Raw genomic sequence first — 238,034 nt, 5'->3', positions numbered from 1 at the left:
TCTTAATACTTATATCTTATTTAGCTTCGATATTATTTATTTTCTTCTAATTCGAGCTTTTATCTTTATTTATATATATAATAATTCGCGCGATAAGCGAAACTCTAGACTTTCTCTAAATTACGCTCGCGTATTTTTTTTATATAATATTATTAAAATATAAGTCTACTAGAATAATAACTAGAATTAGAAACTACTTATTATTTATCTATTATATTTTATCTAATTTTCTTAAAAGCTTACTTCTATTTTAATTACGATATATTAATATATCTAGTTTTATACTTATTATAGACTATAGCGTAATTAATAACTAATATATTAACTTTCTTTACTTTTTTAATTAGTTTCTTCTTAAATATAAATATATTTATTCGCTATCGCGATCTCTTAATATTTTTATTTTTATTAAGCTTATTCTTCGCTTTTTATTTTAATTAAAGATCTAATTATCGTCTAATTAATCTATATTAAGACTCTTTAATATTATTATTATTATTAATATTTAATATTTATTATAATAAATTATTAGACTTAATATCTTCTACTTTAATCGCTATAAAAAGATAAATTAATAGATATATATAAAGAAATTAAAGAGTTTATATAAATATTTATAAATATTAAACTATACTTAATTTTAATTAATACTTTATTTTATTAAAAAGTATATTAATTCTAGTAAGTATCGAAGTTAGAAATATAGAGAATATATATTATATACTATTTTAATTATAGTTTTTAAATTAAAAGAATAATTATTTATATAAAGAAAAGAAAATAAAAATGAAAATACGCGAAAATTTTAATAAGTTATAATAGTTTTATTTTAATTAAATTAGATAAAGATAATTATTTATTAATTCGCTCTTTTAGATATCTTATCTTTTAATCTATATAAGCTTATAATAATAATTATAAATATTATAAAAGTAGATAAGATTATATTAGATAATAACGCTTAATAAATATAATTCGCTTAAACTTAAATCTTTAAAATTAAAGAGAAAGCGTATTATCTATTAATACTTAAAATAAACTTAGATAATTTAAAATAATCTAAATATTTAATATACGCGATAGATATCTAAGCTTTCTCTTCTCTCTAAGACTTTCTTTTTTATATTAACTCTTCTTCTTATAAGACTATCTTCTTTATATCTTAAACTTCTATTTAAATAATCTAATATTATTATAATAATATTTAAAGTATAATATAGATATTAAGTTATATATTTATTTTTTATTTATTAATAACTTTAAGTTAATATATAGATAGACCGCGTAAAGAGCTTAATTTATATATATTTAATTTATTATTAATAGCTTCTTGAAAAAGCTAATATTATTTTAGATTACGCGAGATAATAATCTATTTAAAAGCGTTATAATAAAGCGTTTATTAGATATCGCCGCTACTTTAATAGATATCGCTATTACTTTAATAGATATCGTTATCGCTTTAATAGATATTGTCTTTACTTTAATAATATTAAAGTATTAATAAAAACTAGATAATATATTCTTCTAGCTATTATTATTCTTATTATATATTATTAACGCGAGCTATAGCTTAAGCTTTACGCGAGATTTATCGCTATTAAATTTTAATTAATTTTATAATTTTAAAGCTTCCCTTTTAGCGCGTAGTTTATAAGATTTTATATTATATATATATTATATTATTTAACTATTATCTTTAAAGTTTCGCTTTTAAAAGATAACTCTATATTTTTATAATAAATAAGATATTAAATAGAATAATTAATAGAATTTAATCTTTTTATTTACTAGCTAGTAATAAGTCTTATAACTTATATATCTAATTATATTTAAGAATTATAATTATAATTATCTTTATAATTAAAATTAATATAAATTAAGACTTTCTATTAATATATAGCTTTTTTTAAAAGATTTATATAAGCGTAATTAAAGATTAATATTCTTCTTTTAAGCGTTAAACGCTTAGCGAGAAGTATTAGAAGATTTATATCTAGATATTTATTAACTATATATTAGAATTTACTTATTTTAAATTCTAGATATAAATATCTTTACTTCTAGATAAGATAAAGAAGCTATAGATTTAAAATCGAATATTATTAAGAGTTATCTACTATTTTCTATTATATTTTAGCTATTTACGATTATTAATATACTCGTTAATAAGAAAGATATATTATTACTATATAAATTTAATCGCGATATTAATAGTAACTATTAAAATTAAAGCTATCGAATATAGAAATACTCGCTAATAAGAAAGACGTACTATTATTATATGAATTTAATCGCGATATTAATAGTATAATTATAGAAATTAAAGCTATCGAATAAATAGAAATACTCTAATAAGAAAGATGTACTATTATTATATGAATTTAATCGCGATATTAATAATAACTTATAGAAATTAAAGCTATTAAATATAGAAATACTCGCTAATAAGAAAGATATATTATTATTATATAAATTTAATCGCGATATTAATAATAATTATAGAAATTAAAGCTATTAAATATAGAAATACTCGCTAATAAGAAAGGTATACTATTACTATATAAATTTAATCGCGATATTAATAATAACTATAGAAAATTAAAGCTAAATATTAAATATAGAAAAAGAATATTATTATTATATAAATTTAATCGCGATATTAATAATAACTATAAAAATTAAAGCTATTAAATATAGAGAATACTCGCTAATAAGAAAGATGTATTATTATTATATAAATTTAATCGCGATATTAATAATAATTATAGAAATTAAAGCTATCGAATATAGAGATATACCGCTAATAAAGAAAGACGTATTATTATTATATAAATTTAATCGCGATATTAATAATAACTATAGAAATTAAAGCTATCGAATATAGAAATATAATCTTTAATTTAATATAGATTTTAGAATAAGAAAGCCTCTTTTATTAAAGTAGTAGTATTTTTATAAATATATATCTATATTTAAATTGATTTAAGAAGTTTTATTCTATAAATATAAAATATATAAAGTTATTAGATTAAGTATAATAGTTAAATATTATTAATTAAGCGTAATAAATAGAATAATAATTAGAATATCTTATTCTTAACTTAGAATAGTTTTTCTTTTATTTATTATATATTTTCTTTTTATAAAAACTACGTCTAGACTTTAATAATACTATATTATTATTTATAAACTTATATCTTATTATAATTATCTAAAAAGCTATATATCTTTTAATTATAAAGTAATTCTTTTTATATAAAATATATATAATTAAGTCGCTAGATATTAGTTAATAATTTTCTTTATTTATAATTATTAAAGAGTAAGTTATATTATTAAAATTACTCGCTAATTTTATCTTTATAGCTTCTTAAAGTATATATAGTATAGAGAGATTAAATTCGAAGCGAATTAATCGATTTTAAAGTTATATAAATTAAGATCTTCTTTATTATTTAAATAAATATAATTTAAAAAATAATTAAATTTATTAATCTCTACTATTCGCGAATTTTCTTTAATATATAAACTTTAAAGTCTAATTAGTAATAATATAATTAATATATATAATTAATTTATTATTTAATTTAGATATATATAATTAATATAATTACGCACTTTTCTTATTTATAATTATACTTTTTAAACTTCGCGTATAATCTTCTAATCTTTATCTTCGCGAAGTCTTATCTTTACTTTACTTTAATAATTTAAATAAGTCTAAATTAATAATTAATAAATTATTAAGAATTTTCTAAGCTTTTATAATTATCGAGTTAATAACTTTAATAAATAATAATATTATATATTAATAAATTATAATTAATATTATAATTAATTATTATATTAAGAGATATAGCGCTATTAGATATATATTTACTTTATAAAAATAATATTATTAATTTAATTTAATTATAGAATATAAAGAAAATAATTTTATTTTCTTTAGATATAGATAGTATTATAATAAATAAGTATATTATAATATAAATATTATAATAATAAAAAGAATTTTTAAGAAAGAAGAGAGTAAATTAGAAAAGAATAATATTAAATATTTATTATTGAGCTAACTAATATTATATAATTAAAATCTTATTAGAATAAAATATTATTTAAAGATAGATTAAGTTTAAATATTAATTAGAAAGCTAATTAGAAAAAGAGATTAATTTCTTTTTTATTAATATATATCGTAGAGCTATATATAAGCGCTTCTTTCTATATTTTAAATATACTTTAGATATTTATAGCTATATATATACGCCCTCTTATATTTTATATATATTTTATATATTTCGATATTCTTTATATACGCGATATATCTATTAAAGATAATCTTATTAATTTAATTAATTTCTATTTAATCTTATATTTATTAATTATAAAGAAGAGCTCTTTATTTTAATATTATAACTTTATTAATTTATTATTCTTAGATATTAAGTCGCGTATAGCTTATAATTAATTTACTTACTTTCTTCTCTTCTTCTATTATAAAGATAGAAGAAGATATTATTTCTTTTTCGCCTTCGTCTATAACGAATTAATTATTATTTTTATAAGATTAAAGATATTAACTTAAAGATAATATCGTTTAATTAAAAGCGAAGAATATAATATTTTAATATTTTAACGCTTAAGTAAAAGATATTATAATATTACTTAAATAAGAGAGAGTTATATTAATAAGAAAGATATTAATATTTAAAAATAATCTTAGCGCGATAAAAGATTTAATTTTTATATATAGAAGATTTAGATAATAATTAGTTTAGCTAATTAAATTATTAAAGCGTTTAAATTAGATTTTAATTCTATATTAATATCTAATAAAATAAATTTAATAATTTTAAGATATTAATATACGCTTTTATTAATATAATTAGCGATTAGAATATTAATTAAATAAATATAATTTTTAATTCTAATAATTAAAATAATATAATAATAAATAAGTATTAATATTAAAGTAAATAAAGTATATATTATATTAAGTAGAAAAGCGTTAATAGCTAGACTAATTAGAGTTTTAAATTAATAAAATTAAATATTAATTCTATATTAGCGTTATTATATACTTTTAAATATATAATTACTAATTATAACGCTAATTAGAAAGAATTAATCTTTAATTTAAAATATTAAGAATAATATAGCGATATATTATTAAAGCGATATAAGTTATTAAAGCGATATAAGTTTCTATTATAGCGAGAAGATAGAATTTATATATTAAATATTAATCTTATTTTATTTCTAATATTTTATTTATTTATATATCTCTTTTAATTTCTCTTTAAATATCTTAATCTTAAGATATTAATTAGATCTTTATTTAGCGTAAACTTAACTTTCTTAATTAACGATACTTAATATAAGATATTAATAAATATATTTCGATATAAAGATAGTAATAAATCTTACTTTCTTTTTAATATTAATAATAAAAAATAATAAATATAGTAATAAATAAAGATAGTATAGATTATATAGAATTAGTTTAAATCTAATAGCGATTATTAACCTATTTATTAAGACTTAGAAATTAGAAAATTCTAGAAATAAATATAATTTAACGAATATACGCTCGTCGATTTTGAAGGAGCTATATATTATTTATTATTACTATAATAAGATTCTAATTTATTTATTTATAGATTATAAAATAAGCGATATAATAGTATATATTAAGTTTAAGAGATATATTAAGAAATCTAATTTAAGTAGTTTATAATAAACGAATCTAATTAATAATTATAAAAATTAGATATATTTCTAAATTAGATAATATAAATTATTAATAAATAAAACGATAAATAGAATATCTAATTTACTATTTACTCTAGAAAAGATAATATTAAAATTCTCTTATAATACTAGAAGATCGAAAGCTTATACGCGAAGACTTCTTAAAATAATTTTATCGCTAAATTATAAATATTAATATTTTATTTATAATTACTAATAATTCTAAGATATTATAACTCTTATATTATCTTAACTCTTAATATATAATTAAAGTTAATATTTATTATAAAGAATTAATTAATAAGAAAAGCTATAGAGCTAGAGATAAGATTATTAAAGAATTTATTAGTCGATAATATTAAAGTCTCTCTAATTCTAAATTATTAATTATTTTATAATTATTAATTATTTATAATAATTCTAATCTTTTTTATTAATATTAATTAATAATAATATAAGATTCTTATAGACTTTAAGTATATCGAAGATAAATATATTAATTAGAAACTTATAAGTATTATTAATTTAATTCTTATAAAATATAAGATTTAATTTTATATATTTAAATTTATAACTAATAACGCTAGTAATAATAATATACTCTTTAATAATTTAATTATTTATCTTTCTTATTTTTATAATAAATAACTCGCTTAATATTAAAGAATTTAAGTTCTTAAATTATTTATAATATATTTTCTATATAGCGTATATTATTTAATTAATCTTAAAAGAACTTCTAGATAATATTAGAGTTATTTTAATAAATAAGAAATTTTAAAGAAGCTAAGAATAATAAAGAAGATAAGAATTAAGTTTAAATAAATATAATTAATCTATTAATAACTCTAATAAAGATATAATATTTCTTATTATTATTCTAATTATTATATTATTAATTATATTAAAATTTAAAAAATTATTATATATATTAATACTAGCGACTAGCGTAAAGAGATCTTTTTTATATTATAAGTTAAACGACTTTAAGATAAAAATATTTTAATATTAGATAAATATTAATCTTCTAAAAAGTAATATTATTATTTTTTAAATTTTTTTTTTTATTAAATAATTTCCCACTTTATAATAAAATTTAACCACAAGGTCGGCTTCAAGCTTGCTCCCGCCCTGAACGACGACACCGCCTTTTCTGGCTGCCGCATCCTCGAGATACTCGATCACACGCTGGCCATACTCGACCTCAATGCCAACTTTGCGTGCTTGGGCCAACAACAACTGGTGGAATTCGGGCCGGTGATGTCTATATATACTTTGCGGGATGTTCGCTCTCTCGCCAAGTTTTGAGTCATCTGTGAAGATTGGTTTCGGCCCAAGGATGCGCTCTCCAGTGTGTTTGTGATACGAGACACAAGGATCGTAGCTGACCTCTTCATTCTCTACAGCAATGCCTATCAAATCTCTGGATCTCTGAGCACAAGGAATGGAGCCATAGTGGTGGAAGTGACTGATCTTGGACCATTCTCAATTGTGCGATAAACCATATCATTGCATCTTTACAAGAGCATCTCGATATGGGTTCATACTCTCGGCGCGATGTTGAAAAAGGACTCATACGAGACTAGAGATGATTGCTTTCCCCCCTGACGACCTTTTTTTGGTTGATTGCAGAGTTTGCTAATTTGTCCTATCCTGGCGATCTAGACAAATCTCAAAAGTAGAGAAAAGGATTGATGATATCTATTCTCTGCTTCAGACGGGTTTGATGCCGCAGAACAACCCGGCACCACAAGTCCTCGAGCAAGTAGGCGTCCTCGCCTGTAGACTCAGGTTTAGGATACCCAATCGATATTTGTCCAACACCTCAAGGCAACAAACCCTCCAGTACGTACATCGAAGCGACTGTTTCCTATTTGGTACTGCAGGATGTGTGGTATGATGCTCTTGTGGATCTGTCTCATAACTAGTATTCTTGATCCGAAGCGGTGCTAATTCCGAAGTCTCCACAGGTCGAGCAGATGTCATTCCAGGATGCCGAAGAGCTCATAAAAACGTTCCAAACGGACTATGCAAGTTTTCCTTTCGTGTTACTACCAAAATTTACTATGGATTCATTTCGACGTGAAAGGCCTTTTCTGCTACTGTCCGTCCTCACAATTGCTTCGAGGAAGCAGTTCAAGTTGCAGGAATCTCTTGAACAAGAGTTTCGAGAAGTCCTCAGGTATGAACATTGCCGAGTAGACCTTTCCCATTCATGGGTTGGATATGAGTAGTGAGCCGTTTTGAGGGGGCGGCAAGGGTTTTCCTATCGCCGTGCTCCCTAGACTTGTTTCGTTACTCGAGTTTGTGTGATGAGAAAGGAGAGCTGACCCTAAGATAATTATTAGCACTAAGGTGATAGTCCAAGGAGCAAAAGATCTAGACCTGCTTTAGGGATTGTTGATCTACCTGGCTTGGCACCATTTTCACTTCAAGCTACAGGGCGGACAGATCAACATGCTTGTCCAGATAGCTGTAGCTGTGACCATTGAGTTGGATCTCCGAAAACCTGGACAGTCTGCCGCGGAAGTGAAAAGAGCGTTTGTAGGAATGTCTTGTCTGTCATCTTGCCTCTCCATGGTAAACAGAAAGCCTGTCATTATGAGGTACAATGATCAGGTTGGGGAGTGTTGCCGGTCACTAGCCACTGGGAGTGGAACGCCATCAGATAATCAACTCATCCATTTCGTCGAATTGCAGAGACTCGCCGAGGAAATGGCACTTGTCTTTGGGGATGATCCAATGAACGATGAAAGGCCATGGATTGGATCGGAATGAGCAGACCTGTTAGTCAAGGCTTTCAAGTCTCGATTGCAATACTTGCGAGGTTTATTCCCACGAGACGGGGTCTGTATACCGTCAATTCTGCTAGCGTACGACAGTACTTGTATTCATCTGCACCAAGTCTCCCTGCATGTCTCCCCAGACAAGAGCCCATCAACAAGTTCAGACATCAACCTAAACAAACATTCTGGCGCCCGAATGAATCTCCTAACAGGCTGCCTCGAAACCACAAAATCCTTCCTAGACAGATATCTCCAGCTATCTCGAGACATAATCGAGCAAGACTCAATGTTGGAGAAAGGTTCAGTCGCCCACGCCAGTCTCGTCCTAATTAAGCTCGCGTTCTGCACCAATCCAGGTCCTGAACCGTTTCGCTTATGGCAAGCTTGTAAGGTGCCCTATTACTTGGACGCTTTGGGTGCACACGTTGGCAGCATCAGCGTCACGTCGGCGCATGCAGAACATCACGACTCTTTTCACAAGTTCAAAGTGATTACCGAACGAGTAAAGGCTTGGTACGAGCGTGCGAAATTGTTAGAGTCGACTACCTTCTCCAAAATGAAGCCATCCGAATTGAAAGAACCTTTACAGCTGGCGGAGATTACGAAGGATGAGGAGCGACCAATAAATTTTGACATTAGAAGTATAGATTTCTTGTTCGTGGAAGGGAACGAGTTCTGGAAGTGCGCGTGATTTCCTGGACCTCAACGAGCGAACCGAAGGCTCTGAATCCCATGGAGAGCAAACATTGTGGCCGTCAGCAGACACGGCTGTTTGCGAGTTTGAATCCGGGTTGTGGTTGGGCTGAATGAGCGAAATGTGGTATAATCAAATCAAAGAATGGAATATATTGATGGTTCAGGGTAGCCCTTTTTGCTAAGAGTATTGACAGTCTTTTCAGGTTGAAGCAACGAAACCTGATACAGGAGCCAAGATATGGAAAAAGAAGAGTCTGATTTGTAGAGGCCACCGTCTATATTAAAAATTGTCACTACCTGTATGTATGTCAAGAAGATCGGATAAATACAGGTATAATATAAAGAAAACCTACCTTATAGCTTCTGAAAGATGCCGTAACGAACCGAGAAAGCACTACCGTACTCTACCTACGTATTTTGTAGCGCGCTAGTCTTTAGTCTGTTGCTAGGGTTGGTTCCCGCAGCTCTGCGCGCCGTCGATACCACTGGTGACACCACCATAAGGCAAATGCATCGTTAATAGCTGCTTCATGATCTCATCGAATATCTTGGTCTAAGGCGATTTTGTGCAGAACCGCCACCAAAAATGAGATGGTCTGCTCCCCACAAAGCTACTCCACGACCCCTACACGACATGGCGCAGCAGCGATGAGCTCCGAGAAGCAGAATGGCATCGTCAACCGCGGGCCCATAGCGAACACCACCACACAATCACCCAGGTGGGCGGGAATTGACAATGGTACAACAAGGATCGCAGCATCTTTGGCCTCCAATGGGTCCTCTACCCGTCGAAGAGAGGCTCGAATGGATGAACTAGGCGTCGAGAACGGACACTCGCCCGAAGATGTCGCAACACCAGTCAAGGCTTTCTTGAGCTCCAACATAACACCTCGGTCAGGTTCCAGAAAGGCAAGAGTTGAAAGCGCGTCATCAACGCCGAATAGAACTTCAAGTGGGACCCCCAGCACTACAAGACCGGTCTCTTCCATCGAGAGGCGTGAGAAAACCCCAGAGGGTTCGCGGGCTACAAGTGGGCTGGGGCTAAGGATTTCAACTTCTGGGCGGAGGTCAAGAGCATCAAGTGTGATCAGCGATGGGTTGGGGTCCTCGATCTCGCCCCGGCCACCTCTGTTGGAGCGAAAAGGTTCAGCAACGAGGACGACTAGCCCAGAGAGCTCGCCAATGTTTGTGTATGCGAACGACGTCAAAGCGAGTATGCCATCAAAGCCTACAGCGGGTAGATCATTGTCAAAAGGGCCATTGCCAGGATACGGGCAGTCCAAGGACGGGAACATCTCAAATGGAAGGGATTCATCTATGAGCAACAGCCCTACCCTCGACGAGCAAAAGCCTAAGTTTTTCTACGCCAATGATCCCTCCAATGATTCAAAACCGCCTCCTCGGCTTTCCAACGGTGTCTCCTCTCACAGGCCACCACTTCAGACCATCTACAGCGCGCACACGGCCTCAAGCCCTCCAAGGGCGGCTTCGCCACTCAAAGAGGAATTTCTGCCTCGCAAGTCTTCTGTCAACAAGCCTTCGCCTCGACGCCATACTCGGTTGGTCTCAAACGGTGGCACTGAGATCAAGCCATCAGAGACAACTTCTGGCATTACGAACATTGCGCGGAGAGCTAGCACCAATTCACCCAGACAATCACCCAGAGAAGCTCGTGTCAGTTCACATTCAAGGTCCTCCAGCGCACAGTCAGCTGGGCCAAGCCCGCGTCGAAGATCAAGCGTAGTCCTTTCGAACATGAGTCCAGTAGCAGCTGAACGGACTAGAACTACTTCTATCGTCGGGTCGAATGGCGCACTACCACACAGTGTGAATCCTCCAGCTGCCGTCCAAGAACTCCCTTCGACTCAGCTCCCAGCGCAACCACAGAGCCCAACGAGACCCTCAGCTGTTGGCCAGAGCAAGATTGACCAGATGAACGAGCTAGCTGCCAAGGCTCGCCGTGAACGAAAGGTCCTCGATCTCGAAATCAGCAACTCATCTCTCTTGGCTATCAACCGCGCCCTTGAGCGCGAGATGCGCAAGCAGAACGCCGAGCTGCGTCGTTACCGCCGGCTCAGCCGTTCTGGACGCCTGTCGGTGGCGCCTGCGTCAAAATCTGCCTCTGGGAAGATGTCTTTCTTGTCCGAAAGCGCTGATGATTCAGCCGGTGAGACGTCGCCACTAGACTCTGACAACGGAGAAAATGACCATGAAGACACCTTATCCGACATCTCTCCCCCCTCCGGCGCCAGCTCGCGCCCTTCTTCCCCCACATCCCGAGCAGGCCGCACTCGCTTTCAAGACCCCAAGCGGCCCGAACTTGACCTCGCCGCCCAACGCGCCCTCCTCCTCGACGGCCAAATACTCAACCAATCAATAAAACGCTGTCTCGCGCAAACCGAATCCCTCATAGCCTCCGGCAAAACAGCGCTCGAATACCAGGCCCGAGCCCCAACACCTGAAAATCTTGGTGCTCGAGTTTTAACGCCCGACGACACTGAAGAGGCGATGTTCGGACAAGGTCAGGGATTATTAAGCCCGAGTTCATGGACCGGCGGCAATCCATTCGAGCGAAGTCTAGGAAGTCTAGATGGTGGATTAGAGACGCCTGATTATTCGAAGTGGGGGCCTTCCACGGACGTGCAAACGCCCTTTGCAGAGATTGGCGACCTCATGGCGTCAGATGAGCTTGACGGGGCTACAGCAATGGACATCTTGGACGTCTCCGAGAAGACCGAGGATTATGGCATTGATGCAGCAGCAACGGACCTTCTTGACGGAGAAGGAAACCTCGACGGCAAGCCCAACCTCAATGAGCGCCGTAGCGATGGCGAAATCTCTCTCGATGGCATAGACGACAGCCTTGATAGCTCATCCCCTGACGACGAACCTTACCAGCACGACTCGCCATCACGAGAAGGTCCACCTCTGCAACCGCCTTCTGAAGAAGAAGACTTTTCTCGTCCATCGAGCCCATCTAGAATACTGAACGCCATGAGACCTCCTGATACCAAGTCCGACATACCTGGAAATGTCCCTGGAAATAGGGGTAGCATGCAAAATCTCGGGCATTATCTGCAGGCGTTTTCGATCTTTGGGGCAGGGCAATCGCAGGCTTGAGGGAAGGAAGTGTGTGGGTGGATTGGTGGATATAAGGCAGGGGGAGGAATTCGCATAGTGATGGTGTTCCAGAGGATAAACGGTGCTACCTTTGCTTTGGAGATACCCTTTTGATGTCATGTTTTGTACCTAGGTGTTCTGCTCCTGCTACTCTTCACTCTCCGAGATGAGATACCCAATGTACTCTACCCTTCACCGTTGACATGCCACTAGCGGCTTCATTTCTATTCCTCAAAATCGTGCAAAGGCATCAATTCAATATGCCAGAATCTTGAGGACGCTATACCCCTCTCCCTTCGAACTGTCACTTTCTGCCACCATGCCCTGCGGGCACGATGCTGAAAAGTACTTTAAACACGAAGCCGATAGTACGTCATAGGCTAGCGTTCAACTGACAGGTCGCAAGGTCTCTCATGTTCAACAACAGGTATGGATAAGGGTTTATGGAGCACGAAATTGGCCAGGTACGATTCAAAGCAAGACTTTTGATTCTGGACCTAATCTGCATACCGACGTGAGCACCTAAAGACAACATACCGCAGAAAACACCGCATAAAAGCATTGATTGACAATCTAACGTCCCCGGATACTGCCACTTCCACCTTATCAACTTTTTCCTCGTATTGCATATTCATTCTGGCGAAACTGTGTTGCATGTATTCAATTTTTTTTACTGGTCTCCGCCTTACTGCCTCTTCACCTGCTCCATCGTATGGGCTGTCGTTTTGGTGCATTTCCCGCTTGCTGGTCGTAATATTCGCGGCATAGCTTCACCTAATGCGTTCATCGGTGTTTGTTCAATACCATCGATGACGTGATGTTGTTTCCAAGGATCATCACCCTTTACGAAGGTGTCCACAGTCGTCCTCTGCCACGTGCCGATGCTCTGGTTGATCCCGACTTCAACACGTAGTCCACATCGTTGATGGACGGTCTTGGCTCGATAGATTCAGGCTCTGGCGAAGACTGTTTGGGCTGAGTTCGAGGCATGGTCGTCCTAGGCACGAAGTCCCTTGGCACAAATTCAGCGGCCTCGAAGACTTTGGGCCTTGGTGCTCGGGGCTTGGACTCTCGCACTGGCCTTGGCGGTCTGGACACGAACTCACTCGCCTCATAGACTCTGGGTTGGGGGCCATTGGGCTTCAATTGGGCGTTTGGCAAGGCAGACCTGGGCACACAGTCTGTGGGTTCATAGACACCAGGCTGAAATTCGTTGGTTTCGAACTGTGCTGTTGAAAAGATGGTCTGAGGAACAAGGTCCGTAGGCTCTGTTATTCGAGACTCAGGAAAGTGTGACTTCGAGAGTCCTGCTGCCGTGGGAGTTCCAGACTCAACAACTGTAAGCATCACTTCTTCAGCCTTGGGAGCTGGGGCTCTTCGAGGACTTGTACGTGATGCTTGACGTCGATGATTTGGAGCATCTTTCAGTGCCGGCCCATGAATAGGAGTTAGACGTCGTGAACTCTCTTGGGGAGCATTATGCGGTGGGCTCGTACGGGCAGGCTGCCGAGGTAAATTGCGAGGTACCTGGCCTGTTTGAGTGTTTTGGATATGGGCTCGGTTTCGATGATTAGAATGGCCATTGGGATTGTGTGGAGGTCGAGGGCTTGGATTGAGACTGACGCGAAAGTCTCGCCCAAAAGCATCCGGGTCAATGACTGTAGGAGAATTGACAGGTTGCTGATGAGCCTGGCCAACAGTTGATGGATTTGGACTGTGTCTCGCTGCTTTCCCTTTCGGTTGAGGTTTGACCAACGATTTCTGTGGACTCTGCCCGGCAGGCTTCTGCTGAGATTGTTCCTTTGGTGTCGAAGGTCGTGAACTTTGCTGGGGAGGTTTCTGTTGGGCAGAGAGGCGCTTCGGCTGGGGTATGAAGACAACTACCTCTTCATCGCTATCTTCCGGCTCTTGTGCGGCTTCCAATATTGACGTCGAGTGGGTAGTAGTGAGCTTTAACGGAGAAGTGTCACTAATGGTCTGGACTTCCTGGACGCGCTGAAACGGTCCCACACTCTGAGGTTGAGGCAAGGGACTCTCTGGCGGCGAGCGCATTACAGAGGGTTCCGGGGCCGGCTGGTTGGCTAGGTTGGTTTGGCTTTCGACACCGTCGAGGTTGATGCCAGTACCTGATTGGCCTAGGTGCTTCTCGAGATCCTGCTGGATGATGCTGTCTACGAGGGTCTTGATAGATTCGACGCTCTTGGCAGGCTTATTTGAGAGATGTTCTGCTGTCAACGTGGGGGCTGTCTCCACCAATAGGTCCTGCTCTCTGACCTTGTCCTCACGACGATCGCCATCTACCAAGGACTTCTTCTCACCCCGCTCGAGACTCTGCTTCTCAAGGTCCTGCTCATGCACGATGCTGCTGGCATCAGTGTTTGCGGTCCCTTCGCTGGAGACCGAGTTGTCCATGGCATCCTCATCTTTAGACAGATCTTCATTTGCATTCTCTGAAACGCCATTCTCTCCACTAGTCTCTTCGGCATCTTTGGTGGCAAGGGTAGCACTCTTCTGCTGTACGCCAAATTCTTGCTCAAGGTCCCCAAAGGTTTCGAGATCAGTCCTGCTCGTCTTGCATGCGATTGTAGCGGCAACTTCTTTGGGCGGACGAGCAATGATGTTGAGCTTCTGAGCAACAGAACATGTCTCAGTCTGGTCGCTCAGGAGGAACAGCTGATTGGCATCATTGCGTTCGATGCTCTCGTGCAGGCGCCAAAGGGCACAGCTCATCAATGGGCGCAACCCTCCTGGAACATCCTTTGCCGATATCTTTGGAGCGTCCTTCTTGACCTTCCATGGGGATGTCTCGCTCCCAGCGGTTCTAGCTACCAGCTTTGGTTTCGTAGGCGCTGGGAAAGGACAATTAGCAATGTATCAATTCTGGATCTAGACTCTATCCACCTTTTGACACCGACTTCTCCGATACTCCATTGGCTAAGTTTTGCTTCCTTCGTAGCGCTTCTGCCCATGATGTAGGAGGGCCCTCAATAGCCTCCGGTTTGTCTTCTTCTACATCGAGATCTTTCCATGGCGTGTAATGTTCGTTTGGCTGTTGGAAACAAACAGCTTCATGGTTCTCGGTTTCCTGAAAGAACAGTCGCTGTTCTGAACCAGCGTCTTGGTCTTTCCTATGTTTCAGCCTTCCAAGATATTCCCGCGCCACACGAGGATTGATGTCGAAGGCGGGGTGTTCCTTCTTGGGTGGCTTGCCCGAGGTCCGAGGTCGAGGGGCTTCTTGTGTTGTCGGCTTTGGCTCTACGGACTTTTGGTAGAGCTGCTCGACTTGTTCGATTGCTAGAGTGACTTAGTAAGGCTGAAGATTGTTGCGCTGGATGTTGACCCACTGCATGATGGCACGACGAGGCGTAGTCGACCGTCGTAGATCCACTTTTTGAGGTCTTGAATGTGGTCGACGAGTGTCTTGGCGTCTAGGACGCAGATTGGGGTCTCCATTTTTGGTAGAAGTGCAAAATGTAAGATGTGCTGTTTGGTCTCATCGAGACGGTATCATTGTTGATGTAGGCCCAGCCGAAGGACCTTTGTCAGTCATCAGTAAGAATGTCCTACGGTGGTGTTCCTGACAGTGTTGTGCGAGCTAACGTTGCCCAGTACGTACCTAGGACAAGTGTTCCTTGCAAGTGAGCGCAGTTATACATGTTGAGTATACGATCCGGCCTCTCGATTTCTCAAGAGGCTCATGTGAGATACTTTCTCAAACATGAGGATTTGAAGAAAGTATGAACCGGGAAGAAGTTATGGGGTTGTTGAGGTGGTGGCATGTGAAGAGAAAGAGTCAGTGAAGTGCGAGGTTCTTCACAATGGAAAAATGTCCGGAGGCGGGAGCTAAGCCACTTCATCTCTTGGCATTTTGGCATTTTGCGCTAGTAATGAGCCAATTGAAAATCTGAGATCTCGCCCGACTGCCTTTTACACCTACCCATCTTTCGCCTGTCGCAGCTGAACCTGTCCATCGCCATGAAGCCGACCAACAGCTTCTGCTTGCCATCTTAGCTGCTCACTAAGATAAGATCAATTTTGAATCTGTTACTTCTAGATTGGGAGAGCATTGAAAAACGCCATAGCTCAAAAGGATATCGCTCCATCTGCCGCAATGGCCAAAGCTCCACCAGTCAAGAAGAGGAAGAGGGCTGAGCACGTTGAAAACAATGTTACGGATGAGTTATCGTCTACGAATGCTGTCGAGAACTCTACGCAAGCGCAGGTTTCCGCTACCAGTACTGTAAGTGCTGGCAATGGCTTCGGAGAGGTTCATTTGACAGAAGAACCCTCAACGAGGAGTATATACGCTGGCGATCGTGTCGAAAGAAACGACGAGTTCTCTGGTAGAGGCCTACTGCCAATTAAGCACAAAAATGCTGTTGGGACTTCGTATGCTCAACCGGCTATATTTACTGGACAGGTAATGCTTGACGAGCAAAGTCAAGACAAATTCGGAAAAGTACAGATTTTCTCATCGCAGAAGCTGCCCCAGCCATTCCTCGACAGATGACACAGCATCAGGTGCATAATGGAGCCGAAACACAGACTCGCAACAACCTCAGAATCGCAACAACCGATAGGGGGCCAACTATGGAAAGAAAAACTATTCCGAGTGTCCAGCCATTGTATACCAGCAATGTGTATGTAGCCATAGAAGATGTGAGAAGATGGACCTAATAGTTGAATTGGCCAAGCTGCCTGAAAAGACATGGGAGTACGCGCAAGCGACGGAAACCAGAGTTTTCACTCGGTCAGAACGAATCGTTGAAGGTCATAAATGCTCTGCGTTTTTTTGGGCACTGCCCTAGCTATCAAGGGTATCGGACTCCAAGTTTGTATCCTGAAAGCCACCTCTTCGCTTCAATCTATCGCACTGCCTCCGGCACGAATTTGATCTAAACCTCCTTGCTGATCAAACGGTCTCTCTCTGCGACACGCTGCGCCCATTCCCTGCTCATTGTCAGTGCTGAATTGGCGATGTGGGAACAATGATTTTCTTACGTCCAGCTGCCATCATATAATCTTCGGTCATTTGCATGGCCAAAGTCGGCTTCTCCGAGCGCAGCATCAATAACCGCTGCTGTTACACCTGTACCACAGCTACTAATGATCGGTTTTTCCGGATCGACTCCTTTCGACTCAAAGATTCGTCTCAGCTCGTCGCTCGGAAGGAGGGCGCCAGTCTTAGGATCGAGCAGCTCCGAGTGGGGGACACTCATGCTGCCTGGTATATGGCCGCTCGACAGTCCGGGCCTTGGTTCAGGTGCGGTACCCGCCCATCTCCCCTTGGGCCTCGCATCCAGTATCTGAATTCCTTCTGCTCCCTCCTTGCCATAGTCCTTCGCGATATCTTTGACCTCGGCAAACTTCACTACTTTTTCTGGATCGACCTGGGGTGTCGGGTAATGGCTCGGCTCCTCAACTACTGCCACCACCTCTCCGCTTTCTATGGGATAACCTTGCTCGACCCACAATCTGAAGTTGTTGAGAAGGTGGACGCTTGAATGACCGAAGACCTTGAACGTCCAACCCACACGAGGTGCACTGAATATTCCGAGCTCTTTTGAGTCGTAAATCACAACCTCATCATCCTTTCTAATTCCAATATCTTGCATGGCCTTAGCAAACCCTTCGGCTGTGGGCAGCATGTGTGGATACTTTGAGTCATGATCTTTGACGGCGTCAAGGTCGAAGAAACGGGCAGAAGGGATTCGTTGCTGTTTGAATACGCTGTGGCCTGTACGACCTTCGGGATCGTTGGGTAGAAACCAGGAAGCACACACTGGAACCACTCGTGGTGCTGTGGAGATCTTGGTAGGGACGTTCTTCGTCAAAGCATCGGCAAGCTCTTTCGGTGTGACTATATAAGATTCTAGAGACACATGACGATGTTGAGCCATCGAAGCTCGGCGGCGAAGGGCAGGAGAACAGAAGTTGGGGAGACCGTTGGAGAGCTTGATTGAAGGAAGTCGTGTGCGTGCTTGGAATGCCATGGTCAATGACACTCAATCGTTTCTCTCATACCCGAAATGAGTGCTGATTGTGCTGAATGAAAGGACAATAAAGAAAGAAAAGAAGTTCAGCTTCGCTGCGGCGTAGGTTGAAGAGCAGAAGAAAAGAGATTCGCATCAGTTTCCCCTCGGAGATAGCGCGCTAGCAAGGGTAGCTTCCTATCGCGATAACGCCCCCGGGCGACGATCTCGAAACACCAAAGCGTGATATACTGCAAATCATCATACGACACCACCCTGGCTCGTAAGCCTCAGCAGGTGTCCCTTTCCAGACTGTAACGCAGATAGCTGTAGTGTGACTCTTGGTCCACGCACCCTAGAGTCCGCATCCGCGAGAACAGCACGCCATGAAAGTCACTATCAAAGAATGGAACGCGGTGGCCTCTTGGCGATGGGATATGCCAGAGGATGATGTCTGTGGTATATGTCGAGTCCAGTTCGACGGCACATGTCCTACCTGCAAATACCCTGGCGACGATTGCACTCTGTGTAAGTTGTACTTCGAAATTCAGTCGAGTCTACTCAGGGCTAACGATGAATATAGTAATTGGCAAATGCGGACACTCGTTTCACATGGTATGAAGCTACTCGCATACACAAGCTTTGACCCATGATTCTGAGCATTGGCAGCATTGCCTCCTCACCTGGATTCAGCAAGATTCATCAAAAGGACTTTGTCCGATGTGCAGACAAAGTATGGCTTGCTCTCCGCAAACACCAATAGAAGCTGACCACGATGCAGAGTTCGAGTGGAAGCAAAGTGGAGAATAGCCTTGAGATGCAGATATCTTCGCTGCGCCGAAGGACCCGCTTTTGGTTATGGCATAGCGTTAGGCGTTGTTCAGTTTCGATACCCAAAATGGCATGGACGAGTAGAAAAGGAATCCAAAGCATGACTCAAAAGTCGCATGTAGTTTTTTGTATCTATCAACAACGACACACCTAAAACATTTATATATAGCGTACGCGCAGCCTGCCTCTTCTGTTCTACTACTCTGCTCAATCATGTAGCGAGTAATCACCGAAGTCTCTACGCCCGCGTCATGTCATTCCTCCCCCTCTCCGCTCCACCAACCCGCCAAACCATCACCCCACCCACCCTCCTGCCATCCCCCTCCCCAACCCTTCAACCGAAGACCCAATAAACGACGACCACGACCATGACCGTGACCGGCAAACAGAATCCCCCGCCGTACTCCCGCCACCGAACTTCCAGCCCGTCTTCACGCTCCTCTCCAACACCGGCACCTCAACGACCCACCACCCAAACGTCTACTACGTATTCTCCGATGATGCGCCCGATGCGGATCCCATCACAGCGGCGGCTCTGCAAGTGCTCCATCCCGCCTCGGCGACCTCTTCGCCCACTGTGGACCTCCAAGGTGGGAATGCACAAGGCAGAAAGGAGCGGTATGTGCTGCTAGATATGGATGCCACAGGCACAAAAATTGAGTCGGCGCAAAGTATGTCTCCGGATTGGGCTGTCACGTCTACAGAGCTTGGACCAGCGCCTACATGGGACAGGGATGGGGAGGGAAAGCAGGAGGGGAAGGAGGCGAGAGGCTTGATGTTGAGGATTGAGGGAATGGAGCTTAGGAGGGAGGAGGAGGGAGTGGTGACAAAGCAAGGCGAGGAAACGAGGTTGGAAGAGTTGGTAGAGATCTATGAGAGGCAGATGGCGGAGCTGAGGAGAGTTGTTGATTCTGGACAAGGGATCAGAACGGGCGGAGAAAGTGGGAGATGAGCGCTTATATGTCTATTTCTGGGAAAAGATGTTGGATCTGGATGAGTAGATAGATGATCGTGGCGCCCTAGATCATTTTTGGGAGGATGTCGTCCCTGGCCCCAGGCCGCTGGGCGTCTATAACGAGTTCGCTATTGAGAGGGTATACCCTAGGTAACACTCTAGCGAATATTCTGGTCGTGAATTTGTGCCGAAATCATGCTCTGGATATCTTCGTGCATTATGTATTTGGTGCAGCGGTTGGTTTGTCGTGTGAATGGTGATGTGAGGATGTAGCAGCGTCGGCTTTCTTCGCTTCTTTCTTATCCTTCTTCTCGCCCTTCTACGTAGATTTTGGAGTCAGCAAAGGCCATTCGAGGCAGAGACTGGAGTTGCAAAACAGGTCTCGGGAGTAGAAGGGTCCTTTTGCTCCCGAGACATGTCATGTAACTCGATTCTACTACCGATTAGGAAGAACTAGCTCCGAAATGTACGAACCTTGTCTTTCTTGATTGCCGCATCGGCCATGAGTTGCTCGAAGGCCATGTAATCACCTTCTTCGTCTGGATCTCGTTGGGCCTGGGGACCGTTAGCTGGGTGCGGCACGTTTAGGAAAATATTAGAAAAAAGAGCTTACGTTCTGGTATACTGTGCCAGAGATGACCAGTGCCTGTGCTCGTTCGAGTCTCTTCTCCATCTTGACACTCTTGTCGTTGAGCACCTTATCGCAGACATCTCTTAGCACGCTCTGGATCTCGAATCTTGACCCTTTCCACGCCGCTGCCAAAATCTTCCCAGTGACCCTCCTCTCGTATTCCGCTTTCTTCTCGTCTGTCCAGTCCTCTCCGCCCTTTTCCTCCATCTTTGCCATCTCCTCCATTGTTAATTGTGCATCGATGGCTGTACTTATTGTACTCCAAGTATCTTTTGCAAGGGTACCTTTATCCTTTAATCTGGAGAAGAAGCCTGATATGCCCAGGAACTTCTGCGACTTGAGGAATGATGTTGCTTTTTGCAAGTAGGTCAGTCCTACAGCGTGTAGTATTTCGAGACCGAATGATTCCATCTTCAGGTTCTCCACCTCCAATCTTGTCTTCTCTGTGAAAGCTTTGGTCACATCGTTACCCTTGTCAGTCTCCGTCCATATACTAATACGGTCGAGCAGCTTTTTGGCAAGTGTGTCGACACGTTCATCTCGTATACGTTTTCGCTCAGCCTCGTAAGCAGCCAGCTCTTCCCTCTGTTCCTTTGACAAGCCCCTCTTTTTCTCTTTACGCCGTAGCTCCTTTTCCTCTGAAGTAAGGCCAGCAGCATCCATGCGGGCATCTTCCTCTGATTTGTCCATTATAGCCTGCTGGCCGATGCGAGGGCGAGGAGTAGGGGTAGAAGTACCAGAAGCTGAAGGAGAAGCGTCGCTGGCGGGAGGATTGAGGTCAGATGTTGGCCTCGGCGGTGACGCTGCTGCTCCTGCAACCCCTATATTTGCAGCTCCTTCCTTTCCCTCTTTTGCTTGCAGCTTGGCATCAGCAGACTCGGCGGCCTCCGCCTCCTCCATCTGCTTTGCTGTGATATCCATTGTCTTCGTGAGATCTTTCATGAGCGAGAGCTCTCCTATTAGATCTACAAAAGCCTCTCCTCCAAAGATCATACCAAAGAACTCCGCAGGGTCTTCGAAGCCACCCCCGGGTACGGCCTCTTCCTTGCCAAACTTGTCATATCGCTGCCGTAAATCTTGATTGCTGAGGACTTGGTAAGCCTCGCCGATAGCTTGAAAGCGGGCATGTGCAGTCTCGTCGCCAGGGTTCTTATCGGGATGTGTAGTTATGGCAAGCTTTCGGTAGGCCTTCTTGATTTCTAGTTCTGATGCTTTTGGAGGAACCCCAAGCGCATCGTAGTATGTCGTGTCTACCACCATAACGCCGGTGGACTTTTGAGATACTGTAGGGCCAAGGCTATGGCCACCGCTCGAAGGCAGATATCGGGTGTGTGTAGGTCACAGATGCTTTATTCTTCAGCCAGAATATTGGGAAAGCTGGTGATCAGTTTTCAATTAAATGGCTCGTCATATCGCTGCCTCAAAACGAAAAGATGTCGGCACTTCGGAAGTTTTTTTGCCGCTGCCTAGCGCGTCAACACCAAATACGTAGTGCAAACTGCAAATCTAAAGGACCTTCGATTTCGACTTTTTGCGGAGAAGGCATTGGTCCATTGGCGCGCTTCCTTATGTTCAGTCTTCCACTCTTTCTTCAACACACATATACCATGCACCAGGAAGGTCGATAAACCCTCCAAGTCCCTTCTTCTTAATAATCCATCATTGGCCTGCGCCACTTCCAAACGCTCTCTATCCCTACCACTGCTCTCGAGTCAACATGGTAAAAGCAACCGACGTTCTCTACTATGCTGTACATGCCGGAGAGCTAAGAGACATCATTCAATGGTAAGTCAGTAATTGAGTATCCAAGGCGTTAAATCTTATGAATTGATAGGCAAACATGGCATCAACCGGTTCACGAGCGAAAGCCGGAACAGGAGGCGCCATCATTGGCAATCTGCTTCGAATTCCTCGACCAGACTAGCCGCAGCTTCAGTGCTGTCATCCAAGAGCTACACCCCGAACTCCTCGTGCCTATCGCTCTCTTCTATCTCATTCTCCGAGGACTCGATACCATTGAGGATGATATGACCATTTCTCTTGACGAAAAGACCCCATTGCTGAGGGAATTCCACAACTACACGGAAAAGGAAGGTTGGAACTACCATGGTTGCGATCGAAAGGAGAAGGATAGGGAGCTGCTTGTGCAATTTCAAAACGTGACTGAGGAGTTCAGAAAAGTGAAGCCAGCGTACCGCGAGATCATCAAGGATATCACGCTCAAGATGGGAAATGGTATGGCCGACTTCTGTCACAATGCGGAGCATGATGACAATTGTGTGAACACAATCAAGGACTATGACCTCTACTGCTACTACGTCGCGGGTCTTGTGGGCAATGGTCTCACTCGTCTGTTCGTCGAGAGTGGTTTGGCCAATCCGGTATTGCTAGAACGCCCCCAACTCCAGGAGTCAATGGGTCTTTTTTTGCAAAAGACAAACATCATTCGTGATATCAAAGAGGATACGGACGAGAAGAGACGGTTCTGGCCTAAGGAAATCTGGTCAAAATACGTGGACAAGTTCGAGGATCTTTGCAAGCCAGAGAACAGGGAAGCAGCTCTCAACTGTAGCTCAGAGATGGTCCTCAACTCCCTCAGCCATGCCGACCAATGCCTTTTCTACCTCGCCGGTCTCAAGGAACAGTCCGTCTTCAACTTCGCAGCCATACCACAATCAATGGCAATCGCGACACTGGAACTCGTATTCCGAAATCCAAAGGTATTCGAGAAGAATGTCAAAATCACAAAAGGTGAGGCTTGTCGCATCATGATGCAATCGACGCAGAATTTGAAATTGGTCTGCGAGGTCTTCCGGGGATTCACGAGGAAGATCCACAAGAAGAATACACCAAGAGATCCCAACTTCCTCAAGATTAGTATCGCGTGTGGCAAGGCAAGTGTCCTTTCATGATCTCTGAAGCGACAGTTATGTTAATCGCGCGAACAGATTGAGCAATTCATCGAAACGATCTACCCTTCGCAAGACCCCAAGTCGATCATGCAAGAGCCAGCGGCCCCAATAGACCCAACGTCAAAGGAAGGCAAGGACAAGGCGGCGGCAGCTGAGGCCAAATCGGATCTTGGTAAATACCACAACCGAATGTCTTTTGGTAAAGGAAACGCTAATTCCTTGCAGTCTTCATGCTCATAGCCATTTTCGGCACGCTCTTCTCCATATCATGCCTCATGGTATGTTCTGTTTCTCCGCATGTCTCTTCCTCAAACTGACAAGAGAGCCAGCTTGGGATTGCGTACGCCTTTGGCGCCCGCTTCGACGTGGCCTTCTCTGAACTCACACAAGGCAAGCTCAGCAAGCCAACAGATGCCGGCGCCGCACAATCGATCATACACAAGTACGACCATGGAGAACTCTAGCATCTTTACACCTCGTCCAGCATCTTCTTCTATTATGTCCTCCTTCATTATAAGTCTAATATGCAGCATTGCCACCTCAGCATCCGCAGGCCCGTGAAATCTTGCGTCAAACATGGTTCTTGTATAAAGGAGCGAGCGGGGATGAACCCCATGTACAGTACATAAAATATACGAAGCTTTCAACGCAAAATCTGGGTAGCATTCTATAGCACGGATGTCAAATTGCAACTCAGTCCACCATCTATGGCTGCTGTTGTGCCGAAGATGTGCTTACAGCAATCCGATGCCCAAGTCAGTGATGACACCGTGAGATACTATCTTCATTGGCCAGCAAAGCTGGCATGGCTTGCTGTCAGCATCACATCCACTTACACACTCGATCCGTCTCTTGATTCTGTATTCAGGCCGTCGGGAAAATGCTTCAGGCCGTCTGTACCACCGCGAGGTATTTCGCATCGCCAAGGTTACTCAACGTTAGAGAAAGATGTCGTTGTCATAATATCCATCTGACTCGCATGTCGTTGCTGATTCAACCAGTCGCTGATAAATGCAAACCAGCAATCATTCTGTCCCAGAGGATCTTTTTACTTAAACGAGCGCCGGTGATCCTAGCATTCAATCCCAATCTTCTACTCATCGGTTATCATCTAGCAAAGATCCAATCATCATGTACTCCCTCCACCTCTTCACACTCTCCACCTTCCTCTTCGCCCTGGCCGCTCAACCAGCTCCAGCCCCAGCTCCGATTCCCTCCTCCCCCAAACAGCACATCCTTGGACTACGGAACCCTGACCACCAAAGCCCTGATATCACCCGCGCCACAATCAAAACCCCACCCATCAAGCTCTCCTCCCCCTCACTACTCCTCCTCCATCACCCCCCTCCCCCGCCAACATCACCCCCCTCCCCGCCAACACCACTCCCAACCCCATCAACCACTCCTCCCCAATCCCAACCCCAACCTCCACCATCCACATCCCCAAAACCCATACCCCAACTACTCAAACCCCTATCCCCATCCCCCCCACAACCTCTCACCTCACCACCAGAAACCCAACCAACAACCGCACCAGCCATCCAACGCGGGCCCCCGTCGCGTCGCGGAATCGGTATCGCCGATCCCTCATCCGAAACTCAAACGGGGGCCCGGCGCGCTCGAGTACGTGCCGTTTTTTCCGGCCGGGGGGGCGGTGTCGAGGGAGGAGCGGCGAGGATACGGAGCAGCGTTTCGGATACGGCGAGGAGGAGGAGAGGGGTGGGGTTTATTCCTAACGCTGGGCGGAGGAGGAGGAGAGGAGGGTGCGGATCTGTTTTTTTGGGTGGAGAGGGGGAGGGGTTGGAGCGCTGGGGCGGTTTTGAGGGTTTGGGGGGGGGTTGCGGCTGGTTGGGGCGGGCGCAGGGGCGGAGGAGGAGGAGGGTGCGGATCTGTCTTTTTGGGGGGGATCGGAGCGCTGGGGCGGTTGTGAGTTGGGGGGAGGTGTCGTGATTGGGGGGGGTTGGGTAGTGTGGATGGAAGAAAGACTAGCTAGATGGATGGAGGGTTGATGGACCGGAGTGAGGTGTGGCGAATGGATGCTCTGAACGTTGTGCCGATTGAGTCATTCATAGCTACCAACCCCGGTCCTCGGGCAACTTCCAAGCCCACTCCCGCCGAGCCCGCTGGAAAACGACGCAGAGCTCCCGATGTATTTGTCGAAGTAATTGGTTGGTTGGTTGGTTGGTTGGTTGAGGGTGTTTTGGGGGTGAAAGAAAGGGGGGGTGTGTTGCACTCGTCACTCTGGCGCGTGGCGATTGTCGCTGCGTGGGATGCGTGCGTAGGGATGGTCTGGATCTGTAAGCATTACTTTCCTCGTATGGAGGGAGGAATTCCGTGAGACAGGCGTCGAAGTGCCGGGGGTAGCGGATTGCTGATGGTGTACTCGAATGCCACACGAATGGATAATTTGACCAGGGTTGCGTTCATCGAGACTTGTTGCACCATGGTTCCGGAACGACACCTCTGGGGTAGATGTCTGTTCGGACCTTGGGGGAAAACAACGAGAAGTCAGGGTGTCATTACCGAAGAGCCATTTGGTCCTTCTTCTGGCGGTCTGTGAGCTAACGATGAATCTCCGTCTTACGAGATATAGGTAGGTATAGAAGGCGTCGAGGACCAGGGATGTATGCTTGACAAGGCTTACGAGGGAGAGCAGCATTAGAGATTAAGAATCCATCGAGAATCGATAGCTCAGAGCTTCGTAGGCACTGGATATTGTGCGCTCATGGAGACGCGCTTCGTTGTGACTGCAATCGTCCTGTGGCCTAAATGCGTAATGTGAAGACCCAGCCAGCTTCAATCACTCTTCGCAGTCAGATGGACTTCTCCGGTAGAAGGATAGACTGGTCGAAACAAGATAATCAGATCGACGTGAAGGCCAATGGCGTTGTCGAATCCCCCCACCATCGGGACTATGATTATCTTGCAGGATAGGAAGAACATACCTAGTTGCAGCCTGTCATCTGTCAAACAGGCTTCCCGTGGGAACGCTATGGGAAGATTGACACTAGTAGCGGCTATGTACTCTTATAATTGACAGCAGCAGAGCACTTGCAGCTGATTGCAGCATAACTGCACGAATGCCTTTTGACATGAGTACCAGGCCACGCCCACATGAATCTAAGGCAATAAGAAAGTCAGATGAGGCGATGAGAGGCACAAAGCCACGATGATCCGAGCAGATTGAGGATCCTTGAGATAGCCGTTGGAATGCTGAGGCTCCCAACGGATACCAGACTGCTGGGTCATGCACCTAAAGACTCGTGCATAACGTAGCTCCTGCATCATTGTGATGTTGTGCGCCTTGCCTTCAGTATAGCTTACCATCAAGGGCCAGCGAATCATGTATAGCTCTATGGAAAATAGCCTCCATTCACCATGCGTCTCCTCTGCGTTCACGGTTTTCTGCAAGCGAGTGGAGAAAAGAAGTGAGGGTGAGTGGGTTATCACATGTTTTGTATGGTTGCAACGCTGACAGAAGTGATTGTTGAGATGAGACCGTCACCATCTGGATTCTTTCTTCTTGGTGCGGCACCACACCCGTCAGGTAGATGGAGATACAGAACGACTTTTGGAGTATTCCTTTATGGCAGTGTTCAACTCGTGATTCACCTGCAAATGAACGTATACTTCATAGAACAACAGAGCTAGACAAGCACTGCCCGTACAAGTAGCCGACTGGGTGAAGAGTCGCTTCTTCACTTGTACCTATAGGCTATTTGTACCGTTTCTGAGGAGCGCGCTAAGATGGAACGCAGCACAAGATCGCCATGGCTTGATAGCCAAACAGCGGGCTCTGCTATGGGTCTCAAAACCCAAGAAATTGGACAAAAGCACAGTGAAGAGCCTTGCTCCTGTCGACCCATTGTTTCCTTAGAAAGATGGGTTTGCCCAAGAACTGAGTCGTAATTCCCGAGTGGGTGCTCCTGGGACCCAGATTTCAGCACATCGGGACATGCATACCACTAAGTTCTTGGGCCAGAAAACATCCCGCAATTCCCTCACATATGACGGTGCTGCTTTGTTCCTCACCCCTCTCCTCGTCATTTAGTCATTTCATCAATCTCGCTGTTGTGGTTGCAATGAAGGATATCCGCCAAGCAGTGGAAGATTCCAGCTTGGCGTCAAGGCTGATGATCGGTATGCTCGGCACAGCTTTGCCATGGATAATGGATGCATGCTCAAGTGAAAGTTCAGCCCGCGATTGTAACCTCGTCTTCCGCGAGCTTCGAAAGGGCCCGATTGGGGGAAATAGGCGCGGGCACGTGCATGATAAAGGGAAATTGTGTAGAGAAAAGTGACCGGGAAAGCAGCAAATGCAGGGGCGTTTCAAAAGGCAGCTCCGTACATGTACTTTATGCATTTTACAGCATGAGAGTCCGGAGTGACTGCAGCAACTTGCAAGGCTTGAAAATGAAATTCTTGCGCCAAGCCGGAGAAAGGATAGACCTGGGGACCAGTCTTTTTCGGCAGTGGAGAAGTGGGGAAGTTTAAAAAAATTTAGAATTATTTTTTATTTTTTTTTATTTTTTTTTTTTTTTTTTTTTTTTTTTTTTTTTTTGCAAAATTTTTTTTTTTTTTTTTTTTTTTTTTTTTTTTTTTTTTTTTTTTTTTTTTTTTTTTTTTTTTATTTTTTTTTTTTTTTTTTTTTTTTTTTTTTTTTTTTTTTTTTTTTTTTTTTTTTTTTTTTTTTTTTTTTTTTTTTTTTTTTTTTTTTTTTTATTTTTTTTTTTTTTTTTTTTTTTTTTTTTTTTTTTTTTTTTTTTTTTTTTTTTATTTTTTTTTTTTTTTTTTTTTATTTTTATTTTTTTTTTTTTTTTTTTTTTTTTTTTTTATTATTTTTTTAATTTTTTTATTTTTTTTTTAATTTTTTTTTATTATATTTTTTTTTTATTATTATTATATTAATTATTTTTTTTTTATAAAAATTTTATGGGGTTTTTTTTTTTTTTTTTTTTTTTTTTTTTTTTGTTTTTTTTTTTTTTTTTTTTTTTTTTTTTCTTCTTTTTTTTTTTAATTTTTTGGGGGGGGTAGGGGGGAGGAGAGGGGGGAGGGGGGGGGGGAGTAGAGCGGAGAGCGAAGCGGAGAGTAGAGCGGAGAGCGAAGCGGAGATAATTTATTCTTTTGATATGAAGTTAGATATTGGTGGCGGCGATATCGATGAATAAGAATATCTCGTACGACGTCGGAGTCTCTTATAAGTATATAAAAGATAGAAAAAGATATCTTTAAATATAGAAAGGTCTACGTCGTCGTTATAAACGAGCTAATCGAATATCGCTTATTATTCTTCTCTCTACTACTCGAGAATTAAATATATAATTTTTTTTCTTTACTCTAGAACTAATTTATTAAATATCTTAAAACTTTATATTTATTAGAAGAAAGAATATTTTTATAAGTTATAAAGAGGTTAATATATATAGTTTAAAAATATCTATTAGAATTAATATAGGTGCGATATTAGTATAAATGAAATAGAATAAGAATAATAAGACTATCGAATTATATAGATGAAAAGAAGATATAATATAGTAGAAGATATCTTCGCTAAGGCTCGCTAGTTATAGAACTAAGTAATATATTAAGAATACGCTCGTAATAATATCTCGCTATCGTTATTAAAGAGAAAATTATATATCTAAACGCTCTTTATAGTCTTCTTATTCGCTTTAATTTATTTTAAACGCGTTAAGCGCGTTAAAACTATTTAAAATATATATTTTATACTCTCTCTAACTTCTAAATAATATATTTTCGAGTTAATAAATATATATATATAGAAAATAATTTTAATACTCGATTTTTATTAGATAGTAATATAATTAAATTTATAATTTAATTATTATACTTAACTCGTTATATAATCTTTTAATAATATTAAATACGATATACTATTATTTAGAATTTAATTATTAGAGAATAATTAAAGATAAATATTATAATTATTAGCGAAGAATATATATTCGAATAAGCTTATATAATAATAACGAGATATTCGATTATAATAAAAAGTTTATATACTTATTTAATATTAGAAAATAAATCGTATATCGAATAATAATATTAGTAATATTATATAAATAAAATATTAACTATAAAGATTACTAAGTAATATATATATCGAAGTTATTAGAGTGCTAAGTCGCTAAGAAGCTAGTCTAAATAAAGTCTAAGATAAGTTTAAAGAAGAAATATTAATTAAAATTATAATATTATCCTCTCTCTTAAATAGCTATATCTCTATAGTTTAAATTATAGCGACGACGAGATAGTAATAGCGAGATAATCGTTATAATCTATAATATATTAGTCTTTATAGTTTAAAGTATATTTACTACTCTCTAAAATAATAACTTTAAACTTTTTCTCGTAGATACTCTTAATATTCGATTATAATATTAAGCTAAATCTTATATAGTAGATCTATAAACGTAGATAATAGAGGTATTAATATAAGATAATAGCTCGAGAAGATACTTAAAGTAATAGTATAAGGTATTAAGAGATAATATAATAGATTTATAGTTTTAGCGTATTATCGAAAAAAGCGAAAAAAAATAAAATCGAAATCGAATAAGGCTAATTTATTTAAAAATGTAAAGTCTAATAATTTACCGAATTAAAACTAATTTAAATACGCTAGTCGTATACGACTAGACGAAATAGTTATTGCTAGTTAGAGAAAGAAGAAGAAATTTATTACTATTACTATAGATAAGATCTATATCGTTATTACTTCTCTATAGCTTTCTCTATAGTCTTTTTCTTAGCTATAATAGCCTTTATCTCTTTAAACGATAATATCTTTAAAGCTATATATATCTTAGTCTAATTAATTATTTATTTATATCGAAATTTAGAAGCTCTATTAGAGTAATCGTTTCTTCTTTAATAATTAAGATTTAAATTTTAACTTATAATTTCGTATTTATAGTAATAAGAGTCTTTATATTAAAACGATAAAGGTTTTATAACTCTCGAAGTTGTATTATAATTATATTAAGATTCTAAATAATAATATTAAGGCTACGAATCTAGTGTTACGGGAAAAGCGTGCCTTATCGCTAAACCGCTGCGCCAAAGCGCCAAAAGAGCGTGGACCCTTACCTGAACGGCAAGAATTTCCTAAAGCACACTAAATCCGTAACAATTGCACACTTCGAAAAATGGCGCATGTCCCCATACGCTGGCCTACACGCATGTCGTATTTAGGAACCCCCCGGGTGTGACCCCGTAAGCTACTTGCGGCCTGGTGCGAGGGAAGACACGAGGAAAGGCACGAGGATTATGAGTCCCCACCAAATCCTCACCGAACCCGAGTGCCAAGTAACCTATTCAGACTGTCCGGGTCACACCCGGAATCGAACCGGTGTTGCTACCATTTGTCACGGGAAAAGCGTGCCTTATCGCTAAACCGCTGCGCCAAAGCGCCAAAAGAGCGTGGACCCTTACCTGAACGGCAAGAATCCTCTAAAGCACACTAAATCCGTAACATCTAGGCCTAATTACTGGCCGGAAAGGTATGGTATAATATGGGATATTAACCTACTATATCATACTCTAAAATAATATAGATTATTAAGATTTATAGAATCCCATATCTAATATAATATGAAATCTTAGCGATATATATTACGATATAATATATTTATAAGATTATATTATAATATAGTATATATATAAGATATTCTAATTAAGATTTTTATATTTAAAAATAGTTATTCTAATTATTATTCTAATTAATAACTACGCTAAATTAATAAGATATAAAATTAAATATAATTATATTTTATTATTCTATATATATAAAAGAAAGCGAGCTATATCTATTAATAATAAGAAAAGCTTATCTTCTCTTAATACTAGTTACGTAAAATTCGTCGATACTTTATAATTAAAGTCGTTAATAATAATTTTATACGTCTATTATATATTTTCGATATCGCTATTTAATATAAAATTATACGTATTATAATTATAGCCTTTTTATTAAATCGTTAATTTAGAAAAATTAATATATTTCTTAATATTCTCTTAAAAGTATTATAGCTTAATATAATAAGTTATATTTCTTTAAGCTATCTTCTCGCGATATATAAAAAAAGATTAGATATAGAAAGTATATAAAAGTATATTTAATAATTCTAGAACGAATTAACGATATCTATAATAATAATTAGAATTAAAAATTAGATATATTTAAATAAGAGATAATTTTATATTATTTATATAATAGCGATAATAGTAGCTAAGATTAAAATATTAATTTAGATAATATAGCTTTTATAGTAGACTTTTTATTATTATACGCTAGATTAATTATATATAAATAAAAATTTATAATTCTATCTTCTAAATATAATTATATTTAATATTTTAAGATTTCTATAGTAGCTCGATACTTATTAGCTAACGCGTTAATATTATTATATCTAAACTACGATAATACTTATTATTAAGTTTTATATTACACTCTCGAGTAATTTAAAAAATAAAATTTATTTAATTATTAGCGTATATAGTAGAATTATTCTTAATATTTATATTTTATTTAATTTCGATATTATTTATTTTCTTCTAATTTAAGCTTTCGTTTTTATTTATATATATAATAATTCGCGTAATAAGTAAAACTTTAAACTTCTTTATAATTACGCTCGCGTGCTTTTCTTATATAATACTATTAAAATATAAATTTACTAGAATAATAATTAGAATTAGAAGTTATTTATCGCTTATTTATTATATCTTATTTAATCTATTTAAAAGCTTATTTCTATTATAACGACGATATATTAATATATTTAACTTTATACTTTTTAATAATTATAGCGTAGTTAATAGCTAAGATATTAACTTTCTTTACTTTTTTAATTAATTTCTTCTTAAATATAAATATATCTATTCGCTATCGTAATCTCTTAATATTTTTATTTTAATTAAGTTTATTCTTTATTTTTTATTTTAGCTAAGAGTCTAATTATCGTCTAATTAATCTATATTAAAACTCTTTAATATCGCTATTATTATTAATATTTAATATTTATTATAGTAAATTATTAGATTTAATCTCTTCTACTTTAATTATTATAAAAAAATAAATTAATAAATATATATAAAAAAATTAAAGGGCTTATATAAATATTTATGAATACTAAATTATTTTTAATTTTAATTAAAGTTTATTTTATTAAAAAGTGCGTTAATTCTAATAAGTATTAATATTAGAAATAAAGAGAATATATATTATATACTATTATAAGTATATTATTATAAAGTTTAATTTAAAGAATAATTATTTTTATAAAGATAGTAAGACTTAAAGATAAGAAAGTAAAAATAAAATATATAAAAATTTTAATAAATTATAATAGTTTAATATTAGCTAAATTAGATAAAGATAATTACTTATTAACTCGCTCTTCTAGATTTTTTATCTTTTAATCTATATAGATTATAATAATAATTATAATTATTATAAAAGTAGTTAAGATTATATTAGATAATAGCGCTTAATAAATATAATTCGCTTAAATTTAAATCTTTAAAATTAAAGAGAAAGCGCTTTATTAATATTTAATTTAAATTAGATAATATAAAATAATCTAAAAATTTAATACGCGCGATAGATATCTAAGCTTTTCTTCCCCTCTTCTTTCTCTTTAAGACTTTCTTTTTATATTAATTCTTCTTATTATTAGATTATCTTCTTTATATATTAAACTTCTATTTAAGTAATTTAATATTATTATAATTATATTAAAAGTATAACGTAATTATTAAATTATATATTTATTTTTTATTTTTTAATAATTTTAAATTAATATATAAATAGATTACGCGAAGAGCTTAATTTATATATATTTAATCTATTATTAATAGCTTTTTAAAAAAATTAATACTATTCTAGAGTATTAAATATAGTATTAAAATAAAGTTTTTATTAAATATCGCTATCGCTTTAATCGCTATTACTATTACTTTAATAGATATTATCTTTACTTTAATAGATATTATCTTTATTTTAATAATATTAAAGTATTAATAAAAATTAGATAATATATTCTTTTAGTTATTATTATATTTATTATATATAACTAATATAAACTATAGCTTAAGCTTTATATAAGATTTATTATTATTAAAAATTAACTAATCTTATAATTTTAAAGCTCTTTTTTAGTATTTAATTCGTTAGATTATACTTAATTAGAATCTATTAAAGCGCTATTATATTTAAAGATTTACTTTTAAAATATTATATAAGATAATAGAAGTCTTTCTAATTCGTTAGTTTAAGAGTAAATTTTTTATTATTATATTTTATAATTAACTCTAATAATCTCTATTTAAATAGATATCTATCTTTATATAATATATAAAAAGCGAGTTATATTATAAAAAAAAAATTTAAATCTTATAATTATCTTAGCTAAGTCGTTTAAATTAAAAATAAAAATAAATTTATTTTTATATAATTTAATTAATTTATTAGTTAATTATTATATATATAATTATAAGATATAATTATATATTATTAATTATTTAAATAATTATAAAAAGTATAAAAGAAATAAAATTATATAATTAAGTATTTATAAACTTTTCTCTTTTAAGTATTTATTTTAATTTAGAGTTTAATTGTTATTTAATTAAAAAAAAGATAAGATATAGAAAATATATAAAAGTATATTTAATAATTCTAGAATAAATTAACGATATTTATAATAATAATTAGAATTAAAAATTAAATATATTTGAATAAGAGATAATTTTATATTATTCATATAATAGTAAGAGTAATAATTAAGATTAAAGTTTAATTTAGATAGCGTAGCTTTCGTAATAAACTTTTTATTATTATATATTAAATTAATTATATATTAATAAAGATTTATAATTTTATCTTCTAAATATAATTATATTTAATATTTTAAGATTTTTATAATAGTTTAATACTTATTAGTTAACGCGTTAATACTATTATATTTAAACTATAATAAAGCTTATTATTAAATTCTATATTATACTTTTAAATAGTTTAAAAAATAAAGTTTATTTAATTATTAGCGCGTATAATAAAATTATTCTTAATACTTATATCTTATTTAGCTTCGATATTATCTATTTTCTTTTAATTTAAACTTTTATCTTTATTTATATATATAATAATTTACGCGTAATAAATAAAACTCTAGACTTTCTCTAAATTACGCTCGCGTATTTTTTTTATATAATATTATTAAAATATAAGTCTACTAGAATAATAACTAGAATTAAAAATTATTTATTACTTATCTATTATATTTTATTTAATTTTCTTAAAAGCTTATTTTTATTTTAATTACGATATATTAATATATCTAACTTTATATTTATTATAGATTATAGCATAATTAATAATTAATATATTGACTTTCTTTATTTTCTTAATTAGTTTCTTCTTAAATATAAATATATTTATTCGCTATCGCGATCTCTTAATATTTTTATTTTTATTAAATTTATTCTTTATTTTTTATTTTAATTAAAGACTTAATTATCGTTTAATTAATCTATATTAAAACTCTTTAATATTATTATTATTATTAATATTTAATATTTATTATAATAAATTATTAGATTTAATATCTTCTATTTTAATCGCTATAAAAAGATAAATTAATAGATATATATAAAGAAATTAAAGAGTTTATATAAATATTTATAAATATTAAACTATACTTAATTTTAATTAATATTTATTTTATTAAAAAGTATATTAATTCTAGTAAGTATCGAAGTTAGAAATATAGAGAATATATATTATATACTATTTTAATTATAGTTTTTAAATTAAAAGAATAATTATTTATATAAAGAAAAGAAAATAAAAATGAAATACGCGAAAATTTTAATAAGTTATAATAGTTTTATTTTAATTAAATTAGATAAAGATAATTATTTATTAATTCGCTCTTTTAAATATCTTATCTTTTAATTTATATAAATTATAATAATAATTATAAATATTATAAAAGTAGATAAGATTATATTAGATAATAGCGCTTAATAAATATAATTTGTTTAAATTTAAATCTTTAAAATTGAAGAGAAAGTGTATTATTTATTAATATTTAAATTAAGTTAGATAATTTAAAATAATCTAAATATTTAATATACGCGATAGATATCTAAACTTTCTCTTCTTTCTAAGACTTTCTTTTTTATATTAACTCTTCTTCTTATAAGACTATCTTCTTTATATCTTTAAACTTCTATTTAAATAATCTAATATTATTATAATAATATTTAAAGTATAATATAGATATTAAGTTATATATTTATTTTTTATTTATTAATAACTTTAAATTAATATATAGATAGATCGCGTAAAGAGCTTAATTTATATATATTTAATTTATTATTAATAGCTTTTTAAAAAAGCTAATATTATTTTAGATTATATGAGATAATAATCTATTTAAAAGCGTTATAGTAAAGCGTTTATTAGATATTACCACTATTTTAATAAATATCGTCGTTATTTTAATAGATATCGTTATCGCTTTAATAGATATTATCTCTATTTTAATAATATTAAAGTATTAATAAAAATTAGATAGTATATTTTTCTAGCTATTATTATTTTTATTATATATAATTAACGCGAGCTATAACTTAAGCTTTACGCGAGATTTATCGCTATTAAATTTTAATTAATCTTATAATTTTAAAGCTTTTCTTTTAGCGCGTAGTTTATAAGATTTTATATTATATATATATTATATTATTTAATTATTATCTTTAAAGTTTCGCTTTTAAAAGATAACTTTATATTTTTATAATAAATAAGATATTAAATAGAATAATTAATAGAATTTAATTTTTTATTTATTAGCTAGTAATAAGTCTTATAACTTATATATCTAATTATATTTAAAATTATAATTATAATTATCTTTATAATTATAATTAATATAAATTAAGACTTTCTATTAATATATAATTTTTTTTAAAAGATTTATATAAGCGTAATTAAAGATTAATATTCTTTTTTTAAATATTAAACGCTTAGCGAGAAGTACTAGAAGATTTATATCTAGATATTTATTAACTATATATTAAAATTTACTTACTTTAAATTTTAGATATAAATATCTTTACTTCTAAATAAGATAAAGAAGCTATAGATTTAAAATTGAATATTACTAAGAGTTATCTACTATTTTCTATTATATTTTAACTATTTATAATTATTAATATACTTATTAATAAGAAAGATATATTATTACTATATAAATTTAATCGCGATATTAATAGTAATTATTAAAATTAAAGTTATTAAATATAGAGATACTCGCTAATAAGAAAGATATATTATTATTATATAAATTTAATCGCGATATTAATAATAATTATAGAAATTAAAGTTATTAAATATAGAAATATCTATTAATAAAAAAATATTATTATTATATAAATTTAATCGCATAAATTAAATAATAATAACTATAAAAATTAAAGCTATCGAATATAGAGATATAATCTTTAATTTAATATAGATTCTAGAATAAGAAGTCTCTTTTATTAAAGTAGTAGTATTTTTATAAATATATATCTATATTTAAATCGATTTAAGAAGTTTTATTTTATAAATATAAAATATATAAAGTTATTAGATTAAGTATAATAGTTAAATATTATTAATTAAGCGTAATAAATAGAATAATAATTAGAATATCTTATTCTTAACTTAGAATAGTTTTTCTTTTATTTATTATATATTTTCTTTTTATAAAAATTACGTCTAGACTTTAATAATATTATATTATTATTTATAAACTTATATCTTATTATAATTATCTAAAAAGCTATATATCTTTTAATTATAAAGTAATTCTTTTTATATAAAATATATATAATTAAGTCGCTAGATATTAATTAATAATTTTCTTTATTTATAATTATTAAAGAGTAAGTTATATTATTAAAATTACTCGCTAATTTTATCTTTATAATTTCTTAAAGTATATTTAATATAGAGATTTAAATTTAAAGCGAATTAATTAATTTTAAAGCTATATAAATTAAGATCTTCTTTATTATTTAAATAAATATAATTTAAAAAATAATTAAATTTATTAATTTCTATAATTCGCGAATTTTCTTTAATATATAAACTTTAAAGTCTAATTAATAATAATATAATTAATATATATAATTAATTTATTATTTAATTTAAATATATATAATTAATATAATTATGTACTTTTCTTATTTATAATTATACTTTTTAAACTTCGTGTATAATCTTCTAATCTTTATCGTCCTGGAAGTCTTATCTTTACTTTACTTTAATAATTTAAATAAATTTAAATTAATAATTAATAAATTATTAAGAATTTTTTAAATTTTTATAATTATCGAGTTAATAACTTTAATAAATAATAATATTATATATTAATAAATTATAATTAATATTATAATTAATTATTATATTAAGAGATATAGCGCTATTAAATATATATTTACTTTATAAAAATAATATTATTAATTTAATTTAATTATAAAATATAAAGAAAATAATTTTATTTTTTTTAGATATAGATAATATTATAATAAATAAGTATATTATAATATAAATATTATAATAATAAAAAGAATTTTTAAGAAAAAAGAGAGTAAATTAGAAAAGAATAATATTAAATATTTATTATTGAGCTAATTAATATTATATAATTAAAATCTTATTAAAATAAAATATTATTTAAAAATAAATTAAGTTTAAATATTAATTAGAAAGCTAATTAAAAAAAGAGATTAATTTTTTTTTATTAATATATATCGTAGAGCTATATATAAGCGCTTCTTTTTATATTTTAAATATACTTTAAATATTTATAACTATATATATACGCTCTCTCTTATATTTTATATATTTTTATATATTTCGATATTCTTTATATACGCGATATATTTATTAAAGATAATCTTATTAATTTAATTAATTTCTATTTAATTTTATATTTATTAATTATAAAAAAAGCTCTTTATTTTAATATTATAATTTTATTAATTTATTATTTTTAGATATTAAGTCGTTTATAGCTTATAATTAATTTATTTACTTTCTTCTCTTCTTCTATTATAAAGATAAAAGAAGATATTATTTCTTTTTTATCTTTGTCTATAATAAATTAATTATTATTTTTATAAGATTAAAGATATTAATTTAAAGATAATATTATTTAATTAAAAGCGAAAGAATATAATATTTTAATATTTTAATACTCTTAAGTAAAAGATATTATAATATTATTTAAATAAAAGAGAGTTATATTAATAAGAAAGATTTTAATATTTAAAAATAATCTTAATATAATAAAAGATTTAATTTTTATATATAAAAGATTTAGATAATAATTAATTTAGTTAATTAAATTATTAAAGCGTTTAAATTAAATTTTAATTTTATATTAATATCTAATAAAATAAATTTAATAATTTTAAAATATTAATATATATTTTTATTAATATAATTAGTAATTAGAATATTAATTAAATAAATATAATTTTTAATTTTAATAATTAAAATAATATAATAATAAATAAATATTAATATTAAAGTAAATAAAATATATATTATATTAAATAGAAAAGCGTTAATAGCTAAATTAATTAGAGTTTTAAATTAATAAAATTAAATATTAATTCTATATTAATATTATTATATATTTTTAAATATATAATTATTAATTATAATATTAATTAGAAAAAATTAATTTTTAATTTAAAATATTAAAAATAATATAGCGATATATTATTAAAGCGATATAAGTTTCTATTATAGCGAGAAGATAGAATTTATATATTAAATATTAATTTTATTTTATTTCTAATATTTTATTTATTTATATATCTCTTTTAATTTCTTTTTAAATATCTTAATTTTAAGATATTAATTAAATCTTTATTTAATATAAACTTTAACTTTCTTAATTAATAATACTTAATATAAGATATTAATAAATATATTTTAATATAAAGATAATAATAAATCTTACTTTCTTTTTAATATTAATAATAAAAAATAATAAATATAATAATAAATAAAGATAATATAGATTATATAGAATTAGTTTAAATCTTAATAGTAATTATTAATCTATTTATTAAGACTTAGAAATTAGAAAATTTTAGAAATAAATATAATTTAATAAATATACGCTTATCGATTTTAAAGAAGTTATATATTATTTATTATTACTATAATAAGATTCTAATTTATTTATTTATAGATTATAAAATAAGTGATATAATAGTATATATTAAATTTAAGAAATATATTAAGAAATCTAATTTAAGTAATTTATAATAAATAAATTTAATTAATAATTATAAAAATTAGATATATTTCTAAATTAGATAATATAAATTATTAATAAATAAAATAATAAATAGAATATCTAATTTACTATTTACTCTAGAAAAGATAATATTAAAATTCTTTTATAATATTAGAAGATCAAAAGTTTATACGCGAAGACTTTTTAAAATAATTTTATCGCTAAATTATAAATATTAATATTTTATTTATAATTATTAATAATTTTAAAATATTATAACTTTTATATTATCTTAACTTTAATATATAATTAAAATTAATATTTATTATAAAGAATTAATTAATAAAAAAAGCTATAGAGCTAGAGATAAAATTATTAAAAAATTTATTAATTAATAATATTAAAGTCTCTTTAATTTTAAATTATTAATTATTTTATAATTATTAATTATTTATAATAATTCTAATCTTTTTTATTAATATTAATTAATAATAATATAAGATTTTTATAGATTTTAAATATATCGAAGATAAATATATTAATTAAAAACTTATAAGTATTATTAATTTAATTCTTATAAAATATAAGATTTAATTTTATATATTTAAATTTATAATTAATAATATTAATAATAATAATATACTCTTTAATAATTTAATTATTTATCTTTTTATTTTTATAATAAATAATTTACTTAATATTAAAGAATTTAAATTCTTAAATTATTTATAATATATTTTTTATATAATATATATTATTTAATTAATTTTAAAAGAACTTCTAAATAATATTAAAATTATTTTAATAAATAAAAAATTTTAAAAAAGTTAAAATAATAAAGAAGATAAGAATTAAGTTTAAATAAATATAATTAATTTATTAATAACTCTAATAAAAATATAATATTTCTTATTATTATTCTAATTATTATATTATTAATTATATTAAAATTTAAAAAATTATTATATATATTAATATTAGCGATTAGCGTAAAAGATTTTTTTTATATTATAAATTAAATAACTTTAAAATAAAAATATTTTAATATTAAATAAATATTAATCTTTTAAAAAAAGTAATATTATTAAAAACATTTTTTAAGCTTTTTTAGAATATTAAGACTTGTTAAAATTTAATTTATTAGATATTAATTTACGCTCTACTTCTTTATATTAATATTATATACTTTTTAAAAAATAAATTAACTATTTATTTAAGATTAAATAATAAAAAATAATTATAAATAAAAATTATAATTTAGATATCTAAATAATTTTTAATTAATTTCTAATAGATTTAATATTTAATTTAATTTATTAAATTTTTTTATAAATTTATAAAATTAATAAATAGAGAAAAGAAGATTATAATTTATTATATTTTTAATATTTATAATTATTTATTTAATTATATAAATAAAAAGCTCGAAAAAATTAAAAAGAAAGAGAGTTTCTTAAAAAAAAGAACTTCTTAAAGCTTTTAAAATAACTTATAAGAAATTAATTATTTATTATAATTAAATTTAATTAGATTTAAACTATTTATATAAATAAATTATACTTTTATATTTAAATTATAATAATATAAAATTAAAAAAATTAAATTAAAAGATTAATATTAAAAAGAAATTATAAATAAAGATCTATTAAAAAACGCTTAAAAGAATATTTTAAAATTATTAAAATATTAATATAAGTAATTAATTATAAAGAGCTAAGCGAATAAATTAATTAAATAAAAATATATTTAATTAAATAATAAAATTTAAGATTAAAAATTTAGATAATAAGAATAAATATAATTAGTTTTAATAATATAGAAGAAATAATAAGTCTTCTAATTATTATTCTAATTATAATCTTACTTCTAATCTTTATAAAGCTTCTTTTAATAATTTAGTAAATCTTTTAATTCTAAAATAATAAAAGAAATTAAAATTTAAATATATTATAATTACTTAAATAACTTATAATATTCTTTATTCTCTCGCGAAGAGCTATTATATATAAGTAATATTTTTTAATAATTAAAAGATATTATAATATTTAAAAGTATTATTTATTAGCGATATTTTATATTTTAATAATAATTCTTTATATAAAATATTAAGAAAATAAGCTTAAATAAATTAAATTTAATTTTAAAGAAGATCTTAATATATCGAATTAGATTAAAAGAGCTAATAATACTTTATATAAAAACTTAATTAATATTTATAATAATTATATTAATAAAGATAATAAGCTTATAAAAAATATTTTAATAAGTTTAATATTTATAAATTTATTAAGATATATTATTAATACTCTATAATATATAAAGAAATAATTAATAAATTTATAATTAGAGAGAGTTAATAATAATAGATTTAATCTTAAAAAAGAGATTTAAAATAATTTAAAAAGCGAATTTATTTATAAATAATTAATAAGTTTAATTAGATAAAGATAGATTTAGAGAAATTTAAAAGAATTATAATAGAGTAGAATAGAAGAGTAATGAAAGAGTTTAAGAGAAGAATAAATATAAAGTTTATTAAGCTTATTTAACGCGTTAAGATAAATATATAAATAAAGATAATTATAGAATTTTATTCTTATAATATTTAAAGATTTAAAATTTAGAATATTCTTTTATATTATAATTTTAAGAAGAAGAATAAAGACGCTTATAGTTTTAATTATTATTTTAATTATTACTATTAATAAAAAGATAAATAGCTATATTAAATTACTCTTTATATTTCCTCTCTCTTAATAAAGAAGAATAAATATATTCTATATATCTTAATCAAATTATTCTATAAATATAGAAATTTTAATTAAAGATATTTTATATATATATTATTTTATAATATAATATATATAATATATTATATATTATATAATATAAAATATTCGCTAAGATCTCGAATTTATATTAGAAAAATAAAATAATATTCGACTCTATTTATATTATATTCGAATACGATATAATATTACTTAATATAAAATATTTTATAAATAATATATTTAAACTTTAATTTCTTTTATTACTTTAGAATTAAAAGATTCGCTAAATTATTAAAAGAAGCTTTATAAAGATTAGAAGTAAGATTATAACTAGAATAATAATTAGAAAACTTATTATTTCTTCTATATTACTAAAGCTAATTATATTTATTCTTATTATCTAAATTTTTAATCTCAAATTTTATCACTTAATCAAGCGTATTTTTATTTAATTAATTTATTCGCTTAGCTCTTTATAATTAATTACTTATATTAATATTTTAATAATTTTAAAATATTCTTTTAAGCGCTTTTTAGTAGATCTTTATCTATAATTTCTTTTTAATATTAATTTTTTAATTTAATTTTTTTAATTTTATATTATTATAACTTAAATATAGAAGCGTAGTTTATTTATATAAATAATTTAAATCTAATTAAGTTCGATTATAATAGATAATTAATTTTTCGCGAGTCGTCTTAAGAGCTTTAAGAAGTTCTTTTTTTAAGAAACTCTCTTTCTTCTTAATTTTCCGAGTTTTTTATCTATATAATTAAATAGATAATTATAAATATTAAAGAACGTAGTAAATTATAGCCTCCTTTTCTCTACTTATTAATTTTATAAATTTATAAAAAAATCTAATAAGCTAAATTAAATATTAAATCTATTAGAAATTAATTAAAAATTATTTAAATGTCTAGACTATAATTTCTATCTATAATTATTTCTTATTATTTAATCTTAAATAAATAGTTAATCTATTTTTTAAGAAGTATATAATATTAATATAAAGAAGTAGAGCGTAGATTAATATCTAATAAATTAAATTTTAGCGAGTCTTAATATTCTAAAAGAGCTTAAAAGAGCGTCTCTAATAATATTACTTTTTTTTAGAAAATTAATATTTATCTAATATTAAAATGTTTTTATCTTAAAGTTATTTAACTTATAATATAAAAAAATCTTTTTATGCTAGTCGCTAGTATTAATATATATAATAATTTTTTAAATTTTAATATAATTAATAATATAATAATTAGAATAATAATAAGAAATATTATATTTTTATTAGAGTTATCGATAGATTAATTATACTTATTTAAATTTAATTCTTATCTTCTTTATTACTCTAGCTTCTTTAAAATTTTTTATTTATTAAAATAACTCTAATATTATCTAAAAGTTTTTTTAAAATTAATTAAATAATATATATTATATAGAAAATATATTATAAATAATTTAAGAACTTAAATTCTTTAATATTAAGCGAGGTTATTTATTATAAAAATAAAAAGATAAGTAATTAAATCGTCGAAGAGTATATTATTATTACTAGCGTTATTAGTTATAAATTTAAATATATAAAATTAAATCTTATATTCTATAAGAATTAAATTAATAATACTTATAAGTTTCTAATTAGTATATTTACCTTCGATATATTTAAAGTCTATAAAAATCTTGTATTATTATTAATTAATATTAATAAAAAAGACTAGAATTATTATAAATAATTAACAATTATAAGATAATTAATAATTTAAAATTAAAGAGACTTTAATATTATCGACTAATAAATTCTTTAATAATCTTATCTTTAGCTCTATAACTTTTTTTATTAATTGATTCTTTATAATAAATATTAACTTTAATTATATATTAAGATCGAGGTAATATAAGAGTTATAGTATTTTAGAATTATTAGTAATTATAAATAGAATATTAATATTTATGATTTAGCGATGAAATTATTTTAAGAAGTCTTCGCGTATAAACTTTTAATCTTCTAATATTATAAGAGAATTTTAATATTATCTTTTCTAGAGTAAATAGTAAATTAGATATTCTATTTATCGTTTTATTTATTAATAATCTATATTGTCTAGCTTAGAAATATATCTAATTTTTATAATTATCAATTAAATTCGTTTATTATAAACTATTTAAATTAGATTTCTTAATATATTTCTTAGACTTAATATATACTATTATATCGCTTATTTCGTAATCTATAAATAGATAAATTAGAATCTTATTATAGTAATAATAAATAATATATAGCTTCTTAAAATCGACGAGCGCACATTTATTAAATTATATTTACTTCTAGAATTTTCTAATTTCTAAGTCTTAATAAATAGGCTAATAATCGCTATTAAGTTTAAACTAATTCTATATAACTTATACTATCTTTATTTACTATTATATTTATTATTTTTTATTATTAATATTAAAAAGAAAGTAAAATTTATTATTATCTTTATATCGAAATATACTTATTAATATTTTATACTAAGTATCGTCGATTAAGAAAGTCGAGTCTATATTAAATAAAGATTTAATTAATATCTTAAAATTAAAACGTTTAAAGAGAAATTAAAAGAGATATATAAATAAATAAAATATTAGAAATAAAATGAGATTAATATTTAATATATAAATTCTATCTTCTCGCTATAATAAAAACTTATATCGCTTTAATAACTTATATTACTTTAATAATATATCGCTATATTATTTTCGATATTTTAAATTAAAGATTAATTCTTTCTAATTAGCGTTATAATTAATAACTATATATTTAAGAGTATATAATAACGTTAATATAGAATTAATATTTAACTTTATCGATTTAAAACTCTAATTAGTTTAGCTATTAACGCTTTTCTACTTAATATAATATATACTTTATTCGCTTTAATATTAGTATTTATTTATTATTATATTATTTTAATTATTAAAATTAAAAATTATATCTATTTAATTAATATTCTAATCGCTAATTATATTAATAAAAGCGTATATTAATATTTTAGAACTATTAAATTTATTTTATTAAGCGTTAATATAGAATTAAAATTTAATTTAAATATTTTAATAATTTAATTAGTTAGACTAATTACTATCTAAATCTCTTATATATAAAAATTAAATCTTTTATCGCGCTAAGATTATTCTTAAATATTAATATCTTTCTTATTAATATAACTCTCTCTTATTTAAATAATATTATAATATCTTTTACTTAGACGTTAAAATATTAGAGTATTATATTCTTCGCTTTTAATTAAACGATATTATCTTTAAATTAATATCTTTAATCTTATAAAAACGATAACTAGTTTATTATAGATAAAGACAAAAAAGAAATAATATCTTCTTCTATTTTTATAATAGAAGAAGAGAAAAAAATAAGTAGATTAATTATAAGCTATACGCGGCTCGATATCTAAGAATAACGAATTAATAAAGTTATAATATTAGAATAAAGAGCTCTTCTTATAACTAATAAATATAAGATTAAATAGAAATTAATTAGATTAATAAGATTATCTTTAATAGATATATCGCGTATATAAAGAATATTAAAATATACGAAAATATATAAAATATAAGAGGGGGCGTATATATATAGCTATAAATATCTAAAGTATATTTAGAATATAAAAAGAAGCGCTTATATATAACTCTACGATATATATTAATAAAAAAAAATTAATTTCTTTTTCTAGTTAGCTTTCTAATTAACGTTTAAACTTAATTTATCTTTAAATAGTATTTTATTTTAATAAGATTTTAATTATATAATATTAATTAGCTCGATAATAAATATTTAATATTATTCTTTTCTAATTTATCCTCTTCTTTCTTAAAAATTCTTTCTATTATTATAATATTTATATTATAATATATTTATTTATTATAATACTATCTATATCTAAAGAAAATAAAATTATTTTCTCTATATTTTATAATTAAATTAAATTAATAGCATTATTTTTATAAAGTAAGTATATATTTAATAGCGCTATATCTCTTAATACGATAATTAATTATAATATTAATTATAATTTATTAATATATAGTATTATTATCTATTAAAGTTATTAACTCGATAATCGCGAAAACTTAGAAAATTATTAATAATTTATTAACTATTAATTTAGACTTATTTAAATCATCGAAGCGAAGTAAAGATAAGACTTCGCGAAGGTGAAGATTAAGAGATTATACGCGAAGTTTAAAAAGTATAGTTATAAATAAGAAAAATACGTAATTATATTAATTATATATATCTAAATTAAATAGTAAGTTAATTATATACGCTAATTATATTATTACTAATTAGACTTAAAAGCTTATATATTAAAAAAAATCCGCGAATAGTAGAGATTAATGAATTTAATTATTTTTTAAATCGTATTTACTCGAGTAATAAAGAAGATCTTAACTTATATAGCTTTAAAATCGATTAATTCGCTTTAAATTTAAACCTCTATACTATAAATACTTTAAGAAACTATAAAAATAAAATTAGCGAGCGATTTTAATAATATAATTTACTCTTTAATAATTATAAATAAAGAAAATTACTAACTAATATCTAGCGACTTAATTATATATATTTTATATAAAAAGAATTACTTTATAATTAAAAGATATATAGCTTCTTAGATAATTACGATAAGATATAAGCTTATAAATAATAATATAGTATTATTAAAATCTAGACGTAGTTTTTATAAAAAGAAAATAAATAATAAATAAAAGAAAAACTATTCTAAGTTAAGAATAAGATATTCTAATTATTATTCTATTTATTATACTTAATTAATAATATTTAGCTATTATACTTAATCTAATTACTTTATATATTTTATATTTATAAAATAGAACTTCTTAAATCGATTTAAATATAGATATATACTCGTAAAAATATTATTACTCTAGTGAAAGAGACTTCTTATCCTAAAATCTATACTAAATCGAAGATTATATCCCTACGCTCGACAGCTTTAATTCTTATAATTACTACTAGTATCGCAACTAAATTCGCATAATAATAGTATATCTTTCTTATTAACGAATATTCCTATATTCGATAACTTTAATTTCTATAATTATTATTAATATCGCGACCAAATTCGTATAACAATAGTACGCCTTTTTTATTAGCGGGTATCTCTATATTTAATAGCTTTAGTTTCTATAATTATTATTAATATCGCGATTAAATTCGTATAGCAATAGTATGTCTTTCTTATTAATAGATATCCCTACGTTTGATAACTTTAGTTCTTATAGTTATTATTAGTATCGCGATTAAATTCGTATAATAATAGCACGTCTTTCTTATTAGCGGGTATTTCTATATTTAATAACTTTAATTCTTATAATTACTATTAATATCGCGATTAAATTCGTATAGTAATAGTACGTCTTTCTTATTAGCGAGTATATTAATAATTGTAAATAGCTAAAATATAATAGAAAATAGTAAGCGACTCTTAGTAATATCTAATCTCAAATCTATAGCTTCTTTATCTTATCTAAAAATAAAAATATTTATATCTAGAATTTAAAGTAAGTATATTCTAATATATAATTATTAAATATCTAGATATAAATCTTCTAATACTTCTCGCTAAGCGTTTAACGCTTAAAAGAAGAATATTAACCTTTAATTATACTTATATAAATCTTTCGAAAAAAACTATATATTAATAGAAAGTCTTAACTTATATTAATTTTAATTATAAAAATAATTATAATTATAATTTTAAATGTAATTAGATATATAAATTATAAGACTTATTACTAGCTAGTAAATAAAAAATTAAATTCTATTAATTATTCTATTTAGTATCTTATTTATTATAAGAATATAGAGTTATCTTTTAAAAGCGAAACTTTAAAGACGATAGTCGAATAATATAATATATATATAATATAAAATCTTACGAACTACGCGCTAAAAGAAAAGCTTCGAAATTATAAAATTAATTAAAATTTAATAATAATAAATCTCGTGTAAAGCTTAAGCTATAGCTCGCGTTAATAATATATAATAAGAATAATAATAGCTAGAAGAATATATTATCTAATTTCTATTAATACTTTAATATTATTAAAATAGAGGCGATATCTATTAAAGCGGCGACGATATCTATTAAAGCGACGATAATATCTATTAAAGCAGCGACGATATCTAGTAAACGCTTTATTATAACGCTTTTAAATAGATTATTACCTCGCGTAATCTAAAATAATATTAACTTTTTCGAGAAGCTATTAATAATAAATTAAATATATATAAATTAAGCTCTTTACGCGGTCTATCTACGTATTAATTTAAAGTTATTAATAAATAAAAAATAAATATATAACTTAATATCTATATTATACTTTAGATATTATTATAATAATATTAGATTATTTAAATAAAAGTCTAAAATATAAAGAAGATAATCTTATAAGAAGAAGAGTTAATATAAAAAAGAAAGTTTTAGAGAGAAGAAAAAGCTTAGATATCTATCGCATATATTAAATATTTAGATTACTTTAAATTATTTAGTTTATTTTAAATATTAATAGATAATACACTTTCTCTTTAATTTTAAAGATTTAAATTTAAGCGAATTATATTTATTAAGCGCTATTATTTAATATAATCTTATCTATTTTTATAATATTTATAATTATTATTATAGCTTATATAAATTAAAAGATAAAATATCTAAAAAAGCGAATTAATAAATAATTATCTTTATCTAACTTAATTAAAATAAAACTATTATAACTTATTAAAATTTTCGCGTATTTTATTTTTATTTTCTTTTTTTTATATAAATAATTATTCTTTTAATTTAAAAACTATAATTAAAATAGTATATAGTATATATTCTCTATATTTCTAACTTCGATACTTATTAGAATTAATATACTTTTTAATAAAATAAATATTAATTAAAATTAAGTATAGTTTAGTATCTATAGATATTTATATAAACTCTTTAATTTCTTTATATATATCTATTAATTTATTTTTTTATAGTAATTAAAGTAAAAAATACTAAGTCTAATAATTTATTATAATAAATATTAAATACTAATAATAATAATAATATTAAAAAATCTTAATATAGATTAATTAGATGACGATTAAGTCTTTAACTAAAATAAAAAATAAAGAATAAACTTAATAAAAATAAAAATATTAAGAAATCGCGATAGCGAATAAATATATTTATATTTAAGAAGAAACTAATTAAAAAAGTAAAGAAAGTCGATATATTAGCTATTAATTATACTATAATCTATAATAAATATAAAACTAGATATATTAATATATTATAATTAAAATAGAAATAAACTTTTAAGAAAATTAAATAAAATATAATAGATAAATAATAAGTAGCTTTTAATTCTAATTATTATTCTAGTAAACTTACATTTTAATAATATTATATAAAAAAAATACGCGAGCGTAATTTAGAGAAAGTCTAAAGTTTCGCTTATCGCGTGAACTATTATATATATAAATAAAGATAAAAGCTTAAATTAGAAGAAAATAAATAATATCGAAGCTAAATAAAATATAAGTATTAAAAATAATTTTATTATACGCGCTAATAATTAAGTAAACTTTATCTTTTAAACTACTTAAAAGCGCGATATAAAATTTAATAATAAGCTTTATTATAGCTTAAATATAATAATATTAACACGTTAGCTAATAAGTATTAAGCTATTATAAAAATCTTAAGATATTAAATATAATTATATCTAAAAGATAAAATTATAAATCTTTATTAATATATAATTAATTTAATATATAATAATAAAAAGTTTATTATAAAAGCTACGCTATCTAAATTAAACTTTAATCTTAATTATTACTCTTACTATTATACGAGTAATATAAAGCTATCTCTTATTCGAGTATATCTAATTCTTAATTTTAATTATTATTATAGATATTATTAATTCGTTCTAGAATTATTAAATATACTTTTATATACTTTTTATATCTTACCTTTTTTTTAATTAAATAGCGATTAAACTCTAAATTAAAATAAATATTTAGAAGAGAAAAGTTTATAAGTACTTAATTATATAATTTTATTTCTTTTATACTTCTTTTAATTACTTAAATAATTAATAATATATAACTATATTTTATAGTTATATTTATAATAATTAACTAATAAATTAATTAAATTATATAAAGATAAATTTATTTTTATCTTTAATTTAAACGACTTAGCTAAGATAATTGCGAGATTTAAATTCTTTTTCTATAATATAACTCGCTTTTTATATATTATATAAAGATAGATATTTATTTAAATAGAGATTATTAGAGCTAACTATAAAGTGTAATAATAAAAAATTTACTCTTAAATTAACGAATTAGAAAGACTTCTATTATCTTATATAATACTTTAAAAGCGAATCTTTAAATATAATAGCGCTTTAATATATTCTAATTAAGTATAATCTAATAAACTAGATATTAAAAAGAGAATTTCGAGATTATAAGATTAATTAACTTTTAATAATAATAAATCTCGCGTAAAGCTCGAGCTATAGCTCGCGTTAATTATATATAATAAGTATAATAATAACTAGAAGAATATACTATCTAATTTTTATCGACGTTTTAATACTATTAAAGTAAAGATAATATCTATTAAAGTAAAGGCGATATCTATTAAAGCGATAACGATAGCGGTTAAAGCGATAATAATATCTAATAAAAACTTTATTTTAATATTATATCTAATACTCTAGAATAGTATTAACTTTTTCGAAGAGTTATTAATAATAGATTAAGTATATATAAATTAAGCTCTTTACGCGATCTATTTACATATTAACTTAAAGTTATTAAAAAATAAAAAATAAATATATAACTTAATAACTATATTATACTTTTAATATAATTATAATAATATTAGATTATTTAAATAGAAATTTAATATATAAAGAAGATAATCTAATAATAAGAAGAGTTAATATAAAAAAAAAGTCTTAGAGAGAAAGAAGAGAGGGAAAAAAGCTTAGATATCTATCGCGTATATTAAATTTTTAGATTACTTTATATTATCTAGCTTAAATTAAATATTAATAAAGCGCTTTCTCTTCAATTTTAAAGATTTAAGCTTAAGCGAATTACGCTTATTAAGCGCTATTATCTAATATAATCTTAACTACTTTTATAATAATTATAATTATTATTATAACTCGTATAGATTAAAAGATAAAAGATCTAAAAAAGCGAGCTAGTAAGTGACTATCTTTATCTAATTTAGCTAATATTAAACTACTATAACTTATTAAAATTTTCGCGTATTTTATTCTTACTTTCTTATTTTCAAGTCTTACTATTTTTATAAAAATAATTATTCTTTAAATCGAATTCTATAATAATATACTTATAATAGCGTGTAATATATATTCTCTTTATTTCTAATATCGATACTTATTAGAATTAACGCACTTTTTAATAAAACGAGCTTTAATTAAAATTAAGAATAGCTTAATATTCGTAGATATTCGTATAAGTCCTTTAATTCTTTTATATATATCTATTAATTTATCTTTTTATAATAATTAAAATAGAAGAGACTAAGTCTAATAATTTATTATAATAAATATTAAATACTAATAATAATAGCGATATTAAAAAATTTTAACGTAAGTTAGTTAAGCGATAATTAAACTCTTAATTAAAATAAAAAGCGAAGAATAAGCTTAATTAAAATAAAAATATTAAAAAATCGCGATAGCGAATAAATATATTTACATCTAAAAAGAAGCTAATTAAAAAAATAAAGAAAGTTAATATTTTAGCTATTAACTATACTATAACTATTAAAAAGCGTAAAATTAAATATATTAATATATCGTTATTATAATAGAAATAAACTTTTAAATAAATTAAATAAGATATAATAGATAAGTAATAAATAGCTTCTAGTTCTAATTATCATTTTAATAAACTTATATTTTAATAATATTATATAAAAAAAGCACGCGAGCGTAATTGCGAAGAAGTCTAGAGTTTCGCTTATTACGTAAACTATCGTATATATAGATAAAGACGAGAGCTCGAATTAAAAGAAAATAGATAATATCGAAGCTAAATAAGATATAAGTATTAAAAATAATTTTACTATACGCGCTAATAATCAAATAAATCTTATTTTTTAAATTATTCGAGAGCGTAATATAGAACTTAACGATAAGCGCTATCGTAGTTTAAATATAATAATATTAACGCGCTAGCTAATAAATATCGAATTATTATAAAAATCTTAAAATATTAAATATAATTACGTCTAAAAGATAAAATTATAAATCTTTATTTATACATAATTAATTTAGCGTATAATAATAAAAAGCTTACTACGAAAGCTATATTATCTAAATTAATATTTTAATCTTAATTACTATTATCGCTATTATACGAATAATATAAAGCTATCTCTTATTCGAATATATCTAATTCTTAATTCTAATTATTATTATAAGTATTATTAATTCGTTCTAAAATTATTAAATATACTTTTATATACTTTCTATATTTAACCTTTTTTTTATATATCGCGAGAAGATAGCTTAAAGAAATATAGCTTATTACATTAAGCTACGATACTTTCGAGAGAATATTAAGAGATATATTAACTTTCCTAAATCGACGATTTAAGTCCATGTATTCTTTCCTTGGCGTCACCTAATTTCCGGGTATCTTTTCATCAACTCCACATCATTCATGGCAAAGGACAAATGTCGAGCATGACGACGGCGTGAATCTTCTCTGAAACACAATCCACATCATCAAAAAAACAGTACGACAAAAAAATGCATCTACCTACTCGTATACCTTACCTATGCACTGATGGATAGCTCGATGCAGCTTCACTGAGCTAGGTAGTCTCAGGTCTTATCGGAACGGAGTAAAGGATGGGTGACCGCATGACGTTGACCAACAAGGTTATTGGACGTGGATTTAAAGCATGTTCATTGGAGGAAGTTATTTGATACTGCACTTGGCTAAAGTTAAGTTGATTGATGGTTCGTCGGGTTCGCGGCTGGCAGTTCGAATGGAGTCTAGACCCCACCCGTTCCCCCCATGCTTCCTCGTACTTTATGCTGTAAGCCCGTAAGCCTGTAAGCTTGCAAGATGCTGCGCACCATCAGCCAAAGTGATTGAGGACTAAGCTAATTAATGAATGCATCTATTGAATCTAATGAATCTAATGAATCTAATGAAATAATCAATGAGATAAAGCCAAGACAAACCTCCGTTGCTCCGCAGTCTCCCTCATCTCTCTCCACATAATCGCCCTCCTGCACCTACCCGTCTCACGGTTTCAACACTGTCCTCCTTGCAACTTGGCACACAGTACACCATATCCTGCGTCAACATTGCCCCTTCCACTCGGAGGAATTATACTCGCGATTCGGGGGTCTCGGAGATTGAGAATACTATATAATTCTCCTCCCCGTTACCTTATATAACACTGTTGAAGCCAAGCTATTGATTCCTCCAATCGACCCTACCTGCATTTTCATAGCCCGTGGTCTCTTGAAGATCTTCTTTCCATCACAATGGCCGCCCACCCCAACACCGACTTCACCGGAAACGCCCCCGACAGCTACAACAAGGAAACCAACGGCAGCGGCGCTATCAATCGCGAGATGACCCACGAGGAACATCAAACCGCCAAAGCTGCCGCTCGCTTCGGCTACGGTCCTCTCGCTCATGTCAACACTGCCAGTGGCGAACAGCGCCTGCCCGCCTTCGGAGGAGAGTTCCAACCGGGTCTCTACAGGCAGGTCAAGGACCGCGGTATCGCCAATCCCGCGCCCCTGGGCCTGTGCGCCTTCGCCTTGACCACCTTCGTCTTGGGCTTGATCAACATGGGGACAAGGGGCTTGAGTGCTCCCAATCTGGTCGTCGGTCTTGCCTTTGGATACGGAGGCTTGGTGCAATTGCTGGCCGGCATGTGGTATGTCCTTCATCCTTCACTCTTAAGCCCACACGTCCAACGACGACGCTGACCGTCGTCGCGCAGGGAAATGGCCGTTGGGAACACCTTTGGTGCCACTGCGCTCTCGTCGTACGGCGGTTTCTGGCTCTCATTCGCCGTCATCCTCACCCCCGGCGGCTTTGACATCCAAGCTCAACTCATGGCTGCCAGTCCCAACGCTTTCGCCGACGAATTCGGTCTTTACCTGATGGTCCGTCATCTGTGTCCCCAGTCCGTCTTTCCGCTATCTGCTGACCATATCTCCAGGGCTGGTTCATCTTCACGACCCTGCTACTGTTCTGCACCTTGCGCTCGACAGTCGCCTTCTTCTCGCTCTTCTTCTCTCTGGACATGGCATTCATGCTCCTCGGTATCGGCTACCTCCATCGTGACGCCATGGGTGCGCCAAACCCACCTATCCTCAAGGCCGGCGGCTTTTTCGCGCTGCTCGCGGCATTCTTGGCTTGGTATAACGCTCTGGCTGGGATTGCAGACGACTCGAACAGGTAAGCCTGCTCCGCTATCTACTTCACAGCGGAACACAAGCTGACATTGCTCCAGCTTCTTCATCGTCCCCGTAGCACATTTCCCCTGGTCCGTCAAGGCGATGCAAGAGAAGGGCAAATTAGACGCAGAAGGCAACAAGATGGCCTAGAATACTTTTGGGGGACTATGCGTGGTACTCTGCGGGCGGAATCGATATACCACTTTAATGATGCTTGTTGCTGGATCGAGATTGAAGGCAACATACCGGGAGTTGGTTGCGCTGCCCGGTTGTATCTATCCATTTTGCCAGGGCATTTATAGGAAAGCAGCATTTTCGGGAAACCCTCGGGATGAGGTTCCAACTTGGACTCCAAGCGCAGCGGTGGTAGATGTTCTCGCTGAAGTGCAACAGCCAGCCTCCTCGGAAAAACCCCCCCCCGTCTCCCAACAGCCATAGACACCCGCCTTCTTCACGCGTCTCATTCATCTTCCAGCTGTGCAGACACCTAACCTTTTCGCCACGGCTTCCTCGTCCCCTTGTTCTAGCCATCCGTCCCTCTCTCCTTCTCTTCTCCCCTTCTCTCCTCTCCGTCTCTCCTCTCCCTCCCACTAACCCATCTCCCCCTCCCTCCCCCTCCTATCTCCCCATCTCCCATTCTCCCCCTCCTCTCTCCTTTTCCCCTCTCTCCCCCCATCTCCCCCCTCCTTCCCCTCCTCCTCCCCCATCTCCCTCCCCCCCTCCCTCCCCCCACCCCCCACATCCCAAAACCCCACAACCCCGCCACCCCCCCCCAAACCCCCTCATTCGTCCCATCAAGCACCCACCCACCCACTCACATCAGCATCAGCATCAGCAATAGAAACAACTCACCCACTCACCCACTCACCTACCCACCTCACCCACCCACCCACCCACCCACCCACCCACCCCACAAAAACAAACGCCGCCACACCGACCCCCAACCCCCAAACCGCCAAAAAAAACGCCGACCCCCGCACCCCACCCCCGCACCCAACACCCAGGCACGACACCAGCCAGCCACGACACACCCAACAGCCAGGCACGCACACACCCCCGTGACATTTCCGACTACCGTGTCATCCGACCACGAGACGCGGAATCCTGCCGCCGTCGACGGGAGAGCGGGGAGTGTCGATGGTTGGGTTTGGGTTTCTATCGTATCTGTTGTGTGGGAAGGGCAGGGAATGGAATGGCAGAAGCAGAGAAGGGCAGAGAATGGCAGGGCGACGAACTCTTTATTGACTGAGGTCGTGCTCGTGCTCGATGTTGAGGGATTGGAGGGAGGGAGGGGGGATGGAGGGGGGAGGGAGGGGTGGGATAGGAAGGGAGGGGCTTTGGGATCCGAGGGAGGGAGGGAGGGGGGGGGATGTTCTTGTTTGTTTAGGGGGGAGAGGGATGCGAGTTCATGGGGCGATGGCATCTTGGGTTCAAAGAGGAGGGAGGAGGAGGCGGCGATGTCTCTTACAGAAGCAACGGGAGGAGACGGCAGGGGTTTGATTCATTTCGTTTCCATTATTAGAGAGAGTGTGTGTGTGTAGCTGAGGCACCACGGGAGCCATTCCTAATATACAAGCGATTGGAATCGACGTGGGCGCGAGCTCTATCGGGTATCTCCTCCTCCCCCCTCCTCCCCACGAGCTAAAGCGAAAAGGCCAAAGACAGCGTAAGACAGACCCTCGCGGGTACTGGTGCTGTTGGGCGGTAAAGAAGGTTTGCATGCTGTTGCTGCTGGATGTACGTCCCTCCCCTCATATCCTGACGGCCTTGGATCAAAATATCCAAGCCTGCTGAACAATTTCCCGGGGCCCCTAGGCTCTTCCCTCGATGAGCATGAGCTGGTGCTGCAATGTATGATCGCTTTTGATATGATCCGCCAGTGATGGCCTTCCGTTTCATGTACCGCGAACAAGACGATGAGCTAAGGCCGATGGAGAAAACTATAACGTGACATAACCGATGCTGGACTGGACGCTATCAATGCTAAACTGACAATGTGGCTAATGCGAAAATGATGGTGGGTATGGTACAAAGTAGATGCTGTGAGATGCGATGACCTAGCATTCACAAGCCGCAGAGTCTGGCCGAGGAGATCCACGGTGGATGCAATGGTCGGTCAGCTATGGTTAATAAAAAGGCCAGAACATCTGCGAAGATGATTCGATTGAGGGGGGGTCGGCTTGTAGAACATATAAGCCTAATACATCGGAGCCATCTGACTGATTGGTGGCAGCGAGAATGGCACTGCTTGTTGCTGGAATCGCGGCAGGCTTCCAGGGGTTGGCGGACGACGTATGCCTCCCAGACCTGGATTTTGATTGGTCTTAAATGGATTTTGATTGACGTTGAAGTACTCCTCGTGTGTTGGGGTAATTGGAGGCGTGGGGCAACCATTGTTGATGCCGGGAACAAGTTGTGATGGCTTCGTCGGCGTGACGGGCATTACGTTGTGTGGGAAATTTCCAAAATTCTCAGAGCACTTCTCCGATGGCGGGGTAGGTGGAGCATTGGCAGAGCATCTGCCGATCGAGACTTGCCTAGCTAGGACGTCCTCTAGAATGATGGATACTCGCGAAAGATGAGCCGCCTGATACTTAGTACGCAGGACCTTGGAGGGTCGAAGTAGTTGCTTGGACAGAGTGAACAAGGTATCAGAGTCATATTTCGCGACCCATTCAGTACTTAAAGCTTGGGGGCGGCTGAGGATGCACCGTGCCAAAGCCAATGAAGAACGAGCCATGTCGGATGGGCGCTTGGAGACGAACTCCTTCTGAAACATGGCGATTTCTGAGATATAGCATGCCATGTGCTCCACTTCTGGATCGTAAGCCACCTTCTCAAGCGCCAATTGGAGGAAGCTGTCAATCGTAGGATGGCCAATGATCCAGTCAAGAGTCTGCAGCACATGCCATTCCATCTGAGTGAACATGTCGTCTTCGTAGAGTCCACAACACATTTGCTTGAGCTCTTTGATGGTGGGCACGCGGTCTTTTCGGTCACCATACTTCGCAGCTATGAGCAATGCCGAACATCCCACCAGCTGGTAATGCTTCTTGTATACAACTCGGCGAGAACAATATCGGTCAAGTAGGTTGATGGTCAAGAAGAGAGTCTCTGGTAGCAGGCCGAACGATGTGTGAGCTTCAATCAAGAAGTCAACGAGGTATGGACGCATGAACCATTTGATCTCTGTCTGGATGTCGATTGAGGCAACATCTGGCAACGTCTTGCCCTGAACATGAGTGTCAGCATGAATGTAACCAATTATCGAGCTTCGAGGCGCTTGACCTCCATCGTTTCCATGTGCTGCAGAACATCGTCTCGATATTCACAGCTTATCAGTTGAGATAGATCCTCGGCAATGGCAAGCTGTGTTTGCCATTTCTGGCGCCTATCGCGTTCCCTCAGCTCTTCTCGGAACCTCTTTTCCTGGTCTTCATGAGACTCCACAAAGTAGCTGTCACATTGATTGCGGTAGTAGGCCATGATGGACGGTTAATGATTGCTTCCTGCAATAGTCGAAAACAATGATATCTTTTCTGGTTCAGACGCTTTAAACACTAACAATAAAAAGGGAGTGACTTGGGTGAGATTATTGATCAAGGATCGTAATTAGTTGGAACGAAGATAAGGAGTGACTTGAGGTTGCCCTGTTTGTCAAGTGGCCAGCAGTAGTAGATATAACGGAGTCCTGGGCTCTAGGCTCAAAATGTTAGCCCTTGGAACAGAGCACGAGGGACAGGTTTTACAGGGACAGGGAGCGTCGTCAAATCAAAAGCGAGTACGATGACCAGCCATCGAATCAGAGGGATTGCCTTGTTGCTTACCTAGACGGATTGGGATTAATGAGATGATGGTAACCAGGGCTCAAATCCCTTGCAATCTTGTCAAGTATTTCCGCGATTTTCTGGAATGACTTGGGCGGATTGCCTCTACAGAGTCGGTAGAGGACGAGCTAACGTCTCCACTAACGGATTGGGTATGAGGTCGTAATGCCGAGAATGTGAACTTGGGACCCTGGAATTAGTAGTGTCAGCACGAGCTTCTGAGGAACAATTGTAGCTGACATGCCTCGAGTGCGGGGTTAACTCGGAGCCTCTAGAGTAGGCGACGGCAGGGTAAGGAAGAGGGACCCCGTTTCAACGAAAGTTTCAATGCAGTGTCTCTATGATAAAGAGAAAATAGTCAGCAATTTAGTATCATGTGTTGTGATCGCAGGCAAAAAAGCAAGAAATCTAACATAATCACGACGCGAGCAAAGGTACGCGTAATGGTCGCGTATTTTGTAAGATTGACTTCATGATGAGAAACAAGCTCTCTATATCTTTTTCGGAGAGTTGTAAAACGATGCTGAGCGATTGGAGAAAATTGGCTGGATTCCAAACGGGGAAATCCGCTAGGACTGAGGTCGAGTATTGACTTGCACCCATGACCACGCGAGGACAGAGAGCTGTGGGAGGGACATCCAGGATGGGATGAAGTGTAGGAGGGATGGGTCTTGAAGACTGGTTGAAGCCTGTAGTAAAGTCGCCGCAGGCTGCATCCAATGATGTCCGGCTTGCGTTCTGACGGTAGCCAATTGTCCGGTTGGAACCAGACCAACACATTCCGCATAAAGTGACCTTGTAGAAGAGGAATGGCGTTTACTGTGACGTCCCCTGACCTCCTTGTACTGGGCCAACGAGGAATGCACGAGGGAAAAAACCATGTACCTTACCATTCACTTCCAACTGACCATATGTACTACTCCGAAGTATTGTGTGACAATCAATTCGTCTGCGGCTGAGTTCCGTAGTGAATTGCGGTACAAGGACGACGGTTGGCGAGCTCGGCAGACGATGCTGGTCTTTGGAGGGAGTGGAGGATAGATGAAGTCGTGACAACCGTGGCCAGGTGACGATGATGAGGACGGATGACAAGAGGAAACGAGGGAAACGAGGAATTGATGACTTGCTGCCGTGGGTGAAAGAGGGTGTCGAGGTTGAAGACGTGAGGACTCTACACCCGCACGGCAGTAGGGAATTGGAGTCGAAAGCCGCCCAGAATTATTTCTGATGCATCTGACGAACTCCACGCCCACTCTGAGCCTCTGTATGACTGGCAGAGGAGAGTCCGAGGGCAATGAGGGGGAGAAGGGGAGGTAGAGGGTGTGGTGAGGTAGAGAAGAAGCACTGCTCTCCACAGGATGAGGAGAGAAGTTCGAAGGCTGGCACAAGTTAAGATTCAAGATTTCGTTGCTTCGGGCTTGAGCTGCAGGGGTACTGCATGGGGCTTAGTGCCCTAGAGCGGCCTGAACGTTTGAGCCTATGAGTGCTTCAGAGTGCCTGGTTACTGATACTGGTTAAGTGGTTATCTATCAACCCTTACAGGTTGGCCTGGCGTCGAATCCCTGAGTCGCGCGTGTCTAGCTACTTGGTTTAACTCCGTTCCTGTTCCATACGCTCTTTTTCATCTCTGTTATTTCAAGAAGCAGGAGTACCGTGGCTCTGTGGTTTCATCACCAGTCCGCAATCTCGAACACTCTTTTTCTTCCTGAGTTCTTGTCTTGTAGGGTCTATGGAACCTGTCGATACGCTGAGCTTACGGCTTGTGAAAGGACGCTGCTGATCCAACAGACTACACTGGCGGCGTAATATGCGCGACCTATTGCTACGCTTCCCAGCTCCGATTTCCTACCGATTGATCGTCATTCGCGTTCTCATGGTCAAACGAAAAGCGGCTCTCGATCCATACAAGTCGAGTCCCCCTTCGCTACCAATGGATCTGATGGTACTAGCATCATGCAGCCAACACGCAGCCCTAAAAGATCGAGTCCTTTCCCTGTTTCCATACCTTGCCAGCGCGACATGCACTACCCCTTTTGGTAAGACTGATGATTCTTCATCTCCGCCTTGACGGCATCATGCTTTTGGCGGTGGCCTGAGGTGTCACATTTATTATCTGGAATTCGCCATCCCATGTGGCCTTTGGTTGGAGAGCCGCATGACACTTCAGCCCTTGCTCTACTCCGTATGCAAGGCTATTCTCGCTACTTGAGTACCCTCGGAATCTCTGCTGCTGCAAAGAAAGCTCTTGAGACAAACGTTCCACAAGTCAGATCAGGAATTGAAAGCTGTTCGGACCCTCAGACTATGGTTACGGTAATGCCAACGATGAGCTGATTCTCTGCCGTTGATAAGCCACCAACTTCAGATGCGAGAAGCACAAGCCCCATAACGCATCGAGCAATCTGAGACAGCACGTCTGACCAACTCAAATTGCGGGGATCCTATTATTCTCCTGAGCTCCGCAGCTGCATGAAAGGTTCGACTCTTGGAAGGTAACAGGATCCATTACCACTTGTCATTCTGCTGGACTCGTCTGGATCAGAGCTGGGCCAATAATGTACTGGCACCCGAGCTTCTCTGCTCTTAGAGTCCTCGGACTCTGACTAGGTATGATGGCGAGCGAGATTTCCAATTTACGCGTGTGGAAATTTCTCTCATTAGACGCGTGCAAAGACGCGCATCTGCGGGGACGAGAACCGAGCACTAAAGCAAGCCCCCAAATCCTTTTTTACAAATAGCAGGGCACATCCCAGCCATGACCATCCCTTCGGATCCATCGGGATGTCTCTTAAAGGTGTGAGTGGGAGGCCTGAATAAGGAACTCGTATCACTTCATCCGACATGCGTGCTAACCTGGCCCCCGTAGGTATGTTTTTCGCTCCAATAAACTTAAGCACTACCCCTATCTCACAAATCCTAAAACCATTTATAACCTATGTTTTTCGCTCCAATTGAAGGATTCTGGGATATATAAGTACGTCAGTTATAACATGCTTGGCAGCAGTTACAAGCATTGTTTGAGTCAAGACCTGTGGGATGCAGCACAGAAAGGTGACCCCATGAGCATGAAAAGCAACGGTCTCGGAGTCCAACTCTCTGAAACTTTCTGAGCCCCGCCTTCTTGCCTCAGTCTTGGCATCTCACGCGCGAATCGGGTGCTGCATACTCTAGTGCGCATGCAATTGATCGAGATGGCATGCGCTGCACTACTGCGCAACATGCATCCAGGAGTGCAAAAACACCCTTGCATCAAAGCTCATACCTACTTTGAATTCATTCGTAGCCTCTACCAGATCTCAAGGCTCTCAACCTTTGCACGCCTGATGTCAATACCCTTCCTGTCACGGAAGGAGCTTGTCGTGGACACCCCTGGTGGACTCTCACAATTAAAAAGGCTTCTCCATGAGGAGGAAGGTAGGTAAATTCTGTTCAGTCCTTACGGATACAATTCTCAAGAAAGCATGACCACCTTGAAAAATATAACGAGAAGAAGCAAGTCCCAAATTGGCTTGTGTTGATGACTCGACCCGAAAGCAGCTGTTGGAACCTTGATAAGTGTTTTTCTCGTCGCCCTTACAAAAAGGCTCGATACTCATTGATGTGTCTTGGTGTACATACTTAGCATGAAAGATCGAGAAGGTTAGAGTTTCACCCTGCTTTTCTACCACCATAACATTTTCCCGACAAATGCTGTGTCTCCGTCCGTCACCGTCTATTACCGTGACATGCGTTTGCTACTGCACAAGACTTCCAAAAGGATATGCTCTATGGCTACGACGTAGTATGGCTGTTTCAGAGCCTATGCTACTCATTAGTCACTTGATATTCGTTTATTACTACGGATTGCCAATGTGCCCCTTATTCTGTGCATGATGTTATGCCTTGAAAGGATGAACTCGGCAAACACAATTTCCGACACCAAGGGCATAGGACTGATCCTCCTGTAAAGATATCCGTAAAACAGTGCCTCTTATATATGTATACATTGCCGTAGGGATTTGGGAACGTTATTCCCACGGAACAACTTTTTAGCGAGAAGTCTCCGGGACAAATTTCCCTCCGATTAAAGTTGCCTGGCGATCTGGAAGTTTTCTGCTCCACATCACGACATTTAGAACCAAACTCTCTAAAGTAGACATTTGACTGCTTGCTAGACTTTATGGAAACCATCCCCCCACTTTGAGGTGGCAGAGTTGATGTTTGACAGTTATCAATTATGGATATTCATCGCTGCCGCTTTGTGCCCTACCCTCCTTCTGCCATAAACGCCCTTGCATTTTCTCATCCTTCCTCCCCAACACATCCGGGCAAAGGACCCCAAAGCCTACGAGTTGCGATTGGCCGAGCCAACGGCGACATCGAGATCTGGAATCCACTTAGAGGCTCGTGGTATCAGGAAAGCATATTTCGAGGGGCAAAAGATCGAAGCATCGAAGGGCTAGTGTGGACGCAAGGCCCGGAAGATGTGGACAAGAGCGGCAAGATTATTGCCGGAAAGCTGAGACTTTTCAGCATTGGATATTCGACAGCAGTGACTGAGTGGGAGCTTGGGACAGGGAGGCCCGCACGACACTCGGCAGGCAATTATGGAGAGATCTGGTGTATGGCAGCGCAGCCCAAAGACCACCTGCTCAAAACCCCTGGAAAAGCGGTGGAAGACCAGAAAAAGAGGATGAATCACAGATACAAGACTTAGCTGTTGGGTGTGCGGACGGTGCTATTATTTTGCTCGATACAACGGACGATGATCTACGATTTAAAAGAATTCTCGCAAGACCACCAAAGAAGAGATCTCGAGTCTTGAGCCTGACTTTTCAAACCCGCCATACCATCATTGCAGGTCACGCAGATAGTACCATACGAATATACAATATGCGCAATGGTCAGCAGGTGCGAAACATGACGCTAGGGCCTGGACCGAAGGGTGGCCCCAAAGAGACTTTGGTGTGGTCCGTGAAATGTCTACTTGATGGCACGATCGTCTCTGGTGACTCCACAGGAACGCTATGCTTCTGGGATGGCAAAAATCATGCATTACTGCAGCGCATCAAAAGCCACGACGCAGACATCTTGGATGTTGCGGTGAGCGCAGATGGTCAATCGGTCTTCAGTGGTGGTATGGACCGAAGGACCACACTGTATAGAAGGACGAGCAGTGGGCGCCCAGGAGAGGGTCATCGATGGGCTAAGATTACACATCAACGGATGCATCAGAATGATGTCAAAGCCATGGCTACGTTCGAAACCAAGGGTCTGAGCATCCTAGTGTCAGGAGGTACGCTATACTTCTCCATTCGCATGCAGTACCAATTCTGACTAAGTCACAGGACTCGACACAATGCCTATCATCGTACCAATCCAAGAATTCGGGCGAGAACACCATCGCACTCTTGCCAGTCTCCCACAAGAACCCAACGTCCGAAGTGCATCTAAAAAGCGTTTGTTGGTAAGTTGGTGGGATCGAGAGGTTAGAATCTGGACAATTTCGAAATGTTCGAAGAAGCAGACGGACGAGGGATCATCTCCAGACGTTCGTGGGCCGCAAGGAAGAAGACTCGTTGCCAAAATCGCTCTTCAGGTCAGATTTCCAACCCAACCCTCCTCAGGTGTGAATATTAATATCCAGCGCAGGGCGATGAGTCGATTACATCAGCAGATATATCATCAGATGGGAAGAATTTTGCAGTCGCGACCATGGCAGAACTTAGAGTCTTCCATTTGCGTCTCAGATCTGGTATGCTCAAAGTCCAGAAGCTTGAGCAAACTCAGACCTTCGCGGACTTGAGTAAGCGACAAGCCAAGATGATACAATTTTCGCCGGACACAAGATGGCTAGCAACAATCGGAGCCGACAACAGTATTCAGCTTTACAGGAGATCGAAAATCAATGATGACAAAGTGTCCCCGGTTTTCTTGCAAACATCAGTTGAGCTGAAGCGGCTACGTCGCGATACATCGACCACCAAGGCCAATGACGCAAGTCTAGGCAGCTATAACAGATCGATAAACCGCCTTACCTTTTCTGCTGACAGTCGAATCCTGGCAGTCTCAGACATCTCAGGATTCCTCGATACCTGGGTAATCGAAGGCCACGAGGATCTTACACAAGGAAATGACGAGAAACCGAATCCCGCAGACGCCGCAGACAAGTTTGACTCATCTGATGAGGAAGACAGCGGAGAAGAAGACAGTCGTATTATTATTTTCGGTGAACATTGGATTCGAAATCCAGCCGCCTCACTGCTAGCAAAGCTGCCCGCCGCTCCTCTCGTCCTTTCCTTTCGACCGTCGACCACGCAAGCCACTGGGACTCTAACGAACGGCAATATAGGCGTACACCCAACCCGCCATAATCCACACCCACACTCTCACGATATACCGAATGGCGAGGATAGACTATTCATACTTACGGCCGAAAACCAAATCTACGAATTCAACGTTCTGTCAGGCAGGATATCAGACTGGTCCCGAAGGAATCCGACATCACGCCTACCCCAAGAATTTCAAGACCTCAGAGATAGAGCAAAGAGCGCTGTGTGGGATGTGAGAGGTCACAATGAGAGGATATGGGTCTATGGTGTTTCGTGGCTGTGGATGTTTGACCTATCAAGAGACTTGCCCCCTGTGGACTCCGAGCAAAAAGACGTAAATGTCACAAATGGAATCAGCAAGGAGATTAGCCTCAAGAGAAAGCGCGGGGACAACGATGAGGATAGAAGAGCAAGTCGTCCCCGGATCGACACTGGCGCAGGCAGCAAGATCCCCAACGCCAAGCTTGGAATAAGCATTGGCCGTAAGATGCGCAAAATCAACGGAACAGATGCGGCGGCAGGTCAATGGATAAGTCTAGAGGCAGAGCAAGATCTCCCTTCTGATGAGGAGGGCGACTACGTTTTAGCGAACGAATCTGACCAGGCCCTAGTCAAGCTTCGAAGAGGCAGTATTAACGCAGACAGGTACATGCTCAATGGCCATGTCGACAACTCCACCGATGCAGATACCTCCGAGAACGATGACACCCGCATTGCGAAGATGAGGGATGGCAAACGCCTTGCTTACTGGCACACATATAAATACCGACCCATTCTCGGCATAGTGCCATTAGGGAGCGAGACAGGTGACGAAGCAGCTGTGGGCGAAGAAGATGACGACTCACCGTCAGGCCTAGAAGTTGCATTAGTAGAGAGGCCGTTGTTCGACTGGGACGTACCACCGCCGTACTTGGGGAATCAGGAGTGGGATCCATAGCGACGAATTCTTCCAAAAAGCTATTAACTGATGCTCGAGTACGAATGATGTGCTTGCCATCGGCTCATGTCTCGGTGGCTACTGATATCGGAGTGACCCACTTTACGATCGATCCTGCATTGTGTTGTTCTTGTCGATCCAACGCTTTAATCCGTTGGTCATCATCAACTTTTATTTCCACCTTCGACCTGCCGCAATGCAAGCCTCTTCCCACTCCTTTCCCTCCTTCCCCGCCCTATTGACCTCATTCACCCTTACTTCATCTGTCGAGCCTATTCTCACCTGGCAACATCTTGGTACAGCCACGAGGCATTTCTAGGACCATCTTCTCTGATCTTGATTTCCAGACAGCTCTCATTGTGGGTATATGCCTCGGGATCCCCTATATTGAGCTGGAACACATGGGGATCACAGTCCGCGGCGATGAAACATCAAGGACACTCAATGAGCTAGTTGCCATCCAACATGATCATACAATGCGTGGTCGAACCTCGACAGATCTCTAGGCGGCGGCGGTGGCGAGCTTCCCTGGAGCGAGGACTAAGAGATACTGGGTAACAACTGCTGGACCAGGTCATCAGAGGTACAGGACATTGAGTGGACACGCGTACGGACTTGGTAGGTGTTGGAGGGTGGTCTGGATTAGAAGGATTTAAGATGCAGGGTAGTAGGCGGGATGTTGGTGGATTCATGGTGCGGAAGTGCAATTCTGTGCCTTAGCTCATGACAACAATGACGGTGACTCTACCCTCGGCTCAATAAGCAACGACGCAGCCATAGCCAATCACAGCCTTCTTGAGCCGCACCTTCTCAAACTCGTTGTCATCTTTTCTCTGACTTTTTCCCATCAAGAACAGATTGGGCTCGTTGTTTGATGTCAAGATCACGACAATGTATGCAAGCAAGTCGGAGGTCACGCTGTCTCATGTTACGAGTACCTAATCATCTAGCGTCGACAAATATCACGCAACTTTCTGCTATCATTCGTAATCAAAAGGTTCACGAGCAGGTAACACAGGCGATGCATTTGATCGAATGCCTTATGTCCTGCTTCTGCGATCTTCAATGTCCCAAGAACTCATATGCGATAGAGACTTTCACGCTGAGCAGATCAAAAACATAGTCAAACCTACTTGTCTTGTAAAGGTAAAGGTAGCTGGGCATCCTCGGTGCCATAGTGCTTCAACTCGATTGGTACGAGGGTACTAAAAGCGGTAAAGCCCAGCGTCAACTAGTCACTTGGTAAGGTACTGTCCTTGGATGCGATGGAGATGACAAGAAGCGTCCAATGTTGGGAACGCGTATGCTTGTCTTCTACGCTAGACCTATATAAGCCCGTACATGCGAGGTTCCTCAATTGCGTACTCTAGTTGTCGCCTCTCCGACTTGCGCAGACCCTCTGATTCAGACGAGAGTCGCGACGCCGAGGAACATGAAAAAAGAAGCTATCATGGCATCTGGACCGTTGGCCTTTTCCTACTCTGTGCCGGATCCAGACTCTGGGCGGCGGATTGGAATCCAGATTCCAGGACAACAACAGGGCAGCGAGAAAGTTGGAATTGTGACTTTGTTTGAAGAAGGGACATTGACATTTATTGGCTAAAAAGCTGCCGGACAGCAAAGCCACGCCGACGAGCATGCAGATTCCACAACAAGAACTGTAGAAACTACTGTGAATTCAAGCTCAGAGATAGAGTAGTTGGAAACTTACAAGGTACTTTTTAGAGTAAAAGCAATAAAGCGCCTTGGCGCCTGATGCCAAGAGCCTCAGCTTACTCATCGTCAAATCCGAAGATTTGATTGGGTAGATAGAAGCTTACGCAAGTCAGGATCCACGCGTCCTCTCTTCCCCGTGACGGCAAGGGTCAAATTTCAAAGGAAAGACTTACCTTACTCACTCTGTCAAGAGTCGTCGTCCTCCTCTCAGAGGCGACCTTCTCCTCTCATCCATACATCTTACTGACCACCTTTTCACTTCGTCCATCAACTCGTCTACCCAGCGACCTCGTGCTTAATTGAAGGGAAGAGAGAGAGAGAGAGGGAGGGAGAGAAGCGTCGCAAACTTTGTGGCGAGATCGGCCGGCAGTGCAGCTCGACTGCGGCAGGCAAGGCTCTCAAACAAGCCCTCATTACACATCCAATTCTTCTCCAAAACAACCTCAACCTTCTTCCCCCATACGCATACTTGAGGAAGGGGAACAATATCACCGAGTCACCGAGCTCGAAGCATCATGGGTGACTCGAATGGCCCTCCACGCAGGCTTCCACCACCCCCACCTCCTCCACGAAGATCGCAAAGATCCCAACCACAATCGCAACCGCAAGCTCAACCTCAACCTCAACCACAAAGAGCCTTCAATGCGAAAGATCTAACCCACCAATTCGAACAACTTCTGAGGACACAGCGGTTGAATACTCTCACTGCACAATCGCGATCACGGGCTGGCTCACCAGGACCTGGAAGACAAGCCTCTACATCATCACGACCGCCCTCACAGCATGCGCCCCGACGTCCCTCAGATAGCCCGCATATTCCACCATCGTATCCATCATTACGAAATCTCCCCAAGATGGCCTCGCCACCCCAGGACCCAGCTTCACTGAAGTTCCGCAACCTACTCATCACACTTTCAGTCAACCCTACTAAGTACGAAAACCCAGGCCTGCTGGACGAGGCATTGGCGGTCATACCCTTAGATCGAATCTATAGCGAAGCAGAAGACGAGAGTCAATTGCTGCAAGCTGAAGCAGCCAGCACTGGTCCTAACGCAAAGCCGCAATGGGGGTACCAAGACTGCGTTATCCGAGCTCTTTTAAAGTAAGGTCACTCCATACCCTCTACCAGTGCACGATCTGACCTGTTCATTTCAGATGGTTCAAGCGCAGCTTCTTCCAATTCGTCAACAACCCTCCATGTACCGTCTGCGGATCACCTACACTTGCGAATGGGTTCGCCCCTCCCACGCCTGACGAAGCTGCCCGGGGCGCCGCCAAGGTGGAGTCATATCGCTGTTCGAGTACCGACTGCAATGCGCTGGAAAGGTTTCCTCGATATGGTGATGTGTGGGCGCTGCTGCAATCAAGAAGAGGGCGGTGCGGGGAATGGGCCAACTGCTTCAGCATGCTCTGCCGTGCTGTCGGAGGTCGAGTGAGGTGGGTGTGGAATGCTGAAGACCATGTATGGACAGAGGTGTACTCGGAGCAGCAGAGGCGATGGATCCATGTCGATGCTTGCGAGGAAGCTTGGGATAACCCTCGGCTGTACTCAGAAGGTGAGTCGTCTTCCGTTGTGCAATTGGTCGAGCCAAGGCTGATTGCGGTCATCAGGCTGGGGCAAGAAGATGTCTTACTGCATTGCCTTCTCCATCGACGGGGCTACAGACGTGACTCGTCGCTACGTGCGCAACGCCGCAAGTCACGGAGTAGAGCGCAATAGATGTCCCGAGGAAGTCCTCATGTTCATCACCAACGAAATCAAACGGATGCGACGGGAGACCATGCTTAAAGACGAGCGGAAGCGACTCCTCATTGAAGACGAAAGAGAAGAGAGGGAGCTGCGGGGATTTGTCGTACAAGCACTTGCCGCGGAAATCGGCAAGATGTTACCAACGGGTCGAAATGGAGGCGGCGAAGAGATCAAGGTTCCCGAGCAGGCAGCAAGGAGGAGTGGAGCTCAGGCCTGGAGAGAGGCGAGAGGAGAGAATGGCGGGGACGATACTGGACGAGATCGACCACCAAGAGAAGATCACTGAATCTACGGCAACCTCTCCAGCTTTCAGCTCGATATTGAACATGGAGATTACGCCAGTCCATGGATCTGACCGCGCAGGACGTTCCTGTGGGATTCCGTTCCTGCATATGCAACACGAAGCGCACTAGCCACGTGAAATACTCGCTTGGGATTGAAGTACTTCGAGCATGGAGTCGGCGTTACTTGCTGCACAGCGACGGCGTTCTGGATATTTACCATCTGCCACTGCCATTCGGTTTGACTTGCTTTGTATACATGATATCCGTCGGCCCACCGTTCTGCTGCAAGGGGTTTCGGATGTCCGGCATCGACCGGTCCGGCGTTCTTTACGATATCGGGCATGGTAATATGAGGCGTATAATTGTTGGGATATTCAAAGTGGCTTGATGCCATGAGCACGGATGAGATGTGTATATGGTATTTATTAATGAAACTTCATATTATACTTCCAGACGGTCTTTTCTTTTTCTCAACATGCACCTTGTCCCGTGTACTAGTACGAGTATCAACCCCATCCAAAGATCAACCCTTCTGCAATATCGTCAGACCCTTTCGCTCTCATCTCACCCCGCGATCAGGGACCCACGCAAAGAAAGCATTTCGCTTAGCCCACCTTACCTGCCGCAAAGCCCCAGCCAGGGCCCAATCCGTCGACAACGCGTAAGCCTCCCTATCCAAGCCCGAAAACCACAAATACGGTACCGAGCCTTGCCGAACCCAACCATCTCCTCCGCATCGCGTCCATCACCACCGATCAACAAGTCCCACATTTACGATCCTCGCCTCGCCCCGTCAGCGTTCCACTCATTCGCCTTACTCAACCGTCGCACTTGCCTACCGTATCTACATCCAGCCCAAACCAAACCCACCGACCGACCGACCGAGTGAGTCCTCCCGAATGTCGGAAATGGTTTTTTATTACGGAGACCGGCAAGGACCAGACATAGTCCTCGGTTCCGGCACCCCTCCTCCCCACCGTCGCTTTCGTCGAACTGTCGCGTGCGTCCGTGTGCCTACGAACGCTGCGCACCTACGCCTCTGCTAAGGTCGTCTACTGTACCCGGCGTTGGGCTGGATGTGGCGCCTTCCTACTGCTGCTAAAGGGGGAGTTTGAGTGGATTCTGAGATTGTTGGGAGGGTTGGGGTTGGGGGGGTCTTTGTACTGCGATGGGGAGTTGGGAAGTGATGGTTGGGAAGGCTTTTCATTTCATGCAATCTATTCTCAAGCGTAAGGGAGTTGAGGTTGGTGAGGGAGCAGGAGTCAGGCGGATTTCGGATTCAGCGTACCCTTTCGGGAGGGATGACTGAGCCGGAGACATGTCTCAGGAGCGGAGGACTCTTTAGACAGGTCTGGCGACTCGTACGACAGCAGAACGGGGAATCTAGAATTCATCACGTACAGCGCAATGATAGGATCTTCACTTCCACCTTTTGATTCCCTCGACAAGAGACTCGACGTCGCCGACAACGGGCTCAACCCTCTTCGCCGCTCGTTCCAAAAGTTTCAAGTCTTCTTCCGCGTAAGGTGTGTGGCGGTAGCGACGCCCCTCCTCCTCAGCTTGTGGATCGAATGCCATGGGCGTGTTGACTGCCTTTTCTTCATTCTCCCAACGGTCACGCCAGCTAGTGATGGCAAAGTCCTCCACGTAGAGCGCAACCCGAGGACTTGTCGTGATACCTTTGAGCAAGCCTGCTGCGGATATGTTCGACTCTCGACCCCCGTTATCAAAAGTTGAGAACTGGCGCTTCTGCTCGCGATGCTCCAGCAGGAATGGGCTGGACAGAACATGGATTTGCTTTCACGTCAGAGTCAAAGCTCTTGATGTCTTTTGGCCGCAGTACATGGCGCCATATCTCAACAAGAAGCTCGTTTGGAAGACTGGAAAATGTTGCCATCATGATACTATCCGCTCGGCTACTGATAGATGAAGATCGGCTCTGAGGATGTTCGTTGGCATTGACTCGGGCTCATTCATCTATGTTCAAGGAGGGGTATGTGTATTTAGAGAATATGAAAGGAAGTGACAAGGAAAGGCCTTCAGACTTTGATCACCTCAATTAGCGCGTGTAGCGTCTTAATCATAGCCGCCACATCTAAACATCACCGAGAAATTGGGGGAGCGGATGTTGAAAGGAAAGCAAATCTATTCTACCTCTTGACCCTTCTCAAGGATCTTCGTTGTCTGCTCGTAAAGTCTATTGGTATGTCATGTGGTCAACGGTCAACTCTCGCATGAAAGCCTTGCTCCGAGCTAGCCGATGTCCAGGCGATGTTTCTCCTGAGCCTTTCTCGTCAACCGCAACATTCTCACCATCTGTCTCGAGGAGCTTTCAAACCCTCCTCGGTCTCCACAACTCCAGAAAAACACTATCGCACCACCCAATATCAGTCTCGAAAGTATTCTTCTCCCTACGCGTTTCCACGAAGCCAAACCTATTCAGCAATTTTATACTACCCGTTGTTTCTCGGATCCACATCCGCAATGACTTTTTGCAACCCCTTTTGCCAGAATCTAGGTATGAGCGTCGTCAATACTTCGCTCATGTAGCCCTGACCCCAATAATCGCGGTGGAGCATGAGTTCAATTTCACCTGTTGCTTCGTCCCAGATTGGGCTAATTACCGAATCATACCCCGAAACTATGAATCCTTACCGAATCATACCCCTAATTACTGAATCATACCCCTACACCAAAATTTGGGGTATGATTCGGTAAGGATTAATTGCTTGGGGTATGATTCTACCTCTTGACCCTTCTCAAGGATCTTCGTTGTCTGCTCGTAAAGTCTAATGGTATGTCATGTGGTCAACGGTCAACTCTCGCATGAAAGCCTTGCTCCGAGCTAGCCGATGTCCAGGCGATGTTTCTCCTGAGGCCTTTCTCGTCAACCGCAACATTCTCACCATCTGTCTCGAGGAGCTTTCAAACACCTCTCTCGGGTCTCCACAACTCCAGAAAAACACTATCGCACCACCCAATATCAGTCTCGAAAGTATTCTTCTCCCTACGCGTTTCCACGAAGCCAAACCTATTCAGCAATTTAATACTACCCTTGTTTCTCGGATCCACATCCGCAATGACTTTTTGCAACCCCTTTTGCCAGAATCTAGGTATGAGCGTCGTCAATACTTCGCTCATGTAACCCTGGCCCCAAGAATCGCGGTGGAGCATGAGTTCAATTTCACCTGTTGCTTCGTCCCAGATTCCTGCTGTGCCTATGACTTTGTCTTTACTGACAGCGGTGGAAAAACGGTCGACAGGCATAGGAGCAGGGAGCACGATGGCAAATTCCATATCTCCGTTTGTAGTCGATGCGATCATGTCGTTGAGGTACGATTTTGTCTCGTCGATGGAGGTATGGGTGGGCCAAGCCCAGTATCGCATTACGTCGCCGCTGCTGAGCATTTCGTGGAAGTCGGCGAGATCACTCTTGCGGGCTTCGCGTAGCTGGAGCCGTAGGGTTTTGATTGTTTCGCTTTCAGTGCTATGGCCCTTGGTGCTTTGGTGCTCGATGCTGTGGTTCGAACGGCGTATTCTAGCCATTGTAGATGCTGACGTTGATGATATGACGGATGTGGTGATCTACTAGAGTATCAAGGACTCTACGCACCGTGGCGGTCCTTGGAAAAAGTCATAATAGCTCTTTATGATAAGAGCATTTTGAGCACAAATCAAACGTTGACCAACAAAGAGCTCAAGCAGCCAGACAAACAAGAAGCATGGGGACCAGTGAATGCGGCACAACGGATCGCTATCATGACGACAGCGAACTTTCTGTCAACACAGCCGTAGACTCAACACCACAAATGCGGGCGCTAAGGGAATTTCCAACCTCCTCAATTTCGTAGACACAGCCGAAGTGCCGCAGCGTCTTCGAGTTCCTTATTACTTACATCACTCATCTTCTCAACCAATCATCGTCCACCATCTGCCTTCAACCTTCCCACGTCACTGCAAAGTATTGTCAGCATTCTCTCTCTCACACGAAGAGCACTGCACCTACCTGCCTTTGCACAACACACCGGGAACGTGTACTGCTCCTAGCTCTCGATACTTCCGTCAACTTCTACTCCACTCGACACTTCCTCACCAAGTCTTCCTCTTCCTCACGACATCTACACAACATCGACAGACTTACATTAAGTCATCGTCGACAACAACCCACAACCGTCTTCCTTTTCCCTATCCTGTCACAAGTTCGTCACAAGACTTACTCTGTCTACCGCCATCCAGCCTTGCCAGACTAACTTCGCAGACTCTCTCATTACACATATCTTCTTTCAACACCTGAACGTGACTTATTTGATCCAGCACCGCTCAACATGTATAGCCGAAGCGAGTACCGAAGAATGGCGGAAACGAAAGCCAGAGTTGCAAAACAACTTGCATTGGCCCACGCATCCGCGGAGGCGAGGCGGATCCGAGCGGAGAATCCTGGAAGTGTTAGTCTTGAAGTATGTAGTTGAACCAAATAACCACTACCTGAAATATGCTAACGGTCACAAGATCAACACCACCTCGCCGGCTCTGGACGTCCCAAACACTCCGGCTGTCCCACCCTCCGTCAAATTCGCGAAGGGCCACACGACGGAGAGTATAAATAAAAAAACCAATCAGAGCAAGGTAATCATTTCTTTCACCGATTAAGTCTAACTGTCTCGTCGAATAACATCTGGTAGATGGCTGTCTACAATGACCCTATAGACGGTTCTTCATCGAAGCGTAAAGCCAATGGCCACGACGACGCTCCGGCGCCTAAGAAGGCAAACACTAGTACTTGGGTACCTCGGGCTCCTGGGCAACGTTACCAGGGTACCGCCAGACAGGCACCAGAATCACGCCCAAGCACGATCCTAAAGACCAAGTCGGTGACGCAGCAGAAAGCTCGGAGAAATGACGCAATGGAGCTAGATGTCCATTCAACTTTGGGAAGAAAGAGAGGTGCTGAGAATAACTTGAACGAGAGCGCTACTAAGAAGCAGAAACTGAATGCCCTTCCGTCATCAAATTCCCCCCTGTCATCGAATCCCGTGCTTGCACAAAGTTCAAAGGCTGGACAGGCAATGCCAGAAGCACCGTCATCAGCCGAAGCAGCCTCAACTGCGAACTTCTTCGACTCTCTTTACCCCAAGGACTCAAAAGTCAAAGCAAGTGCTGGTGTAAGTACTGTCTGCACCGTGGGTTATCTATGGCTAACTTTTATAAAGCGTGCTGTTCATACGACAGAGATTGTAAGAACCGTAGTCCCACCGACTGCCGTCCAGACGCGACGTGTTGTGCAAACTGCCCCCACTAAGGCAACACCGGCGGTGAAGAAACCAAAATCACCAACACCGCCAAAGTCGCACAAGAAGGATGGGAAAGGTCCCGTTGCGAAGAACACCGCTGTCATCAAGACGTCCCGGAACGAAGAACTAGGGAAGTTGCCCACATCGGGAGCCACACCGCAAAGGGGCATTGGTCCCAAAGAGACAACCGCAAGTCGCAAGGGGATCTCTAGGACGAGAATACAGACGGGGTTCGATAATGAGTCTCCCTCGGCAGAGCAGGTCGCTAAAGCAGCTCCATTGCCCAAGTCTGATGGGGAGCTTATAGAAAACGGGTTGGAGAAGCAGTCCGTCAAGGTCTCCCCTCAGATCCCGCCAGTGAGCCACAAGGGCCATAATGCTTCCACAGAGGGGACTGAGAAGTCATTGAAGAGGAAGAAGGACACAACATTCGAGGAGGGCAACACGCACAAGAAGCTTAGGGAAGGTGACGGAAGCGCAACGCATGGCAAAGAACATGCCCGGGGGAAGGCAGAGCCATCTGTCAAGGAGATCGCCGAGCCAGAGTCAACTCCAGTGGCCAAGGTACGAAAAAACCAGACTCAGAAGCTTCAGAGCCATGCACGCAAGGCGGGGAACTCGGTCGATAACTCAAAGACCGAAACAACACATCAGAACTCGGGGAAGAAGTCACCTTCCGCTGGTATTTCCGATCACACATCGTCAGCGAACCGGACACTTGCCAAGGAGGGCAAGAAAACCTCATCGAACAAGGACAAGAACACTGAGTCTCGTAAGGATGCCAAACCCTCTGTTGTTGGGTATGCTAACCCAAATGCCAAGAAAGAAGATTCAGGAGCTAGAGGAGCGGAACCTCGGGGCATATATAACGGAGCAATGGCCTGCTACATCAACTCCGTGTTGCAGGCAATCGCCAACATTCCTAGGATGGCCGACCACTATCGGGGTTTGGCCAACCAAGTAATCCCGGAAATAGCGGAGTATGTTGCTCTCAATGCAGCGAACTGGCAGGGCGGTGACAATAAAAATAAATATAAGTCAAAGGCGAAGGGGAAACTGAGGGTACTCCTCGAGAGGAACAAGTCGAAGATGTGAGTAAAATGTTCCATTGCCACTCTGCCCCTCTAACAGTGTGATTAGTTGCTTGGGCGCTTACCTCGGAGTCCTGCTCAACGAGATGCTGGACCCGGACCCATTGGCAGAGGCACCGTCTTCATACGTGTTTAGGCAGGCATGTGGAGTCCTTTTGGCGAACGACAAAGGGGAGCGATACGATGGAGAAGATCAACAAGAGTGTATGGAGTACTTCGAGAAGCTCCTTGATCATCTCGACATCGAAGAAGTGGACGGGCGAACCGAAAACTTCGAGGCCCCCTCTCTGGTACAAGAGCTCTTCGGCCTCGAGGCCATCACAAAGGTAAGTAAATATTCTCGCTTTGTTCAACGGCTGCGCTAACTTTGAGCAAGGTCCAGTGCCGGTCCTGTGGCCATGCTTGGGACTCCTGTGTTGAGAAGAAGTTTGCCTTCACCACAAGTATGCCTAGCACTAAAAACTTGCCTGATCGCGAAAGCAGGGTATGCATCACAGAATGCCTGGATGCGTACTCTAATCCAGACAGTGTCGACGTTCACTGCAATGGCTGTGGTGAAACAAGCAGAGCCTCGAAGTGGATGCAGCTCAAAGATTTGAGCCCTTACGTCTTGGTCAACCTCAATCGTGTAGTGGTCCATGGAAGTGAGAACCAGATGGAGGCCACCTTCACGCGGAATCCGGACACCGTCAGTCTACCACTTTCGGAGGGTGTGACGATGAAGGATGGGGTAGAAGACGTTCAGTACGAGGCCATCGGTACCATCAAACACAGGGGCATAGAGTGAGCCCAGCCTACCCTTGTTTCCTGAAGTAGGCTGACGAATATCTAGCTTCTCCGGTGGCCATTGGACATCTTGGATGAAGATTGATGGTCAATGGTGGTGTTTTGACGATGACCACGTCGCCAAAAAGGAATCCAAACGTGGACATCCGGTCACCTGCATGGTACGTCCTGAAGAGGTCTGCATGATCTTTGAGCTGTCTGCTGGATAACCAAGCAACCTTTCGATGTGTCATGATTGCGCCTCCATTCTTCTATCTCGTCTTCACTTCATTGTCATGGCTTTTTCCCAATTCCAAGATCTCTTCTCTTGACCTCAGCTCGATTTTAGGCTCCTCGGTGAGCTTGGCTCTTGGCCTAGAGGCACGTGCCCAGAGGATTACGTTGCCCCTTTACGACATATTGGCCTGACACCCTCCTGAAAGTCCGCTAAGCCCAAAGACCAATTTTTTGGTCCCGTAATGACTTTGAGAAAATATTTCCGAAGCCTCAATCTCCTACCGTCGAAATATCCCTTTCGTAGTATTCTGAGGTGATACCCTCATAGAGCATTTAAGCCCGAGTCCTCCCAGATTATTCGCCCAGCGGTCAAAATCCTCCACTTTCAGCGTCCCAAAGAGCCTGATGCTGAGCCCAAATATCGCGACACGGTAGCTGGTATTTGCGAAAGAACTCGCAATCGCAGTAGGTCTCGTCATCCTAGCTCTTTCTACTCGTTCGAGCGCCATGGATGAGACTTCACGCTTCTTTGGTGATCTCATCGGGGCATTAAGGAAAGGGCTTGGACGGGCGTTCCGAAAACTTCTGAAGCATTGTCCAGGGTATTCAGCGACTTTAGAGGAAGGATGCCGGTACGAAATTTAAGAGTGTTGGTAGCAGGACCTTCTGTGTCCCATTCCTCTTATCGACAACATCGGCTTGCAACGACCGATACCGGGGGTTGTTAGAGGAGGCGCGACATAGATCCCGGCTACTGTGCTAGGCAATTTGGGCTTTGGAGGGTGGAGAGGGAGTCGACAATGATAGAAGGTCGTAGAAAGCGACGATGACATGAAAGAAACATGGGATGAAAGCATCCGGGAGCGAGGCATGAGCCGTCTCCATTTTTTACCTCCTATTTTATATGGGAGAATTAGTAGAGATGTCCTCGCAAGTGGCTTGAAGTAGTCCCCGGGAGAGTAGCGTCTGCCATTCTAATCGACACCCATCCGAGTCACCTGGAAGGATCGTCCTGAAGAGGTACTGCAGGATCTTTCGAGCGTAGTCTGCTAAAGGATGCCCAAGCAGACCTTTCGAAGTGTCATGATTGCGCTCCATTCTTCTATCTCATCTTCACTTCATTGTCATGAGAGCTTTTTCCCAAATTCCAAGATCTCTTCTCTGACCTCAGCTCGATTTTAGGTTTCTCGGTGAGCTTGGCTCTTGGCTAAAGGCACGTGCCCAGGTGCGCTTTCCGCGCTAAATTCGACCCCCACCTTCGTTCGCGTCAATCAACAATTAACACCACTTCGTCTTTCACATCGACCATGACCCATTAGCCATGGATCCTATTCTCCAAGGACTCAATGAACCACAACAAGATGCAGTTACCTCGCCATCTAATGTCTTACAAATCCTGGCTCCGCCGGGAAGCGGCAAAACAAAGACACTCACATCACGGGTGGCTTACCTCCTTCAACACCACCGATACAAACCATGGGACATCATTTGTCTCACATTCACTGTGAAGAGTTCGCGAGAAATGAAGGAGAGAATCGCCAAACTTCTTGGTAGTGACACCGCGAAGCGATTAGTCCTGGGTACATTCCACTCGGTATGCCGCCGATATCTTGTCACCTACGGCCATCTCATTGGCCTTCACAAGGGATTCGGCATTGCCGATAGCTCGGACAGCACAGCCATCATCAAGAGGATCATCAAACGCTTAGGGCTCAAGATTGATGCTAAGAAGGCCCAGTCACGAATCTCGAGCTGCAAATCCAAGGGTCTACATGGACCAGACCAGCAAGTTGGAAAGCAGAAAGGGGAACTGGCCCAACAGCTGCCACAGAAGAAGAATGTGGAACAGCAGGAGTTTTCAATTGTATTCGAGGAATATCAGAGTCAACTGGCCAAATCCAATCTACTTGATTACGATGATCTCTTGTTGAGCTGCGTTGACCTCCTCCGCCAAAATCCTACATGCGTTTCGAATGTAGAGGTGGTGTTGATCGACGAATTTCAAGATACAAATGTGGTTCAATTCGACTTGATGAGGCTGTTTGCTGCAAAGAACAAGAGGGTCACTACAGTCGGTGATCCAGATCAGAGCATATATGGATGGAGGTCTGCAGAGATCAAGAACCTGGAAAGAATGCAACAGCAATACCCTGGTATGATTACCATCCACCTCAAAGACAACTATAGATCTTCAGGCGCGGTACTTTTGGCAGCGGACGAAGTAATACAGCAAGACACGTCGCGACCTGCCAAATCTCTACTGCCCACGCACTGCCCCGGCACTATGCCCGTGCTGCGAAGACTACCAACCGCTGAGATTGAGGCTTTGTGGATCGTCTTCGAATTACAAAGGATGGCTGGACTGACTGGTCGTCTTCTCGCATACTCGGACTTCGCTATACTTCTTCGCACTGCTTCACTATCACGCCAGGTCGAATCAGCCATGGGCAGAGCTGGAATACCCTATCGTATGGTAGGAGGCAAGAAGTTCTTCGATCGTCTAGAAGTCAAGATTCTCCTCGACTACTTAAGGGTGGTCAGTCAGCCGAACAACAACGATGCCATTTCTCGCATCATCAACACACCTGCACGTGGCTTAGGTGCAACGACCGTGAAAGCGCTGCTAGAAGAGGCGGAGACCCGAAAATTGGCCCTTTGGACACTGCTTCGAAATTCTACACAAAACACTACCAGGACAAACTTGTCTAAAGCAGCGAAGCAAGGACTGGGCTCCTTTGTCAACCTCATCCTGACCTCCAGAAACAAGATCTTGGATACGAGTAATCCTGACTCGCCTAAGACCATTTTGGGGTACATAATCGAGAAGCTCGACTTCCAAAATTACCTGCAAAAGAGCCATCCGGATGATTCTGAAGCTCGTTGGGCGAATGTCGAAGAGCTTACTGCGCAAGCATCCGAATTTACGGTCTGCGATGCAAACGAGTGGAAAGAAGACGATGACCTCCCCAACATTGAAGGCTTGGAACAACAGCGAGGTAATGCAGCAGAAGAAGCATTGGCCAAGTTTCTAGCCAACGTTGCGCTCGCATCGGAGCTTCAGAAAGAGGAGGAAGACACGGAAGGGAAAGGAGCACTGCAGTCACAGGTCACCATCTCCACTATACACGCTGCGAAAGGCCTAGAGTGGCCCGTGGTCTTCGTGCCATCCGCGTACGAGGGTTGCATACCGCATTCAAGAGCAGAAGATACGGACGAGGAACGGAGGCTATTGTACGTTGCAATGACCCGAGCCCAAGCTTTGCTCTACATCAGCTGTCCAATGAAGAACTCTCAAAGGGAAGAAACGGCCATGTCACCGTTCCTTTCAACCAAGCCGGTGACCAATCTCCTGGTTAGCCAGGGCCCAACAATAAACAGCAGCACTGTCAATGACATTGCGCGAATACTAAGAAGGGACAGTCCAACTCAAGCCCAAATCTCTGAGGCTTGTGAGACACTAAAAAGCGTGCACGATAATCTATGGCCTCTCACTGGGGAAGAAGAGGTCAAGGCGACCGGCGCTAGACGGAGCAAATGGGACTCCAACGAATCCTCCGAGCATCCATACAAGCGAAGGAGGATGCAGGACAGCGAACGCAGTGTTGTTGAAGGGATGACAGCCTGCGCGAACCCACCTGTGGCGGGACATATTGGCAGTACAACCACAATGCAGAGTAGCTCAACCTTTTCTTATAACACGGGCTTCATCTCAGCAGCGACGCAATTACAACATGTCGACGAACATAAGAAGATGGACACTATGCCAAATCGAGGTGCAAAGCCATCGAAAGTACGCAAGGAAGAAGCGAAATTGAACAGCAAATCTAGCTTCGCACAAGGGGGAGGTCAAGGCAATCTGATGAGCTTCTTTGGAATGAAGGCGGGAAAGCACGGGAGAAGCACACCATCCGATCAACTCGCGGAAGGAACACTGGGAAACCTAGTTGCAGGCCGCAATCATACTTCTGGTAACGTGACAGTCACAGGTCCCACAGCCACTACGAATCAGGTCTTGGTCGGCCGTTTGGGCCCAACATCAAGGACACCCAACTTACCGTTACCTGAAGCATTAGCAACTCACCGACTGCAACCCCTCTCGAATACAAATCGACCGCGCCCTCTCATCCACGAAGAAGAGCCTCTAAGGAAGAAACCCTATGTCTTCCTGTCTAGCTCACCACCGCACATTGAAGAGCTCGTGGAAGCAGCAGAAAATCAATGTGAACACCAATCGCCCCCCAAAATGATAAGCAGGGTGGAAGACAGCGAGGTAGCACCCCGGCACACCGATATTGTGCCCTCCAGGACGTTTCACACCACGAGCATTGCGCGACTACAGACAGAGGTGGCGCCAAGAAAGACTCTAGGAGTACGCAGAAGCATGAATGGATGGTCGGCAGGCGGGAGTCATGGCTTCTCAGTACCAAAGATGAATGGATCGAAGCGCTAGGGTGATTGCTGTCATGGATCGAGAGTTTACATGACGAGGAGCAAGAGGAGGAACAACAGGATGTCAGGAGCGGAGAAGTACGCGACTGATCTTGCAGCCGAGGAGGATTGCTGCACCTTCAAAACAGCAAGATGTCAAGACTGGAGGAGAACGCCCCTGGTTTTGGAAACAAAAAGCATTGTTGTACCATCAAAGCCGCATGCAGGAGGTTTTGCACTGCAAAAGGCTTCTCGAAGTATCGGTTCCTGGCGTAATGGAAAGAGGTCAATTGAGGTTGGGCTGTGCAAAAAGATCTAGGATTGGGGGAAGATATCTTAGGTTTTTGAAATAAGGAGAATCTTGTACTAGTACGTCAGAAGCCGAACGCAGACACTCCACTATTCGATTTCAGTCCCTGATGAAAGAAGTCTCGGGGAGAAAAGAGGGTAAATGGAACAAGGAGTAAATGGGTACAGAGAAGGGAAAGGAAAAGGGAGAAAAGAGAAAGGGGACGAGCAAGGGGAAGGGGAAAGGAAAGAAAAAGGAAAAGGAAAAGGGAAAGGAAAGGAAAAGGAAAGGAAAAGGAAAGGAAAAGGAAAAGGAAAAAAGGAAAAGGGAAAAGGAAAAGGGAACAGTGGCTGGTGGAAATTGGGACAGGCCAGCAAAGATGCATTCAGTGTACGCAGACGGCGGCTTGGATAGGCATTGTAAAGCGAGAAGCATTCAGCGCGTTCGGTTGGATCGCAGGGTTTCCCGGTTGAAGCATTGCATTCGAAGGAGTTCACGATACCCATTGCTGCGACATTTATCGGCTTCAGCACGCGCGCAGATCAGGCGGCGACCTCCGGTATCATTTCGAAATTAGTCTTTACAATTTTGTTGCTGGACATTCGGGCTTTGGCTCGGAGTCTTTGGATTGCTTGAAGTGCTTGTGTCATACATAGAACAACGAGAGCATCCCAATCTCCCTTATTCCATCATCTCCTCCCAGTCCTACCCGTCCGTCTCGTCTCATTGGTTCTCTTCCTCTTCGGACTCTTCCTCTTCCTCTTCATCATCATCATCATCGCCATTCTCATTGCCCGTATCAGAATCATCTTCCGTCTCATCCTCACCATCCGCGCCAGACGAAGCCCACATCAGATTTATTTGCAGGCGTGACAGTCGATGAAAAGCGCAATTGATTTCGCTTCAAAGGCGCCGAAGTCAAAGGCACCCCAGACGTGCTCTGATGTCGAAAAGAAGGCGGGATTTGGGCCTTAAGCAATCCCAGTCGCTTGAGAAGGCCGGTGCGGCGATGTGGAAGGCCCCTGATAGATCGCTGATGTCTAGGCGCTTTGAAACCTGTGGCGGGGACGTTATGAGCATGGCGATTTCTTTACGGGGTACGAGTACTCTACCGAGCAACGATACCCCGGGAGTCGTACCTTGATCGATTTGGACTCCTCTTTGGTAATGAGCTTGGACGTCGGCCAGCAAGTCGTCCTCATCCGTCCCTCTGGCGCTTCGTTCTTTCTTACGCTTTTGTCCCCTCTCGAAGCGGTTCCTGCTTCTGATGCTTCTTCTCTGCAGCCGTTCAGCTGCTAGATCTCTTTCGATCTTGAGGATGGTCTCTGGCACCGTCAAGCCTGCTACCCATTGCAGAGCTGCCAATAACGCTTTCTTCGTGGCTGCTTGTTTGGACTTCAGGGGTTTTAAGCCATGGAGGAGTAACTGCGCTATGTATAATATAAAAGTGGCCGGTCTCGTCCTTGTGGAGCGATTGTTGATGGGCTTTTGGCTTCCCTGCTTTCGTGAGTGCGGGCCTAGGGTCTTTGTGGTTCAAGAGGTTGTGAATCCTGTCGCTGTTGCTGCGTGAGTGCCTGTTGCGGTCGATTTTGACGTGAAGGCCTCTTGTTGGGGAGTAGAAGGATGGAGGCGAAGAGACTGGAGGGGCGGATGCTAGGGACAGGATTGGATGTTTGGGCATGAAATGGCTTGGGACAAACATGTGGGTTCTAGTCAATGGATCGAGTGAATCGACGCCAGGGCTTTTTTGGTAATGCAAGAGCTTACAACACTATAATGCTGTGCTTTAGCAGTGGTGGACAATGAAGATACTTTTGGAGCAACGGCTTGTAATTTGACTCGGACCTTGCTGACTTTAGATAGCCCTCCGTGCAATATAAACTGGAGAAAGCCGCCAGATTGATTCCACCCTTCCTGCTTGCCGCATTCTGGTTGGTGTCCTAGCTCTACGGTGCATCTATCAAACCTCAGTTGTCATTGTAAGATCTTACAAGATACTTTGAAATGGCTTGATCGAGTTGACTTTAACGGAGAGCCATACATGAAAGTGTTGTTGTTCCTGCGTGAGCACTCATTCAAGAACAAGACTTCGAATGAGGAAGCAAGATTACAATTCTATGCATCCCCTAGTTTTGATGCATGCATGCTGGTTGGAATACAAGTCAATCAACCGACCTCGTAGCACACGGAGAAGGTCAAGCATGATGATTGGCCATTGATGCAGCAATTGGCCTTCTCGCGTAGTACCACCCTCCTTTACCGGCACGAGAAGTCAGTGCCGATCTATGTAGCCTCTTCCACACGAAGTATCATCTCGATCTCGCACCCATTCGCCAGGAACTAACTCCTTTTTTGTTCCCAAGCTCTTCGTAAAGCCTCCCAGAAGATAACCATTTCCTCTGGTTTGTCTTCCTCAAGAGCTGCGCTTCATTGTTCCAAAGAAACCTAGCTTCTATTGTAGTCGCATTTTCGGCTGGCTGACCTCGACTTTTGCAATAGTCGAGCAGTGACTCGAAGAGGTCTGAGATAGTCCAACCCGCCTTAAGACAGACGTAAATTGAGACATAATCTGATCAGTTGTTTGCAGAAACAACCAATAAAGTCTGAATAGGAACTTGCGAGCTCGTTGGCGCTCTATCCATCGACCCGTGCCCATCATACGAAGACTTCGCGCTTTCCCTCAGCGGATTTGGATCTGCCGATGCACGTGATTGATTTGGTGTAGTCTTGACGCGATTGGCACATGGGATATCATTCAGGTGTAGACGCCGTGCCTCTTTTTGCTCAGCGGTAGTGGTTCCTGGATAATTGTTGGCATTGAATCCATCGAGCCAGTCAAATTCCAGTCCCTCTTCCGAGACATGCGCGAGTTTATGGTCGCGAAATACTTGCTGGAACGAAGGGCCCCTAGGCGGAGTTGACAGCCAGACGTCTGTCCAGTCAGAACGACGCTGGCCTACATGTAGAAAGCCAGGGTGATCCGGATGGAATCTTCTGGCTGGAGTATGACCACTCGGCGGCACCACAGAACCTGAGGCTTGTGGTGTTTGGTTGCTGGGAGGGTGAGATGAGGAGTCTAAGTCCTCATGAGATTCGCTCGAGGTAGCCTCGGTCTGGTGCCTCGCAGTGTTCATAGCATCTGTCGCGGATGTTAGATTCCGGCAAGAACAAACACCTCCCTTCGCAGACTTACGTCCTGCAGGGAGTGTATGCCTCTTGGCGGTAACACTCGGAGATGGAGTCATGATCCTGCGTCTTGTGTGATTACCTGCTGAAAATGAGATCAAGGAAGCGTGGATGTGATTTATGAAGATTGGTGCAATGATATTCCCGCTAGGTGCGGCACGCTTGCTTGATTTGTCGCACCTCTCCCTTCCTCTCATGAATACTCGTTCCCAAATATAGGGAAAAATGCCCTTCTAGATAGGTTGGATAGAGACTCAGTCCAATGTGTAAGTGCTGTAGAGTATCAAGGAGAATGTCGGAACTTGCTGGAATGTCTTGCTTGGTTGTGACTCCGAGCATCTTGTGGCCATTTTCGCCGCGTGATTCGGCCCTAACACGGTTCTTGCTCCTACCACCTCTTTCACGCAAATATCTATACCTTTTGCACATTCACCTACCCAACGTCCCTAAAATCTTACCCCAGTCGTTTTCCTCCATCCAACCAATGATGGTATCTTCTAGCACAGCATTCAGCTCCGGACAGCATCCACGTCCAGATCTTGGCGATCTCCACCACTTTGTCATGGATGTGGCCGCTAACCACGTCGACATACCAAAGATCCCTTCCGCGTTCATCGGCCCTGCTCGTCCTACCTCTACATATCTTGGCGAGGAGACCGTCCTAGCTGGTCCATCGAGCGAGACCGCCGTTCCGATTATGTTCCGCTGTGTAGGGGGGCCCGGCAACCACTCCGCCACGTGCTCGTCAGAATGAAGCCTTCCGTATCAGAACAGGCTCTCGGACTCCGCTTGTGCCAACGTTTAGACATCCCGACTACAGGAGCCGTGACTATAGAGCCGGTGATCAAGTGGATACCGGGATTGATGCCTTATAGAAGTGGTATAGACAAAGGCAAGCCTCTCTCGAACAATCCGCTCATGACCGTACCTCGCGCAACTTTTAGTCTTACTTTTTGCAGAGGTGGTACAGGCGCTCGGCTCCAGTCTGAGCGGCATTGTTGACCTCGACGTCCTCATCTGCGACAGGCAATTCGACCATTGCACCTTGTGCGATAACAGAGCCGTCCTTGACTCGGCGGTTATGAGGAATGCTCGGACGTGGGGCATTGGTGAGGGCAGGTTGTGTGAGAGATGAGCTCTGTGCGCAGATATTCCAGGAAGCTTTTCCTAGACGGATTTAGGGAACGGATACATACGTGTCACGCCACCAGGATACTAGCATTGGTCCCCTCGCTGATAGGTAAGCTGATGGTACTGGGATAAGTGACATTCCGTTAACAGGACTTTGGCCAGAGATCTCTCCTTTCGACCCTCGCCGGCAGGACTAGCTGTCTAGATAGACCGCTAGGAAGGACATCAAGCGTGGTTCCGATGCCAATGCATGGGTTCCGCAGCAACAGAAGCATCAAGGCTAAGTAAAGAAACAGGAAGAGATAAGGCATGATAGAAACCAGCATACATTGAAGCATGACCACAAGATCACTGTATTTGAGACACAACTTTCAGACTAAGCGTTAAAGCAATTTGTACCACTCTTACCCCTCGGCAGGGCCAGAGTACAGGGCTCCCATAGCTTATATAGCCCATATCCCTCAGGGCCGAGATATTTTCAAGACTTGAAAGGCACATCAGTAAGTTTCTTCTCGCAGTCATAAGTGCTGGAGTATTCTTTGTGAATCAGTGTGCAGTCTGTTAATAAAATTGGGCCCGGAGGTAGTTCCCTCAGACGTGCCAAGATCGCTAAGCCCCTTTGGGTTACTAAGAAGTATATACCCGGTAATGCCCGCTGCTTGATAATGCACGGTCTTAAATCCGAAAATCTGGGGAGAGGGGATATTCTCCCGAAAACTCACCCAGTCATCAATAAATAACTCCGACTTAAAAGATTCTTGAAACCCTAGAGATCTTATTCTACGTTCTATAATTTGGATTCTCAATATTTTACTGTTGTGAAAGAACGACTTACTGAAGTCTCGGATTTTAGGTGTCACCCGAAGACTGCGAAGTCAGCGGACTAACCTAAAGGGGCTTAGCGATCTTGGCACGTCTGAGGGACTGAGGGACTGAGGCAATATCCAAACAATTGTTTCTTAGTAGAGTACTACATTTCTACACCTCTAAATCGAAGGAACAACAATTAGTCTCTATGATCAGGTGTGGAGAAAGAAAGTCCCTCATTCCAATGACGAGAGCACTATCTGAAGCTCTTGAGACTAACATTCTGCTACTTGCTGACCATACTGAAGTCCAATTGAGAGTGCAGCCCCTCCCGCTGTTTCTGTCTATGTACATGATCAAGCATCAAGTACATCCAGAATCACCATTAAACTTCAAAGTACCCTAATTCGTCGTAACAATGGCGAAAGTGGCATACAGGTGCATCATGGTGCCAGTCGGGAGTTGCTATACTGTGATGCCCCATGGCATGAGATTAGACCTGAAAGTCATCATCCGTCGACTTCATTTCTAGTCCTTGGTAGCACAGATCAAATGACCATGCGGGAATCCTTGCTCCAAGTTACATTATGAGAAAATTCTACCCGTGGGAAGTGGACGCCGATGAAAACTTGAATGAATTACGTACAAATGAGCCCTGCACAAAAACCGGCCTGATCAGGCCAACGGCAAATGTAGAGGAGAATGCTCGACTCGAGATGAGAGGGAATGAGTACGACGTCGTCACAGACCCGCAAGATGCCCGCTAAACCTACGAAAGAAAACCTTCAAACAGCAACATGAGCGCCTCTCCACAAGCATTCCATCAATATTACGAAAATGTGTCCTTTCGTCTCTTGCAGCGCGTATCGGAACTGTGGAACCCTAAAACAGCTTGCGTTGATTGTCTTCTACACAAATATCCAGGCGCCAATCCTATTTTGTCAACACTAGAAGGCGCTGAAAGCTGACGAGCTCTGTGGGCTGCCAACGGTAAAGCAATGACTTCCGACGGAAAGTCTATGTGTCGTTCGGGAAGCCTCTTCTCCATCCGTATCGGACTTCTGCTTCTTGTTTCGGACTCTGCGGACTAAGATGTGGCCGTCGTCGCTCTCCTCATTTGAGCTCGATGAATTTGGGAATGATATGGCGCTGACAACCGGAGGGTTGACGCCCACGCTCCCTGTTGCTGCAAGCTCCAGCGCCTGCGGTGAGTCCCGACCTGACGAAGATGGCGTCAGCAGCTCGGAACTCTTCCCAGCTAACCACGATTCAGCAGTGGCCAGATCCAACGCAGCTTGGTGCCGTTTCATATGCGTGTCCACCATAGTATACTATTGCAAGGTCTTCAGGACTATCGTACTCGTAGCAAAAATCGGCCACTGTTTCATGCTCGCGCGACGAGATCGTTGCAAACCAGCCTGAAAGCTTCCAACAGCACGGGCAGCCGCTGATCGTTTCATACCCCCCCACCGCACTCGATTTACACCAAGGGTGGACCTCTCAAAAATTTGATTCAAATGGCGGCCGAGAATCTCAATGTCTGTAGATGGAGGTTTTTTGGCGAAATCAGAATGCAAAGTCACGGTGTGGCGTTTGAGAGCATCTAGATTGGAAGTTTCTTCCGATGATATAGCGGTTCGTGAGCCATCTTCTTGATTTCTGTGGAGTGGATGAAGCATGATGCGACCAGCTTGGGCATCGTCTCTTCGATCGGAGAGCACGGGAATCTGATCACTAGGGAAGTTGGGCGCATGGGACTTAATCTTTCTGAGGAGTTCCACCGTTGTGGACATGCCTTTCTCCTCGACCAAAGCTTCTAGTGCGTATATAAGGGCTGACGTAAATGAGTCTTCACCAGGAACTTGTGTCGTGGCCATCTCTTTGGTCGCTGCCAGGTATTCGAACAATCTAGATCTTATCAGCCGGAAGTTATACTCGTGAAAGCTTGGCTAATCCGACTGACCTGGGTTGCCCTCTGGTGAGACCCAAGTTCCCTGCGTAGCAGCTTCGATGAAATGTCAGCAGCGTCCCCTCCACGAGCAAGAGGAGATTACCAGTCAAAGATCTCTAAGACGTCTGCGTCAGCATCGTCCAAAAGCTGCTCGGTCTTATTCCACTCGAGCAAGTCTAAGCGCTGCCGTTGATCATTCTCCGAAGTTTGCCTGGGGGTATTAGCAACCAAGCAGTAGGATAGCTAGGTTGAACTTACCCTTGTAATACCAGACTGCCATAGTAGCTGCCAGGTTTACCATGACCGGCATAGTATACTATGAGCAAGGTGGTTGGTCCATCGTGAGCGCCGATGAAAGCAGCTACTATGGTGTTGACCTGCACCTGCGGTTTCCGCTCGATATATGTCTATAGTATAGAGCTAGAGTGAAATAATAGCTAGCTATATATAGGTATGGGTGGGTAGAATAAAAAATATATAATAGTTCTGAAAGAGACGAAATCGAATGAAGAGCTATTGACAGGTGCGAAACAGGTGGCTATATAGCTCGTACTGGACACCTGTCTTCTACGCCTTGCAGGGGTACCGACCTGGCCCTGAAACAGGGGCATATCATGCGACCCAATAACCCCGAATCTTACTGTGGCGAATAATTGAAGCGGGTTTCAAAAGTGCCCTTGAGTTTGGATACTTCCTCTTTCATCGCCAAATCGTCACTACTCTCCGCCCAACACAAGAGTAAAACTTCAATATCGTATAAGACATATTTCCTCTTGTCCATCCCTAGAGAGCTTGGTAGTCAGAGTCATCCTTCTTATCCTGGGCTTCGTAATTGACAGTGGAAGGTTCTGGTGGTATGTTGATCGTAGGGCTCTTCGTCAGCGGAGATCTGGTATTATCGTCCATATTCGGACAACCAGTGAGAGTAGAGATAGTAGCCAAGCTAATGGGGGTACTATGTAAGACAGAGCTGCTGTTGGCTCATTTATCATCTAGATTCTCTGCACCGTGCGCCTTCCTTTCAATAAAATGCCTTGCATGGGACAAGGCTGTGCCATTGCCATATGGACGTATAGTGTGTGCCGTACCGGTCGACATCAGCATCAGTCGTGTGCTATGGATGCTTTCAGAGAGGTGAAGGGCGGCCGTGTTACATGTTTAAACCCTGTCTTCGTGAAGGTTCGACGATGTTTCATGGCGGAAAGTGTTTCATGGCGGAAAGGCACTTAGCCTCCACTTTCCGATAGTAAAAATCGTGCAACGAGCGAAATGGTGTGCTTACAAAGGCGTCTTTGGAGTCGAGTCTGCCGTAACTGAGCACATAATCTGTCCCAAGCAGGTGGAACCACGAACATTGGTTGACTTGGTGCAGGGTCTTCGGATTTGGGGAATGTGCTGACAATACATATCTAGTGGATCTCCAATTGCCAATCACCCGGTCACGCGGGGCACCCTAAAGAGCTTCCCTGCATCTCAATCTGCACGATTCATTGGACCGAATTGAACGAAAACGCCTAATTTTATTGGTTTCTGATAAGAAAGATCACTAGCAAAGCAGAATTTTTTTTTTGTTTTTTTTTAAAATATTTTTTTTTTTTTTTTTTTTTTTGGGGGGTTTTTTTTTTTTTTTTTTTTTTTTTTTTTTTCAAACCCCCCTTTTTAAAAAAAAAAGTTCCCAAGGCTCCGTAAGCTCTATCTCAAGCCTCCACTGTTGGTTGACCTGCACTGAACATAGCCTAGAGCGATCATCGAAACCCGTGTTCCAATGCACCAGATGCCGATGAATTGCAACCCCACAAGCCGGATAGCAGGGCAGATGTGGGCCAAAGACCTGTTGTAGGGTGAGTACAAAATTAAAAAACTGAAACTTATAGTTGGCGGTGAGGTCTGACATGAAGCCGCAGCGTCCAAGGAAGTTCAAATATGGCAAGAAGTTGTGGAAACAGAACGCCCAAGGCATCCATGAGTACGAAGTATCTATCGTGAGCGCGAGATACGATAACGTGCGTCACTCATGGATGTACACGCTCAAAAGATTGGAAGAATGAGCGAGTCGCAGGCGAGACTGAGGAAACGAAGCTAGGCTGAATGGAGATGGCGAACTGCAAGACGTCTGAGAGGTGCTTGATTCCAAGGAGCACAGATTATGTCGTTCATGTTCGGCCGGGCGTTACAGGGCTTGGAACAATCGACGATGTTATGGCCGTGTCATCTTTCGATTAGTTAGCTCACGAAATCGATGAATATATATAACGTTGAAGAACCCAGGAGAGAATTATTGAACTACCCTTCAATCATCTTATATATAAAAAATGACATCTGATGCTGCTAGGCAAGCCAATTGGAGAAAGGCTTACCAGTCTCTTCATCTTTCTCAGATTCCACTTTCAAGGAAAGCCCCACCGAGAGCACAGAAAAAAATGCTACGCTTGCGGAAAGAACTGGTTCTTATACTCGCTGTAGATATTAGCAACCAAACTTTTGGGGAGAGATACTAAATCGCACTAGTCAAGTCTAAGATCTTGACCGCGATTCAGCTCGTCGCATCAGGCCAACTGCCATGGAAAGACCCCGCTTGCCAAAGCATGTCGAAGCCCAAAGTCCGAAAACGTGAGTCGCCATAAATACCCAAATTCGCCTCAAATGACCATTCCTAGTGCAAGATTACCCAAGGGGTTTCCCGAAAATCTCCTGCTTCCTCGACAGCGACGATGCCTTCATGGTATACCGGCGCTTCGGCTCGGTATATTCCCGCCTCTTGCTGTCTAAACAGGACGAGATGAGCAGGATGGAAGCTACACTTCTCGCCATGGACCAAACAGATCACGCTGATGGCAATGAAAGCTATCTTATGTCGAGACCTTTCGATGTTGAGAGAGAAGAGATTCCTGAGGTGTGGAAGGGGCAATCGAGGGTAAAGCTGTTGGAGAGGATGGAGAAGGTCGCGCTTGAGTATGGTCAGTACCTGCGTCGTCGGGACTATAAAGGGGCTTCTGGGTGACTGTGACGTAGCGGAATTACTGCTCAAAGCTCAAAAGCTCAAGGCAATGGATAGGCCGTCGAATCGAGACTATCGGAGCGTCTTACACTTCATGGAGAATGATGGAGGTCAGCTTTTTGAAGAGGATATGGGATTTATATATGAGAAAGAAGATCTAATTACTTTGAGACCGGGCAGGGAGTATGCTTGGCTCGATGGACTGCTTGAGCGGACGTTGAAGGTGCTGCGGTGTAGGCTTATCAAGGTAAGTCCAAGTCTCAGAGATCTTATGTCGATGAAGTGTTGACAATCCTTGACAGTTTTTCTTCTGCCCTAAAGTCAGTACTATTTCCAAATCTACTCTCCTATGCCCGCATTTCGCTGTCTGACAGTCCCTCGAAAGGAGACAAGAGACAAGACCGACGACAAAGATATCCACTACTACGACCGCGATAGAATCTCGACTTGCGTGACGATGATGATCACCACCATAGTCTTGGCTCTCCTCGTGGTGCCGATTTGGCTCCTCTACAGATTCTCCATTCAGGGAACAATTGCCACAAGTCCGGATACTATCGGCGTAGTCCTTGTCTTTACCCTTGTGTTCTCTGCTGCCCTCACGGGCTTCACGAAGGCGAGACGGCATGAGATCGTGGCCGCATCCGCAGGGTGAGTACCCCCGCCCTGATCGTTGCCAGGGCATAACTTGTAGCTGCGAGGCATGCGTGTTTTTTTGTCCCGCAATCGACTAAACTGTGGTGCGGCAGTTATTGCGCCGTGTTGGTCGTATTCTTGGGCAACGTGAACAACGTGGGTAGTGTGCCTCGCTAGGGCGACGTCCGCGTTACAACCTTTACGATTATTTCGAAAAGGGGCAACCCTTGGAAATTGATAGCACCTTGGTCCACGGGACCTATCTTGGGAAAAGTTTTGGGCATACATGCCAAAAAAATGGACATGAAAAGATCATGAAACAACGCACAGGAAGCAGATGCATGGAACTTCAGGACTGACCGAATCATATCAGAAAGATACTAGTGATGGAACCGATTGCGCACAGGAAACTTGGAAATTATACATTGGACTGAGAATACTCGAAGTGAGTGAGTGATGATGTGGATTGGTATCTTGATACGGCTAGAAAATAAACGATCTATTCTTGCACATGGTCTTATCATGGTCGCGCGGCACAGTGTTCGTGCAACCCTGTCGTGCTACTGCTACACCATTTACGCAACGATGGAACATTGATGAGGCATGAATGCTGAAACGAAGATTTTGGTTGCACCTATGCCTAGTTAGTTGCATAAGGAGGCTCCGACGAAAATAGCATACTCTGTAAAGTATACTACTATGGGGTATTCGTATCCGTAATCTTGGGGGGTGTCATTCCTCAACATGTAAAATTTTTCAAGATGGGAGTATACTCGTAGAGTAGAGAAGTCTCAAACTTTGGGGTTGCTGGTTTCTTTTGTGGAATTACAGCATCAGCGGAGTCTATGGCCCCCGGAAAAGCTTGTGTTTTTATTACATGATTGGGCTCTTCTGATTGGAGTCCTACGCGAACTACGCTACTCGAGCCAGGACACCATCAGCTGACTGTCGCATCGTGAGATGTAGTAATGATTGTAAGACGCAAGATGGTATGCATGAAAAGCCTCCGAATGCTATGAATAAGACATGATGCGGAAACATGCATTCGTTTCAACCGCGCATAAAGAGTCATCATCAAGACTCGAGAATGAGGAGTCAACGATCCGCCTCGGGACAAGTCTTGGCGTAGCGCACAACTCCGCCTCTTCAGCTTTCACTCTTCATTCTCTAGTTCACCATCGCCTACTTGCCTTCTTATCCTGCTGAACCATGGGCTGAGTGAGCGCACAGCAAACGTGTTTCCCAGTATAGCCTCTTTTCCCATCCTTCGTTTCATCGACTGCGGCGCGTGGCTGGGCATCTGAATGGTCAACAGCCGCTCAGTTCTCGACTAGAAAATCTGCCTGCACCAAGACGCTTCTTCCTTCCCTAGCTAGGCTGCAGGAAGACCCTGATTGAGTCAATCGGTCAAATCAGAAGCCTCAATGAATTCCTGCGAACACTGTGCCTTGCAGGGGCGGAGGCGCCGATAAGCGTTCAACGAACCCCTTCTGCAAGTACCCAACCACATCCAATACTCGAATTATATCGGACACAGCCGACCGTCGAAATGACTCTTAAGCCCCTGTTTCTCGATCATTTTCCAAGTGACTCTTGTCCTTTATTTTCGCCGGTCAGTCTTAGTAGATTGCTGCCTCGCGCTTAACCGCTTTGGGACGGGTGCCTTGCTCTGATGTTACAAGGGCCGTAGTGGTGCTTTCACCATGCCAATTAGGCAGCATGTGATCCGATGCGGCTCCGCTGACGACTCCTGAAGATTGCTCATACTGCCCCGGCTATGAGGCGTGCTGGTATAAGAAACCAATTTTCTTCAGTAGAATTTCTCTTCTCAATTTGTACCTGCATCAGTCGATTGAGTGTGCAACTTCTCCATACGACTCAAAATATAAACCAATTGCATTTAATCCTTTTACGAAGCCATCCTCTTGGGCCTTCTCACGTGCTGTTTCCTCTCTGCGCTCGTCTTAATAACCCCAGAGACCAAATACTGCCACTACTCTTCAAATCTAGCACTTCACATCCATTGCGTATCTTCAGACACTTCAATTGGACCCAATAGCAGCGACACCTTCTTGTCTGTCCGTCACCGCCAAAGAATCCTAGCCAAACGACCCAACAACGATCCACTCTGCTCAGCATCATACCCAAGACATACAAGACCTAGCTTTTATCAGCGACATCGACGATGTCTCGCTCAAACCAATCAAGCCGCTCGACCTCATCTTACTCTTCAGGCAAAATTCCTCTGTCATGCCAGTCTGGTGTGTATCTCCCACCCGACGTCGCAGCACTGTCCCTAATCAGTTTCCACAGATTCTAAACAACGCGCCCCCTATGACTCCGTAAGATACGACGACAGGTACCTCGAGCCAAGGTACGCCACAACCTTGAGTGAACCGCGCTCCGCATCCTCGGGCAAGTCGTCAAGCAGTCAATCTGGCCGGTCTTCGAATTCGGACAAGGTACCTCTTTCGATCAGCCATGGCTCCTCTTCGCGAGACGATGGGAGGTCTAAGACAACAGACGAGCGTTACTATCCTCAGAGCTTCCTCGACCACGGTCAGCCCCAGAAGAAGTCTCTGTCATGCCAGACAAAGGATAAGGATCAGAGGTACTACACGAATTCATCTTATTACCGATAGCACGGGTGAGAATATGGTGTCTGAGTCTGGCTGTTGGCATTTTATCCTTTCATGATCGTGGCTCGCGCTTGAAGCTCTAGCCCGTGACAGCAGGCGTTGGTGGATCATTACATTACACTTCTCCGGCTCACGCCCATCATTGTTTTCTTTACGATACAAGTACAGCGAGCGATTTGCGTCATGGCTTCCTGGCATAGATTAAGGACATCAGTAGCAAGCCTCTTTCTGCGAGTTGACGGACGGCATAGCAGCGGTAGAGCAGCATATTTTCCACCAAATTCAATCAAACTTTACCCATTTTCCAGGAACGAAGCGATTGTAGCTTAGGGTTAGGGTTCGTCCCGACTAAGAAACCGATCTTCTGTGATTTTGGAGGCAACTCGCACCGAATTGCCGGTTCTGCGAGCTCGCTACGAACCTTATCGAGCTCGCATCACGTGGAGATAGTAATCGTAGTCCGACTATTCGCTCCGCTCATAGTAGTCCGCAACTCAAAGACGCACTAGTCTCAAAGACGCGTTTTTCGCGATTTGATACCCTATATTATAATCTATTATTATTTTATCACATTATATCTTTATCTTATTCTAAGTAAGAGGAACTCGTCTAGAAGACTATTAATAAGTATAAAAATAGTTATTTTCATAGCGCTATAGCGGCCGTAGAGTATTATAATCTTAAACCGCGACGGGTGTAAAGATAGCTTCGGGGATAAGCTTCAGAAGTACTCGAATATCTACTTATATACGTCTTACTATAACTTAAGAATAATCGCTATATAACTATATTAATCGTTTAAATAATATCGAGTATTTATTTTAATTAAATTATATTTAAAATACTATTAAGTATATTCTAAAAATTACTTTAAATTCGCATTATTCTCTTAAATTACTCGATAAAAATTAGATTATATAATTTATAAAATAATATCTTAAATATTATAAATAAAAATAAAAATCTCTTAGTACTAAGTGTAAGAATATATATAATATTAAGAGTATATATATAGCGTATAAGAAATTTCGATAAGGCTATAAAGAGAAGAGTATATAATATTAGAATATTTAAAATATAGATGAGACTAACTTTCGAATTAACTGTGAAATTATTTATTATATTATTACTTTAGATAAAAGTAAGTCTTTATAATTCGTAGATTTAGATAATCGTAATTATATTATATTCGTGAAATATATTAACGTCGTAGACTAAAGTATACCTCTATTTATAATTCTAAAAGATATCTATATTCTATATAAATGAAATAAAAATAACTTATCTTCGAATACTATATTAGTTGTTTTTGTCAGGACCAGCATAGGTGCGATACCAGTATGGGTGAGGTAGAACTAGGATAATAAGGCTACCGAACTATGTAGGTGGGAAGGAGGCATGATATGGTAGGGGATGCCTCCGCCAAGGCCCGCTAGCCATAGGGCTGAGTGGTGTGTCAAGGGTACGCTCGTAACACTACCCCCCTCTCAAATAGCCATGGCCCCCATGGCTGGTAGACCGGAGATGCACGCCCATTGCTTGCCCTGTGTCTCCAAACATCCATAGTCCCTGCAGGCCTTGACTGGAGAAGATTTGCCGAGGTGTAGCGGTAGCAGTCAACATCGGATGGTTAATTCGTTCAAAAACACCATGTCCGAGGTTTTGCCGGATCGCATGCTGGTCTTGACTGTGCCATCCATGCCTGCCATGCCCACATTGTCCTTCAGAGATCCTGGAGATATTGACCATATCTTGCCTGCGTGCCAGCAAGATTCTCCGAGTTCTTCTCCTTGTCCAGTCTTCTTGCCATAGTCCTTCGATAGAATTGAAGAAAATCCAACGCATGCATGTGTTATGAAACCCCTCAACACCAGTTGGCAGCCTGGCCTGGGAGCTTCACTGTAGATTTTCCCTGTGTCTCCCATACTCTTGCCATCAAAAATCCATCCTCCATTCCATCCTTTGTCTCAACGCACTTGTCGATTCGTAGGTCTGTAGGGAGGTAGGGAAAGAATTGAATGTGGTGAATGCCATTTGGTAGCAGGCTCACTATGTGTGTTGCCGACATGCTCAGTGAAGAGGTCGAATCGTAGTCGTTTCGGGGCTGTTCCCGTCGCCATTGTAGCAGGCTCACTATGTGTTGTCGACATGCTCAGTAAAGAGGTCGTACGTTTGCTGCCATTGTAGCAGGCTCACTGTGAGTGTGGGGGTGTTGGCTATTTCTTTCGATTCGCTAGTCGTACGAATGGTCCAATGCCTTGTTTATCTCTCGACCACTGTTTGCCGAGTCCGATTCGCTATGAAATCGAGTTACCCGTCTGGTGGGCTTACCCAGGGATACGATGGCTCAACTTGGTTTCTTGCCAAAGCCCCTGCCAGCGCATTTCTCGTAACACTACCCCCCTCTCAATAGCCATGGCCCCCATGGCTGGTAGACCGGAGATGCACGCCCATTGCTTGCCCTGTGTCTCCAAACATCCATAGTCCCTGCAGGACTCGACCGGAGAGGATTTGCCAAGGTGTAGCAGTCAAACATCGGATGGTTTCAATTCGTTCAAAAACACCATGTCCGAGGTTTTGCCGGATCGCATGCTGGTCTTGACTGTTCCATGCCTGCCATGCCTGCCATGTCCTTCAGAGATCCTGGAGATATTGGCCATATCTTGCCTGCGTGCCAGCAAGATTCTCCGAATTCTTCCCCTTGCCCAGTCTGCTTGCCATAGTCCTCCACTTTTTTCGCCTTCAACACCTACTGGCAGCCTGGCCTGGGAGCTTCACTGTAGATTTGCCCTGCGTCTCCCATGCTCTTGCCATCAATCCCATCGGTAGAACTGAAGAAAATCCAACGCATGCATGTGTTATCCTCCAACACCTGTTGGCAGCCTGGCCTGGGAGCTTCACTGTAGATTTGCCCTGTGTCTCCCATGCTCTTGCCATCAAGTCCATCCTCCATTCCATCCTTTGTCTTTGTCGATTCGTAGGTTTGGTAGGTAGGTAGGGAAAGAATTGAATGTGTTGAATGCCATTTGGTAGCAGGCTTCACTATGTGTGTTGTCGACATGCTCAGTGAAGAGGTCGAATCGTAGCCATTTCGGGGCTGTTCCCGTCGCCATTATAGCAGGCTCACTATGAGTGTGTTGTCGACATGCTCAGTGAAGAGGTCGAACGTTTGCTGCCATTGTAGCAGGCTCACTGTGAGTGTGGGGGTGTTGGCTATTTCTTTCGATTCGCTAGTCGTACGAATGGTCCAATGCCTTGTTTATCTCTCGACCACTGTTTGCCGAGTCCGATCCGCTATGAAATCGAGTTACCCGTCTGGTGGGCTTACCCAGGGATACGATGTCTCATCCATTTAAGGCGTCTTGACAAAGCCCCTGCCAGCGCATTTCTTTGAATTCGTCCGCTAATTCGAATGGAGTGTGTCCGATTGCGTTTCTCTTCGCCGGGTATACGAAGGAGCCTTATTATAATGTCAGGACCAGCATAGGTGCGATACCAGTATGGGTGAGGTAGAACTAGGATAATAAGGCTACCGAACTATGTAGGTGGGAAGGAGGCATGATATGGTAGGGGATGCCTCCGCCAAGGCCCGCTAGCCATAGGGCTGAGTGGTGTGTCAAGGGTACGCTCGTAACAGTTTTATCTATTAGATATTTAAATAATCGACTAATATATAACTAGCTACTATATTTTAATATATTTTCTTATCGTTATTAAGTAAGAGAATAGAGGGTCTTAATTCTAGACGACTTCGGATCTTATTATATCTACGAATTTTATATATTTATCTAATAATTAAAGATCGACTTATTTATACTTTTCTCGTATTTTATATATATTATATAGCTATTAGATATAAGATACTTTTAATTATTTGAATATTACTATACGAAGACTATAGATTCGACTATACGTCTTAAAAGTAGCGATTTTAATAAACTCGACTTTCTCGTAGTATTTAATTAAATAAAAATCTAAATCTTTACGCCTAGTACTATATATTTAGCCTTTTAAAAGATTAATTTTATATCCTATAACTCTAAAGTAGTACTTAAAAAATTAGAAATCTAGCACCTCGCGCTATAACTTTAGACGAGTCTATATCTCTTATACTTATTAGAATCCTCTATAAAGTCGAAGACGTTATTAAATACGATTAATAATTTAAAGAATTACTTACTACTTAGACTTTTATTATTCTAAAAAATATATAATAGTTATTAACTCGATTTATAAAAAGAATCTATTACTAATAACTACTCGAGATAAATTATTAAGCGAGATATTAAGACTATTTATAAAGAGGCCGTAGTTAAGCGAATATATAAGATACTTTTAAAGACGATTATTTAGAAGAAAGAATAAATGTTAATAGATTAAATACGTAAATCTCTAACTATAATAAAAGAAATAGCTATAGAAAAGATAGAAAGACTCTAAAGCGAGCTACTCGAGCTGAGGAAATTTAATAAGAAAAGATTAATAAGGTTATTAAGGCTTATATTCGAAAGCTGAATTATAATCTATAAAAGCTAATATATATATATTAAGATATATTTATTAAGATTTAAGTTATAGATCGAGATCTATATAGAATTAGGAAGGAATAATAGATTTTCGCGTCTTTAAGACTAGTGCGTCTTTGAGTTGAGGACTACTATGAGCGGAGCGAATAGTCGGACTACGATTACAGCTAGGCTGCCCATCAATGAAAAGACAGTCAATCCTGCTGGATTCACTATTCATCTTCCGAATGTCTGCTCACCCTATCTAATCTCCGCGTTCATGGGCTATCGTCGTTTCTGCTTCCTTATGAACGATATATTACGAGTATAGGTCTAACTAATCTTCCACGTTGTAATGGTGTTTGAAGTACAATGATCTTTTCGAGTGGAGCTCCTTTCAAGCTTGCACGACATTGGCGCGGTCGTCTCAAGAGGTCTCGATGGACTTCCCAGTAACCTTGTTCTTGTCTAAAGTATGGTTGGCCGAGAAATCCCTGCAACGACCGATGCAAATTCCAAGGACGCGGTCAGATTGTTACAGATTGATGTTGACGCTGATATCCGGAAAACAAGGGGTCCCCAGGTGAGTGAATACAATGAAGTGCGGAAGGTCTGGTCTTGATTGTTTTGTCAACCTTCTACTCCTCCCTTTACATCTTCTTTGTTGGAGTCTTCCACCATACAACATGCATTGCGTTTAAAGTGCATTCCTAGTCACGGCATACCTTGTTTTTGAATGCCTTGCCCGACCTCAGGTTTAGGAGATAGTACAAGGAATCGAAGCTGCTGTTGCCGAGACTATCGTCAACTGTTCCCCAGCGTGCGACACTCTCTACTATCGCAGCCCCAGTTTCGTCCTCGATTTTACAGCTTGGAAATTAACAATCCTTTTGTGGAAATAGGAATAACCCAGCTTCATGTCCATCACCCTACTGGTACGTTCCATGAATGCTGTCCAATGTCACCCCGCTTAGGACTTGGGATTAAATGTCGGCCAGTGTGTGCTCATGGACGTTTTTGACGCCTTTGATCGTGACAATCTTTGATGGAATTGAGACGATCACTACAGAAGACCAGACTTATACAGCGAACCCTGACGGTTCTTGTCCAACCATGACGCCCGTCGAACCTGTCGGGCCCGAAATTGTAGTATGTAAATGTTTTAAGCCTCGAAGCACCTGCCAACACATTCTACATCATCGAAATCCCTGTCAAAGAAGCAATCCGACTTCCACCTCATGATACACAGGTGACTTTGCTCACCAGGATCTTACCATCAGTGTCGAAAACAGACTCGACATGCGGGACCGTAAATCACTATGAACCGTGTAACGGTAACGGTGATGCCCCTACCGTCACGACCCCACCAACATGCAAGAGCACATCCTTGACTATTGGAACAAGCTCAGGTGCCCCGCCTCCGCCACCCCCTCAGACCACGCCGCCACCAGTTCCATCCTCTACGGCGCCCTCGCTCCAGTTGTTACCTCATGTAGCATTGTGTCAGTAGAAGCCAAGGTCAGTAACTAGTACTCGGGCGAACCATATACAGCATCGGACCCGAAGGTTCTACCGCGTGTTCAAGAAAAATTTCTATATTTAAGCGACATATTTTAAAGGTGACGAAACAGAAATGCAGCTTGGACATACCTGCGGGACCAGCATTTACCTACCTTCAGAACCCTGCCCAACAGCGTAAGCTCTTCTATTCCCACGTACCAATAAAGACCATCCCACTCATCATTCGCTCTTACCCCCCGAGCTACGTCAACGCCGCCAACGGCAACAACCCAGTCAACGGAGAATTCGAGACAAGCCAATGTACCATGAATAACGGCAAATTGACACCGAACGCGCACATCATGCAAGCCAACGATGGCGTCTGCGCGCCTGCCTTAGCCGTCTCAGGTCCTTGTTGTCAACTTGATGGCAGCAAGAGCCCATACACCTGCGACTGTTCGACCTGGAATCCTGGTCCTGATGCAGGTCCCAATATATACAACCCGTGTTGGGAGCCCAGTTGAGGATGGCCAAGGGGCAGTGTTAGTGTGACGAATCGGGCTGCAAGCACTAGCGCTGTGTACAAGATCCAGTGATGTCTTCTGCAGGGGCTGTGAAATTCAATGCAAAGATTGAGCTTTTGCTTTGTAGATAGTACGCGGGTTTGAATGCTCGTATAGAGCCGAAGAATGTCGCATTTCTGTAGCTTCTTATCATGAGATCTTCATTGTGTGGATCCGGAGTACTATACAAGCATCGTTGTTTTCGCAGCTTTAAATCGGGTACTACTTGGAGTAGTTGAGGCATTTTTCTATACTACTGACTCGCTTTCCTTGTCAAGTCCAGGGCGAAAACGATAGCGGCAATTGAGAACTTAAGTATTAAACCACCTGATACGAGTCAAGTAATCGTGTAAGCTATAAACCTCTTGACTCTCCTCATGTCGCTCACTGTCTGCCTTGGCGCAATGCTCGACTACCAGCCTCGGCGCAATAAAAACCAGGACATGTCAAGGGAAGGGAAGACATGTCCAACAGACTTTGAGAGAGACCAAACCTTGGCTCATTTATCTCACAATAACATCAACGCACACAAATTCGAGAAGCCGAACCGGGCTCATACCTCTGTCTCTGCAGACTCAGTCTACACTGTCCCAGAGCACACTAGAAACATGCCACCAGGCACGCTGTTGAAGCTTGAGAAGCAGACAGATACGTCCCTTTACACACTGCCTCCAAAGGTGTTCCATTTCCGTATCACGACTAACGTACCAATCTTAGACCTCAAGCGGCTCTCTGGTGCCCGTCTCCGTATGTATGCTTCGGCCTGATATAGCTCGGTCATACCAATCACTTTGCTTTGGAACCGGGTTATAAAGCGATACAAGTAATTGTGGCTTTTTATGAAACAATATAACTGCGCTCAAGAGCGACTGTGCCGACCCAACTAAAAAAAGACCTGGCGGCAGGATTCGAGCCATGCCTAAGTCTATCAAGAGGGCAGTCATACATTGCGCCTCTCAATAACCATCAACGCTCCAGCCCATCCTCTCACATATCCCATACCCAATCGTCCGTCATTGGGGCACAGGCCCAGTCATCGGCGGCGCTGGTACCCAAAGGCTAGTAGAGAAAGTCCCGGCCTCGCAGACCTTCTTTTGAACGCCGCACGTGACCTAGAAAGGATACTCTCAGTCTGCGTTCTCGAGACCAGCACGGCTGAACTTACCGGCTTGCCACAACAATAGTAGTAGTTGCATGGTGTACCGTGAGCCGGTTCGTCGAAGCACACTGGCACTGGCTCTTGGCCATTGGACAGGCTTTTGTCTGGGACGGCGAGGAAGCAATGGTCGGGGCAGGTGGGCCAGCCCGGGAGGAAGATTTCGATGCGTGGATGGATGGGATCAATAGGTTCAATAGGTTCAATAGGTCCAATAGGTTCAATAGGTCCAATAGGTTCAATAGGTCCAATAGGTCCAATGATGGGTGTCGAAGCGCTGACGGCTACGAGGCAGAGAAGTGCTAGATATTGCATATTTGGGTCGGTCTGGGGAGGATCTCATAAACGATTGAAGTGCGAAATCGGTGTTCCTTACTCACACGAAGAGATTGAAGGTTCGTAGGTGCGTACCGACGGGTTAGACGCAGAAGGTGAATGGCGAGCGATTGATGTTATATGGAACCGCGCATACTGATTCCGAAACCAAGTGTCGAAACTAACATGACGCTGCTAAGAGACCACGGCTATGATTGGTTGATTTTGATCGACACGAGGCCTCATTCCAGAATACGAGTCTGAGCCCCCCAGGGACTCCAACGCGCAGCACATACGACAGACGTTTCAAGTCTTCACTATTCAACAAGATGAACAGAGAGGACCCGTAATCAAATGAGACTGTTGTAATTGGAACAAAATTGATGGTTTCGCAGAAATTTGGAAATGGTGGCCAAGAACAACGACAACGATGAAAGCGAACACGGAGCGCTCTAAACAGGCGGTACCATCACCTTGATGAGATTTGGCACCACTGATGAGAATTTGATGGAATTGTTCACTTCCAACGACGTGCGACAACCCTGAAGGAAATGGTACCATGGGCATCATTCAACTCATCTCCTGGAGATACCACATGCATCTCGATATCTCACCTCCCAAGATGCTAGGTATCTTGTATCTTATCACAACAAACCCATAGGGATCTTTGCGCACCCTCAATGACTCTTGTGCTTACATACTCCTATCAAGGCCCTTTCAAAGGTGTCGTTCCCTGCTGCAAGCGAAAAGTCCTCCTCGGGAGGGTTCCGCCTACATGAGATTTCCTCCAAGGTTTCCCCGCTGCGCCGCCAGACAGGGACCAAGCCATATCGAGATCTATCCAGACCACAAAATCCAAGATACGAGAGTGTTCACTGTATAAATCCTTGCAATATCATCATCGATACACGGCGATTCGCCGACGGCAGCAGTCCTGGACATCACCGTCGGTGTTTACTCGATCATCAGTACTTGGCACTCTACCCACATCAAGATCTCCGTCAACGGTGTTCTCCATCTCAAAATGCACCTGCAGGACGAGCATCCCATGAAGCACCGACAGCCATGCCGTGTACATATACATCCTCCTACCAAGCAAAAACCATGATTCTCGACGCGCCTCTCCGGCCCCCGAACTCGCCACAACATCCTACGCCATCTTCCACCTCCCCACCTTCTTCCTCCCCCCTGAGCCCTCATAACCGGCGCCCGCGACGGCACCGGCTTCGCCCCCGCCCGCGAGCCACGCCACCACGACCCCCCCACCATCCCGCACGGCCGCAACGCTCCGAAACCCCACCATCCCTCCATTCCAACCCCCCCCCCCTCGAGCAAATTCCCCAACCCGCGCCTTCCGACCCCCGGATCGCAGACGCGCCGCAAACCCCCATCGGCGACCTGATCTCCGAACATCGAAGCCGTGCGTCCGAACGACCCGCGTCGACAGACAACGTAGGCGGCACGACGAGGCATTCGTCTCTCGCGCGCCTTGCAAGACCTTCGCCGCGCACACAGCCCGGCGCGGGGATCGAAAAGACCGCTGCGATGCGAACGAGCGTTTGCCGACCTGGCCTCTCCGAGCGTGTGTTGTTGTTCGGATCTTTTGTTTAAGGACGAGAGGACTGAGTTGGAAATGTGGTGGTGGGCTGCGGGGTTGCGGAAAGCGACGGTGGAGATGCTGCCGGAGGGGGTTGTGGGAGCGAGGCTGGCGGCTGTGTCGAGGCCGGGGAGGGGGAAGATTGTCGTCGGGTGGGAGTGGAGAAAGGACAAACGGAAGAGACCAGCTAAGTGAGAAACATATTGACGGACAAGAGACTCGGATGACCGTGTCTGTACCGGAGGTTAATAGTATCACTTGCAAATGGACCTACTCCGTTTACAAACAGGATAGCCCTAGGCATGGATCTTTTATTAGAATTTGACGATGTAAATCACAAAAAAAACGACATGTTCAAACGAGCCCTATCCCATCCAATCGGAGTCGACGACATTATACTCCGTTCCAATCATTACCCTTCCAAGCCTGACCTCAACCTATGATGCCTCCGGCGACCCATCCATGTACCACATAGTATATTTTCAGATATGATACGGATCATTCATCTTTGGCGGTTCCGTAGGCGAGTGCATCTCCGAGACGCCATCTCGGGGCTCAGGATAGCTCGCTTGCTGTGGAGCCGAGCCCCCGTATTGCGGTGGGTACTCTCCTTGTGGCGAAGGATACGTCTGCAATGGGACCTGCTGGCCCTGAGGATATGAGGTTTGGCTTGGATATTGAGGTTGACCTTGAGGATAGTGGCCTCCAGAGTATGCTTCCTGGGGCATCGACTGCTGGGGTGACCCGGCCTGGTTCTGCATTGGCTGGCCCGTGTAGCCGCCCTGGGGGGCCATTGGATAGTTGTACTGGGAGCCGGGCTCCTGGGTATATGTTGGCGCTCCGCCTCCCCCTGCGGACATACCAGCGTCTTCATTTTTCATTGGCGCGCCGATTGTGGGAGCGGGTGCTGTAGCGGTGCCAGATCTGCGCGATTTGAGGACCCAGAAAATATCAGCAGCTATGAACAGGGCGAAGAGAACCCTGTCTAATGGTCAGATGTCTGGTTGAAATCAAGTCTAGGGAGTGTTTTACATACGTCATGATGGCATCAAAAGCCTGCTTCGCGGCTATCGTTCCACCCACAGTTGAGCCTGAGCTGGGACTGCTTGAATGACTCCTCCTCGGCTGCAGCACGTTCCCTCGCCTCGGAGAATAGTCTCGTTTGTAGAAAAAGTCGGAGCACTCGCAGGACTCGGAGTCGAAGAGGACATATCCATCGAGAATGCCGCAAGCGTTGCATAAGTCGGTGCAGCTATAGCTCGAGGTCGCGGCGGCGGAGAGCCAGAAGATGAACATGAGGGCATCGAGGGCTAGCTGACCCCATATGAACCATGGAAGAAGCCTGGTGGTGCGGGATGGGCCCGAAGCGAGGATGAAGTAGACGAGAGCGATGAGGGAGAGGATCGACTTGGAATCAAGGTCAGCGGACGTCCTGCCGATGGATGTGGACATGGACATACGACGGCGAGATTGTAGCTGACTCTACCCGGTGCATTGCATCCTATGTCGAGAAAGGTTGCAGTATTTGACGCTGTGATGCCGAGCACGATCAATGTGACGACGAGGGCAACCAGACGCAGGTACCAGAGCCACGGGAATGACCTGGGAGAGGTCTTGTCGTTGGTGTAGATTTGCATATTGAACAACTTCGGACCTGACAGCGCGCAAATGAGCGACGATGGGACAATCTCAATCGGCAACGACAGCAATGATACAGGAATGTCATTGTGGGCACGGGCTTTTACATATAGCTTCACATGGTGCACAAGGCTATGTGGCCAAGAGAGAGGAAATGGAGTCAGAGACCGAAAGGAGAAAAGGTCGTGGCCCCCATATGGAGAGGGAGGGGTGTTGCTGGCTGAATTGGCTTGCTTGAACAAATCACACAGGTCCGATGAGAGCGGCTGAGAATAATCAGCCTTGCGCATGTAGTTCCCTTTCTATTGCTTTCCATGCTTGACTGCAAGCCAGCGGTGTAGGTGTACACATGTCACATCGGTCGAGGGGCCATCCTTGGATCAACTCTCGTCAAACTTCCTCGTTCCCAAAGGCCATGGATGACATAAAGGGATGGAACATAGCAACTCATTGCTCTGGTAGAGATGACTTTCTGTGTAGAGATGATGGGATGGATTCATGTAAGGATGGATAATGAGTCAATGGACAAGGCTGAGGGGAGTGAAGTCAACATCCAGCAATTTGAGAGGGCCTACAACCTTTAGAGGGGCACAGGGGGCTGAAATTGAGGTCTCGGCTATGCGCGTCTCTGATTGGTGCGGTATATTAGCATCCTTGGCATTGACGCCACACCGGTGAGGGGTCGAAATGGACGGTCGTCCGTCAAGGTCGGGAGTCGTGTCTTGACTCTTGACGGCAAATTACCTAGATGATATTCTGAACTTCTGCTGCTGCTTATTACTACTGACTTATTACTTGATAATATGCCATTATTGTCCTGAAGCATGTAGATACCTTCAGTCTTCTGTCTTTGTCCGTCTCTACCTCGCGGTGGGTGGAGGGTTTGGAAAGGACGGTACTGGTAACGAAGATGCGGACTTGATCATGTTCGCTTCACTTTTCCGTTTTGAGAAAAGGTGCCTTTTTTAGTACAGCACACCACCACACCAATGCAACTTCCCCGTCTTAAGGTTACAGTCAATCTGCAGAGTGCATGAAAGTACTGCTTGACTCGCGAGTTCGGTCCAGGGTTCTAGATCTGGCATTGGATATGTAATTGTACGGAGCTGAAAGAGATGGGTGGTCTGCAGAGCGCTCAGGTAGGCAAGTCTTCAGTCAGGCTAGATTCTCTTTTCCTCCGCCTTCCTTCCTCCATCATTCTGCCTCAATATAAATATTTGGTATTCCCACCTGCATATGCTACTCCAAGTCAGCGATTCCTCTGATCTCTGCTACGAGCTCGTCGTACTTCCATCATGTCACAAACAGCTGCACCTTTTGTGCATACAGGTCCATGGATCAATTGGTCTCATGGACTCGTCCTTGGCTCAACCATAACCCTCAGTGAGCGCGATGGCGAACTACTGACCGCATTCCTCGGCATATTTGTCACAGGTGCCGGTGCCGCTTGCTGGAAAATCATGAGTTTTGCGTTGCACCAGCACCGCAGCCCGCGCGACCCTCAAGACGGCATTCATCATCAACAGCAAGCCATACTCCAGAATACAGGAAGTCCGTTTGGGGCGTCTGCTGAGCTTGTTTCATTGGTCTGGTACTGGAGAAAGCATGCACTCAGACCTTTAGTACGAACTTTACCGCTAGTAGCTCTCGCTCTCCTCAATTTTGTTCTGTTTGGTACGTACATTGCTGAGAGAATCGTTCCCATCTGATACTCAGCCTGCGGTGCAAGACATATCGGGGCAGTAAGAGGCCGATCTTACTCTCTAGGCGTGTCTCTTCACTGTGGTCGTCGCCTTAATAAAGCAAAGCTAACTTCCAAATTTATGCAGGCGTTGCTGGCGTGTTCTCCTCGGAAGTCACCAAAGCAGCCGGAAATGAGACGTTGATTAGATCTTCCGATTGCGGATTTCTCAACTTCTCTGGAAACGCCGTTAGCCAGCATTCAGCTGCCTTTAATGATGTAGACGTTAATGACACCTTTGCGGCCACCACCTACTCACGGGCCTGCTATGGAAGTTCGCAGAGTCTTTTGCAATGCGCGCAATATCCTCAACAGCAGCTGCCTTGGAAAGTCAACCAAAATGCCACATGTCCCTTTGCACCTGACCTATGCTTTTACGGCGCATCGTCTGCTTATGAGATGGACACGGGCCACATTGATTCACATCAAGCACTCGGAATAAACGCACCAAAATTTGAGCGGATCCAATATCGCAAAGTCACAACGTGTAAGCTACCCCCTGATCCTTTCATGCCGAACTCCTACCCTGTGTTGTGTCGACAGCTACGTTCTGGGAGCAGATTGAGTCGTGCAGGTTGTCTCACGACTTGTGCCTCTATCCCAAACAAGAAGTACTGATACGGAGAGCTACTAGGCTCCCCTATCCACACCAGGGGCTATGTAACAGAAGTCAATGACACCAATCCAAGTGATCTCGCATACGGTGATACACTCCAGCAGTTTGACTACGGTTCTGTTCTTTCAATCTCCAATTATACATACCAATACGACACCCATAATATAGTGGGAAGTAACAGCTACCAGCTCACGTGAGCTCTCCCACTGTGGAACGATCTAGAATCCTGACTGACAGTCTAAACCTAGATCTCTCGCCTACCTTGCAGGGGCGGCTTCTAATGCATGGTATCCTGTCGATGCCCTCAATCGCACCGACGCTGACGTATCCCTCTTTCTACTCGCCCCAAATTCTGTCCGCTACGAGGCGCCCGTCACAGATCCATTCTACGCTGCCACTACTCCATTTAACCTATCTATCGATGGCGGTACTACAAATTACACGTATTACACATCAGATCAGTGGGTCAACGCTCTCGCTTGCACTGACCAACACCAATACTGTAACCCAACGAACAAGCAATGCACACCCTTGACCTCGTTGGTCCTGGCGCACAAGTCCTTATTCGAAAACAAGATCAGCCTCAACCAGGCTCAAATGGTGACTGCATTACGACTTGACCTCATCACTCAATTTCTTACAACCTACTTCAGCGTTAATTCACGTGGAGCCAGCGCCTTGCGGGCTTCCGAAACTGTGAATAATCTCGATCAAATTCCCCTCCCAAACAATCAATGGATGACAGAAGTCAGCACCTGGTTTTCCGTCTCCATGGCCAAGCTACAGCAACGAGTTATTGAATACGCTACAGGGCCCGGTTACATACCTGACGGAATGACCCTGAGTAGGCCCGTGGAACAACAGGAGAAGATGTGCAAGAATCAGATCGTCAGGAGCTCCGGCGGAACGATCTCATTCTCCGTACTGGGTGTTGCGATTATCTTGATTCTCGGTGCGGCGCTCATTTTCACCAGCCTAGTATTGCCGACTGCTATAGGACTTCTCCGCAAATGGTTGAAATGGAAGGAATACAAGGGTTTGCAATGGACGCTCGATGGGAAATTACAGCTTCAGAGACTGGCGTATGAGGAGGCAGGGCAGGGCCACTGGAGTGGAGGAGCCAGTTCTGTGCCGTTGACGAGGAAAGGTGATTTGATAGGGGTGCCGGAAGGAGTTGACACCACGCATCCCCGGTTAGGGCGCGCGGAGGCATTCTGAGGGTGGGAATTTGGCCACCGGGACACCGGAAATTGAGAGTCTGATGGGTGACAAGGGAATGAGGTACAAGGTTGAGCCTGAGGCAATGCATCATGGATACTGATGAATCACAAGATCGCGAATAGAGGCGACGTAAGTTGATCGGATTAATCTAGTGGACAGATATGGCACTTTATGCTACTTATGCGCCTCGATACATGTGTAACTGCCTGAAGATTCGACAAGATCCCAAGTACCTCGGTAGGGTAAGCTGCATATGCTGATACCCTAGGAGCTACGCGCACCTTTTGTACCAAGGCCTTGCGACCATATCAACGGAGTGGTAAGATACTGAGCCAAGAGCTTCAATCGCTCTATGGTAGAAGATGTTTTCTTTGACTAAATGCCTCTGGCTGGACACGGAGGAAGTGAGCACGTCGCAGCCGAGGCAGCCAGGCAGCGACGCCAGCGATTGGGCGCGGGAAAGGGTCGCATTCGCGCTCAAAGGAAATTCGTTATCTGATCTGCAGTGACTACCACGTGTGTCTCGATCCTTGGTCCTTCATGCTGTTGCTATGCATGAAAGTTACATGTGAAAAGGTAATCTGCCGGAGCGGCTGCTCTGATGCGGCCAAAACGCCAGATGGGGTTGCTTGGTTGGCACTTGGCCATGCTTGAAGATACTGGCGTTCCATCTTCTCAAATCTCAGGCTCTGCTGAGTCTAGTGTGGTCCGACTTAGCTCTGTCTCAAAGTGATTCAGTCTTTAATGTGACCAGCGGAGTAGAGCAATACTCCGAATTTCGAGATGCTTGAAGGAATATGAATCAGCGATCCGCTTCGGCGAGCTCAGCCCTCAAGAGTGTGAAAAAGGGCCGGATGAGGGCGGCTTACGCTATTTATGGCTCTTCGTGCATCAGTAAGATAATAATACTCCGTAAGTCTGCCTTGCTCAACAAAGTCCAGGCGGCTGAAGATAATCAACGCGAGTCTTATAGTATCTGTGACAGGAATGCCGTTTGCCATTATTGCTTTCAAATTTACTGTTTAGAACCCTGCAAAGATACACATTCATATGGCATTGACGAATCTCGGACACGGAAGGACTGTCACTTCATGTGAGGGGATGGAAGTTGATCTGAGCGCAGCTAGACCTCATGAGCTACCGGATTCGCTAGGGATCGAAGCTACACCAGGAGAATTTCATCCAACTTCTACACCTCAACCGGTGAAAGCCCCAGAGAAAGAGCTTGCGCATGATAAAGTAACGACAGCTCAGCTGCGGCCAGCTGGCTCTTCCGACCTCGAGATCCCATCCGGGAGCCCTTCATCCATGAAACCAAAACGCTTTCTACCTTTACTCGTGGCTGCGATCATAGTAGCTGTCATAGTATTGGCACTTGCTATACCTTTGGCACTACGGCTGAAAAAGCCTTTCAAGCCGTATGTCGGAGACCTTTATTCTTGCGGACACAGCTAATTATCTCAACCTTTCCATAGGAGCTCACCCGCCAACTCAAAATCTACCGCTCGGGTCCAGGACGAATTGCCCACCTCCGGAGCTTTTAATGGAACTGGCCTAGCATTTATAGCTTTGGATCTCACTGACGTACCTGATGTCAGTCTTTTCTATCAAGACTACGATGCCCGGATTCGCCGGCTACACAGCATCGAGCTTTCACCATTTGTCGGTGGCTTCCCCATTGTTGCCTCAAACGCAAGAAATACCACACCGCTGACGACTCTCACCTACCCGGCTAGTAATGGGGAGTTGAATGTAAGATTGACCTCACACTAAGTGTATACGATTCATAGTTGACGACCCATTAGTCTCACCTGTATTATATCGATGTCAATAACACGTTGCAAGAGTTATTCAGTACTGACGACCTCGCAACTTGGCAGCTCGGTTCTCTTGGCCGTTACAACTTCACGGCATCAGTTTCATCCACAGCCCTGACAGCCTTCTACAGTGACCACTGGCTCGGCCAAGACGGAAACAGCCCAGGGATTCGTTTATACTATGGGGCGCCCGACAACAAGGTCCATGAGCTTGCTTTGTTCCCGAATATCAGCTCACAATACTTCTCACACTCCGTCATTCCCGGCACCAATGGCAACGCTGGGATTGCGTCTGGTTGGTCGGACGACTCAGGATTGGGCAATCTTTATGTATTCGACAAGAACAATGAGTTTCAAATCTGGTCCAATAATTTCAATACCACCCATGACGCCACTCAGAATGCATCGTACGATAATTGGATAGAAGGTGGGTTATAGCTATCTCCGATTAGGATCCGTGCTCACTGTGTTGACAGATCCCAGCGAGACCTATTATGATGTACCGGCGAGTACAGCTTTGAGCTTCTGCGGACCCCCGGCCACCGGAGGCATTTTGTGCTTTCAACAGACCTCGAACGAAATGATGTGCTCGTCCGTCTCGTCCTCAGATGGTAGTCTCTTGCCTCCATCGGAAGCCCACCCCGCACCAGCTGTGACCGGCTTACATATGCCACAGGCGGGAAGCGCGCTCGTAGCAATGTGGCAAGCAACACCAGGCACTTTTCCTTGGGAGTTGAATATTTTCTACCAAACAGTAAGCGGCGACATCATTCAGAACGCTGATGCCACTGGGACTTGGGTCAACAGTACCTTACCAGTGAGATGAATGAGTGCGACTTCAATTTTCCTGGTCCATATCCAAAACCCCACAAACAAACGCAGACACGAACGTTTAAAATTTAGATATCCATGAATGGCATCTGTCGTACTCGTAAGTGAGTGGTGCCCATCATCGCCGAGAAAATGTTCTCGGGAAAATTGGGACACGGCGCGTCGTGCCTGATTTGAACGAAAATTGCCAGGCTATTCAATAGAATAGACGGTAAAAGTATCTTATATCAACGGTAGCTGTCTGCGACAATGTCCGTATCCAGTCGAATGTAGCCATAGGGGCGGTTTCGACTCTAAGATTGACGCTTTCGATGGTCCTCGATTGGTTCAAAACAGCGAGCGACGTTGGCTTCTACTGTTCGCCAGCCCTATTTTAGCCTACGGATGCCAATCCCAGCACGAAAAAGGAGCGGAGCTTCCATTCCAAGTCATGCAAAGCCTAGCACAGATTTCTCATAGGACCACATACGAGGACCCCCTAGAGTACTGGTATTGCCCTACATGGCTTCTCGACTATGCTTCGCTCAATTGCTCGCTCGGCCTCCCATTCCGTATAGTGGTGTTTGTCAAGGGCGCAAATGATACAACATGTTATTCCGCTGCAGCGGACCCAGCTAGGTACATCGGTGTTTGTAGATTGGTAACTTCGACCTTTGGAGAAAAGCTCGGACGTTCCTTGGCCACTGAAGAGACCCGCCAACAGGCAAACGGTTGTGGCTCCCGAGAAAGGGGCTGTGATATTTGGTCCTGACCGCCTGCTGAGGCAAAAGTATTCACGCCCAAACCATGAGGTCTCCACGATCTAAATCATAACTGGCTGTCATCAACTCGCCAATTATATTGTATTCAAGAATATCCGCGGCTCAGCACATCTCTGTCCTCGAAGGTGGGTCATTAGTCTTGCATGGATTAGTATTTTCCGAATAGATAACCAGGGCCACATTCAATAGAGAAGTCTGTAGGCGGCCCAATCTACGATGATGACAACTACGACTCGGCGTTTGCCTTCACAAACCTATGACATGAAAAAAGTTGCCCCGTACTCTCCGAAAGCCTGAAATTCCCGCTTGGAGATCCCAAACAGATAGCGGCAGAGGGAGGCCCAACAGTGAAATCTTCCGAGAGGCTCTCCTCGCTCTTAGCCAGTATAAGCCTCATTCCCGTGTATCGATGACCTTCTGTCTCCCGATTGAACGACATGTACTTCCCCGTCCTTAGCATAACATGATATCCCTCTTGGTCTCTTCGTCCCATTGCCAGCCCATGATTTGAACCAAGCCAGGTCCATAGTCGGAAATCCGTAACCTTTCACTGTCTTCGTTTGAAGCAGTGTTAAAGTCAAGGTCTGGACGGAGTGGTTTCTCAAACGGCCACGTGCTAGACCTGATTGTTTTGTTCCCGCCTTGATGGATATTACTGTTGAATGCACACATCCCACATAGGCTGTTTCTCACGTGCACAATCTCAAAATACTGGGCAGGTCCTGGGCGTCCATCGATGGCGCGGGTTATGGTTGGACATGGACAGTGACACGTTTCATTCCATCCCCCCATTTTCCAGTCTAATAAGACACGAGGGAGGTAAACAGGCGCGAAGAAGCATTCTCCTTTTGGACTCTAGCAGACCAAGAATCCAGCCGCAGATATATAGCCTACGTGTTCCTCCGCATACCCATGAATGACATTGACGGTGGATCGAAACATACCCGCCTCCGATGCCATACCCCATCCATCTTGCTTCCAACCCAACACTCACAGCTCATCCTTCGTCACCCCCTCAATCCCCACCAATTCCGTCTCAAAAACTACCCAAAACACATCAGCCCCTTACAACCCCCCACCCAACCCGAACGGACTTACCGAGCGTGCTCCCCGCCGGAATAGGCCCCATGGCCCTCTCCCCGTAGCCAAACTCCGGCGGGATCGTCAACGTCCTCTTATCACCAATGCACATACCCAACAGACCCTCATCCCACCCCTTGATGACCTGCCCCTTGCCGACGGTAAAGTCCAACGGCTTGCCCCGGTTGTAGCTGGCGTCGAACTCGGTGCCGTCGGCGGCGAGCGTACCGCGGTAGTGGACGGCGATGCTGTCACCGCGCTGGGTCTTGCGGGTGCATGGGTGGGTGATGGTGTATTCGGTTGTGACCTCTGCGCTGAGGGCGAGGGGGGAGGAGGAGGAGGGATAGGAGGGGGAGGGACTGGACGCATCGTTGCGATTGTTCGTAGGTTGGGGGGGGAGGAGGGATTGAGATGGTGGGGATGGGTTAGCGATAAGTGGATTGGAAGGGATCAAGGGAGAATTGCAGCAATCAAATGCCTAGATGGACCGTTCGGTGTCTTGGAGGACTCGAGGACAGATTTTGGTTCGCATGAACTTAGGGTTCGGCTCTCTGCGCGATTTCAATCTGCCGTGCCACCTTCCTTCTTCGAGACTAGCCAATGTACCACTTATATTTGCGTTTGGCATCAACAAAAATCTCATGTTTGTGATGGCGAGGAAATCCAGTGTTAGTCAAGCTTTTGCTCCTCGCAGCTATAGACTGCATCTGTACTAGAATGTGTGGACGTGTTTGAATTGCATTGGAGTATTCCCAGGACGATTTAGCGTGTGCACAACGCTCCGCAATCCTTGGCGCCACCAGCGCTGAGAATATCGCACACACACCTGTCAATTAAGGTACCTTCAGATCCCTATAAACCCACCATCACATAGTTCAAGGGCACATAATTCAAATTTGGGATACAGAGTTCTACTTACTCTACAGTTGATCTATGTATGAAATCCTGAGTCCTAGATCTCTTTTACTCATTCTAGAATCGGTAGAAAATAAAAAGCACCGCAACACCATTTCGTAACCAGCGCCAATAACTTAAAATGAAATTCAATGAGAGATTTTGAAAGCCGAACAGAAATACCAATTGGTGCCTCGCTCTATCAAGCAAACCCACTTCTCCAGAATCGAACCTAATACGAACTAAATACCTTACTTCTAACAACAGCCGTACTACGGCGCGGGGGCCCAATCATGACCCTACTGCTGACTAGCTACAATAGTACGTGTATCATGTTTGAGGTCAACATTAAGTACTAATTCAATCATACAACAAACCTCTCAGCTTTGCCCGCTCAAGCATCTAAGACCACGCCACAAAATGGTCTTTAGGTGGCCTCCGCTCTCCACTAGGACGATACAACAAGCTAGTAAAGGAAGCGCGATGGCTACCCACAGCCAGATGGACAATGTTCCTTGTCCCAGCTGCCGGAAGTTCATTCCAAAGACTGATGTAAGAAATGAGATTGGCAAGAATATAAAAGTCAAACGATTCGTTGCCTTTGTCAAACTCGTGACAAGGACGGCTTGTTCGTTGGAACGTTTCGCCTCTTGGATGGAGGCATTGCTCATGATTGCGGACCGTCCTGCTTCGCAGAGCGTGATAACATTCTGAATACGAGTCGAAAGGTAATTGAGGTCAACCCGGAGTGTTGACATGAGTTCTTCATCGCAACAATGAGTTTGAGTTGCTCGATGCTTCCAACCCTTCAGGCACGTGTCGAGAGAGCCGAGGAGGTTTTGAATGTGCGCCCCATGCCTGATGAGTATGCTTCTTGCGTAGTCGAAGTGCAGAATCGAACTCATGTCTGTTCCTGCCAGATTTGACTCGGCCCGACTGATTTGATCCGTGGCAAATTGTTCTAGCATATTTACGTATTGCAATTCCGATGCGGCGTGGAAGGTAAAAAGTTCTTGAACCGCAAACAACGGGTCTACAGCTGCCTTTGTCCAGTCAAGTGTATGGCCATAGTTACCAGGTAGCGAGGAGAGCGCCTGCCTTAGCCGTGGATTTTGGGCGTCAGTCGGAGGTCGGGAGAGGTGAGGTTTTTCGGAAAGGTCCTTCTCGAAAAACACTGGACAGAAGTCTAAGCGGTTGACTGCGCCTTTGAATCGATCAGTATCAGGCGTGGGTATGAATGCAAAGTCATTGTCTTGGCCGGAGTCCGTCCATACAAGCACTGTAAGAAGACGTTAGCAGGCTCCTCTCTGCAGAATCCTATGATCGTTACCTGTCCAGCGATCTCCCCGCTTGAGCAGACAGGATGAGAGCTCTTGCTCGATGACGAGGTTGTCTCCGCTATGGATGTTTATTCGCCTTACAATCGACTGTCCTGCTTCTGTCGAAGTCCCTTCTAAAAACGATCGAAAGCAACTCAGTAACCGGCGCTCGCAATCTCCTCTGGCCTCCTGCAGATCAACTATATTCACGTAACGGTGCTCGCCGACGAAGAGTATGGAAGGTATGCAGAATCGGAGTACATTATGGGATCTTGATGGCAACGTGGGAGCTGTAAACCAGTCTCTTTGGCCTGTGGGAAGAAAATTAAGATGTTGATGGAAGAACCGATGATCGAGCTTATACCGCGCTCCAACAGCAGAGAGCCATTCAGGGGAAGGGCGTCCAGCCAAAAATATTAGCTCATTACAGTCCGCGTTGTGATTTTTAATCGATATGGCCTGCTTATACTTGTCGATGTCATCGAATGTTGTAAGCTTCGGATCCATATCCGGGAAAAGAGCATATTCGTAAACAAAAGGTCGGCATTCCTCTTCGGCCAAGCTCTCTGGCACGAACCGCTGCGGATTCGGTCGACGGGCGTGCCTAGCTGACTTCTGGTTGGGTTTGTGCAAAAAGCGGGCAAGGTTGCCGAGATACGCTGCTGAGTGTAGTGGGTCGTTGTGAAAGGATCTTATCCTAGCCAGAAACGATTGTGTGTATTCTTTTGTTTTCTCTATTGACGTATTAGACTCTCATTAGGTAAAAGGAGAAAATTGCTAGATGTACCTTCGGTGGTTGAAATATCGGCCAAGACGTCCGAAGTAGCCATCAGCAACTAACTACGACTTGATCAGGAGCTCGCCGATTTAAGAGGTCAACTGATCGCTATAAACGAAGCTTTGACAAGTGCATGCCACGATACATATATCATCGCTTCAATGATCTAGCCTGGGCCTCTTGCCATCGTGCGAATGCAAGTATGAGGCTGAGGCTGAGGCTGAGGCTGTGCGCTTGTAATTCTGCGCGATTTGATCACACCGCCGCAATTATCCTGATTCAAGGGCGTGTCTTTTGGGGAGATACTCACCTTGGTATTCGGTGTTCCACATCCGGGTTACTTATAGCGTTCAGCGCCTCTATACCCATGGTACAGTGCGCCAGCGCGCATATCTTGGGCAGGATCGCCTTTGCGTCCCTCCGCAGCCAATTAGAAGAAAATGACGACACCGCACAGCTACAGCCTCGATAGCTACGAAGGCTCCAGGACGCCTTGCATAATTTCTGTGAGGCTGTGCTTGCGAAGATATATCTAACCCAATGCTGCTCGCACCTGCTTGTTCATCACGATGTGAAGCACGGTTGAAAACAAATAGCTCATTGCCTGGAAAAGTTCGCGAAACTCAGATTTTAGGCGGCCTAATATGATCTCGTGGTAATAAGGCGTATTTTCTCTACAGGTCTCTCGGGTCAATATGGCGCGGCTACAAAAGATACGCGAGAAGAGAGCAGATACCTCTGAAAGAACGAAGTAAGCAATTTTCACTAGAGTCTCAGTCTTTTCTTGCTGATAACATGGATACCGCAGCATTGTTATTGTACCAGGAAATAATGGAGAAACGCTAGCAGACCAGACCTGCCCCCACTTCCCAAAGTGGCTGGATGATATTATTGCTTCGGAGAACAAATGCACGGTAGTCTGGATTTTCCACCATGACATACGGATTGACAGCCTTGCTTCGTGGTTTGCGTATTGTGAAGCTGGAGAACGTTTGTTACAGGCACTTACGGCTATGCAACAGGATGATGGCCTGGTGAAGATGAAATTCTGCTTTTCTAATTTTGCTTGCACTGACGGCACGCCTAGTCAGATGATGACACCCTGATACTAATAGGCCATAAGTTGGGTAGTTTCGTGCTCAAGAAGGTGTGCCTGACTATGCCGAATTGCTCAACTTTGCTGATGACTCAAGGCTCTTCTCGAAGCATATCGAAGCTCACACCATCAACATATGGAAGCTTTGCTCAACACCATCGAGACTCTCGTTATGCTTGGAGATCCAGATCTTAATCTCGATAATCAAAATGAATGGATCCCCTTGATCTCAAAGTGTTTGCCTTGCAAGACACTGCCAAAACATCTCAACTGCCCTCAGGATGCCAGATGCCTCCAGCATATTGCCGCCCGCTTCGAAGAATTTACTCTTCATTCTACCCTATTTCAAGTCTCATGCGCAGCCGAGTCCAAAAGGAAGCATGTTTTGAAATTCCGCGCTGAAGACCCTCGGTGCATATGTTCCGCAACCATGAGTGTCAGGATGTGGACGACTACAGACGAAGAGATTACAATTCCACCCGGAGAAGGAGACAAGAAGAACTGTGCTTTCTACCCGAGAAGTACAATCTACAACCGGCTCCTTTCAATACCTAGTTTTGGCGCCCAGCTTTCAATTTCTGGTACTCCTGCACAACTACCAGTGATTGAGGCTCAGGTCCGTGCCGGGCCAAGCACTTGCCTGCCCACGGATGAAACTGCAACGGACATGACTAGCAGTGGGCCAGCCTCACCTCAAGCAACTCTCCTGACCATGCATCCAATACCCTCAACAGACGCAACTCCAGTTCCGATGGTAGAATCGGCCAGTGGCTCCGATAATATATCAGCCAGCGGCATTACAAACGAGGCTAGTTTCACGGGTCATGGCGTTCAGCATCCTGACCCGAGAAGAAAGCCACCTGATCTTCTCGCTGCAAAAGCCAGCAATAAGCCTAAGAATATACCATACTATGATACTGGAATCAAATCCCAGGAGGCGATCAAGATTGAACAAGCTAGACATGAAGGTTCGGTCACAAACGTAACGCAGCAGAACTCTCCAGAGGTTTTATCGGTTCTGGAATCGCCACGCGTGGAACGCCGATCTCGGATCTTCTCCATGCGAGTTCCGAGTAGAGATGCAAGATTTTTTGGCCGCCAAGAACTTTTGATCCCATTGGAAGTTATTTTTTTGCCTATACCTGTGCTGCCCAGTGGCTGTATAGCAAGCTCAGACTCCGGTGCCGTCATCGTCTTACATGGCGCTCCCGGAGTTGGGAAAAGTGCCATTGCGTTGGAATTGACATATCGAATTCAAGCTAGATTCGATCATGTTTTTTGGCTTCGTGCCAACAGTAACCTTCATCTTGCTCAGTCATTTCACGAAGCTGCAGTAAGTCTTGGTCTGGTCCAAGATCGCAGAGATCATTATCATGAGAATAGCAGGAAAAAGCTAGTAGCCTGGCTATCTACCACAAGCTCAAGGTGGCTCCTTGTCTTCGATGACGCGGATGAGCTTCAGCTTCTATCACGCTTCATGCCGAATCGCCATCGTGGCTCTATCATAGTGACGAGCAGGCAACCGTTTCGAGAAGGACTAGACATTGAGGCACATGAGTGCTTGCACGCTTTTGAGGTTGGTCCCTTTACTGTCGAGGATGCCACGAAATTTATTCGTTCGCTGGCACCTCGTGCAGTTGATGCAGCAAACCCTGCAGCAGACCTTGCAATGTTGGCGAGAATTGCAGAGGATTGTCGCTGTCTGCCGCTAACCCTACGCGGGGTGGGTACTATTCTCAATCGCCGGAGCTCATCCAAAGACAACCAGATCATGGCTATACTGGAACAACACTCGAGTCGCGTGCTCGCTTCTCAGCCTTCTAGCCCTCTCATATGTGCCAACCTGTCATCGGCTTCATATGCTCTCGCAAACGTCATCACTTTTCTCGATTCATACTGTGTTGACGACGCAATCCTGCTCGGCGCTCAACGCTTCCAAGACGTCCCATTGAACGCGTTCCCAATGAATGATCATGACTACTTCGATGCCAAGAATGAGCTAATTGCGCATGCTCTATTAGCTGCCGAGGCGGATCCCAGTGGACTTGATATACACCGCGTGACCGCCACATCATTCCGAGCCAAGCTTGATCCGGGCAATTTTAGGGGAGGGTTTCATTGTGCGAGCCGGCTTCTTGAGGCAAGATGGCCATCTAGGAGGAAGATGAAGAACATCGTGCTTGGGAATTGGCCAGAATTTGATACTCTTCATCGTCATGTCCACAAACTCTCTAGCATCTTTGTGGAGTATGATCAGAAGCGGGAAAAGGGCAAGCTGAGCCAGGAACTCTCAAATGATTCGTATCTCAAGGTACTTGTCCTCTCAACTTGGTAAGTCCCGATTGATCCCAGAAGAGCCGAGCGGCTTATTCTCGTACAGGTACAATGCGCACCGGGGCAATGCCGAGGAAGATCAGGTACTGATACGGCTTGCTCATGGGTTGATTGCTAGATCACAGAGGCCCGATCCGAGGTTACTTCAAATGGAAACTTCTACTACGAAATTACCGGCAAGACTCATCGACGTTGGTCTAGATAATACGCAATCTCCACGCCTTGTTGACACTGCTGGCCAGACTGGTTGTTATGTAGCTCTCAGCTATTGTTGGGGCTCTCGGGGCTCTTCGGAGACGCAGTTGACGATTTCAAATATGAGCAGACTTCGGCAAAGTATCGAACCTTCCGAAATACGAAGATCCGTATTTGATGCGATTGAACTTACTAGGCGCCTGGGTGTGCGGTACATCTGGATCCATTCGCTGTGTGTTGTCCAAGGTGACCAAGAGGACTTGCTGAATGCGATGTCGAGAGTATCAGACATCTATCGCTCAGCCATTCTCACTATTGCTCCAGTCAGTACGAGTGATGAGACGGTTGACGCTTGCTTCAATAGTTCTATCCTCGAGCAATCGTTCTTGATCTTCTTGGACTGGTCACGGCCGATGGTCGCGAGATCGTGTTCAGGCCGTCTCTTTACACCAAACACTTTTAGTCGACGCTGGAGCGTCTCAGAAACAGTCTCGAAAGAAATGTGGTTATCATTCGCTGCGCAGCTTGAGAAAGCAGCAAACGCCATTGGAGCGGCGACTCAAACCAATGAATCAGACGTACCTCATGATGGCAACCCGGACTCGCGTCTACATGATGCTGAAGCTGTCCAATTACAAGCAGAAACTACTGACACACGATTTTATGAAGCAAGCCGTGGGATTGACCAAGGAGTCCACCATGTTGAGGCCGGCAAGAATTTCGAAGCACTAGCCTTCTTCATAAAGGCAAGAGAGCTCGTCAGTGCTTTCCAGCTGTTGACCCCAAGGTCATGGAAAATCCATGCAGTAACCTCTGCAAACATTGCTCTAGTCTATCTGATGCAGAATTTACCGGCCATGGCACTTGGGATCGCGGAAGCTTCATTGGCAATGCAAAGCAAACCTTCCAACGTGGATTGCAACTCTTCGCTCGAGTGAGTAAACAACAACCGATTTGCAGGATGAGAGCTAAACGGTGGGCCGCCAACAGATTAGTTCGACTCCATTTTGTGATGGGCGGCATCTATAACGCTCTCGAAGAACCAGACGAAAGCCTCAATTGTTACGAAAAGGCCAGCGAAAATTTGAAGAAACTGCCGGAGGAAGGAAAGTTGTCCGAAAGCGCCAACTGGAAAGGAGTCCTCGACCTCAAGCTCGCTGAGCACCAAATGAGGACGAAAGACTACAAAGGAGCCCAGTAAGACAACCCAGCCTTCGCTCCGTCAGCTTCATCCCTACTAAAAAATGTGCACTACCAGTGCTCTCCTTCAGCAAAGCCTCGACCATTTCCAGTCGCAGCAGAGTCTCTCCGCGCAAGCTCATCTCGCCCGAACGCTGGGTTGGCAATCTGTTGTCTTTGAAGCCCAGGGAAGTAAGATCATGGGCAACGCTATCAAGGCAGCCGCGAGACAGACATGGATTGGTGTTCGCGAAGCGAGGGGCCGCGCTGTGCCTGAAGGAATCACTTCCCTCAGTACCGACGACTTCGACAGAGAGGTGGAGTTTTGGTACAGGTAGGTAGCCCTAGGAGGCTGTTGCCGCTGACCTGGTGGCTCGAATCCTCCCCAGTGTTGCCTATGAGCTTTGGGGAAATTGAGCATTGACGGCTGTACTCTTCGCCGAGCTTGGAGCTGGCTCGACCCGCCACTGGCAATGCACAGCTTGAACCAGTGGGGGGGAAGAGAAGGGCTGAGTGTAAGAAAGGGTGAAGAGAGAAGGGTACGATTCGCTTGAGGCACCACCAGGCAGGGATGCTAGAGATTGGCAGACTATCTGTTGTTTAACAGACAAAAGGTAGCAAGCTAGGAAGATTCGATATTCTTGTGCGACAACAGCTTGAGCAGAGCATTCGACGGCCGAGAGATCCATTCTTTGATGCTGAGCTTGTCAATGTTTTGGAGATATGCGCCGCTCCAATTGGTCTGCGGAAGGCTGGCATGGTTCTTTTCGCCAATGTATTGGCATTGAATCGAATGATCACATCGCCAGTCCCGTGGCAGGAGTGATTCGAGTAGCGAACCTGCGAGCAACGGAATAACTTTTTTCTCGGAGGAAGGGTGGGGGGGGCGAAGAAAGGCGCTTGAGAGAGTTTACATTTTGGACCCGTGTTGGACTGAAGGTCGTTCATTGTAAAAGTCATGGGTATCTCGAAAAAGCACACATCTATGCTATAAACGGAACGCCATTGCATGCACCATTCACGGTCCACTCCTAATCCATCTCCTCCAACTCATTCCCCTGCCCCTTTCCCACCTCATTCTCAGACACCAATATCCCCACCAAACACTCCCCCAACATATTCTCCCAACTAACCCACGGATGCTTCTCATTAAAAAGCTTCTCCCCCTCCGCCACCTTCCCCGCCCCCCTCATCAACTCCCCCACCCCTCCCGGATGAAATTTCATATACGGCGTCAGATTATATACCTTGCCCTGCCACACCCCCACGCATCCCTCCCTTTGCGCCCATGATGCCATTCCAGCGCCGAAGGCGGTACCCGTATGAGCTGCGGCGGTACGTCGGCGCCGCGGAGGAACGTAGGGGTGGGAGGATTGGCGGTCAGGTGCGCCCAGTCGAGGGGGGAGTGGCCGGGGTCGAGGAGGACTTTCTTGGAGGGACGCGCGGAGGGGGAGAGGGTGGAGGTCGACAGGGAAGAGGTTGGTGGTGCGAGAGAACGGGAGGGTGGAGCGCGGAGGGTAGAAGCTGTCGAAGGGGGTGGTCGGAGGGTTGTTGAGAGCGTAGGGGGAGCTCGGAGGGTGGGTGCGGGCATTGGCGGAGGTGGCATGAGGGAAGGTTCCGGTTTTCGCTTGGCGTTTGGGCTCGGTCGAGGGGGCGGTGGCATTATGGAGCTTGGTGGTGGTGGAGGAGACGTGCCCAGATGAGATGATGGCTTCGACTTCGTGGCTTGAACGCCCTTCTGAGTGTCGCCAGGCGCAGCATCTTTATTACTTCCTTCCTCATCGAGCGTGAATGTAGGGATTTCGGGTCTCGTTTCGGCTCCATCGTCGTCGTCTTCTAGTTCTGCGATTGGCGATCCTGCGCCGCTCTTCCCTGGGTCTTGTTTTCCAGTCCATGCCGAGCGCCGGGTTGACTGATACCTGTATATGATCACCGAAACAGAGACAAGCAGTATCCCGAGTCCAAATAGCACCATATCAAAACTACCTCGTCTCAATCTCTATAAGATTTAATGAATTCATATTGAAAAGATATTCGAATCACAGCACGCGAGCCGGTAGCTTTTATACCTCAGTCAATGCTAAGAAAAATACCATTAGCGTACTTATAAGGTGGCTAAGCTAGATTTATATAATAATCACACTAAAATAAAATACGACGATATTAATATCTTACTATCGCTATCGCTATCGCTAAAAACCTCTTAACTATACTCGCTAATATTACTATTAATTAAGATAAGATTTATATAAGAGATATAGCGAAGTTTACGTTATAATAAGAGACCTCGCTATTACTTTCTATAAGGCGAAGAATAACTTAATAAGACTAGACGGAATTTAAGTAGAAAAACGTTATTATTATTACGATATCTTAAGACTATTAAGACGAAATCTAATAAAAAAATCGTCGCTATTATTCTAATATTTCTAATATTTCAAAACGAAATCTATCTTATTATCGCTTTATAGAGGTTTTATTAAAAATTTAGCTAGCTATCTAACTCTTATTCTCGCTATTTATTAAAATCTTTATAGAATTAATAGATATCTATAATTTAAGATACGTTATAATCGATATTAATAAGATTCTCTAAAATTAATTTAACTCTCTATTAACGAATTAGTCGATAGTTTTTTTAAATATAATAATCTATAATATTAAGATATCTTTCTTCGCTTAATTCTCTTATAAGACTCTTTTTTAATCTATTAACGCGTCTAAAAAGATCTCGATATTTTAAAAAAAGGAAGAAAAGAGTAATAAATTTCGATAATAATAAACTAGACGCGTTAAAATACGTAGCTTTACTCTATTCGCTATTATTATTATTATTATCTTCTTTCTATATTAGTAATAAAAAGTCGTTATCTAAAAACTCCGCCTTCGAGCTATAATCTCGATTAATATTTTTTAAGTTACTATTATATTAATCTAACTTCTTTTAAATATTCTTAAAGCCTCTATATTAAAGAGGGCTAACGAATACGAAGAAAGAATAATATTAAGATTATATAAGAGAAGGTTATGTGAAGATTTAATAAAGCGAAGTCTAGAAGGTATAAGAAGGCGATAGCGAGGTATAAAGAGAATACAGTAGAAAGGTAGGATTCGCCCCCTACTTTCTATGGAAATCTTTTACTAATCAGGGGAATGTGGCTGTACCGGCCTAATGACTCTCCGGTATTATACACTAGCGTTGGCTGAGGTTTAAAAGGAACCCGCGAGCCGCCACCGAAGTCTGGATCTCCGGGTAGCTGGTGTGAATTATTTCGCGACTCCATATTCATGGGTGCAATGAGCTTCATCTCTATCTATATTTCCACTATTATGATCACCCGAATCCTGGCTCGCTGTTCGCGGACACTCATCTCTGCACCTACACGTTCCAACGCCACGCCCATCCACCTCTGTCGCCAACCTCGAGTGCTCCCCTCCATCACCCAACCACATCTTCGCCGCACTTTCGCTGCCAAAACCTCCGCAGACGAGCAAGTGGAAGAATTACAAGAACTGTCGGTCTCTGTCCTAGCCATTTGTCCTGTTTGACTACTGACAACAGCCACAGCTATGCAACAGCAAAAGACGAATTCGAGATAGCCTCCGAAGAAACCGAAAAGAAGACCGTTTACGCAGCCGACGACAGGGCAGCCGCCCAAGAGGAATTGGCAAAATTCAAAGAGGCTTACGAGAAGGCCATCAACTCGGCTGATGGAGAACAGATAAAGAATAGAATTGGGTCAAGAGTAAGAGAATTGGAGAGAGCGGTAGAAGCAATGGAAGAGATGGCGATGGAAGACTAAAAGGGCGAAGATGGCAAGGAAAGAGCTCGGAGTTGAGAAATCTTGTATATTGCTTTGCTTGTATATGCACGTGATATAATACAGCAACTTGGTTGGACGAGAGCGATACCTTGAGAATGTACAAGCCATGTGAACAGCGCAAGCTGACGCAAATATGTGCCAAAATTAGCTCAACGGCCTGCCATCTATCTCCCCTTCTTCTTGAACCTGAACTTCAGCTCGTCTTCGCTGTCACTGTCCGAGTCCTGCACGGCAAACGTCTTTTGCTTCTTGGCTGGAACGCCGTTGGCCTGGCTAGCAGCCGGTCGCTTCCCATTCACAACTTGAGATCTGTTGCTGCTTTCATCCGTTTGTTGAGTTTTTTCCTGGCGCAATGTGATCCTCGGAGCATCCTCGTCACTGGACACAGGTATATCTCCATCAACAACAAGCTCGGAGGGTCCTTCGACGGCCTCGCTCTTCGCTGTAGCAAATGGTTGGCTCTGTGACTGCGATTGCGTCGTGCGCTCATTCTCCTTGCGCCTCTTCTTTGTCTTCTCGCTCTCCACCCAGTACCCTTGTCCAATCCCAAAGTCCTTCCTCTTGACTTCTTCCAAGGGCACAATGACACTCTGGCCACGCCTCGCTTGAGTACCTTCCCCTCGCCGCCGGAATTTCTTGAAGTTCTTTCTGCCATTCCAACGCTCATCCCACCGGCTGTCTGCGGGATTATCATGTTCTCTTCGCTGTGTTCGTTTTGAGCGATCAAGGACGTCCATAGGCTCGACAATTGCAAGTTTCTTCATCTCGTCAATGCTCATACCATCTATGGTTTCTCGAGGATTCTCTTCATCGCGTCTGGCTGCCTCTTCTTTTTCTTCTCTTTCTCGTCGCTCACGCAGTGCCTCTTTGATGTTGACCTCTTTAGGCGGTTGCCGCGTGTTCTCCTTTTTAGCCTTCTTCTGGGATGTCTCGAACGATTGCTCTCTTGGAACTCCGTCGCGCTGAAAAGATTCAGCCTCTTCAATCCTTCGTTTTTTCATGGCCGTAGCAGCTGGCAAAAGACTGTCCATCATCTCATCTTCGTCAACTTCTTCTAGAGTTGACGCTGGTCGTTTTCGGGATTTTGTGGCCTCATCCTCGCCATTCTCTTGGTTTTGAGAGTCAATCTCCATGGGAGAATCCGCCAAAGACGCACCATTGGAATAACGTTGTGACCTTCCACTCAGCGGTGCATACTCCATCTGTGAGTCAACAGGAGCAGGTCGAGAAGATGTTGGCATTGAAGACTCGTCGTCATCGTCAGCGCCAAATCCTTTGAAGCGGCTCACAACATTTCCTCGAACACGAGCTCGCCTTGGTGCGGGCTTGGAGACCTCTGGCTGAGCAAGTGTTTCCACTTGCATGACATCTTCTGCTAATGCTGCTGGTGCAATCATTCCGTTGGTCCTCGGCGCCGACTCCTCATAGTCCACCTCCAATGGCCTTCTCAGGATGCTGGCATCATTCAGCAATATGGCCTCGATGAACTCGCTTTGTTCGATCAGCCGTTGGCCGAGAGCTAGAGATATTGTAGTATCCATCTGGGCTGCCCAATCTGCGAACTTCTCCTTCAACCTGAACCTGATGACCACTACACCCTTACCCTCGCTTCCATCTTCGAATTCTCCCAGACCCTTTTCTCCAGCCACACCCTTTACATAGCGCACAATTTCCTCAGCCGTAGTCTTTCCGGGATTGGGGATGAACGACAGAGCTTTCCCGCCACCGTTCGTAATCGGGGCTTGTAGTGTCTCGAACTGAGTTGCGTCCAAGAACACAAAGGTATAGCCTTCGAAAACATTGTCACGATGCGAATTTGGTACAAAGTCTTCGGATGGTCTTTCGCTGGGTTCTTTGCTTTTCGCCGGCAGATGCTCTGAAGCATTTGGCCAATGGGCGTCGAAGTCCTCCTCGAGCGGGGAAAGACTCTCCAGCTCATCGAGGTTCTCTGGGGTTGTTGCGTAGACCAGAGCATCAATGTAGGTTTCCGTCACAATGTATTTGCCATTGATGAGAGCCTGGAGGCCTTTGGCAGTATTTCGTTTGGTACTGACAACATGTGTGGTCACGCCGACGATGTAGGGTATGACGACTTTAATATCGAGGTCCTCAAGTCTGTTTCGGTAATTAACTAATGGATCCTTGCCGGTCTTCATCTCTTTTGAGCTCAGTGAGAAAGTGAAAACAACTGGTTGCCATTTGATACTACTCGCTTGTCAGTCTCCCCATCGTTAGCAGGACCACTAAGCTTACCGAAAAACATGGTTAGACTTCCCCAATCGAAACGTGTGTTCACTGTCCTTTAACACTCGCTCGTTTTCCTTGATGCGGACGCCATCAACCTCTGTACCAAACTTCGTGGCCTCATCTTTAAGTGCGATCTCTGATCGAGTATGTACAAGCGACTACGGCAGTCAGAGAGAAAGCCTAGTAGTCTGATGAGTGGGACTCACTCCATCGCCTGGCTTGACGGCGGATACAGTCAAGGTAAGGTGCTGCCGAGAGACGGACTTTTCATCCTTAAGCTGGAAGCTTTCTATGAGATGTGAGCGCTGGTCGGTGACAGGCCCAACCAAATTGCATATGGGCCTGCATACTGTTCCTTCCCCTAGACAGGTCCAGCGTTCTCCCGAACAAATATTTCTTCCCCGGGCGTAGCCATATCCTTTTGTCTTGCGGAGGCTTGTTAGCTTGGGCTCTCACAGCAGTACTGTTGCTCAGACTCACTGTCTAGAATCTTGCTATCACATTCCAAGGTCCACATTGCGCCAAGGAAGCTTTGGAGAAAGCACTTTACGCGGGATGAATCCTGACGCGTCTCGTCACCTGGATGGCGGCAGTGAGTATTGTTGTTTCCCTGACATCTCCATGAGCCTCATTCAACGCTAAGCCTCGTCTCTCTCTACAAGCGCCTGTATGTAGAACGAGGCGGTAGGAAACAACCGAGGATGGGAGTAGTACAAATGTTTACGGAGTAAGACTCACTGGGTTTTAAATCCGACGCTAATCTAAAGCCCGAGATATCGCGCTAAACGTGAGAGTGAATCACAATTTCCATGCTTAGGTACATCAGTTCTCTGGAAACCGTTGATCCGCGTTTCTTGCAGCTTATGCCTCAGTCCTGTTATCTGTGACTTACAGATAGTACGTACCTCTATTTGCGAGCTCAAAAGGGGTCCATATGCATGGGAAGAGATGGAAACCTCTGGGAACACTCCAGCGGATTGGGACTGTGAGCAAGCATTGCTTAAGGCCAAGGCTGCCACCTTGACTTCTGACTTATTAAAACGCATACTAACAAATAACCAACATGATCCTCTTTCACATTGAATTGTTTAATGATGGAGAAGGATCTCTCAGACTCGGATCGCTTCAAGCGTGTCCCGCAGTGTTTGGGGCCAGATCTGGAAGGGGTTTTGCGGGTCGACGCGTTTACGATGTCGGTCATTGTACAAGTTGATCTGCTTATCGAAGAGCTCCGGTCTATGACGAAAGTTGGGCAATAACGTCCCTTCTGGTCCTGCCTAAGGTTACTTTCACCGTCTTTACCGCAAAAGATTGGAGAAAGCATTCAATCAGTTACGGGTTCTCTTTGAATTACACAACTCACTTCACCAAGTTCGATCAGCCCTACAGTGGTCAGGGCTGTTTAAGCTCCACTCACCAACCTAGGTCTGATGAGCGATTCTTCTGCCTATACAGTGACAAGAATAATCACGAAAGCCCAACTCCACTGTCTGCTCTAGGTCCGGTATCAATTCAAGTCGATGTCAATGCTATGATTTCATGGCTCCGGGCTTGACGGATTTTTGGGGAGACTATGACAGGGTTTTCGAGAGGATTGCACAAGCTAGAGGGCTACCTTACCTTCCCAAAAGCGGGATCAATGGTCAGGAGTCGCGCGAGCACGCCCTGTTGCAGTATTTGAAAGACAGACTCAACCCCAGGATGCTCGGGCTACGTCTTATCACCTTTGCAGATCGAGGGTTTTGGGGCACAATCTTGCTCATGGCAGATTCCTAAACCAGCTGGACTCGCGATTCGGTTTTCAAAGCAAATACGCAATCTGTCAGATCAAACCTGGGGGAACAGGGAAAAAGTGGGAAGACAAGGAACATTTGATTCTTGAGTACAGCATTCGCAAGGTTTATATGATCGATAACGAACCCAAGAGTGACATTCTGTCTGGCAATGCGTCGGCCGTGCGGATTGGATCTCCAAAGCGCAAATGCAGAAGTAAAGCGCTACACTCGGCAAGCTTCGGTACCTCGTTCCTCCTCTGCAAACGGAGCTCTATGGAGCTGTAACTTCAACCGCTGTTATTTTACGCGGGTGGGGGTGTCGCGCCATGGCCGCCTTGCAGGATATTCACCGATTGTCGTCCCAAGCCCAAGGTCTTCATGCGCGCAAACATGGGTAGATCGAAACTTGTGGATTTGTATATTTCTTCTTCTCGTTCAGACACAAGTACATTCATGTTCGACGAGAAGTTCCTTGAATCGTCTAAACCCTGTTATAGCTTGAAGTCCGTCCTACCTCTGTAAGTTGGACGAGCAATCATCGCTACTATCACTCTCACATACCATGCGAGACCGCATTCACGACATGTCCATCCTCCTACTCTGCCAGTTCTGCGTCTTTGTCAAATTCCCACCTTTCAGCGCTGCAACAACACCTTCTCTGAACATCGGCTCCCTGCCCCAACCCCCTGTAGCAGCAATACCACCCTTGGACCTCAGCCGTAACCTCACACTGCCGCCGTCCCCAGCGGCCACAACGTGAGTCGATCCGAATCAGAAAGAATCCTCGCGGTCGCCAACTAACACGCAATCCCACACGACCCAGACACCGCAACGCCTCCAACGACCCCTTACCCCCCAACTACCTCATCCCCGACACCAACCCGCTCATCATCCTCCAAATCAACCCCGGCCGCCACCACCCCATCGACTTCCTAACCCTCACCTACATAATCGTGCACGGCCTCGACGCCCTCGTCCAAGACACCATCCAGTCCCGCGGCGACGGCCCCATACCGGACCAGGGCATGGTGTTCAGCTCCAACGGCGCGACCGTCGCGGTCCGGAGCCACCGGCCCGGCGCGCGGGGTCTGACCCACGGAACGATGGCGGCGCTGCTGCGGGGGGTGTGGGAGATGGCGGCGCTCTTCGGGGCGTGTGAGCTGGATGTGGCGGTGTACGTTGGCAGACAGGACGGGGCGCATTATCAGGGACATCTGGCGGTGTATTTGACGGTGGGGTCGGGAGAGACGGGGTGAGGAGAGGGGGGTTTTTTTTTGGTGCCTCGGGCTAGAGTACTACTGCGGCGTAGGGAGTGCGTGAATGCGTGGTTGTAGTAGTGGTGGTGATAGTGATGGTGATGGTAGGAGCGGAATGGAAACGGGGCAGGATCTAGCGAGAGGGGTTTCCTTCTTTGCTAGCGTTGAGAGAAAGAGCTCGAAGTTGTAAGTGCTGGATCAAAGACTGGATGCTGGAGACGCAGCATCGAGGGGGGTACATGAATGGGATGTATGGCTTGCTGGATGAGCTTCAATGGGATACTTACGTGTATACACAGTTTGGTCATATAGATAGAAGCACAACTCCGAAAATGGGACTTCATGAACGTACGGTCTACATTCGTCATCTTAACATGGTTGAGCAAGAGAAGCATTGCGAACCACTGATCGAACGCCTGTTGAGAAGGAGCCTTTTGCTACTCGGACAGCAAATAGATCCATTAGCTGAGCTTGTTCTAAAAAAACCTGACAGCTCTAATAATTCATAGTGAGTCGCTGGGGGAAATCACTCGGTGCCCATCCGTCGCAAGGGATCCCCGAAGTCGTGTTCTCGTTTACGATGTTGGCGCAGAGATATCGTTCTCCCACGGTACCAACGTTGGAATCCCGCAGTCCCCTGGTAGCGTTGACGGAAGTAATGTTCACGTCTACGAACTCGAGGCCAGGGCAAGGGACGGAGGATGAGCAGTGGATCGAGGCGGCGACGTCGTAGCTGGAGGTCCCGCTGATGTTCTGCCACGTGATATCGGATATCTGGACCTGCGAGCATGTCAAAAGGGATGCCGGGATGAGGAAACGCTTGGGGGTAAAATCAAAGCCTTACCAGGGAAGTGTCGCAGATTGACGGATCGGACGCATATATGCATTGCGTTACATAGATGGGCTGACTGACGTTGATGCAGTCAAAATTTCGGAAAGTCACGTTCTTAACATATCCGCTGCCTCCACCACCACTGTCGCCGTTGCTCGTCGTAGGTGCATTCCTTCCTGGCCATGTCTTAATCCAGGCAGCACTAGACGAGTCGTGAAGGACGATGTTCTCGAAGAGGATGTTTTCGACATAATCCGGCTTTTGTGGGTATTGCCCGACAGACCCAATGGGCATGCCTCCTGAGCCATAGCAAGTCACATTATTTACGTAAAGATTTGTAGTGTTGCCCTTTACTGCAATACAGTCGTCGCCTAGGGAAGGAACCAAATCAGAGAGTGACGTTAAAAGTGCTTGGGTACGAACCATTCTGCACAGTCCAATTCTGTAGTTTGATGTCCCGGGAGTTCCAAGTGTCGGTTCCGTCTGTGTTGACTGTGATGTTGCCATCATCGCTGGTTGCATTCATGTGGACATTGGTGACGGTGACGTTGTTAGAGTGAGAGATAAAGGAGTGCCAAAATTGGGGTTGTGACCACGTCAAACCATCGACGAAAAGGTTTGTCGAGTTGTAAAACGTAATTGCAATGGGTCGACCTGGCTGATTGCTGTTGTTTCTGTTCTCATCATACCACACCTGTCCTGTCTTCTAATTCAGAGGTTGCTGTATGTTAGGGTGATGGTGATGCAGGCGTACCCTGGCCATTAAAGCGTCCTTGACCATAGCCTTTAAAGGTCACGTTGGTCCCACCGAACAGCCAGGCCGTGGAAAGATTCTGGAAGACTACGTCATAGCTATGCGAGAGCCAATAAGGCACATTGGTACTCCAAATCATTTCCCCCAACAGAGAGACGTCACAATTTAGCAGGTTAGTTGTATTCATAACCTGGTCAACGTAGAAGGTACTATTGGTCAAGATAACGCTGCCGTTGATGCCACAAAGATCGAAAGCCTGGAGAATGGAGGGAGTATCATCGACTGGCTGGCCGGAGTGGGAGATGGACTCTGGAAATACATAGCATGATGTTCCATTATTGACAACAAATCCCAAGGCTACGCGTACAGCCACGGTGAGGAGAAACAAAGGTCTGAACATTGTTGTAGATCCGTCTCCGTGTCACATTGAAGAGAGTGGGAGACGCTGACACTTATACTCGACATCAACGGAACAATACGGTACTTTACCTTACTAAATTTACTCCGCTTTGGCCAGCACGTTATTGGGAATTGTCCTCATCACATGCCAGGTCCCCTAGATTAATGTTCCCCTCTTTATCGACTTTGATGCCAGAAGTCTTCATGGTACCCGGACGCAAGAAACATCCTGCGTCGGGCATCACCTGGGCTACTCTGGACAGGACCTCTCATTGGTAACTCGTACTGAACGTTGAGGATTGATTGGAAGTGGTCGGGTGTCCCTAGGTCTTAGCCTCAAAAGCTAACCATGTACCCCGCCTCCCCACCCCGAGCCGCCGGAAGCCCAGCCGAAAGGCGGCTCCCTTCCATGCAAGAATAAAGTACGGTACTACTTACTCTCCTAAAGTAGCTACTTTATCTCTCACGGCAGGCGAGCTCCCTAGCCGCTAGATCAAGTGTTCGTGTGCCCCCAGAACTCTACATGCATGGGCTTGTCAGCCAGATCATGTGGCTCCAGAGACTGTGTTCCGCCAGCCAGTATCGTGGCAGCACGTTACGACGAAAGAAATTCGGAAGCAGTCAAATCTCGGAGTAAAGGCGTCCGATCAGGAATTGATGAGCTGTGCTGAGCAAGGAGAGAAATACGTGGCACATGGGAATAGACAACGTGGGCTAGAGCTCGCAGGAGAAGATTGCAGTATCACGACAAAGCACATGCGCTGAGCGAGACGACTCGAAAATGCCCCACTCATCTGCGTAAGAGAAGCAGTGCCGTGGTCCTACTACTGCTCGCTGCGCACGGCCGTCATGGAAGTATACGCACTCACCTAGTTTGCTTATATATGTAGAAGAACAACTCGGTTAATGGAACACCATGAACACACTGTCTACATATATCATCTGAACATAGGTAGGCAAGATATTGCAGCAAATGAAGGGCATGAAGTGCAAGGGTGAATTCCGCCGCTAGTTCCCCGCAAACGCCAAGACAAATCCCAGGGACCGCGTCGTTTGTTGCCCCACCGACTCGAATCATCCAACAGCATCCTCTCGCTATACAAACGCCTCCTCCCGACACAAAGCGCAGTTCTCCATCGTACCAATCGTCAACATGGCAGACGAAAACACCGCCCCCTCCGTTGACGAGACGCCCCTCTCCCCCATCGAGCGTCAAGAATCTCTCGAAAAACACCTGCAGATGCGTCCAGACGCTCAAGATCTGAAGAACAGGAACATTCTGCGTGACACACACGCCGCACCGTAGACACTCGATTACCAACCTGACTCCCAGATCCAAGGAGCTGACGGGGGAGCAGTGCGATACAATCCGCCCAGTTAGAACTTGAGCGCCAACAAGCCACCGACAGCTTGCGGAAGGGATTGGAGAAGCGTCCGGAGAAGGAGGAGCTGATTGGACGTATGATCCCACGACTTTCTCAATCCCGGCCGGCCCATCCAATGCGAACGTCCTAATGACTGACGTCTCGGCTTCTTATTCAGGAAACATCCTCCCCGACTCCACGGCCGCGCCGGCCATACAGGGCCAGCAGAAAGAATTGCAGAAACACATGCGAGCGGACAGTTTGGAGCAGAAGCTACAGCAGCGACCTAAGCCGGAGGAGCTGATGAAGGAGGGGATATTGGATGAAGATCCCACCTCCCCCACGAAGGAGTGAAGGGGCTGTCGAAAAGCGGGATGGAGCGAGAGTGGCATAACATTAGCAGGGGGAAGGGGAAACAGACGGAGGCAATCTGAAATGGCAACTCAGGGTCTATCATTCTACAAAACACATGCCATGGCCACAGCTTTACATGACCGATTGCCAAATCCAGCCGATATCTCATCATTCAATAGCGAGGATTGCCCGCCTCTTCCTGACCATTCTGTCATTGCTCAACAACTCTCCACCTCCCCCCTCCTCTCCTCCCCCCACATCCACAACCCACCCCTTCGGCCTTTCCCTCCCCCTCACAATCATCCCATACACCGCCCCCTCCACCTTCTCCACACAAGTCCTCATAACATCCATCTTCCTACCCGCCCGCCCGCCCGCCCCATCCAAGCCTTCAAACGCCGCCCTCATCTGCCTCAGATCCGTCAAGATATCCCTCCCCTCCCCCCACCCCCCTCGGCAACGCCCCACCCGTAGCCATACCCGTAATCGCAAACCGCATCAACTCCCCCACCAAATCAAACAGCCCGAGCACGTAATCCTCCTCCCGTCAACACGACGCCCCCCGCCATCTGCGCCCGTGCCTCATCGAACGGCATCAGCCGCTGCGTCTCTAAATAGTGCCGGAAGGAGACGGCCTCGACGTGTTCCTGGACGCCCGACGCGATCTGGGCCCGGTAGCGCCAGGCGTTCAGATCCCGCAGGTCCGGCGCCAGCGAGGAGAACAGATCCGAGATCTTGGCCCCGTAGGCGGAGACTTCCGTGGCGACGGCGGGCGGGGCGGGGGCCTGGAGCTGGCGGACGCTGGAGGGGACGGGACGGACTCAGTGGGTTGCGGACGGGGGTGAGGGGAAAGGGGAGGGGAGGGGAGGGGATGGGGATGGGGGATACCGTTGGAGGGAGAAGATCCTAGAGAGGCGGTGAGCGGCTGATTCTCGGCTCGTCGGGGGCGTCGCTCACATCTTCTTGCTCAGGGCCGTGATGTCTCTGGATGCTTTGATGATTCTCTCACGGCGGTCGTGATGTTCGTCCAGCTCGGTGCGGAAGGTCTCGAACATGGCTATGAAGGGTGAGATTGGGGCGTGGAGGGTCATTCATTTCGTCGTCGCTGCGCGGGCGCTTGATGCCTGCCATTGCTGGCTCGAACAAGGGCGACGAGAGGGTGTACTTTATTTGAAGTTCAAGGCGGGAGTTTTACCGGGGTATTTTCGGGCAGGAAACTCTACAGCTACTCCGTGCACGAGATTGTAGAACAAGGCACCTTTCAAGTTGTGAAGCGCAAAATAACGTTTGCGCTCGCTCGTCTGTGTGTCTGCGTAGTTCAGTTTCACAACCTTGATTCTATCCAGAGAGGCAGGCTGTTTGGATGGCATTGCAAGCTATGATGATTCTGATGGTATCTAAAAGTACACGAAAGGCGGATCATAGTCCTCCTGTAGCTCAAAGGGTCGAGGAGAGCTTTGGCCCAAGTCCAAATAAGGCCGCACAGTCAAAGATAAATGCTTCATGCTGTATCACCCTAAAAATGCCGATCAATCTCCAACGCCAACATTGTCTTCTTAAAGCTATTGCCATAATTAGGTTAACATACATTCAATCATCCGGATGAGTGATTCGGGACTTACCATCACCACACCAATTCCACCTCTCCTGGAAGCATCGACGTTGTTCTTGGTGTCAACACCACCCGATATAGGTGCAGTCCGGTAGTTGTACAGGTAGTAGTGCAGTTGGCCATCTCCTGCTCCAAACTTGAGCGATTCTAGGAACAGTGGGTTGTCCAGAAGGGTAAGGGCGTTGAAGACATCAAAATTGAACTGCGGAACCTGTTAGCCTGGCCGGGTGCCAAAGTGGCAAATATAGCGTACGTTCTTTGCAAGTATCAGGGCGTCAGTCATCAACATTGTCATCCTCTCCTTCAAACCCTTTTCTTCCTTTGCAAACGCCGTCTCCGTAGCATAGTAGAATAAATATGCTGCCCTGACATTATCATGCTTTTGATTACCGATGACGGAAGACTCAAGGCAGTAAAAGGAGAAGAAATCAGTGATCTTGTGTGTGCTGGGTTCTTCGACGACGTAGCTCCATATGACTTGCTCAGCAGCGCTGTCATCGTGAAGCAGCCAATGCTCGACTTCTTCGCGGTCGAAGATAGGTGCCATATCGAAGCGTTTCAAGTATCTCTCAAGGAGATCTAGTACGGCACCAACGTCTTTCTTTTCCATTGGCCGCAATCCTGGTGTAGATGTTGAGCTGGGTAGATGATATCGCGTGATCTGTCGAGCTTTCGTTGAGTTTGAGGGTAGGGGAGAGAAGCCGACTTCATAAAGTTTCAGCCAATCGAGGCTTCGATGAAAGTAACGACATGAGCTGACAGGCTTGGGAAGAACAATTCCACCAGTGTAGAGACCTTGGAAGATGCCTAGGACGTAGCTTCTTCTGGTGATCTCTTGAATGAGGACAGGGGCGAGGCGTTTCGAGCGCAGCTTTTTGTGTATACACAAAAAGTTGACTTCAGTGCTTTTGAAGACGTTCGATCGAACACGAAGAGATACTGGCACCCCAGATATGAAAGCGACGAGTCTTCGTGACTTGGTTGCGCGGACACCGACGTGCCATTCTTTCCGCCAGCCGGGGGACTTGAGGGCCCAATTGAGAAAGGAGGAAGAGTAGTTGAACCGAAACATGGCCTCATCATCCTCCACGTAGTGCCCAGTCAGAAGGTCGTAGACCTCTTCCAGCTCTTTCTCATCCAGGAGATTCATAGTAACCCACTCGAACCCCTCCAACATCGGCGGTGGTTCTTTGGGAACCTTTTCTGGGTCAATGTCCTTGATCTGACCCTCTTCCACTTTTTGTGCCTCGTCGAAGCGAGGGACGGGCTGTGTTTGCCAGAACTTGTAGGAGGCCATATCCTTCTGATTCTTCCCACTCACAGACATTCCAGTAAGTAGATCCGCCACATCTAGCTTCTTCAAAGTCTCAGCAGCCTTTTCCTTGTCCATGCCAGCCACCTCCCCCTTCAACGACGGGTTCATCTCCAGCAGCTGTTCCACCATTCCGCTCGTAAGCTTACTCGCAGGATTCGAAGAGCTCCCCGATGCCTCTTCATCTTCATCATTTTTCTTGCCTACGCCTAACGCCTGTTTCAATTTGATTTTCTTTGACTTCTTTTTCTTGGCTGCCGAGCCTGCAGCTACCACGTCCGTGTCTTTGTTGTCTGTAGACTCGACGTCTTCAGTGCTGTCTTGGTCGGCGGTGACGTTGGTAGATTGGTCGATAACATCCTTCGCAGCTTCTTCGTCGGCTTTGGAGTCGACAATCTTTGACTCCTCCATCTTTGATGGGTGTTGAGTGTATGGTCTGCGAGGGAGCTTGGTGAGACGTGGGGAAACCCTAATCTAGCCGAATGCGGAACCTACAGAGGAAGGCAGCACTATTTTGGCACCTTTCAATGGCTACTAGCTCTTTGATTGACCGTTTACAAGGCAGATTCACAATACTTGGGATGTCTATTGGCTTTCGGATTGGCCTTTCACAATACTTGGGATGTCTATTGGCTTTTTGATTGGCCTTTGGCCCGTTGCATTGCTATTCTGCGGTATCTAGCAAACCACGCAGCACCTCAAAACACCGGCAGCAGCCTACTACAGTTCAAGGTCCATCTAGGCCCACCCTGTCCGTCTTCTCAAATGGTTCAACTGCCGGCCCAAAGATGGCGCGCTGGTCAGGAGTAATGAAGTCCGCACGTGTAGTGCGAGGGGGAGAGCCCCCACCCTGTCTGTCCTCTCAAATGGTTCAACTGCCGGCCCAAAGATGGCGCGCTGGTCAGGAGTAATGAAGTGTGCACGTGTAGTGCGAGGAGGGAGAGCCCTAGGATTTGGCGGAGGCAGAGATGGTGGTGGCGGAGGAGAAGGGAAGCGAGGCGCATTCTTGATTGTTTTCATGGGCGGAGATTGGCTTCTGGGTTCGTCTTTGATGGTTGGTTTCTTATTGACAGGCTCAGACTTGATGTTTGACTAGCACGTGATCTTAGCAATTGCAGGGCTTTCAGACGGGAAGTAGCCCTCACGTTGTCCATTTCTGTGATATTGCATGCTAAAGCAGCGGTATTGCAATGGTGTGTTCTCGATATTTGTGCACAGTTATGGATATTGTGAGGGAAAAATTTGGTGCTCAAACTGGGGTTTTGTGTCCAAATGCTCGGCATCGCCGTGGGCAACAGCCATACGATTCTACCGATCCTAACTCTCCATATAGAACGCATTGAACACTGCTTTAGCTACCACAGGATAAGTAACCACACGGTTGTGACCTTCAATTATGGTAAGCTATCATTGATCAGCTTTTGTAGACTAAGACTCACCTCCGTGCTTGACAACATCCTGCCTAATAATCTTCCTTCCACCGTCTGCTTGCACTGTTTTCCAGAAGTTAGTCCATCCCGACTCGCCGAAGTCGACTTTTGTTTTGACAGCATCTATCTGCTTGAATGTGAGGCCTTCCGCACTAGTGGCATTTGCAGCTGCATGGAATAATGTATTCGAGTGAGACCATGGTATATCATAGTCATTTGTGGCGTGGATCAAATGTACGTTGACGTTTTTACTTCTGCGGACCAGATTGGCCAGCCTCGCGAATGTGAACCATGTCTCTTGGATACGGTTGGCAAAGAATTGGCTGAGGAAAGGATATGGTCTTAAAGGCGAGAGAATCGGGACTAGGCCACCAATAGTGTACGTCGACATAAGCGTCGGGACGTCAGAGAAAGCTGCACAAAGTACTAAACATCTGAATTCCACGGCATCTTCAAGAACAAAATGCTCTGCTGCAGCCGTTGCGACGGCAGAACCGAGGCTTTGGCCGACGATGACAATCCTCTCCGGAGGAATACGGGCCACTTCCATCGCATATTTTATCAAAGTGATACCGTCTGTAATAAGACCGGCCTCGGTCGGACTACCTGTAGATTTTCCGTACCCGCGATAATCTACAGTCAGTATATGAATCTTGTTAGAGGCGCCGGCAGTGATTGCACGGTACGTATCGGTACGCCATCCTTGAGCTACCGTGCCTGCATTGCCATGGACTGTGTCTCGTAAGAAGGACGACCCTATACCATTCCAAGGCCCAATATTACTTACAGTATATGATTAGGCGGCTCTCAGGATCCTCAGCCAGAAGCTTGAAAGCCCATGAGTTCTCATAGTCCTCAGCTCCATTAGTCTGCCCAGTCACAGCTCTCTCGTTTTCGGCGTATAACGTAAGAGGGAGGACATGCCATCCCCAAAGTACCTCTCCATCTGGAGTGCTGATATCGAATTGTTGCACCTGATTTTCTATGCCTGATCAGCTTAGGTTTCCAAAAGCCAAGATAGAAGCAGTACTAAGGAATCCAAACTGTTCAGGCCTGTTTGGGTCATGCAACCATGTTGTATGTATTTTATGCGCATAGAAAGCCCTGCTAATACATCAATCCTGACTTCTGAAAGGTTTGAGAGGGTATAGGGCGAGCTCACTGTCTTTGGATCCACCCGTTGAGTAGGAGAGAGATAAATGCAAAGTACAGACCACCCGCAATGGCAAGTGACCAGTATGCCTTCTTGAAGATAGGCGCAATAGCCATTATACAGTATGTAGGAGACAATAAGCACTGACAGATCTGGATTTTCAATGAAAGAGCTCAAAGCTTGACAGCCACATCTACTGTGATTACGTCCTCCAAAAAGAAGAGACGGCACACAATTCGGAAAGCAGTAACAGTGAGTTCGATTTGGTTGACTTATTGTTGTCAAATCATATTTATTTGTACGCCAAGACGACAGAAATGTACCCCGTAATTACCCCCTATTAAGTCTAGGGTAACCGCTATGTCGCGCAACAAGGGTGATCGCTGCCACTCGGCAATATAATGTTCCGGCAATTCCTCCGGCGCGGGCAATCAGACTACCTCGTTTCTCCGCAGTTTGAGACTGAATTATGCCTATGATCTACAGTGCTAACCTATCTAAGCTAGACTGCCAAGATGATAGACTTCTCGGCCACACGAGTATATAGAGCGGCATGCGAATTAATGCAAATCAAGACCTCACTCGATTTAAAAAGATAAAAGGAAAAAGAATGGAGGAGAAAGGGAAAGAAAATCAAAAAAAATTTGCGTCTTGCCCGGATCGAACGGGCTACCTCCAGATTCCACGAATGAAGTTTGCTTCAGTCTGGCGCTGGTTCAATGTTAGAACAAATAGGTAAATTGTTAACTTGATGCGAACTTACCTCTCCCAAGTGAGCTAAAGACGCTGCTAAAATTAATTCTCCTAATTGTGAACTTATATTCTTCAATCCGATTCGTACTCTCCAAAGAGCCAGTCGCGGACGTGGGAGCGAGGAGATGAGTGACTCCAGTGCCAAGCTATCAGAACGTGCCCCGGCCTCAACCTATATCTGGCCTAGAGTGAATGCCGCTCTACGTTCGCGCACCACATATCTGACTTATATGAGCGCTGAAGGATTAGGCCTCACGACAGGTATGAGCTACTATCTAACGCTGTCAGCTACGTGATTGGCTTGACTGGCCCTATTGTCTACTCCTGTTAATCAGTGTACAATCTTGTCAGGCTGCAACGTTGCCTCTTTGATGATAAAGTACCAAAAACGGCAAATGTCCTGCTGGCGTCAAGCCAGACGTTCTCTGCCACGATGTCACTGTTGAAGCATCAGACTCTGGATGGACCGGGCTCGTAATTTGCGTATTGCATATAAGGTGGCGGTCACTTACTCTGCTGATGCTGATTGTTGGATTTAAGAGGTTTTTATTAATGAACTTACTGATGCTTCTTGTCTCTCTATTACGAGCTAAATGGAGTGAGACTAAGAGATCTCTATTTTGGATTGATTGGATTGATGAATGGATTACGCGTTTTAATATTGAACAAATAGTAGAACAAAGCATCGGCGGGAGTTCTGCTGTATACTCTGGTCATGGATTTCGCTTCTTTCCTAACGGTCAACAGTGCGAGTTGGGAGCGATGGGCAATCCTGGCAAGACTCGGTACTGAAGCTTGAGGCTTAATAAAAGAAGATTCACAGCAACACGCCCCCAGCCACAACCACACCAATAGCCCCAAAGCAGCCACAGGCACGCCTCCTCTACCACCAACACCCCCAGTAAACGCAGCGATAGCCGCTGTCCCAGTCCTAGCCGACGACGGACCCCCAAAGTTCCCAGTCCCTGCCATACTCGTACCTGTTGGCGTAACAGTCGCACTCACCGTATTTCCCGTCGTCGTAGCCGGGGCGGCACCTCCATCTTCTATCTGCAAACTATTGGCTATATCCTGACTCGAAGCGATAGCAAGGCGCGAAGAAGCCAAACCATCCGCTTCAAATGAAGTGTGGAGCGCAGCCGCGCCAGCTTCGTTGAAGAAGGAGCTGATGGCTGCGGCGTTATCGACTGGGGTGCCGCCGACGGCAGCGCAGAGCTGGGTTGCGTCTTTCTGTATGGGTTGATTAGCCACAGTGGCTGTAGCTGTTGTTTGATGTAGGTAGAGGAAGGGAAGCGATGATTGGGAGAACATCGGTCAGGATTTGGCGCGAGGATGGAGACATACGTTCGGAGTCCGCTTCATTGCATTTATGCATGATGCAGGGGCCGATGACCTGCTGGAATTTGGGACTGAAACATGTGCATGCGATGGCTGAGTCTGTATCGGCTTCTGAACAGCCGGAATATGCGGTTGCGTTATTCAGAAAATCATACCTGTGATGTATTTGTCATTGGGCCGAGTTTTTCTTGGGTGGGTAGGCACTGGGCGGAGACTCATTGCACACGGGGCTAGACCACTTAACAAGATTTCGGGTCACCATTTCTCATACTTGAAAATGGAATCGGAGTTGTAAGAGAGACGAGGAGTAGAGAGATTCGTCTCGAGTCATATGTCTCGCAGCTTATCTTGTGTATGCACAAACTGGCACAGGCAAATCGAAAACAGCTTGCGCGGTAATGTTACCCTGAGCTGCGGCGAGAGATAGTAAGTCAATAAATGCGAGGACAAGCATTACGAGCTTTTGAGATTGGGACATCGCTGATAACCGAGCGCTTAAAATTCTGACTGAGCTCAAGATAGATATCAAAGAAGGGGAGAAATGAGGTCTTAGAAGAACGAAAAGCCCAAGGAGTGCAGAGAGCAACATATATTGCTCGATAGGACCGAACATCCACGTCTGTGTTGGATCTTCACTACTCCCTCGCACATACCCCAGCCTATGGTCTTAGAAGATCTAGACCATCTTTCCCATCACTAGACGTGTCAGATTGGAGATCCATACCACCAAGATTGCCCGAAAATACCGATTGACATCCACCGTACTAACCAATACTACTCTGCCGATTTGTAGTCAAAATGGATGAGCTCGAACAGATTATCTTGCCTCCTGAGACCGCACAACCGGAAGACCAGGAAGAAGCGGATGGGCGCGAGAATTATTTCCATCTATACAAATCCAAAAGCAGACATTGTATGGCGAACTGTATCTGGCGCATAAACGGTGCGTTACTAAGATCGTTCTAGATTGTGTCCATGCAGTAATGGCTTGTGCTAAAGCGAGGTCCGAAAGACTGACGCTCTAGGAAAATTGAGAAACTGCGGCCATAAAATTAGCTGGAATAGTGTGACAACAGACTGAGAGACTAAGGCCTTTTCATGCTTGCATATGATGTTATCACCATGACAGTGGAACAAACGACTCATGAAATTCAAAGGGAGACCGGCGGCTTTCCCCACCTTTTCCCATTTTCAATTATCCTAGGCCTCATTTTTGTCAATTCCGTCAAATCCATCATGCCAATTTCCAACCTTTGCACAAAACTTGAGATGATCAGTGAGCTACGAGGCTTCCAGATTGGGCAGAATCATGAACTCGTCCTAGTAGAAAGACAGCTTCTCAATCTTGACGCCAAATTTGATGTCGGGAAGGGCCCAGCATCCATGGCATTGCCGATTGAGCAAGTCTGATTTCTGGAGCTGCTCGGGCAGTGAGGGTAAAAAATGGACCATGGATTGGCATCGATAGCGTACAAATCGAACAAACACAAAGCGAGGTCAGGGCTTTCGTATGCATAGACTGTGCATTGTTGTGTCTCTTCTGGTCGTTTCAAGGTGAATGAAAGCACGAAGGAAAGAGGAGGACAGGCAGACTGGAGTACTTGCTTCTCAAACCCCGACTCACATCCTACTATCGTCTAGGTACAATTTAATGTGCTTCCCCACAGATCTCCCATGCAACCCATCAGCCGTGGTCGCATTCGCTGTCTCGACAGTATGTAGTGTTAAAGTGTCACTAAACTACCTTTACGAGTAGAGTAGAAAATGTAGAACTTTCTCTGTTTGTTTCGAATTAAGCCCCTCTGATTAGCCGAGATTCGAGAACCCTGCTAGGCTAGCTCCCACGCTAGAGTAAAGCGGCCACGCGAGCTCGGCGAGTTACAAGTGAGTGGGGGGTCTTGCCAAGCCGCCAAGGAACGCCGTCCTTCGTGCTCACGATTTCAATATCCTCGAATTCGTAGGTCTGTCCAGAACATTCTTCCCCGGGACCTTCGATACCATGGACAAAAGAAGGCTGTCTACGAGAAATCGTGGTGAGCCTCCAATGAAGAAACGGGCCTTGACCCCCCCAGCACCACCCCGAGCACCTCCTGCACCCTCCGCTCCACCGCAACCAAACGATCCTAAGGAAGAGGGACTGCCCTTTAGACTGAAAGATTCACACCTGCTGCCAACTCTTCCTGAGCCACAAGATGCGAATCTGTCAATCCAAGAATACCAGACCATCTCCGAGAGGTCAGCACTTCCTGTGCTCCTTGGTCTTTGACGCTGACCAAGATCAGCGGTGTGTTGGCAGCCTCTATAGAACTATCAAGGCAGAAATGGTTTAAGGAAGGAGTCTTCGACCGCTACTGGGAGAAGCCTACTAAGAAAAAACCCATGTTCGAGGCTCCCAACCCGCCAAAAGAGACAATGTCAAAGCTCGGCGTCTGCTCACTGATCGTCGAGCCCCACGTTTTCGAGATTACACTCTACACTGTGAAGGACAATCCCGTGGCCTATACGCCTATACAACCTCCTCCACTATCGAGCCCACAATACAATCCGTTCGCGACTGCTGCGACATATCCTCCGTACAACTACAACACAGCCCCTGCACCTCCGAAATACCATGGCCAACAACAAGGTCTTTCCTCACAAACTACCCTTCCTCCATTCCATGAAGGCTTTGCTCAATTCGGCCCTCAAGGACCTCCCCCAATAGTTCATGCACCATTACCAGCTCCAGCGCCCGTTACTGCTCCCGAACCACCAAACCTATCGAAGGCAAGGAGTACTAGTCAGCAGGGCGGGTCTCAGGATCAGAATGGTGAGCCCAAACAAGATCCAGTCATTCAGATGTTAGCGACTCGGGCGGCCTCTGATCACGGACTCAAAACTCTCATGAAAGTGGTAGCCTCCGGTCAAGCGTCTCCGACTCAGCTTAAAGATTTTCAAGATCATATCGACGAGCTCAACACTATCTTGAAAACCCAGCCAAATCCGAGTGAGCCTTTGCAGGACGACAACCGACCTCACCCACCTCCACGTGGCGTGCAAGAATACGTATCTCGGGTCAGTGTTCCTACTTCAACGCCAGATAGTTCTTGGACACAGGTCCCCTCGGTAGCGCCCTACTCAAATCCTTATGCCCAAGTCCCATCCATCAAGACTGAACCCTCTTCTAAGACCCAACCATTTACTGCTCCGTCAGCAAGCTCAAAGTCAGCGTACACTGTGCACAAGCCTGAGATCAACTCTATCGTCTTCGACTTTGGGGGTACGGGTGACCGTTTCTCGTTCCCAAGATTCAGCATCCTCGAGTATCTTTACGGAGGAACCCAGGTTATTGTGTCATTCTTGGTAATCAGGCGAGGTAGTACAGCGAAGTCAGGGAAGTACAAGGACACCAAAAATTACTACCAACCGGTCACCATGCGCTTGTCAACGTCTCACCCACGAATTTTGGAACCGCTAGCTAAAATTGTTGCTCCTCCAGACGAAGTGAGAAGGTACATGGACAGTGTCTTCGACAAAATGAGTCCAGCAGAAACAGTTTTTCTTGCAACTAGGCTACCGCGTACCCAAGACGCCGATGGACTGCAAAAGCCAGAAATAATTCCACGTTTAGATCCACAGGTAATCCGATCAGTATATTCACCACCAAATTCCATCATGCCGCTGGCAGCTTAGGCTTGCCTACCTCAGAAATTGGTAGAAAAGAATTGTTAACGATCAGCTCGCATAAGTGGCAGGTGTTCACGTATGTTTAAGATCTTCAAAGCATACCCAAACCATGGATTCAGTACTACGTATATGAGCAGCAAGGCTTCAAGAGCCTTTGGCTCTCAATAGCGGTATCCGTGGTTTTGCTGAGCCGACAAATGTGTGGCTCGAGGAAATTGTGATGGACACGACAGCAGGAATGCCAATACCATGCGACCCACAAGGCTTACCTTTCAGGCTACATCTTGCAAACTGTGAAAGGGAGAGCTGCAAAAATGATGCTTTGTGACATCATTGTGTGTCAAAAACAGGACGAAACCGAACCCAGAGCGCTCAGTTTGCTCTCTCAAATTCCATCAAGTGCTGCTACTTCTGATAGCCAAGTTCTGAAATAAATCAACTCTCCGCAAGTTTTTGGCATGCAAAGTTGCTACAGATACCGCTCTCAAATTCTCGCTCATTTCTCACACTCATCTCTCCACAAAGATGTACCATCCGAGACTTTGCTTTCTCGCGAGTCAGCTCAACCGTAGGTGACCATCCACTTTTGGCTTTTGTGGAGTTGTCCTACCTCAGACTTGCTCTTTTTGCGAGCTAATTTCGCCATCATTCTTTTCCCTGCAAAACTTGCTCACTCCTCTTCAATGCGACAACCTGATAACCATGATCATTTTGCCTCGGTCTTTGCTTGGAGTTTGTCGGAGTATCTGGGGGCATCTCAAAAGACATTCTTTCGTAAAAGTTTACTCTTTTTCGACATTTATCGCCGCAAGGGAGGTTCTATCACCGTTTAAGCAAAGTTTTAACACGTCACTTGCGCACCTCCTACCTAAATCGTCTTCTCATTAAATATAATCACACAAGCGATATCCCATACTCATTGCGCTCATCATGGTTCCATATAGTCTTCTCGATGCTGTGCGGGATCTCATCGGCTTAGCCAGTACAGTCACCGTCTTGGTCTGGCTCGTCTGCGGCCTCCAGCCTCTGTTCGAAAAAGTAAAGGACTCGTGCCGAGCCTGTCAACCACCAGAAGGGCGTGCGCTGCTGCTATGGTCCGCCTTTCTGATCCCTATAGCGTGGGTGGCTGCCGCTGCTCTCTACTACCACCACTTATTTTCGCTCTGGGACTTGATGGGGACCTTCCTCGAGAAACAACCAGTCAACAGACCAGTGTATGCGTTACTGCACCTTTACCTCTTCTTCCTGCTCTTCTGTGGATTCTACGCATGGGCGATTACAGGTTTCGAAATCTTCCGGAATCGTCAAGTGTTCAATGATCTTTTCATGATTGCGAGGTTCAATACAAGGAGATTTCAAGCAGTTGAAGATCTGGAGGCCCAGCACAATTCTTCTTCCACAGATCCAATTGATGCCGGGGCGGAAACCCATTCCGCCGTCGGCAACGTGTGCAGCACAAGTTCGCTTCCACAGAATGAAGGTTCGCACAGGAGCGGTCAAGGTTCGAACGAAGACGTTGCTCCCACAGAGACCCGTATCAACGGACCAGAACACCTAATTGAGGAGACTGCCTGGCTCGCAATTGACAGTCCTGTGGGTGAAATCATCAATCGGACTGCAATTTCTCCCATCCAGTAGGTTGAGGCCAAGATCCTTACTTTGCATTGCTGAAAGCTAGCAGAAAATGGAGCGTCAAAAGTTCATCTTGGCCCATAGGTGGCGGCTGGAACAATAGCGAAGCCGGCGGACCCTCAGATCAGCACAACCCCACCCTCGATAGCGATGGCGACGCAATCACCATGACGCCCTCCTCCTCTTCCTCTTCGAATGCTTCATCTGGAATTGACGAGCTCGAATATGTCGACGATGACGATGATCGATATGGTCTCCAAGGCGTCCGGCTTCGTGAGCCTGTTGGGGACCGAAAGCAGAAGGATACTAACGCGAAGGGTACCAGCGCGTCATATACCATCGACTGGCATAGATGCGTCGAAGACAACAAGGACGACGATCCATATGGTCTCTACTACGCAACACCCCGTCTGAGTCCTCAAGACCAGAATGGCAGAACCGATATCGAACCCCTCGATATCGGTGCCCCGCCCTCGCCATGCGATTCCTGCTCCTCTGCCCGCGCCGAGTCGATTCCAACCGCCAAACGGTCTCCAGTCCGGGTGCCCATAACGCCTACCAGCCCCACTGCGGATGCCGACGATGCCGATACCGAAAAGACTGATGTCGAACGGAAACAGCGCGAACGCAAAACCCGCAGCCCAGCAATGTCCGCCCCACAAAGCCCTCATGCACACATATCGAGGACGTCACCACCATACGGCACCAACATCATCTCGCTCCGCATAGACCCCTACCTCGGCGACGACGAAAAGAACACCAGCGCCCTAGAACCACACCACACAGCTCATGATCCAGAACACGGAGACCGCCCCGCGGCCAGCACACGCGCGTCTTCCAAATCGAAACCCAACCCTTCTCCCATGTCCGCTCCAGCCGTGCACACTCGCCCCGCCACCCCGCCTCTGGACTGGGGGAAACAGGAAACCGGACTAATCTGGATGTCTCGCGAAGCGGAAAACAGTGCGAGTGCCGCTCCACGGGACGAAAACGCCGACGTGGTATCTTTCGACGGCCGGGTCGTGGCCGAGACGCGGGCCGGGATGCGGAGAAGGGTTCAACGTCCTGTGAGGTCGCCGCAGCGAAAACGTGCCAGGTCGCCGTATCCGATGGCGGAGGGACGGCAAGGTCCGCGGGATTTGTCGCTTGAGATTCCTGATGCGGGGAATGATTCTCATGGTAGAGAGGAGGGGCGGTGATTGGGGAGGCAGTTCATTGAGGTTGGAAGGAAGGAAGACGTCGTGGATGGGTGGATGTGATCGCAGGGTCAGATAGGGTTTGTATGTTTTTGCTAGGAGTATCTTGATTCATCATTCAGATAATCTTTTTTTATAAAATCTTCCGTAATTCTTGACGAAACGATCTCAGTGGCGCGTATTCAAGTCAATTGAGGTGTACCTAAGACATATATATCCGCATCTAGCTACCCACATTGCTTAACCCTCTACCCACCATCTATAAAACCCAAAAACAAATCCACCCTTCCCATCCACCCGCTCAACGACCATCCAGCTCCTTAACCCCCACAATACTCACACTCTGCGTCGCCGTCGCCGTCGCCATCGCGGCCACACTCGCCCCGGTGCCCCCACCCATCGCGCCCCCCGCCGTCGGACCCGCCGGCGCCGCCCCAACAATCGTAATCGTCCGCGGCGCCATCGACCCCCTCATCACGATGCCGAGCCCCTGCGCGCCGTCGCTCAGGACCCAACCGAGCTGCCTCGCGCCCGGGCCCCCGGCCCGCGTGATCAGGTAGAGCAGGCCCCGCAGGGCGGAGGAGAGTTGGCCGTAGGTGCCGAGGGTGGGGAAGGGGGCGGAGGCGATGAGCTGGACGTTGTGGCTCGAGAAGTGCCAGTCGGGGTGGGGGATGGGGATGTCGCCGACGGCGGCGATGGTGGCGGCGAGGGCGGTTTGGGCGGCGGCGAGGCAGTCGGCGGCGTCGGCGGGGGAGCGGATGAAGGTGCCGAAGGGGCCGGTGAGAATGATGGCTGGGGGGAGGGGGTTTGGGGTCAGCGGTGCGGATTGCAGGAAGAGATGTGGAGCTGAGCCGGTGTGGGTCACGGTTGAGGGGTTGGGGGGGAGTTAAGCGGCGCGCAAGGGATACGTACAGAGGGATGTTCCGGGGATGTTGTACCAGCCTGGTGGTGAGGGTGGCAGAGGGTTGTCACCAGGGGTGTCGACGCTGATGATGTTTGTCAAGCCCACCGCAGGATTTGCGGGTATGCTGATAGGGAAGGCTTGCGGGATGAGAGCGGTGAGGGCGAGGAGGAAAAAGAGCGTTGAAGACATCACTGTGGATGGTAAGAGAGAGTTTTGCAGGGTAATGCAGGTACGAAAAGCCAGGAGAGAAGCAAACTCGAAAAAAAGCACGCACAAAGAGCTGGTAGAGAAAGTGGGCGTGGATAAGAAGTAAGTGGAAGGGCTAGGGAATTTATAGCTATAGCGAGCCAATGTATTGGGGCTTGAAAATTCAGAAGATGCTTGCATGTAGCGTGTGCGCGAGCGCCTTTAAGGCTGTCACGCACGAGACCGCGGGAAGTACCTTCTGATTCTCAACATGAAAGCTGCGCCTCAGCGTGTTTGTTGTCATGTACTCCACGGGCTCAATGGGAAACAGGTCCGCTTGTCCACTAGAGCGAAGTCTGAATGAAACCAAATATCACTTTCTACCCGAGTCTCCGCTAAGATAACAACGAGTAAAGTCAATGGTTTCTGCATTGACTGCGCAGGAAGACATCCAAAATATGTGAGATTGGTGACTGAAGTGGGATGAGACACTTCTCGAAGGTAAGATTATGTGAGTAGGACGCGAACCTGCATGTGTGGCTCGAATATCGCAACTCAAACCCTAAAGGCTAACAGAGCTGGCTACATAGTTTCGGCTGGGGTTCTTGTAAGCGCGGGAAAAAGAACATAGCCAATCGTGAGTGGAAGCTGTGTGTAGGTGGCTTTTGGATGCTTGACGCGACACGCGCAAAGCAAACTCCTGCGACTTCCGACATACCTTGCGCACAAACAGAGAACGTCTTACAGCAGTGAGCTTTGAATTCAGGGGAAATGCAGTGCCGAGCTTATCGAGTTCTCATCTCATAGCACTGCGAAAGCGCTGGCGTAGCTGACGCTGCTGTCTTTTCCCTCGACAACATCGCCACTCCGCTCATATCTGATGAAATGAAATTTGCCTTGATCTGAACTATCACCCGATGTTCTTTGACTTTTCAGAGTCTCGATCGCGGCCATGATCACTCCAATTGGATGCCTCCCGCAGACTGTATTTCCCGTATCCCGCAAAGTGGCAAGAAAATCGGCATGCTGACCATGCTCGATCGCTGTCATAGCCAGTTTGTCGAGTCTGGCAATACTCTCATGGATAGGTGGATCTCTTGGTTGGTCTTTTGATCTCAGAGACACCCCTTCCGATGGATCCGTGGTGCTGGCAGGTAAGTAATATGTGTAGCTAAAGCGGGAGCCCCAGTGACAAAAGTCACTACTAATTATGAAAACATTGGCTGGATCTGCCACGAAAGGTGCTAGTAATGCACCAAATTCTTTTTCTATTGTGGGGTTCGTACTGCCAACCAGGATAGGAACCAGAGGCGGGAAATCTTGTCCCTTGAAGGACATACTCAAGAGGTGATGAATATAAGGTAAGTGCATTTCAAGACTATGCTCCGAAGAATCAGATGAGGCGGACAGGTTCTTGAATTGTTCCGTACGGCGCAACGTCTCAACAGTGTTCTGGTCCAGTGGAAGATTACCATTGGGGGTGGCATAGTGGGTGTGTTTCGATAGAGCACAACCGGGGAGATAGAGATGATGAGAGGGTCCCAGAAGGAATATACGCTTACTGCAGTACATTAGTACACGGACATGCATCGCGGAGAGCCTGGCATGCTGTACGCTTTTGACACATCAAGCATCCTATAAGCCCACGCTGCTGCAGGGCCCGAGTATGCATATCCAGCATGCCTGAAGACAGTCAGAAACTTTCAGACACAACAGTATGACCGTCCCCGACTTACGGAGCAATGATTATTCTCGCACCTGGTCTCGGGACTTCTCCCAGGTGAGCCATGTCCCGTTCAGCATCTTCTAGCCAGCCTTGGAGTTGGCTCGTTAGTGTTGGGCCGTGGTCAGTATACCATGATCCAGCGTGACTGGCTTCCCGTATGGATAGTGACTGCATTCTCGACTTCAAAATAGCTGATCATACGTGATGAGTGAGATGATTGAGTAGCCGAGTGAGCGCAAAGGCAGTTGTTAGGAGCGCCTATGCCTACGCACGATACCTGCCTTTTCTTCCAACATTCATTTGTAGATGTAGGTTATTGTGTCTTGTAGCAGACGCTCGGGGCTGGATAACCGTTGGTCTTCGTATCTATTTCCTCGGGGATTGAAGCTCGCCAGGGATTACCCTTTCAAGCAAAGCGCCAACCATTTGTTGGTCATACCTTATTTTAGGCGCGTGGGCTGGCTTGGCGTGCTTTCGCGTTCTCCGAAAGTGAAAATGTGCCCGTCATCAATTTTCTGTCCTTCGAATATACAAGAGTTCTCTATATCAGTAAAGAAGTTTCCCGTATCGACATTTGTCTTTATATACAGTATGGCTTTCAAGCGCAAGCGCTCCGACTCTGAGACACCTCCATCCTCGTCAAGCACCGCCACTTTTTCCTCACGCGACCCTTCTTCGAGCCCATGTCCCGACATCTTTATGCTGAATAACGCCGCTTTCACGGAGAAACCTATTCACCGTCCTGATATCGCTCCTTCTCACCTCAATTCGCGCACAAGGAAAAGGTTCCGCGATAACAGACCCGATGAGTCTAAAATCCATGGTACTTATCTCTTGCATTGGATTTGAGACCCTTCTGCTTCCGTTCCATCCTCTTGCCCTGACACGGCTTTCTGTTAGCAACAACATATCAAAGGCTTTTCTCAGCAGCGCGATCCCCTCCCCGCACTGAACATCCTGCGCCATCTCAAACTGTCCACACTCCCCCATCGCCACCACAACGACAATCGTCTCTTCACAGCTTTTGGCCCATACCTTTTTCAACCCCTACCGTCTCTGAGCCGATGATGACCGAACCCACTCCCTTGATTCTATGCGAAGATTGCGAAGCTCCGCTACCGATTCAGGACTCGGACACTTGCATGGGCGGAATGGATGCTGGGGAGATGGACGGAGCAGACTATGCGTGTCGCTCTTGCAGCAGAAGAGTGTGTGGGACTTGCGCCGTTGTGGATGTTGGCGAGGGCAGAGAATGTCTGCAATGTAGAACATCGACGCGGAAGAAATGGGTCGGCGGAATCGGATGGATGCTATAGAGAGGAAAGATAGACTTCAAGTCCAACGAATGCAGGAGATGACGGTTCATTGTGTGGTATGGGGGGGCTGGGGTGAAGGAAAGCCTTGCGTGTCAGGCCCAGTAACTGCTCGTGGGGGATGGTGCCTTGAGGTTTTGGAAAGTGCAAATGAGATTACCTGCTGGCTAGCTCGCAGATACTGTCGACGTCACATCTCTCGCACAAGGCAAGGTAGTTGAAAGCAAGGATCCAGCCACATATAGCCAATCAATTTTATGCGAACGAGACGCTATTATGCACGTGTGCATAATCCGCAGGGGTTCATTTATCGCCATCGGTGTCGTACCCTTGGAAGAGGGCAGGTCGTATCGTTGATTAAAGAGGCCCAGCAGCCATATCATGTCAACAGCCATTGCGTAGGAAGGTAGTGCTTACTCTCTGTAGTCTGTACAATATGAATAAAGTAAGAAAAGGAGCCCCTCGGATGTGGCCGCTCCCTCGGTACGTACACCCGCGGCGGCTAGCACACTACCCGGAGCTAATGCAAGGCTACAAGGCTCCCCCCCCAAAATTTAAAGTAACGACAGATTGACCTTTAGGGAAATGTTACACACGGCTTCATGCACTTCATGAGACTTTCCTTCAACGGCTTCTTAGAAAATTCGACTCAGTGCTCTGAACTGACCCAGTCGTTGACAGAGTCTATGAGCATTATCTTTCCATATAATTCTGCCAGACATCCATCCTCATTCTCATCCTCATCCCATTGCTAGCCGCCAACACGTCATGTCTATTACGGATTTACGTAAGATGTGCCTTCAATAGCCCGGCACTCATTTTCTACCATCTCAGGCCATCACAAAAACATTCTGCTTCCTCTCATGCTCTCTATTCGCAATCATGCTCAACGAACGCCCACTCAACATACCCACCACACCCCTCATTGATAGGTCTCAGTGCAGATCTACCCCGCGCGCTCTGACGGTCAAGCCTCCTCCACCTTCAAAACCCAGGTTCAAGAACCAAACGGAAGACGACATATCAGTTCAGAGCCTTTCGCAAGCTGGGGATCAAAGCATCGATACTGCGGATGACCCTTTCCTGATACCAGCGTTGAAGCCGCGCAAAGCCTCAGAATCCCCGAAGTCGCATGTACAAGACTTACCGCCGGAGATATTGGAAGGAATATTTGGACACGTGGTCGGTCATCTTGGTTCTACATCATCAGATCCGTCCGGTTCTCAAAACAACGTGCGAAATTGGAACGCAATAATGCGGCATCCCCGGAGGAAGAACGTGGCAGATTTGGCTCTGGTATCCGATACATGGAGGAGACTCATTCAAGAGAGAGTCTACCGACACAGTGAGACAGTTTCATCCTCCCCGTCCAAGTGGGAAATCACTAACGCCAGCATAGTCAAAATACAGGGCACAAGGGCAGCTCTTGAAGAGTGTGGAGACTGGTTCCTGCAAAATACTCACCTCCAAGCCTACGTGCGCCACTTCGAAATCCTAGTTCCAATATGGGAGATGAGAACTGGACAGCCTCAACAACGCCTCATGGTGGATCCACAACCGGCCGGGCAATTCAGTCTGTTCCACGCCTTTCAAGGGCTCGCAATCAACGCAAATCGGACGGAAGATGGCCAACCGGCTCCAACCGCATTTCAATTGGCATCAAAGAACGCTACAATGGATGAAGTCTTTGGATATGCACAAGTTCTCTTCCCCTACCTCTGCGCTCTCACAATCGAAGGAGGACACTGCAAGCGGCCTCCAAAGGTGCGCTATTTCCGCGAAGCAAACGTTATCAGCGCGCTTCAAAACCTGAAATCGGGAGTTGCCATGCCTTCGGGCGTTGGTACGATTGACTCAAGAATTGTCACACCATCAACGCCAACATTCGTGCAAGAAAATCTTCAGTTCAAATTGCCCATACTTCATCAACCCCAACCGTTCGCTCCACCGTTTTTGCAAGAAATCAATGAACCTCAGCTGCCGCAGCTCTCAAGCACTAAGACTCTCATCCTCAAGGGTGCTTGGAACATGGTCCGCTCTTCCGCCGACTTTTCCACCTTTGCAACTGCTCTGCCTTCGCTCCGCGAGTTCCACTGCACTTACCACAAACCCAAAACAGGCGCCTACAGAGCCATCTGTGACTCTCTCGCCTACGACTTCCCGCCCACCGTCACTAGTCTCAATCTCTGCCTGGAAGGCCTTTACACCAAGAACGCGTCGTCCCTTAAGAAATGGCGAAAGCTCTACCCTACTCATCACATCTGCCGCAACCTTGGTGCGGTCGCACCCCAGCTCGAGAGCCTCACCTATACAGGGAGGGTATGCGGTGCCATCTTTTCTTCTGCAATCAAAGCGGCAGAGCAGATACGCGGCAGCTGCACACGTCTCAAATCTATCGATATAGTTGTCAACAATGTGTGTCGTGACCCAACGACTAACACTGACGGGACTGGGATGTACAACTTTGCATTCATACAAGGTTTCGAGGCACTCGTCGTGCAAGGTGTCCGCGCGCTGCAAACGTACACATCCGTCAAAAGCATGCGTATACGCTTCATCGATCTGGATAGTCCAGCACCTCAACTGAATCCCACATTTCATCTCGAGGGCAATCGAGCGTGGGGTCTATGGAGCGAGGAGATCCTCTCGCTGTTAAGAGAAGCGCGGCCAGAGGTGAGGTTTCTGGGATGGCCGGGAAGATTGATAGATGGAGGGGAAGAGGTACTGGAGAGGGATGCCACAGGGTTGAGGAGAAGTATTGGGGTCCAATATTACAAGGCTATGGCGCAGGCGGGAAGTTTCTAATAACGTTACATGAACTAAAAGGGGAGTGGGAGATACCCAGGTGTTTTGGGGATAATGCTATGACGCGCTACATTGCTGGTCACCTTTCGGCATCTAATGGAGGTAATGAGGGTATGCTGCACGCATGTGGCATGAATATCAGTGTTAGGTGATTAGTGCTAAACGTTCGACAATACGAGACGAACGTTGATTATCTATTCTACCCTTTTCACTCTGCGCTTTCCCCGATCCTCTTCTACCATCTTTCCTTCAGCCTTCTGTTTCGAAAAAGGTTTATTTCCTATATCGGTAACCATGATACCCAAAATCCAACAATTGACCACAAAGAACGATAATCCCGCCACGAAGAGGCCAGGGAAGAATGTGCTCTTGCCGAGGAACTCGAGCTGATAGGCTTGTTGGAGCCACAGACCCTAATTTTGAGAATCAGCTGCAAAGCAAACCCCTCCCTCCCTACTTTGACGGGTCGAGAACAGGAGAGTGGGACGGGGGTTGGGAATGCGGAAAGACGACATACCTGTGCGGTGACCCAGAGAGCTGCGGCGGTGAGACCGAGGCGGGGCGAGGACAGAAGGCTGGAATGGGGGAGGTAGAAGGGCAGAAGGATCATGTACCAGAGGAAATACTGCAGGGGAAGAGGGGGGTGTTAGCGAGGTGCGGACGAATGGATCGAAGCAGAAATTCAATGTGAATGTAGCGAGCGTGCAAGAGTTCTGGCTGCAGACTGTGTAGAAAATTTCATCTCGTCGCCAACCACGCAAAAGCTGAGAGGGGCAAAAGCGCCAAAAAAAATGCAAAAACATACAGCAGCTAGTATTCGCTGGTCGTCACCGACCCAACTACTAATTAGCCGATCTGAGGCTTATCTTTGGCTGAGCGGACGGGAAGCCGAGTTCTCAACAGTCTGTGGCCGTATGTGAAAGAAATCTTCTTAATGTGAAATATATTGGCGAAAAAGCCTGCATCTGCATTTTTAATAAAACAAGCAAAGGACAGGGCATGAGCGCGAAAATCAAGACAAGGCAGTGCCGTATCCCATCGACTGACAGGACGTAAAGTTCAGAGCTTCAGCCCTGCGTGCCAAGACATTTTACGCCTCAGGCGCCAGTCGATGGGATAGTTAAAGGAATTCTTCTGTTGACGTACCTGGCTCGTGCACACTTTGTTAAATGCTACAAAGGCAAATGTCTGCGCCAGCATCGTACCCGCAAGGTCCTTCTTTGCCAGTGCGAGAGGGATGAAAACTGCACTCAAAGCCAGTTGTGGAATAAAGGCGAGAGACTCGAATTTGACAGCGCCAGTCGCAGATGGGACGGCTGAAGAAAGATGCAAGAGCGTGTTGTACGGTGAGAAGTTGTGGCGATGGTCGATGCGGGTAAGATGGTGCAGGTAGGTGTGGGTCAGGAAGGGCGTCGAATAGATGGCGTACATGAAGATGTTGAGCGCCAGGAAGGTGGCAAGCGAAGATGCTAGGAGCATTATGCGAGATGGCGTGAGGAATGCCGGTAGGGATCGCAAGACTGAGGCAGCTGGGGGCTTCTTCTCAGAGGGACCGGAGCTTTTCTCAGATATCGATGTTACCTCAGGCTCCAGATACCAAAGGATGGAAACTCCGTAGATGAAAGGATAGATCTTAAAGTGGACTGCCAGACCAAGCAAGACACCAGCCAGCATGATTCGTTTACTTAGCACAGCCCACAGCAATGCAACCACCATAACCCCCAACAACCCCTCCGAACTTCCCCTGGTGCTAATCGTCGCAACCATGGGATTCAGCAGCCAGATACTCGCAAACTTTAGCGCCCGATCGGTCCTCATGCCGCCCCCTGCAGGCGAGCGGAGCACGAGCAAGATGAGCCATCCTGCGATAACGTCTGCAAGGGCGAAGAGAAACTTGCCAAAGGAGAACCATGCTGCACCAGGCCGTGCGGTGGGTAGGAGGATCCAGGCTAGCAATGGCGTATAGCGGTATGTTTCTCGCTCGTATGGAGAGAGACCGCGGGAGACGTAGCGAGCGGCGTCTGTGAATACGAAGTAGTCGATGTCGGTGTATGGGAGTGGAGAGTATTTATCCTGTATCAGGCCATAGAAGAAGAGAATGGCTCGCAGAAGAATTGCGCACGAGAAGATAATCGAGGATGTAAAGAACGAAGTAGACATTTTTGACTTTTCAAGAACACGACGCGTGATTGGGGACTTCGATGCACATGAAAGTATTCGATATGCACCCCATGCCGATATCTTACTCCGACAAAATGATATACAGTTGAGAGAGAACCCTCGAGACTGAACGGTCTAGGTAAATGTCGAACGCCACTTGATAAGTAAGGTACCTTAGGGCTGGTATAGAAATCTGATAGGGCTGAAAAAAGGCTTGGCAAGACAAGGTATGAGAAATGTAGCCCCCATTCACTCGGAATTCACGTGGTCGTGGCCGTTTTAATGAGTAATCTAGCTGAGCTTTACCCTGAGGCCTGCAGCTCGACCTCATCAGTCTCCCACGGGATCCTCAGCATTTGCAGGAGCCAATTGAAGCTGCTACTAAGCGATCTGTCGACCTTGTCCTCACGTATGTTCGACAAATGCCATTCAAGAAGATTGTACTTCTGAGACCACGCCACAAACCCAAAATCGAGCTCAAATCGCTCTCGAGGAAGCAGGGGGCGCTCATACAGAGCCGTGGCGATGTCGCAGAAAACGCGTATGTTAAATGCGAAGCCAGCGAAGGGCCATTCACACAGTGCGTTCTCCTTGACACCCATATCGGCAGCGGATGCGCAAACTGGCTTGTTTACACGACGTAAGAACGGCAAGGCCACCTGCTGTAAATATTGCCACCAAAAAAATCCTTCCTGCCGCGGTTGAGTCTACAACTCTTGCGATCGAGTCAGATTGCAAAGATTAACATGATCCCTCCCAGTGTCCTCCTGCCGTCTCAAAATGGTTCAAAGGCCAAAAAGATGTGCTTTTCTGTGACGGCCGGTTTCAAGTACGAAGGATATCGAATTTGCTTTCAAGAGGTGCGTTGATGTAGAGGGGGTCAAAAAGCAGAACGTCCACGGAGAAAAGGGCCGTCAACTACGAGATATGTTGCATCATTTAATGTTGAAGCAACAGCACCATCTGGTTTCGCAGACTAGTGCTAATAACGATCTACTTTTTAATTGTGTCGACGGTAGCATAGTCGAGACCGTCTGTCCTTGTGGCGCTTTCAAGACAATTGACGAAAACCCGCGATTTACCTGCGCTCAAGCTGGGGGTTATGTGAAGAGAACAACACGACGTTGCAAATCGCAGCAGTGCAATGAAAAGAAGCGAGATCAAAATACTCGCCACATGTACAGCTGAAACCAGTTTCATCTGATTTGGAGGTAGTGCTAGGTTTCAAAGGGTGCCTACGGGCTGAAAAGCGACAAGACTGCATTTCTCCGCATCGTGCTCTTACGCAAAAAGGGTGAGGGTCCTCCGCGCCCAACAGTGGTCAACTTGTGGTGTTGTCGATGCAAAGAAAAAACCAAAGTAGAGGGAATCCATGCTAACGAGGAGGGGAACATGTATATCGACGACGATGCCGAATGGACCTATGGTAATGTTCGGCCGCTCTATCATGTTAGGAGAACCCGTTGCCATAGCTGTCCTAGCGGGGGAAGATTTGTCCCATTCTATCCAGACATTGCTTTCATCTGCTATCGCCGATTCACAGCATTTCAAGTTGATCATGGCAAGTACGATATGGCTGTCAAAGAAGCTATGCTGGATGACTGGCCATCATCATCAGCCGAGCCGCGATGGTACAGGAAATAAGGAAAGATGGTTCAAGATAGTCTCCACATAAAGATAAAGCAGAATATGGATCAACTGCGTTATTAACTATCCCGCACTTAGCTTCAAGATAACAAAGATTAGAATCGGAGAAGTATGATACATAAACTAGTACTAATAAATATTTTATACAAGCATCTATCTTGACACAGAGTAGCTGCTTTCCAACTTCCCAGATTGATACAACGCTTCAGCCTTCACAAGCTTGTGAGGCTGGTCGAGGATTTGTCTAGTAGCTACCCAGTCGCGAGGTCTGGGTCGTTGACCATATGGTATTTCGCTGTTGCATCTCGAACATTGTGCTTGTACTTTTTGATATTCGAGTCCTGGTTCTGGTCGAAGCTCGAGGGGCCGCGGTAACGTATACTCTCTGGGACGCCAATGTCTGACATAGGCAATGCTGGGCAACCAAGAATCAAAAGTCGTCAATCGAGATCCTGCGGCCCAGTTGCTGCTATCCTTTCCCTACCAGAAGCGGCATCTATTGATGGATGTTTAGTTGCTGTTGCTAGGTTGTGCGATTCGTGTAGCCTCGCAGCAAGCCGCTACCCTCGCTCGTGATCCTGCTGCATGACGTAGACCGCCGGCGGTTGAAAGAGCCATTGACGGGCGAAGGTGCCATAAAGGAGGATAGGGTCATCCGACTTTCGCTATATGCATAAGTCATAGAGATGACGATAACGAAGAATGATATACATAAAGGTCGCGCCGATTGAAAGCGCAAGTCAAAGGCTTGAAAGAAACAAGCGGTTCTACACGAACGCTCGGTGGTACTCGTCCAGCGTAATTGTATGGCTCGGGTCACCGAGGTCGTGCGAGAGTAAAGCGGCGGTAGTTCTAGACCTAAGGAGGGGTGAGATCAAGGTACATTTTCTATGTCTTGGCGGCTCTGCGATCTTGGCCTCCGTGCAGTCTCTCCAAACGCAACCCTCACATAGAAATGAGGCCGCATGGTGCATTGAGAGTGCCTAGGCATCTTTCGAGTCATCCACGAGTTAATGTTTATTATCCATGGTCAGGATGCTTCAATGCGATCAGATGCGCCTCTACATCCCTCCGCCCCCTACAGACACTGCATTTACCTCTAGATCGACGATGGCAGCAGCGGCGCCAGGCAAGTGTAGCAGCAGCTGTGTATGTATCGGTGACTGGTTGAGGACTCAAAGCTGATTGGACCAGGTTGGAGCAAGCAGTGGAGCCAGAAAATCTTGCCCAAGAAACCATCATCGATAACCTCGCGCCCCAAGAGGCCCAACGACTATCTCGTGTCCGCAACATTGGAATAGCTGTGAGTAAGCTTTACTTGGAGGGAAGAATAGCGGGGTTGACGGATACACTCAGGCCCACATCGACAGCGGAAAGACCACGGTCACAGAGCGCGTTCTATACTACACTGGCCGGATCAAGTCCATACACGAGGTCCGAGGCAAAGATGCGGTGGGGGCGAAGATGGACTCAATGGACCTGGAACGAGAAAAAGGCATTACCATTCAGTCCGCCGCTACCTATTGCGATTGGATCAAGCGCGAGAGTGGCAAGGAGGAGAAATACCACGTTAATTTGATTGACACACCCGGCCACATCGATTTTACGATAGAAGTGGAGCGGGCTTTAAGAGTCCTGGATGGAGCATGCATGATACTTTGTGCGGTCTCTGGCGTCCAGTCACAAACGATCACAGTGGACAGGCAGATGAAGAGGTACAATGTGCCAAGGATATCATTCGTTAACAAGATGGACCGAGCGGGCGCCAATCCATTCAAAGCAGTCGATCAGATAACTCATAAGCTTAGGCTGCTCGCAGCAGCTGTGCAGGTGCCCATTGGAGTCGAAGACGAATTCAAGGGTGTAGTCGACCTGATCAGGATGAAGGCTATCTACAGCGAAGGACTCAAAGGGGAGACTGTACGAGAGTCGGATGAGATTCCTTCGGAGGTGCGGCCGCTTGCGGATGAGAAAAGGGCAAAGCTCATAGAGACTCTGGCCGACGTTGACGATGAGATCGCAGAGATCTTCCTGGATGAGCGGACACCGTCAGCTGAGCAGATCAAAGCTGCCATCAGACGTGCGACCATATCTTTGAAGTTCACGCCGGTCTTCATGGGCTCAGCGCTGGCTGATAAGTCTGTGCAGCCAATGCTTGATGGTGTCTGCGACTATCTACCCAATCCCTCCGAAGTGGAGAATCTAGCCTTGGACCAACGGCGACGGGAGGCACCGGTCAAGCTCATCTCCTACAATTCTCTACCTTTTGTCGGCCTGGCCTTCAAGCTCGAAGAGAGCAACTTTGGCCAGCTAACTTACATTCGCGTTTACCAAGGCTCACTCCGCAAGGGTCTCAATGTATTCAACGCTCGTACCAATAAGAAGGTCAAAGTGCCGAGGATAGTACGCATGCACTCCAACGAGATGGAAGATGTACAAGAGATTGGCGCCGGAGAGATCTGCGCCGTCTTTGGCATCGATTGCGCATCTGGCGACACTTTCACCGACGGTCAGCTTGGGTACTCCATGACATCCATGTTCGTCCCCGAGCCTGTTATTTCCCTCTCAATCAAGCCAAAAGACAACAAAGACCTTCCGAACTTCTCGAAAGCAATGGCCCGTTTCCAGCGTGAAGACCCTACCTTCCGCGTCCACGTCGACATTGAAAGCCAAGAAACCATCATCTCCGGCATGGGTGAATTACATCTAGACATCTACGTGGAGCGGATGCGCCGCGAATACAGAGTCGCCTGTGAAACCGGGCAACCTCAAGTAGCATGGCGTGAGACCTTAACACAGAGAGTAGACTTCGACCACACGCTCAAGAAACAGACCGGCGGTGCTGGGGATTTTGCCAGAGTAGTCGGTTACTTGGAACCCAGCGGCGCTCTAGAAGAGAACAAATTCGAAGACCAAGTCAGTGGCGGCAGTATATCCGAAAAGTTCCTCTTTGCATGCGACAAAGGCTTCCAGCTCTCCTGCCAAAAAGGCCCGCTAGTCGGGCACAAAGTGCTAGGAACCCGTATGATCGTCAACGACGGCGCAACACATATGACCGATTCCAGCGAGATGGCCTTCAAAAACGCGACACAGCAAGCTTTCCGCAAAGCGTTTAACCAAGGCCGTCCGCAAGTGCTCGAACCGCTAATGAAGACAACCATCACAGCACCAAATGAGTTCCAAGGAAACATCGTGGGCTTGTTGAATAAACGAAATGCGTTGATCAGCGACACGGAAATCGGACCTGAAGATTTCACGCTGTATGCTGATTGCAGTTTGAACGCAATGTTCGGGTTTAGCACGCAGTTGAGGGCGGCGACGCAGGGAAAGGGAGAGTTTGGGATGGAATTTAGTCACTACAGTCCTGCGCCTATGCAATTACAGTAAGTTCAGCTCCTCTTTGCATTTTTTGTCCGAGGGGCTTGCTGACTGGGTTTGCAGGAAAGAGCTAGTGGCGAAGCACGAAAAGTCTTTGGCTGAGAAGCATAAGAAGTAACGAAAGCGCAGAAATAGGCGCTTAGCGTGGAACTCAGACCTCGTATGTACACTAATATCACCAACGCTGGATGTGAGTATCTCTCACTCTAGTGTAATGGGACGAGAGCATCTAGATGGCGTTTGTTGCATCTCGTGAGCGTGCCATACTATTTGTCCTAGACTTCATCTGATATATTTACCTTGTGTGACTTATCATGTCATCCTCGGTGCTCTGCCACATCATGTGTCTCTATAATATCACAGCAAGAATTGTATGTCAACGTTGTGACGGCCTAGGGCCCGATTCTCATCCCTGTATCCAAGTAACAAGTCCCTGCACAAACGACGCAAGGGCAACGATACCCGCGCTAACAGCAATACCGACGTCGGCATTATGAGAGCAGATGCCGACCCCGATCCCCAAGGCAGGCGAGAAGAAGAGGAGCAGAATAAGCAGCCAGGCGACCTTGGCTCTGTCGATGACCCGTCTGACGACGATGACCTCCTGGCCCTCATGCTCAATACAGGTGCTAGTGGATTTGTCGTCGACATCGTTGCTGAACTGTGCCGGTTGGTGACCGAGAGCCTTGTCGTTGTCAGCTGTTGCAGAGCCGAAATAGTCGGCGTTCAGGGGGTAAGATGCCGAGCGTAAGAGCAAGTGAGGGTTGTGGAGTGATTCCGTGAGTAGGAGGTCGAGGGTGAAGTCTTCGAGATAGACTCGAGATGGCGAGATTGGTGGTCCTTGCTTCCCGCGGGAACGCGGTCGCGGTCCGCAATGTATGACCTTTGAGAAGAAGTGTAAGCGGAAGGAAAGAACTCAAATTATCTACCGGAAATTCGGTGTACCTGTTTGACTCTGGCAGTGCCGACGACGAGACCCATCAGAAGCCTTCCGACGAGTCTTTGGTGCCAGCGTTTGCTGACAGCCCGACAGATTTGCCTCTTTGCTGAGCTGAGGGCGAGATCTCCATCCTTTTCTTTGATGGTGGCGTTGATCAGGACTGCCCGTCCGTCAAGATGTTGGACGGCAATAGGACAAAATCTGCCATCCTCGGAGCCTAAAGATGGTTGGTAGCCATTGCCCTGCTTGATGGAAGCGGTCACGCCACGTTCAAGGTCAATACCAATGTCTTCAGGCATCATTCCACAGAGCTCTTTCAGACTGCGAGGAAGGTACGAGCAAGAACCAGAGGAATTTGAAGGGATGAAGAGGAGCGGAAGGATGGCAGAGTCTGTATATAATACTGCCATGCATGGTCATGCCTTTTACTCAATGTGGACACCGCGCGACATCCAACCCATCGTATGCCAGTAAAACGAGGGAACAAATCGCAGTGGAATGGCAGACGGCGCTGAGAGACCCAGAAATCGCCAAAGAATTGAGCGAAGGTGAGGAAAGGTACACGCACCACAGGGCTGAAATTCCAGGCATGGGAACCATTTTGATGGGCGAAGGTACTGAGCGAAGCTCAGCGAATATAATACTGCCATGCATGGTCATGCCTTTTACTCAATGTGGACACCGCGCGACATCCAACCCATCGTATGCTAGTAAAACGAGGGAATAAATCGCAGTGGAATGGCAGACGGCGCTGAGAGACCCAGAAATCGCCAAAAACTTGAGCGAAGGTGAGGAAAGGTACACGCACCACAGGGCTGAAATTCCAGGCATGGGAACCATTTTGATGGGCGAAGGTACTGAGCGAAGCTCAGCGACCGTTACCTATCAATAGCGTTTCGGGGAAGAAAGCGCAAGGTGGGCGTGGAAAGGCAGGGATTGGCTCGAGGCGCGCCATCAGTCGGGATACCAGCGACAAGGCTGCATGGAGAGCAGCGGGTGTTTAAACGTAGCGTACTCGTACTCCTTCCTGCTAACGCCACCATGCACGTTGAGCGAAGATGGAGAGCGAAAGTGGGGTTGCAGCCCGCAGAATTCCACTTTCATTATGACCAATCGTCTTCACCCTTGGTCTTTCTTCTTTCTTCCTGCCTCTCTTTCGTCCATCTATTTGCTTTCTCCTCATGTCTTCTGATGCATTATATCCGAGTCCTCCGGGCTTACGCATCTGCTGTAATTCCTTTACGACATCTCAATCCCACTTGAGCAGGAAATCTCCTTTTTTAACATGAAGACGCCGAGTCAGCGGATATGCCAAAGGAGAAAAAGATCGCATACCGAAAATGCCACCAGTGCCGAAAGGATAGACAGAAAGTCAGATGTCCCCTCATTTCATGACAGTTGGCCCACTGACTGAGATATAGTGTCTGCCAGAAGACAGGACTTGGCCAGGAACGAAGTGTGAAAGATGCCAACATTATGGTTACGTGTGTTCGGCCATGAGAACGAAGCATGAAGAGTCTTCGGCCATTCCCGATGTTAGCCCAAGAAATTCACCAAGCCTACCAACTACGACACCCTCAACTTCGCCTCAAGCTCGACCTCGGAGAAGCGAGATCCGCTGGTAAGTGAACACCATATGGCTGACTTCCCTTCCAACCCCGCTGACAAGTGATCTTAGCTTGCAGGACCTCGGAGACCTGCGGCAGCTGTCCACATCACACTCATGCCCTCTGCTGCGGTACTAGTGATCCCGATGGTGCGAATTGCCGGGTTTTTGGACGTAACTCTTAGCGCTGTGGTGCAAGAAACCATGGCTTGGGCACGGCAGTATGAAGCCGATGGGCGATACAGAGACGCGGAATACCTGTTTCGTCGAGTATCTTCTGATAGGAACATCTCAATGGAGAGTGTGGACCTGTATCAAAGTGAAGATGTCCTGCCTACCCTAGTCTCAGTCTACGAGAGAATGGGCGATTATCCAGCAGCAGAGATGGGCCAAGAAACGCTACTCAGACGCCTCTTTGCAGAAAATCCGAAACAATTCAGTGGTGAGCAGATTCGAGAGGTCAATGCCTACTCGAGACTGCTCTCCTATTTCCGAAAACGAATTCTTGATTTCCAAGCCGGTGGCCGAATGCCTTTTCCAGCATACATAGACTTGTTCATTACCCATCGAGCCGCGGTGTTGGACATTGTCCCCCTCAACGAGGCCTTGCTTGAGCAGGGGCTGATCCCACTCGACCATGTTGCACCTTTCTATACTTCTTTGCATATTGCTGTGAAAGAAAATGCCCTCAATTTAGTCCGTTTACTCATCAGCAAGGGTGTTGGTTTAGAGAGTATAGGTATCATGTCCGACAGGCCTCTGCACATAGCGTCAAAATTTGGCACAATTCCGATGATCGAGCTGCTTCTGCACCACGGTGCTGATACTGCGGCTAGAGACAAATACGGTAGTACGCCATTACATCGAGCTCTGACTGGGAGGCCAACGGAACAACAAGAATTGATCCTCTCGATTGTAACTATATTGATCGATGCCAAAGCGAATACGGAGGCTGGAGACCGGTTCGGAACGACAGCTCTACACGCTGCCATTTATCAAGATTTACAGACAGTGGCACGCTATCTACTTGAGCGAGGGGCCAATGTTGAAGCATCTGATTACCGGGGGGATAGCTTGCTTCTCGCAGCCGTAAAAAACAAAAGAGAATGGGCAATAGAACTGTTGTTGGAAAAGAAGGCGCAGGGACATACGGCTCTATACGTCGCCGTCAACCAGGGCCAGGAGCCGATAATCCAGACTCTGCTCGACCATGGCGCGATGACCAGGACCACAGTGGACGAGCAAAACTCACACGAGGATACAGTGTTACATTGTGCTGTCAGAGCTGCCAACACAGCCGTCATCGAAATGCTGTTGAAGGCCGGCGCAGACATCTACGGACGAGATCGCTTTGGTGACACAGCGCTACATGGCGCTATCCTAGAGGGTCGAGAACCTCATGAGCGTATAGTCCGGCTGCTTCTGGACTTCGATGCTACCCAGATGAACTCTGTAAACCCTGATAGGAGATACAGTGTTGCATCTCGCTGTCGTTTTGAGACGTCGAAGTATGATTCCAATCCTCCTCCGACATATCAAATCCGACAAGCTACCTATCATATGCCAAATGAGAAACAATCTGGGCCAGACGCCACTTGATCTAGCTCGGACTCTAGCGGACCGCGGAAAGGAGTATAGCGACGAAAGATCCATACTGTACCTGCTGGAGAACGCTTTGAAACTGAGCCATTCCTTTATTGAAAACAAAAATTGAGATGGCAAGAAGCGATTGTGGGCTGGGGTCCGCCTCCTTTGCGTGGCATCGGGTAGAGAGACGTAGACAGAGGCCATTGTATGGGGACTGAGATTGTGTCTCACGACACTGCTTGGAAATGATGGAAGGCTCCATGATTGGGTATGTGGCTCGATACCCCATCAAGCGCTGGCATGAGTTGGTTTGTTGTCCTCAGTGTGCCCAAGAATAGATCCGGAGAATGTAGATACGCTTGAGGATGGACATCAGATTGAGAATGAACATGGATGGGACTGGGAGAGAACTGGGTAGATCCTCGGGGGTTGAGAGGCGGTGCACCCGTATATCGTCGAATGGGGACAAGCAAGCAGCAAGGGAACCAACAGGAAGTCTGAGGGATATTCCAGCAGAAGGAATGATTCTACGGACAGCGATGACTCCTATGTCAAGTCTGTTCGTGATACTACCGCCCTACACGCACCTCCTCTGACACATAAACCAATTCTCACACCATTTTTCGATGACAAAAACACACTCTTTGACAAATTCGCGGGAAGTCCATCAACAACCATGCATCATTCCTCCCTGCACATGTATCCATCCCCGTATTACTCTCCACCTAGACCGATTTCGGAGTCCGTAGGCCATACTCCGTCCTCGGTCATCATTGCAATGATACCAAGCGTGTAAGGGCCGACATCTGGAAGGTGACGAAGAGCACGGATCTCCTTGCGCTGAGCACGGTCAGCTTTGTGACAATATCCATTGTTTGCTGTGTGCACTTACCAGATCAGTAGCCCATTGAGCCCAGGCGGGGGGATCCTCGGTCCTAATCGCTAGGTCACTGTAGATCGTAAGCGTGGAAATAGCGGCGTAGTTGAAAGGGTGCCTCACTAATCGGTACTTCCAGCGGGAATGTATCGGATGTTTGGAATGTCTTGCTTAATGACGGCTTTACTGGTAGGTTTAGACGAACGGCTAGTTGCCTTAGGAGCAGTGGGAGCTGCCTTAGGAGTAGTGGGAGCACCGTGATGCTCAGTCACCCTTGGAGCAGTGGGAGCGTAAGGATGTTCAGTCACTGTAGTAGCACATGTAACCCCGCGACGACGCTTTGCTGCAATCTTCATAGCATCGGCGGGATCAGAAACACGACGCTTGCGCTTTCGCTTGGTAGGAGCACCGTGGTCGGTATTGCTTTGGGGGTGGACAGCCTCGTGGGTGGTCGAGTTGGCTTTGACTGGAAAGACGGACTGGCGAGCGACCTGGGCATCAGGCCGTGCCATGGTTGCCTTGGATTCTAGTGTCGCGGCTGATCCTTGAATAGGTAGAGAGGATGTTGACGTATCGACTTCTGTGGATTGGTGCGTTGCACTAACTGTTTGAAGCGGGATCGTGGTTTGTGAAAAGTCCCTGGTCCCATAAAATCCGCTGCTATCCACCGAATTAGCAAATTAAGAGGACTATAGCTGATGGAATCGACTTACTTCACTCCCTCAGCTTGGCATTCCAAGATTCTCGTATCAATGTATGCACATCGCATGCATCTGCTTGCTCGTCTTTTCGCAACGATGCAGTCTACATTATTCTCAACACACTATAGGAAATGAGAGACTTAGTATATTTGGTGGCCTGGAAGTACCCTGATCGCGACACTGAATAGAAACTTTAGGTTCAAGATATACCTACCAAGTTACAAGGTGCAGCTGAGAGCCTCCCATGCTCAAAGATGTGGAAGGCACATTTAGTTTTGTAATCGACCAAGTTCGCCAGAGTTACGCCTTGAAGGTATGCCGGTCGCTGTAGAGGCGGTGTGTTTAGGGCCATTGACGTAGAGATAGTGTCAGATTGGACAACTTGTGATAATGCGAAGAGAAAATGAGGAAGTGGAGGATGTCTATGAAAATGAGGCGACTGACAATGTTGAGAAGACACACCGCAAAAGGACGCTAACGGCATCGAGGATAGTTCGAAAACAAGAACAACACTCAGACTGAGGACTCATTTCGAACACATTGTCTTCCATGGAACATCCAAGAAGCGCAGACTCAATCCCCCGTCCGAAGTCATCCTCACATAGAAGAGTCAGTCTCTAGCTTTGAGCATGAAACTGTGTATGCTAACCAAAGATTAGGAGTTATGGACTGGGGATCCTTGCCTCTGGCAGCTCACGATGTTTCCCCCAACTTCTGTGACTTCAGCATACAAGAAGATCTGGACTATGACATCACTCAGCAAGCTGAATACCAAACGCTCGGTCAAGCGTTCGAAGATGTTATGAATGAAATCGAGATGGATGCTCATTTGCCCTACACAGAGTCAAATTACACGGAACTTCAACATGAGCAACAGCAATATTCCGGTGAGATGCAACCTGGAGCAGAACCTGTCTCCATGCAAAATAACCCAAATCTGGTCGACAACGATACTTATACCACGTTTTGTGGTGTTTACTCACCTGAAAAGCTGTCTCCCGTGAGGAACATTCGAAACACAGACTCACCGTATCACTGCCCACGGTATGACAACAAACTAGCTGCACGCAACAATGTAAAAGAACGTTTCCCACACTGCATAACCAAGGATGGTAATCCAGACGCACTGAGGTGGAATGGTCATACCAGCCTTAAACCACTTTGCAAAGGGGAAATGAGAGACAAAGCGCGCTGTGACAGGTTTCGTGACAGCCTTGAAGCATGGAGTGGTGTTGCAATCCCCTCAAAGCTCTCGTGGGGTCAAGTAATTGTCAAGTTCGTGTCCTCGGTGAGAGTCTCCCCAGCGAGACGAGGAAACCATCTCTGTGCTGTCTGTGGCGGCGGAACCTTTTCAAAAATCGATCACGTCAAGAGTCACTTCATTGGATGTGTGAAAAGATATGGGAACCCTAAGGGAGCGAATTGGTATGATCGCTTGGACCCCAAGCACATTAAGAAACATTTACCAGGAAGGCCTGATGCCACTGTATATGCTCCACCAACCATGTAAGTATTTGGTGGAGAAAATCCACGACCATGGCTGACATGTGGTTCCTGAATTGAAGCGCGTCCAGTTACGCTCCTGTCATGCCTTTGGGGGAATCAGGGGTCCCATCCAGCAGCAGCCTACACGTCCACGTGAGTCCTCCTTGGACATTCTTCCAAGGCTAGCACTGACGACTCATACAATTCAGCCCAGTCAACTATGTTCCAGCTATGTCGCAAGAGTACCAGTCGTCCCTTTCGGAGTACCCACCCATGTGAGTAACTCGTTAGGCGACTTCCCAGGTTGGCACTGACATTTCTTGCGAAACAGCCCGCTTGACTACACTCCAATCATGAATCACGGAGATCAGCCGCCATTTCCAGGAGAGTATCCGCCGATGTGAGTATCCTATTAAGCAATCTCCGGCGTTCGTTCTAACCACTCTTCTATTGCAGCCCCTTCGGATACACTCCAGCCTATCCACAAGAAAGCCGGTCATACCCACCAACAGAGCATCAATAAGAATACGCCTAGTTCCTTTCATAGCAAGGAACCGATAGCATGGAATGGCGTACGGAGAAGAAAGATGTGCAGGGTCGGAGAATGAGGTTGATTCTACATTTTCGGGCGATACCAAAGTGGGCCAAGTGCCTTGGCATCTTGATCTTCTACTCGAACTCTCCCCTCGATAAAAACTTTCGCACAACGCTCATGCTATATTATTGAGCTATAGAAAGTAGATATATATATTCAAAGTACTTAGTAAGGCCAGTACCTCTTTAATTGGCTTTAGGGGACGCCTATACCCCTATAATCATATCGAATAAGGCCAGCTAACCCTAATAAAACCATAGTAGCTATAATTTTAAGGAGCACGCATTTATACTGAAGTTATTAATGAATACTATACTGAAAATAATAGATGAAGACTAAAAACCACTAATAAACGAAGTAGCTACTACTCTTAGGGCGGCGATAGTATTTATAAAAAAAGATAAATAATAAATTTAAAATCTAGATAGTCTTAAACGAAGTATATAAACTAGCTATTAACTTAAGTAATCAAGATAGCAATATAAAGGAAAAGATTACGCATATTAAGTATTAGATAGCTAGCCTAAAAAGCAATATATCAACAATTAGCTACGCCAGCGTACTAGGCCGATTCTCGATATTCTCCTTTATTATAAAAGGAATTTCTATTATATTATTAGTAATATCGAAATAAGGTCAAGTATCATATAATAAGCTAAACGAGATTATTATAAAGTTATAAGATAAGATAGTAAGTAAAGCATTAGAGGGAAGATATCGAGCGAGATAATTATAATAATTAATAAATATATAAAAGAGTATAAATACTATAAGAAAATCTATTAGAATAGCTAGGAGGCTAGCGAGTAGCGATATATATATTATAACTATAAATAAGAAGAAGGCGAATAGACTAAGAAAAAGCAAGGATTAGACTCTAAAGATAAGTAATAACGCGAGAGTAATTACTAAAATATATAGCCTTCTACTCTATAAAGTAAAAATCAATATATTTAATATTAAAGATATAACTACGGCAATTAAAAGGGTTTAAAATAAGAATATTAATACGCTAAGTCTTAATATAGTATAACTAAGCTAATTCGACGCGAATAAAGAAAGTTATAATAAGAGTTTATTAATTATTAAATTAATATCCTTAAAGAAAGAAAATAGAGTACTAAAAGAAGGCCTAGTTATCGATTTAAAACTATATAGCTATTATGTCTATAATAAGCAGTATAAATTAAAGTAATACTTCGTATACTGAAAATATAATTATCTATCGACTATATACTCTAAAAAGAATTACTTAGTATATGGGAAATGCTTAAAAAGTATTATCATAAAGATTATATGGCCGATACTCGTAAATATTTGATTTATAAGAGACTATATAAGGCTTAGAATAAGATATATATAGTAAAGAAGAGGGAGATAGTAAGAATAAGAATGGCGAGATAATAGACTTCTTTACGATTTATAATAACGAAGAAGATATCAGCTAGCCATTAAATAAGCGATTAATTAAGTAACTACTTTTAGAATACGTCTAATTATAGGCGAAATAAGGAATTTTTCTCGAGATTAATATCTACGCGCGGTGGGCTAGCGGATAAAGATAGAATAGTTAGCAAGAGAGAAATTAGAGGGCCGAATCTCGAAAGAACTATTATATCAAATCTTCAGCCGAGTAAAAGAAGATATACTTTCACATTATTAATAAGGGTCTTATCTAGAAATAGATCGCCCTTCAAAGTAGTAAATAAAGCTAAATAATATAAAAATGATATAGCGATAGAGGAAATTAATAACCTCGAGAATAATAGATAGCCTCTAAGTTAAAAGAGTGATAATAAGAGAATTACGATCTTCATTAATAGGAATAAAAGAGACATATCCGATTCATCGACAACTAAGAAAAGAAGAATACTTAGAAAGAGAATACGAACTCTATAAACTAGGCGAAGCGAGTAAGCAATACTAATAATAATATCGAGAAATAATAGCACACCTTAGTCAGCTATTAATACTATAATATAATATAAGAAAATCTAAAACGATTATAGTAGAACTCTTCGATAATAAAAAGATCTATAATATCGATATAGTAGCAATTTAGAAGCCCTAAAGAAATACTAATATAAATATATTATATTATTCTCTAAAGAATAGATTTAATTTAATCTACCCCTATTATAACAATATACGAATATACTTCTATATTAATAAGAGAATATTACTAAAGCAATAGTACTTATTATATTACTTACTAGACCTCTGCACTCTTAACATTAAATTCGAAAATAATAGAATTATACGTATATATAATATCTATAACCTCGGCGATTAATAAACAAATAAACTTAACGAATTATATAAGACGCTTATAAAGTCTAAGAATAACGAACAGATTATACTAGACGACTTCAATCTTTACTATACAATATAAAAAGAACTAAATACTTATATCGATGAGAGAGTAGAAGAACTAATACTTATAGTAAAAAGAATTCGCTATAAAATAAACATTATCAATAGAAATAATAATATATAAAGAAAACTGTCAAATAATAATAGATCTACTATTCGCTACTTTAATATTAATAACAAATATTATTAACTATAATATCGAAAATAATTTCGAAAGCGAATCTAATTATCTTTTAATTCTTATAAAGCTTAAGCTGGCCGTAATAGAGTTAGCATTAATAACACGTCGAAACTTTAACAAACTAGACGCCGAGGTTCTAAGAGAGATACTCGCTAAAGCTATAGCATCGAAAGAGTATCTAATTAATTTCTAGGAAAATAATAAAACCCTTATTAACGATAGTATCGATTATTAAGTAGCAACCATTATTAACTCTATCTAAGCGACTATAGAGAAGTTCGCTTCGATTATTAAATTATTACTATAATCTAGATTAAAATTTATATTAAAATATAAGAAAGTATAAAGACGTTATAAATCGCTAAAAAGAAGCTAGAGAACGACGTTTTTAAAGAAAGTATAAGATAAGTATAAAGTTATTAAGAACTTCAAAAATAACCTAATTAAGAGAACTATTAGAAAGGTATTTAGAGAGTTTATAGCAGAGGCGTATAAGTCGCTATAAATAATATAGAAAAAGACTAAGTAAGTTAAAAAATAACTTATAATATAGATATATCTCCCTCTACTATTTAATAAAGATAAATAAGAATATAACAAATTAAGCTCGAAGGTAGATCTTCTTATAAGAACGTTCTTTTCACTACTAATACAGGCGGATTTAGATAATATTAACGTTGATACGGCGTATCTATAAGCCTATCTAATAAGCACGATTATTATAAATAAGATAAGAAAGGCCATAACGCAGACACCGTCAAAGAGAGTATCGGGGAGATACATTCTTAATCTAATTCTTAAGGAGATTTTAGAGCCATTACTCTCTTATCTATATAGAATATTCAATATATATATAATAAACGACTACTATCTAGAGCACTTTAAAATATTAATAATAATTATCCTTTCGAAGCTAAGTAAGAACTACTTAATTTCTAAAGAATACCGGCTAATAGCTCTACTTAATATTATAGAAAAAATAATAGAGTTTATTCTTATTAGAAGAATAGCGTATCTTATAAAGATATATAGACTTCTATCGATCATATATATAAAAGGCCGTAGATTACGGTTATATAAATACGGTATTTACTATCTTCTAGAAAGGATATATTAAGCCTAAAACTCTAATAAAGTAGCTACGATATTACTATTAGACGTTTTAGATATATATAATAAAGTCTCTTATCCTCAACTACTTTATAATCTTCGAAAGCGAAAAATTAATATAAGAGTAGTTAACTAAATAGAATCGTTCTTATTTAATAGAATAATAGTATTAAAAAATAAGCGAATACTCTATATTAAAGACTTCTATAGTAATTAGAATTCTTTAAGAATCATCGCTATCGCCTATACTTTATCTCTTCTATAACTTAGATCTTATTAATAAATATAATAATCGCGTTAACTTAAAAACGATAGTTATCGGCTTTATAGATAATATAAGCCTTCTAATAATAAAAGACTTTATCGAGGAAAACTATAACGCACTTCGTAAAATCCATAACGAAGTTTATATAAAGTGAGCGTTATAATATAAATTGAAGTTTAATTCTAGTAAATATCAACTACTGTATCTTAGTAGAAAATAGAGATTTAGCTTAAACTATTCTTTATAACTCAACGAGAGATAATATATTAAGGCGAGACGCTTTATCCGCTATCTAGGAGTTAAAATTAACTCTAAACTTCTATAGAGCTACTATAATAAGAAGATTCGGTCTAAAGCTATTAAAAGTATTAATATATTAGCGAGGATTATTAGATCGATATAGGGTAATAATTATAAGAGTATAAGATAGCTCTATTAGGCGGTAATTATCTTATAAATAATATACTACTACTTAGTATAATATTAGTCTAAAAATACTATCGGCTATAATAAAACTTATCTCTTATTACTATAAAGGATTTAATCTTAAATAGAGAGGAAGATAACTAAAGTATTTAAGGCTATATCTATTTCAGCACTTAATATAGAAGTATATCTCTTATTAGTTAAATAATAGCTAGATAAGATTATCTTAAAAGCTATCTTATAAATCGCTATTAGTTTAGTATATAGCGAGATTATTAAGTTATATTTCGAGCGATAAAAGTCTAAAAGAAAATCTAAGAAGAATAGAAAACTAAGTTTATTAAAGCGATATATTAATAGATTCGAAGAACGATATAGCGATATCAATAAAATTAAGAAACTACGCCTTTTAGCGCCGCTTTTAACTAGAAGCCTTCTAAAATAATAATTTATAAGACTAAGAAAGCCGCTAAAGAACTGGCTAAAAGATCGATTAAAAGGATATATAATAATATATATAGACGATAGCGGATTAATAAAAAGGTAGGAGTATTAGCTATATCGTCAGATATTAATTCTATTTTCAGTATCTATTTAAGCCTAAGCAATTAATATATAGTATACTCGCGAAACTATACGATATTCTTTAAGCTCTAACTATAATAGCTATATACTAAATAAAGTTATAATTTAGTAGAGTTATAGTAAATATAAATAATTAAATATCGATTTAAGCTATTGAAGACCTAGATAAGCACTTAAGATAGATCTATATAATATAAATAGTATAAATTATTAATTCGCTAAAGTATCTCGGGGTAGTAATAGAATTATACTAAATTTCGATATATATTAATATCGATAATAATAAATAGGCGAATAGAGAGGCGAAGAAGGCTACTAGCTAATAAGAGCGAGTAGTTTATAATAAAAGAGTAAAGATAAATACTAACGAAACAGCCTAATTATTAATTATATAAATAAGAATAATATCGATAATTAAGATAGCTATTAAAAATTACGCGATAAAACAATAGACTATTAAATAGGTTAATAAGAAGCGAAGTAGTATTTTTAGAAGGATCTAATTAACACCGTCGAAATAAATATAACTTCTATATTCGAGAGTTAAGCGCCTAAAACGTCGCTAATAACGCAAATAAGAATCGAGAAAATAGGTCTTAAGGCCTTTCTTTATAACTAATAAATACCGAATATAGAGAATAAAGAATACGAGTGTGGAGCGAAGTAGATAGCTCGATATATCCTTTATAAATATAAGCTATTTAATAAGAAGCGAGGAATATAATAGATCGAAGAAAGAAGAAAGGGAAAGAGGGGTTATTACTTATAAGGATATACTAATAAAACCACGCTACGCCTCTATAGCGGCGAACTTTATAAGGAGTATAAGGCTTATTAGATAATATTAAGCCCTTAATAAAGATTAATAATAAGGATTCACTAGGGTAGGCGGTCAAAAAGAAGGACACGATTAAGACGGGAGGGCCTTAGCGATATAAGGTGTATTTCTTTTCAAGAATCAAGTACTTAAGACGCAAAACCATAACGGTAACTTATATAGCCTCATTTATTTAAGACCATATAATTGACCGAAAGGATCAGATAGATTACGTAACTCGCATAGTCGGCCACTAGGGCAAGACTTCAGGGTAGTATGATGTAATCAATCAATCAATCAATCTCCCCTCGATAATTGAGACATTCTCTATTCAGCAGCTTAGCATGATATCTTGTGTCAACAATAGACTCACAATGTCGTCAGTCGCTACCATTGAATCTTTCGCTCTGTTACGGTCCTGAAATGCCATATTCTATCAGGCTCGCTAAAAAGTGGTGAAATCATGACGACAAAGTGCTCAATCTCTTGCAGCACAGTATGTCTACAATGAAAAGGACAGCTACGATTGGGCTTATCTGTTTATCAAGATGCAAATACTTTTTCGACCTTTTCGGTAGGGTTGAATCTCCCGAAAAATGCTGACCAATTCTTATTGGCCTACGCTTGATTGCATGCCTCGTGATTCTTCTTTGTTTGCTGTTGATTTTGCAAACTTGCCCAAGAACGTTCCTTCATAAGACACTTTGTACGACCAAATACGACATAGCACTTTTGAGAGCTATTTGTGGCACGCCACTATTGAAGATACCAGTACCAATTGAGACTCGCTTTCGCAACCCTTTGCGTCCAGCTCACTATGCAGAGAACCCAATCTTACAGAAATCCCCGTATCGCTACCTCTCAGTCCCACTCACTGAGATTCCGTCGAGCAGCTACGCGAAATCCCCTCGATTTCACCATGGAGCAACACTTAGTAGAGCAATACTTGGCGAGGATAGGATACGCTTCAGGCCCAGAGCAACAAATACCAGAGCCAGAGCCAAACCCAAACCCAAGACGGAATCTTAGACTAGCGGCTATTGAGGAAGTCCAGGCACAGATTCTAGACCAGCTCCAAGAGCAATATGCAGCTCAACAACAAGCTGCCTCTACCATCTCATCAAGACCAGCGATCCAAAATTGCAGTCCGGACCTACGCGAGGAAGCATCATCGCCATCTATTTTCCCTGACATGTCTTCCACAGCTTCCACGCCTGGTACAGAAGCTGACTACCAGCATTGGGAGCCTAACCTCGAGCGCGAGTCTCTATTACCCACCCCGCCTTCGGCACCCCCAACAAAGGCCGAAATACTTGTAGGGCTACATTCTGAGCTCGAGCGCCGTCAGAAGACATGTCTGGGGATCGAGCGTCAGATCAAGGCTTGCCAGAAAGCTATCCGGACTCATCCGTCTAGGCAGAAGAAGATCGAGAAGGAGTATGACAAACGGATCGCGAAATTTGGGAAGCCAGTGCCTGGTGAAAAACAAGAAACGGTCGATGCCGAGAAGCAGAAAGATGCCAAAACAGCAGAAGAAGCCGAAATCGAGGAAATGAGGGATATCTACAAACAATACGATCGCGATTTATCTGGAGTCCCGACCGCGGAGTCGGTGGATGCTTTCTTCGCCGTCATCGCTAACACTGAAAACCACATCAAGAAGGCTGAAGAAGCGAACAAGGTTGCAAAGAAGCGGGAAGCAAGATTGGAGGAAAAGCTTTACGAGGCAAGGTGCGCAGTGTTTGAAATGGAGGATGAGATTGAGGAGGTGGAGAATGGAGCGACGAAAAAGGAGGTCAGGGAGCCGGAAGTGGAGAAAAGCAGGATTGAGGGTCACAAGAAGGGTGAGAGGAAGCCAAAGCGTGGGAAAGGGGTCAAAGATAGACAAAAAGGGGAAGGAGAAGGCGGCGATAAAAGAGTACGGATAAGACGTAAGAGGCGGTGGAAGATATCTAGCAAAGCTGGGAAGATGAGTTCAGATATTGCTTTGGATAGCTAGGATACCACTCCACACGAGGAAGCCCTGTACGCCGGCGCTATGCATCGTCCAACCCTCTTCCTGCACATGCTTCCACAACGCCATTGCATGTGCCTTTACCGAAATTACGGCTGAGCTTTCCCCTTCGTACGCCCTTTGGCATTGCCCTTAGCACTGCCATGACCGCGTTTCCGTGATTTTGTAGGAGCCTCGTATTCATCATGTTTGTCCTCGCTATCGCTGTTAGAATCTGGTGCAGAGACTGGAGCAGCTCGCTTCTTCGACTTGCGCTGCGGTTTCTTCCTTGGCTCAGTAGCTGCGTCCGTTGTTCCAGTGACGTCCCCATTGCCAACCGCTGCGGGCTCCGCATCGACTTCGGCATTCGTCTCGCCTTCTCCGATGGTCCTGTTTCTGGCTTGCTCGTGTAATCTTCCCAATGCCGTCTCCATTCTCTTACTCTTGCCATCCAACCTCCGTCTCGGTGCAAAAGCAGACCCACTTCCACCATTCGACTTTCCACCAACCCCAACGCTGCCACCAAAAAATTGCGTAATGTTCGCTTGTGTCCCCTCGTTCTCCCGACGGTTCATGTCCTTAATAACGGGTACTAGGACCTCATCCGTTCTCTCTTGACTCCATCCAATCGTAGCCATGAGGAATGACCTTAGAGCGTCCAAGTCAGGTACGCCCCATTGGAATGGCGAAGGATCCTTATCGACTTCGGGGTGCAGATAAGCTTGGTCGACACGCAGGTCTGGAAAAATGGCGGGTAGAAAAAGCTTGGAAGCATTCTTTCTGAACTTGCGGCGAAATGGATTTGCAGCGTCTTCTGCGGACAGCTTTTGGCCCATTTGTACTGTGCCCCACCATTCTGAGAATTGCTCCAACGTCTCGAACTCAGACAGAATCTCCAGGGCTGTTACTGGACCAACGTTTGGCAGACCCTCAGTGTAATCACTGCCAAGTAAATGTGCTATGCGGATGAGCTTTTCGCGGTCAAGAGAATACTCTTTCTCGAGGTCTGAAGAGAGGTAGCATTCGACGAACTTGGCTTGATTAAACATATTCTTATAGACGCGTGTGCCACCGAAGAGGAAGACATCGGAATCGTCTGTTACAATACCGTCAACAATGCCAAGGTTGACGAGCTCAGCGCACTGAGCTTCGGCTTCCATAGGCGCGGTGACATAAGGTAGACCAAAGAGCTTGAGAAGTTGTTGGCACTCGGTGACCATAATATGCGTAACCTCGTCGGCGTCACGGCGGTCCTTCTTTTGCTGGTTGCGGAGCTGACGTAGTTCTTTCTCGTAATCCTCAGCGTTTTGCAATTGAGTTTTGGAGTTCAGTGTGGACGCAAATCGCGCATGCTCTTCTGCCTCGATGGCTAGTTGCCTCATCAGATCCTCCTCTTCGGGGTCGGAGTAAATATCTTCATCCTCGGCTGGTAAATCCTCGAGTCGTGGGCCAATAGAGGACTGGCCTCTCTTAAGAGAGGGTGGTGGTTGCACTTCGCTGTTTGGAACGGCAGCAGAGTCCTGTGGCGAATTCCGCGAGCCCGTGACATCGATATTCTCAAACTCAGACAAAGGTGACCCTGGCTGTTCCTGTAATTTGCCCCCAGCTGGTTCTCGATCATCAGTTCCAGTTCGTGGCACTCTCGTATCTGCCTCGGGCTCGCTCTCAGGCCAATCTATGGGCTCCTCGCTATCTGAACCGTGTTCCGTTGCTTTCCCATTCCCCGCGCTAATACCTTGCATCTGGTTATTCACGGCATTGAGGTTATTAGGAGGCAAATCTGATGATGCAGGCTCGGCTCTGGAAAGGTCTGCTACATCTCCCATCCTGACTTCAGGATCAACAGGCCGGGTGTCTCCCACAATGACATCGTCTTCGTCCCCTTCGTCGGATGACTCAACATCAATGATCTCGTCAACTTTTTCTCTTGGCGCCTCTAGATCGATGACTTCCCCAGTCTCCTGCCGCTTCAAGACTGCCGCACGAGGAGAAAGTAGGGACAGCCTGTCGGAATCGCCACCTTCGTATTGCTTCTCCTCTATAGCTTTTTGTGCAGCAGTAGCTTCACGGATGTCACCAGAGAACCAGGGCGGAAGTGGCTGGGCGGGTTTTCCATTGTCAGGGTCCTTCTCAAAGCCTCCTGATGACTCTGCTGGGGCTTGTTTCTTCTTTCTTCCCAATATCGATGTGCCTAGACTTAGCGACTCGAATGGTAGGGGACCATTAAAACCAGATGGTAGCGAAGATGCCACTGACGTTGCAGAGGGCGCGGCAGGAGCTGTTGAGGCTGCTTGTGAAGAAGTCAGCTCTCGAGGGTCTCTTGACGTCTTGTCCATTACCTTTAAGGCAAATGGCCGCGGACCATCCTGGGTTTCATGCTTGGTGCGTCTCGAGTCCGCCAATGTAGCTTGCGGATCGATATCGTTTTCATCATCACTATCGTCCCCGAAAGGCTTAGGAGCTGATCCGTGAGCTCTTGCGTTTGCTAGATGAGCAAAGTCACGACCGGCTTTGGCATTTTTTTGGTTGAACTCCAGAGGTTGGTCGATTCTAGGGCCTGCCAAAGCCGAATTCGAGAAAGATGGCATGTCTAAATCACTAGCTGAATCATTGTCTGGATCCTCGAGGGACATTGCAATCGCTCGGTTTAGGTCGTCGTCTTCATCTTCAGCCGGAGGCAGCACATCCCTCGAAAAGATCGTCCATATTCTCATCATCATCCTTACCATATTCGTTGTTTTGCTGAGGGACAAAGAGCGAGTCGAGCCCCTCTTCAGCCAGATCTGGATCCGCTGCTGCTCTCTTCACACGCGCCGCCTCCATTCTCGTCTCGTACAGAGCTCGTCTGCGTTTCTTGATCTCCTCGGACTCGAACGGAACGTTGTCTTTGCTTGCATCTAGTGGCCGATCTGGACGTTTAGGCAACCGATTTAGACCTTCAATTGGAACATCCTCGAACCCGTCATCCTCCCAGGCTTCGTCTTCTTCCATAGGCTCATCTTCCTTTCCGAAACCTTCCACGTCTATGGGTTTGCTCCGCTCTCCTTCACCCTTGTTGCTCACCACTCCCAATGCCCATCCACCCTCGACACCATCATTCTTTACAAGCACATACTCCTTCCCTTTTTCTCCCGCCACCCGTCCTCCATCGTTCATACCGAACATTGCATCTTCTCCATTCATTCCGTTGAGGTTCATTAAACGTTGGGTGAGCTCGTTCCTCTCCTTGACTCGGTCAATCTGGAACCTGGAAAACGCCATCCTGTCTGGAAACATGGTGTCCAATTGCTCTTTGCTATACCCCATCCTTAATCTTGATCGTAATCTGGCTGCGTTCAGGATATTGTATCGATCACTAGCTGGCAGACTCAAGAAGAACGGACTATTAAAGTCGATTTTGCTAAAGTCATAGATATTCACATCTTCGCCTGTATGGAACTGTCTGGCATACTCCTCCAGCTCTTCATGGCTCATGATCCTTGGGTCATTCGGAGCACCCATGTCTGCCAGATCTATATCGAGATTCGGCAGGTGGTAGGCGTCTTTCTTCTTGAAAGTGCGATTCTGCTGTCGCTCTTTCTCAGTCATCTGAAGTTCGTCGACGTAGACCAAATTTTCAGGGACTTCCTCCTCTTGATCTACCGGCGGCCGATCTCTTTCCTCTCTCCGCTTTTGGTCATCCTCCTCGGCCCTCCTCTGCATCTGCACTGCCAACAGCTTCCCTGCCGTCCGTACCGCATCCTCTCTTCTCCCCTCTCTTCTTGCCTTGCGTCCACTAACAGTCTGCCTCTTGAGTAATGGTGCGCCTCCATCGAAGACGAACACGGGCTTGATCCCGAAGAACAAGAGCTTGCAGATGCGGCGAAAGAAGCCTACAACATGAGAGTTACGCAGGGCATTCCCTTCCTTATCACGGACTGCTTTGAGGAACTGGTAGATCCAGATGGAGGCATCGACCGCGAGGCGTTTCTTATTGAGCGTTTCGATTTTTATAGGGCGAGCGCAGGGCTGAACGACAGTCCAGAGCCCGGTGACACCCATGGCAAATCACTTTCGTAGGCGTTCAAATAGGGTGAAGAATATTATATTTCCAAAGTTTCATAGTACATTTTCAACTTTGGCATTCGAGCAATACAATGTGCTCGAGCACAAGAGCCTTCAGAAGAACCCATGTTTTATCATAACGCGAAATCGAAAGACCGAGACTGAGGGACTGTCTCAATCAAGATAGAGATAATACTGGTGCCTAGAAGATTGGCTGGCAATCATAGACCATTGGTATATCTGCAGGTGATGGTATAATTGATAGAACGCTAGCCACCGTAAATTACTTTAAATTACTTTAAAGTGGTATTTTAGTCGCGCATCACGGCACGCGAACATAACTGCGGAGTAGGTAAAAGTGCAACGGCAACCGGTCTCCTAATACGACTTTGGATTGACACTGTCAGCTCCGTGATCTTCTGTGCTCCTGATCCATAATCATTCCCTTCCTCTAATTTCCTGCATTGTCTATCTATCGAACAACAGTTGATTCAAATGGTGGCTTACCCCCTCATAAAAGCGGAACCCTCGTCAAGCTGAATCTACTGGGAGCTAAACCTCGCTGCATCCATTTCCACCCCCCAAAGCATCGAAGCGGCAATAGAGCCTATTGCGCAGCAATGAAGGCCTCACCCTTACTCATATCTTGGCACAATGACAATTTACCAATATACTCGGTACACTTTGAGCCCCATGGAAAAGGTCGACTTGCAACGGCTGGCGGAGACAACAATGTCAGGCTGTGGAAAGTGGAAAAGGATGGAGAGGAGAGGAATGTCACATATCTTACTACGCTCATAAAAGTGAGTATCTGTAAAGCTCTCAATGCCATTGCTAAATGTATTGCAGCACACCCAAGCGGTCAATGTCGTCCGCTTTGCTCCACGTGGTAGGATGCACCCATTGATAGCGATAGGCAACGAACGGCTGAACATGAATAGGAGAAATGCTTGCAAGTGCTGGGGATGATGGAAACACTCTACTCTGGGTACCATCAGAGACCCACTCTCACACCCCTGCTTTTGGCGAAGACGCCCTCGAAGACAAGGAGACTTGGCGGATCAAACACATGTGTCGTTCTTCTGGCTCGGAGATATACGACTTGGCTTGGTCACCTGATGGAATTTTCTTCATCACTGGTAGCATGGACAATATTGCACGCATATACAATGCTCAGTCTGGTTAGTACAAATTTCCTTTACCCGAGTGTCAGGCAAAGAACAGACTTGTCCCTTTTCCGTTATGTTCATGAATGGCCTACTTGATTGTTGTCTTTCCCAAGGCTAAGGCAAACGAAAGGCTTACACCCCCGCAGGACAAATGGTACGGCAGATTGCAGAGCATAATCATTACGTGCAAGGAGTGGCTTGGGATCCACTTAATGAATATGTCGCGACGCAGTCTTCCGATAGATCGTGTCATATCTACAAGCTAAAGACAAAGGACGGCCAATTCACACTCAACCAGTACAACAGAGTCACGAAAATGGATCTGCCTGGCAGGAGAATATCCTCAAGCAGCCCAGCGCCGCCAGAATCAGCCATGCGTGGCCACTTAGTGGGTGACGCTTCCTCGTTGGCCCCAGGATCACCTCAACCATCAATGCCGGGGACTCCAACATCCCTTGCATTGCCGATGAACCCACCGGTATTATCCCACAGTCGTCGCTCCTCTTTTGGATCGTCGCCCTCCATACGGCGATCAGCCTCTCCAGCGCCATCCATGCCTCTGCCTGCCGTACTGCCAATGGAGAAGTCCCCGAATCCCTACTTAATGGGCAGTATGGGAGTCAAGAACGCAGCCATATACGGGAACGAGACTTGCACCTCCTTCTTCCGAAGATTGACATTCGCCCCAGATGGAAGCTTGCTTTTCACACCAGCTGGCCAGTATAAGACCCCTCACCCAGCGGATGGAGCCAAGAATGCCGATGATGTGATCAATACAGTCTACATCTACACTCGAGCAGGTCTCAATAGGCCACCCATAGCGCATCTCCCGGGGCACAAGAAGGCATCCATAGCAGTCCAATGTTCTCCTGTCTTCTATACCCTTCGCTCCTCAACAAGGACTACTGCCAATATAACTATCGATACCTCATCTGCAGAAGAAGCTATAGCACCTTTGCCTGACTCTGTGCTCTCGTCGAAGCCTTCAACGCATTCAGCAATGGATCCACCGCCATCTACCGCGCCCTCTCCTATGGAATCCTCGCGGCCTACATCCTCACCAAGGCCGACAGAAACCGACCCTGCTTCGATGCAGGGGCCCACCCCAGCGTTTGCTATGCCGTACCGTGTCGTGTACGCTGTCGCTACACAAGATGCCGTGCTTGTGTATGACACTCAACAGATGACACCACTGATAATGATCAGTAATTTACATTTTGCCACTTTTACAGACCTGACTTGGTACGTTCCAATTTTGATGTCATCTTCTGGTCGGCAGCTGTTGGGAACGTTATCCCTATTTTCAGCAATCGCCCAATTCATTCCATTTTAAAGAGAAATTAGTTCCGGCTGGTTGCCTTCTTCTAGACCTGCAACAGCTCATGCTCTTGTTTCAATCTGGTTCTTCGGGCCTAGTCCTTTTCGAACTAGCATTACTGCGGAGTCATACCTTGCGCAAGCTGACTTTATCACAGGTCTAATGACGGGCTGACGCTGCTTATGAGCTCATCAGACGGCTTCTGCTCCAACCTGACATTCAATCCTGGCGAGCTGGGACAGATCTATAGCGGGCACGTGCCCACTGCTCACCACCCGTCTCCGGCTATCTCGACCATGTCTACAGCACAGCCAAGTCCCACCACTGCGTCTGCTCCTCCTTTTGATAAACAAAGCACACCTGTGTTAGCACCTTCGGCCTCGCCCGCTCCTCTTCCACCGCCAAGTCCGACACGGTCTAATTCAACGTCTTCAATCGCTACGCAGTCTTCCCAAATGGTGAACAATCCTACTCCAACCCTAGGCAGTGTTCCGAGTGTCGCGGCTACGAATCCGTCATTCAATGGCCTTCCATGGACGACTCCGCCGCAGACGCCAATGTCAGGGGTAACAAGCCGTCCAAGTTCAGTGAGTGGCAGTGTACTCGGGAAAAGAGACACGAGTGAGTCGGAAAAGGAGGAGGCGGCAATTCCGAAGAAGAGGAGGATCGCTCCTACTTTGGTCCGAGATGAGGATCCTTCCATAGGATCTTGACCTAAGCGAAGTCGTTCCCTGTCTGTTTGAAACCTTTTCCTACCGCAGATAATGCATCGGACTTAGCATGGCGCTCGGAGGGACTGTTGGCTATTGACCAGTGACGGGCAATTCGCGTTGGACTGGGGCAAGGTATCTTACTGTCGTAAGCTTGGGTAATACGTGGCACCATACGTATCTAGCAAATGGGCTCCGGGTGTACCTGACTAGAAATTTATTGGCCTTAGCCTCTACGGCTGAAATACATGCAGATACTACTGTAGATACTCCTTGTCACATGATCATCTTCTGTGCGTAGTTGGGGGAGGTCGGGGGGGTTCAAGATCAACGGATATGACGCGCTTTTGCTGATCGTCAGGCCAACGTGAGGCGGCCCTAAAGCCACAAACCATCTCGCCGCTGGGGGCTCGTAACCCTGTTACCCTGGAGCCCTGTTACCCTGCACACCAACCCTCTCCCCCTTCCCTCCCCCCCCCCAAATCTTTTTTGTCCGAAATAAATTACTTTACACTCAATAATACCGGAATCAAATATCAATAAGTGGACCTTTGAAGAAAGTAAGTATACCTGCATTCATTTATCATGTTATAGAGGATCGTGAAACACCAGTTCCGAATCCCAGACGCTAATCAGGGTCCACTAACGTCACCCGCTGAGCCTTGCAACTTGTGAACACGAACACACAAACACTCCATCTCACACTTTTCACCTTTGCTTACCTCTTCACTTGCGACAGAACAACTCGCCTTCACACAAACACTGATCCTTAAATCACACAACCATCCATCATGCATCGCACATACTCCATGCGACAGAGTCGCGCACCGACTGCCTCGCAAATCCAGAACCCACCCCCACCATCTTCCTCCACAAAGTCCGGTCGGTTCTTTGGAAAGGGCGGCGTTGGTGAGTCTTTTCCTCTGTGCTCTTCATGCGATAAGAACATTTGGCTTTCATTTCCTCGTTGATGGGCGCTTTGTGGAACTGGGCTCGTTGCTGCTGCGGCTGGATCTAAATGAGGGTCTACACCCGCTCGAGATGAGCCTCTAAAGGCCTGCACCATTACGTTCCTACGTCTAAAAAATCTCCTTCGGTCGAGTGCAGCTACGAACCCTCCTACGCAATTGCACAAGTCATAATGTCCGCCAGAGCTACTGTGGGTTGGCTTTGGGCGAGAGCAAATTAAAATATTCGTGTTACAGTGCCGCTCAAGTTTGATGTCACAGACTAACGGCTCTCTTTCGTGGTGGTGTAGGTCATGCCTTTCGTAAATCCACCGCTGGCGCCTTCGGCCCAGACCTCGCAAAGAAGCTTGCGATCCTGGTGAAGATGGAGAAGAATGTCATGCGTAGCATGGAGCTTGTCGGACGTGAGAGAATGGAAGTGGCTGTAAGCTTTTCACGGCAGAACCGCAGTTCGTGCAGTAACACTGATCGATAAACACAGCAACAACTCTCAATCTGGGGTGAAGCTTGTGATGACGATGTTTCGGATGTTACGGACAAGCTCGGTGTCTTGATCTACGAAGTTGGCGAGCTTGAGGACCAACTTGTCGACCGCTACGACCAATACCGTGTGACCATTAAGAGCATTCGCAACATTGAGGCTTCGGTTCAGCCCAGCAGAGACCGTAAGAACCGTCTTGACTCCAATCTCAAGCTTTGAGCTAATGAATCTATTCTCTAGGTAAGCAGAAGATCACCGATCAAATCGCTCAGCTTAAGTACAAGGAGCCCAACAGCCCCCGCATCGTTGTTCTCGAACAGGAGCTTGTCCGTGCTGAGGCAGAGTCTCTCGTTGCAGAGGCCCAGCTTTCCAACATTACCCGTGAGAAGCTAAAGGCAGCTTTCACTTACCAATTCGATGCTCTCAAGGAGCATAGCGAGAAGCTCGCCATCATTGCTGGATTCGGAAAGCATCTTTTGGAGCTTGTCGACGATACCCCAGTGACTCCAGGAGAGACTCGCGAAGCTTATGATGGCTACGAGGCTAGCAAGGCGTATGTCTGACATTTATTTCCGAGCCATTGCTCCGTTTATTCGGCCCTTGCTGATCCTCGTGCAAACATAGTATTATCCAAGACTGCGAAGACGCCCTTACCAACTGGGTTACTGCGAACGCTGCCATCAAGCCATCCCTCAGCACTCGCGCTCGCAACCTCTCCCAGCGTCGTAAGAGCAACATGGGTGAAGGCGTCGGCCACGACCTCTCTGGCCAGGACAGCAGCATGAAGGACCGTGAGAGCGGACTATGGGTCCCAGCCGGCGCGCACCGCGAATATTCAAATGAAGAGGAGGAAGAAGAGGAGGAGGAAGAGGAGCCTTCAGCTGAGACAAGAGGACGCGAGGAGGAGAGACCAGCTGAGGCATAATTGCAAACATGAACGGCGAACGGGCGACGGGGGAGGTTCGAAATACCCAGCTCTGATGTTGAGAAGAGCAACGCGGTTTCCTTACACTACTTGCATTTCCTATTGGTTACGTCCTGCACGAGGAGGTAATGGATGAGAAGCAGGGAGATGCGCTGTAATAATACTCTATCTTGTCTGCTTGTCGCCACCCTTCTAGATAGCAAACAATCCGATGATTTAGCTTGCAAACATTGTGCTCATGATTGCATTCTATATGACTCGACATGCTTCAAATGACCCTGTGAAAATCCTCGATCAAGAAGTCATTACTCCGTACCTGCTCATGGGCTTGGTAGGAGCAGCAGCAATTGTGATCCTTGTATTCGAGCAACGGCCTCAGCATTACAACGAGCGCGCGCTACATCTCCGCGCCAACAGTAATCTGAGTATGATATCTAGCTAGCCACCGCTCTCACCTCATATAGCCATGCAGAACTCCTCCTCTCCAGAGCCCGAGGACTTCGATCACCAATCCCACTCCGCATGAGTTCCTTACTAGACATACGACGCCTCCACAGTCCTTACGAGCCTCCATATCCCCACCGCCCTCTCGGGCCAGAAAGACCACGCTTCATCCTACAAGCTACTCTTCTGGGCAAGACCCACGTTCAGCCCATCATTCAGAAGACACCGCGGCCTCCCTCGCAGCAGTCGAAGCAGGAGAAGCCCAGATCCGCAATCACCTCGAATATTTCTCCTCCCACCTCTCCGCGTCCGCCAAACCGTCTGCACCTCTCTCAATTCATGCTTTCGAGGATCTCTACAAGCGAAACCAGCACGAGCATGGGCGCCATTGGGTTATACATCAGCATGATCACCCTGTTGCAGGCGTCCACTACGATCTAAGGCTGCAGATCAATGAGACGAGCTCGATCAGTTGGGCGATTATGTATGGGCTGCCGGGAAACGCTAATAGCAGGAGGTTGAGCAGGAATGCGACAGAGACGAGGGTGCATAACGTCTGGGTATGTGGATAGAGGGGAGCTCATTTCTACGGACTGGATGCTGAGCTTGTCGAAGAACCACCTCATTGAGACTGCTTCCGCGTCTACGGGGAGCCTACTCGTTTGGGATACTGGAGAATACGAGATGCTGCCATATCATGAGAACATCGAGCAGGTGACCGATGACGAGCTGTCAGGCGACTCTGATGGGGATTGCAAACCTTCCTCGAACCTTTCGGACAGTGAAAAGCTTCACGCAGCTTTTCAAAACGTGAGTGCCTCCTTTGTACATCCACAGCTCCGACGGTGCTAAAGCCAGCTCAGCGCAAGATTCGGGTTCGCCTCCTTGGGACCCGTCTACCACCAAGCTACACCTTGTCCATCCGTCTCCTGAGTTCGGAAAATCGCCATGAACAGCCTGCCAAACCATCCAGGAAACGCCGTAGGAAAGTCTCCACGGATAGGCCTTTAGCACAAGCAACTCCGCCTACCTCTGATCTTGATGACGATGAGGAAGTGCCTGATGCTCACCCTGAATCAATGGACGTATCTTTGTTAGCTTCTGAGCGCGAGATTGCGGAGCAGGAGGATGAGGAAGTCCGCCTCACCAACACATATCCTGGCGCTACCAACAGCATCGGCTCAATTCATCAACGAAGATGGTACCTTTCAATGGACCGGTACACTTCTGGCTTTTGTCCGGTGCGGATAGGAAATCGTAGTAAAGGCGGCAGGAGAATGTGGATGAGGAGAAGGGAGGGTGAGAGGCTGCTGGGCTTCGAGCCGTTCTTTGTCATGGGCAGAGAACTGGAGAGAAGTGTGGTGACTGGCAGGACTGCCGATGAGGTGATGGCTGATGAGGGAGTGCAGGGGTTTGTGGGGAGGAAAGGTTGGAGGCCCGTGACTGAGTGAAGCCACCTCGAACCAACGTGGTCACGAACAACTTCGTAATTTAAGCAGCAGTATTGGAACTTTCAATGCGTAAGTCAAAGCCGGCTTTTGCACCAAGGACCTCAGAAAATTGATCTTGGCCAGGGTGCTTCCCATCTCCTTCAAAATCTGCGGTTTCTGGAGCCATAGACTCTTACCATTGGCACTGGTTGTCGGCCAGAACCGCCCAACATGATCAAGTTTACCGCCGGTGTCAGGGAATATTTAATGCCGTGGCTTCACTCCTCTGCGAACCATCACCGGACTCTTCGCTGTCCATTACTTTACTCAGGGGCGCTAATGTCAGCTTCATCCGTTGCAGATTACCTCAAGAGTTATACGTTTCACCTTCTTTCATTTACGCTAACGCTCTTATATACTAACTTTAGTTAGACTATCTTCATGATGCATCAGATCCTTATTCCATATGCAACCCATCGAAGGACTATCCCGTTTGTGCCGACTAGTAATATTCTTCAAAATCGGGGAAGGTGCCTTGCGAATCGGAACCGCTCTTGGTCACTAGGTCCTCAGCCGCCCGAGCATGACCCCACGGTGGTGGTACGACGGTGCCCCCCTCTATTGATAGCTTGATGCATCCACATTTACTTCGATTGTTGAACATTGTTCCGCACGAGACGCAATGGCCAACGTAAGTGAGAGAGACTCATTGGCAGAACGCTTGGAGGGCCTTGCGCCTGCGATAGAAGAGATTCGCAACATCTCGGGTACTGCTGGAGTCTCCATTGGGGTCTTGCATCAGCAAGAAGTCGTTACCACTGCGGGCTTTGGATACAGAGACATACAAGCCAGGGAAGAGCCAAATGAAGATACTCTTTATTACATCGCAGCTCTCACCCAGTCGATAACCGCCTCTGGAATCGCTCTCTTGGTCGAGGATGGGAAGTTACATTGGGACAGCGCGATTTCCAATCTCGTTCCTAATTTTCAGCATCAGTCCCCGTTGATACACCATAACACTACCATTGGGGACATCCTAAGTCACCGCACAGGTCTCGAGCGGAAGGTCAGCCTTTGGATGGGCGAGCACAGTTTGCCGCAGGTTACACGTAACAAGTTCACGAAGACGGCTGCGTATCTTGAGCCCGTCCACCAACTTGGGTCCGAGTTCCTCGAGAATAATTGGACCTACGGGCTGACGGCCCAGATCATCAAGCAGCAAAGCGGACAAGACTTCAGCGAGTTCGTTGAGCAGAATATCTTCAAGCCGTTGAATATGGAGCGAACTGGGCTCGCTGGGAGTCGCCCCTTCCCCCTTGATGTTGACAATTTTGCAGAAGCATATATGTGCAATGGGGACACACCATACCGCTTACACAAGCCGCCTGTTGAGACCAGTCCAGAGCACGAAGCCACTGTTGGAATCAAAAGTTCGGTCAATGATCTGATCAAGTACTACATAGCGCTCCTCAATGCCGCAAAAGAAGAAGTTAGCTCAAGCGGGAGACATGAGCAGAGTTCGCCACTCAAGCAGGCACGAGAGCTATTCAGACCTCACACACCAATGGAAAGGCTACTCCCTAGCTTTGGCAAGACAGAGTACACCCTGGGCTGGGCGCAGGTAATACTTCCCAGCGCCCTCGGTGCCTTAAGTGGCAACGCCGAGCTTGTGGCAAAAATGCCTCGTATAGGCGAAGGGCTAACAAATGCTCCGCTCGTCCTCTATCAGTCTGGCAGCTTGGGCGGCTATCAGTCGTCCGCCATCTTGATCCCTGACACGAGTTCGGCCATTGTCGTCCTCTCCAATACCCTTGCGAACCAGCATGCCGCAGACTGGATAGCACAAGCCGTACTTGAAGCGCTTCTCGACGTCCCACACCCCACCAACTTCGTGGCTCTAGCACGAGAGGCAGCAGCAGAGAACGCCATGCTCTTCTCTTACATGCGTCAAGTCATGGTTGCTGAGCGCGTTTTCGGGACCACATGTCGAAGCCTCGATACTTACGTTGGCATCTACGACAACGCAGTCAAGACATTCAGACTCGAAGTATCCTCTGGCGAAGCAGGACTGAGGATCTCCTTCAACAGCAGTCGTGATTGGTATAAGCTGAAGCACTACCATTACGACACTTTCTCTTTCGAGATGAACTACCTGGACTTCTTGAAGAAAGAGATGCGGCCGGTGACGTATTGGAGATATTTCCTGCTGGAGTTTCGTGAGGGTATAGAAGGGGCAGATGGGACCATTGGGATCATTGTATGGAGGCCTGATCGCATGGTGGAGAAAGGCGAGGCATTTGTGAAGCGGACGGCTGCTGAAGGAGTGGTGGAGGCCTCGCGAGCGGTGAGCTGAGCGAGAGAATAGGTTTAGGGACTGGGAAGATATAATTCTAGTGACGCTAAATGTTGGGTGGGTAACTCTTTAGGATATAGCGGATGGGTCATTGGGAGGGGTATCTTTGATCGAGGTGGTGTTGCAAGTTTTGGGCATTCAAAGGGGATCTACTTCGGTTTCTCAGGTCCACTGTTTTTCAAAGTTCCCAAGGCATCGGACTGGACGCTGCGATAGATCACCACTTACAAAGCTACGAAGCTTAGCAATCAGCAAAGTATAGTATTGGGCGACGAGACATCTGCTTGATTGCATATCCAAGCCCCTAAGGAGTTGGAAATCGAGAGGCGAGGGCTCGAAACTCCGTGCCCATCTCCGTGCTCCGGGGTTTGACCATTTGACAACACAATCAATAGCTCAAATCTCAGCTCTGCAGGCGGTAGTAGCTTCTCATTATGGGGCGTAGTACAGCGACTCCTTAAGATCTTCTATCTCCTCAGTATCTTACTGACCCATTCCCCTTCATGCTCTGTGGATCTATACAAGTTCCGATGGTAGTATAGAGTCATTGCTATCTACAATCTGCAGGCATTACAGCAGCGCGGTGGTAGTACGAAATGTCAAACGGATGCGGCTTCCTCTTTGGGAAGTGATCTGCATCGAAGAAATACGCGCGATGACCGGAGGACCACTTTCGTCAACACACCGACAGACTCGACTAAGTAGTGACTCAGTCGCACTGCATATAAGCACGTTTGCCGTAAATCACTTCCCACCTCTCGGTGTTATCAATTCATATGAGTAACACCTCGTTCAATTCAAGATATGCGGGTGACTCTTCAAAAACATGGCCATCTAAGCCCGTTCAACCTGACTCACACAAATACGACGATCTTACAATGACAAGAGCATGAGATCGAGTCATTTTGTAGATGAATAAAGTATATATTGATACCTTGAGGCAGAAATTTTTGCTCCCCACTTCCACGCTTTCTCGTCATTGGCTTGTCCCTCATGGAGCGCTCCCCAAGCCCCTCCTCCATTGCTGGCTTGACTGCCTTGGTACTGGTATTCTTCACGTCTGTTCCGGCCTTTTCGAAACTCTTCAAGAGCGCGACATCAGAAGCGAGGGATAACGCACCTAATGAGACCTCCCACTTATACGAAGACGAAGATGGCATTGCCACTGAGGAGACACAGAAAGGATATACTGCAGTCTTGCCTAAGTACCTCGCTCTGTTGTGCTCGGTAATGGGATTTTCAGTCTCCATGGGCATAGCAGTATATACAACAGTCCATCCGAGGTTGACACTATGCTTCGAGAATTGGCTGAGTGTCGGAACTTGGGTACGAATGCCGTCAAAACCCGTTGTTTATACTAATAAATGCTTCAACAGTCATGTCTCATCATCCAGACCGCATATATTGCCTTCGAGCGTGACCCAATAAAGAGGTACAACTATGGTTGCCTGAATGCATTGGCCTATGCTTTACTGACTGCTGCTACCTGCATCCGCCTGGTGATGCTCCTCTCTTATCTGTCTTCGCCCTGGTCCAACGACGCCTTAATTTGGTCAGACGTGCTCCAAATATGTGCTGCGGTATCATGCTGTCTGTCATGTCTGAGCTTGCCTAGACGTCCTGTTGTCGAGGAAGGGGGTATGCTCGTCGACGGCCAGTACACCGTGTCGGCGTTCGGTCGGTATACATTCACCTGGGCAGGGCTTACGCTCATTTTAGCAAGGAAGAAGAAAACTCTTGGCCTAGATGACTTACCGAATTTGCACGTGGAAGGGCGCTCCGCCTACCGTCAAGAATACCTCAGTACATTGAAAACAAAGGATCAGCTGTGGAAGACTTTGGTCTTCGCTCATCTTCCAGAACTTCTCTTCCAGGCTCTCTTTACAACATTGCAGTCCGTTGCACAGTTCGTACCTCAGCTCGTTCTGTATCAATTGTTAAAGCGCCTCGAATCGCAAACTAAAGGCGCCTCAGCAGGCGGGTCGACTTGGGGATTGGTAATTGCCCTTGGACTGGCCATTATACTCTCAGCCTGGACTCAGGCTTGGCTACATTGGATAGTTTTGGCTAGACTAGGACAGCCACTCCGGACTGAATTATCGGCTATGATCTTTAGCAAAGCCACCCGTCGTAAGGATGTGAAAGGCGTGCTACAACCCAAGCAGGCTACCGATGTTGATGCCGTGAATGGAACCAGTATTCCCACTGCTTTTTCAGGAATCAACGACCAAAAGACCGCGGAAACACATCCGATGTCGGGTTCGACCCCGGGTCAAGCCGAAACTGCGACGGCGGAAGACGCAGCAGAGGAAGATACTCAGAAGAGCCGTCAGAGCACCATCAACCTATTGGTAAGGCTTGCTCCCGTTATCGTACGCATACCAAATGGCTGAATACTCGTGGTGGCAGGGAGTGGACGCAGAGCGTGTCGCGGACTTTGCCACTTACTATTATCTGATTCCCCAAACAGTCGTCATGTTGACAGTCAGTATAGCGTTCTTGATCAAGCTGATCGGCTGGAAAAGCTTGCTCGCTGGACTATCTGTATTTGCGATCGCGTTACCACTCAACATCTACACTTCGAAAAGCTACAGCGATGCCCAGGGGGACATCATGAAGGTCCGAGATCAGAAGATGATCGTCATTACCGAAGCACTCCAAGGCATTCGGCAAATCAAATTTTCTGCCCAGGAACAGCAGTGGCAAGAGAAGATCGGCAAGAAGCGTGACGAAGAGCTCGCAACACAGTGGAGGGTGTTTCGCTTGGATACGGGTCTACTTGCTATCTGGATTCTTGGACCGGTAATGTTAAGTGCTGTCTCTCTCTCCGTATATTCAGTACTCAACAGTGGTCTCTCGGCATCGGTGGCATTCACCTCTATCACGGTAATGGGATCGATGGAAGTTTCATTAGCTGTCTTGCCGGAGGTTATCGCGGATTGTCTGGAAGCCTGGGTGTCAGTCAAAAGGATCAATGAATACCTCAAAGCTCCAGAAAGGGACCCCTATATTATTTCAGGCGACGCCATTGATTTCAAGGATGCATCAGTTGCTTGGCCATCGGACTCACAGGAAGAGGATCCTGACCGTTTCATCCTGAAGAACATCGATGTCCGGTTCCCAAACAAGGAGTTGAGCGTCATCTCTGGCAAGACAGGGTCGGGCAAGAGCCTCTTTCTGGCGTCGATCCTTGGGGAAGCCGACTTATTGGCTGGACAAGTCAGAGTTCCTCAAGCACCTTCTTTCGAAGAGCGCTTCGACAAAAAGGCTAACAGAAGCGACTGGATTATTGACCCAGCCATCGCATTTGTAGCTCAGATTCCTTGGATTGAAAATGCCACCATCAAGGATAATATACTCTTTGGTCTACCTTTTGACTCTGGCCGCTACAAGAAAGTTCTCAATTGCTGTGCTCTGGAGAAGGACCTGGACCTGCTCCCCGATGGCGAGCTTACTGACATTGGCGCCAATGGCATAAATCTCTCAGGAGGGCAGCGTTGGCGCATCTCGTTTTCGAGAGCTTTGTACTCACGGGCAGGCATCCTTGTCCTCGATGACATTTTCAGGTAAGGTTTCTAGAACTTTGCTATAACATGATCAACATCCGCTAATGTTATAGCGCTGTGGATGCTCATGTCGGGCGGCAGCTCTTTGAGGACGCCCTGACGGGAGAGCTCGGCACTGGAAGGACACGCATCTTGGTGACCCATCATGTGGGCCTTGTCCTGCCCAAGACGGCATACACGGTGGTTCTTGGTGAAGGTACAGTACAACATGCCGGCTTTGTAGAAGACCTGAAAGCCACCGGTGTGCTCGAAGAAATTATGAAGCAGCAACAAGAGGGTCATGCAAAAGATCTCAAGAAGAACGCAGAGGCGCTACAACAAGCAGAACATGCAGCCAACGGTAGCCTCAGTAAATTGCTATCACACGCTTCAGCCTCGACGAACAAGATTGACGATGGTGAGCTGGACATCCAAGGAAAGGCACAGCCGAAGAAGTTCACCGAAGATGAAAAGCGAGAGACAGGGCGAATGAGTCTCAATATCTACAAGCAGTATCTCGTATCCAGTGGCGGTTTCTGGTTTTGGGGTCCCATCATGATCCTTTACGCTGTCTACCAAGGGCTGATCTTAGGAAGGTCCTGGTTCATCGGTATCTGGACAAGATCGTACAAGACCGAATCTCATTCGTTCTTCGTCCAACTGCTCCCATATAGCTACTCTCCTGTGAGGGGTAGTGGTTACAATACCCAGACCTCGAATGATAATTTGTCTTTCTACTTGGGTATCTATATTGGACTTAGCATTGTCATATGCATCTTCGGAACCTTGAGGTACTTCTTCGTTTACATGGGATCATTGAGAGCATCTAAGAAGCTCTTCGAGGACTTGACATACGCGGTCCTCAGGGCGCCGTTGAGATGGCTGGATACCACACCTGTCGGTAGAACACTAAACAGGTTTACCGCCGACTTTGCTGCAATCGACTCAAATTTGGGTAATGATATAGGTTTCCTTCTCTATCACATTCTCGAGCTGGTAGGTATCATCATCGCGGGCCTCTTCGTGTCACCTATCATGCTTTTGTTCTCACTCATACTACTACTCCTGTGTGGATGGGTCACTGGACGGTATCTTTCCGGTGCTCGTGAAGTCAAGCGGCTCGAAAGCAATGCGAAAAGCCCCATTTTCGAACAGTTCGGTTCAGCTCTCGCAGGGATTGGCACCATTCGGGCCTTCGACAAGACCGATGTATACATTGAGAGAATGTTTGCTAAAATCGATACACATGCAAGGGCATATTGGTTCCTCTGGCTATGCCAAAGATGGCTGGCGCTCCGGTCAAATGCCATTGGTGCTGCGTTTTCCATCCTGGTTGCTGCTGTCATAGCTTTCTACGGCATCGAAGCTTCGCTCGCTGGCTTTGCTTTGAGTTTTGCACTCCAATACAGCAGCGCAATCTTGTGGACAACCCGATGCTACGCAAATTGCGAACTCAACTTCAACGCGGTGGAAAGAGTTGCAGAATATGCAAATCTGCCCATTGAGAACCAAAGTGCGAGCGTCAAAGTCCCGGCTGCTTGGCCTACCGAGGGTCGGCTACAGGTCTCAAACCTCGTTGCAGGCTATGCGGCAGATCTGCCACCAGTCTTGAAAGGTCTCTCGTTTTCTGTGGAGAAAAATCAGGTACGTTATCCCGGAGTGGTTTCTTGCTATTTGATACTTCAGTCTGGGAGAGGGAAGGAAGTACTTCCCAAAGTATGCTCCAGAGACTGACCTTATGACTCAACTGCCTGTCACGAAATGAGCTTGTTTTGCCTTGCCCTGATCTTGTACCTGTCAGACGATTCGACTTCGTGTCGTGCTATGGGACTCTTTCCCTCATTGTGCTCCCTAGACTTGTCTTATGAATTAAATATGTGTCTTGGAATGGGTACGCTGACTCTTAAATCATTATCAGCGTGTTGGCGTAGTAGGCCGCACTGGTGCTGGCAAATCTTCACTCACACTAGCTCTTTTCCGCTTCTTGGAGGCACGCGAGGGCTCTGTACATATCGACAGCATCGATGTTTCGAAGATCAGTCTCCACGACCTAAGGAGCCGCATTGCGATCATACCACAAGACCCAGTCCTTTTCTCCGGCACAGTCCGCTCGAATTTAGACGCGTTTGACCAGCACACAGACTCCGAACTCTACGACGCGCTTCAGCGTGTGCATCTCATCCGCACAACAGGCACCACTTCTCAAGGTGAACTCGCCGAATCAGACTCGGGCTCAGATACACCCATCCCAGCAATTGCACCAGACACCAACACCAACACCTTCAGATCCCTCTCCTCGCGCATCTCTGAAGGCGGTCTCAACCTCTCCCAAGGCCAGCGTCAACTCCTCTGCCTTGCCCGTGCCATCGTCTCCCGCCCCAAAATCATGGTGCTCGATGAAGCGACGTCAGCCGTTGACATGGCAACCGATGTTCTCATCCAACGCAGTATCAGAGAAGAGTTTCAGGATTCGACGTTGATCGTAATTGCGCATCGATTGAGCACGATTGCTGATTTCGACAAGATACTGGTAATGGACGACGGGGTGGGGGTGGAATTCGATGGGCCGGAGGAGCTGTTGGGGAAGGATGGGGGTGTATTTAAGGGGATGGTGGAGCAGAGCGGGGAGAGGCAGCGGTTATGGGAGATTATTGGGGGCTTTGCAGAAGGCGAAGGAAGGGAAGGGGAATGATTGATGAAAATTTGTTTCTTACTTCTCTTCTGGGCATGGCGCGATGTACCGCTTGCGATGAAATTCTGGCTCCTAAAAGCGTCATGGAAAATAGAATAACGACTTCGGAACTCTACCTTTGCACTTCATGCTCATCTTACAGTCTGGGGGTAATGCTCGAGAAACATGGAATCGCCCTAACTATAGCGGTATGATCTGACCATTCTCCAACACGATGACGCTCAAAAGCAGACATCGCCGTTGGTTCCAGAGACTCCTTCACATGCCACTCAGCAGCTTTACACTCCATACCGTCTCTTTTACCGCCCAAATCGTAGCTGCATCATTGACACTCACTCTGCAGCAAGGAGGAATGAGATTTCTCAGATCGCTTTTCTCTCTTCCTCTACAGAAGCAAGAAGTCTCTTACTCGAATTATAAGAATCATCATATCCCAATTGAGAGTTTTTGAACTTTGCCTTCGACATATACAAGTCGTTTGTCATGTTGCTGCTCACCTTTGCGCTGTATAGCCTTATTGGCATTGAATCATTCCATCTGCGACGCTGTCTGGCAGCTCTTACAGTCTCCAGTCTAGTTCCTCAATCTGCACCGCCAGTTCCTCTGCTCTTTTAAATACTACGACCTATACTTTTGCAAAGTCTACGGGGACCAGCAACAGTACAGGTTTCATTACTTCCGTGGGCACCTTTTCCAGTGCTACGACTTCCAGCACGTTCTTTAATACCACGACTTCAAGCACACAATCGAATGTCGCGGCTTCGAGCACGTCCTCAAGCTCTCTTAGTACAAATCCTAGTACAACCTCGAGCGTCTCAAATCCCAGTACGACGAGCAACTACAATGCCACTACCCCCGGATGTGGCTTTGGCAAACTTGACGCTACGGATTGGCAGCAGGATGACATTGACGCCTGGCTACAAAGCTGGTGGAGCAGTGTCCAATTTACTCTAAACCCACAGAACTTAACCAGACAGTTACTAAAAAGCTTCGCGCCAGACGTTTCGAACAGTGCGTTTACTTGTAATGTCTTTCAGCAATGCTTGGTAAGATTTGGCCTTGCCCGTCCTGAGTATGATCTGCGAACAGCATCACACTAGTTTCCAGGTTGCCAGAGTATGGATTTCCAGCAGGCACCCTCCCGCGAGGCGTATTTTGTATTAGACGCTATCGCCAATTCCAACAATTATCTCGAAGCATTGGTTACGGGCATCGACAATGCTCAAACAGACAGTAATTCCATCACCGACAAATGGGTCACCCAGTGCTCCTACACTACCGTTCAGCCGGCATCCACATCCCGCATCTCGGAGATCTTGAATGACAGAGCAGCTGGTCTGCTCATCCTGCTGACCATTGCCTCTGTGGCTGTGCCGGGACTTGGCGAATTGACCGTCGCTGGTGCCAGTGTTGCTGCCACTACTCAGGCCATAGGTGCCGGCGCAGGTGCTGCAGCTGGTGTACAGAGTGGAATATTACCCGCCGTTGCGAATGCCTTACCATCAGCACAGTAAGTGCAAGATTTTCTCACCTGACCATGGTGCAGTGAGGAAGGCGCGCACCGAAAGCGTGTCCTCTCCAAAGGCTCACCAAAAGCGCTTCCACCGTTTTAGTGGGCGCTTTGTAGAGTATGGATTAGAAAGCGTTTGAATTGGGAGACGTTTGACTCTTATGAAGGCATATACGAGTAGTGAGAGGTGGAACGAGAGACTTCCCAGCGATGAGCTACTTTATCGCTATCAATTCGCAGACTGCGTATGCGATTTCATCGCATCAGACGTAGCGCCAGGTCTGAAGATGAAGCAAACTTCTTCATAAATTACTGACTCCCCCTCCCTCCCTGCCAGCACCATCGAGATGTTCTCTGCAGACGCGAACCCATGTCTTTCGTACAGCGACCCAGCATCAACAGTACTCTCTAGGTACGCGGGAACGTTATCTTGCTTGGACTGCCGGAGGCCCCATTGTAACAAGAGTGAAGCTGCACCACGACGCTCGTGTAGGGGGTCAGTCCCTATGAAGGTGAGGCCTAGAGTCGGGTGAGCAACCGATGATTGCGGTGACAAACAATTTGCGAGGAATGGAATTGGAGCAGATAGCCTCATCAAGAGAAAAATCTTCTGCCTTCCGATACTTCCTCCATACACAGGGAACTGCGAACCCAGCATCACGTAGATGGCATGAATATTGTAAACAAGCTTACGGTAACAAGCCCCCTCCCCCACCACCCTTTCCTTCGCACCCTCCACCACCCCAGTCCACCGATCCAACACCTCCAAATCCGTCCCCTCCGGCCACACCCACGGCGCCTCCACATACGTCTCCCCTTCCCGAACCGGCAGGCTCCATTTGGCGAAACTGACAACCTCACCGTTCCCACTCTCATCGTCTCTCACGACGAGCACGGCCGTCTTCGGATCTCTGATGTCGGCTAAGGCTTTTGCCGCGATGCAGACTTGGAGCCTTTCGCGGACGGTTGGGGTGGGAAATTGAGCGAGCAGCATGGCGTTGGTGCCGAAGGCGGCCATGTGGATGGCGGCGATGCGGGAGGCGTCGGATTGGGAAGCCGGGGACATGCGGAGAGGCATGGCGAGTGTGGTTGGTTTATGGCCGGTACTGTTTGGTCGTGAGGTCTATTCAATGAAAGTGGATAGGGGCGAATTACATTTTCATACCCCAAACTATGGGATTCTTACAAATTCATACCCCATCTTACATTTTCATACCCGATATGAATTTGTAAGATACCATTAACAGGGGTATGATTTTGTAAGATATTATTAATAGGGGTATGATTTTGTAAGTTGCCATCTATAGGGCGGGTTGGTGTTAGGAATTATTCCTTTGGGGGCCCTGCGGGGCCTCTTAGGGGTGTCTGCAGCGTGAAGTACAAATACCCCTATTTAACCCTTTAGCGGTAACTCGGGTTACTAACAATTGGGGGTAGGTAGCCTGGAACACCTCAAAATACCCTTCTAATGATTTACAGGTATAGGGATGTTGGTGGTATCTTACATTTTCATACCCCAAGAAATGGGAACTTATAAATTCATACCCCAAAGACTGGCAACTTACAAATTCATACCCCATTTTTTTGATAAGAGGTATGAAAATGTAAGATGGGGTATAAATTTATAAGAATCTTATAGTTTAGGGTATAAATTTGTAATTTGCTCGAGTGAATAGCTAGGGGCGAATTACATTTTTATATCTCAAATTATAAGATTCTTACAAATTCATACCTCATCTTACATTTTCATACTCTAATAGAGTATGAATTTATAAGATATTATTAATAGAGATATAATTTTATAAGATACTATTAATAGAAGTATAATTTTATAAGTTATCATCTATAGAGCGAGTTAATATTAGAATTTATTCCTTCGAAGGCCTCTATAAAGCCTCTTAGAGATGTCTATAGCGTGAAATATAAATATCTCTATTTAACTCTTTAGCGGTAAATCGAGTTACTAATAATTAAGGTGTATATATATATATAATTTCTATATCGAAGGAGCGCTTCTCTAGCTATATAAGTAAGAGTGAAATTATTTTTCTTTATTTAATCTTTTAGTTATATCCGATTTTTATATATAATATACTATCTAGAGTAATCTATACGCCTAATATATATAAAGATATAGAGAAAAGAGAAGAGAAGAAATAAGAAGAAATAGTATTAATTAAAGAGTTATCTTCGAGCTATATCTTTTTAATTCTATCTTATCTCGCTTTTATCGAAGTCTCTTATTTATATTATTTATCTTATTATTTTTTATTAAGTATTAATTAATTAATTAGCTTTTATATAATTACTCGAAGAGCGATATCTTAAATATTTTTCTTAAAGTAATTATCTTTATACTCTATAACTATTATAATATCGAGTAATAATATTTATAGAATATATTCTCTTTTAGAAGATTATTATTATATTATAATTATATTTTAATTATTATAATCGCTAGATTAATTATCTATATCTTTTATATTCTTAAATTTTATATCTAAATAGAATTATTATATTATTTTTTTATTTATAATATTTAATTTAATACTCGAATAATTTCTATCTCGTAAATAGACTTCTAAAAATCTATTTTAAGAATATCTTTTATATTAACTTCTTTAAATATATTATTATTATATCGTATAATAAGTATTAAATATATTCTTTTTTATATATTAATAATTATTATCTATAATATTATCTTAAAATAATAAATTATATATTCGCTCGAGAATAGATTAACTAGTTTCGTTAGAAAGTCTTTCGTAAGAGAATTTACGCTTATATCTATTATAAGAATATATTATTTCTTTAGATTCTTATCTTATATAAAGGCTATAGCTTCGAAACGAAGATATTTAAATTTAATTATTTATTATAAATTATCTAACTCTTCTAATAAAGCGATATAGTTATTATTATACTTCTTTAAAAAAGTATTTTATAAGTTTTTAATAGTATTATAGTTAGTTTTAGTCTTATCTTCTTAGCTATATTTAAAGCTATAGATAATTATCTTTAAATATAATAACGTTAATATATTCTATATTATATATAAAATATAGTATTTTTATATCTCTTTAAATATCTTAATCGCGATAATTATCGCTGAGAGTAGAAAGATATTATAAGATATTATAGACGAGATCGAGGATAATAAAATTTAATTTAATCGATTAGAGATTATATCTAAGATTTATTAATATAAATAAAGATTTAAAAGCTAGAAATTAAATATAATTTATATTAAAAGAAAGATAAAAGCTTTAAAGTTATATATAATCTCTTATTATAAATTATAATTATCGACTATTTTATTAATAGAGTAATTATTTTCCTAATAATCGCTAATAGCGAGAGTTCTATATATATACTCTTATCTATTAATTCTATAGATAAATATACTATAAGCTATCTATTCGAGAGAATAAGATTAAAAGAATAAGATTATATTACTATAGATAAATACTAAATTTATTATACTCTTTTATATTAATTTAAGATTTAATTAATCTTCTTAAGTTTAGAAGCTCTCTCTCTTATTATTATTCTTATAAAGAGAAATATCTTAGAGAAATAATAATATTAGTATTAAAAAGGCCCTATAATCTATACCCGGGTTTATATAATATATATCTTATTTTATAGAGTTAGAATCGAGATATTACTTTTACTCTACTATTTAAGACTATAATAGAATTATAAGATATTTACTTCTCTTTCTAAGATCCTCGAAAGTCTTATCTCTTATATCGTCTATTACTTTTAATATTATACTTATTCTATTAAACTTATATATTTATTATTTTATAGATTATAAAATTATTATATTTAATTATTAAGTTAAGAGAACTCTTCGCTATAACGCGTATTAAATTTTTAAATATAAAAAGATTAATTAATATAGTTAATATATTCTTAGCTTATTTAAAAGTATAATAATTATCTTTAAGCGAATTATAAAAGATATTATATTTAATCTCTAATAGTAAGAATAATAACTTCTAATAATAATATTTTATTATTATTAAAGAGCGATAATAGATAAAGATATTTCTTATAAAAGCTAACTTTTATAAGATTTCTAGAGTTCTCGAGATATCGCGTCTAGTATTTTTAATTAATATTATATCGAAAAGTAGAAAATAAATATAAAAAGATAAAGAAAATAATATTAATAATACTAATAAAACAGCCTATAAATAAGATAATTAAATATTATCTACTCGAGAGTATTAAAACGTATAAATCGAACTCTAATTTTACGGCTCCTTAGAAATATACTTTCGTCTATAATATTTATTAATATCTTAACTATAAATTATCTTTAATATTAAATTTCTTATTATAATATCTATATTTATTAAATTAAATTATAACTTTATTAAAGACTTTTAATATTTATATCTTTATTATAAATTTTATTATCTTTATTATAAGATTTAATTTAAATAAAATATTCTTAATATTAATTAATTAACTACTCTAAATAGCTTATTTATCTTTTATATATAGAGAATATATTATAAGAATATAATCTCGAATCTAGTTATCTTCTCTATAGTTATACTTAAATAAATTAATTATCTAATATATATAAAGAAGATTTTTAAGAGTTAACTTCTTAGTTTTTAGCTATATTACTATTAAGCTTATAACTTTCTTTACTTTTATATAAAAGACTATAACGCTATAATAGAATATAAAAATAAATTACTTAAGCTCGATATCTTAGATATATATCTTTTAGAGTATTTATTAATTATTATAAATTAGCTTTCTAATACGCTATTTAATCGCTAAGAGTAAATAAAACTCGTTCCCTTCGATATCTTTTTTCGATATTTATTTAGCGAGCTTATTCGCTATTTCGTTTTCTAAAATATTTTTATAAGCTATAATCTATCGTAGAGTAATAGATATATCTATCTCTTTAAACTTTACTAGCTTCTTTACTATTCTATTAAGAATATACTATTTTACTTATTCTCTAAGATTAATTATTAATTATATCGCTATTTAATTATCTATTTAGATAACTAAGCTCGAAGAAAAAATATTAATAATTATTTTATATATTATATTAATTTCTTTTAGCTCGTCTATATATATAATATAGTACTCGCTATTACTAAGATATTATACTTAAATATTAATAACTTAAGAGAGCGTAAGCGAAGGCTTCGATTTTATTTTCTATTTCGCTATCGTCTTTATATATATATAGCGAGATATAATTAATATTAATAATCTTATTATACTACTTAATAGCTTCCTCTCTATTCTTACTAATTATTATCTTTAATAGTTCTTATTATAAAGATATAATATAGGGGATATATTACTTTATCGGGTTTTACGCTTATTATTAATATATAATATCTTTAATTTATTTTAGAGAGCTTCTAAGCTTCGCTCTTTTATTAGCTAGCTTTTATTATTTATTTATATCTTATATAAATCTAATAATATTATAGTTAAGATAGATTTAGATTCTAATAATAATCTCTATAATAGCTTTTTCTAAGATGAGATTAATCGAGAATTAATAATATTCGATATTTAAGGCGACCCTTAAGATATTCTTCTACCCTTTTATAATAATATATATCGCTCTCTTCTATATAACTCGAAGTATCTTAAATATCTTTTATTTTTTACTCTTATATTCTATAGTTAATAATATATATTAGATTATATATTTAAATAATAATATAAATAGAATTATTTCTTAATAGAGTTTTTATAAATCTTTATAAGAAATACTTTAGATTAATCTCGTATAGTTTACTAGTTTATTAAATTTTATAATAGCTTTAACTTCGAGTAATTATATATAATTCTTTTATTCTAATTCTAAATTAAATATAAGTCTAAGAAGTCTTATTATCGCTTTAGGTTTTATAATATAAATACTTAAATCTAATAATACGTTAAAATCCTTATCTATTTACTTCTTTATTATTCTTATTATAATTAATTAGAAGTATATAAATTAATATTTATCTATCTCGAATTTCGATATATATATTATTATCTATTTCTAAATTTTAATATATATTATTCTTAGCGTCTTATAATTAGCTTAGATTATAAAACCTCTTATAAGTACGCTAATATTATTAATATATATAAGTATTAGATAGTCTTTCGCTTTATAAATATTTATAATATCTATATTATAGAATAGATAGAGAATAAAAGAAATTAGAAAGTCTTAAGAAATCTTTATCTTAACTTTATATCTAGATAACTCGCTTTTAAATATAGCGATAATTATTAATCTATTATTTAGAAAGTTTATAATCTACTTAATAGCTTTTTCGCTAATATCTCTTTTTCTTAAATTATAAATTAGTTAAAAATAAGAGATATTATTAAAAACGCTTTTAATATCTAATATTAATAGCGAAGCTATTTAATTATTCTTAGACTTTTAAACCTTATATATTTCTTTAAATATTATATAAATTATATTCTCGATTAATAATAATTTTCTTTTATCTATATACTCTTTAGAAAGTAATTAATATTTTTTTATTAAGTAGCTAATTCTTATAGCGATAATCTTTTTAAATCTCTTTTCTAATATATTAAAAAGAGTAATCGATTAATACGATTTAGATTAGATATAATTATTCTTATCGAGTTTTCTTAATATTATTATTTTTAAATAGCGAAAGTATTCTAGATAATACTCGAGATTGAAATATACGTTATAGATATAATCTATCTATTTCTCTATATATTTAAAAGCGAGTTATAGAACTCGAAAGATTAATTTATCTACTTCGATAGCTTTATTAAAATAACTTATAAATATTATTTATTAGACTTTTTATATTATAATTAATAAAAATTCTTTTAAGTCGAGATATTAATATCTTTATAAATTATCTAAGTTTATTTATCTCGCTTTAGAAAAGAAGATATTTTTTAAAAGCGTTATCTTTTTCTTAGCTTTAATAATGATAATATTATTAAATTTCGCGAGTTCTAATATAAAGAATATAATTCTAATTTATTCGCTCTTAATCTACTTATCTAATCTCTAAAATTTCTTATCGCTATTATATTTCTTTATATATTATCTTTAATCTTTTATTCTCTTACTTTTAATAAATCTTAATTTTATATTTTAAGCTATATTAAGCTTTCTTTTATTTCCTCTATTTCGAGTTTATTATTATCGCGACTTTAGTCTTCTAATCTTTAGAATAGTTTTCTTATTTTTTAAATTTATATTAAATTTAGACTTTATAATAATTAAGCTAATTAAGATAATATTTTATATTATTTTAATTAGAATCTTAATAAAATAATTTATCTATTTATCTAGATTTTCGATAATTATAATAAAGACGTTAATTAACGATAGTTTAAATTAAAGATTATTATAAAAAGTTATTTTATTAATCTTCTTTTAATTACGAATCTCTTTCGAAAATACTAGATATATATTTTTATCTAATTCTATAAGAATTACTTCGTAATTTAAGTTAAAATTTAATTTCTTTATAATATTATATTTAATTATAGCGTTAACTATATTTATTATAGCTAGAGTAAAATCTATAATAATTATCTCACTTCGCTTTTTTAGTTTAAAGATAAATATATCTTTTTATATTAATAAGTAAAGTTTAGCTTTACTAATAATATCTATTAATTATAAAATTTCTCGATATTAATATTTTCTAAGATTTATTTATAGAGAGTAGTATAAATTAAAATTATTTACGATTAAATACTTATTAATTATATTTCTTATAATCGCGATTTAAAGAGTATTATAAGAAATAATTTCTAAGTAATCTTAAATAGTTTTACTTCTATTTATATAAGAGTAGATCTTTTATCTTTAAGAGGATAATATATTATAAATATTATATATATAAAGAGTTTTTTAATCTAGCTTCTAAGACTTAAGCGTTATTATTATTAAATCTACGCTATATACTTAAAAGTATTACTTATTTTTAGAAATTCTAATACTAACGTAGATATATACTCTAATTAATTCTTCGCGATTCGAATAGTAGATATAAAAGTCTACTAAGATTAAATAAAATATCTATTTCTTTTTAAAGTTCTTTTAAAGTTCTTAAATAACTAAGATATCGTATCGAAATAGAATACGTTTCTAAAAGAGTAAGATTATAATATCTAATAATTTATCGATATTATACTATAATATTCTAAGTCGTAATTTTAATAGTTTTAATACTTATTATTTCGAATATATTCTTATTAAGAATTATTATAGAATAAGATATTTATAATATTTTCGCTAATACCGTTATTACTAGTATTACTATTTTTGTTATTTATAATTCTAAAGCTTTATATAATTCGATAATATACTTCTATAGAGATTTAACGACTTAATTTAATTTAAAAGAATTTTATATTAAATTCTCTTAATAACGCTATATAACTCTTTCTAGCCACTTCTTAAATAAGAGTTTTTTTATCTATTAATTTATTATAAAAAAGTAAATTCGAAGTCTTTTTATTAGATTTATTTATAAGAAATATCTAGTTTTCTTTATCTATAGCTTTCGTATTCCTTCTTAGCTACTTAAATAAATCTTTATATTATTAAAAAGTTAATATAAATAAATTCTCGAATAGAGTATTCTATCTTTAGAGATTTATAAGATTAAAGATTTTAATTTAGATCGATAGCGGCGTTTATACTATTATTTCGTTATTTCTCTTCTACTTTTTATAGCGATCTTTATTTAATAATATAAGTAGACTTTTTATTATATTTATTCTTTTTCTTATCTTTATTATCTACTATAACTTCTTTAAAGATAAAGAGATATTATTAAATATAAATAGAGGCGAGAAAATAATTACTTTTATAATCGCTGCGACTTTAATTATTATAATATTTAATTACGCCGTAATTTTTTATTAAAAGATCTTAATAAATATCTTAATCTAGATATCTAGAATCTCGATAAAAATCGATAATAACTCTATTATTTCGATATCTAGATAAGTCTATTAAGTAATAATTTTCTTTATTATTACCGCGATAAGAGCGATAACGACTTATTTAGATTTTCTAATCCTCTTTAGCTTAATTATATTTAACTCTATATTTTAAGATATAACTATATTATCGCTTAGATTTTAAAATTAATTAATATCTATCTATAATTAATTAAAGTTACTTTCGAGATAAAGAGCTTAAAGCTCTTATTTTCTTTTAATTATTTTTAAGATAATAATTTTATAATATAAATAGTTTAATTAAAACGCTTTATATTAACTTTTATAATTAATATATATAGACTTAAAGCCTAGTTTTTTAAGCTCCTCGCATATATAAGTATCGTATTTCTAAGCGTAATACGCGTAGATTAATTCTTTAGCTTTATATAAGAATATAATATATTTAAATTTTTAATAGCGAAAGTATCTAATAATCTTATTTTCTCGAATATACTTTTTATAATTATAATATATATTTTCTTTTAAAATTCTCTAGCTTAGATTATCTAACTAGACGATATTTATATAATAGAAATTTATAAATTTAATAATTATCGCTAAGACTTTAATTAATAGATTCTTAATTTTATTCTTATTTAGTTAATCTAAGTATCGAATTTCGATTTTTAAAATTTTATAGATATTTAATTCGAGAATAATTTTAATAAGACTTTTAATATCTCTCGAAAATTAATAAAGTTCGATAGAGATATTATAAATAATTATATTAAAAGTAGAAATTAAAATAAACGCGTTAATATTAAAATATATTATTTATTTCTTAGCTTTCTTAATATTTCTTAAGATTTTAATACTCTCTTAAATTTTTATTAGAAATTATAGATTTCTAGATTTAAGTTATTTAATAACTTCGATTTCGATAAATTTAAGTATTAGATAATATCTAAAATAGATTTCGATAAAATTCTATAGCTACTTAAAGATTTAGATTCGAAATCTCTAGACTATATCTTTATCTTTAATCTTAATAATAATCTAATAATCTTTTTTTTATTAAGTTTTAAGAATAAGACTAATTATAATAAGTATAATAATAATATACTTTAAGAAAATAGCGAGAAGGCGATTAAAAGGTCTTTTACTTATATATCTATTAAACCTTATATCTTAGAAATTACTATCTCTATAAAGTTTTTTATAATTATAAAATTGTCTTTAATACGCTTAATAAGCTATTCTAAGTATAGTATAACGACGAGTAATTCTTTATTATCTAGTTAATCGATTACTTTTATAATTATCGAAGAAATTATATAAAGTAAGATTTTAGCGATAATATAAGATATATTATCGCGTTTAAGATCGTTAGATTTATTCTTTAGATACTTAAAAATAATATTAGATATATTCTAAGTAAATAGAAGCTATTAATTAATAAAGAGGATCTTATAATTCTTAAGAACCTTTAACTATTTCGATTTACTATCTTTCGCTATAATAAATTATAAGAAAAAAAGCGAGTATAATAAAGATACCCAGGATCAATTAATTATAATAAATATATTTATTAAAGACTATTTAAATAGTAACTATCGGGGCTATTAAGATTATTAATAATAATAGCGTATAAGTGTGTATATGTATATATAATTCCTACTTCGAAGGGGCGCCCCTCTAGCTATATAGATAAGAGTGAGATTATTTTTCCTTACTCGATTTTTTAGTTATATTCGATTTTTATATATAATATATTATCTAGAGTAATCTATATATCTAATATATATAAAGATATAGAGAAAAGAGAAGAGAAGAAATAAGAAAATAGTGTTAATTAAAGAGTTATCTTCGGGCTATACCTCCTTAATTCTATCTTATTACTTTTATTAAAGTTTCTTATTTATATTATTTATTCTATTATCTTTTATTAAGTATTAATTAATCGATTAGCTTTTATAAAGTTACTTAAGAGACGATATCTTAAATATCTTTTTTAAAGTAATTATTTTTATACTTTATAACTATTATAATATCGAATAATAGCGCTTATAGAATATATTCTCTTTTAAAAAATCGTTATTATATTATAATTATACTTTAACTACTATAATCGCTAGATTAATTATTTATATCTTTTATATCCTTAGATTCTATATCTAAATAAAGTTATTATATTACTTCTCTATTTATAATATTTAATCTAATACTTAAATAATTTCTATCTCGCGAATAGGCTTCTAAAAATCTATTCTAAGAATATCTTCTATATCGACTTCTCTAAATATATTACTATTATATCGTATAATAAGTATTAAATATATTCTTTCTTATATATCGATAATTATTATCTATAATATCGCCTCGAAATAATAAGTTATATATTCGCTCGAGAATAGATTAATTAGCTTCGCTAGAAAGTCTTTTATAAAAAGATTTACGCTTATATTTATTATAAGAATATATTATCTCTTTAGATTCTTATCTTATATAAAGACTATAACTTCGAAGTAGAGATATTTAAATTTAATTATTCGCTATAAATTATCTAACTTCTCTAATAGAGCGATATAATTACTATTATACTTCTTTAAAAGAGTATTTTATAAGTCTTTAATAATATTATAATTAATCTCAATTTTATTTTCTTGACTATATTTAAAACTATAGATAATTATTTTTAAATATAATAATATTAATATATTCTATATTATATATAAAATATAGCGTTTTTATATTTCTTTAAATATCTCGATTATAATAGTTATCGTCGAGAGTAAGAAGATATTATAAGATATTATAAGCGAGATTAAGAATAATAAGACTTAACTTAATCGATTAGAGATTATATCTAAAATCTATTAATATAAATAAAGATTTATAAATTAAAAATTAAATATAATCTATATTAAAAAGAAGATAAAAACTTTAAGATTATATATAGTCTTTTATTATAGAATATAACTATTAACTATTTCGTTAATAAAATAATTATTTCTCTAATAATCGCCGATAGTAAGAGTTTTATATATATACTCTTATCTATTAATTCTATAAATAAATATACTATAAGCTATCTATTTAAGAAAATAAAATTAGAGAGATAAGATTATATTACTATAGATAAGTATTAAATTCGTTATACTCTTTTATATTAATTTAAGATTTAGCCGATCTTCTCGAGTTTAGAAGCTCTCTCTCTTATTATTATTCCCGCGAAGGAGATTATCTTAGAGAGATAATAATATTAATATTAAAAAGGCTTTATAGTCTATATCTAAATCTATATAATATATATCTTATTTTATAAAGTTAGAATTAAAATATTACTTTTATTTTATTATTCGAGACTATAATAAAATTATAAGATATTTATTTCTCTTTCTAAGATTCTCGAAAGTCTTATCTTTTATATCGTCTATTACTTTTAGTATTATACTTATTCTATTAAACTTATATATTTATTATTCTATAGATTACGAGGTTATTATATTTAACTATTAAGTTAAGAGAACTTTCTATTATAACGCGTATCGAGTTTTTAAGCGTAAGAAGATTAATCGATATAATTAATATATTCTCAGCTTACTTAGAGATATAATAATTATCTTTAAGCGGGTTATAGAAGACGCTATATTTAACCTCTAATAGTAAGAATAATAACTTCTAATAATAATATTCTATTATTATTAAAGGGCGATAATAAATAAAAATATTTCTTATAAAGGCTAACGCTTATAAGATTTCTAGAATTCTCGAGGCGTCGCGTTTAGTGCTTTCGATTAATATTATATCGAGAAATAGAAGATAAGTATAAAAAGAAAAGAAAATAATATTAATAATACTAATAAAATAGCTTATAAATAGGGCGACTAAATATTATCTACTCGAGGATATTAAAATATATAAATTAAATTCTAGTCTATAACTTCTTAGAAATATACTATTACCTTCATATTCTTTAATATATAAACTATAAATTATCTTAATATAGAAAATCTTAATATAATATTATATATTTATATTAGATCTTAATCTTACTAAAAACTTTTAGTATTTATATTCTTATTATAAATTTTATTATCTTTATTATTAGATTCGATTTAGATAAAATCTCTTTAATATTAATTAGCTAGCTACTTTAAGTAGCTAACCTATCTTTCTTAAATAAAAAATATATCTTAAGAATATAGTTTCGAGTCTAATTGCCTTTTTTATAGACGTACTTAAGTATATTAACTATTCGATATATATAAAGAAAATTCTTAAAAGCTATCTTTATTCGTAGCTATATTACTACTAAGCTTATAACCTTTTTTATTTCTATATAAAAATTTATAGTACTATAATATAATTTAAAAATATATTTTTTAAGCTCGATATCTCTTATATATATCTTTTAGAGTATCTTTCAATTTACGTTAATTAGTTTTTTAATATACTATTTAGCCGCCGAGAGTAGATAATATTAATTTCTATTAATATCTTATTACGATATTTATTTCGTAAGTTTATCTACTATTTTATTATCTGAAATATCTTTATAAGCGACGATTTAGCGTAGAGTAATTAATATATTTTTCTCTCTTAGCTTAACTAGCTTTTTTATAATTCTCTTAAAGATATATTATTCTAATTATCTCTATAAGTTCGCTATTAACTATATTATCGTCTAATTATTAATCTAGATAATAAGCGCTAGAAATATAATATCTATAGCGATCTCATAGACTATATTAATTTCTTTAAGTTTCTCGAAGTAGATAATATAATATTCGCTATTATCGAGGTATCGCGTTTAAGCTTTATCTATTTAAGAGAGCGTAAGCTAATATACCTATTTTATTATCGATATCGCTATCATCGATATATATATATAAAAAGTTATAATCTATACTTATAATCTTATTATATTCTTTAATAATCTTTTCTCTATTTTTATATATCTTAATACTTAATAATTTTTATTATAAAGGCGTAATATAGGGGACGCGTCTCTTTATATCACCTTATATCTATTATTCGTAAACTCTAAACTCTAACTATTCTAAAGAGCTCTTAAGCTTTACTCGTTTACTAGTTAATTTCTATAGTTCGTTTATAATTTAAATTAATTTAATAATATTATAGTTAAGATAGATCTAGATTCTAAGAGTAATCTTTATAATAGCTTTCTTTAGAGCTAAGTATATTAGAAGCTAATAATATTTAATGTTTAAAGTATCGCCTATAACATTTTTAAATTCTTCTAAAATAATATATATCGCCCTTTTTTATATAACTCTTAGTATTTTAAAGATTCTTTTTTTCTTAACTTTATATTTCATAGCTAGTAATATATATTATATAATATATTTAAATAATAGCGTAAATAAGATTATTTTTTAATAGAGCTTTCTTAAATCTTTATATAGAATTTCTTAAGCCGATCTCGCGTAGTTCGCTAATTCGTTTAACTTTATAATAGCTTTTACTTTTAGCGACTCAATATAATTCTTTTAAGTTAGTTCGAGGTCGAGTATAAGATCTAAAAGCTTTATTACTATATTAGAATTTAATCTTATAAATATCTAAGTCTAATTCCGCGTTTAAGTTATTATTCGACTATTTCTTTATTATTCTTATTATAATTAACTAGAAGTAAATAAGTTTATATTTATCTATCTCGAATTTCGAGATATATATTAATATCTATTATTAAATATTTATATAAATCTTCTTTAGTATTTTATAATTAGCTTAAGTTATAGAGCCTCTTATAAGTACGCTAATATCGTTAATATACATCGATATTAGATAATCTTTCTCTCTATATATATCGATAATATCGGCGTTATAGAATAGATAGAGGATAGAGAAGATAGGGGACTCTTAAGGGATTTCTATTTCTACTTCGTATTTAAAGAATTCGCTCTCGGGTATAGTGATAATTATAAATCTATTACTTAGAAAGCTATTAATTTATTTAATAGCTTTTTCGCTAATATCTTATTTTCGTAGGTTATAAATTAGTTAAAGAGTAAAAGACGTTATTAAAAATACTTTTAATATTTAATATTAGTAGTAATACAATCTAATTATTCTTAAACTTTTAGACTTTATATATCTCTTCTAGTATTATATAAATTACGTTCTCGATTAACGATAGCTTTCGCTCGCTTATATATTTCTTAGAGAAAAATTAATATTCCTCTACTAGATAACTAATTCTTATAATAATAATCTTTTTAAGTCTCTTTTCTAGTATATTAAGAAGAGTAATTAATTAATATAATTTAAATTAAATATAATTATTCTTATTAAGCTTTTATAGTATTACTATCTTTAAGTAATAAAAGTATTTTAAGTAATATTCTAGATTGATATATATATTATAAATATATTCTAAGCTATATTTCTATATATTTTAGAGCAAATTATAGAATTTAAAAGATTAGTTTATTCTCGCCTATGACTTTATTTAAGATAACTTATAAGTATTATCTATTAAATCTCTTAGATTATAATAATTAAAAATTTCTTTAATATAGAATAGTAATATTCTTCGAGGTTATTTAGTATAGTCTATTTTGTTTAAAAAAAAAGTATTTTTTAGAAATATTATCTTCTTCTTAACTTCGATTATAATAATATTATTTAATCTCTATTAATTCGAGAGTAAAAGAAGAGATTCTAGCTTATTTACTTTTAATTTATTTATTAAATCTTTATAGCTTCTTATCGCTATCGTACTCTTTTATATATTATCTCTAATTTTTGATTCTCTTACTCTTAAAAAGCCTCTTTTTAATATTATAAACTTAATTTAATATTCTTTAATTCTAGTAATTACGAGTTAGTTATTACGTTTATTTTAGGCTTCTAATCTTCGATATAATTTATTTACTCTCTTTATTTATAAAGGGCTTAGATTTTATAATAATTCTATTAATTAAAGTAGTCTCTATTATCGCTTTAGATAAGAATCGTAATAAGTTAATATATCTACTCGTCGAGATTCTTAATTATTATAATTAATTCGTTTATAATTAAAAGCTTAATCTAGAGTTTAGCTTAAAAATCTATTATATTAATCTTTTTCTAATTTTAAGTTTCTTTTAGAGGCTTAAAGTAAATATTTCGATTTAATTCTATAAGAATTACTTCGTAATTTAAATCGAAGTTTTATTTCTTTATAATATCGCATTTAATTATATTATTAATTATAGTCGTTATAGCGAATATTAAATCTATAATAATAGCGTCGCTTCGCTTTCTCAATTTAAAGATTAATAAATCTTTAAACGTTAGAAGCTAAAGTCTCGTTTTATCAATTATATCTATTAATTAATTTATTTCTATATATTAATATTTTTCTAAGTTTATCTATAGAGAATAATATAGATTAAAATCGTTTATTATTAGATGTTTATTAATTATATTTCTTATAATTATAGATTCGAAGAGTATTAAGAGCTTATAATCTTCGAGTAATCTCTAGTAATCTTATTTCTATATTTTCGAAAATACGCTTTTTATCTTTAAAAGGGGGATACGTTATATATATTATAAATATATAAGATTCTTTATTTTAATTCTTATAATTTAAATATTATAATAATTAAATCGCTATTATAGACTCGAGAGTATTATTAATTTATAGAAATCTTAATATTAATATATATATAAACTCTAATTATATTTTTTCAATTTAGGTAATATAGATAAAAGTCTATTAAAGCTAAATAATATATTTAATTTTTTTAAGAGTACTTCTAGAGCTTCTAAATAGCGAGGATATCGTATTTAAACTTTAAAATATTTTGAAATAATGAAATTATTACGTTTAATAACTTATCGATATTATATTATAATATCTTAAGTTATATTTTTAATAGCTTTATTACTTATTTCTTTAAATATATATTTATTAAGAGTTTTCGCTAATTATAATACTTATAAAGTCTAATATATTTATAAATTTAATAGCGCTTCGAGTAATATAATTGCTAGATTTAATAAAAGTTCGCTTACTTAATATTTTCTATATAATTTCTAATTTAAATCCTCTAAGAGATACTATATAGTTTTTTTTAGCCTTTCTTTACGCCGAGATCTTCTTTATATTCTTCTATCTATTATAGAATAAAGAGTTTAATAATTTATTAATTCTCTTACTTATAGACTTTATCGTCGTAATAAACGACTAATTCTCTTTATCTATATTTTCGAAGAAGATTATAGAACTCTTATAATAAAGAGAGCCTAATCTTAAAGAGGATAATATCCCTTATATTCGCTTAATTAAGAGCTCTTATTTAAGTTATTAACAATATTTAAAATAATATTTTATCGTTTAGCTTTTATTTATAATAGCGATCTTTATATAATAACGAGAGAGGGCTTCTCGCGTCTATTCTCCTCTTTTTTCCCGTATTTACTATCTTCTATAAATATTCTTTAAAGACTTTATAAGGCCGCGAAAGTAAGTAAAAAGATATTTATATCCGCTATCGCTATAATACTTATATTTTAAGTGTTAATTTAAGATATCGATATTAATTAAAAGAAGTTTTTAGACTTTTTAATTAAGATATCTTCGACACTCGTAATTATAGTCTTCTTATTGAGTTCCTTCGCGATTAATTCTATTGTATTTAATTCTTTTACGAGTTTCTTAATATAAGACTTTCTAGTCTTTCTAGATTTAAATATAATTAACTCTATATTCTAGAGATATAATTATATTAATATCTAAGTTCTATAATTAAGTATTTTTAATTTATAATTAACTAATACTATTTTTAAAGTAGAAAGCTTAAACTTAAGAGCCCTATTCTTTTCTCAATCACTTTTATAACGATACTTTTTATTCTTTTATATTCGAAGTTAAATATTATATATTAATCTTAATAATTAGCGTATTTAAGTTTAAAACTCTATTTTTAAAGCTTTATATATACGCGGGAATTATAATTTTATATATAGTATATATAGATAGATTCTTTAACTTTATATAAAGATATAATATAATTAGATTTCTAATAGCGAAAGTATCTAATAACTCTACTCTCTTATATATAATTAATATAATTATAATATTTATTTCCTCTTAATAATATTTAGCTTAAGTTGTTTACTTAAGCGATATTCGCGTAATATAAGTTAATAAACTCGATAACTATTACTAAGACCTTAATCGATAAATTTCTAATTTTATTTTTATTTAGCCAGTCTAGATATCGAATTTTTACTTTAGAAATTCTATATATATTAATATCGATAATGATTTTAACGAGACTCTCGATATCTCTCGAGAATTAATAGATTTTAATAGAGATATTATAGATTATTATATTAAATATAAAAATTAAAATAAACGCGTCTTTCCCGAAATACGCTACTTATTTTTTAATTTTCTTAATATTTCTTAGAGTTTTAACGCCCTCTCGAGTTTTTATTAGAAGTTAAAGATCTCTAGATTTAAGTTATTTAACTACTTCGATCTCTATAGCTTTAAATATTAAATATTTCTTAAGATAAATTTCGATATAGTTCTATAGCTGCTTCGGGGTATTAATATAAAATCTTTTAGCGATATTATTATTCTTTACTTTAATAATAATCTAATAATTTTTCTTATTCTCTAAGTCTAGGGATAATATTAACTATATAAAGTATAATATTATTATACTTTATAATAGCGATAAAAAGACGACTAAAAGGTCTTTCGTTTACGCTTTTATAGATTCTTAGAATTTTAATAATAACTATTTCTATAGAATTCTTTATAGCTATTATATCGCCTTTAATATATTTAATAAACTACTCTAGACGTAGTATAGCGTTAAGAAGTTCTCTATTATCTAGTTAATTAATTACTTTTATAATTACTAAAGATACTATACGAAGTAAGACTTCGGCGACTATATAGGATATATACTCGCGTTTAATATCGTTAAGACTACTCTTAAGATACTTAAGAATAATCTTAGATATATTCTTTATAAGTAGAAGCTATTAATTAATAAGAAGAGTCTTATAATTCTTAAAGGCCTTTAGCTATTTCGACTTATTATTCTTCGATATAGTATATTATAAAAAGAGAAATAAGTACGATAAACGTATCGCGTAGGAATAATTGGGAGTAACTATAATAGTATTTTAAATACTATTTAAATGATAACTGTAGGGGCTGTTGAAATTATTAATGATAATGATGATAGCGCATAAGTAGAGTGATCGAAAGATGAAAAGCACTTTGGAAAGAGAGTTAAAAAGTACGTGAAATTGTTGAAAGGGAAGCGCTTGTAACCAGACCTGATAACGCATAAGTAGAGTGATCGAAAGATGAAAAGCACTTTGGAAAGAGAGTTGATAGCGCACAAGTAGAGTGATCGAAAGATGAAAAGCACTTTGGAAAGAGAGTTGAAAAGTACGTGAAATTGTTGAAAGGGAAGCGCTTGCAACCAGACCTGTCCGTAGATAATCAGCCGCTATTCTCAGTAGTACACTCGCTCTGCGATCAGGCCAGCATCGGTTCGGGCGACCGGATAACAATTGAGGTAGATAGCCTGAAACACCCTAAAATATCCTTCTAATGATTTATAGATATAGGGATATTGTATTAGTAACTCAGCTAAAAAAGCTTAATCTCGGGGGTATCTGCGCTTAACAGCTAGACACTCCTATTTAAACCTAAATAGGGCCCCGTAGGGCTCCCGTAGAGACGTCGCAGAGCCCCCATAAGGGCTGCTGCTAACATGTTAATGATATCTTACATTTTCATACCCTAAGAAATAATAACTTATAAATTTATACTCCAAAGACTAGCAACTTACAAATTCATACCCCATTATTTTGGTAAGAGGTATGAAAATGTAAGATGGGGTATGAATTTATAAGAATCTCATAGTTTGGGGTATGAATTTGTAATTTGCCCGGATAGCTAGGGAATCTATTGGAGGAAAGGGCAGTCTGGGTCGTTGACATGTATTGTCTTTGCCCCAATGGAGAGTATTATTCAATCGAATGGGTGGGCTTTTCATAGGGAGGGAGGCAGGATGACTCATGCAGAGCAGCAGAACGATGAACTTTCGCTTGTATCTTGATAGTATAAGATTGATCGCTACATTAGTCAGATGTTCTGGCAGTGCGACTACAGTCCACCACTTTGCTTACAACAGCGCGAGAACAGCCCTACTCAAGCCATACATCACGCTCTCGAGACGTGACCCCGAAGCGACTCTGCCCACTTCATATATATATCTATACAAGTACGAGGGCGTTCATTCTTTATCAAACGCCGTCTTAGCACCACCCATACTTCTCGTTCCCAAGCCATTCCAGTGTGTCCTCCTTACCGCTCCCTTCTCCGTACCACAGAAGGCTAGCAATACCCTCATGCTCCCGCTCTATCCTGCGATGCTGGATTCTTGTTCGTCCTACCAATTCCAGGACCAGAGGCGTAGGGTCCCACATCGGGCAAATTACAAATTCATACCCCAAACTATGGGATTCTTACAAATTCATACCCCATCTTACATTTTCATACCTCTCACCAAAAAAATAGGGTATGAATTTGTAAGTTGCCAGTCTTTGGGGTATGAAATTGTAAGTTACCATTTCCTGGGGTATGAAAATATAAGATATCATTAACATGTTAGCAGCAGCCCTCACGGGGGCCCTGCGACGTCCCTACGGGGCCCTATTTAGGTCGAAATAGGAGTGTCTGGCTGTCAAGCGCAGACACCCCCGGGACCAAGCTTTTTTAGCTGAGTTGCTAACACAACATCCCTATACCTATAAATCATTAGAAGGGTATTTTAGGGTGTTTCAGGCTATCTACCCCAACTGTTAGTAACCCGAGTTACCGCTAAAGGGTTAAAAAGGGGTGTTTAGAAGGAGCCCCGCAGGGCCCCCGGAGGAATAATTCCTAACACCAACCCGCCCTATAGATATGGCAACTTACAAAATCATACCCCTATAAATGGTATCTTACAAAATCATACCCCTGTCAGTGGTATCTTACAAATTCATACCCCATTGGGGTATGAAAATGTAAGATGGGGTATGAATTTGTAAGAATCCCATAGTTTGGGGTATGAAAATGTAATTCGCCCGTCCCACATCATCACACGATGTAACTTCCACTCGGCGGCCTCGCCCTGGGCGGCCTGAAGAATAGCTTTCATCTGCTCGACTTGCCTTTCAGATTGCTCTGCGTCACGTATGCCTGTAGTAGCTTGATTTTCGATCACTAGCCGTAATATATAAAGAGTATTCTCAGAAGAAGCAGACTCCGGGTCTCCATAAAAGCGGTGGGTCCAAATACCCCATACTCGATTACCAGCCTGCCCTACGATCGCTCCCTTGATCTGAGGCTTCTTTCCAAAGAGCTTTTCACACACGAATTCTTCTTTCTTGTGATGCCAAAGCATATGGTCAAGATCCGGCACGAGCACCATGCGTGTCTTTCCAGTCGTTGATGTACTGGTCAACTCTTTACGAATCATAGCTTCGTCTTCTTCACAAAGTCGTTCAAGGTTTCCAGGCAGAAGCTGTGTAGCTCTTGGTGCGTCCGGGGCCGCAGATGGGTCGAGCTCGATATGCGTATTGATAGGAAAAGGGTGCCACCCAAGGTCTGCGTAGAACTTCTTCCCAATATCAGAGTACAGCACACTCCCAATGGATTTCGTCGTTTCGGCCTGAAAGGTGCGCAAGATTTCTGCCAACTCCCTCATCAAGCGTGAGCCATAGCCACGACGTCTCAGTACTGGGTCGCAGAAGACACTGGCAACACCATGGATAATGTTCTCGCTGAGATTGCCACCTGTATCACTGAGGAATGTACGCTTGCGAAATGTTTCACAGGAGCATAGGATTGGCCGCTGGTCCGGAGGCAGGGTCTTGTCAGTCAATATCCAATTGGTCATTACTCCATCTTTTGCCAAAGGAACCGTGGTCAAATAAGCTGATTCTTCGAGGTATTGCGGTAAGGATAGGGCGTCTGTCCAGGCAAGGGAGCTGAGCTTCCAGACAGTCTGACACTCTCCGGCTGTAGGATGACTGAGATGAAGAACAGGGGATCGTGCTTCTGGTAACGTCGCCCAAGATGTTTCCAAAGAGCCCATATTTATATAATATACATCAATAAGCGATCAGTGCTCTAACCATAAGCAAAAATTTCAAGAAAGAGCTGGTAGTAGACGGCTATACTCGTACAATATAGCGGTGAAATATGCAGCAGAATTATAGGCAACATGAATATATGGTACACAGCTGCAAAAAACTAGAATTAGTTGAGGCTCAGCCATGAGCACTGAGCATACTAGTGCACCCTTGTACGGGTGATAAGTGACTGCACATGTTAGCTGCATATGCAGTAGGGTTGCAGATTCACACCGCCACCCGAAGAGTTGATCCCGCGGTGATGGGTTCGCAGTCGTCAAAGCGGCAAGATGAAACGGGTACACTACAGCAGGAGGGTGGTATTCCGGAGATCGCCGGCGCTGGACATGCAGGAGCATTTGAGATTACTCATAATATTTTACATAATCTAAAGAGGTAGTAATCTTATAGTCTAACTATACGTAGTAATAGGTAGCGTCGTCGATCGTTATCTTATGAAAACACTTTACATATTATGTAAAGTGTTTTCATATCGGTAAGGGTTTCGAAGCCCTACGTACTACTAGCTCCAGGGCTTTAGGGCTCCAAGGCTTCGGGGCTCCAGGGCTTCAGGGCTCCAGGGCTTCAGGGCTCCAGGGCTCCAGGGCTTCAGGGCTTCAGGGTTTGAGGCTTCGGGGCTTCAGGGTTTCAGGGCTTCAGGGCTTTAGGGCTTCAAGGCTTCGGGGCTTCGGGGCTTCAGTACTCCAGAGCTTCAGGGTTTTAGGGTTTTAGGGCCTTAGGGCTTCTTATATTATACGAGTACTATAACTATTATATCTTACTATCTTATTATATTATCTTTAAATACTAATTATAGTCCTAATTAAGCGCATTCTAACGATATAAAACTTATAATAATCCGATATATATTCGCGATGATATTAATTATTTAAGAATAGGGATACTGTTAGAGGTCCGGGTTAGGGATGTGATTTTACATGTAAGGCCATGTGCCTTACAGTAATTACAGTATTGTAAGGCAAAAACTGCGTGACAGCGTGTAAATCATGTAAAACACTTAGTAATCCTTATGTAAGCCTTCTGATTGGTCAAATCCATGGTCTTGGCAATTCTCTGCGGAGAAATTTTGCCTTCTCTATTCAAATCCACCTTTTTACAGTCATCCTTTCACCACATTACGTCACACACGTACCTCAGATGTGTATAGCCTCATTTCTTGAATACGCCATGGCAGAAATCTCGCAAGAGTACCCCCAAGGCCCCAATGTAGCAACTACATTATTCGGAAATGGTACCTCCCAATAGGAGGCTTTCAGGCCAAATATTAAGTACCTACTAGCGCCCTACTAGCGTGACCGTCAGGCTCATGTGTCTTACAGTAATTACACGTGTAATTACTGTAAAGTGTAATTACTGCAAAGTCAAAATCACATCACTAGTCCGGGTACTGTTAGAGTCCGGGTACTGTTAGAGTCCGGGTACTGTTAGAGTCCGGGTACTGTTAGGGGTCCGGGCACCCTTAGGGCTTCGGGTACTGTTAGGGCTTCCCCGTCCATGGTGAGTATTTTGCTCGCCCGAGGTATTATTACCTTATTATTATTAAGTTAGCGGCCGAGGGGTAGGGCTACTCCTGCATTGAAAACATTATGTAGAATGTTATGAAAAATGTTGCTAAACCTCCCTAATGCGCAGTTATTTGTGATAGCCAATTTTATTCAATATTGTCGTTGCTGTAGAGAGCGCTGGGTAGTTGTTGACTTTGGATGACAGCGGGACCGAGCTTCGCTCGCATAGCTCCCTTCACCCTTGTTGTATGGACTAGCGCTAGCTCTGTCACTAGACGTTAGGTAAACATGTCTCGGCCATCTCACCCTCATGCAACTGATAGCAATTATTCTACCTACTGCCAAACCCACATCTGCATTGCGCCTGCATGAATGGAGTTGTGTGAGCAGGGTTGTACAGTATTCGGCACAGAGTACCGATCCGCCAATGATCTACTCCGTAGCCTTCCTGCCTCTAGGGTATCATGGTCCCGAAGTGATGGTCAAAAGGGGTTGCACTCGCCCTTCCTCCTTGTCACAAAGTCCGAAAAGGATGGTGTGCGGAGATATGTGATTGGAGTGATGATACTAGGGTCTTACCCTTGTCACGGTGGTAGCCAGTGATTTCGCCCTGCAGCGAAGCGCCACGAGCGGGGCAGTGCTACCTCTTTTAGACACCATACATTGACGACTTGCTTCTAAGGTGCAGTACACTGCTTTCCATGTGTTCTAGATCTGCATTTTTCTCGTGGTCAATCGACTCAATGTACAGCTGCCCTGGACGGTCTTTTTTCCTCCATGTTCTATAACAAATTTGAACTTCTGTCGCTGGTGAAATTGCGGCGGAAAGCCTGTGGGGCGCAAAAATAGAACGATATGCAGAGCTGGCCTATCACCTTTGCACTGGGCTCTATAATCAGCCTCCACCACTGAGACTGAGACGAAAACACTCCCTAATTCAAGGTCTAACCTTTCATGGAGAGCTCTTAGAGAGCTCTTTTGGGGCCTCCCAACATCTACGAGCGTATCGTAAAGGTGGTCTACGGTTTGGTTACTTTGCGCTGACCCACCGAAGAGATCCCCGCAACTGTAATGCAGAGCAAGCATGGATCCCATAACAGCCCTCGGCTTACTATCCTCAGTGTCACAGCTCATCCAGACCAGTAATTCTCTTTTGGAGTTAATGAAGAGTTTCAAAGATGCCGAGAAAGAAATCCTTGAACTTTTCAATGATGTCTCGATTTTTGACGAAGCTCTCAAGGGCTTCGATCGCGTGTTGCGGAGCCGCCAAACGAGACACAACATATCTGCAAAAGTCATACATAGCGCGCTTCAAGACGCTTTCGGAACAATCCAAGATCTGAAGACGAGATTGGTACAAATGTCGAAGTCCGAAGTCTCACCTATACGTCGAATGAAATGGGTGCAGCACAAATCGGGCCTCAAAAAGCTTCACGACCGCATCAAGGAGCAGAGTGCAATGCTGCAAAGTTTTTTGGCATTAGCGCATGCGTTCGTAGCCCCATCTTGTAAAAAGTGACTGCGGATTGACTCATACAAGTCTTTAGAGAAACATTTCTTGCGGTCTGCAGGCAACATCCAGAGTTCCTCCAGATCGGCTCAACAGACGATGGAGAAAGCGACTCCGCATCTCTCCAGGATTCCATAATGTCTGAACCTTCAACGCTTGCATCTGGCAGCTCGACATCCTCGCTTCGGAGAATATCTATCGATACTACTGCGTCATCTGTTGGAAGTTCGACCTCGTCACTACAGAGGCTTTCAATTGATACCTCACCGACATCTCCATTGGTCCAGAGTTTTGTGGACAGCGTCCACGTTCACCCCGAGGCGAACCAGACGACGAATGTCGACGGTCATTCAACAGACGCATTGGCAATTCGTCGAGCGTGCCGATATGACTGTTTTTGCAAATGCCACGCACGGAGTACGCCTATTCCAATTAGAGGTTTGTCGAAGGTCAAACCGCCGCAGTATCAGTGCAGCGAGCCCAGCTGTCAAGGTGCAAAATCATTTGGGGAAAAGGTTGTGGTCCCTTCTACATTCTTCCGCAAAGCCATTTCACAGGTGATGTCATCCAAAAGTATCAAGGTTCGCTATGACCTGAACACTTATCGAATGGTATCAGAGGGGTCGGACGCAATGCGATATGTAAAGCATGGAAATTTGGAGAAGCTGAAAGCCTGCATCAAATCTGGAGAGGCTACTCTATGGGACACGGCGCCAGATGGATGGTCTCTTCTCCACGTGAGTTCAATCATGGGAAAATATGAGACAAGCTTATCGTATTTAGACCGCTGCCTACAATCGACAACTACCCATTGTGAAATACCTTGTAGGACTTGGTGCTGATACTGAAGCTGCTGACATTGGGACACGGTTCGTTGCAGTCGATGAAAGTTTCCAAGCTCACGAAGCTAATACTTGCGAATAGCAAACCTGCTGACCTAGCTATCTTGAAATCGCTGGGCGCGGACTCGACACGTGTTGAACAAGACATTGTGGAAGTTTTTTCTCAAAAAGATGACTATATCAGCGATTTTGAATTCACGCCGATTCACATTGCTGTTCTCGACATTTATAAGCCTACAGACGTGGAGCGCCCAACGCTTGAACAGTAAGGAATTTCTTGGACTGCGCTATTTTTCCTATGCGCAGCACCCTTCCTGAGCTGTGAGAGCTTTTCTCCTTCCCAATCGTGTTTTACAGCTCATAGATTGTGTCTCGCAACTCCTGGTCTTCCCTACGTCAAGTAATACTGACTTAGAAATCAGGCTCATAGAACTCGTCGACGATGCTAACAACGCTCCTGCAGGAACGGACTGGGCTAAGTGGAAAACAAGATACCGAAAGAGGTCCCCACTGTTCGGTGAAATCATTGAGCTCTTTCGAGCTTCGGCATCCGAGAAACCAAAGGCTCCAAAAATCATTCACAACCTCCTCGATCAGAAAGACAGAAAGTACTGCTGGACGCCCTTACACTGGGCCAGTTCGGCTGGACGAACAGACAAAATGAAGATCCTCATAAACCACGGCGCAGACCCTTTTATATTATCAAATTTGGATGCCAACATCATACACGCTGCAGCAGAGTCTAAGGCACTGAGTGGCTTGGTTAGCGCTCTTGAAATCTGGAAACAATATCCGCAGCGGCTCAATATCAATCAGGCCAACCGCTGGGCAGAAACACCGTTGCATGTGGCTGCCTGGGGGTCTGTGGAATGTGTTCGGCTTCTTTTGGAAGCAGGAGCGGACCGTAATGTTCGACAAGAGGACCAGCAGGTTCCGCTTCATTGTGCGGGTTTATCGACGCGAGGTGATATCAGACGAGACATTGTTGCTCTACTTTGTGGCGGAGAAAGTGGACCGCATATCAATGCGCAAGATGTGGACGGCCGGCCACCAATGTTCGATTTCTTAGATGATCCCAAGTGCATGGAAATGTTGATCGATGCCAGTGCGAGACTCGATGTGTTAGATACCTCCGGAAAGAGCACATTCCATCACGCGTGCATACAGGACGAAACCGAATCTCTGAAATTGCTTCTCAGTCTATCTCCTCCTGACTCCGTAATGGTCACGGTGAAAGACCACGACGGCAACAGTGCGCTCATCCACGCTCTTCGTCACGGCAGCGCAGAGAGTGCGATGATTCTGCTAAAACTCGATAACGTGGGAGACATCGTCGGTCAAGACGGATGGGCGGCAGTCCACCACGCTGCGAAATTGGGCAATGCCGACGTGTTGGAGGCGGTTTTGAAGCATTCGAGTTTTGTGAAAGGCATGAAGACTATTGACGGGAAGACTGTCGAGGTTGTCGCTATGGAGTCGGGGAATTGGTGTGGGAGAGTGAAAGAGCTGCTGAGGAAGTACAACTCGGTGACATGATACGTCCGGAGACTCGACTCGATGTCCCGACGGCAGGCAAGCCGTCAGGAAAAGTGGCAGCCCGAGGCGCTGGAGGTCCCATGTTCTCACGTCGATTGGGGCATCGACCTGGAAATATTTGTCATTCACGTCTAGACTTGTATCAAGAAGAGCATTGGACAGCGGGGAACCTCATGGTCGGTCTGCTTTCAATGACCATTTAGGGATTTGCGAAATCGATCAAGCTCCAACAGCTCCACAACGCTCGACGTACGGCGAGGTCCCTGAACCGCAAACTTCGACGAATCGACAACCTTTTCAATCTTCGTACCCAAAGCCCTCGCGAAGAGATCTCTCAATCAACATGTTCGGGTGCACAACAAAGAGCATAACTCAAATTCTTGAACCCATCTACCAAAGGAACCCGATCCTCAAAGCCCACGCCTCCAAACACAACCACTATGACCCATCCACCTGCCCCGCCACCCCTCTCCGCACCTCCACGACACCCACCCACATCCTCCGAGCCCTTGCGGACGAGTCCCAAGACACTCGGCGGCATCTGTACGTCCCTCCATCCAGCTCACCAACGACCACACCGTGCTCAATACCCGCCACTCAGAGGCGAAACCCTCATCGGTCGGATCCAGCCTCCGCGTTGCAAAGACGGGTCATACCACCCACGGCGAGGCAGATGTCCGGTACGGGTAGGGAAAGAGGACCCACGCACGTCTCCATTCCGTTGTGTAGAGGAGGCAGGGCAGAAGGTCGAAAGACATGGATGGAGAGCATTTGAAAGCCGATAGGTCGTACGCCCTTCGCGATGGTGAGGGTTAAGCACGGTAGTTCGGAGTATGTGAATGGAAATTGCGCGGTTCGAATGGAGGGCTGGCAGAGGAGAGCGGAATGAGAAAGGTCGGTAGGTAGGTATAGATACGAAAGGGATTCGGTCTTAAACGGACACATATCTGCAGCACTTTGAGCGATCTTCTTGGAGAATATAGGTAGGGGAGGGGAGCTCCACGGCGCAGCTAGGCGAAACACAAGCGCTGGCGGTCAGAGGGAAGCGAAGCCATGATGGGCTCGTGGTCAGGGAGGAGAGGACATTTGCGTTGGCAAGTCTTGCCCGAGCTTCAGGGAGTCCTGGTTCCTACGCATCGCGACCCATGGCGAACAAGAAGGGATAGCGAATAAACACTATCGGTACAGATACGACGCGTATGGTAGGCGTGCATATAATACAGTTGCTCATCTAATCAACCTTCAGCCCCTCTAACCTCGCCTCGGTAGAAATCACATCCATCGCCTGCCTCACCTCCAGCACCCTCCTACACTCACTCAACCAGTCCCAGCTCAGCGTCTTCGCCCATCCATCCAGCGTATTCATCTCTCTAGCCGCCTCATCTAGATTCCCCTCTTCCAGCAGCGTTTCCGTTCTCGTAAGGATACTTTCTACGTCATCGCCGACCGTCATACCCGTCTTTTTGAACATGAATTTACTCAGCACGAAACTAGCTGCATGGCTAGCCACACCGGCATCTTCAGGTAGGAGAGATGCTTTCCGGACTTCGGCGGCGACGCGGCGGAAACGGTCGATGAGTTGGGCGGTAGTTGGAACCCCGCGTTGGTAGGCTGTTGGGTTTATGGAAGCGATGGCTGCGTTAACGACGGCGTCATCGGAGGCGATTTCTTTAAGGGCGGCAAGCTCACGAACGAACGGGCGAGGACGATCAGCGGTCTCAAGGCTAGAGCGCACGGCTTCGACGGCGACTTGCAAGTGTTGGGTCTTGAGGTTCGCATCAATGACCGAATTCCAGTCCGCGGTCAGCTTTTCGAGCTTGGTTACGCTAGATGAGAGGTCAGATAGTTTGGAGAGGCGACCGTTCCGTTCGGTTTCAACGCGATCGGTGACTTCGGTGATAAACTGCTTTTTCATGGCAACAGCTTGCTGGAGGAGTTCATTGCGGAGGCGCTGCTCGGAAAGTTGTTGAGCTCGTTGGCTTTCATTATGCAGACGCTCTTGGTAGGATTGGACTGTTTTTTCCCGCTCCGATTCGAATTCGTCTTTCCATTTGCCATCTTGATCCCTCATCTCCTCTTCGAGGCGGCGTACGAGCTCTTTGGCTGCAGTGTCAAACTCCATTTGGGTGGATCTGATTTTCTCCTCTGCAGACTTCCTGACGGCTTCCTTTAGAGACATTATACGACCACCAACACTTGCAAGAGCCGTTTTTGCTTTGCCAATTGTGGAATTGTATTTGTGTGAGGCGCCATCGGCATTTACTACGGTAATGATATCGTTGATGATCTTCACTAGATCCTGCACTATGGGCTCATCGGCGTTTTTGATCTTAAGTGGATCGATGCTCTCCATCGGCATGAACCTGCTAGGCTCATTTACCTCTGGTGGTCTTTTGGATGCATCTTTAGAGCTTTCTGAAGGTTTTGGAGGAGGCGGAACAGGCGCGGGCGGCTTTGGTTCTGTGGTTGGCGGTGGCGCTTTGGGAGGAGCTTTTTCGGCTTTCGGCTTTTCACTTGGAGGAGGAGTCTTCGGAGGAGGTCCGGCATCATTCTTCGCCTTTTCAACGGCCTTGTTCTTCTCAGGTCCTGTAGCAGTAGAGGGTGTCTGTCCGGCAACCCCTATCTTGACCTCACCTTGATTCGCATCTAAAGCGCTCATATGGCGGCCTTTCGTCTGCAAATCGGCTCCCTGATGTTCCTCACCAGCAACTTTCCAGGACACCCCACTTTTGCTCGGTATCGTGATCTTATTGCCAGAGTCGGGGAATGGACGATTGGTAGGATTCGTGAGTTTTGGGAACCGTCTGCGGAATTCTCTTTCTTCAAAATAGAGGACCGCGTCTTCTCCGAATGGGATGTACTCGGTGAAGAAGTCATGAAAGTTGTCTGAGCGTAAAGAATAGAAGGTCCCGCCTGCGAAACCCAGAGCACTTGCCAGGATCAAAAACGAAACGGTATTTCGAATCCATCGAGACCTTCGCCTGGGTGGAGGTGGAGGTGGAGGTGCAGGAGGTGGGATTGCCGCAGCAGGCTTGTCCGATGGTGGAGTAGTTGGAGGGATGGGAGCTGCACCGGTCCCCGGAGGCACTGAGGTAGGTGGTGCTGTCTGAGTCTTGCCTCCAGGCGGGGTTGGAGGCATAAGTGGGACATTTTGAGGTGGTACCGAAGCGTCAGAGGTAGGTGTAGGCGGTGAAGGTTGCGCAGGTGAGGCGGATAGTACAGGCCCAGGTGGAGGAGGTTGGGGTTTGGTTGCAGTGGTGCTCTGTGTTCCAGGAAGAACGATAGCGTCGGAATCGTGTATGCTAGGCTTTGTGTTTGTGTCTATGTTCCCTCTATTCGCAAAGAGACCTCTGCAGAGCCAACTGTCAGTGCCAGTTCAAGCTCGTGTGATTGCAGGAGGTGTACCTGGAGAATGATCTGGTTCAGACGCGTTCCGGGCCATTGAGTCCTAGATCTGGGGCAAATCGGCCTTCGGACCACTTGCCTGGTAAGAGGCAGAGCTTGGTGAAGCATTGCGAGCTCTGCGCACCTTTGTGGAGAAGGATGACTTAGCAGGGAAGCTGTCAGAAAACTTCCCATAAGTCGCGGAATGTTTTTGGAGACGGATACTCGTACGCTAGAACCAACGAGGTTAAAGTTTGTGCCAAGACTGGGAGTGAGAGACTTTGAATCTTGCACACTTTTGCGCGTACTGACCAGAACGAATTGGTCAATATATTCATGTCGAGCAATGCTACATGAAGGATATTCGACGCAGGAAAATGATTTCTCCTTCATTGAGATTCATGCCGCTACACCCCTTACTTTTGCTGGCAGCATGCCTGCAAAGTTCTAGAAATCCCTCCACGGTCCTGGGGAATTATTGATAGTCAAGTAGATGTGATAAATATACACTATGATGGTATCGTAACGCCTACAGCAGTAGGATGCTCGCTGAATCGCATGACCGATGAACATGGTATCCAGGGTAAATCTACAACCAAAACAGCCACCTCAACCCCTCTATTAAACCGGCGAGGGTGCCACGGACAAGCCGAACAATTACCACCACTAGCCAGACCATCCACATGATGCCTAGTAGAGTCCATTCGACCGTCGCCCATCCTATCCTTCTCAGGTATCTCAACCTCCGGCGGCGTCGCCTTAGGACAGTGTTTATGCTATCGTTCAGCTGTTTGATGGCCAAGGTATGTGTAGTTGTAAGCTCTGTGCTGAAGGCGTCTGCATCATCCGCGGAATTTCTCACGAGGGGTGTGAGCTTATGGGTTACATGCTCGTCGATAGCATTGATCTGGTCATGCAATTTCTCAATCGTGGTGTGAGAAAATTGCTCAGCATCATCCCTCAATCTCTGGGTATTTGTCTCAATATTGCTGATCACTATCCTTGCAGCGAGTAATGGCTCCTGTGACCGAGAGACGTGTGGTATGGGACCCTTGAACATGTCCTCAAGCCTTTGAAGGAAGGGTGCGGGTTTTTCGGGGGCCTCCTCCGCTCGGCGGGATATTTCGTTGGCTTTCACTCCTGACGAGAGCAGCAAAGCTCTGACTCGAGCAATATCGCGCTTATTAACAGTCCCGCGTACGGTAGAGACGCCTCGATCGGAAATGCTCCATTGTCGTTTGCCTTCCAAGTCCGGGCGTCCTCTCAATTCTCGTGGCCTACTCTCTAGACTTGCGAGACCAGTGGGCGGAGCTCGTCCAGTCCCTGCTTTGCCAGGAATACTTAGCATTGCGTTGAGCCTTCTGTCTGCACTGCGTACTCCACGTTCTGAGCGGCTACTACTGCTTTGGCGAGAGTCTTCATCATATGTTCGTTGTGTCCGCGACCCGACTGGAGAGGGTTCTCGAGAAGAAGGGGGCGATATCCCCCTCAGATCAATTTTCGGCGGCGCAAGACGATCAAATCTGCTTGACCTTCCTCTTTCACGTTGTGCTAACTGCTGACGGGTGATGTGATCGTGATCCGGAGAAGCCTTAGTGGATTTAGCGGATTGCTCATCCCTGTTGAATGACGATCGAAAGCTTGGAAGATTGCTCATGTAGTATCTAGGTTTGTCGCTGTTTGTAGACACTTTTGACAGGCTTCCTCCTCCATCTTTTGTTGTGGTCCGAGATAGGTCATTCTTTGGACTACTGTCTAATCCACTCGTGTCACCATCGTCCATGTCCGATTCCTCAGATGCTGCGTAGCTTGATGCTGGAGAAGTGACCCGAGAAGCATGATTGTTGTCTTTTCTCCATAACATATCGCCAACTTTAGAGACCTCGCTGCCTACCAGCTCTGCAATCCTGCCGCCTTTGAAAAGTCCTCGGAGCCTAGAGTCGGATCCATTGATGTTCTTGATGCTTCTAATGGAATTGCCATCTAGAGGCCTGTATTTAATGCCTGCAGCTTCAGTCTTGATTGGGGTGAGTAATCCATTGCTTGATCCCGTTGGTTGCTCCTTGCGTAACATGTTCGCCAGTTGAGATTCGTTAGTAGTCTGCCGCGACACATCGGTCATCCCACTTGAGTCTGGATCGTTCTCGCCAATAGTTCGCCTATTGACGCTCCGAGAGCGATCGCGCCGGGAAGATCCCATTCGAGATGTCAACGTTTTCTTAGGTGAGGCTACCGCCGATGGTGGGCTTGCCGGCGGAGATAGGTTAATTGAGATGCTAGGAACGAATCCAGGTGCCGTAGGAGAGTTAGGCGCTGTCGGATCGAGGTCATCTGAGGGCATGCGATGATAATGAAATCGGTCTTCGTCGAGACTTGCCCTGGCTGCAATTCGACGCTTTTCTATAACAGGCACATCGGTTGTCATTCGTTGGGGAGCACTTGGACGACGTTTGGCGTCTCGATCCCTATATCTGTCCCTCATCCCGCCATCATGAGGCTTCAGGTCAGGCTCCCCCGTCGCATCTGTGTCTTCTTCCGGGCTCTGGTCAACTTGACGGCTAGCTTCCACCTCCTTAGCAAGCATTTCCATCATCTGCTTCTCCAACGCGGCACTCTCAAGATTATCACGGCTACCAGCATAATCACGGCCACGATTTTGTTTGCGGCGGCTCTCCCGGTGAGAATCATCCGAGTCTGAGGAGCTTCGAGATCGAACGAGCTTCTTTGGCCATCTGGACTTACGATCCCGAGAACCATTGTCTTCCGAGACCGGTGATCTTTGCTCGTGCACGTCTAAGCTTCGACGTCCTCGGTCCTTGGAATCCTTACGGGAGTGACCGGCCAATGCTCGAACCCTATCGGGAGATGCATGTTCTCTGACAATACTCTCGGAGCGTCGCAATGAGCTTCTGTTCGACTCGACACTTGCTCTCGGCGTATTGTCTTTACGATTTGGGTGACCTGTCGTAATCTTCTTGCCCGAACGATCCTCTATGTGATCGAGATTGTCATCCTGGGTGAGCCATTGCGCGTCCGCAAGCAAGTCCCATGAAGTAAATTCCCAATCCATACGCGGTCTTTCGACTTTTCTGATTTGAGAGCCTGCCGAAAGTGGAACGCGCGAAATCTCTAAGCCATCGGCCACAGGATACTCGCCACTAATTGTGTCCAGGGATGGCAAGGGGAAACGTTGGTCGATACGAGAGACACCGTCTTCTCGCTCACTTGCAACTGTATCTACCCAGATCTTTACTCGGTCGAGGTCTTTCCACCCAGCTGCTTCAGCATCCAGAGGTCGTCTTTCACGAAATCGAACTTTTCTGTTGCGGATATACTGCAGTGGATTGTAGAGTCTTCCAAGCCCAGTCGATGGCTCACCTTCGTGCTTTGCAGCACCTTTGCTCGTTGCTGGTTTGCTCTTAGAGTTTGTCGGTATTGGAGGAAGATACTGCAGTAGCCTTCTGTACTCATACATCAATTCTATCGCGACTCTTGCCTTGTTCGCGCGTGAGAATGTAGCATCCGACGCATCGAAGACGACATCATCGGCCACCCCAGCGTCATAATCTGGCAATAGTGTAGAGTGCCTGTTCCCAACCTGTTCTTTCTGCGAGTGTGGTGAACCGGATCCAGACCCTTTGTTGCTGGAAGATCTGCCTGATTTTGGCGATATATTCCTTGACACCTGTCTCTGCTGTTGCAAATGTTGGCGTAGACTTCCTCCGCTTGCGCTGTTAGGTAGCCCGAGCGTTTGCTGTCCCGAAGATATGATACGCCGGGCTCCAATTGCATCTCGAGGTATGAGTAGGCCACCACTGCTGAAGTTCCTGCGACGACTTTCGCTGAGGTTCAACGCCAGGGTGACGATCTGGGCAGGGTCTGTATCATGGCCAATGGCGCTTCTCCCATTTGATAGCAATACTGGATCCGTGCTAGTGGCAGACCCGGCAGATGTACCATTGCTATTGAGACTTGAGCGCATGCTTTGCCTAGCAGCCGATTGTACTGAAAACCGCTCGTCTCTCTGGAAAGCTCCATTTTTATCTGTATGATCCGATGAATGGACGTTGATGACCTCGGTAGCTAGCGGTGAGCTTCCCAAAGAAGGTTTCTGGCGGTGTCTCTGATGAGCGCTTGCACGCTTAGGCACGACTAAGTCCCCTTCCTCAGCCTTCCGCTTCCCTTTCACATCTCTAGTAGTATCTGGTTCCGTATACGAGGAGAGTCTTGTTTCCGAAGCAGGAGCAGGGGTTGTCTGTAGCAGGAACCCTCCCGAGCTCCTCGGTCTATGCCTCCGTTGTAGGGGCTCATTTTGGGCCAGATTCGCGGTTAGAGTAGCCTTGCTTTCGGATTCTGTTGTTGCTTGATCATGTCTCAAGCTATTGGTGCTATGGATTCCACTCGCATTTGGTGATACCCCTAAGGCGGAGGGAGCGGACGAGCCGCTAGATTCGCCGGACATGGCATCTTAGAAGCGTCGCAGAGAGAACTATTGGAGAACTCATAGCTTTCGGTGCGTCCTGATCATAGCCGATAGAGAGAGTGAAAGTAGTACGGGTCAATGAAGGGAATGAGATAGTGCATTCTCGCTGGGCCTCGGCTTTAATCCATTTCGCCCGAGTGAAGCGCTTGGCGCGCTCAGCCCTATCGAGCGTATCGAAAGCGGCAGTCATGAGTGAATGCATTCCTAAGGACTTATCCTTCCAATTGACGAATCCCTCTTGTAGCACGCCTGAACATCAAGGCAAAGTCATCTCTCGTTATTTTGAAGAGGTGCGAGAAGCGCATGGCCGTGATATCCTGACTAGAAATATGTCTGGTTAGGCTCATGAGTTGCTTGACCAATATGTACATATTGCTTTTACTACCCTCTAAATATGTACAAAGTATTTCCCTCTTATCGTACGACCGGGACGACATCCTCAAGATCCTTGCAGTGGCTGTCCCATACCACCCAGCGTCACCATCTTGGTGATCTGGTACTCGGAGATACCGTACTTGCTGCCTTCCCGTCCGAACCCGCTCAGCTTCACACCACCAAAGCTGCGCACTATTAGCTGACATTCTCTCTCTCAAAGGAAGTGAGAGACTTACGGAGCAGCGGGATCGCTGATCAACCCCGTATTGACACCCACCATCCCCACCTCCAGAGCCTCAGCAACCCGATAAACTCTACGCAAATCGTTGCTGAAAAAGTATCCTGCCAAGCCAACTTCGGCCATGTTCGCCATATCCACGACTTCTTTCTCCGTCTCAAACGGAAATAGACCAGCCACAGGCCCAAAAGTTTCTTCAGAAGCCAGCTGCATATCCATGTTCATACCCGTAATGACCGTCGGCTCGAAAAAGTTTGACCCGAGCTTGGGCATCTTCTGGCCACCAACAGTAACCTTACCGCCCTTCTTCTCAGCGTCTCTCACATGAGCCTCAACTTTGCTAACAGCGCGGTCGTGGATCAAGGGGCCATGGGTGACGCCCTCGTCGTAACCACCGCCAACCTTGAAGCCTTTGACCTTCTCAGTAAAAGCAGAGGCAAATTTGTCGTAGATGCCTTTTTGTATGTAGATCCTGTTCGCGCAGACGCAAGTCTGCCCCGAGCTGCGAAACTTAGAAGCAATAGCGCCATTGACAGCGATTTCGAGGTCTGCGTCATCGAAGACAATAAAGGGAGCATTACCGCCGAGCTCGAAAGACAGCTTCTTGAGCGTATCGGCGGACTGCTTCATAAGCAGCTTGCCGACATTAGTAGAACCAGTAAAGGAAACTTTGCGAACGGTGGGGCTCGAGGTCAAGGCGTTCCCAATTTCGACTGTATTTTCCATAGCGCTGATAACATTGATGACACCTTTGGGGATGCCGGCGCGCTCTGCCAGTTCAGCGAGAGCAAGAGATGTGAAGGGTGTTTCACCCGGTGATTTCGCAACAACCGTGCAGCCCGCTGCCAGAGCAGGACCAATCTTTCGGGTTATCATAGCTGCCGGAAAGTTCCATGGCGTTATGAGACCGCACACGCCAACCGGCTCTTTCATCGTGAAGACCCTGTTGCCGGGTATACTGGCTGGTATTGTGTCGCCGTCCGCCCTCGGGGCTTCTTCGCTGAACCACTCAAAAAGCTCGCTGCGTATGCCACCTCGCCCTTAGCATCGGTCATTGGCTTGCCATTCTCCCACGTTATGAGTTTTGCCAAGTCTTCCTGGTTGTCCATCACCAATTGGTACCATTTGTGGAGCATGCGTGCCCGTTGGCGGGCTGTTGTCTGGC

General features: G+C 42.5%; 71 protein-coding genes across 71 annotated transcripts, besides 3 other annotated features; 38 read left to right on the top strand and 33 right to left on the bottom strand.

The window, feature by feature from the left end:
- Positions 1–6,961: 6,961 nt before the first annotated feature.
- On the top strand, positions 6,962–9,231 carry HO173_007012 (uncharacterized protein; the record flags this gene model as incomplete). Its single annotated transcript, XM_037308917.1, has 3 exons — positions 6,962–7,011; positions 7,161–7,245; positions 8,932–9,231. The coding sequence occupies 3 exons, from the start codon at positions 6,962–6,964 to the stop codon at positions 9,229–9,231; spliced, it is 435 nt and encodes a 144-aa protein (XP_037164181.1).
- Positions 9,232–9,884: 653 nt separating this feature from the next.
- HO173_007011 (uncharacterized protein) lies at positions 9,885–12,356 on the top strand (the record flags this gene model as incomplete). The annotated part of the gene is made up of 1 exon (XM_037308916.1): positions 9,885–12,356. One exon carries the CDS (start codon positions 9,885–9,887, stop codon positions 12,354–12,356), a length of 2,472 nt encoding a protein of 823 aa, XP_037164180.1.
- Positions 12,357–13,199: 843 nt separating this feature from the next.
- HO173_007010 (uncharacterized protein) lies at positions 13,200–15,809 on the bottom strand (the record flags this gene model as incomplete). The annotated part of the gene is made up of 3 exons (XM_037308915.1): positions 13,200–15,205; positions 15,258–15,650; positions 15,701–15,809. 3 exons carry the CDS (start codon positions 15,807–15,809, stop codon positions 13,200–13,202), a joined length of 2,508 nt encoding a protein of 835 aa, XP_037164179.1.
- Positions 15,810–16,467: 658 nt separating this feature from the next.
- HO173_007009 (uncharacterized protein) lies at positions 16,468–16,866 on the top strand (the record flags this gene model as incomplete). The annotated part of the gene is made up of 1 exon (XM_037308914.1): positions 16,468–16,866. One exon carries the CDS (start codon positions 16,468–16,470, stop codon positions 16,864–16,866), a length of 399 nt encoding a protein of 132 aa, XP_037164178.1.
- Positions 16,867–17,251: 385 nt separating this feature from the next.
- HO173_007008 (uncharacterized protein) lies at positions 17,252–18,349 on the bottom strand (the record flags this gene model as incomplete). The annotated part of the gene is made up of 2 exons (XM_037308913.1): positions 17,252–17,306; positions 17,358–18,349. The coding sequence occupies 2 exons, from the start codon at positions 18,347–18,349 to the stop codon at positions 17,252–17,254; spliced, it is 1,047 nt and encodes a 348-aa protein (XP_037164177.1).
- Positions 18,350–18,714: 365 nt separating this feature from the next.
- On the top strand, positions 18,715–20,111 carry HO173_007007 (uncharacterized protein; the record flags this gene model as incomplete). Its single annotated transcript, XM_037308912.1, has 3 exons — positions 18,715–18,856; positions 18,912–18,943; positions 19,395–20,111. The coding sequence occupies 3 exons, from the start codon at positions 18,715–18,717 to the stop codon at positions 20,109–20,111; spliced, it is 891 nt and encodes a 296-aa protein (XP_037164176.1).
- A 220-nt stretch (positions 20,112–20,331) lies between these two features.
- HO173_007006 (uncharacterized protein) lies at positions 20,332–22,005 on the bottom strand (the record flags this gene model as incomplete). The annotated part of the gene is made up of 3 exons (XM_037308911.1): positions 20,332–20,433; positions 20,589–20,669; positions 20,728–22,005. The coding sequence occupies 3 exons, from the start codon at positions 22,003–22,005 to the stop codon at positions 20,332–20,334; spliced, it is 1,461 nt and encodes a 486-aa protein (XP_037164175.1).
- Positions 22,006–22,462: 457 nt separating this feature from the next.
- On the top strand, positions 22,463–24,121 carry HO173_007005 (uncharacterized protein; the record flags this gene model as incomplete). Its single annotated transcript, XM_037308910.1, has 5 exons — positions 22,463–22,530; positions 22,580–23,639; positions 23,694–23,829; positions 23,883–23,935; positions 23,987–24,121. The coding sequence occupies 5 exons, from the start codon at positions 22,463–22,465 to the stop codon at positions 24,119–24,121; spliced, it is 1,452 nt and encodes a 483-aa protein (XP_037164174.1).
- A 30,258-nt stretch (positions 24,122–54,379) lies between these two features.
- Positions 54,380–55,456, top strand: HO173_007004 (uncharacterized protein; the record flags this gene model as incomplete). The annotated part of the gene is made up of 4 exons (XM_037308909.1): positions 54,380–54,780; positions 54,847–55,012; positions 55,069–55,307; positions 55,363–55,456. 4 exons carry the CDS (start codon positions 54,380–54,382, stop codon positions 55,454–55,456), a joined length of 900 nt encoding a protein of 299 aa, XP_037164173.1.
- Positions 55,457–57,503: 2,047 nt separating this feature from the next.
- Positions 57,504–58,792, bottom strand: HO173_007003 (uncharacterized protein; the record flags this gene model as incomplete). Its single annotated transcript, XM_037308908.1, has 2 exons — positions 57,504–58,538; positions 58,595–58,792. The coding sequence occupies 2 exons, from the start codon at positions 58,790–58,792 to the stop codon at positions 57,504–57,506; spliced, it is 1,233 nt and encodes a 410-aa protein (XP_037164172.1).
- A 4,557-nt stretch (positions 58,793–63,349) lies between these two features.
- Positions 63,350–63,829, top strand: HO173_007002 (uncharacterized protein; the record flags this gene model as incomplete). Its single annotated transcript, XM_037308907.1, has 1 exon — positions 63,350–63,829. The coding sequence occupies one exon, from the start codon at positions 63,350–63,352 to the stop codon at positions 63,827–63,829; it is 480 nt and encodes a 159-aa protein (XP_037164171.1).
- Positions 63,830–64,005: 176 nt separating this feature from the next.
- Positions 64,006–66,381, top strand: HO173_007001 (uncharacterized protein; the record flags this gene model as incomplete). The annotated part of the gene is made up of 3 exons (XM_037308906.1): positions 64,006–64,408; positions 64,461–64,711; positions 64,765–66,381. 3 exons carry the CDS (start codon positions 64,006–64,008, stop codon positions 66,379–66,381), a joined length of 2,271 nt encoding a protein of 756 aa, XP_037164170.1.
- A 2,231-nt stretch (positions 66,382–68,612) lies between these two features.
- On the top strand, positions 68,613–70,133 carry HO173_007000 (uncharacterized protein; the record flags this gene model as incomplete). Its single annotated transcript, XM_037308905.1, has 3 exons — positions 68,613–69,199; positions 69,253–69,653; positions 69,709–70,133. The coding sequence occupies 3 exons, from the start codon at positions 68,613–68,615 to the stop codon at positions 70,131–70,133; spliced, it is 1,413 nt and encodes a 470-aa protein (XP_037164169.1).
- A 1,050-nt stretch (positions 70,134–71,183) lies between these two features.
- Positions 71,184–72,031, bottom strand: HO173_006999 (uncharacterized protein; the record flags this gene model as incomplete). The annotated part of the gene is made up of 3 exons (XM_037308904.1): positions 71,184–71,229; positions 71,555–71,928; positions 71,975–72,031. 3 exons carry the CDS (start codon positions 72,029–72,031, stop codon positions 71,184–71,186), a joined length of 477 nt encoding a protein of 158 aa, XP_037164168.1.
- A 1,025-nt stretch (positions 72,032–73,056) lies between these two features.
- On the bottom strand, positions 73,057–73,677 carry HO173_006998 (uncharacterized protein; the record flags this gene model as incomplete). The annotated part of the gene is made up of 1 exon (XM_037308903.1): positions 73,057–73,677. One exon carries the CDS (start codon positions 73,675–73,677, stop codon positions 73,057–73,059), a length of 621 nt encoding a protein of 206 aa, XP_037164167.1.
- Positions 73,678–74,456: 779 nt separating this feature from the next.
- On the top strand, positions 74,457–77,508 carry HO173_006997 (uncharacterized protein; the record flags this gene model as incomplete). Its single annotated transcript, XM_037308902.1, has 6 exons — positions 74,457–74,588; positions 74,641–74,757; positions 74,814–76,513; positions 76,563–76,839; positions 76,890–77,296; positions 77,346–77,508. The coding sequence occupies 6 exons, from the start codon at positions 74,457–74,459 to the stop codon at positions 77,506–77,508; spliced, it is 2,796 nt and encodes a 931-aa protein (XP_037164166.1).
- A 1,328-nt stretch (positions 77,509–78,836) lies between these two features.
- On the top strand, positions 78,837–81,965 carry HO173_006996 (uncharacterized protein; the record flags this gene model as incomplete). Its single annotated transcript, XM_037308901.1, has 1 exon — positions 78,837–81,965. The coding sequence occupies one exon, from the start codon at positions 78,837–78,839 to the stop codon at positions 81,963–81,965; it is 3,129 nt and encodes a 1,042-aa protein (XP_037164165.1).
- A 1,185-nt stretch (positions 81,966–83,150) lies between these two features.
- On the bottom strand, positions 83,151–84,435 carry HO173_006995 (uncharacterized protein; the record flags this gene model as incomplete). The annotated part of the gene is made up of 3 exons (XM_037308900.1): positions 83,151–83,729; positions 84,000–84,189; positions 84,344–84,435. The coding sequence occupies 3 exons, from the start codon at positions 84,433–84,435 to the stop codon at positions 83,151–83,153; spliced, it is 861 nt and encodes a 286-aa protein (XP_037164164.1).
- A 370-nt stretch (positions 84,436–84,805) lies between these two features.
- On the bottom strand, positions 84,806–85,477 carry HO173_006994 (uncharacterized protein; the record flags this gene model as incomplete). The annotated part of the gene is made up of 2 exons (XM_037308899.1): positions 84,806–85,371; positions 85,426–85,477. 2 exons carry the CDS (start codon positions 85,475–85,477, stop codon positions 84,806–84,808), a joined length of 618 nt encoding a protein of 205 aa, XP_037164163.1.
- Positions 85,478–88,303: 2,826 nt separating this feature from the next.
- HO173_006993 (uncharacterized protein) lies at positions 88,304–89,233 on the bottom strand (the record flags this gene model as incomplete). Its single annotated transcript, XM_037308898.1, has 2 exons — positions 88,304–88,575; positions 88,717–89,233. The coding sequence occupies 2 exons, from the start codon at positions 89,231–89,233 to the stop codon at positions 88,304–88,306; spliced, it is 789 nt and encodes a 262-aa protein (XP_037164162.1).
- A 2,659-nt stretch (positions 89,234–91,892) lies between these two features.
- HO173_006992 (uncharacterized protein) lies at positions 91,893–95,583 on the top strand (the record flags this gene model as incomplete). Its single annotated transcript, XM_037308897.1, has 8 exons — positions 91,893–91,917; positions 91,965–92,264; positions 92,320–92,552; positions 92,608–92,625; positions 92,691–92,956; positions 93,055–93,097; positions 93,315–93,390; positions 95,255–95,583. The coding sequence occupies 8 exons, from the start codon at positions 91,893–91,895 to the stop codon at positions 95,581–95,583; spliced, it is 1,290 nt and encodes a 429-aa protein (XP_037164161.1).
- Positions 95,584–101,718: 6,135 nt separating this feature from the next.
- HO173_006991 (uncharacterized protein) lies at positions 101,719–102,109 on the top strand (the record flags this gene model as incomplete). Its single annotated transcript, XM_037308896.1, has 2 exons — positions 101,719–101,780; positions 101,848–102,109. The coding sequence occupies 2 exons, from the start codon at positions 101,719–101,721 to the stop codon at positions 102,107–102,109; spliced, it is 324 nt and encodes a 107-aa protein (XP_037164160.1).
- A 3,589-nt stretch (positions 102,110–105,698) lies between these two features.
- Positions 105,699–106,853, bottom strand: HO173_006990 (uncharacterized protein; the record flags this gene model as incomplete). Its single annotated transcript, XM_037308895.1, has 3 exons — positions 105,699–106,197; positions 106,253–106,623; positions 106,677–106,853. The coding sequence occupies 3 exons, from the start codon at positions 106,851–106,853 to the stop codon at positions 105,699–105,701; spliced, it is 1,047 nt and encodes a 348-aa protein (XP_037164159.1).
- Positions 106,854–108,149: 1,296 nt separating this feature from the next.
- On the top strand, positions 108,150–110,429 carry HO173_006989 (uncharacterized protein; the record flags this gene model as incomplete). Its single annotated transcript, XM_037308894.1, has 4 exons — positions 108,150–108,528; positions 108,684–109,082; positions 109,230–109,404; positions 109,460–110,429. The coding sequence occupies 4 exons, from the start codon at positions 108,150–108,152 to the stop codon at positions 110,427–110,429; spliced, it is 1,923 nt and encodes a 640-aa protein (XP_037164158.1).
- A 1,053-nt stretch (positions 110,430–111,482) lies between these two features.
- HO173_006988 (uncharacterized protein) lies at positions 111,483–112,205 on the top strand (the record flags this gene model as incomplete). Its single annotated transcript, XM_037308893.1, has 2 exons — positions 111,483–111,850; positions 111,908–112,205. 2 exons carry the CDS (start codon positions 111,483–111,485, stop codon positions 112,203–112,205), a joined length of 666 nt encoding a protein of 221 aa, XP_037164157.1.
- A 444-nt stretch (positions 112,206–112,649) lies between these two features.
- Positions 112,650–113,075, top strand: HO173_006987 (uncharacterized protein; the record flags this gene model as incomplete). Its single annotated transcript, XM_037308892.1, has 2 exons — positions 112,650–112,656; positions 112,726–113,075. 2 exons carry the CDS (start codon positions 112,650–112,652, stop codon positions 113,073–113,075), a joined length of 357 nt encoding a protein of 118 aa, XP_037164156.1.
- A 1,219-nt stretch (positions 113,076–114,294) lies between these two features.
- On the bottom strand, positions 114,295–114,633 carry HO173_006986 (uncharacterized protein; the record flags this gene model as incomplete). Its single annotated transcript, XM_037308891.1, has 1 exon — positions 114,295–114,633. One exon carries the CDS (start codon positions 114,631–114,633, stop codon positions 114,295–114,297), a length of 339 nt encoding a protein of 112 aa, XP_037164155.1.
- A 198-nt stretch (positions 114,634–114,831) lies between these two features.
- HO173_006985 (uncharacterized protein) lies at positions 114,832–115,663 on the bottom strand (the record flags this gene model as incomplete). The annotated part of the gene is made up of 3 exons (XM_037308890.1): positions 114,832–114,884; positions 114,940–115,186; positions 115,649–115,663. The coding sequence occupies 3 exons, from the start codon at positions 115,661–115,663 to the stop codon at positions 114,832–114,834; spliced, it is 315 nt and encodes a 104-aa protein (XP_037164154.1).
- Positions 115,664–116,195: 532 nt separating this feature from the next.
- Positions 116,196–117,964, bottom strand: HO173_006984 (uncharacterized protein; the record flags this gene model as incomplete). The annotated part of the gene is made up of 3 exons (XM_037308889.1): positions 116,196–117,094; positions 117,146–117,868; positions 117,922–117,964. The coding sequence occupies 3 exons, from the start codon at positions 117,962–117,964 to the stop codon at positions 116,196–116,198; spliced, it is 1,665 nt and encodes a 554-aa protein (XP_037164153.1).
- Positions 117,965–118,607: 643 nt separating this feature from the next.
- Positions 118,608–123,542, top strand: HO173_006983 (uncharacterized protein; the record flags this gene model as incomplete). Its single annotated transcript, XM_037308888.1, has 8 exons — positions 118,608–118,663; positions 118,721–118,946; positions 119,000–119,059; positions 119,106–121,339; positions 121,389–122,471; positions 122,528–122,734; positions 122,796–123,033; positions 123,324–123,542. The coding sequence occupies 8 exons, from the start codon at positions 118,608–118,610 to the stop codon at positions 123,540–123,542; spliced, it is 4,323 nt and encodes a 1,440-aa protein (XP_037164152.1).
- Positions 123,543–123,950: 408 nt separating this feature from the next.
- HO173_006982 (uncharacterized protein) lies at positions 123,951–124,691 on the bottom strand (the record flags this gene model as incomplete). The annotated part of the gene is made up of 1 exon (XM_037308887.1): positions 123,951–124,691. One exon carries the CDS (start codon positions 124,689–124,691, stop codon positions 123,951–123,953), a length of 741 nt encoding a protein of 246 aa, XP_037164151.1.
- Positions 124,692–126,013: 1,322 nt separating this feature from the next.
- On the top strand, positions 126,014–126,519 carry HO173_006981 (uncharacterized protein; the record flags this gene model as incomplete). The annotated part of the gene is made up of 2 exons (XM_037308886.1): positions 126,014–126,231; positions 126,285–126,519. The coding sequence occupies 2 exons, from the start codon at positions 126,014–126,016 to the stop codon at positions 126,517–126,519; spliced, it is 453 nt and encodes a 150-aa protein (XP_037164150.1).
- A 185-nt stretch (positions 126,520–126,704) lies between these two features.
- Positions 126,705–129,304, bottom strand: HO173_006980 (uncharacterized protein; the record flags this gene model as incomplete). The annotated part of the gene is made up of 5 exons (XM_037308885.1): positions 126,705–128,745; positions 128,794–128,945; positions 128,994–129,076; positions 129,138–129,212; positions 129,268–129,304. The coding sequence occupies 5 exons, from the start codon at positions 129,302–129,304 to the stop codon at positions 126,705–126,707; spliced, it is 2,388 nt and encodes a 795-aa protein (XP_037164149.1).
- Positions 129,305–131,124: 1,820 nt separating this feature from the next.
- HO173_006979 (uncharacterized protein) lies at positions 131,125–131,818 on the top strand (the record flags this gene model as incomplete). Its single annotated transcript, XM_037308884.1, has 2 exons — positions 131,125–131,318; positions 131,386–131,818. The coding sequence occupies 2 exons, from the start codon at positions 131,125–131,127 to the stop codon at positions 131,816–131,818; spliced, it is 627 nt and encodes a 208-aa protein (XP_037164148.1).
- Positions 131,819–132,313: 495 nt separating this feature from the next.
- Positions 132,314–133,804, bottom strand: HO173_006978 (uncharacterized protein; the record flags this gene model as incomplete). Its single annotated transcript, XM_037308883.1, has 4 exons — positions 132,314–132,598; positions 132,663–133,021; positions 133,074–133,349; positions 133,405–133,804. 4 exons carry the CDS (start codon positions 133,802–133,804, stop codon positions 132,314–132,316), a joined length of 1,320 nt encoding a protein of 439 aa, XP_037164147.1.
- Positions 133,805–134,956: 1,152 nt separating this feature from the next.
- HO173_006977 (uncharacterized protein) lies at positions 134,957–135,521 on the top strand (the record flags this gene model as incomplete). Its single annotated transcript, XM_037308882.1, has 3 exons — positions 134,957–135,105; positions 135,162–135,262; positions 135,346–135,521. 3 exons carry the CDS (start codon positions 134,957–134,959, stop codon positions 135,519–135,521), a joined length of 426 nt encoding a protein of 141 aa, XP_037164146.1.
- A 515-nt stretch (positions 135,522–136,036) lies between these two features.
- On the bottom strand, positions 136,037–136,576 carry HO173_006976 (uncharacterized protein; the record flags this gene model as incomplete). Its single annotated transcript, XM_037308881.1, has 3 exons — positions 136,037–136,322; positions 136,410–136,427; positions 136,479–136,576. 3 exons carry the CDS (start codon positions 136,574–136,576, stop codon positions 136,037–136,039), a joined length of 402 nt encoding a protein of 133 aa, XP_037164145.1.
- Positions 136,577–136,687: 111 nt separating this feature from the next.
- On the bottom strand, positions 136,688–136,891 carry HO173_006975 (uncharacterized protein; the record flags this gene model as incomplete). The annotated part of the gene is made up of 1 exon (XM_037308880.1): positions 136,688–136,891. One exon carries the CDS (start codon positions 136,889–136,891, stop codon positions 136,688–136,690), a length of 204 nt encoding a protein of 67 aa, XP_037164144.1.
- Positions 136,892–137,077: 186 nt separating this feature from the next.
- Positions 137,078–138,856, bottom strand: HO173_006974 (uncharacterized protein; the record flags this gene model as incomplete). Its single annotated transcript, XM_037308879.1, has 3 exons — positions 137,078–137,083; positions 137,144–137,335; positions 137,387–138,856. The coding sequence occupies 3 exons, from the start codon at positions 138,854–138,856 to the stop codon at positions 137,078–137,080; spliced, it is 1,668 nt and encodes a 555-aa protein (XP_037164143.1).
- A 327-nt stretch (positions 138,857–139,183) lies between these two features.
- On the bottom strand, positions 139,184–139,599 carry HO173_006973 (uncharacterized protein; the record flags this gene model as incomplete). The annotated part of the gene is made up of 2 exons (XM_037308878.1): positions 139,184–139,537; positions 139,591–139,599. 2 exons carry the CDS (start codon positions 139,597–139,599, stop codon positions 139,184–139,186), a joined length of 363 nt encoding a protein of 120 aa, XP_037164142.1.
- A 163-nt stretch (positions 139,600–139,762) lies between these two features.
- Positions 139,763–141,144, bottom strand: HO173_006972 (uncharacterized protein; the record flags this gene model as incomplete). Its single annotated transcript, XM_037308877.1, has 5 exons — positions 139,763–139,833; positions 139,885–140,607; positions 140,663–140,857; positions 140,906–140,979; positions 141,038–141,144. The coding sequence occupies 5 exons, from the start codon at positions 141,142–141,144 to the stop codon at positions 139,763–139,765; spliced, it is 1,170 nt and encodes a 389-aa protein (XP_037164141.1).
- A 1,252-nt stretch (positions 141,145–142,396) lies between these two features.
- On the bottom strand, positions 142,397–143,143 carry HO173_006971 (uncharacterized protein; the record flags this gene model as incomplete). The annotated part of the gene is made up of 2 exons (XM_037308876.1): positions 142,397–143,011; positions 143,126–143,143. 2 exons carry the CDS (start codon positions 143,141–143,143, stop codon positions 142,397–142,399), a joined length of 633 nt encoding a protein of 210 aa, XP_037164140.1.
- Positions 143,144–143,917: 774 nt separating this feature from the next.
- Positions 143,918–144,529, top strand: HO173_006970 (uncharacterized protein; the record flags this gene model as incomplete). The annotated part of the gene is made up of 2 exons (XM_037308875.1): positions 143,918–144,062; positions 144,210–144,529. 2 exons carry the CDS (start codon positions 143,918–143,920, stop codon positions 144,527–144,529), a joined length of 465 nt encoding a protein of 154 aa, XP_037164139.1.
- Positions 144,530–145,118: 589 nt separating this feature from the next.
- HO173_006969 (uncharacterized protein) lies at positions 145,119–146,791 on the top strand (the record flags this gene model as incomplete). Its single annotated transcript, XM_037308874.1, has 2 exons — positions 145,119–145,354; positions 145,402–146,791. The coding sequence occupies 2 exons, from the start codon at positions 145,119–145,121 to the stop codon at positions 146,789–146,791; spliced, it is 1,626 nt and encodes a 541-aa protein (XP_037164138.1).
- Positions 146,792–147,715: 924 nt separating this feature from the next.
- Positions 147,716–149,616, top strand: HO173_006968 (uncharacterized protein; the record flags this gene model as incomplete). Its single annotated transcript, XM_037308873.1, has 2 exons — positions 147,716–148,419; positions 148,467–149,616. 2 exons carry the CDS (start codon positions 147,716–147,718, stop codon positions 149,614–149,616), a joined length of 1,854 nt encoding a protein of 617 aa, XP_037164137.1.
- Positions 149,617–149,914: 298 nt separating this feature from the next.
- Positions 149,915–150,706, bottom strand: HO173_006967 (uncharacterized protein; the record flags this gene model as incomplete). The annotated part of the gene is made up of 2 exons (XM_037308872.1): positions 149,915–150,405; positions 150,526–150,706. The coding sequence occupies 2 exons, from the start codon at positions 150,704–150,706 to the stop codon at positions 149,915–149,917; spliced, it is 672 nt and encodes a 223-aa protein (XP_037164136.1).
- A 798-nt stretch (positions 150,707–151,504) lies between these two features.
- HO173_006966 (uncharacterized protein) lies at positions 151,505–152,603 on the bottom strand (the record flags this gene model as incomplete). Its single annotated transcript, XM_037308871.1, has 3 exons — positions 151,505–152,264; positions 152,318–152,386; positions 152,440–152,603. 3 exons carry the CDS (start codon positions 152,601–152,603, stop codon positions 151,505–151,507), a joined length of 993 nt encoding a protein of 330 aa, XP_037164135.1.
- Positions 152,604–153,020: 417 nt separating this feature from the next.
- Positions 153,021–153,745, top strand: HO173_006965 (uncharacterized protein; the record flags this gene model as incomplete). Its single annotated transcript, XM_037308870.1, has 2 exons — positions 153,021–153,252; positions 153,330–153,745. 2 exons carry the CDS (start codon positions 153,021–153,023, stop codon positions 153,743–153,745), a joined length of 648 nt encoding a protein of 215 aa, XP_037164134.1.
- An 879-nt stretch (positions 153,746–154,624) lies between these two features.
- Positions 154,625–156,547, top strand: HO173_006964 (uncharacterized protein; the record flags this gene model as incomplete). The annotated part of the gene is made up of 1 exon (XM_037308869.1): positions 154,625–156,547. The coding sequence occupies one exon, from the start codon at positions 154,625–154,627 to the stop codon at positions 156,545–156,547; it is 1,923 nt and encodes a 640-aa protein (XP_037164133.1).
- Positions 156,548–156,741: 194 nt separating this feature from the next.
- Positions 156,742–156,960: a sequence feature (Protein overlapping with rRNA (HO173_006963, KAF6234743.1) was converted to a misc_feature.).
- Positions 156,961–157,064: 104 nt separating this feature from the next.
- Positions 157,065–157,172: a sequence feature (Protein overlapping with rRNA (HO173_006963, KAF6234743.1) was converted to a misc_feature.).
- A 521-nt stretch (positions 157,173–157,693) lies between these two features.
- Positions 157,694–158,707: a sequence feature (Protein overlapping with rRNA (HO173_006963, KAF6234743.1) was converted to a misc_feature.).
- Positions 158,708–159,009: 302 nt separating this feature from the next.
- HO173_006962 (uncharacterized protein) lies at positions 159,010–159,309 on the bottom strand (the record flags this gene model as incomplete). The annotated part of the gene is made up of 1 exon (XM_037308868.1): positions 159,010–159,309. The coding sequence occupies one exon, from the start codon at positions 159,307–159,309 to the stop codon at positions 159,010–159,012; it is 300 nt and encodes a 99-aa protein (XP_037164132.1).
- A 2,000-nt stretch (positions 159,310–161,309) lies between these two features.
- HO173_006961 (uncharacterized protein) lies at positions 161,310–163,850 on the top strand (the record flags this gene model as incomplete). Its single annotated transcript, XM_037308867.1, has 4 exons — positions 161,310–161,503; positions 161,549–161,657; positions 161,711–163,737; positions 163,796–163,850. 4 exons carry the CDS (start codon positions 161,310–161,312, stop codon positions 163,848–163,850), a joined length of 2,385 nt encoding a protein of 794 aa, XP_037164131.1.
- A 288-nt stretch (positions 163,851–164,138) lies between these two features.
- HO173_006960 (uncharacterized protein) lies at positions 164,139–164,974 on the bottom strand (the record flags this gene model as incomplete). Its single annotated transcript, XM_037308866.1, has 2 exons — positions 164,139–164,615; positions 164,678–164,974. 2 exons carry the CDS (start codon positions 164,972–164,974, stop codon positions 164,139–164,141), a joined length of 774 nt encoding a protein of 257 aa, XP_037164130.1.
- Positions 164,975–165,713: 739 nt separating this feature from the next.
- HO173_006959 (uncharacterized protein) lies at positions 165,714–166,417 on the top strand (the record flags this gene model as incomplete). The annotated part of the gene is made up of 3 exons (XM_037308865.1): positions 165,714–165,800; positions 166,094–166,293; positions 166,351–166,417. The coding sequence occupies 3 exons, from the start codon at positions 165,714–165,716 to the stop codon at positions 166,415–166,417; spliced, it is 354 nt and encodes a 117-aa protein (XP_037164129.1).
- A 65-nt stretch (positions 166,418–166,482) lies between these two features.
- On the top strand, positions 166,483–167,877 carry HO173_006958 (uncharacterized protein; the record flags this gene model as incomplete). Its single annotated transcript, XM_037308864.1, has 1 exon — positions 166,483–167,877. One exon carries the CDS (start codon positions 166,483–166,485, stop codon positions 167,875–167,877), a length of 1,395 nt encoding a protein of 464 aa, XP_037164128.1.
- Positions 167,878–168,579: 702 nt separating this feature from the next.
- On the bottom strand, positions 168,580–169,795 carry HO173_006957 (uncharacterized protein; the record flags this gene model as incomplete). The annotated part of the gene is made up of 5 exons (XM_037308863.1): positions 168,580–168,705; positions 168,758–168,815; positions 168,866–169,402; positions 169,456–169,565; positions 169,658–169,795. The coding sequence occupies 5 exons, from the start codon at positions 169,793–169,795 to the stop codon at positions 168,580–168,582; spliced, it is 969 nt and encodes a 322-aa protein (XP_037164127.1).
- Positions 169,796–170,107: 312 nt separating this feature from the next.
- Positions 170,108–171,268, top strand: HO173_006956 (uncharacterized protein; the record flags this gene model as incomplete). Its single annotated transcript, XM_037308862.1, has 4 exons — positions 170,108–170,949; positions 171,009–171,081; positions 171,138–171,203; positions 171,260–171,268. 4 exons carry the CDS (start codon positions 170,108–170,110, stop codon positions 171,266–171,268), a joined length of 990 nt encoding a protein of 329 aa, XP_037164126.1.
- A 6,829-nt stretch (positions 171,269–178,097) lies between these two features.
- On the top strand, positions 178,098–179,279 carry HO173_006955 (uncharacterized protein; the record flags this gene model as incomplete). Its single annotated transcript, XM_037308861.1, has 1 exon — positions 178,098–179,279. The coding sequence occupies one exon, from the start codon at positions 178,098–178,100 to the stop codon at positions 179,277–179,279; it is 1,182 nt and encodes a 393-aa protein (XP_037164125.1).
- Positions 179,280–179,383: 104 nt separating this feature from the next.
- Positions 179,384–181,906, bottom strand: HO173_006954 (uncharacterized protein; the record flags this gene model as incomplete). Its single annotated transcript, XM_037308860.1, has 1 exon — positions 179,384–181,906. The coding sequence occupies one exon, from the start codon at positions 181,904–181,906 to the stop codon at positions 179,384–179,386; it is 2,523 nt and encodes an 840-aa protein (XP_037164124.1).
- Positions 181,907–181,940: 34 nt separating this feature from the next.
- Positions 181,941–183,314, bottom strand: HO173_006953 (uncharacterized protein; the record flags this gene model as incomplete). The annotated part of the gene is made up of 1 exon (XM_037308859.1): positions 181,941–183,314. One exon carries the CDS (start codon positions 183,312–183,314, stop codon positions 181,941–181,943), a length of 1,374 nt encoding a protein of 457 aa, XP_037164123.1.
- Positions 183,315–183,937: 623 nt separating this feature from the next.
- HO173_006952 (uncharacterized protein) lies at positions 183,938–186,517 on the top strand (the record flags this gene model as incomplete). The annotated part of the gene is made up of 5 exons (XM_037308858.1): positions 183,938–184,120; positions 184,167–184,206; positions 184,259–184,498; positions 184,633–185,728; positions 185,962–186,517. The coding sequence occupies 5 exons, from the start codon at positions 183,938–183,940 to the stop codon at positions 186,515–186,517; spliced, it is 2,115 nt and encodes a 704-aa protein (XP_037164122.1).
- A 788-nt stretch (positions 186,518–187,305) lies between these two features.
- HO173_006951 (uncharacterized protein) lies at positions 187,306–188,888 on the top strand (the record flags this gene model as incomplete). The annotated part of the gene is made up of 5 exons (XM_037308857.1): positions 187,306–187,423; positions 187,773–187,906; positions 187,964–188,147; positions 188,204–188,516; positions 188,588–188,888. The coding sequence occupies 5 exons, from the start codon at positions 187,306–187,308 to the stop codon at positions 188,886–188,888; spliced, it is 1,050 nt and encodes a 349-aa protein (XP_037164121.1).
- Positions 188,889–189,410: 522 nt separating this feature from the next.
- HO173_006950 (uncharacterized protein) lies at positions 189,411–189,773 on the top strand (the record flags this gene model as incomplete). The annotated part of the gene is made up of 1 exon (XM_037308856.1): positions 189,411–189,773. The coding sequence occupies one exon, from the start codon at positions 189,411–189,413 to the stop codon at positions 189,771–189,773; it is 363 nt and encodes a 120-aa protein (XP_037164120.1).
- A 41-nt stretch (positions 189,774–189,814) lies between these two features.
- HO173_006949 (uncharacterized protein) lies at positions 189,815–190,783 on the top strand (the record flags this gene model as incomplete). The annotated part of the gene is made up of 3 exons (XM_037308855.1): positions 189,815–189,892; positions 189,948–190,142; positions 190,196–190,783. The coding sequence occupies 3 exons, from the start codon at positions 189,815–189,817 to the stop codon at positions 190,781–190,783; spliced, it is 861 nt and encodes a 286-aa protein (XP_037164119.1).
- Positions 190,784–191,444: 661 nt separating this feature from the next.
- Positions 191,445–193,115, top strand: HO173_006948 (uncharacterized protein; the record flags this gene model as incomplete). Its single annotated transcript, XM_037308854.1, has 1 exon — positions 191,445–193,115. The coding sequence occupies one exon, from the start codon at positions 191,445–191,447 to the stop codon at positions 193,113–193,115; it is 1,671 nt and encodes a 556-aa protein (XP_037164118.1).
- A 993-nt stretch (positions 193,116–194,108) lies between these two features.
- Positions 194,109–199,352, top strand: HO173_006947 (uncharacterized protein; the record flags this gene model as incomplete). The annotated part of the gene is made up of 5 exons (XM_037308853.1): positions 194,109–194,441; positions 194,492–195,466; positions 195,525–196,681; positions 196,735–198,304; positions 198,579–199,352. 5 exons carry the CDS (start codon positions 194,109–194,111, stop codon positions 199,350–199,352), a joined length of 4,809 nt encoding a protein of 1,602 aa, XP_037164117.1.
- A 1,118-nt stretch (positions 199,353–200,470) lies between these two features.
- On the top strand, positions 200,471–200,965 carry HO173_006946 (uncharacterized protein; the record flags this gene model as incomplete). The annotated part of the gene is made up of 2 exons (XM_037308852.1): positions 200,471–200,862; positions 200,899–200,965. The coding sequence occupies 2 exons, from the start codon at positions 200,471–200,473 to the stop codon at positions 200,963–200,965; spliced, it is 459 nt and encodes a 152-aa protein (XP_037164116.1).
- A 126-nt stretch (positions 200,966–201,091) lies between these two features.
- On the bottom strand, positions 201,092–201,940 carry HO173_006945 (uncharacterized protein; the record flags this gene model as incomplete). The annotated part of the gene is made up of 1 exon (XM_037308851.1): positions 201,092–201,940. The coding sequence occupies one exon, from the start codon at positions 201,938–201,940 to the stop codon at positions 201,092–201,094; it is 849 nt and encodes a 282-aa protein (XP_037164115.1).
- Positions 201,941–221,840: 19,900 nt separating this feature from the next.
- On the bottom strand, positions 221,841–222,938 carry HO173_006944 (uncharacterized protein; the record flags this gene model as incomplete). Its single annotated transcript, XM_037308850.1, has 1 exon — positions 221,841–222,938. The coding sequence occupies one exon, from the start codon at positions 222,936–222,938 to the stop codon at positions 221,841–221,843; it is 1,098 nt and encodes a 365-aa protein (XP_037164114.1).
- A 2,647-nt stretch (positions 222,939–225,585) lies between these two features.
- Positions 225,586–228,389, top strand: HO173_006943 (uncharacterized protein; the record flags this gene model as incomplete). The annotated part of the gene is made up of 5 exons (XM_037308849.1): positions 225,586–225,992; positions 226,049–226,748; positions 226,795–226,880; positions 226,936–227,118; positions 227,276–228,389. The coding sequence occupies 5 exons, from the start codon at positions 225,586–225,588 to the stop codon at positions 228,387–228,389; spliced, it is 2,490 nt and encodes an 829-aa protein (XP_037164113.1).
- A 1,231-nt stretch (positions 228,390–229,620) lies between these two features.
- HO173_006942 (uncharacterized protein) lies at positions 229,621–236,235 on the bottom strand (the record flags this gene model as incomplete). Its single annotated transcript, XM_037308848.1, has 2 exons — positions 229,621–231,739; positions 232,367–236,235. The coding sequence occupies 2 exons, from the start codon at positions 236,233–236,235 to the stop codon at positions 229,621–229,623; spliced, it is 5,988 nt and encodes a 1,995-aa protein (XP_037164112.1).
- A 460-nt stretch (positions 236,236–236,695) lies between these two features.
- On the bottom strand, positions 236,696–237,802 carry HO173_006941 (uncharacterized protein; the record flags this gene model as incomplete). Its single annotated transcript, XM_037308847.1, has 2 exons — positions 236,696–236,816; positions 236,868–237,802. The coding sequence occupies 2 exons, from the start codon at positions 237,800–237,802 to the stop codon at positions 236,696–236,698; spliced, it is 1,056 nt and encodes a 351-aa protein (XP_037164111.1).
- Positions 237,803–238,034: the final 232 nt, after the last annotated feature.

The sequence above is a fragment of the Letharia columbiana genome (genome assembly GCF_014066305.1).
Source record: "Letharia columbiana isolate WasteWater2 chromosome Unknown Sc0000022_s0, whole genome shotgun sequence".
Lineage (NCBI taxonomy): Eukaryota > Fungi > Ascomycota > Lecanoromycetes > Lecanorales > Parmeliaceae > Letharia > Letharia columbiana.
This window is presented reverse-complemented; position numbering and strand designations above follow the sequence as displayed.